We start from the raw sequence: 283,963 nt of genomic DNA on the forward strand, positions 1-283,963 counted from the left end.
CTTGTTTTCTTTGATACTACAGGGCAGATAAGAGGATTGCATAGGAAGTGGAAAGGCTGAAAATTAAGGGGATATCAGGGGAAATTTCTTAATAGTTAAAACTATACAAAGCCTCTGGAAATATTTGATTCCCATCATTGGAGGTCTTCAAGGAAAGGCTGAATGGCTTTAATTTCTTTGTCTGAAAATTATCTGTTCATATTCTTTGACTATCAATTGGAGAATGGCTTGTATTCTTATAAATCTGAATCAATTTTCTATATATTTTAGAAATGAGGCCTTTATTAGAAGCACCATCTGTCTGTCTCTGTCTCTGTCTCTGTCTCTGTCTCTCACCCCTCTCCCCCTCTCTCCCTTTCTTTCCCCCAGGTTTCTGCTTCCTCTCGAATCTTGGCTGCTTTGATTTTGTTTGTATAAAAACTTTTTTTAAAGATAATCAAAATTATCTATTTTGCTTTTCATAATGTTCTCCAGTTCTTTTCTGGCTGTAAATTCTCTACAGATTCCTTCTCTATAGATCTGAGAATTAGACTATCCCTTGTTCTAACTTGGTTATAGTATCACCCTTTATAGTTAAATCATGAACCCATTTTGACGATATCTTGGTATAAGGTGTTAATGTTGGTCAATGCCAAGTTTCTGTCATACTGTTTTCCAAGTTTCCCTGCAATTTTTGTCAAATAGTGAGTTCTTATCCCAGAAGCTGTAGTCTTTGGATTTATCAAACACTAGATTGCTATAGTCTTTGACTATTATATATTGTGAGCCCACTGATCCACCACTCTATTTCTTAGCCAGTACCAAATGATTTTGATGACCATTGATTTACAATGTTGTTTTAGGTCTGGTACAAGAAGGCTATTTTCCTTTGCATTTTTTTTTTCATTACTTCCCTTGAAATTCATGACTTTTTGTTCTTCCAGATGAAGTTTGTTATTATTTTTCTAGCTCTATAAAGTAATTTCTTGGCAGTTTGATTAGTATGGCACTGAATAGGTAGGTTAATTTAGATAGAATTGTCATTTTTATTATCATCTCAGCTCACCCATGAGGACTTGATATTCTTCCAGTTGTATAGATCTGCACGAAAAGTGTTTTGTAACCATGTTCATATAGTTTCTGGCTTTGTCTTGGCAGGTACACTCCCAAATATTTTATATTATCTACGGTTATTTTTAATGTGATTCTCTTTTTATCTCTTGCTGCTGGACTTGGTTGGTAATATATAAATGCCCATTATTTACATGGGTTTATTTTATATTCTGCAACTTTGCTAAAGTTGCTAATTGTTTCTAGTAGTTTTTTAGTTGGTTCTCTAGGATGCCATCTTAAAGCTACACACATACCTATCTCCTTTCAGCTATCAATAATTCCTTCAGATTTGACAATCCCTGAATATTGGTGATCAGTTTGGTATGGCTTTAAAAATTAACCTTTGGATTTATGATCATCAAATGTAATGAGAAACTTGGTTTGATGGAGTAGTTTGGGAAGAAAGAAAACAACAACAACAACAACAACAACAATAGAGTTGTTAAGGAATGTTGAATACCACCCCTTCCCAATAAAATGCAGATTTCTAGAGGATAGGGATTGGTTTCCCTTCTGTATTTTTATTCCCAGAATCTTATATAATACCCACCCAGCACATAGTAAGCACTTGATGATCCCATTTTCTTGCATTCCTTTGGTTTTTCTGCCATTTTCCAGGGATCTCTTTATTCTGCCCTGGTACATCTATCAGTTCAGTACACTGATCCTCCTCTGATTAGAGAAGCGCCTTTCAAAGACTCTATTTTAGAGGCCACCTAAGTTAGCCATTTCTTCTTCTCTCTTCACTTCTCCATTTTGGCTCATCTCTTTCCATCTTCCTTTCATGTGCTGTCTTTCCACATAAAAGTATAAGCTCCTTGAGGGCAGGAGCTCTGTGTGTGTGTGTGTGTGTGTGTGCGTGTGTGTATGTGTGTGTGTGTGTATTTGTATCCCTAGCATTTAGCACAGTGCCTGGCACATAGTAGGCATTTAATAAATGTTTATTGACTGAAAGGGTCAAATAAATACAAGAAAACGTTCATAGAAGTGTAACGCCAGTCACACCAGAATGGATGTGAATGTCCCTTCCATGAGTACTTCTGACCAGTGATAGTTGTCCCTAACCATCACTACTGCTGCTACTGAAGCTTTTTCCTTCTTACTCTTTTTTGTCTCTAGAGACTTAATCAGTCATAACTTGTTACAACAATTAGGTCATTTTTAAACCTAAGGGCAATAAAATAGCCCCCGCAGGCCCACATAGTTCCCTCCTCTGTAACTTTATAGATTTATAGTAAACCTAACACTTAGGTAGAGGTTTGGCTCCCTGCCTTAATTTAAATTTGCATTTATTTCTAGCTACACCCTGGCTTCTTTATACTTGAGGCAAAATTTAGGTACCAGGAATGTTTGAGAAAAGAAGCAATCAACCTATAATCATTTCGGTGTCTGCTAATAAGTAGGCACCAGAAAAAGAAAATGGGGAAAAGAACAGAATAAAAAATGGCTTTTTATTTTCAAAATATATGCAAAGATAGTTTTCAACATTTGTCCTTATAAAACTTTGTGTTCCAAATTTTTCTCCCTCCCTACTCTTTCCCCCAAACAACAAGCAATCCAATATATTTCAAACATGTACAATTCTTCTATACACATTTCCACAATTATCATACTGCACAAGAAAAATCAGATCAAAAGGAAAAAATGAGAAAACAAACAAAAAGTAAACAAACCACCACAAAAAAAGGGAAAATACTATGTTGTGATCCACACTCAGTCCCACAGTTCTCTCTCTGGATACAAGATCAATGAAATTGGTCTGAATCATCTCATTGTTGAAAACAGCCACATCCATCAGAGTTGATCATCATATAAACTTGTTATTGTGTACAATGTTCTCTTGGTTCCACTTATTTCATTTAGCATCAGTTCATGTAAGTCTCTCCAGGCCTTTCTAAAATCATCCTGCAAGCAGATGTTTTCTTGAAACTTTCTCCTCAATTGAAGAGGTAAATCGAGGTGGTTTCAGAGGAAAAAAGTGAAGCTGATGACTTCACAGTAATCTCTCACCTAAATCCAATTTTCTTGCATGTCATAGCATCTTGTTCCAGATGTCAAGGTCCTCTTTGAAAATGAAGAACAAACAGCAACACAACAGTGATGTAGGTAAAAATCAGTGTCTACAGTTTAATCCTGCCTTCCCCCTCATTTTTCCTACTGCTCCGGGCAAACAAATTCTAATTCAGCTCTGGTTGTTAAGGGTACCATCATCCTTCTAGTCTCCCACTCTCTCAATTTTACTTGTATTTACTCCACATAGCCAATCTCTTGTCAAGTCTTGCCATTTCCACCTTCACATCTCATATATATATATCTTTCTCCACTCATAGCCACCATCTTGATGCAGGACTTAGTTATCATCTCATACCTCAATTATTGTTATAACCTTTTGATTAGTCTTCTTTCTTAAAACTTGCCCCACTACAATCTATCTCAAACTCAGCTGCCAAAGTATTTTCATAAAGCACTGGTATAACCATGCCATCCTCATATTCAATAATCTTCAATGGCTCCCTATTACTTTTAGAATCAAATATAAATCTCTTTGTTTGGCCTTTAAAGCCCTTTAACAAACTGCCTTTTTACCTTTCCAGCCTTTTGTACACTTTACTCCCTTCCATGTATTTGATAATCTAATAAAACTGTCCTACTTGATGGTCTTCCAATAGAATCAAACACAACATTCAATTCCCTAATTTAGTGATCTTTTTTATAAACTGTTCCTGATATCTGGAATGCTTTCCCTCCTATCCTCCACCTCTTAACTTCCTTCAAAATTCAACTTCAGTTACACAAGAGGTTGCTCTGGATCACTTTTAATAACAGTACTTTCCCTCTGAGATTGCTTTCAACTGCACTGTTTATGTCTTATACATATGATTTTTGCATATTGTCTCACCCATTAAAACATAAGCTTAAGGGTAAGAAATGTTTTTGGCCTTGCTTTCTATCCTTAGCACTTAGAGTAAGGTCTGATACATAGTGAGCACTTAATTTAAAAAAAAATGTTAACCAAATGATAATTGGGAGGGAAGGGGGAAGAACATTAGCAGCTAAGAAGACTAAGAATGGCTTCAAAAATAGGATGTTTGAACTGAATTTTGAAGGAAATGAAGGATACAAAGAGGAGAAGCCTGTGCAAAGATACAGAAATGGAAATTGGAGTGTTGTATGAGAAATAAATAGCAAGGTTCAATAACCAAGTGAGTGAAGAGCAATAATGTATAAGGCTGGAAATATAAATTGGATTCCAGGTTAAGAAGAGTTTTAAATACTAATCTAAGTAGTGTGAATTTGATTCTAGAATCAATACTAGATTCTAGTACTAGATAATACTAGAAGTAATAAGGAGTTGAGGGAATTTATTTAATAAAGGTAGTGACATGGTCAGAGCTGTGATTTACAAAAATTATGTTAGTTAACATGTGGAAGATAAGAGAAGGGAGCGGTGAGTTGGGAAGATAATTAAAAGATCATGGCAACAATTCAGGTAGGAGATGATGAAGGCTAAACTAAGGGATGGAAGAAGCCTTTCTCTATAGTACACTTGAATTTTTTTCTCTTCAATCTCCAAAATTTATTTCATAGAACATACTATGAAATGGGGCCCCAGTTGACAATTCTTCATTATACTGGAGGAAATAGGTAATTATTTGAGTTTATTGAATAAAGGATTAGATATATATAAGGAAATTATCTATGATAGATGTTCAGAGGATAGACTGGAATGAGAAGAGACTTGAGTCAGGAAGATCAATTAGAAGACTATTGCAAAAAATGATCAAGTGCTGAATAAAAATGGTAGTTGTGCAAATAGAGAGAAAGAGTCATATAGAAGAGATGTTGTAGAGACAAAAATGGCTAGATTTGGCAACTGATTGGATATGTGACATAAAAGTGAGGAATCAATATAATGAATATGGTAATGATGACCAGAGTGAAGAATCTGAGATGATGAACCTGAAAAACTGAAAAGATAGCAGTGCCTTCAAAAGAAACAGAGAAATAAGGTGGAAGAGTAGATTTATGGGGAAGGGTAATAATTCCCATCTGGGGCATTTTGAGTTTGTGATATCTCTGGGGCATTTTGAAATGTTCAATAGGCAGCTGATGATGTGGGAGTGGAGCTCAAGGGAGAAACTAGTGATGGATATATAGATCTGTGAGTCATCCACATAGAGATGATAATTAAACCCATGAGAGTAGCTGAGATTACCAAAAACAAGATTGTAGTGAGAGCAGAGGGCATAGGACAAAGCCTGGAGGAGCACCCACAATCAGAGAAAATAATTTAGCTGTTGAGCCAACAAAGTCAATCTAGAAATAGTAAGAAAAATAGAAGGGAAAAGCAAAAGGGAGCAGTCATGAAAACCCAGAGAAGAGTAGAAGTTAGTTAAACAGTGTCAAATGCAGCGGAGAGGTCAGGTTGGAAGAAGACTGAAAAAAAGACAGCAATTAGATCATTAATGACCCTGGAAAAAGCAATTTTAGTTGAGTGTTTTGGATAGAAGCCTCATAGAAAAGGTTTAAAGAGACAGGGAAAGGGTAGGAAATGAAGGTAGTAAGTGTAGAGAGCTTTTTCTAGAAGGGTTGTTGGGAAGGCCCCTGGGATGTGTAATGTTTTTGATTGTGGCAGTTAGATGGCACATTGGAGAGAGTACCCAGCTGAGAGCTAGGAAATATCTGAGTTCAAATCCAGCTTTAGATATTTATTAACTAAGTAATTCCTGGGCAAATCACTTAATTTCTGTTTTCCTCAGATTCCTCAATTGTGAAATGGAAAAATAATAGTACCTACCTCCCAAGCTTGTCTTGAAGATCACATGAGCTAATAATTTTAAAGGATTTAGCACAGTTCCAGGTGCATAGTAGTTACTATATAAATGTATTTATTTCTTTCCCTTCCCTGGTATCATTTAGTAGATTTTCCTCCCCCAATTACCTGGAATGCAGTTTTTAAAAAGGTCTTTATTATAACCTAAAATGACAAAAGTACCACTTTGATCTCCTGCTGATATATCTGAAAGCATGAAAACAAAGCTAAATATTTCTATGTTTGTTGGGCTTTACACTGATCAAAAACCAACTCCTATTTTGATATCAGGAAGAGTGCTAAGAAAAAAAATTAACTCTTATTAATTCGAATGAGGTCTGTGACACTACTTTCCTTCCCCCCCCCCCCCCCCCCCCCCCCCCCCCGAGAATTACTGCAATTATTGTTCTATTCCACTGCTATAAACTGAGCTATCGGCAGTTCCTTTCAAATCTCTGTTATCCTGTCCCACTTCATTGTATTCATAGTTTTCAAAGCAGTCACAGCACCACTAACATACTTTTATATCCTGGGATTTTGAATGTCCATTTTGCTAAACATAGAATCTGATGCATCCCCTAAAATATAGGTGGGATTGACTTCCTTTAATAGGCTGCCTGTATCTTAAAAACTGGTGAAACCAATCCAGTTGCTCTCCTTTCCAACATTTCTTCATTTGTGCTTTTTTCTGTGATTCTAACCTAAACACTAGTTTAGGACTTGCCTTCCCTTGTTTACCTCTTTTTAGCCCAATGCAAAAAATGGATCTGATGGTTTTGGTTTCTCTTCTGTGCTATTTGACATCCTCAGTTTCAGGGGCCAGAAGTGATTTTCATAGGACTAGGAATATGAGCCATGGTGACCATGGAACCAAGATTCCAGGGTGATAAAGCCAGGTTGGTTTGACAAAGAGCAAATAATCAGCCAATTAAAGAAGGCTTATCCTAACCCATGTGGCAGGGGACATAATCAGACTTCACATTAGGTAAACTGAGCATGTTCAAAAATCTGAGTTTCACTTGGCTTGAAAAGGCAACTCACATCATGTCTATAAAAATTATATGAGATTTTTTAAAAATTGCTTTAAAATACTTAACTTTTTGAAAGTACCTTTATATCAACACTAACAAGAAGTATCTTAATGAAATCACTAAGAAACACCACTGATCTCACTATACCATTGATTTTGGGTGGGTGGGGGGAATCAATAATTTCACTGATGGGGAAAGCAACCTGGGGATAAAACTACCAGTGTATCTACTCTACAATTTATGGTCATAGACACTGTCTGTGATACAGAGGCTAAATAATTTACCCAACTGTACATAGCCAGAGGGGAGATTTGAACACAGGTCTGGTCTGATCCCCAAATCATCTATCTACTTCTTTACTTCAAATCTGAAATTAAAGCAGAATGATTACCAATTAGGGAACAGCTGAAAAACTATAGCATATAAATATAATGAAATAGCATTATTCTGTAAGAAATTGCAAAAATTATGGAATTATTCTTTAAATATTTGTGGAATTCACTTATTAAAACTTAGAACATTAATGCATTGCTGGTGGACTTGTGAACTGATCCAACCATTCTGGAAAGCAATTTGGAACTATGCCCAAAGGACTATCGAATTTTGTATATCCTCTGATTCAGTAATAATCAGAATTATTATTACTGCTCGGTCTCTATCCCAAAGAGATCATGTAAAAATAGAAAGGACCTATGTGAACAAAAATTTTTATAATAACTTTTTTATGGTAGCAAAGAATTCTAAATTGAGGAGATACCCATTAATTGTGGAATGGCAGAACAAGTTGTGGTATATGAATGTAATGGAAGACTATTGTGCTATAAGAAATGATGAGCAGCTATTTGTGATGGCAAAGAATTAGAAAATGAGTTGAAGCCCATCAATTTGGGAATAATTGAATAAGTTATGATATATGAAAACAATGGAATATTATTGTTCTATAAGAAATGAACAGGCTGATTTCAGAAAAATCTAGAAAAACTTACATGAACTGAAGCTGAGTGACTTTTTGAGACCCCTTTGGGTTTTTTTTTTTTTTTTTTGGCAAAGATACTAGAATGGTTTGTCATCTTTTTCCATTTCATTTTACAGATGAGGAAACTGAGGCACTAAATGATTTACCCAGCTGCTAGTCAACATCTCTGGTCAAAAGTTGCCCTTGCTACCATTAGGTGACTATGTAATCTCTATTTTTAACTACAATTTTAACTATATTTATTTTTATTTTTATCTTTTTTGAGATATGTTTACTATCCTTTGACTGTATTTCCTTTGACCTGAAAATTTGACCTTTTCACTATAACAGATCTAAGAGTTTTCCTTTTTAATTTTTCTTTCAAGAGATGACTAATGAATTCTGTTTTCTCTTTGCCCTTTGGTTCTAATAAATCAGGTATTTTTTTTTCTGGTTTTTGGTTCTCTTTTTTTAGGATATATTATCCAGGAATTGTGTATGGTCATGGTTTTTAGAAAATCCAGTTATTCTTAAATTGTTTTTCTGTAATACTTTTCTAGGTCAGTCATTTATTATAGTAGATACTTTCTATGTTCTTCTAGTATTTTTCTTCTTTTAATTTTTTTCCACCATTTCTTCTGTAATCATTGAGTTTTGTTTGGTCCATTCTGTTATTCAGAAAATTTACTCTTTCACCCCTATGATCCATACTACTTATTCTCCTTCCATTTTTTTCATGCAGACCTCACAATTCATTTTTTGTGACCTTCTTCATTTCTCTCAGATATTCTTGTAATTTCTTGTACCCAAGCCATTTTTTCCCTCTCAATATCTGCTTATAATCATTAAGGAATATTCTCTTTTTTTGAATTTAGCAGTTGGAAATTACTAAATCAATACTATTTCTTTGCAGTACTGGAACTAGGAAGAATTAGGGCAAGCTTCTTGTAGAAGGTGGGATTTTAGTTGATAGTTAAAGGAGCAGAATAGGGAGAGTATTCCACGAATGAGGGACAGCCAGAGAAAAATTCCTGGAGCTGAGTAATGCAGTGTCTTGTTTGGAGAACATCAAGGAGGCTATATTACCCAGCCTCATTTTGGAAGCATTGTGTAAAATAGTAAAAATTAACTGAGCTTAAGGGTAGCTAGATAAAGTGCAGACATAAAGTCAGCAAGACTTATCTTCCTAAATTCAAATCCAGCCTCAGACATCTATAAAAATCTTATGCAGGAATTTTAACCCATTTGCATCATTTTCCTCATCTGTAAAATGAGGTGGAGAAGAGAATAGAAAACTACTCTACTATCTTTGCCCCAGACTTTCCAAATGGAGTCTGACATTGCTGCAACAACTGAAAAACAACAAATCAAGCCAAATTTCAACAAACAGGAGAAGATAGGGAGAACAAAGCAGCTCTACCAAATTCAACTGCCCCACCAGGATTTCCAGAGGCAAGTCCAGGAACCCCAATTTGGGGCTCCTCATGCCCAGAGGGACACAGGAGGAGGAAATAGAACATCTGATTGATCACAGGATCATTTTCCAGTTATCATATAGTAAATAGCTATTCATCCAAATGAATTGGGCTTTCTTCCTCTGGTGAGGGATTAATAAAGGCTTATTTCTCTTTGAAAAATGATCATAATATATCAAAGAGAAAATGTTGATATGTCAAATAGACAAGTCTTAAGGTCAATTATCTGGAAAAAATGGCTAGCAGACAAAACTTGTCCCTTGAACCCTCATAAGCTCTCTTTTTGTACGCCATTTTCCCTCTTTCGGTAACCTTGCCATTAGAAAGCCAGAGTTAATGCTCTAATTATTAAGCAATCAGTAAACATTTATTAAGCTTCTATTCTGTATCAGGCACTGTACTACCTTTTAGGGATAGAAAGATAAAAGACAAAATTATCCCTCAAGAAACTTACATTCCAGGAGGAACATAATATGTATACATGTAATTAGCCACAAAATACATGCAAATAAAATATAATGTCAGGAATATATACAAAATGAATAAAATGTAATGTCAGGGGTGAGATTGGAGGCCCTAGCAATGAGGAAGGGGAAGAATCAGGGAAGAAAATCTTGAACTGAATTTTAAAGGAAACTAAGAATTCTAAGAGACAAAGATGAGAAAGTATTTCATTCTAGGGTATGTAAGACAGATTGAGCAAAGGTTGATAGATGGCAAATATTATGTCATGTGAGGGACCCTAAGTAGGCTGAGACTTCAAGCAAAGAGGAATAACAAATAATAAACCTGGAGCAAAGGTCTGTAACCAGATTGTGAAGGGTTTTCAGTGCCAAGTAGAAAAGTAAAAGAGTTTGTATTTGATCCTTGTGACAAAAGGGAGACATTAGAGCTTTAGGTTAAGGTGGTCAGATGTTTGATTTAGTATTATTACTTGAGCAATTATATAAGCATGGATTGGATTGGAGGAAGAGATTGCAAGCCTAGAGTATAAGTACAAGGCTATTGCAATATTCTAGCTCAGTGGTGAGCATATTCTAGCTCCAAAAGCTTGGACTAAACTGATGACCTTGTGAATGGAAAGAAGGGATCAGATGTGAAAGATGTTGGGATGGGAGTAGGGAAGAGTCAAAAAGAATGGATAAGTGATTGGATTTGAGGGATGAGCAAGAGAGAAGATTTAAAGTTGATTGCAAAGTAATTAGTTAAATATGGTTGACTAGAACTATGGTTATACTCTTTAAAAAAAAATAGGGAAGTTTGTAAGGTGAGCTGGGCATGGTTTGGGAGGCAGAGAGGAGAGTCAAAAAAGCAGCATGTAATAGGGGAAAGAGCCTAATGTGAAGGCCTTGATTTGTATTCCAACTTTCCTAGCTAAGTGACTAGGGGGAATCCATTGAACTTTTTGTCTCCCAGCTTCCTAATCTGTAAAAAAAAAAAAAAAAAAAGGATAATGTCATAGTCATAGTCACAGTCCTGTTAGCAGGAAAACATTCTGTATTTGAGCCACTATCATAGACTACTGATAATTCTGCATTTCAAAAACTTGGCCATGAGGCTCTATTGTATCTTGATCATTCTTTCCTTGCCTTTACTACCACTTGCATCACCCACCACCATCATCTCTCATCTCTGCTGTTGTAAAAGTTTCCTTTACTCTTTTCTCCTCTTGCCTCCAATCCCTCCCTCAGAATCCCTTAGTTGATTCCTTACTATCAAATGAATTCAATATAAACTCCTTATTCTAATTTTTAAAATCTTCAATTATTTGATCTAGCCTAGATGCCATAATGGATTAGTTGCTGAGTCTAGAGTTAAGAAAAATTCATACATTTACTAGATTCATAAATTTACTAAATTTGAACAAATCACTTACTTTCCTTTTTGCCTCAGTTTCCTCAATTATAAAATGAAGATTAAAAATAGCATTTGTCTCCCAGGGTTGTTGTGAGGATCAAATGAGGTAATGACTGTCAAGCACTTAGCACAGTGCCTGGCACATAATGACTACTGTATAAATGCTAGTATTGTTGTTATTACCCTTCATAGACTTTATAACATGAGCAAATTTGGCTGCTCACCATGGCTCAGTTCCTATCTTCTCCTTGCCCATCTCAGGCTTTTTTTTTCACATCACTCCCTGTGGCTAAAATAGATTCCCATTCTACCTTATCCAATCAATCTGTTAAAATATTTCCCTTCAAGGCCCAAGCAAGCTGCCACATCATCTACAACATCCAAGAAGCTTCTCTGTTCCCTTAGCTGAACATGTTCTCTTCCTCACATTTCTCATGGGCACACTGTCTTGACCTTGTCTTTATATTTGTCACATTCCCCCTTGTATTCTTGCTACTTATGTATTAATCTCATCCTCCCTAGGAGATTCCAAGCTCCTTGAAAATGAGAAAGTTGATTTTTTTCATCTTTTTATTCTGAGTTCCATAGGCAATGGATGGTTCATAAATGTTGACTGAATTTAATTTAATTTGAAGGAAATAGATGAGACATCCTAGAATGCAAAAAAAAAAAAAAAAAAAGGTAGCTTTTCTATATACATAGGAAAATGACTCTTTTTTGAGAAAAGGAAATACCTTCTACATTAATCATTGGTACACTCAAACTTGATTTTGGCGTATCCTTGATTTAAATAAATTATAAGAGCATTGGACTTAGAGCAAGAAAAAAAATCTTGAGACCACTTAGTTCAATTCTTTACATTTTTAGTACAAAAACTGTGCTTCAAAAAATTTGTATTTTAGTATAAACTCTGCATTTGTTCCTTGCCCCCAGAATTTTTGCCAGAAAGAAAACAAGCCTGTATTTAAGTGTCTAATATGTGAGAGATACTTTATAAATATTATCTCATTTGATCCTCATACGAAGGTGAAAAGTAGGTATTAGGATTCTCATTTTACAATTGAGGAAACTGAGGTAAACTAAGGTTAAGTGACCTGCTAATCATAATAATAGCTAGTGTCTGAGGTCAGATCTATCATCTTCCTAACTCGAGACCCAGAGCTCTATCTTCTATGCTATCTAACTAGGAGTAAAAGAGTTGTTCTGTGTACTATAAGCATTTTAGTAGTATTTTATTTTTCCAAATACATACAAAGATAATTTTCAACATTGCCTTTTGCAAAACCTTGTGCTCCAAATGTTTCTCCTGCCCTGCTGCCCAATAGGTTAAACATGTACAATTCTTCTAAATATATTTGCAGATTCATCATCCTGCACAAGAAAAACCAGATTAAAAGGGGGAGGGGGGAAGAGAGGGGGAAAGGAAGGGAAATGAGAAAAAAAAAACAAGCTACAAACAACAAAAGTTGAAAATATTATGGTTTGATCACATTTGATCTCTATAGTTCTCCCCTCTAGATGTGAATGGCACTTTCCACCACAAATCTATTGGAATGGCTTTGAATCACCTCCTTATTGAAAAAAGCCAAGTCTATTACAATTGATCATCATACAATCTTGTTGTTACTGTGTACAATGTTCTCTTGGATTATACTATTTTACATTATTATATTATATATGTATTTTACTAGGGTATATGAAATACCCCTAAGCTAATGGTACAAGAGAAAGAGTGCTGGATTTAGAGTCAGGAAGAGTTCAGTTGACATCCTACTTCAGATATTTACTAGCTGTGTGACCCTGGGCAAGTCACTTAAATCTCTTTTGCCTCAGTTTTCTCTTCTGGAAAAGAGTTAGAGAAGGAAATGGAAAATCACTCTGATATATTTGCCAAGAAAACCCCAAATGGAGTCAGGAAGAATTGGACATGACTGAAAAATGACTTAGCAACAACAATATGAAATACCCACTGGGTATATGACTCTCTAATCAAACTACATGAGAAAGTTTTGCCAGTTTTCTTCCTATAGTGACAAATTCTGTTCCCTTCCTATTAAAAACTAGACCAGGCAATAGAACAGAAATAAATTCCATCCACTAAGCCCCCTCTCTCCAACTTACACACAAACTCCACGTTATGTTCGCTGTAAGAGTTGTGGAATGCTCCAAGTGGGTATGTTTATTTTTTTTAGTTTATAAGTTCCGTAAGGTCAGGGACCATGTCTACTTTAATGTTTTGCATAGTTCCCTTACCCAGTGTGGCTGTAAAATAAATGTTTAATGAATAGCAATTATCACCATCTGGGGACAATACTACCTATTGCATGAGTCTTGCAAGTATAATATCCGGGGAATATAATAATATTGCTGTTGGCTTCACATATGTTAAATTACTATAGATAATTGTTAAGGGTGGCCTGTTAATGGATAAATAAGGTACCTTTTAGGCTTTTCTTAGAGAAACAATAAGTTTTGGATTCCAGGGAATAAGAGATCAAAAGGGAAATCAAGCATAAAGGTATCTACTAGAAAGCAATTATGAATGATTTATTTAGTTCAATAGAAAAGGGACGCTAAAAACTTCATTGATTTCTGGGAGAACTCAACCTTTACTAAGAGAAAAAGAAGTACAGTACTTGATTACCCTAACCATACAATATTTTTCTCTGGTAGTTACTCTCAAGTCCATAATATTCAAAGGTAATAAAGGAAGCATTATAGTACAGTGAAAAGAGGTCTTGCTCTAGAGTCAGAAAACCTGGGTTCAAATCTTGCCTCTGACACTACTAATATAAGATTAATCTCCCCAGGCCTCAGTTTCCTTATACATAAAATAAAAGATTTGGACTAAATGGCTGTTGAGGTCCTTTATAGCTCTATATCAGTGACATTAAATCCATTTCAATCCACAGCTCGTGGTCTCCCATTTTCACTGAATCCCCTTACACAAACTAGAGAGAAACACATAATCCCATGATAAAGGGCATTTTGTTAAAATAAAATGCAAAATAAATGACAATTAAATCAAGCAACAGGCACTTTCATTGCTTATTTCCCCAAAGTGCCATTCCCCATGGTAGTTCTGTACTTCCTGTTATCATTAACATATTAGGAAAGGGACAAAGACAGTTTCACTTAAAAACTAATATATTTTCAAGGTTAGCATCTCCAAATACTCCCTGACTTTTCAGGTTAGGCAATGGAAAAGTTATTAGATTCTTTGTCAACTGGAAGAATAAGAAAGCCTCAATATCTTGAAAGTACTATATCTTGACAAAGGCAGCTTTAGAGTATTGTAGACAGACTTATTGCTTCTTGTAGGGAAATGGATTAGGGAGAAAGAAAACATGCTATATCTACTTCTACCAGGGAGTTCTCTTCCCCTTCCCTTGCTACTCTTCACCTACTCTTCTCTTCCTCTTTTTCCTCCTCCTTTTCTTTATCTTCCTCTTCTCCTCCTCATTCTCCTCCTTCGGCTTCTCTTTCTCCTTCTTCTCCTTCTCCTCTTTCCTTTTTTTCTTCTCCATTTTTCTTTTCTTTCCTCCTCCCCTCAATCTCTGTTTCATTCCTCATGAAACCTATTTCCAAACTAGGAATACTAGAACCATACTCATGCAACCACAATTCATTCCAAGAGAATACCATCACCTGCTGAGTCCATACACTGAACCCTGAAGATGCTTTTTCCAAAGAGAATATTGTCTCTATATTTACAGGACATGCCCCCCATTCCTCCTTTCCTCCCATTTTACATAAGTAATACTGGGGATATAAAAAAGTTTTGAACTTGAAATAATCTAGACTCAAGACATTAGACAGAGAAATTCTAAGCTGGAAGAACTTAGTAAGTACATCTGCTAAATTGAGCAAAGTTTCTTCTTATAGTTACTTATTTGTACATATCACCACAGAGCTGTAAACTCCTGCTTTATACATGACTCCCTCTCATCCTGAGGATCATAGCATTGCTTATCTCCGTGGGAAAAGAATAACATGCTTTATCTCTTTCTTCTCCAACCTTCTTTGCCCCTTGTTCCCAGTATATAAAATTCTTAAAATTGTTGTTTTCATTCTCCTCACATTTTGTTTGATGGAGTTCAGACAGAAATCATCTTGGGATAAATTCAATCCCACTATTGTTCTTCTAAGTTTAGCATTCAACAAACCAGCAGACTGTTGTGCAAGTTAATAAAATAATTCCCTTTTGCGGGGAGGGCAATTGATTAAATTGATTCTGGCTCAGCTTTTGTAGATTCATTGAAGTCATCTAGAGTGGTTTGCCATTTCTTTCTCCAGTAGATTAAGACAAAAGTTAAGTGACTTGCTAGGGATTATATAGGTAGTAAGCATCTGAGGTCACATTTGAACTCAGGTCTTATCTACTCTAGACCCAGTGCTCTAGCTACTGAGTCATCTAGCTGCCTAAGAGTCAGCTTTAGGACATCTCTAATAATCCTTTTAGCTAGGTGGTACAGTGAATAGAGAGCTGGACCTAGAGTCAGAAAGACTCATTTTCATGAGTTCAAATCTACTTTAGACACTTACTGTGTGACCCTAGGCAAATCACTTAGTCCTGTTTGCCTCAGTGTCCCTACTTTAAAATGAGGTAGAGAAGGGAATGGCAAACTATTCCAGTATTTTTGCCCACAAATCCCAAATAGAGTAACAAAGAGCTGGACAAAACTGAAAATTAACTGAATACCAAAGTAATAAATTAAATATATGGTATTTATTTCATTCTGATCCTACATGGTTTTGATTTCTTCTATTGTCTTTATATTTTGAAAGCTTTTCATTCCACTTAGTTTAGAACTTTGTTTTGTTTTTTTTGGTGATTCAATATTATTTTTGCAGAATTGTGTGCCATCATTTTGTTCTAAGTTCAGTATGATTTGCTTGTTGAATTCTAAAGAATATTTTGGGGTTTGTATTTATAGCATGGAGATTTTTTATTTGTTACTTTATTATGGCAATTAGTTTCTAGAATATAATTTTGGCTGCTTAGTTGTCTCTTTCTAGACATAAGTGCTAAATGATTGGAATCTTTTTTTTTTTTTTAAGGTGATAGAGATTTATTAACATAATAAACCACCAGGAAACATTCCCAGCAGCACTAGGTATTTGAGACCTTTGTAGGGTGTGGGTGACCCTGAAAAGAGAAAGGTATATACATCCATGATTCTTTCATTGCAGAAGGCTTTAAAGTATTTCTTCCATAGAAAGAATGGTAACTTGGGCTTCTGGATCAACAACTTCCCAGAAAAATTTTTTATTAGATCCTTGAAACCTCAGTTGTTTCTACTTTTAAGTTGCTCAACTGAAACAGTAATGCTGCATAAGTTGTTCAAGAAGCTCCATTTCATCAAGTTATTCAAGTGATCTCATGGTTTTTAACATTTCTTTGAAAAATCTCCTTGATCATGAAGTTCTGGCACCTGTAACTTCTAATAGAAATGACTCCATATTGTTTTGTTATCATGACCTTTTCTATTCCATTAGACAGATTCTCTTCACTCAGCTATTTATTTGATGCTTCTTTGTCAAGATATATTGTTGGCTTAATTCAAAAGCATCCCAGGATTAACTGAAGCCATATATGGAGAGAGAGAATTACTATATTTTCAGCATTGTCATTTATATCTCAGAAATAAGCAAATGCTACAAATCAGATATTGGTTTATTGTTTTGTTGATTTCTAGACTTAAGAACATGTTCACAATGCATAGTAACTTTTTAAAAGTGTATTTTGGTGACACAGTGAATAGAGTACTGAGTCTTAGTCATGAAAACTTGAGTTCAAATTTCTCCTCAAGCACTTACTATCTGTGTGACCTGAGGAAGATACTTAATCTCAGTTTGCCTTAGTTTCCTCATCTCCAAAATGGAAATAATAGTGGCATCTCTCTTCCAGAGTAATTGTAAGGATCAACACTTAACATAGTGCCTGGCTCAATAATTGCTAGCTACCATTATTTTAGGTACTTATTTTTAGAGATGAGAGCTGATTGTTAAATATTTACTAGCACACATGTGGTTGAATTTATGTAGATGTTACTCAAAGAGGGCCTTTTGGATCCAATCTTGGATCCCATTCTTCATCTAATGGTAGGTCAAATCAGTTATATTTGATAGGTCTGATGTAATTCATATTGAATCAACTTTTTCCTTTACAAAATGATACTATTTGTTTTTTTAAAAAGTATTTGAGTAAATTTTAAATGTTTTAATCATGTATTCTGAGAACATTTGCCCATACTTTTTGATGAGGAAGTATTATTCTTTCTTCAGCAACTTCATAATGAAGAGCCCTTTATTTTGCTAATATTATACACATTTTATTTGGATATTTTATAAATCTATTTTCCATTTTACTACTCTAAAAGTGCATGCATACTAAGAGGGGTATTACAATGGTGTTGATTGCTAATTCTGTGGAACTTTATTATTATTATTTTGTCATCTTTTTCAATGGAGCTCAGATATAAATTTTCACAGGATAAGTTGCTATCCTGCTATTATTCTTTTATACTTAATGTTCTATGAACTACTGGGAGGGATAAAGAGCCACTCTTTGTGCTTGAATAAAACTATTGAGATATAAACACTATTATTGTTCACTCACTATTATCTTATTGTATATAGTTCAGCTACATTATGGATTAAATAGACATCTATAGACTGATCTAGGAAACAAATCAGAATTGGTAGAATTGCTGTTGAGACATAATATTTTTCAGGTAACAAACAATTGAGATACACATTAAATTTTAGAAAAGAACTAGAGTTTGGTTCTGCCTACATGTAGTTTATAATCTCAGAATATCTTCCTGACTGTTGTAAATCACATTAGACAAAAATTTCCTGAAAATTGGTTCCGAGAGTAACGACTAAACAAGAATCAAATTCCCTTCTGAAGGTATATTTATGGAGAAGTGCCTTAAGCAAAGACAAGAAGTTTGTTGGGTGGCCACATTACTGATTCATTTAATATTATCATCTCTCTTTAAAAAAACAAAACAAAACTGGTTTCCTTCTGTTTGGAATGTGTATTAGAAATAAGGTAGATTGCCCAGGTCTCAGCTTTCTCTTATTATGGTAGTATGGACTTCTGGATTTAGTGAGAGGATACTGATTTGAATCTTGTCCCTGCTAATTTCTCCATGTGACATTAGACATGTCCTCTAAATTCTTAGTTTCATCATCTGAATAGGAGGTTGGACTAGATTGCATCTCAGATCCCTAAAAAGTCTGGTTGCAAAGAGCTATAAAAGGTTATGAAATAAACAGAAAGCTGGATTCTCTTTGCTTGAGAAAGGGACCCTTCCAATAGGAAAGATGTTATTTACTACACCTACTTCATAAATTCTCATTGATTTTAATTTGTTGAATTTTATTGAATTAGTGTGATCAACTGTGATGGTCTTGGCTCTTTTCAACAATGAGGTGAGTCGGCCCAATTTTAATAGACTTGTGATGGAAAGTATCATTTGTGTCCAAAAAGAGGATTGCAGGGAATGAAGGTAGATCTCAACATAGTATGTTCACCTTTTATTGTTGTGTGCTTTTTTTTTTCTTTCTCACTTTTCCCTTTTTGTTTTTTCTTGTGCAGCATGATAAATGTGGAAATATGTTTAGAAGATTTATACATGTTTAACCTATATTGGATTATTTGCTATGTAGGGGAGAGGGGTGGGAGGAAGAAAAGGATAAAAAACTGGAGCACAAGGTTTTGCAAGAGTGAATGTTGAAAACTATCTTTGCATGTATTTTGAAAATTAAAAGCTATTATTAAAAATAAAAATAGGGGCAGCTAGGTGACACAGTGGATAGAGCACCAGCTCTGAAGTCAGGAGGACTTGAGTTCAAATCTGATCTTAGACACTTAATACATTCTAGCTATGTGACTCTGGGCAAGTCACTTAACCCCAACTGCCTCAGCAAATAAATAAATAAACAAAATTAAATTAAATTTAAAAATATCAAGTTTATTGAATCAGAATCTCAACCCCCAAATTGGCAAAGCTGTATTGAAATTAAATCTTCTATCTATATGACCCCATAATCAAGGGTTAGTGGGGCTTACTTCCTTTGCAACCTAATGATAAACTTTGAGTCTCTCTTTAAAATTTGTTTTTCAATATAGTTTTTTAAGTTTTGAGTTCAAATTCTATTCCTCCTCCTTCTATTCTTCTCCTGCTCTCTACTTTCTAAAAGAAGCAATCAGATATATGCTATACATACATGTATATTGATTCTCTTTATAGATTGCAATTGATGTGTGCTTGCATATAAGAGATAAAAACAGATGTAGCCATCTAATCTATTCAAGTATTGACAAACTCTGAATAATATTGTTCCAACTAGTATCATTCCCCAATAATCATTAAGGCATTTGTGATGCTGATGGCAATTTTATAGTGCATAAGCAGCTCTCTTCTGTTTATGTGGCTAGAATACTGTCTAATATAAGTTTTTAAGTCTTACTATAAATAAGTCAGTCAATATGCATTTATTAAGCACCCAACGTAACAGCTAACATTTATATAGTGCTTATTATGTGTTTTAATACTATGCTAAGAGTTTTACAAGTTATTTTCTCATTTGATCCTCACAACAACCCTGAGAGGTAGGTGTTTTAATTAGCCTAATTTTCCAGATGAGGAAACTGAGGCAAAGAGAGCCTAAGTGATTTGCCTTGTATTAGGCACAGCTAGCCAACTGAATGAAGCTAGACTTGAACTCAAGTATACTTACCTCCCAGAGGTAGCTAGGTAAAGAATGGGTAGGACACCAAACCAAAGCCAGAAAGACTCATCTTCTTGAATTAAAATCTGGCCTCAGACATTTATTAGCTGTATGATCTTGGGCAAGTTAGTTAACCCTGTTTGCCTCAGTTTGCTCAGAGAAGGAAATACCAAGCACGCCATTATCTTTGCCAAGAAAACCCCAAATAGTCATCAAAAGTTGACCATGACTGAAACAACTGAACAACAACTTCCTTATTCCCAGACCCAGCACTCCATCCCCTGCACCATCTGTGCCTAGCACTATACTTTATGCTGGAATACAAAACAAGGCAAACAAAAAAATCTTCTCTACTCTCAAAATATCAAGTTGAGTCAACAAATGTTTACTAAAAACTTACTATGTAGCAGGTGCTGTGCTAAACTCTGGAAATCCAAATAAAAGAAGAAATATACAAATATAAGGAAGACCAAAGAATATGAACAGACAATTTTCTGATGATTAAATTAAAGCTATCTATAGTCATATGAAAAAATGCTTTGAATCACTATTGATCAGAGAAATATGAATTAAAACAACTCTGTGGTACCATCTTACATCTCTCAGATTGGCTAAGATGACAGGAAAAGATAATGATGTTGGTGGAGATGTGGGAAAACTGGGACACTGATATATTGTTGGTGGAGTTGTGAAATAATCCAACCATTCTGGAGAGCAATATGAAACTATGCCTAAAGGGCTATCAAAACTGCATACCCTTTGATTCAACAGTGCCATTACTGAGTCTATATCCCAAGGAAATTATAAAAGAAGGAAAAGGACCCACGTATGCAAGAATGTTTGTAGCAGCTCTTTTTTGTGGCAACAAAGAATTGAAAAATGAGTAGATGCTCATCAATTGGGGAATGGCTGAACAAGTTGTGGTATAGGAATATTATTGTTCTATAAAAAATGATGGACAAGCTAATCTTAGAAAGGCCTGAAAAGATTTACTTGATCTGATGCTGAGTGAAACAAGCAGAACCAGGAATACATTGTATACAATAACTGCTAGAATGCATGATGATCAACTATGAAAGACTTGGTTCTTCTCAGTGGTTCAGTGATCCAAAGCAATCCAAATAGGTTTTGGACAGAAAATGCCATCTGCGTCCAGAAAAAGAATAATGGAAACTGAATGTAAATTAACACGTGTTATGTTCCCTTCTTTTTTCTGTTTTTGTTGTTGTTGTTATTGTTTTATCCTATGGTTTTTCCCTTTTTTTCCATCTGATTTTTCTCTCCCAACATGATTCATAAAGCAATGTGTATTAAAAAGAAATAAATTAAAAACAAAACAAATACAAGGAAGAAACACAGTCCCTGCCCTCAAGGAGCTTATATTCTGATAAAGGAAGACAACACATAAAAAGAAGCTGGAAAGTAGGTGTCACCTATATAGAAAAAAGCAAAAGGAGTCCACAAACAAGGCATAGACAGAATGAATGGATTGTAAGAGAGGGAAGGCACTAACATCAAGAACCAGAGGATATTCCTATATTAATTATTCAGTGAGGAAATGCAATATAAGTTCCCTACCTAGACAGCATTTTCCTTGAGCCACAGTCCCAGTGGTCTCATCAGTTAACTCTGGGGCACATGAGTTTGATTGCCTTCTTTAAAAGTCTGCAGCATCCCCACTGTCCACCAGGGAATAGTTAGCCTGCAGATATTTAATCTGGTCACGTACCACCATGCCTACCTCATGATTCAACCCTTAGTAGCCTTGTCTGGAATTAATGTAGAGCAAGATATAGAATGTTACTCAGAATGTTAAAATTTAAACCTGAGATCTATATATCTAAATCACCCATAATTATGGATTCAGAATTTTGGCATTTTGTAGACCACATAGTTAATTGTACATGTGGTAAAGTAAAACAAAACAGGTCAAGTATTCCTTTATGAAGATAACCATCTCCATCTAGCTCTAATATCTCCTCTTTCTGCTTACTTTTTTAGACCTTTGAATGTGGCCACATACACATATACCCACAATTCATAAAATGGAATAAGAGAAGGGGGATATCCGTTCCTGTCTCTATATTGTGGACTCAAATAGGAGAAAGGAGGGAAAGTGATAAAAGCATTTGATCTCCTGCCCCTGCCCCCTTAGCTTACCTGGAAGTATTATTTATAGAAGTTGATAGTCTCAATAATTAAAAATTTCACATGATATTCATTTCTCCTCCAGGATCAGAATCTTTCCTATTCTCTCAGCATTCCACTCATTGTTTACTGATGTCTGCGGACATTGCATGGATGAAAATAGCTGTAACAGAAATTGCTAAAACCTTAGACTTATGTGTTTTCATATACCTATGGTAACCTGGCAGTGACCATTTAATCCCCATTGATCCCATGGTACTAAGAAGTCATCATCCAAGGTCAGTGTAAAGAAAAGAGGAAGCCAGCCCTGGACTGTGGAAGTTCTTGCCTTTTCATGTAGTCATTCACTAAGATATGTGCCCTTTTCTGTTTCCCACACTCCAGAAGAGAGTGTGATCATTCTTACAAAATTAGAAACTGTTTTGCCCTCTACCTATCTTTCTCTCGTAAGTGCCTTTACATAGGTCCATTTGAAAATAATAAAGAGTTAGGAGGTTTGCAAAACTCTATACATGTTATCTCATTTGATGTTTACAAGAACCCTGTGAGGTAGGGATTATTAACTCCACTTATATAGATATGCTGAGAGAGGTAAGTAGTTTGCTTAATGGACACACACATCTGAGGTGGGATTTAAACTGAGGTCTTCCTGACTCAGGTGTATTCCTGTGGTTAATATAAACATGAGATAGCTTTAGTTCTTCTCATTGATTTGAGTCTGTATACCATGCCAAGAGTACTAAAGGTAGAATCTGGGTAAGATACTTCAAACTTTACCTTTACTTCATTGACTATCAGGCTCTTTTAATGATAATACTTTATCTTTTAATAATATTTATATTAATAAACTGAGGCTAGATTTCTCTGGTGAATGGTCCAACAACTATTTTAAAATCTGTATCAGTGAAATACAACAAACATACATCTCAAGTCAATGTGCAGTGGATCTCCAAAAATATGTATCTCTTTGGGAAATAGATTTATATTTGGAAAGGAATTAACATTTAAATCGTCTAGATGCCACTAACACTGAAGTCATATGAAAATTATAGATGCGAATACATTAAAAAAAAAAACTGAATCCTTTAACAGTCAGAAAATAGTCATGCATAGATTATATATCCAGATGTTTAATGCAGATATGATGAAATAATACTGGTAATTACTGATGCACTATGCAGAGAGACCGGCTATTATTGAATTAGAGACAAAAGCATATTTGGTAAAACCCTGCATTCCTCTAAGAAACATCTGGAGTTTCTCTGGATATTCCTCATTCATATGTCAACCAACTCAAAGCTACCCAACTTGTTAAATCTTAAGGGCTCATTGCCTGGGGCGGCATAACTTCTAGCAGAACTCATTTATCTGCCTTCCTAAATGGGTCTTATGGGAAGCGATTCTATTATTCTGAGTTGCTGTTATGCATGTGTGAAAAGTAGGGCTTGGTATTCTACTTGTTTTATAGTGTTTACATTAAAATAAGTGTAATTTTCTAAAGCAATAAAAGAAATCCCAGAGAAGAAAACATGTCATTCAGAGGAAAGCAAAGTAAGAATGAGGCATTTCAATATCTCCTGTCTCTTTTTATCTGGGTGGCTAGTCTTCTGACATTCCAAAATATTATTTTAGCAGCTTGAGACACAAGGAGAGAGCACTGAGAACCCAACAGTGAAGGTTAAAGCCACAGCTTGGCAAGGGGAAAATACTCTCAAAAGGATAACATACCATGACATAAAGTGCTGAAATGTAGCTTTCCATGAGAAATTCCACATCTTAGCATTCACATGTAATGCAGGACCAAAGTTATCCCAAAGCTACCAATCCAAAAAGTAAGCACTAACATGCCCCGCTGTGTAACTGAACTCTTACCTAACAAACTCCAACAATGAAGGAAAATAAATCTGCCAAGACAATTTGCAACAAAAAAGGTTCAGCCACCAGCAAACTAGAGAGATCTCACTCCTTCTACTGAAGACCTCTATAAAATATATCCAATATAATTTTCTTCTTATTGACAAGCATCTTCTTCCCCTCTCCACTTTCAATACACTAATATGTCTTCTTTAAGATAGGAATATGCATTTATGTTTGAAAAGGAAAAGAAATTTAAAATTAAAAAAAAAAACCCTACCTGAGAAGGGATATTTACAAAGATAGGCTATCTTTGAGATGGTTTGCCTGAAAATATAATGTGAGAATTTAACAGAGAATTCTGACAAAGGGAAGGCTATCTGAGAATTCCTTATTCTGAGCAAGCCTTTAAAAAATCCAGAGCCATTTAAGACAGTCTTTTGGGGGGCAAATGCAAGTTCCAGCTAGAAGTAACCTCTCTTTCAAACTCCTCCCCTCACACAACTTTATATATGTGTGTGTGTGTGTGTGTGTGTGTGTGTGTGTGTGTGTGTGTATGTGTATGTACTATCTTGGGCATCTAGGTAGCATAGATAGCATGCCAGAATTGGAGTCAGGAAGACTCACCTTCCTGAATTCAAATCTGACCTGATATACTTACTTAATAGCTTTGTGACCTCGACAAGTCAACTAACTCAGTTTCTTCATCCATAAAATGAGGTGGAGAAGGAAATGGCAAACCACTGTACTATTTTTGCTGAGAAAACCTCAAATGGGATTATGAATTGTTTCATACAACTGAACAACACATCTGCTCTCTATTTTAGACAAATATTAGAACTCAGTTCCTATAAGAGATCCTAATGAAGAATGATAATAAAGCAAGATCAGCTACTCTCAGGGATAGTGAAAACCTGGTATAAAGTTCTTACACTTAAATATTTAAGAAAAAATTATGATCAATATTTCCATTTAATAGATGAAACACTTGATGTTTTCTTTACCCATGATTCTTGAAGAGTTTCAGGTTGCCATCTCTTCAAGGTAAGACCCTATCTTTATTCACAGAACAGATGCTTAGTGGACTAGCAATGCAACATTCACGAGACATATTATTCAAGGTGTTAATGCTGGTATCTAGAGACCAAGGTTTATTTTAGGTTTAATTTCCTTATTTGGTTGCTAGAATGTCCAGAAGTTCAGACATCTCTGGAAAATGGAAGCTGTTTCTTTTCCCCTTCTTCATGCTCATTTTTATCTGGTAGTATTTTTAGTCACTGACATTTCAAAGTTCCTATTACTATTAAAGTCATTGGTTTCTTTCAGTACATGATTCAAACCTTCCTGGAAAACTTCAAAATTCACTCATTAAACAAATGTTTAATGAATACCATTTAGCCATTTATGTAAAATCAGCAATAAAGTATTCTGCATTAAAAGCAAAGTATTGCAAGTTTGGTTTATTTGTTTGTTTATTACCTGGGGGAAAGAGAGCAGATTTCTCTTTTCCCCTTCCTAGTGACCCTGTAAGTTTTTAGCATAGCTATCTGGTTTATTTGCCAACAAATCTTAGGATTTGCCTACTTTAATAGTGATATTTCTATAGTAGTTGAAAGAATATAAAATACTTTACATGTATTATTTCACGTGAATCTTAGAACAGCCTTGGAAAGCATTGCTACAGATATTATCTTTTTTTTTTTTTTTTTTTAAGAGATGATGAAACAGACTCAAAGAAACTAAACAACTTGTCTACAGTTACACAGCTAGGTATTAGAAAGAGAATTTGAATCCAGATCCTTCTTTACTCCAAATTTGATGATCTATCCTTTATGAATCATAATATCTTTTATTGTCAGACTTTTCCACAAGAAACAGTATGGAGAGAGAAAAATAATGAGGCAATTGATGATTATTTAGTTCCCATCTGGATCATTTAACTTAAATCTTAGTTTTTTTCATCTCTAGAATAGAATTCTTAGTGTAAGATAATGAAAGTAAGATTGTTCTCAAGTTACTACAAATTACAATTTTACATTGCTCTTTGGGTGGATTCATTGTAGTCACAGATCCAGTGTCTGCAACCATTTAGGTTGTTTGACAATGATATCAGTTAGATCTCATGAAAATACTCAGCTACTATGCAAAGCTTTTTCTTCACTATGCCTGGGGGGTGGCAGGGGTGGGAGGGACTGCTCCAAATATCCAAATGATTGCCTTTATTTTGAACCTTTTTTAAAAAATCCTCTCCCTTAAAAAAGATGTACTCTTACTGCTGAGACTTAAAGAGATTTAGTAAGCTTTTTAATAAACCCCATATTTGCATGTAAATATGGGTATGGGTGTGAGTAGGCAGATACAGTAATTCATAATAAAGGAGGATTGTTTAATTTTTTTGAATATGTGTATGTCCACCCACAAGTTATATTTTGTCCTCCACAAAACAGAAAATGAGAAAATACATGCAATGCTATATTATTTATCAAATACTACTGAAGGGAATAATTATATCTAATTTTTAACATTTGTTTTCTTCTGTAATTGGGCTTGATCCCCAAGAAGAAAAAAAAAGAACCTTATCAATAGGAATAGTTTTATAATAAACATGGGTAAGATTCGCTAATTCCAAAATACGTTCTTTTACCAGATACATTTCCAGCTTTATCTCTCTTCCCCTAACTGTATTCTAGCCACACTAGACTATTTACACTGGTTGTAATTAGAAAAATACTTTATTGCCTCTATTTCTTTGCTTATTATTCCCTCTCTTTGTAACATTCTCTTTCACCTCACATCTATATTTGTCTGTCAAATTCTTACCTAGCTTTCAAGTACTATCTCAAATGTCACCTTTTTTTCCCCCCAGTCATCTCATTAAACTTTCTTGCTCAGCCTCATTCAAGTGTGATCTCTTCTTTAAACCAACATAGGACATTTTTTGGCACTTAAATCCTATGGCACTTAACAATATCATGTCTACTAAATTATAAAACTTTTGAAGGCAAAAGCTATTTCCTATCTATTTTATTAAAACATTTAATAGAGCTCTTTGCATACTATAAGTTGGGAATTTAAAAAATGGTTTTAATAGAATTCTTCAAATCCATTTCTAGTCACATAAGATTGACTCGAGTCTAAAATTGACAATTATAAATCTGAAATAATCTGCAAAAACTTGTTTTTTCTTTCCTCACATTCTGTTGAAAATCACTTTTTGTTCAGTTATTTCAGTCCTGTCCAACTTTTCCTGAATCTATTGGTACTTTTCTTGGTAAAGATACTAGAGTAATTTTCCATTTCCTTCTCCTGCTCATTTTACAGGTGAGGAATCTGAGGCAAATAGGATTAAGTGACTTATACAGGATCACATAGTAAGGGTCTAAGGGAAGATTTGAATTTGAATCTTCCTGATTCAAGACCCAGGACTCTATTCACTTTGTTATCTAGCTACCTTCTGAAAAAAAAAAAAATCACTTAGATATGTCTTTCTCAATTAACATATAAGGTTCTGCCTAGTTGCTAAAGTAGGATTAAGTGGTGAGGAAGGAGATCTCAGTAGCCAATTTATAAATTCATTAAAAGAAACAGTGGTAGATTTCTCAACAAAATTATTGTTTTCTCTTCACTAAGAAAACAAACTAAGCTAGACAGAACAGATTTTTAAATTTATTTTTAACTTAGTCATAAAATTAAAAACATATGCACACATATAAGTGCAAGTATAAGCTTATATGTCTATGTCTCTAGATCAACACAAATAGCTCTCATTTGATCTTCATATTAGCTAGTTATTTTCATTCTGGTATCATAGCTCTGCCATTTTTATTATGAGTTAGACTCTGTGGAAAATGAATTCAAAACCATCACTATTACTAAAAAAAAACTCAGTAACTATCTCCTTGTGCAAGCTAGAAGTAAACACATGCACACACATACATATGTACATATAATGTATATCATATACAGATAATGTATATCTTACATACATTTTATCCTTTACAGATCAATTAGGCTACATTGGAATTTTACTATATAATTCTGTATTAGAAAGTGAAATTTGGTAATCAAACTCCTCAATTAAAAAAAAAAAAAGTACAAGAAGGATCTTGTTATAAGGTAATAAAGCTATCTCATAGGAGAAGTTAAAAAAACAAGCTTATCTCTAATCACAAATCCTAAGTTACACCAATGAGGAAAACTCAGAATTTGGATCCTAGGATTTCAAACAAGTGATTATTTTTTCACCTAGAGATTTTGCATGGTTATAAATAGATAAATGTATTTAGATTCATTTAGTTCATGCCTTCCTGAATGTTTTTTCTTCTGTGAACATTAAACACATTAAGTGTATTATGTATGTCATTGATCATACCTTTGATCATATCTCATAGCTAATAGAATTAATAGAAAGTGTCTTATTTTCGAAGAAAACATGAAATACAAATATTATGAAGTTTGAGAATTTTGAAATTTAAAGATAGACATAGGAATTATTTTTGAAGAATTATGCTCATTTTCTAAGCAGTAGTCAGACTCTTTGTTTTTGAATCAGAAGTAACCATTAAAATCCTTTTTGGGACTTTCAACAAAATAGAACAATTATACCTATGCCAAAATTCTATCATCTTAAAATTAGAAAGGAATTTGCCAAATGAAGTAAAAGAACTACAATCAAAAAAGATGAAGAGAACAATTTCACAAGGAAAACTGCACAGAAAAACCAATAGTAACTGAAAAATTGAATAAGGAAAAAAAGAGGGTATAATATAATTAAATAATTCAATGAAAACAAAGAAGATGAGGTGAAATTTCCAAAAGAAAGAAATAATTATACAAAACTACAATTAGATCCTCTCTAGTAGAAGAATCATAAGAATAGTAAAAATCATTTTAGAAGAAATAAAGAGAGATAAGGAGAAAAATAAGCACTCTTTATATATATATATATATATATATATATATATATATATATATATATATATATATATATATATAATATATATATATATATATCTATCTTTTTATTACCAAGTTATATGCATTGGTAATTTTACAGCATTGACAATTGCCAAACCTTTTGTTCCAATTTTTCCCCTCCTTCCTCCCACCCTCTCCCCCAGATGGCAGGTTGACCAATACATGTTAAATATGTTAAAGTATAAATTAAATGCAATATAAGTATACATGTCCAAATAGTTAAAAAAAAAATAAGCACTCTTAAGAAAAACAAATCAATTGATGATTTGCAACAGAAATTGGAAAATTTTAATAAAGCAATGAACAAACTGAAAAAAAAAAAACCAAGAGAGATAGAATTTTTAAAATGTTTAAATGTATTCAATATCAGGTCAAAGTCAAAACACAACAAAGTAGGAAGAACATATGCTAAAGCAACTCACTGTCCTTGAGAAAGAGCTTGTCAAGACAATCTAAATATTGGTCTCCTAGAAAACCACAATTAGACAAAAAGTCTGAATATTTTATTTCAAAAAAATCTCATAGATATAAGAAAACTTCCTGGATATTTTGAAAATAGAAAGTAAAGTATAAATCAGGAGAATAGATAAGACCCTAGCGAAGAGAAAATTTAAGGTTCCAATTTTCCCAGAAATTTAGACATCAGGCTCCAGAAATACCTGCTAAAAGAAAACATCTTGAAAACATCCAACAGGTAGTCATTACCAAAGGACACCAGCTGGAATTGTCCATTAACACCCATCAATGACAAGACCTAAAGAAAAAGCTGGAATATTATATTCAAAAAAGGGAAGTGACTTGCCCATATAGATAATTATTTTACAAAATTAGAAAAATATTTTTTACAGAATTGATGATTTCCAATCATTGACTTTTAGACAATCAAAATTGAGAAGAGCATTTTAAAAAGTAAAGGTACAAAACTAGAAATATAAGCTGAATAAACAAGTCTAATAGGCTGAATGGGCTGGATGGTGTCCTAATACTTCAGAGAAATTAATATCATGGCCTTTTCTCACTTTTTCTCTATGAGACTCAAGGGATAGCTACAGTTTTAAGTGACTAAAAAGAATTACCATTAGCTCAGAGCTAGTAGGGAAGGGAGAGACTCAATACTTCTTAAAAATCAGGAGCCTCAGGTGAAATTTATTTAAATAAAGGGAAGAGATGAGAAGGAGGGAGTCTCACATATCACCTTATAGTCTAAACTGAGCAAGGGGAGTATGCAGATATAAAGGGAGAAGATGATCAAGAACTGTGCTGAGGATGAGAGAGAGAGGATATGTGTATGTGAAGCAACATATGAAGCAACGAGTGAAGACTAGGAGAAGGTCCTGATTTAGTAAGACAAGATATTGCTACTTAGAGTTGACTTTTAAAAATAAAAATAGAAGTGGGAGGACCTAAAATCCATTGATTTAGAGCTGGGCTGCAGAAAGGAGAAAAAGGTTATTTGTCAAGAAGAAGATTGAGATTATATTGTTTCAAGCAAAATTAGCCTCTGAACATAGAATTAGATAAAATCCTACCTTTTATTGTAAAGGTCTGTTAAGCGAACAGTACATTTTATCTCTCTTTCGAAGTCTAAAGGACTGACAGGGCTCTTATAAGCATATGTAAGAGAAAAATAGAGAGACAGAGATAAAAAAGTGAAGATTAGATTTTAAGCTTACTGAGCTAGTGATTCTATCTCAAACATTCTTTCTATTTCGTACATGCCCCATCATAGAAACCAAAGAACCAACAAGTTAGAAGTAGAATTTGAATCCAGGTCTTTGACTTCAACTCTGATGATTTCTGGTGATCGTATATGTCCTTCAGCAAAGGACAAGAATATGAATATAATTGTTTAAAAATGTATTTTTTATCCTTAGTCCAAGAGCGGAATAGGCTGGCTAGAAGGTCAATAGGCTCATCTTCTTAAAAGTCCTAGAGACTTTTAAGCAGAAACTAGACAACTACTTATAGGGTATACTATAGAGGTGTTCTGTTCATTATGGGTTGGACTAAATGATCTGAAATTCTATGACTCTATGAACTATAAATTAATTTAAAAGAGAAACTAGCAGCTAGAGTAGTCAAAAAAAGGCCTCATTTAGGAGATAGTCCTTAAGTTTTGAAGGAATTTGGTATTCTATGAAATAGAGATAAGAAAAGAACGAATTCTAAGCATGAGAGAGCTGATGGAAAGGTAAGGAACTAAGAAAATAAATATTTTCTAAGTGAGAGAACTTGTCTAAGGGAAAGACAGGTCTTGGAGTCAAGAATCAAGTTCTTTTTGTCTCATCATCCTCTGAGAGTTTGCTTCTAACTTTGCTTTTAATTGACAATCCAAACTTGTTTGAGATGCACCCCTTTCGATTTTTTGAGAGTACATCCCCAGTAGATGTGTATTTACTTATATATACATGATATCCTCACATTGAGAATTATGTACACAAAAAGGAAATTTTAAAAAGATAAAATTAAATAAAACTTGATCCTAGAATCAATAGGAAATCAGTGGAGTCAATTGAATAGGGAACTGACATGGCCATTGCTATGTTCTAGGAAAATTACTTTGGTAGCTATGTGGAAGGTAGATTGGAGTGCTGTGGTAGGAACAATACCAAAAGCCCTGCCCTAAGAAATCTAGACTGCTTTTAGCTAAAAAATTATTGAAACCATCCACAATACTTAATTAGTTCAGAAGGCTGTAGGCTTAACTTGTTGATGTAGTTTTCTAGTATCCAAAAAAACAAAAACAAAAACAAAAACAAAAACAAAACCATGGCACAAATGGCTACTTTGCTCCTCCATTATGACCAGATAACCAATGCTGGGCACAGGGAAGCTGTAGTCTCCTGAATTAATACTGTGTCCTTATTGAATATTTTTTCCCCAGATCTGAATGCCTTTCTTGTGTTACTGCTAAATAAGTTTTCATTAGCCTCCTGAACCCTTAAAATATTAATGTGAAAATTTTAGCTTTTGGTCAATTATTAGGGGTAAAAGAGAAAATTATGATCTTGGGGAACACTTATGACAGTTGGATATTTCTTACAAGTTTATAGATTATACCATATTTATGCTTGACTATCCGTGGAATTCCATATTTTATAGCAAGTTCACCAAAAGGGATTTACCTATAGTGATAATGATGAAGGTCTTCCTCAATTTTTTTTTTTTTTTGATATACCAGGTTACCTTGGTAACCTTTTTTTTTTTTTTTTTTGGTTTCTAAAAACATCTCTCATCAACCTCCTCTGAAGAAGATACACACTCCATTTTGTAGGTTATATGAAGTTCTGAAATACATAGTGTCTCAAAAGTCCTAATGCAAAGTTTAAAACTGCTCTAAGACTTTTGGGATATAAAATAATCCAAGATTGTTTTAGATTAGAGCACATTAAAAAAAATTAAATAGGATGATAGGATTATAAAGCTATAAAGACCATATTGTCATGAAGCCCAACCTATTTATATTACAGTAAAGAAACTCTTCTTCAAGTAGACATATTATTTTTAATTTAAATATTTTGAAGGCTCATTAATAGCTTGTTAGTTTTCAGTATGAGTTAGTATTTAACTTCTAGGTAATCAATGAACCTAAGCATAAAGAACTAAAAACCTAGATGCCATCCATGCAAGTAGTGGCAAAACTAGGTTTTTCAATGGATGATGCTAGACCTGGAGTCATAAAGACAAGCTCCAATCTGACCTCAGATGCTTCCTAGTTATGTGATCTTGGGCAAGTCATTTAACTTCTGATTTCCTGTTTTCTCATCCACAAATTAGGGGTAATAATAGCACTTACCTCCTAGGATTGTTGTAAGGAAAGAAATAAGATGTTTATAAAAAGCTATGCAAATGCTGGCTAGCTATTACTATTATTCTTACTACTATGTTCTAATATGCTATGCTTTATGATTTTTAGTCTAAATTGTATTCCAAAATAAATGGTGCATTTAATCCTGTCAAATTCCAGAGTTTTCCCAATTTGATTTTGTTTGAATTAGGAACTTGCTTTAAAAAGAAAAAAAAAAAAAAAAAGGGACAGAAAAATAAAGGAAAAATCTATGAAGTATTTTTTCAAGAAAAGTTTTTCTTTTTTAAAGAACGTTTTAAAAATGGAGTTCAAAGCAAGAGCAATGAGACTACTTACAGAACTGAACAAAAGCCTGGCTACAAATTTCCATGGAAAGTATACTGGCACTTCAGCAGATGGTGGAGTTACCTATGCCTCAGTAACGGCACAGGAACTGTTTCATCATGTTATTTCTACTGATTGTTTCTACTAATTTTTCCGATAATGAGCTTGCTGAACTGTGCACGAGTTCTGCTTGGTCCTGCTTTCTTGCATATAGGGACACGGAGAGGGGTCAGGGAGAAAAGAGAAGGGAAAAATCAGCCTTTTGGGGTCATCCAAATCAATGTCAAATCAGCCTATTTCTATGAGTTGTTTTAGAACAAGCACTATTGAACCCTTTGATTTCTCAAACGACGGAGAGCAGAACCAGAGTCTATTCTGTTTTCTCGACTGGGGCCAAGAGACTCCCGAGTGGACAATGCCATGTCTTTCCCTATCTCCCAAAGAAATCCGGAAACGAAGTAGGGAAAAAAGCCTAATTGGGAGGTCCAAAGGTCGCGGGTTAGGTACAGTAAAGATGTAGCAAAAAGCGATTAGGGTCATTAGACTTACTCTCCCTTTCGCTAGGACCCTCCTTCCTTATCTGAATGACCACCGGGAAAGCTAGGAGATGAGGGGGGCGGGGGGAGAGAGGGAGGTGTGTTCAAGGGAGGGAGGATCTGAAGGGAGAAGGCGGAGGCACTTGAGGACTGCATTGGGAATTGTAGTCCTAGGCATCCAAGCCCTAAGAAGCTGCTCAGAGACTGAATCCCCAGGAAGTAACTACAATTCCCAGCGCTCTTTGGGGCCCCAGCCGGGAAGTCCATGCGCAGTGAGTGCTACATTGTATCCTATTAGGCTGGGAGTGATGTCACCTGCGAGCTTGTAACATACTAGCCACTACGGGGGAAACTCTTTAAACGGATCCCATTGTATTCCGAGCTGCCTTTTGCAGCGTTCGGAGGCTGCCCAGGTAAGGAGGGAGCGCCGCTCTGCGCGTCTGTCCCTCCCTCAAGCTTACGGGGAAGTAGCTTCTTCTCATTCATTAAGTGACACAGAGAGGGCTCAGTGAGAAGCGAACGGGCTGCGTGTTCATCTCGGGAAGGGAGGTAGGTTTGCGGGCTTTGCTCTTCCTCCCTGCCTTTCCCTCTCCTCCCCACTCTTTCTCGTCTTCTCCTTTTCCTTGAGCTGCGGGAGGAAGTAGGTAAATTTTAAACTCGTCGTTCAGGTTGGGTATGGGTGGGTACTGGAACAGGACAGCTCTGTGCTTTCGGGCTTAGACTGAGAAGTCTAACTGCCCCTGGGCTGGGGTGGGGGTTGAAAAATGGCTGCACCTCAATGCAAAAGTGAGGCGAGCCGGGAAGCAGGGGATTTAGGGGAAAAGACGAGGGTTATTCTCCATCTCTTTCCACGCCCCCTCCCCCTTTTTTCATGTGTTTTCAGATGTGTTTTTACACAAGGTAAATTGACCATGTCCAGTGCGCCTCCCACCTCGGGGGAAAGCTGTGAAAGCAGGGGAGAGGGAGGCAAGAGAAATTTTGGCCCCAGTTCGCTGCTGCTGGGCAGCACTGCTACCGAACAACTCGCTTCCTTTCGCCTAATGCCCCCTCACCCTGGGGGCGCAGTGGGGGCTATCTCTGATCGGGGGTCTGGGGTAACAAAGGCTGTGAGGAAAAGGGGGTCCTTGTTTCCTGGATGTTCTGAATTCCAGCTCCTAGCTGCAGAGGAGTGGCTGTGAAGAAGGCGAAGTGGTGAACTCCTCACCACCCTTCCCATCTCCAAAAAGAAACCACCATTTCTTGCCCCGATCATACGGTCCGGTCCGACTGTATGTGCAATCAGTGCAAAGTTCGAAACAGAATGTCGGGGGCTATGTACAGGCAGGAAGGCGGGGTGTTGTGGAATAGAGTCTGGCAGCAGAGCCCTCCAGCTGGGAGGGCGGGAGACAGTGCAGGAAACGAATGGTGGTTAAAGCCACCGCAGTGGGTTGTGGTGCCAGCCACTGAGCTGTCTAGCTGGTTGTTCCCGTCCCCATCCCCAAGGCGGTGCGCATCTCCGCCCTTGCCCTCCACGTTTTCCGAGATGAAGGGCACACCGGCCAGGCTTGCATCTGGAGGCACCGGATCAGCGGGGGTGATCAGTTGATATCGTTTCGCTGAGAAAGAGGGCTGAATAATCTGGTTTTCGCAGTATCTTGAGGAGGAAGTGGTGTTGAGAGCTGGCTAGGTTTCCCACCCTTCTGGATAAAGTGTTGGAGGTTAGGGGACTGATACCAGGGAGACTCGGTTCTCGAGTACTTCTATTTGTTTCCTCATCCAGATTCCTAATCTTTCCTGAATGAAGTATTATTCCTTTCATTTTACTCTGTCCCTTTACCCCTTGTCAACTGGTTTGTTCTGTATCATTCGATAGGTAGTTTCTTGAAACATGATGCTGGATTGTGAATTGAAGTGAAATTTCCTTGCAGGAAGGGAAGATGAATTCCGTTGCTATGGTAACCGCTGTTGAGAGAGTCTTAATATCTCTCACGGTTTTCTTCTTATCGGGTTTGCTAGCCCCTGGAAAGGCATGACTTCGTGGGCGTGGTCAAATGCTTGTCCCCTGTAGAGCTGCTCTTCTAATTGTCCCCTTTTATCCATCTGTTCTAGGAAATTTTTCTCTACTGTCTTTTAAAAAGAGTTTTAGAGATTTGTATTTGAAAGTCCTTCATTCCTCTTTGTGTTTTTTTTCACCTGTGCCTGTCACCTGAAGCCTGTGTCCTCTCATTTATAAATGCACTAGAAGACAATGTTATTGAAAGCAGTCTTGAGCCTTTGATTTTTAAACAATATACTCTTCCTATCTTGCTAACAAACGTATTCTTCAAGACAATAGCTTAAGTAAGGAAATAATGTTGGAGATAGCCCTTTTAGAGCTTATGCTTCTTTTCTGGGACTGAAGAAAAATTCATTGTCTTTAATCTAATTTGTCATCTGTGAAGTTGATTAGGAAATGAGTAGGCCCCAATGAATAAATAATGAAAATGTTTTCTCTTCAATGGAAATCCGAATATCTGGATTACAGTTCCATTTTTGATAATGGTCAGATTGCTACCTCCTGAGATTAAGCTTCTTTATCTGTAAAATGCAAATACTACATTTACAACCTCCTTTCCTCCTTACCAAAATGCAAAAAATGCATTTTGAAGAACGAATTTTGTAAATTTTGAAGTGCTATGGAATTGTTCACTTAAAATGGCACTACATATATAACCCAATTTAAAAGGCGTTCTTCTAGGAAACATTCTGACCCAGCTTTACTACTAAATTGTTATGCCCTTAGCAAATAATATAACTTCTGTGACTTATTTTGTGGAGTAAGGGGGCACATCATATCTGCAGTTCACTCAAAATTAGAAAAAAAAATGCATTTGAAATCAGAGACCAGATAAATTCAAAGAAAAGAAATTGGCCTGTGCTCAATTCTACAACATAGTCCTGTAGAAGACATTGTGGTAAAAACCTGAGGGGTTTAAAGCCACAGCAGTGGCTTCATCACTATTAACAAAATAAATAAATAATTTACTTTCTTAGACTTGTGCTGTTTTTTTTTTTTTTTAAATATAAATGAATGTAAGGACTGCTTAGTTAAATCTTTCTCAAAACAATAACTGCTTCAATCTGCTTTAGCCAGAGTTCCTAAGCCTGATAGAATACCATTTTTAAAACAATAGCTATGACTGCAAATAGAATGAGCTTAATAGGATCCGAAAGGACCCTACTTACTTATTATGTTGAAACTAGCTTGTGTTATTATGCTTCTCCTTAGTCTTCCATCCTAAAGCTACTTGTTGAGTTTTTGCCTTTGGTAAATTGAAACTATATTTTAAAGTCCAAATTTCAAGTTTTCTTCCCCAAAGCAAAATTCATCCTATTTGAAAGTGGCAATGGTTTTCTTAATATAAGTTCCTTAACAGTGAAATAGAAGTGTAGTTCCTCACATGTGACTTTGCTTCTCTCTCTCTCTACTTTTGGACTACCTGACCTCCACGCCTTTCACCCTCTGTCCTTCCTTTAGAATCCTACGCATCCTTCAGGATTTTGTTCAGAAGGTACCTGCAAGAGGCCTTGCCTAGTTCGCTAGCCACTACCCTCTTCTTCCCAATACTAGAAGGTCAGCTGCTGGAATTTTAATGTAGTCTAAGATCACCTTGTAGGAGTAGCACCTCTTTTGCTTAAGTAGGACTGTTTACTCTTAAAAAAGCTAGAAGGCTGTCCTCAGGATTTGATTGTGCCATATGATTTGGGCTTGAACTTTTTTTATACTTGAATATATTTCTTATTATTAAATGTTTTTTGGTGAATAAGTATTTATCTTTAGTTCACTCTGGAACCTCAGTCACTGGACTGGCTTTGCTTAGGTGTGGCCCAGAAAACTTTTTATCATGTTTGAACATTCTGTTTTTATATATACTAATATATCTATATCTATATCTATGTAGATATATATATATATACATATATATCTATATCTATATATATCTATATTTATATCTATATCTATATCTATATCTATATCTATACCCCTTATCTCTTCTGTCTGAATGTAAACTCCTTGAGGGCAGGGGTTGTTTGGATTTTTTTCTTTGCATTCCTAATAGCACTGGCCCTAGCATTTCCTAGTGCTTAAATAAATATCTGTTGATTGTTTTCCTGCTTCTTAAATCCATCACTTTGTCTGCTAAGTTACACAGGCCTGAAATGGCCATTTCCTAAACTTTATTTTCCTCTTATTTACATACTAAATATTTATATACACATTGTTGTGTGCACATCTTATAGAAAATACTAAAGGTCACAGAAAAAAAGAGATTTACCAATTCATTAAATGTATATGTGTGCACATGTATGTTCTCATTTATTTTAATAAGTGGATCCATGATTTCATCAGAGTAAGGAGCTCGCAGGTGAAGAATTCCTTTACAAGTGTAGTTCAATGTCTGTTCTGTGACTTATGGTCTTAAGAGTTGTCTGGGTCATTGAAAGGTTAAGTGACTTGCCCTGTCTGTCTGTCTATCTATCTATCTAAACATCTAGGTAAATGTTGGATTTAAAACATGGCAGTTCAGTTTCTCTCATCAAGTTCAATACTTTCTCATGTGACTTTTAGCAGAACATTTATTGAGCTACCCTATGCATTATATACAATTGATTTCATTTCACTAATGAGGTATTTTGAATTTGGTGGCAGAGAACCTGGATTCAAATGCCACTTACATACCTGTGTGATCCTGGCTGAACTCACTTAAATTCTTGGAGCATCAATCTTCTGAAAAAAAGTGAGGGGCTATATGACCTTTTGGGACTTTTTTAACCATACAGATAATTTTGTGTTAGTAAATTTTTCTAGTGGGAATTTTTATTGACATGCTCCAAATTGAACAGTTCTAGGTTTTAAAAAGTTTTTTGTATTCTTTTGCCAGTGTTCTAGCTTTGAAAAAGTATTTTTAAATCCTTATTTTTGTTACCTCTTTGTTTTTTCCATCACATTCATTTCTGCTTGTATCCTTTCATTCTACTCACTGTGCCATCTCTTGTAATAAAGATTTAAGAAGGAATTTGGGGAGAGAGTAAAGCGCATTTAGCAAAACTAACCAATACAACTTCCATATTTAACAATATGAAATTTTGAATATCTACATGCTGTTGGCATCTCCTCCAGTCCCTCTACAGTCCCCCCCCCCAAAAAAAGGAAAGGGACATTTTCTCAACTTCTCCTTATAAAGCTTCTTCATTAAAATTATATAGTAGTAAATTGTCATTTTGATTCAGTTTAATTCTCACTGTCTTAATGAATACAAGTCTCCCCATGCTTCTCTGCACATCTCATTTTGTCATTTCTTAGTGTGCAATAGTCCATGATATTCACATACCACAATTTGTGCAGCCATTTCCTTATCATTGGGCATCTACTTTGTTTCTTCTTTATTCCCCCAAAAGATAAATGCTATTTTAAATATTTGGTAAAAAATACTTTGGTGTATATGAGACATTTAAATTTTTTTTTTTGGAATTAATCAGTTTTCCAGTGTTCAAGAGAATACTGGAAAAGCCTATCAAAGGCCAACAAGAGGGTAGAGTCTACTAGAAATCTTTTCCAGGCTGCTAATAGTTCCTAAGATATTGTTTGAGAGTATGAATGAAATGAGTAGTTTTATTTTGTTTTTGATAGTCACCATTTTAAGCAGTCAAAAACTTCTCTCTTTTAGTCTGTGATGATGGGAGATGTGCTGAAGATTGAGTGTATCATTTACTTTCATATTTGATGCTATTTTTAAATTTACAGATGGTAGGGTACGGTTCTCAATACAAATTGCCCAGTGTAATTAATGGGGTCAATGTAAATGTATATATCACTGATAAAGATGGCTCCATTGGTTGTTTTGTTAGCTGGTTATTTTGAAAGTTGAATGGAGGTATGCCAAGGAATTTCAGTTTTTATGTTTGTGGAATAATCTACTGTGCTAAGAATTTTCAGGTGAATGTAGTTTTATTCACATTACTGTTTATCAAATTGCTTTTTGTTGCTGGAATTATAGCTATCAAAACGCAGGAAAGTGTTACCTTTTGTAAATTTTTTTTTTGTAGTGGTATAGAGATTTGGTGGCTTTGGCTTGAAAAATCTTGGTCTTCTATTAATTTTTTTTTAAGTCGCAGCTGTTTGGAGCAACATAAACACAAGCTTATACCAAAAGCTGGTAACTAGGGGAGCTTTAGGAGAGGCAAAGAAAACTTTGGTAATCCATATACCACATGAGAAGTTCATGACTATTGATAATAACCTACTATTCTGGATCAGAAAAGTGCTATCTCATACTCTGAATTTATTCATAAATTCAAATAAGTGAAAAATGCTCTTTATAAAGAGTTACACATTTTCTGTCAAAATTTAGGACTAATTTGGAATGTAACCCTTGCCCAACCTTTCTTTTTTTTTTTTTAATGGCTTTTTATTCTGACTGGTTATATTTCCATGCTATTAAGATCAGGGTCCCGAGTTCTTCTTGGATATAGATTGATCAGATACTTAAAGACTGTCCAGAGAAAAAACTGTCTGAGACTGTTGTAGTTTGCTGGATACAAATGTTTCATTAGCGTTTAGGGTAAGGGGAAATTCAAAGGATGATATCTTATTATAAAAGAACAATAACATCATAATATGGTCCCTCTCATATTAAACCTTGAGGTCAGGAGGATGCTAGATGTTTCTTTCATAAGCAGATACTTGGGATGTACAGTAGGGGAGAGAGTAGAGCAAGTTCTCCAGTAGAATTTGGTACTGGATAAAGAGTCATTTCTCTCTCTTTGATACAATTTTATTATTAACAAACTTTTTTTAATTTAAAACTTTTTATTGTAAAAACATACACATAGATAATTTTTAATATTTACCCTTTTAGCCTTTTCTCCCAATTTTTTTTCTTTCTCCCCTTCCCCTAAACAGCAGGTAATCCAATATATGTTAAAAAACATACACTTCTTCTATACATATTTCCATAATTCTCATGCTGTGCAAGAAAAATCAGATCATTTTAAAAGAAAAAATGAGAAAGAAAACAAAATACAAACAGACAACAACAAAAATCGAAAATACTATGTTTTGATCCGCACTCAGTTCTCAGTTTTCTGAGTGCAGATGGCTCTCCCCTGTAACGGGACCATTGAAACTGACCTGAAACACCTTGCTGTTGAAAAGAGCCATGGTCATATTTATAGCAGATGGACAGATATCTAGGATATAAAAACTGAAAATGACATTTCAATTTTTGTATCTTATGGGTTTTAGTTTAGAGATTAAAAAAATATTTTTTTAAAAACAGTGACTTGATGAAAGAGTAGAGAAGTCATAATAGCCATGTAGGCTATTAAAAGTGATATTGAGATAAGATATCAATTCATGAAGGTAATGCCAAATCCAAAGACATCTATTTAAAAAGTCATAATGGAAAAATTGCAAGGAAGTAAAAGTCTTCACTGGGGGGAAGAAGGGGGGGAAATTGAGTTGTGCAACAAAAAGGAATTGTTTTAAAAAACTCTAAGGTAGAGAGGTCATAGTATGCTGGAGAGTTCTACCAAATTTGACACCAGGAACAGAATTTGAATCCAATCCTACCACATGCCTATGTGACTTTGATCAAATTTCTTAGTTTCCATGAGCCTCAGTTTTCCTATGTGTAAAACAAAAGTTTTTAATTGACTATAATGCTTTGGTTTTGCCACATTTTAATTTATCTTCATTGTTGAATTCAGTGATTTGGAAAATGATGCAGTCTGAAAGCCCTGCTGAGAGGTTGAGTTGCCAAAAATAACTATTGGTCAGATCCATGCCATGATACTGATAATTATTCTTTCAGGGCAACAAATAAGGCTTTTTAACAAGTAGTTATTAATTTAATTTTTTGTGACTGATAGATTGGTTTGAGGAAGATGTTAAAGATACTATTTTGTTTTCTAGAGGAGATCAGCTCATTTTCTATCCTGGTGTCTCTCCTATCCCTTCCTTCTTTTTGTAGGAAGATGGTATTTGTTGTGTGTGTGTGTGTGTGTGTGTGTGTGTGTGTGTGTAAAACTTCTCCTTATTTGTGTTTTGTACTGAAAGAGGGAGGTAGAGGAATAGAGCATGTAGGCGTATGAATAGTTGACCATGATTAAGTTTGTTTTAATGTTTTAAAAAGATGACACATTCTTATATTTGTCTCTAATTTAAAGACAGTTGGAGTGAACATCAAAGATTGTCTTGTCCAACTCATATGAACAGAAATTCTTTTTTAACATCCCTAACAAGCTGAGAAGTGGTCAGCCAGCTTCCACTTGATGGGGAACAGACCTCCAGGGATGGAGAATAGATAACAATTCTTTGTGGTTAGAACCCACTGCTTTTCTATGCCAACTCCCACTGGGAGACTGACTTTTATTTTAGACAATCTATGCTTTTAGTTTGACCTAATTTCATTTCGGCATCCATTCTGTAACTGACGTTTCCTTTCTCCCATGTCTCATCTCTACCCATTTCGACCCTCAGAATGTAATTTTAACTCAAGGTATCAGTGAACTGCTTTATTGTGAGTTTTTTTTTTTTTTTTTCATTACTTTCACATAACGTAGTGAGACAATGTAGTCTGCTAGAATGAACCTTTGCATACCTCTGAATATCAACCATACGTATAAAAACATAGTTTCTCCTTTGCCTTCTGGTTTACAAAAGAGGAGGCTATTGTAGCATAGAAGGAACTTCTTATATTAGAATTCTCTAAGTTCTCCATGTGGAACAAGTTAGAAAAGTATGGAGAGAGAGTTATTAGGTTACACTTATATCTTATCACTTGGTTCCCTCTGGGTTGTTATTGTTTATACTCTCTCCATAGCCCAGGAATCTCTTTAACTGAAAACATGCTTGAGGTATAAAGATACTAATATCTTGTCTTCGTTCTTGTGGCTGTACTTGCTGATTGAGACTTTAATCTCTGCAACCTCACTTTTAATTGTTCTAGAATGTTTAACATATGATGACTCAGATGGCACAAATGTCATACTTATCTGATATGTAGAGGACACAAAGTTCTGAGGAAGGGTTAACATGTTAGATATATCAAGCTCCAAAAGGAAATGACCTAGGATGAAGGGCCAAGTTTAATAAAAATAAAATGCAGCAAAAATAAAAAGAAGTCCTTCAAATAGATTTTAAAAATCAACTTTGCAGGTACAAAATAGAGACAGCATGGTTAGACAGAATTTCATCTGAAGACAAGTTAGAGAGTGTAATGGCTAGCAGGCTCAATATGAGTCAGCATTGAGATTTTTTTTTTTTCTTCTCATTACTAGACTTGTGACTTCACTGATAAAAGGGAACTTCCCAGGAGGAAGGAAACTCCCTTTAACAATTCAGGCACCTGCTCTATGCTTTCTAATCATAAGGAGCAGTTAAGGGACTTCCCAGAGACACATAGTCAGGGGACCAGAGAGAGAATCTGAATGCAGGTCTAAAGTGTCTCCTTATGTGATGGAAGAGACAGTAGTGTAACTACTGTCCCCTAGTCAAACCACATTTGGACGATATTAAGTTCTGTATATCCTATTTTAGGAATGCCATTGAAAAGCTAGATTTAGATAGTGATAATTCAGATAAAGGTACCCAGATTGATGAAAGCTTATTAAGAACTGGTTGAAGAGATTAGGGATGGCTTTTTAGAAGAGATATGGTGATTGGGGAGCATTCTAACAGTGTTTGATAAGCTGTTAGGTTGGGTTGAAGTAGGAAGGAGAGAACTAAAGACAGAGACATAATTAAGCTTGATGTAAAAAAAAAAAAAAAAAAACAAACAAACAAACAAACAAAAAAAAAACAACCTCTGTAAAACATTAGTGCTGTCCAAAAGTAGAACAGAAGGGCAGCTAGCAGTTTTTGTGGCTGGAGCAAGCACCATCATAGGCACTCCTACATCAGTTTTTAAAGACTATTTGAATTGAATGTAAGGGTGAACTTGGGATGCCTTCCCATGATGATGAGGCACCATCAAATGTGGAAAGGGAAAGGAAAGTGTTCTGTTAATGAGCAAACCAAGGAGGAAAAGTGGGGGTGGAGGGGACTGGACAGGGCTTTACCATCTGACAGATTCCTATTTTAACAAATTCTTGTTAATTAGATGCTGACATGAGTTGATTCGATGATAATGAAGGACTAAAATATTCTCTTCTTCCAAATTTGAATACGCTGGTGGAAAGGAAGGCAATGTATTTCATATGCCCATGTCCCCACTTCTGAAGATGGTAGATCTCTTACTGGGTTGCCTTTACATTAAATCTTGGTGACTAATTGTTTTGGATTTTTCAAAGAGGTATCTGATTCAAGATAGTCCCATTCAACTCTAAAATTTTTTCATTAAGCATGTACATTTTGAATTCTTTTGATTTCAAGATGAGAATAACTTTAGATGCTTTTTGATGAAAAAAATGAGGGGGAAAAAGGAAACTTGGGAAAATGTGTTAATTTTTTCTAATAAGGGAGAGTACATTGAGGAATAAGCTTAATCTTAGTCATAATTTATTCATATGTATTAGCAGTTTTACCAGGAATACTTTAGTCCTTAAATGAAAGACTTTAGATTGATTTTTTAAAAGAGGTATTCACTGATAGACAGATGTTAGAGTTTTCCAAGGGTTTAGTAGATATAATATAGAGTTACTAAAATATTTCATAATTTTCATTGCCTCTGCCTTCTACCCTCTTCCTTCAAATTATTCTCCTGGCACATTCCTCACCTCCTACTCCCACCTTCATTGTAAATAGTAGAGACTAGAGGAAAAATATGACAAGGTAAATAATGACTCTACTATGTTCCTTTACTATATTATTTAAGATTTTTTTCTGTTACTATTTAAAATTCCTTTTATTAGGACTTTAATAAAAGCTAAACATTTTCATATACAAAGAAAAGAAAGGATTTTATATGAAACTGTGAATCTCTGTTCAGGTGTGTGTGTGTGTGTGTGTGTGTGTGTGTGTGTGTGTGTGTGTGTGTGTGTTTTAAGAGTACATATTAAATTTCACCAGAAGGCTGGCCACCTGGGGATTAATTTTTTTTTTTTTTTTGACTAAGGGAATAGATGAAACAAGAAAAAAAAAATTATTTCAGAATTTATTTTAGTCCTGAAGCAAGAAGTTAAAAAAGTCACTCAATCCTGTGCAATTCCTTTCTACTTCTTCAGTGACAGCATAGTGCCAAGAAATCAATTAATAAATAATTGTGCGTTTATTATGTGCTAGGATTGTACTAAGTGCTTAGGATACAAAAAGGCAAAGACTGATAAGAATCACAATTTTTAGATCATCAGTAAACTTCAGTGGAAGTTTTGTGCTCTTTGGAGAGACCAGGAGAGAAGTTGGCAAAGTGGAATTTATCTTTCACTGAGTGAAAACAAATGTCTTTATTTTACAGTTTAATTAGTCAAAGTACACAACAATATTTATAATAATTATTTGCAAAAAGACCACCCTGAAAATAATTGTAATTTATCTAACAACACGGATTGCTGATGGTTGAGAAGTGCTATGAAGAGGCCATAAGACTCTTCAAATAAAATTTGAAAATATTTTGCTACTTAATGACATAAATGCAAAGGGAGGAAAAGGTGAGGATAGGGGGAAAGCATGACTCACAATGAAGAAATTAGAGAGACTAAAGACTTACAATTTATGAAGCCTCAAATTTTATGTGATGAATACTTTTTTTGAAGAAAGAATTGGTAGATACTAGACATGGTGAGTGCCAAGTAACTCCATAAAGCATGGAATAGATTATATTTTAACAAACTTATTTTTGATGTGGGATCTGTTTTTGATGTGGAATATGTACTTAAATTAATTGTCTTTAAAGCCAGACTATTGACTCATCAGAGCTAAGATGAAAATCAGTTTAAAAAGCAACAAAGAAAGAATTAAAAATTAAAGAATTGTGGCATAAGGTGGGAATAACTTAATCCTGACTCATTTAAGCAAGAAATTGAAAATATGAAATGGACAATAGAAATGACATTTACACCAACTTTAATAATATCATCTAGAAATTTAGCTAATGTAAATTAGTTGCCACAACAAGACCAGAAGATTCCAAAAAAGCACTTTAGTCAGCAAATATTTGCTTGCCCAGACAAAAAGAGATGGCTGCCAAAGATAGCATAAAATTAGAATATAGATGTCTGTAAGATCTCATGAAGGATGACTAATAATTATGAGTAAGTATCTCCTTAGACAACAGAGGAGCAGTAGATGATAATAGAGTTTAGAGAGTTTGACAAAGTATACTGTACTAGAACTTATCCCAAGGGCACTTAATGATGATAAGGAAAGGAAAACTACAAATGGAAGGAAAAAGTGGAAAAGTTTTGCAAAAAAACTCCATTTTGATAAGCCATTTTATTTTTTCCTTCAGGCATGGTGAAAGATATCACACTTGGAACCCAACATTATCCCAGGTGTATTTCTTCTCTAGATAGAATTGGTACAAAGAACCAAGGTGGGGAAAGCTACTAGATTGGCCAGTACCTATAAAATTTATATGAAGAAAATCTGCACTTGAGACAATACAGTTTTGAGAATGTCAATGAAGTATTTGAATGAGAAGAAGATATCACAGACTTGAAAAAATCTTGGACTTTATTAAAACCAAAACTCAAAAAATGACCAAGATTAAATAGTGATCTTTCTACTGTGCAAAGGTATATTTCCATTAATACAGTATTTTTGAATCATCTAACATGAATTGAAGACAGCTTTGATAACCACATCAATAGAGAACAAATAGGTTTTTGTAAGCAATTTTCAATAATTTACTGCATATTCACTATATTAATTATTTTTATATTAATTATAATCACATTAACCAATAATTATTCATATTAATTATTCATATTTATTTAATTATTTACATAACAAAAAAGAAAGATCAAAAAGAAGATGGTCAAAAAGATTATCAACAATGATAATTTATAATTGAAGTGGTCTGCTCACATTTCTTTATGGGAGTTGCTCTGCTATGATCCTGACAGGTTTCAATTGGATATTGAAAATCATATTTGTCTCAAGATCCTTCAGGATCTATTGGTGTCCTTATCCAGTTGATGAGTTGGTCCTGTCTCCTGATATGGATTCCAGTGCTCCAAGAAGTTCACAGTCCATATTGATATCCCTTTAGAGTGATGTACACTCAGGGCCTTTCACCTTCCTATTTGTTCTCACTCTGGAGTATGTTGCATATAACTCTTTATGGGAACTCTTCTGGAAACACTGATTGAGGAATTCCCAGCAGTAAGTCCTGGCTGGAGCCCCAGGTGTCTTCCCATACTTACCAGAGAAAATGACAAATGCCCACAAATGTCAACTAAGAACATATGTAGAAGCGAAATGAATCTCTGTCCATCTTTTCTGCTTTCTTTCCTTGAGTATGAGTGAGCTACAGTGATCCTGAGATGACTATTTCTATCCCTGGAAGCAACATTATGAGCTCACAAATTCCTGAATTCTTTCTCAGAACTGGTTAGTATAGCAGTTTTTTGGAGAAGACAGCTACTAAAAGAAAGAGGAGCCTGTCCTTTGGCCTGACTAGTCACAGGACATGAACTTGAAGGAGAATTATATTATCACAATTGTAAGTGAAATACCAATTAAGGAGGTTCTTGGAAAAACACTTCATATTTTGCGGTCTCAACCTCCTAGGAGATCTATAAGTTACTTCTAATTTTTAAAATGTCTTTGCCAGTATGCTCTTAGAATCTTTTATGTTCACTATTTTTTTGTGTGTGGAGGAAATAAATAGCTGACCTATACTCAGGCTATATTATATACTGAATACCTTTTTTTTCTCCTTTTGTGAAGGCTGTGGATATGAACCAAAACAAAAGATTTAAGTGATTCTCCCTAAGGGCTCTGGAGTGGGGGTATAAAGTACCAGAGAATATAGGATAGGGCTAAATTCCCCCTCTTCAGGGAACAAGCTCCCATAGGACTAAACCCAATATGGGTAGAAATAGTGAGGGAGAATGAGGACTCTAACTTTCATAGATCCCACAACATGTTATGTGTATTGTTATACTTAGAGGGGTCATGGCCAAGATCTAATAAGATGATTTCATTTAATCCTGAGTGCTTAACTCCATTTTGGGAGCCCTATATGTGCTTTGAGCTTTCTTTTCTGAGCTGTCTGCTTATCCTGTCATTGTGTGAGTATAAATTATATTTTACATGAGGTAGTATGTAACATTAACTAGTTAATGCAGACAGAAACTTTCTGATAAGAAAAATCATCAAAAGGTGAGAATATTTTACAGAAGGATTCACTGTGAGTTTTTTCTTCCCTTTCTTCACATCTCAAATCCTCCTAATGTTATTCCTTATTTTTTCCACCTTTTCTCCACTTTTTGTTAGAGTGGCCCTTGTTCTTGACAAGGGATCATTGCCTTGCAGTCCCATCTGGAATACTGCAAAAGCCTCTTAATTTGTTTTACTGCCTAAAGTCTTTCCCTTCTCCAATCCATTTTCCTTACCAAAGTAATTCTCCTGCCAAAGTGATTTCCATAGTGTTAACTATATCAATCCATTTCCTCAATAAACTCTAGTGGCTTTCCAGGATCCAATGTGAATTCCTCTGTGTAACTTTTAACTTCTTTCAAAACTTGTTCCCAACCTAACTTATCAATTTTATGTTTCATTACTACCCTTCCCAAAATCTATGGTCAAAGAAGAGAATACTTCTAAAGCACTTAGCGCTATGCCTGGCACTCAGTAGGCACTATGTAAACACAGATCCCCTTCCTCTTCCCCTTCCTCTTCTCTTCCCTCTCATTCTGTGGCCCTGCTATTTGAGTCTTTTTGGTCTTCTAATATATGACATTTTCCTACCATTTCTATGTCTCTCCTCTAGCTTATCCCCCTTGCCTAAATTGCAATCCTATTTTTTCCTGCACCTTACTTTTGTTCTGTCACATCTTTGCTCAAGTGAGGTCTCACATGTGAAGTCTTTCTGCCTTTCCCTCAGGTTTTACTTTTTGCATATATTTATGCAAACGTTTTCTTTCCTAATAAAATTTTAACTCCTTGAAGGCAGAGATTGTTTTATTATAATTTTCTTTTGTCCTTTTCTCACCAGAAACTAGCACAATGCTGGCATGTCAGTGCTTAAAAGCTTGTTGCTTGATTGAAAAATGGCATTGAATAACACCTCATATATATCTTATGTAAGTTCATAAAATGTATAAGTCAGAAAGTCCAGTGGAGATCATGAAAGTCCAACCCTGTCATTTGACATAAAAGGAAGTTGAGGCATGAAGAGATTAAGTGACTTGTCTAGGATCTTATAACTGTCTTGGCAAAGATGGAGCTGAAACTGAAGTCTTTTTTTTTTTTCTCTTATGCCAGCTGTTACCCAGTTCTTGATCTTTTACTATAAATAGTCTATTTGTTTCTGGGGAAAACACATACACACACATACAGGCACACATATACATATACACCCGTTATGTAATAGATGAATAAGAACTTACCAATTAAAGGTTGTTTGCTTTGACAGACAAGTAATTTCATGTTTTACATCTGTACATCATACCTGTCTTAGCAAAGGAATGTATAGAGTACTGTCAAAATAGTAAGCTGTAGTTTGTAACTCCAAATCCCATCTTTTCGAATACTGATTGTTCTTAGGGACTAAAAATTAAATCATCTTTTTTTGGACTCAAAAGTTGACTTCAGGTCCTTGACTGGATAAAATTTTCAAGCAGAAGAGTTATGTCCACATGATATATCTGAGTGAGAAGACACAAGGGTAAAACATGAGAATTACAAACTTCTTATTTTCTTACCTTCCCTTTCTCTTTCTTCCCTCTCCCTTTCCCTTTCCTGACTGCTGGAAGCCAGTGTGGGTTCTTTTTTGCAATAGTAGCTAGGCTCTTCTACCTCTTTTAAAAAAATCAGTTCCTGCTTTCTCACCTTTGGAAGGCCTAGATGGATTGGTATCTACATGTTATTGTTCAGAATAAATATATTAACATGAAAATTGATATTCTTGTTACACATAATTTTCTGTTGTCAAATTTAATATGTATTTTTTTGGTTCTATTTTTCTCTTAATTGTGCACTCAACACTGTAAAAATGTTATAAAATGCTAAAGTAGGGATATGCTGGTAAATATTTAACAACTTGGAAGGAGGAAGAGGGTGGCAAATGTTTGAATATGCACTTCAAAACCCAATCTGTATAATTAGTATTTTCTCCACTACCTCAAGTTTAGACAATAAATAAAACCAGAACTCAAACTCTGATTTGTAGAGTTTGCTGATCTTGAGGTATGAGTGCACACAGTGAAAATTTATCAATCAGCTTTTGAAGTTTTCCTTTATTTTAAGAAAAAATTGTCAGGAGAATTTTAAGTTAAAAATGAAGCAATTAGTGAGACACATCTTGTGTAGTTATAATATTTTCAGTTCTATGTTTCTATAAATATTCAATTTTCCTTTTTTTTTCCTTTTAGAGTAAAATAACCATGTGGTGCTGGATATATTCTATAAGCAGATCCCTTAATTTAAAAGTACTAATTATAAATAAATACATATATATGTACCTGCACATATATGTATATATGCAAATATGGACATACCCCGCATACACATACATGCAAGTACACAAATAAATCTATGCATGTGTCTAGGTATGTATACACACACACGTGTGTGTGTGTGTGTGTGTGTGTGATTTGGAATCAATAGAAATGAATTTTAATTCTTACTCTGCCACTTACTGTGTGACTTTAAGTACACATTTAATCTTTGTGATCTTATTTATCTTTAAAAAAAATGAAGAGGTGAACTATATAACTTACATTAGCTAAATAAATCTATGATCCTATAACTGTTAAAAATTGGAACTTCAGATTGTCTGTTCATATCTTTTGACCCATTTGTCAATTTTCAAATGAAGAAATTGAAATCATTTCTAGTCATATGAAAAAGTGCTCTAAATCACTATTGATCAGAGAAACACAAATTAAGATAACTCTGAGGTATCACTACACACCTCTCAGATTGGCTAAGATGACAGGAAAAGATAATGACGAATATTGGAGGGGATGTGGGAAAACTGAGACAGTAATACTTTATTGGTGGAGTTGTGAAATGATCTAACTATTCTGGAGAACAATATGGGCTACTGGAACAGTATGGGATAATCCCAAAGGACTATCAAATTATGCATACCCTTTGATCCAGCACTGTCTCTACTGGCCTGTATCCCAAAGAGATAATAAAGGAGGGAAAGGAATCCAAATGAACAAAAATGTTTGTGGCAGCCCTTTTTGTAATGGCAAGAAACTGGAAATTGAGTGGATGCCCAGCAGTTGGAGAATGGCTGGGTAAATTGTGGTATATGAATGTTATGGAATAGTTTTGTTCTATAAGAAACAACTAGTAGGATGATTTCAGAGAGGCCTGGGGAGACTTACATAAACTGATGCTAAGTGAAATGAGCAGAACCAGAAGATCATTATACATGGTAACAACAAGACTGTCTGATGATCAGTCTAATGGATGTGGCTCTTTTCTTTTTTTTTTATTTTTTTTATTTTTTTTATTTTTTTTTTTAATTTTTTTATTTTTTTTATTTTTTTTTTTTTTTAAATTTTTTATTTAATAATTACATTATATTGACACTCATTTCTGTTCCGATTTTTTTTTCCCCTCCCTCCCTCCACCCCCTCCCCTAGATGGCAAGCAGTCCTTTATATGTTGGATATGTTGCAGTATATCCTAGATACAATATATGTTTGCAGAACCGAACAGTTCTCTTGTTGCGTAGGGAGAATTGGATTCAGAAGGTATAAATAATCCGGGAAGAAAAACAAAAATGCAGATAGTTCACATTCGTTTCCCAGTGTTCTTTCTTTGGGTGTAGCTGCTTTTGTCCGTCATTTATCAATTGAAACTCAGGTCTCTTTGTCAAAGAAATCCACTTCCATCAAAATATGTCCTCATACAATATCGTTGTCGAAGTGTATAATGATCTCCTGGTTCTGCTCATTTCACTTAGCATCAGTTCATGTAGGTCTCTCCAAGCCTCTCTGTATTCATCCTGCTGGTCATTTCTTACAGAACAATAATATTCCATAACATTCATATACCACAATTTACCCAGCCATTCTCCAATTGATGGGCATCCATTCATTTTCCAGTTTCTAGCCACTACAAATAGGGCTGCTACAAACATTTTGGCACATACAGGTCCCTTTCCCTTCTTTAGTATTTCTTTGGGATATAAGCCCAATAGAAACACTGCTGGATCAAAGGGTATGCACATTTTGATAATTTTTTGGGCATAATTCCAGATTGCTCTCCAGAATGGTTGGATTCGTTCACAACTCCACCAACAATGCATTAGTGTCCCAGTTTTCCCGCATCCCCTCCAACATTCATCATTATTTTTTCCTGTCATCTTAGCCAATCTGACAGGTGTGTAGTGGTATCTCAGAGTTGTCTTAATTTGCATTTCTCTGATCAATAATGATTTGGAACACTTTCATATGAGTGGTAATAGTTTCAATCTCATCCTCTGAAAATTGTCTGTTCATATCCTTTGACCATTTATCAATTGGAGAATGGCTTGATTTCTTATAAATTTGAGTCAGTTCTCTATATATTTTGGAAATGAGGCCTTTATCAGAACCTTTAACTGTGAAAATGTTTTCCCAGTTTGTTGCTTCCCTTCTAATCTTGTTTGCATTAGTTTTATTTGTACAAAGGCTTTTTAATTTGATGTAATCGAAATTTTCTATTCTGTGATCAGTAATGGTCTCTAGTTCATCTTTGGTCACAAATTTCTTTCTCCTGATGTGGCTCTTTTCAACAATGAAATGATTCAGGTCAGTTCCAATGGTCTTGTAATAGAGCCATCTGCACTCAGAGAGAGGACTATGGGGAGTGAGTGTAGATCAGAATATTATATTTTCACTTTGTTGTTGTTGGCTTGTATTTAGTTTTCTTTCTTATTTTTTTCCTTTTTGATCCATTTTTTCTTGTGCAGCGTGATAATTGTAGAAATATGTATAGAAGAATTATACAAGTTTAACATATATTTTATTACTTGCCATCTAGGGGAGAGGGTGGAGGGAAAGGAAGGAAAAAATTGGAAGTTTTTGCAAGGCCTTTGATGGATAAAATCCTGTTAAGATAAGCCACTTGCATTCATTTGATAAATATCCCTTCAAGAAATATTGGTTGGATCCTAGAGAATCAACTAAAAAACTATTAGAAATAATTGACAGCTTTAGCAAAGTTTTAGAACATAAAATAAACCCACATAAATCATGAGCATTTCCATGTGTTACCAACCCTGTGTTGCCGGCAGCAAGAGAAATCTCTTTCTGAAAGAAAAATCTCATTTAAAATCACTTGGAAGTGATTTTTGGAATCTGGAATATTTGAAAGTCTGCCTGCCAAGAATTATTTGAGCACACTTACAAAACACTTTTCACACAAATAAAGTTAGATCTAAATAATTGGAACAATATTAATTGCTCATGGGTAGGCTAAGCTGATATAATAAAATTGACAATTCTATCTAAATTGATGTACTTATTTGGTACTATACCAATCAAACTGCCAAAAACTTAATTCATTGAACTAGAAAAAATAATAACAAAATTCATCTGGAAGAACAAAAATCACGACTATGAAGGGAATTAATGAACTATGCTATACTATATTATACAATAGTATATACTATAAACCATACTACAGTATAAAATTGCAGTCATCAAGCACCATTTGGTATTGGTCAAGAAATAGGGTGGTGGATCAGTGAAATAAATAGATTAGGTACAAAAGACACAGTAGTTGATGATTATAGTAATCTGGTGTTTGATAAACCCTACTGAGATAAGAACTCATCATTTGACAAGAATTGCTGGGAAACAGGAACAAAACATGGCAGAAACTTGGTATTGATCAACATCTAATACCCTATACCAACATAAGGTTGAAATGGGTTCATGATTTAGACAGAGAGAGTAATATTATAAACAGATAGGAGAGCAAGGGATAATTTACCTCTCAGATCTGTTAAGAAAGGAGGAATTTATGGCTAAGGAAGAATTAGAGAATATTATAAAATGCAAAGTGGATAAATATTATAAAATGCAAAGTGGATAATTTTGATTACATTAAATTGAAAAGTTTTTGCACAATCAAAACCAATGCAGCCAAGATTAGAAAGGAAGCAGAAAGTTGGGAAACAATTTTTACAATCAGTGTTTCTGATAAAAGCCTAATTTCTAAACTACATAGAAAATTGTGTCATTCTCCAATTGATAAATGGTCAAAGCATATGAACAGACAATTTTTAGATGAAGAAATTAAAGCCATTTCTAACTTTATGAAAAAACCTCTAAATCACTCTTGATTACAAAAATGTAAATGAAAGACAAATTAAAAAAAAAAAACTACGTGAAGACAACTCGTATTGACTAAGAAGTTAGGAAAAGATAGTGATAAAATGGAGGGAATGTGAGGAAACTGGGACACTGATGCATTGTTGGTGGAGCTGTGGAATGATCCAACCATTCTGGAGAGCAGTTTGGAACTATGCCCAGAGAATTAAAAAACTGTAACTATAGAGACTGAATGTGAATTGAAGCATAATATTTTCATTTCTTTTTTGTTGGTTTATATGTTTTTTTCTTGGGGTTTCCCCCAATTTGGTCTGATTTTTCTTGCACAACATGACAAATATGAAAAGTATGTTTAAAAGAATTGCACATATTTAACTTGTATTGTTTGCTATATTGGGAGGATATAAAGGAAGGAGAAAAAAAAATCTGGAACGCAAAGTCTTACAAAAATGAACGTTGAAAACTATATATAATTTATATGATAATATATAAAATAAAATATTATTGAAAATAATAATAAAGAAATATTGGTTGATTTGAGCCAGCTGAAACTTAGGTATACTTTATATAACTTTTCCTAACTTCAATACTTTTGATATATAGTTCATTTATATAGAAATAATTAAATTCATTGAAAATGCTAGATCTCTTTGAAAAAAAAAATGTCTTGTGATTCTGTGAAAATCAAAGTTGGAAAAGACCTTGGAGAAAAATCATTTTGTCCAACTCTTCTATATTTTATACCCATTTTATAGATGAAGAAACTTAATAAGTGGGTAGTATGAGATTCAAGCCCCTCCATATCCTGCTTTATATTTCACATGTGAAGTTACTGATATCTTTTGTAAGTAGACTAAAACAAGAAACTCCTCAGATGTTCTAGAATAGGGGTTGATAAACTAAGACCCATAGGCCAAATCTATCCCACTGTAACTCAGAAAAAGTATTATAAGCAGAAATTCTAATAAAGGCTTTTATATTACATTATTTCAATTCCAAAATTGTTGTAAAGAGCAATTTTCTGGAAGAATAAAATTTACTGAGTGGGAAGGTAATGAGATTCACTATTTCCCCTTAAGTCTATTTAAGATTTGGAGGATGAGGGGGTGTAGTACTCCAAATATTTTGAGGTGTAGAGATGCAGAAATTTATATGTCATTGAAGTGAGGAAGCAGTATCCATTATATATTAATAACATTGAAAATGTTATTAAAAACATAAAGCTTTTTTCTAATATGTTTAAAAGCATTGCGTATTCCTAATTTCTCTTAGGATGCTATGCTAGTTAGAATAGTAGGTTGTATTTACTAGTTTTTTCTACTTTTTTTGTTGTTAATCAAATAGCATTATAAAGTGCTTAAAACAACATGTGAAGTATAGATACAAGTCCCTTTTTCATCAGAAAAGTCTTTGTTTATTACTGCTTCAAGAAGTATATCTAACTTTTTCAATCTCCTTAACCAGATGCAACTATAATTCTACTAAAACAATGTTACATTCCCTTTTGAAGGAAAATCCAGGAAATCATTTATCATTATAAACACTGGTACCTTTGTATGATTGAAGGTAGACCTTAGCAGAGCTAACTGTGCAACATCATTGCCTGTTATCTCCCTAAGGAATTCTAGGACCTGGTACATGTTCATTTGAATGGAGAGTTGGAGTAGATTAGAAAAGATCTGGGAGAAAAACCTGATGACCCTGGAACTCTGGGAGGGTTGTCAGCCCAACACTGTTTGGGGTAAAGAGCTTTTCTTTTGTCTCTTGGCTCAGGGTGAGGTTAAAGAAATTTAGCCCCTGGGATGTCAGTGCTTGGTTAAAATACATGACTTCTTAGTTCATACTGTTTGATCATTTTTAAAGGTAAATTCTAGACAATAAAACCCTTTTATATGATGTTTAATGTTGTATTTGTAGGCTCCAGTTTCATAAACTTTTTTTTTTTGCTGATTTTACTATACCTACTCATATTAAGGATATAATATAATCAAATGTATATCAGTATTCATTAATAAGCATACTGCTACATGATGGATAGAGTGCTTGACTTGAAATGAGGTAAAATGTGGGTTTTTATTTTGGCTTGACCACGAGCAAGTTAGGTAAGCTATTAGCTTCACTTGGTTATGACTATGGACAAATTACTTTAGCTATTAGCTTTACTTTTTCCACATATAAAGTGAACATAATACCTAAATTATCTACCATCCCACTCCTATTGTTAGGAGTTGTTCATATAAAATCTAATGCAGATAAAATGCTTTGTTAGTCTTTCTCTATATATATATCAGCTATTATTATCGACAAAGAAGGTCATAATAGAATTCTTTAGTATAATTTATGGCAGGGAGTATGTAGATACATTGGAAAGACAGTAAGTTACTTGGATTAGAGGTCATATTAACTAAGTGATTTTCTCATAGTCCTTCATGAAGAAATACTTATTTCTAGGAGTCATTCAAATCAGAAAATAATGTGACTCGTAAAATTGATTTTAAAAGTCACACAGACTACCAAAGAAAATCGTTTTTGCAAAGTGAACAAAGGATCTTCACTATATTTTCTAGTGGAAGGTGTAAAATTGACCTCAAACTTTACCTGTAGTTTTAATACTTCTAATAGCTAAATTTTCAGAAATAACTTTAAGGTGGAAAAAAAAGGGGGGAAACAGGCTGCATATTGTTTGGTGCCTAAAAACTAATGTCTAGTGTTTTTATTTTTCCTTAGTGGTAAAGAATTCAAGCTCATTTAAAGATATAACTAAAATTATATTTATGAAATATGTAAATATTCTCTTGTTTCTATATCTACCCTATCATCTTTTATTAATAAAGTTTAAGGGATGTTCTGTGTAGATGAACAATCATTTCTATGAAGTCTAACGACTATTTTTTAAAAAATCCATTCTTAAATGAATAAGTACTTCAACAAACTTTTGTTAAATGTTTTTATTTAAATTTTTTTATTAAAACTTGATTTTCAAAATATAAGCATGAATAAAAATTTTCAACATTCACCCTTGCAAAACCTTGTGTTTAAAAATTTTTCCCTCTTTCTCCACCCCCTTGCTGCACAAGAAATATTAGATCAAAAAGGAAAAAAATGAGAAAGAAAATTAAATGCAAGCAAACAACAACAACAAAGTGAAAATACTATGTTGTAATCCACATTCAGTCCCCCATAGTCTCTTTGAATGCAAATGGCTGTCTTCATCATAAGATCATTGGAACCGTTCTGAATCATCTCATTGTTGAGAAGAGCCATGTCCATCAGATTTGATCATGGTATAATCTTGTTGCTGTGTACAATGATCTCATGGTTCTTTTCACTTGACTTAGCATCAGTTCATATAAGTCTCTTCAGTCCTCTGAAATCATCCTGCTGATCATTTCTTATAGAACAATAATATTCCATAACATTCATATACCATAATTTATTAAGCCATTCTCCAATTGATGGGCATCCACTCGGCTTCCAGTTACTTGCGACTACAAAAAAGTCTGCCACAAACATTTAACAAACTTTTAAAAAAGCTGATATATAATATTTACCTGAGAATTTGAATATTGAAGTTATAACCTTATGAGAAGAGGGGTTGGGGTAGGCTTTCCTTTCTTGTTTGACTATTGTGTGGTGGTATTTTAAGCAAAAGACTACTGAGTTGGATTATGTCTTCTACTGAAGTGTGTGGGTGTCAGGGAAATAAGATTAGCACCTTTGGTGTGAAGGCTGGCCAAGCTCTTTTCAGGGCTGAATTCCATCTTTGGTGTTTGTGGATTGTTACCTGTGGATTCAAGAAGCTATTGCATGTGCAGCAGTCATATCAGGTAAACTATTTTGGCATTTTAAAGTACCTAAGAAGCCTCAAACCCATTGATGATTTAAGGGCAGAGTGAAGAGATGTGAACAATTTGTTCCTAAGAGATCATAAATGTGGTAAAAGCAGATGCTGTGGAGAACTTAGAGCTTGGTTAGACATTGACGGTTATCCACTGTATTCTTGGTCATTACCAGCCTTCTTGACTTTTTTCTTATGCTGAACCTCAAAGATTCTGAAAGAGAGAGTGAATTTAAAGTTTTGGTACAACTCTGCTTCATATATTCAATTATGTATAAATCAAAGCAAATCACCCATACCATTTTTTACCTATAGGAATTATTGGGACCTGACCTATAGTACAGCCTTCTGAACTTATATTGGTTTTATTTGTTGGACACACTGTACCTTGACCCCAAAATAATTGTGTCATTTTGGTACGCTTTGAGAATAGAGGACAATCACTAACTGACTTAGGTGGTCATTTGAGGAATTCTTTAGTCTTTTTTCCTTTCATCATCTCATAGACTAATATCTTCTTGTCTCCTTCTAGCCATTTGGATGATTCCTTCTTTCTGCCCCCTTGTAACCTTTTCATGTGTATGAAACTTTTTAAAGCTTTCTGCTTAAATTGAGATTCTTCCTTTTCTTGTGTTTTCCCTCCACATAACACTATCTCCCTTTTATTGTTTAATGTTTTTTTTTTTCAGTTGTGTTCAAAGCTTTGACCTCTTTTGTGATTTTCTTGGAAAAGATACTGACTGGGATGGTTTGCTATTTCCTTCTCAAGTTCATTTTACTGATTAGGAAACTGAGACAAATAGGATTAAATAACTTGCCTAGGATCACATAGCTAGTAAATGTCTAAGACAAGATTGGAACTTGGCTCTTCCTTAGCCCAGATCCAGGGCTCTATCCACTGTGCCATGTAGTTATCCATTATCTTCTTTAGTTATGACTTATAATCTTTCGTAGATATATATTGCCAATTGGTAAGAATTGAAAACTGTCAGGATTTAGTGCTAATTGAAGTAAAAAAGAACTAGAATACATCAAGCATCTACACTTACATTTGAAGTCAGGAAAACCTGAGTTCAAATCCTACCTCGAGTGTTTACTAGCTGGTAACTCTGAACAAAACACCATATCTCTGTGCTTTCATTTTCATTATTTGCAAAATGTGGATAATACCAGCACCCACTTTCTAGCTTGTATTAAGGAACACATGTGATATTGTATATTGAAAACCTTAAAGTGCCATATAAATGTTAGCTACTACTGTATGACTATTTGACATCCAACTTTATTACAACTATCTAAAAATCACAGATCACTAGAATTGTGATAAAGAAATAGAATAGTGATTAATTTGATAGTGTGGAATTATGACAACATGATTCTTTTGGCTATCACAGATGGCTATCGGGTTGTTGATTAGAAGTTCTATTGCACTTAGCCTGAACTGGTGTGTTCCTACTAAAATATTTTGGGAGTAGTAGATATTTGGAGAAATTGTTGAGTTAGGCTACATTAGATTTATAAATAAATTTATAAAAAAGTACTAGAAATAACAGAATAAAAATATTAACCTTAAGTTGATACCCAAGAGAAATAGGAAGTAGCAAGAGAGTACCTTATGACCCTTAATGAATTCAAGTTCCCTGGTCCAGGTTCCTGATGATTTTAGGTCCATGTAGATGTGACTGTTGAGCTACTGCCAGGGTTATCTGAGGGGTTATTAGAAAACAGAAGAGGCATAGTAGGACTAGAAGAAAAATAAATGTGACTGTTTCTTGAGGAATTAGAATGGATCATTTTAAGTCATGTTTACTAGAGAAATGAGTGACAACAGTAAATGCTAGAATATCTCCATTTAGCTGCATAGTTTAGCCATATTTTTCATTTTTTCCAAATAAAAGCAAAGATGGCATGCTTATCATATTTGTAAATGACACAAATTTGGGGAGGTATAATTATCACTGGATGCTAAAGACTGTATTCAAAAAGTATTTATATTCTAGAGCAAGAGTCACCAATCTACAGCCTGAGGGTCAAATTCAGCCCTCATTTTTTGAACATCCCAAGAGTTAAGAATAATTTTTACATTTTAAAATTCAATAAAAATTTTATTTCAAAATGTAAAAACCATTTTTGACTCATTGGCCAAACAGGAAGTGGGAGGGGAACGGTCCAGTGGTTGTGGTTTGCCAGTACCTACGCTAGAGAACTAAGGGACTTTACAACGTTTTTGACTGGGAAAAAAATGTTATGTCTTCTGTACAATTAAAAAAAAAATTTCCAAGTACAAGATAAGTAGAGTATTGGTTAGATGGCAATTTGTGTGAAAAAAAGATCTGGGAGTTTTAGTGGATTACAAGCTCAATATGAGTCAGCAATGTGATGTGGCCACCAAAAAAAGCTGATGTCTTAATAAATAAATGTTTGACTTGACTAAGTCAGCCAGTCAGCATTTATTAAGCACCTACTATATGTCAGGCACTGTGGTAAGTGCTGAAGATACAAAGAAAGGCAAAAGGCATCCTCTGCTTTCAAAGAGTTTACTCTTTAATAGGGAGACATGATGCCAGACAATTTGGATAAACAAACTATAGTTCAGATTGGAGATAATCAATAGAGAAAAGACACTAGTATTAAGGAGTACTAAGAGAGTCTTATTTGAGAACTGAAGGAACTAGAAGATGAAAATAAGAGAGCTACAGATATGGGGGCCAGCTGGTGAAAACACTTGGAGCAAAAAGAGTATCATGTATGAGGAACAAAGAGGCCAGTGTTACTCGATTCAAGGATAAGAGGGTGGGGAGCAGGGTGAGGGAGCCATATTAAGAAAGGGGCTTTAGTGGTCTTCTATATCTACCTTCACCTTAAAGCATGAACTCTCTCTCTCTTTTCAGAAGAAAATACAAAGTATAGTATTAGCTAGTTTTTGCACACAGAAGCTTTCAGATAGGAGAAATTACTGAAGGTAAGAATATTTTGTGGACGGATGGTATTCAACAGTATTTCACAGGATAAGACACAAAAATCATCGCATTTTAGGGAGGCTGTGTTTATTATAAAATTAATAAGCTGAACTTCTTGGTCAAGTTGCACAATTAATACAAGAATCAAGGCTTGAGTATAATTCCTCCCTATCCCTATTCATTGTTCTTTCTCATATACTATACATTGGATGAAATGGAGCTGTCAGCAGAAATCTATTTTCATTATATCAGTGACATTTCTGTTTGTTTTTCGATTTAAAAAAATATGGCATTTCTTTACTAAACTTTTTTTTTTTAAGGATAAGATGGTAATAAAGTTAATCTGGATGTTAGAAGCAAGTTACTGTCCCTTCCCCCTTTTTTCAAAGGCAATTGGGGTTGTGACTTAATACAGCTAATAAATATATATTATTGATAGGGCACACAGCTAATAAGTATATATTATTTATAAGGCAGAATTTGAACTTAAATCCTCCTGGCACCAGGGCTGGTTTTCTATTCACTGAGCTACTTAGCTGTCCTCAAGTTGGCATTCCTTTAAAAAAATTTTTTTTTCTTATTAACTTTTAAAAATATCAATTAATAGGAGCATTTCACCATGTTAAAAAAATTGAAATGTAACTGCAGTTTTGAACTTTTATTACATAGTTCTTTTTTTTCAATATTAGGAATACTTTTATTCTTTAAAAAATAGTATTTTATTTTTCCAAATACATGCAAAGATAGTTTTCAGCATTCACCTTTTTTTAAAACTTTTCTCCCTCCTTCTGCCCTTCCCCTCCCCAACACAGCTAGCAATTCCATATAGGTTAAACATTGTGTAATTCTTCTAAATGTTACATACAGCTCTTTAAGTATATATTAAATTTTACACAAAAACCGTCATGTTGGTTTGTCCCTTTTAATACTTCCTTTTGTTCTCTTTTTGTGTCGTTTTTTAAAATTTTCATTGATATCCTTCTCTGTATGTATGTATCTCTGTTTCTATGTGTTTGTGTCTTTGTATCTGCCTCTTTGTTGGTATCAGTAACCATTCCTCATATCCATTTCTAACTTCTCTTGATAACAGATATAATGATATTAAAATATTTGTACATTTTTGCCTTTCCTCTTACTGGAGCTGTAACCTAAGTTATATTTGTGACATGTTTCATTTTGTCCTAATTTCAGGAAGACCTTGGTCTTCTAGCCTGGGAACTGTAGTTCACTAGAAGGAAACATCTGTGATTATTCTTCAGCAGTGGTCTCTTATCAACATTATTAAACCAATATGCTGTCAAGGTGTCTGCTGAGCATGATGCTTAAACTAAATCTTGTTCTGGTTTGGCAACTTCAGCCTCACTGGGCTCTTCAGAGTCATCTGTCCTTGGGAAGAACTCTTTGATGTTTAGGATGTCTTTATACCAGTTTATCTGTTCAGATTAGGCATGTAGTTGACACAGGAAAGCTAGAACTGCATGCCTGCCTGATAATGATATGAAGACTGCAACTCTGTAATAGAAGTAGGACTTGATTTTTTCTTCCAGGCTTTTAAACTTTAGTACAATTGTCTTAAATAACTAAGCAAAGGGATGAAATTTGTTAACAGTGTCTTTTATTTTTCTTTACTCTATTTTTGTTTTGTTGCTTTATTTTTCTTGCCAGTTATATTAGAATCTTTTGTTGTCTCAATAAATGTCTCTTGTGATCATAATTTTAGAGTGTGGCAGCAGATCTTAGAGGTCATTTAGTGTAATCTCATTTCATAGAATAAGAAACTGAAGCCCACAGAAATTGCAACTTGCCTTTCATAGTTAGGGGCTGGAGGCTAGGGGCTGGGGTGGGGGGGAGGGGAGAGGGGGAAGGCCACTGCATATTCAGCATTGTTTCCATTGGATGGAAGATAGTTTAGTATTTTCAAGTTCCAAGACAAAATATTTTTTTCTAGTTACTGGGGACAACCTTTTTATTCTACCAAAAATTTCAACTGGTCTAGTAGTGAGATTTAATTTACTAATTTTGAGTTTGCGTGGTTCCTTGCCATTGCCTGTACCCTCCTACCCCAATTTAATAATGGATAATTAATTCTAAAGGCTTAATAAGATAAAAAAAAAAAAACTCTTCATAAATCCAAAACGTTTCAACATCCTTTGCATCTGTCACCTGTAAGAATTTAAAAAAAAAAAAAGTTGCTATAAAGAAGAAAAAACTTTCTTTAAAAGCAAATAAAGAGAAGTTGAGAAAATTAATGACAAGATCTTGCCTAGCTAGTATTTTTAGTAACCAAACATATTACCAACACTGGGTCTATTCTAGGGAAATGATTGTGAGATTTCTTTATATTATTAAAATTTTTAGGCATTGAGGGCAGTTTCTTTCCAGAGTACTGAAAGATAATTTATCTTTGGAGTCTGAGTGATGCATAGAAAAGGAATGTGATCATGACAACTATTCTTATTATTAAAATTATTTATTGGCTTAGTATATTCCCAATTTTGCCTGTCAACCAATCAATAAATATTATTAAGTACCTTCTTTGTGCTAGGCACTGTGCTAAGTGTTGGACAATCCCTGCTTTCCAGGTGATTACTATTTAATTTGGGAGACTGCATGCAAACAAGCATATACAAAGTAAGTTGTATACAGGATAAATAGGAAATAATGAAAAGAGGAAAAGCTTTAGAATTAACCAGGAGTTAGGGAAGGCATTTAGTAGAAAGTAAATTTTTGGTTAGGACTTAATAAAAGCTTGGGAAGTCAGGAGTTGGAGTAGAGGAAGGAGAGTATGCCAGGCATGGGGGGACCGAGCCAGAGAAAATGCTGAGAGCCAGGATATGGAGGGTCTTGTTCATGGAACAGCCAGGAAGCCAGTGTCATGTGTGGAAAGAACAAGAGTACAACTTTAGTATTTACTTAGAAAAACCTACAATCTCATCCATCTAAAATCGTCGTTAATTGTTTCTTCTCTGCCTATCCTTCATAAGTCACCTATCTCTGAGATACTTAGGAGCTAAACTTGTATTATGGTTTATAGGATTATGGTTATTTGTGCATGGTCTCTGTTTTTGCACACAGTCACTGAATTAAGTTCTATGAAGTAAAGAGGACCTATCTTACTTATCTTTAATTCTCTCCTTCATGCCTAGAGTTCTGTTTGATGCAAAATAACCAGTTAAGAAACATTTGTTGAATTTTAATTTTCATTGTAGTCATCTCTTAGAGGAGACTTTTTCCAGCTGCCGTGTTTGGAGAGTTTTTCACTATTTCTTTTTGTATTTGGCTAAGATATTGCCTTTAAACGATGAAAATTCCACCTTCTGTTCTGTATTGCCACATGCTCAATTTATGTCCCTAGATCTCTTCCAAAATCCTTCTCTTGGTGTTTCTTTAGTTTTGTGGCTCACTGGATTGTAACTTTAGAGCTGAATCAAGGTCTGTTCAGTCAGCATTTGAAAGACTATAGCTGGATGCTGGTCAGCTGGCTCCAGGCAGCTGGCAGTATTGCAACAGTTCATGCTCTCTCTGTTCTGTTCCTTAACAGCCTCATGCACAGGATGCTAATGTTTGTATTTGGTGTTCCTGAGTTTAGGATAACTGGGGCTTTTGTGATTGGGGAATTAGGGAGGAGGGGCCTAAAAAATGTTCTTGGACGGGTCCCTGCCCATCAGTCAATGGCTTCCTTCCCAGCTGCATCTTCCTGTGCAAAAAAGAAAATTATTCCCAGTTACTGCTGAACATTTCCAACAGGTAGGTAGCTGACTACTAAGGCTGTGTTAGAACCAGCCTGTCTGCGTCATTCCTTTGTGTTACTACTCAGCCTCTGGTTAGGCTCTTTACAAGGAGTTGGCAGGGGAAGGAAGAAGTCATAAAGTTCTAATATATCATTTTAAAGTGTTGACTTCCTCCTTTGAGCAGTCTGGGCTTTTCAAGACTAATTAGAATAGTATTTGATATATTTCTTTTCTTGCTAGAATTCTGGAAACTTAGTCTGATTTTTATATTTTGTGATGGAAAATGTATTTTTGTTGTTCAGCTGTTTTTTGGTCGTGTCTCACTCTTTACCCATTTTGGGATTTTCTTGACTAAGATAATTTGCTATTTCTGTCTCTAGCTCTTTTCCATAAGAGGAAATTGAAGCAAACAGTGTTAAGTGACTCTCCTAGGGTCACACAGCTACAAACTAGTCTGAGGTCAGCTTTGAATTTAGATCTTCTTGATTCCAGCTGTGGCAGCTTTCTATTGCATCATGTAACTGCCCTGGAAAATATGGTTAGCCTTACAAAAATATCAGAATTTGAGGTGGGAGGGATCTTCATGAATCCTGTAATCCAATTCAATGATGCCAACCTCAAAATAGAAATGAGCCCACTAAATGATACCCTGTGGGCCACATATTGACAAAGAAAATCATGTTATTATTACCAGTATTCTACTTTTTTATTTTGTTAAACATTTGAAATCTGGTTCTGATCACATTTCTGGGCTGGAATCACATTTAAAGCCACTGATCTAGATGTTGAACAAGTTGGGCAGAAAAAGAAATAGAGGGATTGTTGCCATGTTCCTAGACTACACCACTCAGTGTAGCCTTTTAACTTTGTTTACTCCGTTAAACTAGTTCCCCCAGACCTCTTCTACTGTCTTACCATGCTTAACAACCATTTAGCATTTTTGGAACTTATTGTTTGAAGTAAGAATATAAGAATGTTTACATTTATCAGATTGAAATTAATTTTCATTTCAGTTCAATAATCTAGACAAGTCTCTAACCTTTTTGGATTGTTCTTCATTAATATTTATCTTCAAATTACATAATATGCTACTATGCACAATATTGAAAATTTAAAAAGATGAGCTAAAATCATATTATGTTTTAATACTCAAAAAAAACCTTTTAACTTTCCCCCAAAAAAGTATTAGTGTTTTTAATGAGGATAATGAATTGAATGTGCTACATTATTTATAAAAATCTTGTTGTAAAATATTTTGCTGCAATAACTTGAAGATCTGATTCTGTTTGATATTTGATACTTGGTTTTTAGTGGCTATCCTACTTGAAAAAGATACTTCACCAAAATATGTAGAGTCAAGTAGAAGTGCATTATTGACAGCACTTCCTAAATCAGTTAATCAGCAAATAATTAAGTTCTTACTATATGCCAAGTAAATCCTGATGCTCATTTTGCAGTTATATTCATCTCATTAGCAAAAAGGTTTTTTATTGTAATTGAGCTAGAACATGTCTACTCTATTATTGGAGTCTTAGGTCTTAGATCTGGGGATGGATGTTTAGTTAAAAAGCAGTGTTAAAGCATGTAGCAAAATGCCCTGTTAAGTATTAATTTCCATAGTTTGGAATAAGTGAGCTGTTTGACTTGTTTCTAACCTGTCCAATGGATTGGGAGATCTGAGAATGTTGTATCCAGCATTTCTGCACAGTGCTGGAACATAGTAGGCACTTAATAAATGTTAAGTGATTTTATTGATTGACTACTTGCAAGTACTTATATACTTTGTAGCTGCCTTCACTCAGGAAAACTGACTTCCTTGAGAGTAGGGACTTTCTTTTACTTTAATGTCCCCAGCACTTAGCAAATTATCTGGTACATGGTAGGTACATGATAAATGTTTGTTGACCGACTGTTCTTTTGTATTTGCTAACTGCTGCTTTCTGCAGCTGCCATGGCAATGTTTGATGCTTCTGGACTCTTCTTGATACTTTAGTTTGTTGATCACTATGTTAATCTATCAGGCTTTTTTGGGGTCTTGATCTTGGCATCCCATGTGTTGGCTCCTTTAAACTTTTTCTCATCAGAATATCTGGTGATATCTATGCCTTTATCCAAGTCATTGTTAAATAGCATGGGTTCAAGCTTAGGCCCCTGGAGCATTACACAGGAGACTTGCCAATCTACTAACATGGACTTATTTTGTGCTTACTATGTGCCAAGTGACATTAGACCCAACTTAACATTAGACTGGTTATGAATACTTTGGCCATTCAACCAGGTTTGAATCTCTGTTAAGTATATTATTGTTTGGTCTATATCGCCATCTTTTTCATAAAAAGAATATGGAATATTTTGTAAAATGCTTCAGTAAATTTAACTTTAAGGAATTAAAAAAAAAGAATAAAGTTAAGTCCAGCATGAACTGTCTTTAATGAAACCATGCTGGCTCTTTATAATCTCAAATCATTTCTTTTACTAGATGACCATCTCTTTAATGATCTATTTTAGAAATGTCAAGCTCACTGAATTTTTTCTTTTCTCATTTGGGAGGAAAAAAGGAACATTTGTTCTTTTTCCACTTCTGATTACCTCTTTTTCTTCACAGCCTTTTAGACATCTCAAAGATAATCTACATATGGCTCAACAGTACTCAAGGATATAGTTCATCTGAACTAGGTGACTTGAAATCATCAAAGGCTATTAGGTGCTCTACCTTTCTATTTAGCTTAGGGACCCGCTTCCTATTTGCCGTTTTTCTTTTTTTTTTCTCGTTGTTATTGTTGTTCTGTTGTTTTTAGTTCAAAGTTCATCTTGACAATGAAAACAAACAAAATACAAATTGAGCAGCTCTGTTTCTGTCCATTGTCATCAGTACATTCTTTTAGAAAGCATTGAATTTGGAGTTAGGATTCTTGGTTTAGTGAGGTTCCACATTAGGTATGTGACCCTTTCACCATATTATTACAGCTTTCAAGTTTCTCATGAATAAAACAAGTAATACTTGGATTATGATTTTTGTACATCTTCATATTTTATGAAATGCATAGATGAGTGATCCCTTCCTTGTAATATTATTGGGATTGGAATAACTAGTAGTATATCTTAATGAGAAGTCCTGTAAATCTGTAGGGAAGGGCTATTCAAGAAAAAAGAATTAATTTAAACTGCTGGCCATCTATACTCAAAATCTTAGAAGGATTTGTGTCTTATTGTTTTGTAAGTTTCCCCCAGTAGCATAGATCACAACCCATCTATGCCTATTTATCCTGGCTGACTCTCATGTATTAAACTTGCTTTATGGAAAGGAAAACCTTTACCAAAATATTGCAATGTAAACGTATGAAATATTGTTCAAGGTGACTTTTATATTAATTCAATTCTGTTGTTTAACAAGTATATGATTTGGTACAATTTCTAAAACTTAATTCCCTCATTTGTGAAATAGGGGGGATTGGAATTATTTCAAAGATGTCTTCAGCTCTAAATCACATGTTCCTAGTAATGGGATAACTTATTTGTATTCATTTAAGCAATAATATGAAAACTACATTTGCAAATTTAGAAGAATCATGTTTTTTTGTTTTTGTTACTTTTTTGCTTCAATATTGTTAAACCACAGTTCCAGAAGATAGGAAAATACCTGTAGTCTGGAGATGATCCAAGGGAATTTCTTTTCCTTTCTTCTCCAAGGGAGAGCATGTAATCAAAATAATTTAAATAAAATTTAAATAAAATAAAGTGCCATTTGCACTGGCAACTTTTCTCTGACATATCTGTTACTAGGGAAAGAATCCTTTGAAAAAGATTGGCCCTTTGGCCTCTTAGAGTATTAGTACTCTAAATATTCAATGCTCCTAGGTATTTGCATCTGGAAAGGGCTCTCCTAAGGGGGGGAAAAAAAACTATGCTTTTTGACTGATAGAGAACATTCAGATAAGATCCTTGTTTCAGAGAAGAAAAGCACTGATAGCGGGTGAAAACTTAGCAAAAAAGACTAGCTTCCTTCATCATGACAAAATTCTGCTACATGAAAGAGTGGATCAGAGAGATTATAAAAGAAAGAAGAAAAAGGAAATAGTGAAGACTTTGAGCCAGAAACTTATGGTAAATCTGGGGAATGAATATAAAGAATTTAGAAAATGTCTCTTTGAAACAGAATGTGAGAAAGCTTGGAAGCTATTTTTCTTCTACATCAGTGAAAATCCTGTCGAAGGGTTTTGGCATTGAATGAGTGTTGGGAGAATTCTTTAGTTCAGACTAAAACAGCTCTTGATATAATGGTAGATTATTGTGGTAAGTCATGATAGTCTCAGGTATTGGGTAGTTATTGCTCTGTTGTAGTCAACTGGTTTTGAACAAGACACTTTTTTTTAAGTTTTTTTTTTGAGAATATACACAATATTGATATCGTTATTCAGTCAACTCTTGCATATCCATTAATTAGTTTTATAATGCTGAGTAAGAGCCCCAATAGGGTTCTAACTTTTTACTAAAAGCTAGTTTTGGTTGTTCAGATCTGATTTCACTTGATTAGGAGAAAGGGAAACCTCCCTTTATTCATGCAGATGGTAATCCATTTGAATTTAATAATAGCTGCTTTTATATAACATTTAAGATTTATAAAAAATGGTTATCATATTTGATCCTCACAGCAACTCTTGAGAGAAAGGTGTTATCATTAGCCACATTTTTCTCATGAGGAGGAAGCTAAGGTCAAGAGAGGTTATGGCTTGCCTAGGAGCAGCTAGTTAAGTTTTTGCACTGTTTGATCTCAAGTCTTCTTGAATCTATTGCTCCATATACTATGAGTTGCTAGGGGCACTGATCTGTCAGAGACAGGACTAACTCCAATGTGTACTTGACCATCTATTAACTCTGTCAACCTGCTTCCGTCAGACACATAATATTTAAAACAAAGTTCAATTTATCCTCCAATATATATACTTACATACTTCTATGTATTAATCAAAAACTGCCTGAGATAGCTTTTGTTCTAATTGCATTTGATTTTTTTTTTAATCAAAGACTGCATAATATACTCTTGAATTTTAGTTTGTTCAATGGATTCTTTTCTCATTCTATTAGGAATTCTAAGCTTAATTTTGGGTTAAATGTTAATCTTGCAAGTCTTCAAAAAGAGCTATTGGTCTTTTAAAAAAAAGTGGGGGTTTATCCTGCAATTTGGGTTTACTTGTTATAAATTTATAATTAAGATATTTCCCCTCCTTTATCCTCAGACCCACATTTGTAATTCTAAAATGCCTACAATTGACACCTGGTGCTTGTAACTAAATGCAGTTTTTATAGTACAGATACAAAAAAGTATGAACTTATTCTAGTAAGTTTTGAAACAGTTTAAAAGTAGACAGAAGTGAATCAGTGTTCCAGATTTATATTCAGCAAGTTAGAATGAATGTTCTTTGCAGTTGGCTGAAATAAGACATTTTATTCTTTAAATATGTGTCTGTACCAAATATGACAGCTTCAGTAATGTGGATTTGTAAGTCTGAAAGGCAGAAAAGATGTTGCTACATTCTAAGTAATGTTGGCTTTGATAAATATCTCTAGTGATAGGATACATACACAGCTGCAGGGGGTCCTCAAACTTTTAAATAGGGGGCCAGTTCACTGTCCGTCAGACTGTTGGAGGGCCAGACTATAGTAAAAACAAAAACTTTGTTTTGTGGGCCTTTAAATAAAGAAACTTCATAGCCCTGGGTGAGGGGGATAAACTTCTTCAGCTGCCACAATTGGCCCACGGGTCGTAGTTTGAGGACCCCTGGTACAGGGTACTGTCTTGTCAAAGCATAAGGCTAACCTTGTAACACTGAGAAGATTTTACACCCATATTTCAAAAACTGTCAGGTGGTAGAGAAGATGAACAATTATTTAAATGGCTGGAAAATTCTACTTTCTTGTAATTAGCCACAACTATGAAATCTTTTGGAATCTAAGAAATACCACGATGAGAATCCTTTCTTTCATATGACCAATTTCCTTTAGTGCCTTCAAAAAACAAGAGCACTTTTATCTGTCCTAGCAACCAAAAGAAATTATATTTTTCCTTTCTTCCCCTGCTCAGTTTAATTTCTTTGTTGTTGTTTTTCTCTCTTTTCATGATGTTAAACTTCTACCAATTACGTGACTACATGAGAATTCACTCAGCTCCTGTCACTCATTTTCTTCACTTTTACACTCTTGAATCGCCAAATGTTTACTGGACATTTCAAATGGGTTGTTCTGGACACATTTAAAACTTGCTATCTCTGAAAACAGAACTTATTCTCTACACCACCACCACTATCCTGCACTCAAAACTTCCCTATTTCTGACAATGGTACCCTTTTTCTAGTCTCCTATGTTTGCATCCTTGGTTCTATTATGGATTCCTCACTGTGCTGTTCTACATTCCTTATTCGCTCTCATTCCACATATTCCTTCAGTTATCAAATCTCCCTTTGTCCACTTTCACAGCATCTCTTGTATCTTGTCTATATTCATGTAACTATCACTTTAGTAAAAATCTTCATTTTTTCTCACCTGGACATTAGCAGTGCTTCCTAATTATTCAGTGGAAGGTCAAATACTGAAGCTAAAGCTTAAATACTTTGGCCACATAATGAGAAGACAGAACAAAATGTCGGGAAGGATTGAAAGCAAAAAGAAAAGGGGACAACAGAGAATGAGATGGATAGATAGTGTCGTGGAAGTGATGAACATGAATTTGGACAGATTTTGGGAGATAATGGAGGATAGAAGGGCTCGGCCTCCTAGGGTCATGAAGAATTGGACATGATTGAACAACATCATAATTGGTCTCCCTGCTTCAAGACTTTCTATATTTTCTACACAGTCCATCCTTCACACAGCTGCCAAAATGCTCTTTCTTAATTGTCTATCTGGCCATGTCACACTCCCCTAGTGAAAATGTTTCTTTAGCTTCTTTTTGCCTCCAGAATAAGGTTTTTTAACTTTTCTTTTGCCCTTTGGCAATATGGTGAAGCTTAATATACTCTAGTTTGTTGCTCTCATTCAAAGTGGAAGAAAATGTTAAATTAAGCTAATGGCTAATAAAAATTAAAAAAATGTTATTGTTTTTCCATCCAAGTGCATGAACCTGAGGTTAAGACCACCTACTCTAGAATAAAATATGAATTCTTCTCTTTTCCTTTCAAAACCTGGCCTCATCTCTTTCCATCCTTCTTTTTATTATTCTATCTCTTTCACTTGCCATTCTAGCCAAACTAACCTTCTTTCTGTTCTTAATACATATATCACTCATTTCTTTGTCTTTGCATTGACTGTCCTCTATATCCCTATTCTTACCTCATTTCCATCTCATTAGAACACTCTTCAAAATGCACCTCAAGTACCATCTACACAGTCTCCTCCCCATTACTAATTGGCTCTTTCCCTAATTACCTTTGCTTATTTTATATTTATTCTGTATATGGCACGAATCTATATATGGAAATATGTATATATACACAGAAACATAGGTCAATGATTTAAAAAAAAAAAAAGAATAACTAGCCAAGCACAAGTCCTTAGATGAATTTCACTTTTCTTTCATTAGTGAATGCCAACCTGATAGCACTCTAATCGTAAAAAGATATTGGAAGGAGCAACTAAATGACTCAGTGGATAGAGCTCTGGCTCTGAAGTCATGAGGACCTGAGTTCAAATGGGGGCTCAGACTCTTAATACTTCCTAATTATATGACCCTGGGCAAGTCATTTAATCCTTATTGCCTTAGGGAGGAAAAAGATATTGGAATGGCTCAAGGTTGTAGAATTTCAGTGTAGTACAATACATTCTATATGTCATATAAACATTAAATCATTAATAATTACTAGTTCTGGATCCTTTTGAATATATCATTATGTAACCCATATCTTTTTATCTATCCATAAGAATAATATGAAATGCTTTATCTAAAGCAATCTAAGCACAGTATTTTCCTTACCAGCTTATTAATTATATCAGAAAAGGAAATGAAGTGAGTCTGGCAGAACCTATTATGGATGAAATCATTCTGGTTCTGTGGAATAAACTTTTCTTTTTAGATATTGGACAATATTTAAAAAATTTGTTTAAATTTAAAAAAAGTTCTCTTCTAGAATTACCCCAGTCATGCTCTGTAGCCTATAGTTTTGTAGTTTCTTTTCCCTTTGAAAATTAGGACAGCATCTGCCATATTCTAGTCTTTTAGTATCTTTTCCATTTCCCATGATTTTTAAGTAGCGTTGTAGGTGGCTTACCCATCATATTTTCATTTCTTTCAGGACTCAAGAAAGTAAAGTAGTTCATTTGGGTCAGGTTGCTTTCATTCCTCTAGGACAACAAAGTGTTTCCTAGGAATGTCAGATTCTTGAGAATTTTGTTTGTTTCATGTTTTCTTTTCACATCCTCAGTGTTCAGTATAGTGACTTGAAATCTTTTGATTGACAATGTTTATCTTCCTTTTCTTGGGAGCACAGAGACTCCTAAGAAATCATACTACTCTTTCCTTTAGCTTTCAAATTGGGAGAACTAGATTATTCTTTCTTCTAGCTTCCAAATCTGTTCTAATCTTATGCTTGGCAGCTGGAGTGGAGCGTAGGAGTTACAACTGTTGAAAAATGAATCAGAAATCTAGGAAAGACACTGAAGATTGCATTCTTCGTGTAGTTTAGTTCAGATGAACAGAAATGTTCTGAATGAATTGTTCCTTCCTTAATTATAACAACCTCAAGTCCCAAGACTTTTTATTTTTTTCTGATTCATTTAATATGAGTAACACCTATAATTTTCCTCAACATTGTTTATAGCCTGATATCTTTGCATGAGACCCTGTTTGGGCCATATTTGATTATTGCAATAAATGATATAGAAGCAGCTATTTGTACCAATATATTGATTTTTCATGCTTGCTTTGGTTCTTTAGAAAAGGAGATATTCTGACTAAAATTCTTTTCTTAGTCATAGACTACATTCCTTTTTCTGGATTAGTAATTCAGGAGCAGAAAAATTTTCTGAAGAAGAGTGCTTTCCATTTTTCAAGATTCTTAACCAGATTAAATTCTTTTAGTAATAGGAACACGACAACTTTTTTTGTGTGTGCATTTCCACATTACCTTGTATCATTCAATGAGTCACTGTGATCTATCAATGGCCATTTTACATTAATAGAACAAACTATGTCCAATTTTGAATAAATAACTTGTTCCCAATTATGAATTGTCTAGGATAGTGTGTCCTCACTAATGACATTCATTATTAACTCTAACTATACTTACTCTAATACCATCAATCTAGTACTATCAATTAATTAATATTTTTAATGGACCATAAATGAATGTAGCTAATGTTTTAAGTTCTGGATGGAATTTTAGATCCCACTTATTGCCAAATGAATTTGAATGGCTTAATATCTTTTGCCAGCCTAGTGTTTGGAGGGAAGGAAGAGATTGGAAAAGTCTGGGGTGGGGGTAAGGAGAAAAAGTTGGATACTTTATGCAAAGTATCCCTAATTACTCACTTCCCATACTCTTAGTTCTTTCTCCTTGCTACTTGCTACTTTTGTTTTTGAAATTCTCTTTGTTTAGCACTTGCATATCTCTTCATTGGTTAGGATTTAAATCTGGCACGCCCAATTTACAAAGTGACTAGCAACTCAAAACTTTGGTAATTTTATATTTGTTAATCAGCTCCTACCAACTGAACACTAATTGGCACAATTGGCGTATATGACTTCTCTAGATAAATAGGTATTCTCAAACACCTAGTTTCAAAGGGTCAAGGAGAAAAATGAAGTTTTCAGATACTATAATAAACAGGTATTGTTTACCTAATGATATTTCAGTAGTGAATGCCAACTTGATAGCACTCTAATCTTAAAAAGATATTGGAAGGAGCAGCTAGATGGCTCAGTGGATCTAGAGCCCTGGCTCTGAAGTCAGGAGGACCTGAGTTCAAATGGGGACTCAGACACTTAAAACTTCCTAATTATATAACCTCGGGCAAGTCAATTAATCCTTTTTGTCTAAGGGGAAGAAAGATATTGTAATGGCTCAAGGTTGTAGATGGCATTTGAGGTTCCTTCCTCTCCACAGTGTAATCTGGGAATAATATTCTGCAAGATTGACACATGATTCATAGAGTATATATGGTGTCTAGTAAATGGATTTGTGTGTTCAATTAAATGAATAAAAAATTATAGTAAGAAAATACTATGTGATGATAAAAGCCTGGGACTACTTTTTCTGACCCTTTCATCTTGAGCACTTTGAAATTTGATCAGTGTGACCTTTCCAACCAAAGATCTAGACAGCTAAAGATATTGGCAATAATGGACAAGCAGATCTTGTGAGTTAAGGATTCTACCTTTAATACCCTCTAATACTTTTCAACTCTTAAATCCTTCCTTCTTTACATAATACCAAAAGAAAACAAACAAATAAACAAACATTTAATGCTCAGAAGATTATTGGGAAAGGAGGCTTGTTTAAGGAGCAGAAATATGCTAATTTTTAAAATCTCTTTCTATTTTGAACTTAATTATCAATAAACCTAGAGAAGGCTATATTAAAAAAAACTATGGACTTTTGTACTGGGCTTTTAAAGGAGTATATAATTTAACTTGCTAAAGTAATAACAAAATTGTCTTTTGCTTCATCTTTAATCAGGAATGGTGTGTGTGTGTGTGTTTTATTTTTATTTTTTGCATTTGTATCAACTTATTAAATATCATGAATATCAGAGTTTTACAAGAGAAATTTGCCACAAAGATTTGTTTTTCCTTTCAAGTAATTGTTTCCTTTATAATTCTAAATTGCATGAATATTGCTTGTGCAAAAGCTTTTGGGTTTTATGCAATCTTAATTGTCCCTGTTTTGTTCTATGATCATCTTTGGTCAAGGACTTCTCCCCTTTCTGTAATTGTGAAAGTTGTTTTTTTTTTTTTTTTTCCTTTTGTGTATAGCATGACATTCTATATTTAGGACATATATCAATTTGGAGCATATTGGCTCAAAGTGTGTAGGCCTATGAAAGAATGTTTCCTGTCAAAATTCCTGTACCTCATCTCTGTTAAGCAATGGGAAAACCTTTCAAGTTGTCTCAAAGTATTTCTGTCAGGCCTTTTCAGCCTTTTTTCTCACCCTAGTGAAAAGGGTCTGGTAGACAATCAAATCTTGGTGATATTGCAGGTTTGGTTGCAAATGACTTCAATAAACATGGATTTTTTTGGTTTCTTAGTGGATATAAAAGTTATGTTTATACTATACTGTGCAGTCTATTAAGTGTGCAATAAGATCATATCTTTTAAAAAAAAAAGCCCCATCAATGTAAATACCTTAATTAAAAATATTATGTTGATAAAAAATATTAACCACCATCTGAATCTTCTGCAGTCTTGATCTTTTTGCTAATAGATTTTCTTGCTTCCTTGTTCATAGCTGCTGACTGATCAGGGTTTTGGTTGCTCTAAGTTGAAGTGTCCATGGCAATTTCTTAAAATAAAACAACAATTAGTTTGCCACATTGACACTTCGTTTTACAAAAGATTTCTCTGTAACATGTGATGTTGTTCAATAGCATCTTACCCATAATAAAATTTCTTTAGAAATCTAAATTAGTCCTCTCAAAGAGAGAAGAGAATGAATTAATAGTGGAGTAGACAGAACATTTATTAAGTTCACCATCTTATAACACCTTGGTTCATGGTACTCCAAAACAATTACAATGATAACTCAAAAATCACTAATCACAGATCACCATAACAGATATAATAAAAATTAAAATGTTTGAAATATTGTGGGAATTAACAAAATGTGATATAGACACTGCATGAGTACATGCTGTTGGAAAAATGGTGGTGAAAAACTTGTACAGCAGGGTTGCTGTAAACCTTCAATTTAAAAACAACCACCACCCCTCCACCCACCACCCTGTATCTGAGAAGTGCCATAAAGTGAAGTACAATAAAATGAGGTATGCCTGCATTCTCGGTAATCTTTTCTTCTCAGGAATCTAATTAGCGTGCTGTCTTTTTTCTCTATACTTCTGTTTAAGTTATAATTTAATTTCTGATTCCTGGAGATCTCTTCTAAAATATACCATTATACTTTTCAAAAATTGCCTGTTGGGCTTTTTAGAAAGTATCCTTATTGCGCAGAGGTTGATTTACATGTATTTCAAGAAATGGTACTGTGACTTTTATTTATTTTCTCACTTTCCATTTAATCCACCTCCATACTCCCACACATTTTTTTCTTGACTTTTTTCTTTCAGAAAGCAGGCAAAAAGTCCCTAGTCCCCAGTTAGTCTTGTTATATAGGCCGTGTTCTCATATTCTGACTCAATTTATTTGAGCACTAGTTCAGACTTTGAATTGTGCATCTTTAGGGGGGAAATTTTTGACATTTGTTGAAGTATTTTCAAACATTTAACCACCCAAGGATTCTTTTTTTTTTTTTTTAAAGAGAGAGATCATAGAATAAAGCTTCAATCAGACATGATATGACTCCCAGAATGAGATTCCCCATAGACTTGTAGGCTAAAATCCAATAAATTCCAGCCACCCACCACAGGTCTACACCATTATTTAGCAATGAAGAGTCTAGTTCCAGAGTGTTAAGAGAAAAAGGATGTATTTCAACAAAATCTTCTCATGAGAAGACTACTTCCTATTTTGCTTTTATTCCCATAGGCATTGTATTATTGTCTTTGATGCATTCAAGAAGTATATTATGTGTTTGTGTATATTATGTGTAAAGTATCCCTAGTTACACAAGCATAAGATAGTTTCCCCATTACTCCCAAGACAAATCATTGTAGTAAACTGTCTCTGTTGAATTAGATTTATTTCTTAAAACCTCTTCTTATGGTTTTGGAAGTGGAATTAAAAGATTCTTTGTTTCCCACTATTTCCGGACTTTCTTGCCACCATCTCTCAGCAACATTTTCTTCTTTAAGGTTCACTTTATCCAAATGTATCTCCCAATTGCTCTTTCTAACCTATCAATTCTCACTGAGATTTGCATTCCTTTCATCCTTCAATACTTTCCCACATTACCTTATTCCTGTTCTGGCTTTACTTTTTTTTCCTGCTCATTCTTAACTTTTAAATTAAATTAATTCAATTGTGTAGCATTCTCTGTTTTCATCATTTTGCCTTATTTTATCACTGCTTGCGTGCTGACAAAATCCAATATGAATTGCTCTTACCATCTATCTTTTCCACATTTAAACATACATTGTTGAATTAGAGAAAGTCACAACTGCCCTGATTCCACACAGTTTTGTTATCTGAACTTAACTGCACTCTCACATTGGCAAGGTGATCCTTTCGTTTCTTCCAAATTTATTCTTTATCCCACACCCCACAGTGGCTATATATTCTTTGGGGTCCTGTATTCAAATTATGCTTGTCCTCTCTATAACCATGGGAAAGTCACTTAACTTTTGTGAACCTCAGTTTCCTCATTTTAAAATGGACTCTACATTCCTTCTATCTATGAACTTGTGATTCTCTTCTCTGCTTAAAGCTTCCACATTGCTCCCTTCCTTATCCTCATAGCTGAATATCTTTGACTTTACTTTACCAAGAAAATAGAGGTCTTTGACTTTGTACTACAATATTGCACTTGAAGCCTGGAAGTCCTGAATTCGAATTCCCCACCAAATACTACACATATGACAGCCTTAATGTCCTTATCCATAAATGAAGTCAATAATAGCAGTGCCTTACAGGGTGAGAATGAGAATCAAATGAGATTATATATGTAAAGTATTTTGAACATTAGCTATCATCATCATCATCATGAGTGATCATCATCATCACTTTCTCCTCTATGATACTTTCTTCTCTTTAGGTTTTTAGGATATACTCTTTCCAGTTTTATCTATCTGACTCTCCCTCCTCCTCCTCCTCTCCCTCCTCTTCTTCTTCTTCTTCTTCTTCTTCTTCTTCTTCTTCTTCTTCTTCTTCTTCTTCTTCTTCTTCTTCTTCTTCTTCTTCTTCTTCTTCTTCTTCTTCTTCTTCTTCTTCTTCTTCTTCTTCTTCTTCTTCTTCTTCTTCTTCTTCTTCTTCTTCTTCTTCTTCTTCTTCTTCTTCTTCTTCTTCTTCTTCTTCTTCTTCTTCTTCTTCTTCTTCTTCTTCTTCTTCTTCTTCCTCTTCTTCTTCTTCTTCTTCTTCTCTCTCTCTCTCTCTTTTTTTTGCTAAAATCTTCTAATTCACATCCTTTAATAATAGATATCTTTCAGAGTTCTTCATCCATCTCATGATCTGTAACTGTGGTAATATCCCAAGACTTCTCTAATTCCTCTAACTTCTAATCTCCAAGGCCATGTCACCAGCCATCTATTATATATTTCCCATTAGATGTACCAAAAACATCTCAGACTTGCTGTGTCCAAAACTGAACTCATCTTTCCTTTTAAATTCATGTCCCTTCTAATTTTTCCTAATTCTGTTGAGGATACCATCATTGCAACCTTGGTATTATTCTTGACTCCTTACTCTCTTCCTCATCCCACATATTCAAATCTTATTTCTATTTCAAATAAAATAATATTTGTAAAAAGTTCTTAATATACAGTGGCTGTCATGCAGTGTGACTTAAATGTATTTCTTATACACAAGTGGTTATCTCCTTTCATTATGTCTTTTGTAATGAACCTTCATCCTCATTTCTATATATCAATTCCAAGATTCCTGCTTAAGTCATTCCTTCTAGAAGAGGCCTTTTCAGGATGATCTATCCATCTCCCCTTTCCTACTCTCTCTCTCTCCCCTTTAATTATTTTGTTTATGCCAGTATAGAAGCATGTTGTTTCTCCCATCTATGTGCTCCTTGAGTATGTAGTAATTAATAATAATAATAATAGCATGTTTATATAACACTTTATGGTTTACACTTAAAATCCTTTCCAGAGCACTTTACCAGGAACAGAGTAGGCATTTTAATAAATGCTTAATTGTAAAGCATGATGAAATATTCCATCTTATTAAAGAAGTAATAAATCAAGCAACAATAGTATGATATTTCTGTGTATTTTTCTTAATGAAACAAATGTAGCATTAATAAATATTCTTTCCAAGGTTCACAAGGGAGGGTCATAAAGCTTAAATTAATTCCATATTTGCTATCCCTACATGCTTATTTGGAAGACTGACCCTGGCAATTCCAGAGGGAAAGAGCTAAAAATTTCTTGCTGTCAGGCACTGGTAAAGGTCCCTAGAGTGTGGGGCTTGGATGCAGCTGCTGGAAATCTATTCCTTGGAGATGCTAAGGGTTGAAGAGAAAGTTTCTCAAAAGAAACAATGTCACCAACTTCAGCCAACCTCAATTCCCAAAGTCGAAACTTAGATCATCTGAGCATTCTCTGAACACTGAAAATATTTACTGTTTGCAGAATCCTATGCTTAGTTGTTTGCAAATTTAAATAAAGTACTTGTCCTTCAGATGCTGATAATGCAATAGGGTATCAAATATTGTATATATAATAATATAAATACCTATATAAAATACATGGAACAAAACTATATAAAGTTTGTAGGGGAAAGCTAGTCATTGGGGGGGGGTGATGGGGAGAGAAGGGATGAACAATGGAGAACTATAAGGGAGTGATTAATTGAAGAGTTACCATTTGCCTTAAATTTTAAAGGGGGAGGTGAGGGGATTTTGTGGAAAGGCATCAATATAAAAAGAAATCAAAGTTTAGAATTATTAAAAAGGTTTATTTGGTGGACTGAGCTAATAGAGGGTTGATTAGTTTGACTTGTACCTATTTTATACCTGACTTTGCTGGTATTTGTGAGACAAACACAAAAGCTAATGAATCTCTGCTCTTTGGGAATCAATCAACATTTATTTAGTGCTTACTGTATGCTAGGTACAACTTTAAGCACTGGAGATTCATATATTGTAAATACAAAATAGAAAAAAAGTCCCTCCTTTAGAACCCAGTAACACCAAGGAAATGGGAGATTCACAAATCTAGAGATGTTGCTATCTCTAATGTTTTACCTGATGATGAAGTTATCCCCAAAGTGAGTTTCCTGGGTCATGATAGAAAAATTAGAGCAGTCCTAAAGTAAGAATGAGATGTCTGAAATGGATTCCTTAAATGGAAGGGAAAAAAACAATATGTGTGTGTGTGTGTGTGTGTGTGTGTGTGTGTGTATTCATGTGTGTACAACAAAACCTTGAGTAGGGAAGGTGAAGGGCAATTACAAGTGGGAGAATCTCAAAAGATGTCATGAAAAAGATAATATTTCAGCTGAATTTAAAGGAAATGAGAAATTCCAAGAAAAGGAAGTGAGGACAGAATGCATGCTAGGGGTGTGGTAAACCCAGGTGCAAATACAGAGAAAGGAGTTAGAGTACTCCTGGGAGGGACTGTAAAAAGGCCAATGTGTTAAAGTTTAATGTGTATTTGGGAGAAATACATAATAAAGCCAGATTTTGAAGGGCTTTAAATGCCAAAGTGAAGAGTTTGCATTTGATCCTTGAAATAAATGAGGTATGATGGCTTAATGAACACGGAAGTTGTCAGACTTGCACTTTAAGTAAAATTCTTTGGCATCTGTGTGGAAGATAGACTGGAAGAAGAGAATTGAGGCAGAGAACCTATGAGCAATATAATATAAAAGTATGATAAATACTTAAATGATAATAAAAAGTATGATAAAAAAAGTTTTGAGAGCTTTAACTGAAGGTAATTGAATTGAAGGGGAAAGGGACAAATGTGAGATACAGAGATGATTTTTTTTTTTCGACTTAATTGCCATTCCACCTTAATCTGTGATCCAAAACTTTAACAAAAGAATCTGTGCCACTTCTCTCACACTCAAATTCTTTTCTATGAAATTTTTCTTTGCTTTTTTCCCCTCATCATTCCTTTTCTTTCTTCCCTTTTCTACCCTCCTCAAAGCTAAGGAGGTTGAAATGTTTGTAATCATATTCCTACAATTTAAGCATGAATCTTGAATATCCCAAGTATGATGGAGTAGAAGGTAAAGTAGTTAACTAAGTATTAGGTCATTGAGAAAATAATAAATATATTAAAAAGCATTTCTTAATTGCCTACTATGGATTAATCAGTATGCTAAGGACTGGAAATAGATATAGAAAGAGTGTTTGCATTGAAAGAGTTTACATTTTGATTGAACATACTAAGGAAGAGTGGTGGCCACAGAAAAATAATTTGGTTTGAAAAATTTTCAGTGTAGTGAATAGAATCATAGAGGAGTTGATCAACACATTTTTTCATTGTAATATTGTAATGGTCATGTTGGAAAATTAAGAGAATGTCATAAAAGTTATTCTTCTAGAGCAAAAGCTTGTTTTTGTCTTTTCTCAACCCCAGGCCTTTAACCATTATGCAGGTATTTGTATATATGTGCATATGAAGAATGAATATAGAGAATAATTACAAATAGCTAAATACAAGGGTAATTTGAGAACTTATTTTGACTAGGCATTTTTTAAAATAGTATTTTACTTTTCTAAATATGGGCAAAGATAATTTCACTTTGACAAAATTTTGTGTTCCAAATTTTTCTCCTTTCATCCCCCATCATACCTCTTCAAGACAGCAAGCAACCCAATATAGGTTAAACATGGAGGACACTAGATTATGAAGGAATCAAAAACATATGAAAACATGTGTGCAATATGCAGCATTACACATAGGTTCTTTATTGATTAAATGTATCATCATTTTTTTAATAATAGGCTATAACAAGACCACAGTAGATATAACTGATTTCTTCCTAGCTTTTCATTAATTAATGCCTTCATGTTGTCTTTCCACATATGATAAGGCAATATTTAGAAAATGAATTTCTTGATTCAATTTGTTACATACACTTTTCCTTCAGTTACATTTTAGGAAGAATTTTTCTTCCAAATTTGTTGGCTAATGCTTAATACCAGTAGGGATTTGTAGCATATAACAGATTGGAAAGGAGGCAAAACACATCAGATAAAAGGCAAGTATTTTCATAAAAATAGAAAAGTGTATACCATCAGTGCAACATATTTTTGTCATTGCACATCTTTGTGCCATTAGATATAACATAAACATAATGGTTCTAGATAAAAATGTATTATCTAGGTATTTATCTAGCACTTTAACTAGATTCTCATTTCATTTTCACAATAGTCCTGTGAGTTAGGTATTTTTATTTCTGTTTTACTGAAGAAAAGTCATGTTCAGAAATTAAGTAGTTTTGTCTATGATCACATACCTAGTAAGCAATTAAGATGAAATTCAAACCCTGGTTTTCCTAATCAAGTTCAATATACCATGGTTAGATGAGAGAATTTATAATTAGTAACATTTTTCTAATAGGTTGTTGTGGTTTTAATTTTTTCTGAGCACTCTACATGTATGTCTATTCAAATCAGTGGTATGCAAAGCTATAATTAAACCTACAGGAGGACAGAGAAACAATCCATTGTTTTGTCATGAAGCATAGTCTCTCACCTTGATGTTGCCAAACAAGGGATAGCTGATAGATCAATTTCTCAAACTGCTACTTTGTATTCTTAAACCTTCAAACCATGTAGAATTGCATTTATTTTTCAGGTTTGATACTCATGCTAAAATTTTACTAACATTTCTCTCTTTTGATCCCTAAATGTACAAGAATTTCTTCCTTTTTTTTCCCATTTAGTAAAGAAAGAAATTTAAATCTAAAGAAAATTTTCTTTTGTCCGATTTTTTCTCCCTCACTCTTACAACATGCTGTTTGGAAAATCAGAATTGATAGTTGACAAATTGAGTGGAAGTGTATGTGTAGCATAGACTTGCAAATTGTAACATTTTTCAGGATGAAGAAATTCATTTTTTTGTGTCACTGAAACTACTAGTTGTCAATGTGGTTAATCTAATGGTTTACTGAAGGAAGCAAGTCTAAGTTGCTATCCTCTAAGTCCTAGGCTCTGCTCTGTCTGTGCTGTCTGTCCGGTCTGTCAGTCTGTGCATTCTGACTCTGCCTGTCTCCCTGTCTTCTTCTGCCTTTCTTTTAAATTTCTCTTCCTCTTTTAAATTTGAGAAAACTAAGATAGAGGTCAAGTGACTTGCTCAGGAACATAATGCTAGAAGCAGTCCAAAGCTTCAGTTTCTTGCTGATAGTTGGTACTCATTTTCTCATTGCAATTCCCCAGTGAAGCCACTGTTTTGTTTTTTTATAAAAGCCATATATAAATGTTTTATGGACACCTTCTATTTCATTAAAAAAAAAAAAAAAACCTAGGAATAGAACTTTTCTTGCAATTCTGGTGCATGTCCTTTATTCCTTTTGCAAAAAACTAACAGAGGGAAAAGAAATCTGTTGCTCCCTGTTAAGTGACTTTCTGCCATTTATATTTTTAAACTAACTTTCAATGAAATCTGGAAATCCACTTAATCCTGAACATTCTGGCTTCTCATACATTCCTAATACACAAAAGGAAAAGACCTTTGTACCATTAAAAAGTTATTTTTAACTTGAAGTCCTATATTTGGGACTTATTACTCTATATACTTTCCTGGGTTGAGAACCTTTTTAAAGTTAAAAAAAAAAAATTGGTAGAGTTGTTGGCTCTCTCCTCTCCCTACTTTTGTTCTGATTTCACCTTGGACCCACCATATGTTATACCTCTTTAATTCTATAATCTGAAGAAATCCATCTACCCTTTTCCCAATGTGAAATCAAAGCCAGTATTTCAGAGCATAACAACTTTCAATAGATTTCTTTTATGCTCTCACACAGAGACCTTTTTCTCTCCATATACACATGCATATACAAATGTATATACGCACACACCCATACACACACATACATTTATATACACTTATAGAAACATATGTAGAGAGAGAAGCAGAGAGACAGAGACACAGACTATGTTCTGTTGGCTCTCTTTATATTCTATACTCTTAGTTCTCCTGTTAGAGACTTTAAAAAATAAAAAAAGTTTTAACTAAGTTATCTTAGTTCCACTCTTGATATGTGGAAATAGGGTCTTTTCTTGGATCCTATTCTTTCTACATTCTCTCTCGATGATCTCATTAGCTCCCATGGATCATACCTTATCTGTATATAGATAACCCTCAACTGTTTCTCTCACCTATCTCCTCATCTGTGTCCTTCTTTTTCAAGCACAGCTGAAAATCAGATATCTCCACTTGGATGTTTTATAGAAATCTTATGCTCATTCTGTTTCCTTCCCTTTCTTGGTTGAGAGCACTATCTTTTTTTTTAGTTGTCTTAATTCAGGCTCAAGTTCTTGCTGTCCACTTCAGTCTTCACAGTGAATCAATGTCTTGTCACTTTTATGTCCACAACATTTCTCCTTCTGTCTCCTTTTCTTTACTTACATGGCCATTAGCTTTATTTGGGCCCTTGTCACCTCTCATTTGAACTAGGAAGCAATAGCCTCCTCCTACTCCCTACTAGTCTCTCTTTGATGCATCTTTTACACATATGCCATATTGAGATTTTAAAGTACAGGTTTGAGCACCAATTTCATCCTCTTTTGTAAATAAATTCTTAAAGGCAGAACTTAAGGTCACTCCTATGTCACAATGAGGCATTGAAAGTGTTTTATATTATACAAATATGTGCATAAATGATACACATACAAATTATGTATTCTATATATTTCAGGCATGTAATACAAGCAGTATATAAACTTACTCATGAAATTTAACTGACTGTTTTCATTATATGTGCTGCCAAAGCGAGCACTCATGGACTCTTTTCTTTCTGAGATCATGTATAAATTATGCTGATTTTTAATACTCTTTCCAATCTGTCTCCAGCCTACTTTCCCAAGCTTACTACTCTCTTTGCTACACTCTTACAGGCTATCCAAACTGATTTACAGGACAGCCTATTTCTATCTTTGTGCATTTGCAGTTGACTGTAAATGAAGAGATCATTTTGCTTTTTTCTTTGCATTTCTAGCAACTGGTGTAGTGCTTGCACCTAGTTGGCACTTATAAATGTTGCTGATTCAATGTCTATATGTATGGATCGATACCTAATTTATTTCCAGGACCATATAAACTAAAATCTTTCCTTTTTTATTTTTTTAATAAAGCTTTTTATTTTCAAAACATATACATGGATTATTTGACAACACTGACCCTTGCATAGCCTTGTGTTTCAGATTTTCTCCTCTTTCTCCTCACCTCCTCCCCAGATGGCAAGCAATCCAGTATATATTAAACATATTAAAATATATATTAAATCCAATATGTATAAACATATTTATACAATTCTATTGCTGCACAAGAAAAATCAGATCAAAAAAAGGTAAATGAGTAAGAAAACAAAATTCAAGAGAACAACAAAAAGAGTAAGAATGCTATGTTATAATTCACGTTCAGTTCCCACAGTCCTCTCTCTGGGTATAGATGGTCTTTTCATCACAAGATCATTGGAACTGGAATCAATCATCAACCAAGAGTCACATTCATCAGAATTGATCGTCATATAATATTGACGTTGCCATGTACAGTGACCTCCTGGTTCTGCTCATTTCACTTAGCATCAGTTCATTCAAGTCTCTCCAGGCCTCTCTAAAATCATACTGCTGATCATTTCTTATAGAATAATAATATTCCATAACATTCACATCCTATCACTTATTCAGCCATTCTCCAATTGGTGGAAATCCACTCAATTTCCATTTTCTTGCCTCTACAAAAAGAACTGCCACAAACATTTTTGCTTTCTATCTTGGTGAAGACCCTTCCTGTTTACTGATCTTTTAATTAGCTGACATAGCCTTTGAGAACCCTGGGTCACTCCTTAGTTGGAATGTATAAGTGAATTTTTTATAGTGTTTGATATCACTACAAGTTCATATTAATGGATATAATGCACTTTGTATACACATATATACATATTTTAGCATATATATTTAAAGATAATTGATTTATGACCATTATGCAACTGTTATATATTGTTGTGTAATATACATGCATAAAATATATAGAATGCATACATTTGTGTGTATCATATCTGCATTTTTGTATAACATAAAACATTTGATATAATCCACTAAAATTCTCTTCCAATCCCTCACTATGACATGAGAATGACCTTAGATAGGGTCTCTTTTTAAGAACTTATCTATAAAATAGGATGAGATTTGTGATAGATAGTATTTCTCCCCTCCATGGATCAGCCTATTTAAGTTCAGAGACCCTCCTTACCATGTTAGCTACAAAATAATGAATTTCTTGGCCACAGCAACTATTGGAGATGATATGACAAATCATTATTCTATAGCTCTCCATGGTATTAGTGAGTACCATATCAAGAATTGTAAAACCTTTAAGTTTTGAATTGTGTGTGTGTGTGGCCAGATATGCATGTAAAGCTTCTATATCATACTTTATTATGTGTGGAGAGGACCTTGAAACAGAATCTCCAGGCCTACTTTAGGTCATTCTGGTAGTCTAAGTTTGAGATTGGAATGAAATGAGACGTTTCTAGAATATTTAACAATTTAAAAATCTAATTATTTATAACAAGAAATGGATATGCATAGAGGATACATTACTCATTTAATTGAATATAGCTTCTGTACCTCTGTGGTGACCATTCTGCGGAGTGGTCAAAAATCTGTGGGAATAAATTGGCTTTTTATACTTAGATCACCAATAAGGTATGCTAATAGTTTGAACCTTAGTTTCCTGTGACAGTTCTTAAGGATGGTTTTAATATCTTTTATCAAAAACTAGCCTAGTTCACTTGAGAGTTTTGATTACAACTTGAGATACTGAAAAGCTATACACACCAACAGATCCTATTTTAAATATGCCTGACATTCAGATGGTCTTTCATTCAAATTGCTGATGAGCATCCCTGGACTTTAAGTTTGACCATCTTGTGATGGACTGACAACTTAAAAAATCATTCACTTAGTAAAGGTTGTTAAGCTCATTTTGTGTCATAGATACTTTTGGAAGTCAATGAAGTTTATGAACCCTTTCTGAGAATGCTGTGTGTTATATTCACAATTGAAGGAAATGCCCATTTCATTTGGAGGTTAGTAAAAATAAAGATTTTTTTTCCTGCACAACAAGTTCATGGACCCCCATGTATTTGTGTATGTGTATATATATATATATATATATATATATATATATATATATATATATATATATATATTTTCATATATATAAAATATGTATTTTTCATATATATACACACATATGTATACACACACACACACACACATATATATATATATGTATGTATGTATATATGTTAACAACTGTTTGGTTTTGTTTAGTTTTGGTTCTTGGTCCCAAATCTAGCATCCTTATACTATTGGCACACAACAAAGTTGTGAACTGTGTCTATTGGAAAAGTACTCATAAAATTGCATATTTATTGAAATACAGAAAACTTCTAAACAAAGAGTCTGACAGGATCCCTTATTTTTTAATAACTTGATTGTATATATAGATAAAGGCCCAAGTACACTTGATGGAGATTTTGAACATTTTGAGTGCATTTCTGATCTAAAAGCTAAAGTACAAATGGCTTTCTTTCATGTGGATGGCTTTTAAGTTTTAAAAGGAATTGTGCTTACATTGTTCACATGAGATTAGTTAGAAACTTTTGTAGCATAAAAGAATTTAATGGAAGTATTTGGAGACTCTTCTCCAAGTAGTTTGGAGTGCAATCACTCCTGTCCAACTTGTATAGTGAGGATTGAAAGGTATTGATTCAGAGTATCTACCAAAAAGAATCTGAGCATCTATTGAGCTGATAGTGCTTTTTGTAATTTATTTTTTCCATTATGTATGGAGGAATCTTTTCCAAAAACCAGGAGGTCATTAAGTTCTCCATTTTATATAGAGTATATCTTTACATTATTTAAAAACATAAGCTCATGGAAATATCTGTCATTAAAAATGACACTAATGTAAAGTTTTGCATGTGTAAGCTTTTTGGTGATAAAATGGAATTACATTGTGCAGACATTATAGACCGAGGAAGCAATGTCAGCTCATTCACATTCACCAAATTGTTGTTAGTGCATATAAATATGCCCTTTGTTACACGGTGATGAAATGATCTAGAACTAGAGTACAAACTGTTTTTTATTCTGTATCCTTATCAATAAAAATTATTTTGAGTGTCACTCCCAACATGTGTATCTTTATTGATTTATAAATGATATATGTACTAATTACAAATTTAAAAAAATGAAATGTCTAGTCCTACAGTCCTACAGAGTTGATTGAAAATGATGTGGTGTGAAAGATGGATTAGAGAAAAAAGACTTGAAGCAGCAGACCAATAAGATTCTTGTATAGCAGCAGCAAGAGATGATGGGGGCTTAAAATAGGTTGTTGATTGGTTGAGTAGAGCGAATGGGACAGTTGTGAGGTATGTGGAGAGAGAACAAACAAGATATGGCAAATGATTGGATGTAAGGGATTGAGGGAATATGAGATATAGGAGATGATAGCAAAGTTATTGAATTATTGAGAGGGTGGTGATATCCTCAAATATAATAAGGAAGTTTGGAAGAAGGTGGATTGTTTTTTGTTTTGTTTTTTGAAAATGATGTAATGATATCTCTTTTGAAGACCACAATCCATCCAGGGCTTCTCATTTTTTTGGAACTCTGTCTTAAAATGAAGAGGGAGATGGGTTTCTTACCACTCACTGTCCCCCTACCCCAAGGGGCACAGAGGCACCCTCACCCTTTAGGTGAACTGTCTGGTGGCAGTGGGGCAGAATTTTCTGATTGCCATAAACACAACTGCTGCTCTGGCTGGTTCGAAGCCCCAAAAGGCAGAAGGTCAGGAGGTTGAGAGGAAATGGCAGAATCTTGGTGAACAAGGATAGATAAGTATGTTTTGTTAGCTCTCCCTACAGTTGGCTGTTGCAACCCATCTTCCTATTGTCAAGTTGATATTTCAGCCAGTAAGCATTTTTTAAGTGCCTGCTATGTTCTAGATGTTGTACTAAGTACTGGAGGTACAAATCAAAGCCAAAGATAGTCCCTGTTCTTGCATCACTTACAGTCTAATGGAAGACAATATGGAAGTAACTGCGTACAAACGATATACAAGTTTATTTGTATGGGAAATAATCAGTAGAAGGAAGAGCCCCAACATTAAGCAGGATAGAAAAAGACTTCTTATAAAAATTGGCATTTAAGTTGAGATTTGCAGGAAGCCAGGGGATAGAAATGGAAGAGGAATTCTATGCATAGGGGATAATTAGTGAAAATACCTGGTGTCTGAAGACTGACTGACTGAATTGCACAGTATATAGGAGAAGTAAGATATAAAAAGATTGGCCAACAGGAGGCTAAAACAAATTGTAGAGAGTTTTGAATGCCAAAATAAAGGATTTTATATTGTATTGTGATAGTACGGGAGTTTATTAAATAGGTTGGTGACATGGTGAGATCTGTGTTTTTGGAAAACTGTTTGGACAACTGAGTCTGAGATTGTAATGAGGTGACACTTGAGGCTGAGGCTTTTGCAGTAGTCCAGATATGAGATGGTGATTACCTGCATTAAAGATATAAGAGGGGAGAAAATTATTTAATGAAAATTAAATAAACCAAACCTACCAGCCTCTTCATAAGGAGGGTCAAGAATGGAGGATGACATTTAGATTGTAAGCTTTGGTGACTTAAAAAAAAAAATTGATGACTATTTTTTAAAAACAATCTTAGGGAAGTTGAAAAGAAGGTGCAAAGAGGGGAGAAGAAGAGGTTAAGGACATGACCTTTGGGGGAACTCTTTTTCTCTCTTTGGAGACTACTATCCTAGAGGGTTGGTATAAAAACACATTTTTATATCCGGTAAGCAAAAGCATCTTCTGGCCAATTGTATCATCCAATAGAGAATTCATGGAGACTCATCTCATATACAAGTTGGAATTCTTATGGAGTTCAATGTGAGCTGTCACTGATAAGTTCTGAGACTATTTTTATATAGAGCAGAATTCCAACTATGGCTGGGCACCAATCCACTGACACATTTTGGCAAGTACTAAATTGCATACCATGAGCCAGAGATCATAGATTTAGAGCTGGAAGAAACCTCAGAAATCTAGTTCAACCCCACTCCCCTGGCCTCATTTTATAATTTTATAGATGAGGAAATGGAGGCCCAAAGAATTGAACTGACTTGCCCAGCTATATAAAGTCAGTATAATAGTCAACATAATCCATCATCCCCCAAACTTCTAGGGAGGAAAAAAAAAATTCAATACCTCTTGCTTCTAGTCTCTAACCTTACTTCTCAGCTCTTTGCCTTCTGGCTTCCAAACTTATCACTTAATTAGAATGATTTTCTTCAAAATTACCAATGATCTCTTAGTTTCTAATCTTCTTCCTTCCTCCTTGGCCTCTTTTCTTGGATTTACACTATTAATCACCTTCTCTTCCTGGATCCTTCTGAGTTTTTGTGCCGCAGGTCTTTGTTGATTTTTTTCCTTCTTATGTGACTATTCTTTTTCACAGAAGCCTTTTTTGCTAGTTCATTTAAAGTATTACACTCCCTATGCACAGGGATCCATGGTTTAATCCTCCCCCTCTTTTATATTTCATTTATTATTTATATTATCCATTTATTATTTCATTCATTATTAATTTTTTCATTTAGGGACTTCATCAGCTCTTATGGATTTATTTGTGATTTCAGTATAGATGATCCCAAAATATTTCAAACTGCATTCTCACAGATATCTCAAATTAAAACATGTTCAAAAATCCAAGCATGTTATCCTTTCCTTCAAACTAAGATGCTTTCCTAACTTTTCTTTTGAAGAAACCACCTTACTTCCAGTTTCCTAAGCACAAAATCTTAACTGTATGGATTTGAGGGTCTTTTGTAATTTATTCTTAACTTGTCAGTTGTAATAGAAGAAAATTCAAGTGTTTGATTTTTTATGTTTTATTTTATTTTGTTTCCCCTTCATAATTTTAGGTTTTATTTAGTACAATACATATGACTTTTAAAGAACTCTCATTAAGGAAGTTATCACATTTAATAAATATAAACAACCATTTCAAGGTCTTTAATTTGAGGGAATGACTAGGAACACTGAGAAATGAACTTCATTGCTCAGGGTCCCACAATAATTTATATTTAATGTATTTGATTATTTAAATGGAATTATAATCTGTAAATATAATAATATAAAGAGTAAGGATAGGGAATTGGACCTGTGACTTTATTAGCAGACAGTTCCCAGGGGTGGAAATGCCTGCTATAAAGTATCAGAACCTTCTCTTCAACTTAAACAGTCTTAATAAATAGCACATGCATACATGTGGGCACATATGTGATGGTATGATGTAGTGAATTGGACTCCAGGCTTAGGGTCAGAAAAAGATTGGGTTGAACTTTTGCCTCTGACTTTACATTTCTTTTCATATACGGTGTGTGTGTGTGTGTGTGTGTGTGTGTGTGTGTGTGTGTGAGAGAGAGAGAGAGAGAGAGAGAGAGAGAGAGAGAGAGAGAGAGAGAGAGAGAGAGAGAGAGAGAGAAAGAGAGAGAGATATCTTTTAGGGGAAGAACGATTTTGGATCTGTCACCTAATCTAGATCAATAAGCCATCTGTAACTTAGTAAGGCAAGTTGTAAACCCAAGTTCTTTCTGAAAACAAGGTTGACCTTTTGTTTTATCATCTTGCCCCTCATGTAAGTTTCTGTCTTTTGATATTTATATTAATAGAAAGACAGGGACAGCCTGATACAAAGACCAAGATAAAAAAAATGCAGGAAAAATTGCTTATCAAATAATTTAAATTCAACAAGAGTAACAAACTTAAGTACACACTTTAAATGGAACAATCCTGGGCTTTGTCCAAAAGCTAGGAGTGAGATTTCAGTGCAGATTTTTTTTCCCTGAATCTCCTCCTGAGAATATTTTTCAAGGGAGGCGGTCCCTGTCCTTAGTGAATAACTCTACCCAATTACCCAATAAAGCAATTATCACACATGAGTAATTATATAGAAAATTACATAATGGGGTGGAGTAGGTGCTGAGCATCAAAATCAGCTTCCTACTTGTTTCCCTTTTGATGATTAGAGATGTTGGCTTTCAAAACACTTGCCTTAAGATTGTGGCAATTCACATCTAGTAATTAAAATCTAATAAAAAGATTTCTTCTTCCACTATGCTGATAGTCCCTGATAGTATTGGCATTTAGAATATTTTTCCTTAGCTATATGAGTAATTTCTAAGAATGTTTATTAGTTGAACATAGAATTTACTAAATTTCTTCTTAGCTTTTCTTTTCTTTTCTTTTCTTTTTTTTTTAATTATTTAGCTTTTGTAATATCAAGTTGGGCTTTGTTCAATGAAATTAGATTTTGAATATAAAACTTTCTCCTTTCCCTCACCCTAGGGGAAAAAAAAAGTCTTAGTTTAGTACTCCTCTTCTCCTCAAAGACTGATTTTTTTTTTTACTAGATTAAAATACAAAACAAACAAAAAAAAATTATTTCATTTCTTACCTAGCCTTAATCACTGAATGAGCATTGTCTCAGTCCAATTGAGACTTGTTAAAAAAAAAAAAAAAAAAAGTCTAGTTCATCCGGGGCCATCTCTACTCATCCTGATTTATATCTTGCTACTGAATTGAGATGGCTTTAGAGGAGAAAGTAGAACTGATGATTTTGCACAACCCTGTCTCATTTAATGCCATGATTTGAAAGTGAATTGGATTTATCTCCCTGATGTCATGGTCCTCTTTGAGAAGGAAAGAAAGTATAACAACTGTCAGAACTATCCCTTGGACTATGGTTACCTTGTTTAATATAGATCAGACAGAATTAACTTTAGTTACTTCTTGTAGGATCAGGGGAGTTTGAAATATGTTTTGGTAGTCACTGAAACCTTGGAGGATTTCCTACCTCAAGGCCAGGAATAGACAAGAGGCAGCATATTTGATTCTCTGATTCCTCTTGTACTTCTTTTTCCTTCTTGTGGCTGGGTACAGTCAGAGTCTGCTGCTTGTGGATGGAGGAAAATTGTAAGGGGATGGGGAGTTTTCCCTGTAGATTCATTGCAGCAGTCAGCCATCCTTATACTTGGGTCAGGATTGACTCAGTAGTGGGGATTGGCTTGTGTTCTTGCCACTGGTCCCTGGAAGCTAGTGGAAGTGTAGGCATTTGGACTTTATTATAAATTTCTAAAGGATTTTTCTTTGTATAGGATTTTGTCATCTTCTGTGGATTTAGCAGTAATTACTCTATATTTAGTGCATAATTTTTTTGGAGAGAAATGTGGAAGTTTGAAGTGGCTTGGAGAAAATGGCTAAGTTATTATCTTGCTGGTTAAGTGAGGAAGAAGTCAGGCTCATGTTTGAGGGAAATAACTGGAAGTTTCTAAGATTAGCAAGCAAAAAGTGGTCCTTTAACAACAAATAAGCAAATCTCATAGTAGAGGTAAACCTCAAAACTGGAGTTGAACCCCCAAAACAAATTTACAATGCCTTCTTTGAAAAAATAAGCCAGCAAGGATATCGATTGTAGATTGCTATAATATGTGAGTGTGAGGTTTTTTTGTGTGTGTGTTGGTTTTTTGTTTGTTTGTTTTTTGGGTTTTTTTGGAAAGGAAAAGGGAAGAAGGTGTAAAGTGATCTGCCCTTGCCTAGGATCATGTAGTCAGTTGTCTAGTATTTTAAGCTGGATTTGAACTTGGGTTCTTCTGACTCCAGGGCCAGTGCTCTATAGACTGTACCACCTAGCTGCCCCTTAAAAACATAAAATATTGAAACAAATTCAATTACAAGTTAGTGAAGACTCCTAGACTTTTATATTTTTTGTGATTGAATAAGTATCTATGAGCCCTGTGATCCATGTTACAGTCTAACAGATTGAGAATAAATAAGTCAACTAATTGACAAAGTAAATTTAGGATATTTCAGAAAAAAAATCAACTTTTCTTTTTGTAGTTGATGTCATTTAAATTTAAATAGCAGAATATTCAGTGTGGGCAATACATTCATATATTTAGAGCTGGAAGTGATCTTTAAGATCATTCAAATTCAGCCTTCTCATTTTACATTCATGATTATAAAGTGATATGATGTGGACATTACAGGATTTTGAGACTTGGGTTCAAGGACTTGGGTTCAAGTCAACTTTGCTGGTTTTAGCTATGTGACTTTAGGCAAATTGCTTAAGCACTCTGAGACTACTATAGTTATCCAATTGCATGCAAAATGAGAAGATTGAATTAGCTGCTCTCACTCGATGAAGATTCCTTTTCTAAATATGTGAACCTACAAAAATAGTATTCTTACAGCAAAAGCTTTTTCCCCCCACTCCTCTGCCCAGAATTGTCTATTTACAGTTTTTGATATATTCTGTGATCTTATATTTGGAGCTGTAAGGAAAATTAAAGATTTAGTTTAACTTAAAATTAACTTTGTAATAAAAATTTAATAACTATCAACAAAACATTAATGTAGTGAAGATATAAAAACAAGGTAAAAATCTTAGAATTTAATACCTTTAATACCTACCATCCTTTAATAAAGTAAAAAAAATAATAATAAAAAATAAAAAAGAATTAGAAACTGTCTTTTTTTCCATGGCCTGCTCCAAATATCTCTCCCTGTAGATTTTTTTCCTTTAGGCTAACTTTTAAAAAGTCTACTATAACTGCTTTGCCCATAGCCTTCTATTGTATACGAAACTATCATCATCATCATCAGGACTGGATGCTTATAAATGAGGCAGAGTATAAGAAAAAATGTTTGTATCCCACATTCTGGTGAGATTTATATGTACACATTTATGTTTATTTAATTTTTTTAGTAGGGCCAATAAGCTTTCTAGTTTCAGTGGATATACTTATGGCACCTTGCACAAATAAGATCCATTATATAAATCCAGAACTGTAAAATTTATAACTAAACATAGAGGGAGAGGTAGAAAATAAAAAGTGCTAGATTAAAATAATGAAATTCTTCATTTAGGAGTGTGGTGTATACACTTTCATGGATGTGTATTGAGATACACATTGAGATAAGACAAGATAAAATTATCCAAGCATTTAGTTACACTGAAAATAACTTAAATTCAGATACATCAGCATGAAGCCTTTGTGATATTCCTACTTTTTCCTGTCTGACTATTGCCCAATATACAGTCTTTTCTCCCTATAGTTTACATTCTAACCATATAACCCTACACTATCTTATATCCTTGGATCTCTTGACCCCTGTTGTATTAAAATTAGTATCTTGCCAATCCTCAATTCTCAGCCACCCTAACATCCATTTTCACTTCTTTTCATACTTTTGAACACCCCTGGAGAAAGTTACCCTGTCATGACAGCAGGGTCAACTGCAGATTTTTTTCTTAATCTCAATTGGGCTATCACTGATTTTCTCATTTAATCTCTATCCAATCATAGTGACTACTCCTTATCTAATTTATCTTAAAGTTCTCTAAATAATTGTAATTCATCCTCCCTGAATCTCACAAGATTGACACTTTTTCCTTTTTTCTCAATCTTTTATCATGTTTCTAACTTAACTACTTTACTAAAGTTGCTCTTTTCCTAGGTTTCCCATTCTATCTTAATTACAAAGATCTTTACTCAGTTCTTGGCCTCCTTGAATTCTTCAACTTTTTAACACCAATTATCATCTGTCCTACCTATCTTGAATACTTATTAACATCTCTTTACTCAGTGGATATATTTGTAGGGATCTCTGTCTCAATATCTCGCTGCCTATGAGTCATCCTTGTTTCTTCTCTATTCCATTTATCATATCCTCTCTCCTTCATGCCCATTCAGTCAGTTGTCAAATTTCACTAATTCTATTTTCCCAATATTGCTTATATCCATCCCCTTAAATTTACTTCTTTACAGGCTTTTCCCTCTTCAAACTACCTTTCACAGAGCTGCCAAGATTTTGAAGGGTATCTGATAATCTAGTCAGTCCCCTGGTGACAAAATCCTCAGCGTGCCTCTTATTGCCTGTAGGATAAAATATGTAAGCTCCTTGTTGCATTTAAAGCCTCCCCTAATCATTCTGGAAAGAGGGATTAGGAGCATGCATTTCACATACTCTCCATCCTGTATTTTTAATTCTAGCCATATGATTTCATCGATTTATGTAGGATTTTACTATAATTATGTCTACATTCTTATTTCTTGTAGGATGTTCTCTTTTTGTGCTAGAATTCACTGTTCTTAAGTCTAGATTTTATCATTCCTAGATTCTTCTGAAGCTTCTTTGGTGAAGCCTTTGTATTACCTTCTCTATGAAGTTTTGTGTCATTCTTCCCCCTTTCCTATGCTCTCCCCTCTCCCCTACTTCCTATGGTCTTACTGTTCTGTCTTCAAATTGTATTGTATTTACTAATCTATGAAAGCAAGCATTATTTTTGTTTTTGTCAACCTAGTAGAAATTTAATACAAGAAAAACTTTTATACGACATATAAATTTTAAAATAGAATGAGATATGATAAAACATACAGTATACTTAGTACTTTAAATGTTTTTCATTCATTAATTTTATTCTCTTCTGAACTTATAAACTAAACATGTCCACAACATAGTAAAATAGGAAAAAAAAAAGCTTGCACATGAAACTAAATCTATTATGCACAACCAGCTATTCCTTTTAATTATGTAATAAAGTTATTATATAATTTTCTTTTTTTCCCTTTTTGCTTCCCTCCCCCACCTCCCACTCCCCACTCTAGAGATGGCTACTATACATAGTTCTATGTATCAGTTTTTTCTTTGCATGAAGATGAAAGAAAGTCTTCTTTCAGAGGTCTTTTGGAGTTAATTTATGTATTTATAATCTTCAAAATGACCTGGTTGCTCAGTTGTTCTTAAAACAATATTGTTATTCCTGTATACATTGTCTTGGTTCTGCTCATTTTGCTCATTACTTTGTGCAAATCTACTATGTTTTTCTAAGATCATTAAGCTCATTATTTCTTATAGCAGAGTAGTATCCCATTACAATCATATACCACAACTCATTCAGTGTTATCTTGTGAGAGATCCAGGAAGTACAGAAAGAAACAAAGACATTAAGACCGGACCTGATGGTCCCAAATATTGGTTTTACTAAGCAGAGGCTCAGAAAAATGAAAGGACTTGCTATTACAAGAGAGTTGGAAGGAGAACTCTGGTAAACCTGCTGTTTTAGATGGAGGGGAAGAACCAGTTTTAAATAGTTGTGAAATTAGCCATAGCATTAAAAAGATGCTCAGTGAGTCTATGGCACTATTTCTAGTAGATGTAGCTTCTCTCTTCTTAGTGAGCACTATGTGATAAACTGAAGTGGGACCTTCACCTCTGATTTATCTTAGGCTGGCATATTTTATGCCCTTAGATGATAGATAAGCTCTTTTAGGCACTAGAGCCTTAGTCCTCTAGACCAATCCAATCTCAGGGACAGCTTCCTTGATTTTAAGAGGAAAAAACTAACCTAGCCTATATGATGAAGATCCTGATAAATACTGTTCCCCCTTTTTTCCTGACCTTCATCTGTGCTCTATGATGAGAGACTTTTATTGGGAAGACTCATCTTGGTTTCAGAATACCTGGTTAGATTCCTTGTATTCCTGAACAAATCACTAAAGCACTTAGATTGTTTCTGTAAAATGAGAATGATACTTGGACTGTACCTCATAGAGAAGGTGATAAAAAGTGAAATTAGTGTTGACAGAGATGGAGCACTCTTTGATACAGATGACAACTAATGAAGGGCATTTAGATAAAACATTACAATTTGTTAAGGGTTTTAAAAAATTATTTGGAATTAATTTCGCAGATTGACATAATAAAATTTCAAATATGTATCTATCACAAATCAGAGGATATATACACATTTCATAAAATGTTTAAAGAATTCAATAATCAGCCTTTAAGGCAATAAGGAACTGGAGTCAAAAGTAGCCATACTTACGCTACACTCAAATCTTTATTCAGTTGGTTTCCACTATGATCTATCTTTTTTAAAACTTCTCTTGATTTAATGAAATTGGTGGACAGGAGGAGTTGAAATTATAAGCAGGGATTTTATGTAGCTCAATCAAGTTTTACATTTTTGTAGTATTGCTATACATTGGGTTAATTGCACTCTGTGTTTTCCTCACCTCCTAATGATCAAAACCTGTTAAGCGAGAACTACTTTTAAAGTCGGGGTAGTATTCTGTCTGGAGTAGCCCGTTGAAGAAAAAGGAGCAAAGCAACTAATATAGCCCATCCCTTTTTGAGGAATGCATCAGAGTTTTTGAATCTGGTAAACAACTTGCCACAGCTATAATTTTAAAACCAGAAATTACCATGCCCTTGGGTTTCTATAAACATGTGTAGCACATGCAACTACAAACAGTGTCAATGTACATATGAGAACGTCCAGCATGTTTTATGTCTAAGATGAAAAATATGGGAAAATCAGGAGACCTCCATACCAGGCCCTTTGGTGTTTTATCTCCTTTTTTTTTTTTCCTTCCTATTTTTTTGTGACAGTTTCACAAATTGCCTGGACAGACAAGATGCCTCCAGGTCCAAAGAATGAAATAAGTAAATGAAGTTAATGACTGAGAAAAATGTGAGAGGAAAGAGATGGGGGGAATCACTTCTTCCCTAATTCTGTCTTCCTAGAAATAACTAATAAGCTTGCTAGATGTGCATTAGGAATTTTTTTTTTTTTGGTAGAAATGGTTAGTTTGGACTATTAAATCTCTTGAGTATTTCAAAATATAGGGAAACTAAAGATTCTTGCTGGTTTTTTTTTTTTTTTTTTTGCTTGTTTTGTTTTGTTTAAATAATGCTTCTCCTTCTTACAAATCTACTGAGAATTTTTTATCTCATGCAGATAAGCCGAATAACTTTACAAAGTGCTTGATTTAATGATGACAACTGGGCTATAGAGTCTAGACTGGCCTTCCTTTCAGGAATTTGCTCAGCTGATATACATAGGAATGTCACTGCAAAGGAATCTGGTTGAAATGTTTCCATTTACAGCAGACCCTAAATTTGAACCTGTTCTTCTTTCCCTTGCTTCTCACCACACCCTCCTGATGCTCATTCAGTTGAACAGCTCTTTAGTCTTAGATTTTAGAAATGGAAGACCTTGAAGGTCATTTGGATTTCATTTTACAGGCAAGGAACCTGAAGCCTAAAAAGTTAAGTGACTTTTCTTATCTTATAAGGTTTTGTTCATCTATCAGTTTTTCCTCAATCAAAAAGTGCTGACATCTGCTATGAGACAAAGGCTAGAGGTCTGTTAATAGTTACCAGAGATCAAATTTAATTTTAACCAAGAATCTTTGTTCTACATAGTGAACAAAGATTTTCTTCTTTTGTATATTAAAAAATATTTTAAAAGCCTGGCATAAAAATAATGTTTAAAAAAAAACATGAAAGAAAGAAATCAATTAGTGAGTCTTTTGAATAAACAGGAAGCTATAGAACCATCTGGACTTGACTTCATTTCTATTCTATTTGTAAAGAATTATAATTTTTCTTGGAATGAATACAAAGGGTCATTATAATCCCAAATTACTTAATGGGTCTTGTGCATAAATAAAAAAATCATACATTCATTAATAAGATTTTTTGGGTATTATTATTTAATATGTTTGAGAGAAACCCAATTAGTCAACAAAACTATTAGGTATTTCTTTATATAATAGGTACTGGGAATACAGAGATAAAAGTGAAACTCTCCCTGCCCTGAAAGAATTTACATTCTAAGGAGTTAGTTGACATGTACCAAAGAATAGTATAAAAATATACAATAATAATTCAAGGTAATTTTGGGAGACAGAATACTAGGAGCTTGGAAATGGATTGCGGGGAAGGAGGGAGGAGAATTAGAAAAGACTGAATACAGAAGGTGTTCCTTGACATGAGTGTTGAAAGAAACAGTAGATTCCAAGAAGTACAGGTAAGGAGGAAATGCATTCTTGGCATGGTGGAAATCTAGTGCAAAGGGGAAATAGTGTGTATGAGGAATGAGAGGTAGTAGACCACTTTGGCTTTTCTCTGAGTGTAATAATGCTGGAAAGGTAGGTTAGGGTTATATTTTTGTCAAATATTATATTATTACATATTTTATTAAAAAAGAAATCTTATAGTTCTAATAGTTGAGTTTTTTCATAATTATTAGCTTCCCTCTTAGACTTCTTTATATTAAAAAAACTCCTTTTCTTTCTCCAAAAGTGAATTTTATTATATCTTCAAAGTAGTTTGAATAGTGATATCTGAAAAGGCCCATGTGTGAATTTGGATATTAATGAGGTTCTGTATTTATTTTAGAAAAACTGCAATAATTGTATACTTACTTTCATATCCGTGTGAGATAAGTATGCTATTTATAAATAGAAATTTGCTGTAGACAAGAGCATAAAAATCATTATGGTTTAAGTATGAAAGCCATAATCACATGATAAATAATAACAACAATAATGATAATAACTTATTAGTCAGTTTTTTTTAGTGCTTCAAGCTTTGCAAGGTAACTTTATAAATATTATGAACTCATTTGATCCTAAGAACCATTCTAGTAATAGGCAGGTGGTATTATTATCCTTATTTTATGGAAGAGGAAACCTAGACATATGGACAGACTTGAAGTAAATCAAGGATCACATACCTAATAAATGTCTAGGGCTAGATTTGAATTTGGGCCTTCCTGATTCCAGGTCCACCAGGTAAATGTACATAAAATCATGTTTTCTTACTTTCTACTCCTAGATAGCATCTTTTTCTTGAATGACAGGAACAAATTATTTTTTTTCAATATACAAGCAAGTTAATGTGGAATAACAGAAAGAATATTACATTTGGAGAATTAGGTGACCTCAATAACTAGTGCTGGTTCTGCCTGTAATTGATAGCGTGATCTTGAGGAATATCGTTTAACCCTTCTGCGTATCAATTTGCTCATTTATAAATTGAGAGGGCATATCACTGTAATACCTTTGATGTTCTGTGAGTTTAAGAAAATGACCTAGTCTTTTTCTCCTAAAGCTAGGTCAGCAATTCCAGACATAAATAGTGTCAAAATTTATAGGTTGTTATTGTTTCATTTGTCTTTTTCAAACATTCAACAGCTCCTACATAATAATCATCTATTTTCTGAAGCAGGGAAGATGCCGAAGGAGTGGCTTGCCACTCCAGTCTCAGAGCCAGATCTGCAATTACTTAAAAATAATGATGCTTAAGAGGATTAAATTGGGAAGATCAATTGAACCTGACTGAAGTGCTCTGAAGAAATCTGTATGAAAGCAATACCCGGTTTACAAGTACAGAGGCATTGATTTTTTTTCTTTTTTTCTTTTTGGATATACCAAAAAAGGGAAAAGTTCCAAAGAAGGGAAAAGTTTCCAGGCTAAAAAAAAAAAAAAAAAAAAAAAAATGACAGGTACTTATACCCGAAGAGAACTGACAGAACTAAAAACAAGTTACTTAACCAGTCATTTCTTTAGCATGCTGTTTACCCAATGGCCAGCTTTTTCCCCCTCATCCCTCTCCCACTGGTCTCTGATAGATAAACTTTTGCCTAATCTTTCCTGAAGCCAGCTCTGCATGTCACTTCTCAAATATTTCCAAACTGCAGTGCTGATGTTTGTACCCTCACCCCATCTTGTAGCTCCCCTTTATCTGTCTTCCCCCCTTAGAATGTAAGCTCTTGGCAGCAGGGTCTGTCTTGATTATTTGTCTTTTTATCTGCATTGCTTAACACAGAGAGGGCTATGCATGCTTTATCATTCATTCATAAGCATTCTTTCCCTGTGAACATAATACCATCTTATTTTCTTTTTCTTTCTCAGTTTCTAGATCATTGCTCACTTAAAATATGTGCTTATAAGGAAAGAATATTGTGAGTTATAGAAAGTGCTTATGTGGGTGAATTTTTATTATAAATAGGAATTCTTTTTGAAAATAAAAACCATGAATTGAAGAATAATTAAAAGCTAAGAACATGTTAAGAAGCAAATCTCTCCATGTGAATAGACCTCTTTGAGTCCTCTTGCTCATGTGGTTATGTGTGTAGTTCATTAATAGTGATTGTAATAATAGCATTCATTTAGCACTTTAAATTTTGTTGAGTACTTTAAAAATATTATTTTATCCTTACAACAACCCTGGGAAGTAGTTGCTATCCCCAGTTTATAGATGGAAAAATCAAGAAAGAAAGAGAGAGATGACTTTCCTAGAGTCACACAGCCAGTAAATATTAAGAGGCTAAATTTGAACTCATATTTTCCTGACTTCATATCTAATCCTCTATCCACTGTGCCATCTACTTGCTCAATATTCATATTAATGTTTGACAAAATCTATATTTTAGGTCTCTGAGATCAAATAGAAACTTCAATTTGAAAGAAAAGGATTTTTACACTTCTGTTTTCTTTTTTAATTTTTCCCTTTCTTTTCCCTGCTCCCAGAATTTGGAACTTAAATTTGCAATACTTTCTGACTTCCTTATTTCTGTTAGTGGTACCAGACTCTTCGGTCACCAATATTTGAAACTTTAGTGTTTAACTCTTCTCCTTTTCCTTTCCTATCTAATAGATAAATGCTGTCTTTTTAAATATCTTGTTCATTGTTCTCTATTCCGTTGCTTTCTAGTAAAAGCTCTTCACATGGACTTGTAATAGCTTCTTCCTGGCATTTGAGGCTCTATAAATTGGTACCATAAGTGTTGTTGCTTCTTTTTTCAACCTCATGCTACTAATAAATATGTAGAATCTGTTATGCAAAGTAGAATGCTTGCCATTCCTTGTATTTAATTCTGTTCCACTTCACTTGTTCACATTGTTGTCCATACCCAAGATATATTTATTTTTTGTCTATTAAATCCTTTTCCTCTATTAAGACCAATCTGAAATGCAGGCTTCCTCCATGAAGTCTTCCTTCTCTCAATTAGTAAAACTTACACTCCTAAAATCCTGAAAGATATTTGGTTTGGGCTTCTCTTATGTATTGAGGTACTATGTTACTGTATGCTTTCAAGGTTGTAATGGGAAAGAGCACCAGACTTGGAGGATTTATTTGGATCCTAGCCATCCTGTTTACCTGGATATTATTGCCTTCACTTTCCTTGCATGAAAGATTCTTCTATACAAGGTGAAGGTTCTTTAGGAATGTCTCCAGCTTGTGTTAATTATTTTTAAGTGTCTGACAGGCTATTATATAATGAGCTTTTTGAAAATAGTGATTTATTTACACTTTATATTATTCATAGTACAATGATTTGCATATAGAATTTGCACTTAGGGAATGTGTGATTGTTTTAAGGACTTTCAAATTAATACATTTTCATTTAGAGTACAGCCCAGAGCAGGATAGCATACTGAAAAACTCTTTAAAGGGGCTTATTCTTTCTTGTCTTTTTTTATTTTTTAAATAAAATCAGCTTACTAAATTGTCCTTATTGGCCATTTTGGGGATAATCTTCTCTTGGATAATTTGAGTGCATGACTTGATTTTCCAATTCCAATTTCTCTCTTTGACCATCACAAGTTTTCTAACATCAGAACCTTGTTATATTGGGTTTGGGGGATTTATATCCAAGTCCTAGATTGCTAAACAGAACAATTGTTGGCAACCTTTGAGATGGAAACTTGGAATGAAGATACATTGATAGCTTATAGTTCTACAGTAATATCTCGGATTTTTTTTTTTTTTCTCATTGTGTATGTGTGCTAACAGAGCATGTTAGGCTTCAAAGGATACAATCAATAAATGTTTTCTTTGGAATATGGTTATTTGGATTTGAGGACATGCAAAAAAATTACTTGATTCCTTTACTTGCCAAGGATTAACTACCAAGGGACGTAGAGAAAGTAGAAAAGTTTTGATTGCCAATAGTCCTGTTGGTAGAAATGTATGGCTATCATGGTGAAATTGGACTTGAAACAGCAGTCTGGAAATTCCTTTCAGGAGACTTTTTTTGCTGAGGCAATTGGGGTTAAGTGCCTCAGGATCACACAGCTAGGAAGTATTAAGTATCTGAGGCTGGATTTGAACTCAGGTCTTCCTGACTTCAGGGCTGGTGCTCTATCCATTGCGCCATCTAGCTAGTCCTGACTTTTTTTTTTTTTTTTTTTTAGGATGACAGGGTAATAATACTTTTCTTCTTGCATTGAGGAAGTCATTGGGTTGGGAGAAGTATCTTCTGGCTAAGTGGCGTTTCCAGAATCCACTCCAAAAAGTGCCTCAATATACTTTTGAAACCAAATGTGAAAAGAACAGCTCCTATTGGTCATGATGGCTATGAAATGCCTTTTCCCAGTTTCTTGACCTAGAGGATGTGGATATTTCAGAGGAAAACAAAGTTTCTTTCAAGTTTCTAAGGGACACTTGTTATACTATCCTCAGCTTATTTAGACTATGTTCTCTTATTTTGTTTCCAAATCTTCTTGGCATCTTATGTTTTTGGGAAATAAAACCAGACATGTGGAATGTGTAAGAGAATAGAAAGAGCTAGGAAAGAAGCAAAGCATTTTTTCCCCAAATTCTTCTTGATAAGATAATTTTCATTAACGTACTATCATTGTAATCCAAAATACATGTCAGTGAGCTTTTTATATACTTACAAAACTCAGTTTTTAGGCTTTGTTATGTCCACTTTGTGAAACTTTAAATACCTTTTTATATTAAAAATTTTATTTTTAGCTTTTGTTTACACATTACTTCCATTTTCCACATATTCTTATCTTCTTCTAGCAAACCATCCTTCATAACTGGTAGGAAAACAGAAGGTTAAAAAGTTCAGCAAAGTTAACCAGTGTATCAAAAGTCTGACATGTTTAGTGTTTGGCACCCATACAGAGTCCTTACTTCTGCAAAGAATCATGGGGGAGTTGTCTTCTCTGATCTCTTGCTTAGGTGTTAAGCTTGGACAGTCATTATCATTTCTTAGTATTAAATTATAATTGTTTTTTTTTTTTCACATTTACTTAGTTGTAGTCATTGTATAATTTTCCTTACTTCATTTTGATTCAGTTCATATATCTACTCATGGATTCTTTAAATTCAGCTGTATTCTTCTTTGTAGTCTTTCAAATAATAATTTTTTTTTGGCAATAAGTAAAACATATGGGGAAAAGAAGTCTTGGAAAATAAAAAGGATTGGAATGCCATTACTTACATATCACAGTTTGGATATCTGTTTTGGTTTCCTATCATTTGCTTCTATAAAAGGAGTTGGTATAAATATTTTTGGTGCTACTGTCTGATTTCTTCCACTTTGCTGGTAAAAAACAACTATGCAGCCAAGATTCACAGCCGTTTCTGACTTCTCCTTTGCTGGAGTATCAGGGGTTCAGAGCTTGGTACCTACTCTGAGTAGTCAGTTATAGGACAGAACAGGGAATCTTGGGTTTCACTCCACTGTAGCCATTCATTCTGACTCCCTCTCTTCTTTTTTTGTCTAGATTGAATGAGCAACTCATACTTTTTTTCCCCAGGTCTTGGGGAGAGTGGGGAGGATATTCTGAATAAATTCTCTGTAGCCTTATAGGGCACTGGATCTTAAATTTAGGGGTGCTCTCAGAAAGTAGCAGATGTCATTCTTCTCAGAATCAATGTTTGCCATTTGTTGAGGCATGGGAATGGGGTGCCAGTAGTGGCTAAGATATTCCATCAAAGTTTCTACAGGAAAGGGGATGCCAGTGTAGGTCACACGTTATCCTGTAGGTTGGTTGGTTGTGTATCATTGCCAGAAGACTAAGGACTGTGAACTGAAATATGGAGTGAGCACTTCAAGGACTATGTGCATTATGCATTGTTACTTCAAAAAGATTTTACTTTGTGGGATTCTCTTTGATCTTTGAATTTAACTGTACTCATTCTATATCTGACATATAATTCTTTTTTTCAGAGATAGTTGAGAATTTATGGGATCTGGAAAAAGTTTTTAACTTGCCATCTATTTGGTCCCATACTTAGAAGTCCATCACTACCTTCCCTCTTTACCCCCAATGGCATAACTGATTTTCCTTTTAAATTTATTTGTAGTAAAGGAAGACGACAGCAAAATTAGGTGTCTTCTAGTATATTTTTCCCCTCTGAGAGACAAACATCTTTTTAAAATATTGATTTTTTTTATCAGCATTAATTTTGTCAGATTTGTCTAAAATGTCATCCTTTTTCTTTAGATTTTCCTTTTATCAAAGACTTCTGTCTTTTTCATTACCTCACATGGTTGTTATGAGGCACAAATTAGACCATATACATAAAAGCATTTGGTAAATTGTTGAAGTTCTGTATAAATGCCATTCTACTCTACCACTCTGATAACTTTGCTTCAGGAAGCCTAGAGATCACACAAATCTCTTCTGGCATTTGGATAACAAAGGGAAAAAATGACCTAATTTCATTGTTAAGATGTCAGCATTTTATTGGAGCCTTTTTGTAGAATTAAACATGAAAGATTATCTTGATTGAAATGCAAAAAGACACACAAATCTAGTTCTTCATATAGCTTATAAACATAGGCCAGGCCATCTTGTGTAGTTTCTACAGTATTTGCCACATTTTTACCTTCTCAATCTAAATGCATTTACAGATAGCACTTAGAGAATGTTTATATTGCCTTAATTGAAAAGATTGAAACCAATTAGTAGTAAGTGATGTAGGTACCATATTCTAGCAAAAAGGCTTTAGTATAACACTCTTAATCCCTGGTTAACAGAAATAACTGTTTTTCTAATCAGTCTGAGCAATATAAGCGTTTCCAATCTAAGAATATGGCATCTATTTCACTTTTCATTAACTGGAGAGACATAGTTTAACAGTACTTTGCAAGTCAAAGACTTGAGGATGCTCAACAATACTCTTCCTAGGCAGGTTAGAAAAAATGGAAATGAGACATTGAGTTCTAAGAAGCTGACAATTTATGTGTCACAACATAATGCACTTATGGCCAATGGATAAGATTTCAATCCCTGATGAATAAGTGAAGTTTGGATGGAGACAATCTACCTTATGTGTAACATTTTAGACTATATCCCTAGCCAGCCATCTTGGGGATGGATTATATTGTTTGGAATGAAGATTTAATTGAAGGGACTGGGTTTGCTAGAATGGAAGCCTGTCTCTTTATCAATAGCTTAAAAAAATCATGAAATTTGTTTTTGTATCTATGGATACACTTCAAGGTTTTCTACACACTTCATGGAATGCAGTAGTTTTACCTTTGATGAGAAAAAGAAAGACTTAAAAATAAGTCTATTTGTTTCTCTTTTTTTCCCATAATTATAACTTTTTATTGACAGAACCCATGCCTGGGTAACTTTTCACAACATTATCCCTTGCACTCACAATAAATATATTTGCATTGTGAATTATTAATAATAGAAAGTGTATAAACCGTTTTTTCTAGTGATTTGCAGCTAGCATCCTTCTATTGTTATAGGGCCCCTGCAGAATCTCCATATTAGGTTCTATTTTTGAGTTAGTGCCATTTTAAAGAGTTTTTTTTTAAAACCCCAAAAGAGTACTGTAAGCTCTTCTGACTAATTGGAAGAATAGTATTGATAGAATGTCTAATTCTTTATTAAGCAAAATGCACCTGTTCCAGGATTCAAGGAAGTTACTTAATTGTTTCCTTGTGCAGTGCATAGCAGTTACTTATAATATTTTAAATGAACTACACTTTTAGAAACACCAGAAATTTCCTTTTTGCTTCTGAACAAATGCCAGAAGCTGAGATGAGCAAAAGTCCTTTGGTTGAAGGCCCAGATGCCATGGTAGAATTGGCATAATCTAAATACAAAGGATTCAAGATGTTCCAACACAGGCTTGATGACTTCATCAACAATTCATCACTTTTGAGACTGGAAGAGGGGAGACCCTGCCATAGCTCTAATTGTTGGGGAAGGGAGAATAGAAAACACAACTCCAGAGAATGCATAGTTCTAGGGAGACAACCCTGAGGATGATAACCTTTTGTTTATGAAACCATAGTATTAGGTAATCAGCTGAAAGTTATATATTACCCATTTGGTTTATTATCTCTCTGGGATACAGAAGCAAAATTTGTGCAGGGACAGTGAATAATCTCAGGTTCTTAAAACTCCAGTTTGTTCATCTGAAATATTGATGCACTAAGCAAAACAAAACAAAAATAAAAAACAACTTATTCTATATACCAGAATAGAAGTATCAAATTTGCTGCCTGAAGCCTACAAGGTCTTGCAATATTCCTGGAATGGGCTAGAATCAGATTAAAATGTAATTGAGAAATTTAAAAAAAAATACATTATAACATAGTGCATATAAACTTGTGATTTTCTAAGTCTTTACATGACCAATAATGATCCAGGGATTTCTTTCTATTTAAACTCAACACGTGAGAGCCAGAGGATCTTATGTATCTTCCAGTTAGCTTCTTTTTTTGTGTGTGCCCTCCGAGCTCTTTAGAATATCGTGATGTTTGGAGATGGGACCTGGTTAGGTCTAGTGTTATAAAAGGCATTATTAAGTTGCTTTGAATTCAGTTAAGTAATTGTGGTGAACAATTTGGCTTTCAAACATCATTTTGTGAGAATCATCATTTTGGTTTTTATTCATGTAATTTGAATCCATTACTTGTGTTAAAGTTCAGTGTCTCATTGCCACGCTAATAAATGGAACCCAAGATATATACACAAACACATATATGCATATATGTGTGTGTATATAGATTCTTGTTAAACTGTTGTTTGAATGTTCTTTTACTGAAGAAGTGCTCTGGATTGGTTTTTAAACTTGAGCTTTTCACAATTATTTTCTTACTAGTATAGACAAAATCAAGTGCTTCCTTATAAACATCACAAAAAAATAGTTTCTGGTTGTGTTTCTTTTATTTTCATTTAATATTTATTGAGCACTTATTGACACTGGTCAATGCTGGTCATTGAGAGGAACACAATTTGAAGAATGGCATGGGCCTTTGTCATTAAGAATTTTGCAGTCTGGTAGAAAAGACATTTATAGATATAAATAACTATAACACAAATGGGTATACTGAAGCCTGCTTGTGTAAGCACCATTGTTAGATTTTCAGTATGAGCATTTACTCTTTGGTCATGGGCAAATAATAAAAATCAGGGCTTTGATATTATTAATTGTCTAGACTAGAGCTATCAAAGGCAGGCTGAATAGCTCAACTACAAACAGATTAAAATGTAATTGGGAAATATTTAACACAATAAATAAAAATATGATAAAATATTGATAATGTTGATATGTAGTTTTTGTAGTTAGTATGACCCATTGAATAATTATGTAAGATTTTTTGACCCTTGTTTCTATTTGAGTTTGATACCACTGGTCTAGACTTAAGAAAACAATGGGTAAAAAGTTAATAAACTTAAATGAACATCCTATGTACATTGTTTTTGTTTTTGTTTTTGTTTTTTTTTATGAGCAGCCCCCAGAACATAAGGAAGTATCCACTAAGGGAAATAAATGTTATTTAGAAAGCCTCTGTTGGAAATATCAGAAACACCATATGAAACTTGGAGTACTTGAACTAGAGCTTGAAGGATATTTAGTATTTCTATAAATAGTACATCACAGATAGAGATTATATAGCATGGATAAAGTCCTCAAAATAGGAAATCAAAAGTCATGTATAGTGAATAAAAACATGTAATCCGATTAGAACACAGGGTCGGCTTGGGGAGTAGTAGAAGAAGAAGAAGAAGGTTAGGCAAAAAGTTATCTGAATGTAAGATTAAGTAAGGAATCTACATTTTGTACTATAAGCAATAGGGAACCACTGGTTATTGAACAGGAAATAGCATGATCAAAGCAATACCATAGGAACATTAAATTATCCTCTATGTTTTGATAGATAAGATTTAGGAAGATTTGAATCTACCCTGACAACATTTAATTAAGGCTTGTTTGCTCTTTTTAGAGGTCTGCACTTTAGCATAACCTTTTGCTTGTATTGCATGTCTGTAATTTGGTTTACATTCTCATTTGAATATAAATACTCAGTTCTCTCATTTTCTCTTTTAGTAATTCAAGAAATATAAAGAATTTTGACCATGACCCCAAGGAAAAGAAGTGGACGGATTTCATTCGTCTTCTGCTGCTTTCAAAGTAATGATCCCCCAGAGATCACGTATCGATTACGCAATGACAGCAATTTTGCTCTTCAGACCATGGAACCTGCATTTCCCATGCCCCCTGTGGAAGAATTGGATGTTATGTTCAGTGAACTTGTGGTGAGTATTGGATATGAATCAATACTCTAGGAAGGTAGAGAACTCAAGAAGGATTCTGAATAATGATTATTGATTTCTTTTTTCCCACTTCAATACCCCGATTGATCCCCCTCTTTCACCTTTTCCCCTCTCTGATCCCTGAGTTTAAAAAGTAGAAAGAAGGAGGGAAAATGAAATAGATGTACTCAAGTGTTTTGGGATTATTTGAAAATGATAGAATATATTTAGGTCCTTAAGGAAGATAGAATGCATCTTTCCTTATTGTCCTTCTGGGCACCCATAGTGACCTTTGATGAGACTTGAAAGTACTAAGTAATATCCTATCATCTTATTACATTCTGGGGAATTGCCCAAGGTCCTTTCCTCCCATGTACTCTATGATTTTGGGGACAGCTCAATACCAGTTCTTTTCTTTCTTTTTTCTTCTAACAAAAAAATGAGGATACTTACTTTTAAGGTTCTTTGACAAACATAGATTGTTTGAAAGACATAACTCTTATAGAATCTCCTATAGCAAAGCTTTTTAAATTATATGGTGTAATGATAGGTTTTGAGCAGTACTGTTGAAATTAACTTTTTTCTAGGTACAATCTTATTTGAGATACAACATGTTAAAGTAAATGACATTTAGTGATCTCTCAGTCCCATCATGCAAGTATATTGCTCAATTTCTTTTAAAAAAAAAAATCCCTTTGAAATGTTTCTGTTCTGATTGAAAAAAAGCTCAAGTAGAAAAAAAAATATGTATAGGCATTAAAGCCCTGGTCTGTGATAAAGGAAAAGTGGTTTTGGATCTAGAAGTTGCCTTACTTGATCATAATTTGCTTTTTCTAAAGAAGTTCTTATATTGTGATTAATAGATATTTTTCAAATACCATTAAGTAGGTAATAGCTAGAAAAAAGAAAGCTATAGAGACTGGTTCCTGCCCTAAGTTTTATATTAAAACAAACCATATATTGATCTAATAGATGTGTATAACGAAATCAATGAAATCAATAAAATCAATTTGAGATCGTCACAAATAAGCAGCTATTTACAGGTTGTGTGGATTTCATCTAAATTAACAAAAATAAACAAACATTTCCTGTTCTTACTTGGCTTTTGTAGGGAATGGCAAAAGTAGTAAATTAGAACATTTATTTTGTGTTAATTAAATCTAGAAATAAAACTCTGAGAAATCATATGCAAAAGACTATACCTGTTGCTGTAAGACCCACAGGTTCACAGATTGAGACCTACTTATGTAGTTAACTTTTGGAGGCAGGACTCATTTTTGTCCTATAGAAGAGAAGGACTAAAGAGTTAGGGACTAAAGAGGTAACCTAGTCTAATATCCTCATTTTCAGAGGAGGAAACTAAGACCTAGAGAAGTTGTAACTAGCCTAGGGTCATATAGGCAATAAGTAGCAGAACTAATATTCAAAACCAGGTCTTCCCCTCCACATCCAATATTCTTTATGCTGATTCACTTTGTGTGTTTGTGTAAGTGTAAAATCTTTGATGAAAAGATGTAAAGGATTAAATAAATGTGTAGACAGAAATGCAAATTAATATAATATAAGCAATTGGGTGTTATGAACTTGAAGAACAAGGAGGAATAATTTTCACTTAGGAGAAGGAAGTGGTGATAGTTAAAATATTGGACCTTTAAAATAAGGAAATAAACCTAAGCCAATGTACCATTTCCTCCCTCCCCTCTATTCAATGAGATTTTAAGAAAAGTTGAATCAGTTGTTATTTACTCAGGCTCTATAAAAAGCTTTTTAGGGGAAGACATTTGTATCAGCATGGCACCCACACATTCTAACATTAGAGCCTCTTGATTAAGGAACAGGACCAGAAGTCTTAGTAGAATCTCCTATACTAAAGCTTTAAAAAATTTTTTCCACTTGTGCCTCATTTTTGCTCAAGAAATTTTTATGTGATCCTAGATATGTAGGTATATAAAATAGCTATGCAAATGAAACATTTACTGATAATAAATAATTTTGCAATTTCCACAATCAGTTACGAGATCCCATATGGGTTTGCAATCCACAGTTTAAGAAGCTGGGTCCTATAGTACCTCCAGGTCAATAGACCTATCTCCCAAGATGAGACTGGGAAAAGTAGATGGCTTCATGGTAGTTGAGAGAATCTCAACTGCTCACTGCCATGTATTCAAAAGGGGGAAATTGTCTGAGTTCTACATTTTTGATGTCTTAATTCTGGGAGAACATTGCCTACAGCTGTTAGTCATTAGAAAGCTAGTGCCAAACCAGGGCTTTAGGCCTAAATCATTGAAAAGACAAACTGTTTTGGGATTTGCAACTTTCCTGGTAAATAATTGACTTTTGACTACTGCTTGAGTTAGCTCAGAATCAACCACAAGACCTTTTACAAACTCCTTTGGCTTAATGTGTGGCACTGTGGTGGGGAATACAAGTTCAGAGCCTCAAGACTCAGCTGTTTCATGGGATGCAGAGTAAGGGAGGCAAGGAGAAAAGCTCTTTAATATTCATATCAAACATACTAAATGAATCTATGGCCAGCAGAGGGGACAGCTTCTTCTTTTTTTTTTTTTTTTTAAATTTTTTTATTTAATAATTACTTTATATTGACACTCGTTTCTGTTCCGATTTTTTTTTCCCCTCCCTCCCTCCATCCCCTCCCCTAGATGGCAAGCAGTCCTTTATATGTTGGATATGTTGCAGTATATCCTAGATACAATATATGTTTGCAGAACCGAACAGTTCTCTTGTTGCATAGGGAGAATTGGATTCAGAAGGTATAAATAACCCGGGAAGAAAAACAAAAATGCAGATAGTTCACATTCGTTTCCCAGTGTTCTTTCTTTGGGTGTAGCTGCTTTTGTCCATCATTTATCAATTGAAACTCAGGTCTCTTTGTCAAAGAAATCTACTTCCATCAAAATATGTCCTCATACAATATCGTTGTCAAAGTGTATAATGATCTCCTGGTTCTGCTCATTTCACTTAGCATCAGTTCATGTAAGTCTCGCCAGTCCTCTCTGTATTCATCTTGCTGGTCATTTCTTACAGAACAATAATATTCCATAACATTCATATACCACAATTTACCCAGCCATTCTCCAATTGATGGGCATCCATTCATTTTCCAGTTTCTGGCCACTACAAACAGGGCTGCTACAAACATTTTGGCACATACAGGTCCCTTTCCCTTCTTTAGTATTTCTTTGGGATATAAGCCCAATAGAAACACTGCTGTATCAAAGGGTATGCACAATTTGATAATTTTTTGGGCATAATTCCAGATTGCTCTCCAGAATGGTTGGATTCGTTCACAACTCCACCAACAATGCATTAGGGGGACAGCTTCTGGTATGGTGATATATACATAGAAGTGGTTAATTTTAATAATTCCTAACATGATTCCTGGATGACAAATCTGTAGATCAGATAGTACAAGTACAATCATCTACATTACGTTTCAAATCCATCCCTCTTCTCTTCACTTACAAAAGTTACCCTCTTAGTTGTGGATTCCCTATCTTCATTCCTTTTCCCTTCACTGACATATCCTTAGCATAGTTGACAAATGCATCAATTTATGAGACCTTCAGCAAATGTCCTTTAGGAAAGTCTCATGTACATAGGAAGTAGCTAATGGGGGATTTGACTTCCACTTCCATTTTCCAGTGTACGGGTTTGATCATGCCAGTTTCCTACATGGAAACTTTTTGTGAATATCTTCTGTCACTCCTTAGAATAAAATGCCAACTCCTCAATTTGACTTTTCAAGGATCTCCAGATTCGGGTTCCATTGTACTTTTCCAGCTTTTATTTCATATTATTTCCTTTGGCATACTCTGTTACAGGCCAAGTAACCTATAGCTCTCTCCTAAATAGCATACCATTTCTCCCTATTTCCTTTTGTTGAGGCTTTCTTTCAGAATGTATTCTCTCCTCATATTTATTTCCTAAATCTTTAACTTCCTTCAAGGCTCAGCACAAAAGCCACCTCCAAGTACCTTTTTTTGATTCATACTCTACTATCCATTAGTGGTTTTCTTCCTCTTCAAATTACCTTATATTATTTAGTACATGTATACCCCCCACTGTAAGATGAACTTCGACTCATCCTATACCCAGTACCTAACACAGTGCCTTAATGCTTAATGTTAATTGACTGAGTTTTGTGAAGGAGGAAACTTGAGGCTCATAGCAAAGTGGCATTCTGTAGCCATTTAATCAATATGAATAGAATTCAGGATTTGAACTTGGACTTCCTAAACATCAGTGTTTTTTACCACTTTGGCTGGAAACCATGAATTTATAAAACCTTGAGCCAGTACCCTTGCTTCTTTCTTCATAGGAAAGTTGCATGTACATAGAAAGTAGCTAAATGGGAGATTTGATATCTACCTCCATTTAGCCTTTTAAAATTGAAGATCATTATATTGGAACCTTATAATATTTTACTACTCTGTCAGAGGTGAGGGAGAGGGAGAGAAAGGAGAGAAGGGGGAGAGGGAGAAGGGGAAAAAAAGAGAGGGGGAAAGGGAGAGAGAAGGAGAAGAGGGAGAGAGAGGAGGGGAGGAAAGAGAGAGAGGGGAGGGTAGAGAGAAAGGGAAGGGGGAAGGGGGAGAGAGAGAAAAGCAGGAGGAGGGGGAGAAGAGAGTGAGTTTTATATTCCCAGTACCATACAACATCTCCATAGGAACACACAGCTTATGTGAAGTGTGCTATGAGAATTCAACTCAATAATTCACCTATTTCCTATGGAATCTGAATTGGTTACCTTCTCCCAACTGCTATACTTACTAATTATGTTTGACCTATAGCTCTTAATGCTTTGGCCTTGGGAAAGAATTGGAAATTGAGGGGTTGCCCATCAATTGGGGAATGGTAGAATAAGTTGTGTATATGAATGTCACGCAATACTATTGTGCTATAAGAAATGACGAACAGAAAGATTTCATATAAATCTGGAACGATTTACATGAACTGATACATAATGAAGTAAGCAGAACCAGGAGAACATTGTACATAGTAACAACAAAATTGTGCAGTGATCAAGTATGATTGACTTAACTTTTCTCAGCAATACAGTTCCAAGAGGCTCATGATGGAAAATGCTAATCCATATCTATATGCAGATTTAAATATACTTTTTTCACTTTATTTTTTCATAGTTTTTTCTTCTTGTTCTATTTCTTTTTTCATAGCATGACAAATATGGAAATATGTTTTATGTGATTGTGTATATATATATATATATATATAACTTATATTAATTTGTTTACTATATTAGGAAAGGAGGAAAGGAAGGAGAAAATTTGGAACTCAAAATTTTATAACAAATTAATTTTTAAAATTGTTTTTACATATAGTTGGAAAAAATAAATACTATTAAAAAATAGAGTCTTTACCTTCCAGTAATTGTACTCCGTGTTTTTTTTTTTTATTTTTGAAAGCTTATTGTTCTTTAAAAACATCTTAAATACTGAGAAACAGCCATGTTTATTATTGACTGTTGCCAATGAAACAATAATAATAAAAATAGAAGTAGAGAGGCAGTAATGTTTGTTGATGGAAATATATTTCACTTAGGCTAGGCTACAGTAGAAATAAAACTAATTTGCTTATAAATGATTATAGTTTAAGTGATAGACTAAGACTAGTTTTTGTTTGTTTTTTAATGCTAAAGGAAGAAAAAGCTAAGGAAGGAATGCACGATGAATGAAGGAATTCAGTTGATCAGTCAGAGAAAAAAATTCACACTGAAGATAAGCGAGTACCAAATTAATTCACTTGGGAAACTACATCAGTAACCTCCTCATTACTCAGAGTGTACTGTGAACTCTTTGGAATGAAAGGAGGTAGAAGAAATCAGTCTCAAGTATCTAGTACAGAACAGTTTTATTCATTCCCTGTGCTAGCAACATCGTTATTTGCTCACTCTCCCAGGGCAAAGAATGATATATGCAAGCAAGTAACAAGGAATGCTGGCTTCATTCATTTTATCTGCATTCCATTAGAATCTCATTTTTTAAGGTGAACTGGACTTTTTTCTTTTGTCTTTATCAGATTCTTTTTTTTTTCTCCCCATGCTCAGGGCGGGGTCGGGGAATGGAGGGGGTTGTAACTGATGGTCGGATTTTACTTTTAAACTAAAATCATGACCAAGACTAGAAATTGAGGCACTAACTCAAAAAAGGAGGCAGCAATGGAAATTTGGGTGTAAACTTGCCCCAGAGAGAACCTTAGAACTTGAATGTGGTATTCTTAAAATTAGAATATTAATGAGTTCCAAATGATCAAACAGAGAAAATTAGGCTTTTATAATTACATTGAGTCTACCTAGATGAGAGTTAACCTTTATGTCATAATGGCATTCTGGACTCTTTTTTAAAGTCTTTAAATGCATAAAATAAATTATATAGACTTGCCAAGGAAAAATAATTGTATTTAAATACAACTGTCATTTTTTCCTGTCCAAGTTTATGGACCTCCTGAAATCTTAGAGTGAGATGGAGATTTTAAGAACCTTTGAGTTAGACCAATTTTGTTTCCAGTTGAAATAATGGAATGAAATAACCATTTATATAATGTGCTAGGTATTATGCTAAAAGTTTTCAAGTGTCATCTCATTTGATCCTTATATCAGTTCTTTGAGATAGGTTCTGTTATTTATGCCCCTTTTACAGTTGAGGATACTGAGGTAGGCAAAGATTAAATGACTTGCTTAAGATCACATAACTAGTAAGTCACTGAGGCTGGATTTGAACTCTGATTTTCTTGATTCCTGGCCATCACTTTATCCACTGTTATCACATAGTTGCCTCAGTTGTTTAAAAGCACTTTTTGATACAGATGGCAATATTGGAATTTAATATAGTGATGCTTATTTCCAATTATTTATTTATTTATTTTGGGAGTATTGTTTTGTTTTGTTTTGTTTTTTTTGTTGAGGCAATTGGGGGTTAAGTGACTTGTCCAGAATCACACAGCTAGAAGTGTTAGGTGTCTGAGATTGGCTTTGAACTCACATCTTCTAAATTCAGGATCAGTGTTATATCTTCTGTACCATTTAGCTGCCCCGATGATTGTTTTTTTTGTTTGTTTGTTTTGTTTTGTTTTTTAGAAAAGTCTGTTAATTAAAAAACCCCAACAAACTTTGCATTAGACATTGCCCTGAAAAGGTCAAAAGGAAACTTGGTTGAATGAAAGGACATTAGTTGAAATAGAAGGGAAAAAACATAGATTGGATATTCCTTTGACACTGCAGTGTTCTTATATAAATCATGTCAATGAATTCATAGAACAGTCTTGGAAAGGATTGAAAATATGCAAGTACACCGCAAAAGGAAGTAGATAATTTGAGATATAGGCTTGAATGAAAGTATTTGTAAATTTTTATGCTATAAATGTGAAACATTGCCAATAAATGACAAATATCAAGAGAGTAAAAATATCCTAAGACAGACTTTTTAAACAAAAAAAAAATGTTATGACTTTAAGAGCAACTGATGGTTTAAAAATATAGACTGACATTCAGAACATCTACTTTACTTTTGGGGGTAGGGATGGGAGTAGAGGCAAAGCATCTGCTTGCACTTTTAATCTTATTGTTACAATGTGTTTCAGTAAATCAATTAGTTTTGGCACTGGGCCTCTCTCCCTTGGAGAATATATTTGTCTGGATTGGCTAACAAAGTATTTGATGAAGTATTTCATACCATTTCAGTGAAAAAAAGATGTAGAGATGTGAGCTAAATGATAATATAATTAAATGATTTGGACTTGGTTGAATGTCTGGACCTTGTCAGTAGTTCATTGTGAACTTGGCAAGAAGTCTCCATTGGCGTGTCCTAGCCATCTGTGCATGGCTCTGTACTGCTTAATATTTTTGTCAATAACTTGGATAAAGATATAGATGACACAAGGTGGAAGGGGCAGCCAAGACATGGATGACAAAGTTAAACTCTGTGAAGATCTTGATAGATTAGAACATTTGTCACAATGTAATGAGATGACATTTAATGGGGATTAAGTTTTACACTTGGCTTAAAAAATCAAATTCTCAACTCGATAGTAGAGTATGGTTAGACAATAATTTGTATAGAAAAAAAATTGGTAGTTATAGTGGCAAACAAGCTCCATACAGCAACCAAAACAAATGCTATCTTGGGGTACATTAGAGAGGCATAACTTTCAGTAATAAGGTTGTACTAATAGCATATTATATCCTAATCGGACCACATCTGGAGAATAGTGGAATGAACTACAAATAGTTGCCCCTAGTTGTCCCTAGAACAGATTTTTATAATTTCACAAATTACAATACATCAAAAATGAGCAATTATTCAAATTAGGGATTGATTTAGTTTTGTTGATTATCTCTAGAATTACAAAAATGAATATGGGGGTCATGAAATTATGATTTATTATGTTTTATTGTATAGCTATTTTATATTGCTATATACTCAGAGTCACATAAAAATTGCTCAGGTGAAAAGGGATAACTAATGGAAAAAATTTAAGTAGCTCTTGTCTAGACTTTAAAAAAGTGATGGAGAAGATACTAATAATTCAGGTTAAATTTAAAAGTGTATCATGGTTTTTTGTGAGGGGAAGCTGGTTGTTAAACATTTGCTTTCTCGTTCTTTAAAAAAGCATTAAAAAGCTAGAGAGCTTCAAGAAGAAGGTAATAAAAATGATGAAGAGTCTTGAAACTGTTATATAAAAAGGGTTTGAAGAACTGGGGCTGAATTAGCAAGAGAAGATTGAGGGGATAACTTAGTAGCAGTTTTTAAGCATTTGAAAGTTTGTTGTATGAAAAAAGGGATTAAAAGTGTTGTGTTTTGTCCCAGGATGTAGAATAGATAATACTGGCTGAAAGTTACAAAGAGACAGACATACACAGAGAGAATGTGTATATGTGTATATGTGTCTGTGTACACACACATATACACTTACAATAAAATTTCTGAAAATAAGTTGTCAGAAAGCAGAATGGGATGCCTCTAGAGATGGTGAGTTCCCTTCCTTTGGTCCGAAGCTGGCCAATTACTTGAAGCCTATGTTATAGAGGATAATCCCTTTGGGCATAGGTTGTATTGCATGGCCACTGAAGTTCTTTCCAAATCTAAAGTTGTGATTGTGTGAAGTAGAAGCCAAGAGTTGGATAGAACGATCAAATGATGCCCTCCTCTGTTTTTAAGATCCATAGAAACACATTACAATATAAATGAAGCTCCAAGAGTTGTTGTTGTTGTTGTTTTTTCCTCATGGATTTCCCAGCAAAGTCCTTAAGATAGAGAGCTCTCTATGGTTGAGTTTACTTTTTTCTTGGCTTATGAACTGTTGACCTTAATTACTGCTCACAGAAGTAGATGCTTTTTTTTAATACAGTTGAGCCCTGAATGCCTTATTGCTTTTACCTCCTTATATTATTATTAGATTATATATTAGATTAAGACAGTTGGAGTAAGAAAAGGAATAAAAAATATTTTGGAAGTGAGAATGCCATAATGTCAATTGTGAAATGATTGTGGTGATAAGAAATTATGACACTTCTAAATGTAATTTTTATATATCAGTTAAAATTTTCTAGGTAGTCTTTTTAGCATTCTGTTGATCATTTAGAGCTGGCACCCAGAGAGAATGAAGCTATAATACAAATGTAATAATTTAGTTTATTTAATAAAATTTATATCTTTGGCAATCGAATCATAAATGTGTGCTTTAAAAAATACGCAAGTGTTTGCCCAGAGATATAAAAAAGCAAAGTCATTTGGGACTTAATATGCATTTTCAAATATGGTTTGACTATACTTTCCCTGGTTTTTATCTGGCATAGCTATGCAAGTAAGTTATATTTTGACTTTCTGTCTTTCAAAAAATAATTATTTAATTTAGAGTCCTCAAACTATAATGTACAAAATGCACAGATATAACACCTGCATGAATTTTTTTTATATGTTAATGTAGTTATTAAAAGATCTGTGTAATTTCATTTCTATAACTTTGCCAGGATGTTTATCTCAAAAACACTAATTTTAAAGTTTTTTAATGGTTAGAAATGTTTAATGAGATAAGTTAAAAAAAAAAAAACACTATTCATGGCTCTTCAAAATAAAGCCTTTGAACATTAATTTAATATTGGTTGTGGTGAAAAAGCACTGGACTTGTGTCAGGAATAGATGAGTTCAAATTCTCCTCTGTGACCTAGACAAATTATTCACTTTATCTCAGCCTGATGGGGATAATGATATCACTTATATTTCAGTATTCTTGTAAGGATCAAAATGAGCTAACATGTAAAGTGCTTTATAAATTTAAAAGCTCTGTATAAATGTTGGTCATTAGTAATAGCACCACTTTTTTTAAAAAATCATTTTTAATTGGCCTAGGTTCGAGGAAGACTGAGGCTTAAGGCTTGCCTCCAGCACATCCCTGCCGTATGATCTTTGTTTAGGCATTTCTCAATAACCTAGGAGACTCTCACTGGTAAAGTTTCCTCATCTCAAAGATCCCTGCACCAATGAAATTGCAGGGCCAATCCCCATTCCTCTCTTAAAACAGTGTTAAGTATAGTTATACCAGTGTGATTGTAAATGGATTAAAGTATTAAAGTGATTGATTAGGCTGTAAACCATCTTTGAGCATTTCCCTCATTAATCTAAATTTTCTCACCCCATCCATCCCTAATAGCATAATTTCATTTTTAAAATAATTAAAATACATTTATTAGTATCATGAGTCCTGTTTCTAGCTAAAGTTAGTTCTGGTTTGCTGACTTATTGTGGGAGAGTTTTGTCCTTTTGAGGGATGACTATTTCCGTAAGAAATTGCTTTTTATTTCTCCTGAAAGTACTCAGTAAGTCCACTGATTAGCTTACAGCTGCTAGCTGTTTGTTTCTTCACACAAAGCAGTACTTAAACAATAAATGAAACCATATGTCCAAAAGCTTATTGACAAATTTATTCATTGTTTTCTGGAAAAGGTTGGCATTTCTTAGTTTTGGAGCAGGCTAGAAAGTGGTTAGATATGAAGTTTCAGAAAGTAAATAAACATTAAGAGATTTTAAGTGTAATCATTAGAATTGATAGAACTTTTCATTGTCCTGACAATTCATACTTATGTGGTGGCTTTCATAAAGGATGATGATCCTACTGTACCTCCTATCTGAAGGATTTATGCTTTGGGTTAGTTTCTAATAAATACTGATGAGTTCATGCTGATCTAGGTTTTCTGGCTCCTTTGCCAAGATATCATTTATGGACAGAAAAGAAAAATTGCTGAACATAAAGAATAGCGAATGAAAGATAACTAGTGACCTTTTAAAGAGATTTTTGTCATCTTTGAAAACATCTTTTTGCAATCTTTAGAAAACTGTGATTTCATTTGTATAAGGAAGTAATAGGTTGGGCAAAAAAAAAGTAATTGACTTGCTTGGGGTCCAACAGTAAGTTTGTCGGACCCCAAGCAAGTCATTTTCTTCTTTTCATAGTTGTATATACCTATCCTATCCTCTTCACAAAAAGAAGATGACTTTAATGGATCTAGATTTAAAGGTGGCTCCCTACTATATCCAAAGGAAAACTTTCTTTATGCATTTTTCTTATGAACTTAGAGATCAACAAATGTGAACATTTCACTGTTTGAAAAAAAGAGATTGGTTGGATATAAAAATGTGAACATTTATTATTAATAATTAATGTTCAATAAATAATTAATAAATTTTAGAGTCTTATTACCTCAAGAATCAAATTTAAATTCCAAATAGAAATTGATATACATCACACATGTCATTATATGATATATCCTCCATTAGAATATGAGCTCTTTGAGAGGAGGAGTGTTCTTTTATTTCTAGCCCCAGAATATACTGCAAAGCAAATATTAACTAAATCTTTGTTGACTGACTAATATAATGGTTAATTCCATATGCTTTAATGTATCTGTTTTTACAACAAAAGATAAACAACCTCTTAGATTCTCATGTGTAGAAAAGGTAGAAGAGGAAGGAAGAGTATGCAGACTCTCCAGCCTTAGTCTCAACTCTTTGAACTTCTTCACCACTCACCTGTAATTCCATCACATGGCTGGCTCACAAAGCCACCATTCTAGAGCCCAGGTCTGTAGGGCACATGGCTGGCATGCTCCCTCCCAGTTTCTGGGAAGCTGCAGATTTCCCTACATGACTGCCCTAAGCTTGCCCTCTTCTCTGGTATGTGATGATGAGGGCTTCTGTTCTTCTTCTCTATTAGATTAGGAGAGCTAGCTTATAAGTCAAAGCCTGACTGTCAGTCAAAAAGTTAGGGTAGCTCCTTGAGGGACTGAAGAGAAAAATGATAGTGATTTTCTACCAACCAGCAGCCAATGACCTCCAACAACCTTTTACAAATGGAAAATAATGACAAGTTCAAACTCTGGCTTTACCCTTTTACTCCCTAATCAGGCCATTTTTCCTCTCTGGATTTTATTTTCATTATCTGCAAAACTCAATTGGGAAAGGGGGTAGAGATAAAGCTCTCAAGTGCCCTACAAATCTAAAATTCTATGATCCTGTGAAAACTGTGGTCTGGTCTTTTGGTCAAAATAGAATTTGCATTGGAGAATGCTCTCAGCTCTAGAGCCATGTTACTTTCTCAAGTGGCCTTTCAACATAATTCAGTAAATGTTACTATCACTACTACTAAAAATAGTATTTATTTTAATGCTTACAAAGTACTTTCAAAATATTATCTTTTTTTAATGTTTACAACAACTCTAGAAGTCAGGTGCTATTATTACCTCCATATTACAGATGAGAAACTGGGTAGAGAAAGGTTAAATGCCTTGCGCAGTGTTATAGTGCCAGTGTTGAGGCTGAACCTAATTGATCTTCTTTGAATCCAAGTGCAGCATTCTATCCGCCATGCCATCTTTTGTTGTTCAATCATTTTCTCAGTCCTGTCCTACTTTTTGTGACCTCGTTTAGTGTTTCCTTGATAAAAGTACTGGAATGACTCATCATTTTCTCTTCCAGCACATTTTATAGATGATAAAACTGAGGTAAACAGGGTTATATAACTTGCCCAGGATCACATATCTTCTATGTAAGTATTTAAGGCTAGATTTGAACTCAAGAAAATAAGTCTTTCTGACTTTAGGCCTGTTACTTTAGGTCTGTGCCATCCAGCTGCTAAGGTGTATTGAGTTGTTGCATTGACTTCATTGTGTTAATGTGAAATCTGCTGCCCACGATGTCACCTAGCTGATACTAATAGTTACTATGTGCAAAGAAAGGCCCCTTTGACATTGTAAATATAATTTTTTTAAAAAGCACAATCCACCACGGATCAGAAGTATTACACAGGTTACACAGATTGTGGAATACAAGATGGAGAGATAAAGGAAAACTTTGGAGGAGGAAGTGATTCTGATTCAATGATTAAGGAGGCATGTGGGAAGCCTTCTCCCTGGAGGTAGCACCTGAGCTATATCTTGAAGGCAAAAATGACAAGAGAATGAGTTCCAGACATGCGAAACAGCTTATTTGTATGCCCAGTAGATAGTTTTGATATGCTAGTAAAGTAAGGGTCAAAAGAGCAAGATAACAGTCTGAAGAGTGAAGAAAGCAAATGTAAATCCAAAGCCTGTAAGTTTTGTACTTGTCAACTGGCTATAGCTTGCATTTCCTTCCAATCAGTTTGAGGAGAAGATGTCTAACTATGTAAAATGTGGGATCATAGATTTAGAATTTGGAAAGGACCTCAGAGACCATCTACTCCAACTCACTCATTTCACAGATGAACAAACTTTCCTCATCTGTAAAATGAGGAGATTGGACTAGCTGGTCTCTGAGGTCCTTTCCAACCTCTAAATATACAAGCCTTCTTTTTTTTAATAATAGCAAGAAGTAAGACCAGGCTATGAAAGAAAATCATACAATTTCAAATGCAAATATTGTGTCACTGTGATCCATTGGCTCCTACTGGCACTAATCAAAAATAATTTCCATTAGTGCTTCTGGAAATTCTCATTAATTTTAGTTTTGTTAAAAACACATTGGGCAGGAATGGTGACGCATTTCCTATAAATCTTGCTACTGCAAAGGCTGAAGTTGATGGACTACTAAAGCTTGGGAGTTCTGAGCTATATTGCAGTATAGTAAGTAACAGTGGTCTAAGCTGAATAAATGTCCACACTAAGTTCAACACAAATATGAGGAGCCCCTGGGAGTAGGGACCAAGAAGTTGTATAAAGAGGTACAAAGTGACTTGTATTAGCAAGGAAGCAGATCAAAGAGTCTATTCCAATTAGTAGGGAGCCTGAGAGCATTTTCTAGCCTAGATGAGTTAAGGAGACAAAAAAAAAAAAAAAAATCCCAAGAATCTACCCAATGTAATATAGAATGTTGCCACACAATAACAATAACATTTAAATAGTATCTATTGTAAGTTAAAGACTTTACAAATACTAACTCATTTGATCTTCATGATCACCCTGGGAGATAAGTGCTATTATTCCCATTTTATAGTTGAGGAAACTGAGGTAAAAAAATTAAGTGACTTGTCCAGGTCACACAGCTTGTAAGTGTCTGAAACCAGAATTGAATTCAGATCTTTCTAATTTTAGGCCCAATACTCTGTAGTTGCCTATATATGCCTATAGTTGGTGGTGAGTAATGCCATGACATTTTTGCATAGTGACTAAGCATGTTGGAAAAAAATACAATGCTTACATAGGATTAAAATTTTTAAAGTCAATCTTTTTATTGGTTCACTTCAGAATAAAAAATCCAACACTTGTTCATATATAAATAAAAGTATATACATAAAACTCTATTTGATTTTTGTTCTTTCTGATTTTAAGAACAGCTTATTTACTTTTTTCTCTAAATCACTGTTATTCTAACTTTTGTAGACAAAGTTTTTAGTTTTCTAATCCTTTGCTGTGAATAGAAAATGTTCTATAGCATATTATACAGCATTATTATACAGCATCTGCTGACTTCTAATAATGCATGCAAATAGTTTTTTGGTGTTGTGTGGAAAAATGTCAAATCTCATCTCAACATCTCAATAGTACCTAACTATTCTCCTCATTTGTTTGTCATGTATCTTGCATTCTTGCTTTTCAAATCTAACAACACTTTCTCTTCCATATGTATCACTTCATTTTTGTCCAGGGCTTAAGATAACTAGACTCAAGGTATTAAATTCCTCTGAGACTACTCATGCTTATATAAGTACCATTCTGTCAAAAGAAAGATTACATGGGTGTCCAATAATAATAAACAGAATAACTATACTTAGATAATACTTAAATGTTTGTGAAGTGATTAGTTTTAGTCTCATTTGAGTATTTACATTGTGAGGATAAGAATTGTCCTTGAAGGAAAGAACAGTATCTTCCCTGGCTTTGTATCCCTGAGGCTTAGCACATAGTTGGGATTAAATTGATTTAGGTCTTCAAAAATGAGAATTTTTCCTGTAGTTTTGTCCAATGATTAGTAAGCAGGCCATGTCTTTCTTATATTTTATTTTAAGGTTGAATTTTTCAAAATTAAGAAGCATCCAGTATGTCATTTTAAAATTTCCTAAAGTTCAGTCATATTCTCTCTTGATCAAAGAATGTATTTGAAGACTTATCATTGATCTATTTAGGAAATAGGGTCTCTGAAGTCCATGAGCCCAAAGCAAGAGGTAAATGAACAACAAAAACAAAAAAACCCAAAAAACCCCATAGGTATAGCAATGCCACTTTGCTACTCAATAAGCTTAAGTGGTTCTCTATTACTTGTAGGATCAAATATAAACTTCTCTGCTTAACTTTACAACCTTTCCCCAACCTAGTTCTACAGCCTTATATATTACTTCTTCCTGTTCTTTGCAGTCCAGCTAAACTGGCTATGCTTGTTCCTCACACTCATAAAAAACACAGTTAATGCATCCAAGCATGAATGGAAAATTAAAATCTGATTCCATCCAGTAAGCAGTTCCAGGTAAAGAGGAATATTTATAATAAAAACTGCTGAGTTGAGATGAGAATTATTGTGGCTTATTGCAGTATAGTCATTATGTACTTATAAAGAAGAACTCCTTAAAAAAAAAAAAAAACAACTAAGACCCTATATATTCATTGATAATTATTATCTATTGTTTGATTGCATGTTTAAAAGAAATTCTCATATTTGGCTAGTTAAGTAATCTAATTAATTAGTTCCTTGTTAGCATTGTTATGTTAAATTGTCATCTTCCTTATCCCTGAGATTTCTCCTTCCCCCAAATGAAGCATATTCAATTAAATTGTTCTTATCGGCAAAAAGGTTTTTGTATTCATTAATTAATAAAAGATATTTAAAATATTTATTTCATGTTTCTCTAATCCCTTTAAAATTTCTGCTTGGTAGGATATTTTATAATGTATATAATATATCAATGTAATAGTAGGTTAGGTATAGGAACTAGACCTAGAATTTCATTGATTTAGGGATCTCTTGGATGGAGAAACCTCTTCTATGCTTCAGTCAGCAACTTCTCTGCAACTTTACAGTCTTAGAGAATTGCCTAGATTTAAAAGGTTAAAGTGACTTGTCCAGAGTCATACAACTATTATGTGATAAAATAAAACCCAAGTCTTGCTAGGTTTGAGTCCTACTCTTCATTTACTGCCATGACTGCCTGTTAGCTCATAGTACATGTATGTAATTTATAAATAAATAAACATAAGATGGAAATGTGTACTTAAAATTTCTTTAATAATAAGAGTTTATTATCAAAAATTTAGAAATCAGTGATTTAGAATATTCAATATTTCAAAAATATTAAAATTTTAAGTTTGGGGAAGAAATTTTTGTTTTAAAATGAATTTGCTTCATTTTATCACTAAAAAACAATGCCACTTTTTTTTTTTTTTAGCACAAACATTTATTTTGAAGGACTCTGACAGAAAACCAACATATTTGGCAGTAATCAAAGAGAAGAATTGTGTCCTGTCCTTATCACCACACAGCTTGCAAACATCCTTCCCTTTAATCTCACCTCTTTAGGAGAGGTGATTTTATTTTGTTTTTAACATAAATTTGACTATTCTAAAACAGAAATATTAAATAGAGTGCAGACTGAACCATGTTATAACTGGAAAACATTAAAAAATGAAATACAATGTAACAGACAATATATTTTAAAACTAAGTCAATATGTAGTCCACAGAGATCTTCACATACAGTTTAGTGGCCCCCATTTTTCTTTGAGCTTGACACTACTATACAGTCACAACAACATGGAAACTGCCTATAGCTCTTCACTTAGGTTTCTCAGACAAATGATTGTGAAGCATAGAATGTGTACAAATTTCACAATGGGGTCACATTTTTAACTAGTGTTTGTAGAGCTGTATTTTATCTTGACATGGATTGTGTTCCATCACTGTGGAGTCTAGTACAAAGTCCTGTGTTGTATAAAAACTTTAAAAATCCTGGATATAAATAGACCATTGTTTAATATGATAATAAGTATATCTCTAAAACTAAAAGCTAATATTATTGTAATGGGGAAATCATATAAGCTTTCCAAAAAAAGGAATTAAACAGGGATAATCATTCTCCAATTCCAAGAGAAAAATAAAGGCACAATAAGGTGATAATCCCTAATTGTGTTTAATATGATGATTTTTCTTAGGAAAAACCGAGAGAATCATCAAAGAAACTACTTGAGGGAATTAATAGTTTCAGAAGTAGCAGGATACAAAGTAAATCCACAGAAAACCATCAATTTGGATTTTTTATTTTGTTTTGTTTTTAGCACAAATAAATCTGTGGTGTATTTTTTCAAATGCTTTTTCTGTATTTATTGACCCTGTGATTTAAGGTATTTTTGTCTTTAATGTGAATTACATTAGTTGATTTCCCAATGTTGAACCACAACACATCTCTGATTAAACTCACATCTCTGATTAAACTAACTGTGCTCAGAATCACCTGAAATCTTATCACTATGCAAACTAACTCATCTTTTGATGCTCAACAACTTCTCAGCATCCTCAGTTGCTCCTTCCCTCTAATGAAAGGAGTGGAGGGTGCAATAAGCACCAAAGCCTTCCTTTGTAGAAGACTCAGAACTTTGAAGGAATCTTTTCACTCTCCAGTAATGGGTCTGCTTGGTCAATTCCATCATGTTCCATGCTGATCACTCCTAGTGCTCCCTTTTATTTTCAGCTTTCTTTTGAGTACTGCCTTCTCACATTAAATTATAAAGTTCTTGAGAGCCAAGACTGTCTTTTTCCTGGCATACTGTAGGTACTTAATAGTTATTGAAGTCATGAATATTTTTGAATATATTACTGTGGTTTTGTTAGGATTTTATTTAAAATTTTTGTATCAGTGTTAATACTGGTCTACATTTCTTTTTCTTCGAGTGTTCTCTCCCTAATAATCACACAAACAGAGCTTAGTAATATTGTCTTAATTTTGAGAATAATTGGTATATCATGTGAAGTAACTGGTTTTTAAGATTTTGACGTGTAAATCCATTGGAGTTTTCCCCTCTATCCACTTTGATAATTTTATGGTTAGTTGTTTTTCTTTGGATCAAGATTTTTATTTCAATGTCTGCCAATTTAGCTTTTTTTCATTTGTGATTGTACCTTCATTCTTCATTTTAGTCATTTGATTTTCTTCTTTTTTACCAGTAACATTATTTTGAGGTATCCTTCTCCCTAAATTTCTCTTTACTTTTTATTTTCTTCCTTATTCTCTCCATGTCACTCACTGAAGTAGTTTCAAGGGTGTCAAATTTAATCTCTTTTCTTTATCCCATTTCTTTACTATTTTATTTGTAGATCTTATCCCCTCCCCCCTTTTTTCTTGATAATTGTATAAATTCCCTCTCTTCTTTGTCCTTCATTTTTTGTAGAAATACCTCGAACAATTTCATTGACAAATACTTATCATGCAGTTTGAGCTCTCTTGACTTTTGGAATATATTGTTTCCCTTTCTTCTAGTTTCTGGTGACTAAAAAGAAACCTGGAGTTATTTAAACTGAAACCTCTTCATCTATGAAGGTCTTTTTCCTGGCTACTTGGCAAAATTTGTTGTTATTGAAATTGTGAGATTTTACTACTTCATGATTTGGAGTTTTAATATATTAATATCTCTTCTCTCTGTCCAAAACTGGCAGTTTGTATATATTATCCCTACCATGTTATATTCTGATTTTTTTAGGAGGGAAATAGGATATGTTCTTCTGGAAAAGAAGAACTCATATACTTAAGTTTTTTCTATGTGTATTCTAAGTTTTTTTCTATTTAACTTGTAAAGAATGCATTCGTTCTTTTAGGGCCGAAAACTTTTGCTTCTCCTTTGCAACATTTCCCTCTTCTACTAAATACCAAATCTGTCTTTCTTTTTCAAAGTTCCTATTTTTTTTTTTTTGAGAGTCTTTATTGCATCCTCTAAGTTCTGTACGGTATTGTTTTGTCTTTTTAAAAATTCTGTTAGGAGATTTGATTTCTGATCTAATTTTCTCTGAATAATATCTTCTTTTAACATTTTGTGTCATTTTAAACCATTCTGAAATGTCCTGCTATTTCTTACTTGCTGAATCTCTTTTGTTGAGTAAATTTGTTTCATTTCTTAAAATAGTAAATGGTTTATTATGCTTTGATCTCTTTTGCACTTATTAATTTCTTTCTAATGTATATGAATCTGATTCTCAGTTTGTATGTTGCAGTGTTAACTCTTAACCGAGGATAATACAAAGAGGAATGGGGGAGGGGGGGCGGGGAGGAGGGAGGGAAATTAGCTTGGGTCTGAACTCACATAGAACATCAAGAGACTAAGCTAGAAATTTTAGATTGAAATAGATGGTGGGGCTTAATAACAGCTCCCTCAATCATGTTGATAGTGATAGCAGACCAAATCAGGCCTATCTGGTCCATCTTAGAGGTCCAAAAAATATTGATCTAAACAAGAAATCCCCAACCAAGAGACTGGAAATATGAGTAGTGAAAAGAAAATACCAAACAAAATTTAGAAATTCTGTGAATGGAGAAGTATAAGAAATAAACCAAAAAGATGAGAGCAATACCCCAGTAACCACATCTAGACCTTCAGAGGGGGAATCACAGCTTTGCTTACAAGAACTATAAGAGTGGTAGTAGAAAGAAATCAAATGAGATTTTAAAAATGAAATATGAATTTTAAGGGTAAAATGAAAGAATAGCTAGCTTAGAAGGGATGGTAGAAAATAATAAAGAATGTACTTTCTCCCAAAAAACAGAATGAACTCAGTGACTGCTTGAGGGAACAAGAAATTTTAGAATAAAGTACAAAATAGAAGAAAGGAGAATACAATATATAATAACTCCAAACAAAAAATTCAACTAAATTGGAACACGTCAAGGAGAGATAATTTAAGAATTATTAGCCTCCCTGAAAATGATAAGCAAACAAAACTTTATACTGCATTTTAAAAAATCCTAAATTGCCTAGATCATTTAAAATGCAGAGGTCAGGCCAAACATTGAAAGATTCCATAAATTTCTTACTGAAAGAAACCCTAAAGAGAAAACTAGGAATGTCATAGCTGAAATCCAAAGTGAAAATTAAAGAAAAAAGACTTCAAGAAGCTAAAAAGAAATAGGCTCACATAAGAAAATGGCAGAAAATAGTATCAATGAGAAAATCTTGAAACAGGATGTTACAAAAGGAAAAGGCTTACAAATCAACCATAGCTTGTTCTATAAAATGATTGTGGGATGGAAGGGAAAATTTGGAACAGAAAACAAAACTAAAATTAAAAAAATGAGGTGATTGTGAAGCAGGCAATGTGTTCAAATTTTATAGTGTCATTTTAAAATTAGAGCTTATAGACCTGTCTTTTATTCTGACATCCTTGCAATATTGAATAAAATTCAATAGAGAGAAATGGATTTTTAATAGAATAGAGAACTTTTAAGCCTTCCTGATGAAAATGCTGAACTTAAGGAGAAATATTAAAGTAGAAACAGAAGAGTCAAAATAAAAAAAAAAAAAAACTTGGAAAAATATGCAATGGAAAGGGATTATATGATAATGACAGACTTACATTTTGTTTGGATTTGTTTGGATGTTTAAGGGTTAAACCAAACACAAAGCATTGGTAGAGTTTTGTTCTGTGAACTGGTTTTGAGAGGAAAAACAAAGGGAAAAGATTATGGAAGCAATTGGGAAGTAGAGGAAGGTATGATTTCTCATCTTGGTGTGGGAGAAGCCAAGTGTACAAACACATAGGGCGAAGATAGGAAGAAGAACATCTCATTCTTTTTATTTGAACAATATAATGGGTTGAACACATACACAGTTTGTTAGGAAAGTACATTAATCAGCTAGGGCAAGAAAATATTGGGGTGGAGGGCATGGAATGGGGGATAAAGGGTTACAAACAGAATTAGAGTCTAAGAAAATAGATTAGGATTTGAACTAGTGAAGGGAAAAGGTACCCAAAAATAGAAAGAGACCATTTCAGTTACATTTGTACCAATATTTGTTACAAAGACCCCCTTTCCAATTTATAGTAGTTTGTCTTCTAATTCTAGATGCATCGGTTTTTGATCATCGGATATCTCTCAATTTTATGTAATCAAATTTAATCATTTAAAACCTGTTCACATCTAATTTTGATTTGGGTAATTTTTTTTTTTTAAGTAGCTTATCAGACAAGAATTCTAGTATTCAAGATCATGTATGGTTGCTAGTGATTTTGTTTCTATATGTGACTTAATGGGTTAAGGCCATTGTGGAGCTTGAACAGGGAAGCCAGGGTATTTGGGAGATGATTTAGGAAGGAGAAAACTTTTCTTAGGAAAAAGGCTTTAAAAAATCTCATAGTGAGCCTAAAAAGAGAAAGGAAATAGAGTTCAGACAAGATGTTGAGGGAAAAATCATGGATAAGTCCAGTTCCCCTCTCATCTTATCTCAAATTAGGTATAAATTTACAAGGTAAACTATTGACATAAATGATTAAAAAAAAGAGAAGGGATTTGAAAAAAATAGTGACAAACCCCCATAAAATCCAATAGATTTATAGCAATGAATAAAAATTACAGTTGAAGAGAAATTCCCCCTCTCCCCAAAAAATATCCTGAAGAAAGGAAAACTGTTAGAGCTACTCAATTCCTTGAAATGGGTGAAATTGATAATTTCTAGATTGCTCCAAAGACCAATTTAAAGAATAAAAAAAGATACAGAGATGGAAATTTTTCTCAAAAGACACAAAGAAGGAAAAAAAAAATTAGAACAGAGCAGTTAGGGCAAATGATAGAGAATCTCTCCAAAACAGTAGATTCTCAGATAGATAGAATAGCAAAATTAGAACTGAGTTGCAGAGGTGGGTAAATAATAATAATTATTATTGTTTAGGTCTTGGTTTTATATCTAATTCAAATGGATGATTTTGCCTAAGGATTCAAATGCTAAATTTTTCTAAAAGTGTACTCTGTATCTGATTGGCTAAGATGACAGGAAAAAATAATAATGAATGTTGGAGGGGATGCAGGAAAACTGGAACACTGATGCATTGTTGGTGGAGTTGTGAACGAATCCAACCATTCTGGAGAGCAATCTGGAATTATGCCCAAAAAGTTATCAAACTGTGCATACCCATTGATCCAACAGTGTTTCTATTGGGCTTGTATCCCAAAGAAATACTAAAAAAGGGAAAGGGATCTGTATGTGCCAAAATGTTTGTGGCAGCCCTATTTGTAGTGGCTAGAAACTGGAAATTGAATGGATGCCCATCAATTGGAGAATGGCTGGGTAAATTGTGGTATATGAATGTTATGGAATATTGTTGTTCTGTAAGAAATGACCAGCAGGATAAATATAGAGAAGCTTGGAGAGACTTACATGAACTGATGCTAAGTGAAATGAGCAGAACCAGGAGATCATTATACACTTCAACAACGATACTGTATGAGGATGTATTCTGATGGAAGTGGATTTCTTTGACAAAGAGACCTAACTGAGTTTCAATTGATAAATGATGGACAGAAGCAGCTACACCCAAAGAAAGAACACTGGGAAATGAATGTAAACTATTTGCATTTTTGTTTTTCTTCCCGGGTTATTTTTACCTTCTGAATCCAATTCTCCCTGTGCAACAAGAGAACTGTTCAGTTCTGCATACATATATTGTATCTAGGATATACTGCGACATATTTAACATATATATGACTGCTTGCCATCTAGGGGAGAGGGTGGAGGGAGAGAGGGGAAAATTGGAACAGAAGCAAGTGCAAGGGATAATATTGTAAAAAAGTTACCCTGGCATGGGTTCTGTCAATAAAAAGTTATTATAAAATTAAATACACACACACACACACACACACACACACACACACACACTCTCTGTATCCCTAGGTAATTGCCTAGGGATTGTCCTAAGGCAATCAAAAGCAGTTCAGGAGAATATAAGCAGATTAAAGGAAAGGGGTAGGAAAGTTAAAAGCAGACAGCTATGATTTTTCTTGAGATATCTAAAGAACTCCTGGGCAGAAATCATCCTTATGTTCTTCTTGTCTAAAAAGCCCTGAATCTGGGTCCCAGATCCGTTCACTTTGAGGGCATAGTTAACTCAAGCTGCTCCAGGTGTACACTTTCCTGACTCACAGCATGTTTTAGTAGCTAACTTTGTTGAAGATGAGGAGTGTTTACTTAAAACTTCCTAATTTTCTTTGTTTTACAAGCAAAAGACTAAGCCATTGAATCAATATTTTCATATTTACAAAGACATAGTTATTAAAAACCCATTTTTGAAGGAACAAAGAACATCTGTGGTCAAACTTCTGGGTGAAGAGGTCAAAAGAATTGGGGGAGGGGTAGAAAGGGATGAATTGAATGAATATTTCTATATTTTTAAAGACTGGAATCCACATTTCTTGAGCGATTGCTACTTTTTTATAGGAAAAAGGAAAACAGAGGAAGGTGCTTTGGGAAAGCAAAGGGGAAGAGAGGGAGAGAAGAAGAGAGGGAGGGAAGGAAGGAAAGAAGGAAAGAAGGAAGGAAGGAAGGAAGGAAGGAAGGAAGGAGAAAGGGAGGGAGGGAGAGAGAGGAGAGAGAGACACCTGTGAGATTTTATGTTTTTAGTTTCTTATCCTGCCAGAAGATATTTGAAAGAGAAAGGAAAGAGCACTAAGGAATCGAACTACAGTAATTAGAGTGGGAATTGGGTCATATACATAAATGGAATATGGAATAATGTGGAAGATGAATATTTGTTTCCCCAGAGAGGAATAATGCAAAGGAGCCTTAAAAACAGGTCCTTATTGGGGGAAGAAAAGATAAGAGACTTTCTCTATAATGTATTCCTTCTTCTCAGGAGCCATCTCCACTTTAAGCCCACATATGGGCTCCTTACCCATATGAATTTGAAGGCAGACAGAAAGAAGGAAATTAAGGTCACTTAGGTCATTGAGGAATGAGGCACTGGTCTCAACATAAACAGGTAGCCACTTAGAAGCCTTGAAACATGAAGTCTAAGGTCCATTTCTCACTTCACTCTGTGCCATTAATTGATATTTCTAAGAAGAGGCTTTAGAGTCTTCAAGCCAGATGGAGTGATATAGGTCTGTAATCATACAAATAGTTGTGAAACAGAAAAGGTGGTTAAGGCTTTGTTTGTTTTTTTTGTTTTTCAGAAAGCCTATCCTTACCTGAAAGCCAGGTCATAGAATAAAGAATAAGTAAATGAGACCAGTATAATTGGGATATTAGATTCTAAAGTATTGTGAAAAGGGTAAAGATTAAGAGGAGAAAAAAACAACTAAATTAATGTTTCTTGGGGGGGAAATGATTCAAACTATCATTGGGGATGAAGATAGGATCATAGTAAAAATCTCTCTCCTGGGACAGGAGTGGGTTAAAAAAAAATTAGTCAAGGTAAAAACAAGGATTTGGGACTGGGAAAAATAACTGGAGGGGTGGAGAATGGAGAGCCTTGTGTGAGGAAACTAGGATCAATTCAGGTTAGCAAAACAAATCTAGAGAGATGAAAAAGAAATTAACAGAATAGAACAGTTTTTTTAAAAAAAAAAAAACAATTATTCAAAGTACAACTACAGAATGTATATAGACTATTTGAGTTTACCTACTAAAACCCAAAGCACAAATTCAATTACAAAGCATACTTTACAGAAATGAGAAGTCTTAAGTAGTTGAAGGGTATACGTTTTCATGGGGTAGCCATAATCTGTGGAGGAAAAAATAACTTAGATGTTTAGTGCTAACAAGAAATTACTATAAGAGGTTTAATGTATTTTAGAAATAATTCCTATAGTAAATAATTTTGAAGAAATTGAAGGAAGAGAGGTATGAAAATGACTCAGAAGGACCAGGTTAATTTTTAAAAATCAGATTTAAAAATTAAGTGATTTTTAAAAATTACACACATAATTCGCTGGAGAAAAATTGCTAAGAGCTGGAAAACAGTTTAGTAGAAAATAGAGTTCAGTCAGCAGAGAAGTAATCTAAGATCACCAAATCAGAACAACTTCATCTCACTTTTACAACTATTGTTATGAAGTAAATTCATTACCAGATAAGGAGTAGAAGTTACAAAGGATAAATTATATTTTCAATTATATAAGTTTTGAATTTACATGAGATTTTCATGTTCTTTAATTACTTATCTCGTGGCAATGGCTTCAACTATATAATTTTGTCAATTCCTTTTCTCCCCAATTTGATAAGTTTTCTTATTCTAGTTACAGTGCTTTTGTTCACACTCAATGATGACAGGGATTATAAGAAATCATCTAAAGTCTTCTTCCTATGAAATCAGATACATTTATTTGAGTACTTAAAAGTACTCATAGTTCCATCATTGTGTATATTCTCCATAACAGTTCCTCCAAAGTATTGGCTTCTACAGGAAGATTTTCCCCTAATCCTTTTAATTCTATTATCTTTCCTGTTAATTATTTCCTATTTTTCTAAATATAACTTGTTTGTACGTTTTTGTTTGTCTCCCTCATTAGATTTTGAACTCTTCAGAGTTAGGGCTGTTTTTTGCCTTTTTTTTTTTTTTAACCCTTACTACAGTGCCTTGAACATAGTAGGAACTTGATACATGTTTATTGAATAGGGCCATAACCTGATTCCATCAATTAATTGGAAAATGGGAAGATAGAATCTCACTTTTCTTAATAGCGGCCAACAGTGAAACATTTCCAGAACAGCAACTCTTATCCCTCAATACCCTCTCCTACCCCATCTTTATCTCCTCACTGAACAAACTCTCCACTCCTCACTGAACAAACTCTCCACTTCTGGGATGATACCAGACATAAGAAGACATATGCCCCAAACTGAATTATCTTATTATCCCATCTTCCTCAAGCTTCCCTTCCTCCAAATTTTCTTATTTCTCTCAAAGCACCACCATCCTTCTAGTTTCCCAGATTTATACCAACAGCTTTATCTAGGATTTTACTTCAACTCCTTTATCCCATACAACCAATCAGTTGACAAATCTTTTCATTTATATCTTCACGACATCTCTAATCCTCTCGCTTGATTCACACAATTACCATCTTGGTCAGGCAATCATCAATTCTTGCTTTAGTCATTGCAGCATCCTTTTAATTGTTTTTCCTGCCTCAAATTTTTTTATATTTTTGTTCATTGTCCACAGTTGTGCCAAAGTAATTTTCCAAAAGTGCAGATATGATCATATTTCTCCACTTCTCAGTACCCTCCAATAGCTTTTTATTGCCTTTAAGTTAAAATATAAACTGTTTATTTTTTAAATCCTACATAACCTTAGCCCTAAACTATCTTTTTCAGACTTTTTCAAAATAATTTCAGCTTCCTGAACATTCTTCCACTGCTCTCTGTTTCTTCTACATTCCATCCTACCTCCCATTGTGGAATCGTTTGTGCAAAGGCATAACATTTCCTGAAAGGCTGTCTCTTCTTTCCAATTTGCTTTTAAGGATGCTCTAGCATCATCATCTTCTGTATGGAGCCTTTTCTAATGCCTTTCTTCCAAAATACTTTGTAATTACTACTTCATACATTTTGGTATGTGTTTATGTTTATACTGTTTATATTTTTATGTGTATTTATTTCCTTCATTGTAATTTCAAGGAGACCTTATTTTAACCTTGGTACTTGTATCTTCAGCACTTTACATCTGTTCCTGGAATAGGGAAGATGCTTAGTAAATATTTGCTCCTTGGTTGATTATAAACTGCTATCTGGGGACTTTAAGCAGTTGCTGAACATGTGCCTTCCAGATTACCTCATGGCTGTAGCAGGGACTCCTCAGACAGTTGGGTATGCATTTTATGACAAGATCTCTGAAAAAAACAAACAAACAAATGTAAAAACAAACAAACAAAAAAACCTTTTTGTTTTGGGTAAGACTGAAAAAATTGCATAAGAGTGAGCAGGTACTCACTCTTATTCTAAGCTTACCTATTAATATTAAAGAACACCAGTATTTTTGTTTTGGCCACCCAAGTTTATAACACATTATTATCTTCTACTATCTAGTCAGGAGATAAATCTTGTTATTTTCTACCTCTCCATCTTTGCCATCTATCTCCATCTCTACTCACCAGCCTTCACTATATTTTTAATCACCTCTTGTTTGAACTAATACAGTAGTTGTTTCAAGCCTCTCTGCTTTCTAATCTGCCTTTCACATAGCTGCCTACATGGCTTTCCTAAAACTCAGTCCTGATGATATAATTCCCCATTCAGCAAATTCTACTGACTCCCTGTTAACTCTAGGACCAAATACCAATTCATATTTATTGCATTCCTTAAAAAATTTGATTTCTGTGGAAATGTTATATACATAAGGATTAGCATAGTATTTAATGCATATACATTCAGAATGAAGTAAATGTGGGGGGAACATATTTTTTAAAATGGATTAAAATGCATGATTTTTAAAAGTTCAAAGCCTAATGCCCTAATTTAATGTAGATTATAATTCTTTCATGCTATTGGAATAGATTTGATTCAGACAAGTATCTTGGTAGTTCTTGCTTGATGTTAGGATGAAATTACACTTGTAATTGCAGGTCATTTACTAGTTAGCAAAGGGATGTTTCATTAACCCTAATATAGAAAACACAAAGTAAATATAGAGTAGCTCCTAGGTCAGGTCCCCCTCACCTCCATATGAAAAGTAGTGTGGTAAGCAAGGCAGGCTGCTATGATTTTCTGGTCTTGGAACTTCTATCAGATTTTAAGGGTACAAACTTCTATGCATGGTTTTGTTTTTTTCCTATGCCCTTGGGTGATACTATGAGAAAACTTTATCAAGGGCGATTCAGTTTGAGCCTTGACTCAATCCTACTTCCCACTTATCCAGTTTTATCATCTTTTAGGAAAAATATAGCCTAACCTTAATTGGGGGTAGAAGAGGGAGGGATAGGATGATCCTATCACACATATATTAATCTTGAATTACTATGACTTTAAAAATTCATTGCCTTCTTGTTCTGCTTCTCTCCAAGCTTAGCTAGGTCTGGCCATATATGAAAGATTGTGTGATTCTCTCTCAAGTTGGCATAGGTCCTTTCAGAATCTTTGTCCTGCTGACAGCTTTTTAATTTTATTTTCAATTCCACATTCTTTCTCTTCTTCCAACCCTTCTTGTGCCCATTGAAAAGACAAGAAATTTGATTCCCATTTATTTATATGCATATGCATATGTGTATGTTCATATACACATGAACATAAGTCATAAGAAACATTTCAATTTCTTGGGGAATAAAAGGCAAGAAAAATAAAGGGAAAAAATGTATTTAGTTTGTATTCTGAGTCTATTAGTTCTCTGAGATGAATAGTTTTTATATTATGAATCCTTTGGGATTGTAGTGATTCATTATATCGATCAGAATTGTCTTTCATAGTTGGTTGTCCCTACATTTTTGTTGTTACCATGTAGATTGTTCTCCTGGTTCTGCTTATTTCATTTTTCGCCAGTTTCCAAGTTTTTCTGAAACCATGCCCTTCATTGGCAAAGCCTTCAAAACATAATATGGTGTCAAAGGTTTTTCATAGAGTAAAAGGAATATAATTCAGTTATATTTTTTAATTGTAAGAAAGGCCTACATGAGGAAAAAAAAGAACCTTAAAAATCTCAAATTCAGCTGAAAGGAATGTCTAGGTATAGAGCAGTTTTCCTAATTTATTTTCATAGCACAAGCCCATTGTCCTTTAATTGGATTTAAAAAGATGTTTCAGGAAGAGCAGAATTAATACTGAGCCACAAGTAAATATGGGGTTATTTCTGCAAACCCCAAAGAGAGCTCTAGGAGCAGGCACAATGTCTCCCAAGATTAAAATGTTTGCGTGTAGTTAATAAACATAAGAGAGAAGTTATATTATCAAGGAGGTGATACCTTCTAGTCACCTACCATACAGAGAAAATTGAGAAAGAAAAAGGTTATACAAGGATTTAACTGATGATGTGAATATAGAGAAATTCAGTTAACTTCAATGTTATTTTTCAGCTGAGGATTTGATTACTTAACATTCAGATCAGGATTCACTTTTCTTTCTTAGTTTGAGAGATGACATTTTCCTGTTACTAATACGGTTACTATCTACTTTTATTCCTCAATACTGTCTGATTCCATCTCCTCCAATGAGTAAGCTCTCCACTTCTGAGAATACTTCTTAAGTTCAAACTGTCCCAACTGAATTTTTTATTTTCTTCCCTTCATTCTTTTAGACTTGAGAGAAAGAATGCATTTGTTATTTCCTCTGGGCAGGCACTGTGCTAAATCCTGGGAATACTAGAACAAGAAAACAAGATGGTTCCTACCCCCAATGAATTTAAATTCTAAAGGAGGAAAACAAAACACAAAGGGGACTTGAAAAGAGTTGGGGAATGGTGTATGGAAACTCTGGAGATGGAGTACTTGAAAGAAGTGGGTAATTGAGCTTAAAGTAGAAAGTGAGCATCTCAGCTCGACTTTTCCATGATATGGCAAATCTAGGCAGACATCATTATTTAATTGACCTTAGGGTTGAACTATCTCTCAAGGAAGTAGAGGTGGAACCACTGATATAGTAGTCAATCTTTATATTTTTCTTTTTTTTTTTGCTGGATCTTCAGCACAGATCTCAGTTTTTTTTTTTTTTTTTTTCCAAATACTGATAATCTTAATTGACTTTTCATCCCCTAAAATTAGGCTCAATAATTGAACAAATAAACTATGAGCATATGCTTATGGAGTACTGATGAGTATAAATATAATTCTTTGATATTCTTTTGGAATTATTTCAAAGAGAGTCCATTTTTAAAGAATAACTTTCAAGTTAGCTAATATTTATCTTTTTTTTCCCTTGTTTCCTTTGACTGATGATGAGGTAAATCTGATATGTTTTTATATATATAGTCAGCCAAAATAAACTAATGCAACTTGGACCACATTTGGGGAGGTACAGTGTCCAGAATATGGTATTGATACAATTTACTCTAACCTTGTCAAAACACATCTGGAGTATTATGTTTAGTTTTGGGTCTTCTGGTCTTAGAAAAGACACCATAAATTGATGAGTACCCAGAGGATGGTGACCAGGGAAACTAGTGGTAAGTTGTGACTAAAGTTGTATGTTTGAAATCAAGATGACCTGTTTTCATTTCCCACCCCAAACATTTACTAGATGTGTGACTATGAGCATATAACCTAAACTTTCCCTGTGTTTCAGTTGTCTCATCCTTTTTATGAGGAGGTAAGAACTACTGAGGTCTAAGTTCTCTTCTATGATCCCACAACCTGTTAATGAAGGGCTTTGAGTTTATCTTGTCAACCTGAGAGTGTTTAGTTGAAGGAACTGAGGTTATTAAATCTGCATATGACTGAGGTGGAGACTGAAAGATACATCCTAGTTGCCTTCAAGAATGTGAAGGTCTGTTGTAATGGAAGAGGATTAGATTTGTTTGTCCCTAAATGGTAGACTTGGTATCTCTAGAGTAATATTGCTGGGAAGAAGACTTAGGCTTGATATGAGGAAAACCAACCTTATCCACAAAAATGGAATGGGTTGCTCCAGGAAAAGGGAATTCCCTCTTACTAGACATCTTCCAGTAAAGATTGAGTGATTACATGCTTAATATGTTGCAAAGGATAGTCTTTAGGTATGGGTTGAATTAGGTAGCTTTTAAGATGCTTTCTAACTCAGATTCTGGAATCCCTAACGCTTACAGACTCCTTTAAGAGAGGAGACAAGAAAAAAAAGCCACTAATTACTATCAAAAATAGTCTATTAGTCAGCAAGCATTTATTAAGTCCTTACTGTGTGCCTGACAACTGCGCTACTAATTAGAGTGTTGAGAGTAAATAACAGTTGTGGATTTGTGGTAATTATATCACTTGTGTTCAGGTTTTCTTGGAGGGTTCATGGTAACGTTAAAGAACATTTCATATGGAACTTTTAGCCATGAAAGGGACTAAAAAAGTGTTTTTTGCATAAATGAGAGATTTATACTGTCAAAAGAAATAAACTTTTGCCACTATTACAGATGAATGCTTTAATACATAATAGGTGTAGAAAAAACAACTTTTTTGAATTAAAAATTGCTACTATATGTATATTTATATTACACATGTATATATTAGATAGATGTATGCATTATGCATATATATGTATTTTTTCAGATAGAATATATATGTAGCTTTTCAGACAGAATTTGAACAATTTGTGTCAGAAAAATAATTATAGTTCATATTTATATTTTGCTTACTATGTGGCAGGCACTATGCTAAGCACTTTATAATAATTGTAAAATTATTTGATCCTCATGACGACTATGGGCAATAGGTGGTGTTATCTTCATTTTGCAGATTAGGAAACCGAGGCAAAAAGGTTAAGTAACCAGAGTCATACTTGTTGTATTCTGTGACCATATTTGAATACAAAATCTTCCTCACTCCAGATCAGCATTTTAGTATAGTTTTTCTTTCCCGGGGGGGGGGAGGGTATGCTTTGGTGTATAATATAAAGACTTAAATTATTTTGTGAATGTACTTTGTGAATATGAATGATCAAATGAATGATAATTCACTTGTGTGGGCACAGTTTATTGTTAGAGGTAGAAGACCCAGGAGGGCAAGAACTATTTCATTTTTGTCTTTATGTTCTGGCACCTTGTTTATAATATGAGCTTAATAAAAGCTTTGTGGATGAAAATGAAGTAAACATGCTTGATAAGTTCTTTTTTCTTAAGAAGTATTATGAAAAGAATATTAGATTTTTGTGCTAGATAGAGAGCTGGGTTCAAAACCTACTTCTGACACATTATTTATCCTGGATAAGTCATTTAACTTCTAAATTCCTTAACAATATTATGGGATGAAAATAGTATCTATAATACCTCAAATGGTTTTTATGTGATCTGAATGGTAGAACATACCTAAAGTTCTTTTCAAGATTTAAATTACTGCATTTAAGTCTGGTTTTATGGAAAATTATTGATATTGTCTTAAATTTTTTTGGCTTGGAATTTAATATTTTGACCATTTGGCATGTCCTTTTTTTAAAGGATGAACTGGACCTTACAGACAAACACAGAGAAGCCATGTTTGCACTTCCAGCAGAGAAGAAATGGCAAATATATTGCAGCAAGAAAAAGGTAAGAGATGGATGTATTTCTAAAATATGACTTAGCTTATATAGAAATGGGTTTTGCATGATTGCACATGTAGAACCAATATCAAATAGCTTACCATCTTGGAAGGGATGGAAGAGAAGATGGAGAGAGAGAATTCAGAACTCAAAATTTAAAGAAAATGTTAAAATGTTAAAAATTGTTTTTATATGTAATTGGGAAAAAAATAAAATGAGTTAGAATTCTTAAATCTCTTTCATTTAGCACTTTACCAGAAGCAGTTCTTCATATTAAAAGTCGCATGAAAGTATCTGACCTACTCATGAATTTACCATTATAATAGTATTCTTCTCTCTTTTCAATTATCCTTTACTGATCTCAGACTAATGATTGAATCTTCTCCTTAACTTTTGAAGTATGAAGTGGGGGAAAATAATTTTGCTACTCTTGATTTCAGTTTCATTCTCTATAAAATGAGGGGTTGAAGTAAAACAGGAATGTTTAACTTTTTTGTATGTGTGATGGGCCCTGTTATTGTGATGAAGCCTGGACCTCTCCTCAAAATATTGCTATTTTTAAGTCAAAATTTTAAAAAGTGGTAACATTCAGTGAGAGGTTAATGAAAATGAAGATATAAATATTTTTCCCTATCTGAGTTCACAGATCCCTTGAAATCTATTCATGGAAACCCTGGCTAAAAAATCCCTGAATTAGATGATCTTTATGGTCTCTCCAACTTCTTCCCTCTATTAAAAAAAATAAAAAACAAGCAACCAAAAACCTTCTATACACCTCTATGGATTTGCCTACCTTTTGTAAATGTAAATATACACAGTTGGTTTTTTTTTTTTTTTTTTTAAAGAATCCTTCTTTTCTCCTTTGTCTCTCTCCTTTCCTCTTCCCAACAAAAATTTCTCCTCCTTCCCCACCCACCATTTTCCTATTCCTGGTATTAATCTTAGTATTGGCTGCCAATTCTTTTCAACTACCATTCCTACCTCCTGCTATGTAAAAGACCTCATCTAAGAGAATGAATCTGAAAGAGTTCAAACTAGGAAAACTGTGATTAAAAAAAAAAATTAGCAAGATAGAGCTTTAGAGATTGCTGGAGTATTACAATACCCTACCAGTGCTAGGATTTTACTATGTCAAGTGAAGCTATTACCTCTCTCTTGGTTATATATCCTTTTACCTTTGCAGAATATTTTTAATATAGAAATATTTTCAATATAAAAATGAAAAGTAAAAAAGCACAATTTTTAACTGAATTGAAACAATTTGTTTAAAAACTATATGTTTGAAGACTTTTGGCAATTGAAAATGAAACTATAGATGTATTAGCTCATTCCTGTCTCTGTTTGCTCCTTGACAGTGTCAGACCAAATTGGAATCTTTAAATTGTCTAACCCATTCAATCAATAAAATTTTAATCTGATCTCCTTCTCTTATTAACTATATGTGTGGCAGTTCTTCTTATCATACATATCCAACTACTCAGCAATTCTATTTCAATGAATTGATTGCCTTAATTGATGAATTTGATGTTCCATGCATATTATCAAAAATAAATTTCAAGAATAAAAGGGAGGTATATGATATTTGAGTAGTTTCATTATTAAAAGTAGAGTTTCATTAAGTTTATTAAAAACTTGTGGCTTACATGCTTAATAATGCTTGTTGAGTTATATTGTATGCACAAAATATCTCCTATTCACTGTGCTATGGTTTTTTTTCCCTTACACTTAATGAAGTTTGAAATCAAGAATTGGCAAGGTAATAGGAAAGGGCAGAAAACAGGAGCAGATAACTGAGAGAAGGGAAAATTTCCTTCTTCCCTTTTTTTTTTTTTTTAATTACACCCGTGACAATAATTGAAAGTTAATCATGGAAACTACTGACCTTCACATGAGAAAAAGCAGCCTCTGGAGGATAATGACCTCAGACCAACAGCTGCTGCCCATTTTTCAACTTGCCAGTTTACAGTTTCCCATTGTAGTGTTCCATTTCATGTGTTGGTGATGGGGAATGCTTTTTAGCAAGAAAAGTGGATACGGACACTAGCTACTGAGTTCCATCTCTTGAAAAATGAGTCAGTGTTACTGGTAAGAAGCCAGTTTTCACTAGATATCTTGGAATGCAGAGATTCCTACTATCTAACAACTCCTTATTCCATCAGCTTGGATTTGATATGTAATTTGGAAGACAATAAAAGAGGTCATTTAAGTCCTTTGGGGAGTCACATGAGACTCATGGATCTGCCTTATAACTTATAACATCACTTATAAGTGGATGTTAGCTGGTTGACTAAAAGGATATTTATGGTTAAAAACATTCAGATTAATACAAATAAACTATTCTTTATGATATTTAATTTAGATGTATTTGAAGCAAACCAGGATGGATAGAGAATGCTTAACTAGAGCTCCTCATGAAGCTTTTGATATTTGTTTCCCCAATGTGGTTCCATGGTCTTCAGAAAGAGTTGCAAGTCTTATATTTGTCAGTCATATACTAAAAAGAAAACCTCCTAATTGGAAAATTATGAATTTAGAGACCCTTCAAACCAAGCTTATCATAAGCAAGTTGAATTAAGTAAATATTTTATTTTGTGAGTAAATTTATGAAATCACAGATTTCTCAATCTTTTAAGATTAAGAACTGGAGAATTATGGAAATTCTCACACATACTGAACATGTGAAGTAAGTTATTAGCTATGCCAAGGAAAACATACAATATGTGTTGGTGATAAGCAAAAATTCTAAGACAAAAAAAAAAAAGTGAACAGAAATTATATGGATAAATAAAACCGCCAGTACTTCAAACCCTTAGACCCCAGCACAAGAAATTTGGGAAATGTCCTCTGTGACCCAGTTGCAGAGTTCAACTTTAAAACACAAAATAAACTAAAAATTTATCCACAAAAAAACCAAAAAAACAAAAAAGAGTCCTGATCATGGAAAGCTATTATGGTGATAGGGAAGATCAAAACACAAACTTAGAGGAATAAAACAATGTCTAAATACCTACATGTGAAGCCCCAAAGAGACATGTGAATTGGTCTCAAGCCCCAAAAGCTTTCTTGGAAAAATTCAGAAAGGATTTTAAAAATCAAATAGGAGAGAGAAAAGAAAAATTACCGGGGGAAATGAGAGTTTCACAAGAAAGAATCAGTAGCTTGGAAAAGGAAGGATAAAAATTGACTAAAAAAAAATTCCTTAAATAGTATAATTGGGCGAATGGAAGCTAATGTCTCTTTGAGATATCAAGAATTAAACAAAATGAAAAGAATGAAAAAAAAAAGAAAATCTAAAACACCTCATTGGAATAATTGATCTGGAAAATAAATCCTAGAAAGATAATTTGACAATTATTGGGCTACCTGAAAGCCATGAATTGGAAAAAAAAAAAAGAGCCTGGACACCATCTTTCAAGAAATTATCAATGAAAACTTCCCTGTTATCCTAGAACCAGAAGGTAAAATATGAAAGGCCTTTTTGAGTAACACAAACAGAGAGAAACATACAGGAGAGATTCAGACAGACAGACACAGAAATACATTTTTATGACTTTGAAGGCCTTTATCTGTAAATGTTAATGGTATAGGTAACTGGTATCTTTCATAGGGCGTTCACTGACAATATTATAACTTTCTTAAAAATTATAACACTGTACTATTGGGCTTATATCCCAAAGAGATCTTAAAGAAAGGAAATGGACCCGTATATGCAAAAAAAAAAAAAAAAAATTGTGGCAGCCCTTTTTGTAGTGGCTAGAAACTGAAAATTGAATGGATGCCCATCAATTGGAGAATAGTTGAATAAATTGTAATATATGAATGTTATAGAATATTATTGTTTTATAAGAAATGACCAGCAGCATGATTTCAGAGAGGCCTGGAGAGACTTACCTGAACTGATGGTAAGTGAAATGAGCACAACCAGGACATCATTATACATTTCAACAACAAGATTATATGAGAATCAATTTTGATGGATGTGGTTATCTTCAACAATGAGATGATTCAAATCAGTTCCACTTGTTCAGTAATGAAGAGAGCCACCTACACCCAGTGAAAGAACATTAGGAAATGAATGTGGACTACAGCATAGCATTTCCATTCCTTCTATTGTCTGCTTGCATTTTTGTTTTCCTTGTCAGGTTATTTTTACCTTTTTTCTAAATCTGATTTTTCTTGTGCAGCAATATCATTGTATAAATATGTATACATATTTTGGATTTAACATATACTTTAACATATTTAACATGTATTGATCTACCTACCATCTAGGGGAGGGTGTGGTGGGGAGGAGGGGAAAAGTTGGGACAGAAGGTTTTTCAAGGGTCATTATTGAAAAATTACCCAGCATATATTTTGTAAATAAAAAGTTATAATAATAAAAAAAAAAGTTGTAACACTGTACCTTGACCCTGTATGTTGTTATAGTGATGCCATTTTGGTCCTCTTTGAAAATGGGACAATAACCATTATAACTTTCTTAGAGAGGTCCAGAAAATGTTCTGTCTATATGACTGTAGTTGGTTTTTTAAAAGGAAATATTTGTGGTTCTTATCTTTAAAAGTAATTCACTTTTAAAAAAGTTTCCAATCACAACATACTCTTTTGTTTAAGGAAGCTTTTTCCCAGCCTGAAGCCAGAAACTGCATCTGTTAACAATCTTGGATTTTAAACCAAAGTTTTTCAAACAATGAATTGTCTAACAATGAAAGGTATTTTCAGCTCTATTTGCTCATTATCAATGTGATTTTTATTTAAGATGGTGATGTACAGGGTTATGGAGAAATTGTCTCATGTAAAGCTCAGCAAATATCTCAGGTTGACCCTAAAAAGACCAAGGGTAAAGAAAATCCAAAAGATCAGAATTAAACTTCTCTGTCCAGTCTGGATCTGCACAAAAAGAAATCCAGAAGCCAGCAGAGGTGGGTAGAAGGGTCAAGGCATCTAAAGTTAAGTAAACCAGGCAGAAATGGAAAGAGGAACCACAGGAAAGCTAGTAAGGGACTATGGTTAAAAGGGTTGGCCAAGGTAGGGAGGGAACTGAGCCACAGAAATCTGGATGAACTCCTACAAATGAACCTGAAACCAATTATGTAATGCTTTGAGCAGAGTTGCAAGCCATCATAAGCACCAGTAATGGGAGACCTGAAGCTAAATTTTAATTTTTGACCTGTTGAAACAGAAGTAAGGATACCAACAGCCCCTTACAAAGCACTGCATAGGGACATAAGGTATGGCTGTATTACTTAGACGACTGGGATTCATAAGAGAAGATGGCAAACCTTGCACCTGACAGCCAGTTCTGGAGATGCAGAGATGGGGTCCTAGAAAAATAATGGAGGGAAGAGACTTGAAACCAGCATCACACTGAGCTCTGTAAAGCCTTCAGCAGGGAATGGAACCAACTCTAGATTGGGGATCATAGAAAGAGATGAAAATAGAATCCTGTTGAGGACAGAGACCTGCAGTGTACCATCTGGATACTGAACAGAAGCTAGGCATTGAAGCAGAGAGTAGGACCCAGCCATCTCATCTAAATTGGCAGTGGCAAAAGTGTCCATACTTTAGAGGTGATAGAACTGAACTACCCCATGCAAATGTGTTAATCCTAACACAAAAATCCTAAACCTAGAATCAAGGCTGAAAATAGGAGTAAAAAGAAGAAAAAGTTCACCAAACACAGTGAAGAAGTACTGTGGATTAAAAGAAAACCCAAGAGATAAACTCAGAAAAAGGGAGTAATTGTCTAACAACTATAAGCAAAACCTCAGTTGATATCAGTTAACAAAACCTAGTCAATAATGTGACTCTGTGTCAATATAGAGGAATTGAGGGAGTAGACAGCAGGAGTAATTTAAGATTGAAATTTAGTGAGAAGGTATAAACTGAGATAACAGTGGGAAAGGATTTTAGAATAGAAGATATTATAAAGTTGAAGGGATTAACAATAGAAAGCGAAGGAAAGGGAATAACCATGTATTAAGCACTTATTATATGTCAGGTACTAAGTGAAATTAAATATATCACAAGTAAGTAAATCAAATTATATGTTATACATATTAAATTAATGTACAAGTTAAGTATTATACACATATAAATTAAATATAACATTCATATGTAGTTAAATATCTCAAATACTGTTGAGCTTCATAAGATTTCTGTAAGGGATGTGATGTTATTATTATCATTCCCATTTTATAGTTGAGGAAACTGAGGTAGACAGGTTATATGATTTGTCCAGAATCACTAGCTAGTAAGGTCAAATTTGAATTCAAGTTTTCCTGACTGCAGGCCCAAGCAAGCCCAAGCAACACTCTGTCCCCCATATACCTATGTAACTGTTAAGAGACTCTTCATATTCACTTGAATCTGTTTGAAGGTGCTTTCAAAAACTGGATTTTTCCCTCCTTTCTGCTGCCAAGTTCATGTTTGGTCTCAGCTAAATTAAACCATTTTCAAGAATCCTTTCCAACCATTTCCACAGATTAGCTGTCCTGATTGTCATGAAGTGCTTACAGCTTGAGAGCAGTTTTACTTGCAGGCATTTGCATAGGGCACCACAGTCAGCAATGATAGTGGGAGATAGCCAGTGAGACCAGGGAAAGGTTCATTCACTTTTTAATCTGCTGCCTCCTCTTTTGTTGCATTTTTCAAACTTCTCAGTCAGATCCCTTTCTAAAAAAGAAATCTCTCTGTAACTTTGGATGAGAGATTAAGATTGTGTCCCAAACAGTCCCAAACATGTTCTTCCAGCTGCTGGAGTCAAGAGGCACTCCTGTGTGAAAGGGGGTTGGGAAGCAGTTTTGTCAGAAACAAGATTTAAAGGAATACTTGTGAAAGTATTGAATTAAAGACAAAAGAACCAATTCTGTTTTCCATGCTCTTGCCAAGCAGACCAGCTGGTTAGTGGGAATGGAAGAGGAGATAAATCCTATATTACAATTGTTCCCAAGATCCAAGTGACTTCCTGTAGGAAGACTTTGGGAAGGGATTGACAGACTAGTTCTCTGTAAGAAAGATCTTTGAAAGATAAAGTTTATCAAATAACTAAGTATCTGAGTCAGACTAGTACTATAAGATGTTTGCTTCTCTTTTATCTGTTGTTCAATTGTCTTTCAGTTATATCCAACTTCTCATGACCCCATTAGTGATAGTGGTATTGTTTTTGTCAAGGCAATTGTGGTTAAGTGATTTGCTCAGATAGCAGTATATATAGTAGTAGATAGATAGTTAAGTATATGAGGTCACAGTTGAACTCAGGTCCTCCTGACTTCAGGACCAGTGTCCTATCCACTGTCCCTACTTGTTGTTTTTGTTGTTGTTTTGGCAAAGATTCTGGAGTGGTTTGCCATTTCCTTCTCCAACTCCTTTTATACATTTGGAACTAAGGTAAATAAGGCTAATTGATTTGTCCAGAGTCAATAATATTGTTAATAAATGCCTAAGACTTGATCTCTTGGGAAGATGAGTCTTTCTCTCAACCCTCTATCCATTGTACTACCTAGCTGCTATTTCCCAAGAATTGTCTAAATTTGGGGCAGCTACGTGGCACAGTGGAATGGAGCACCGGCCGTGAAGTCAGGAGGATCTGAGTTCAAAACTGGCCTCAGACACTTAACACTTCCTAGCTGTGTAATCATGGGCAAGTCAATTAATCCCAACTGCCTCAGCAAAAAATAAATAAATTAAATTAAATTAAAAATTAAATACAGAGAATCTGAGTGCTGAAAAAATCCACCTCCCATTTTATAGATGCAAAAATGAAGGCTTATATATGTAAAATGCTCATGTTTACATAGTAAGTTAGAGAAAGACAGAAAGATTATTAATTCCTTCAAATTTTCTGCCTCCCAGGATCGAGAATCAACCTTTCTTGATTCCTTCAATTTTCTGCTTTCCTTAGAGGCCAATTGTTAGTCTCCAAACCCAGATGTGAGAAATGCAGGGTCATTTTTTTCCACAGTTATGAAAATTAAATTAAAGAAATGAAACTTAAATTAAAAAAGTGAAATCCACAAGGACATCAAGAAATGACCAAAGGTGGAATTTATCTTCTCCCAAAAGAATGTAAGCTCCTTGGGGGCAGGGCTTGACTTTTGTGTTCAGAGGTGGTAGCTTGAGATTAGAAAAGAATCTTTTGTTCTCTATCCTTACCCCTCCTCTCTTACCTCTCCCTGTTCTAAAATGGAAACTTCTTTGGGGGAAGGGACTGGCTATGTAATGAGGGGTAAAGATTTATGTCCTGTAACTTCTGTAACATCCAATTAATGGGGAATCAGGGGAGGAACTTATGCTTCAGGAAAGGAAATAAAGAGCCTCCTTTGGAGTTTAAAAGGAGTGTCTCTTCACCTAGGCACTCATTCTTGCAAGAATGTAAAATAAATCTTTGCTGCATTCATCAGTAAGTCAGTGGAGTTCTTGGTGAGCTATTTTGTTTATTACACAGAGAAGGAAACACTTAGAGGAAACACACCTTAAGCATTTTGGTGTGTCTCTGGGTCTCAGTTTCCTCATCTGTAAATAAAGAGGTTGAACTGGATGACTTCTAAGGTCTCTAGGCCTGTTTTCTGCTACAGTTCTCACATAGGACATGTAGGAACTTTCTTGGGCAAGTTGTAAATAGGATTAGTGGCATTTAAGAGATGAAAACCGTAAGGAAAGGCCAACTGAGTGGAAACTGCTGTTTTTTGGGGAAAGAAGGTTACAAGGTCATTGATTTAAGTTTTCAAATATATAAGCAGGTATTGATTGATAATAGTAATCAATTGTTCTCCAACTTTACTTATAGAATAAGAAGAGTCAGTCTTGAATGGGACTGATTGGATGAAGTATTTCTCAGTATTGAGACTAAGTCACATGATTCCTATTCCCAGAGCTGAGAGATCAGGCCTTGGACTCTGGGTCCAAGAAGGAGCCGGGAAGTCACATGATCTCTAAAAAGTCAGACAGGAAGTGACAAGAAGTGACATGACCTGTGGGAAGCAGACCACATTGGTGACCATTGGTCAAGTATGGTTACGACCTTTTAGTCTATCTAATGAAAAGGCCTGGGTCTTTTCCTATTTAACTGGATATTCTACTTCCAGCTGATCAGGTTCACAAGCACATGGAGGTAGCTGGGTTGGCTCCAAGGTGTGTGTCTGGACCCCTCCCTGCAGGGACTAAATAAATGCTTTCTCTTTGTACCTACCTGAAGATGTCTCTGTTTGGGAAAGGGGTTCAAGTACTCATCTCCCACAGCCTTAAATTACAAAATGAGGATTTTTTAAAAGAATTTCCTGATTCTTGGATGGACAAGTAGGTTATCAAGGGAAGTGGTAATATCTCATTCCTGATCTTCTCTCCTCCCCACCCTCCCTTACCCTCACCTCCAAGTAAACCCATTTTCTTGTCAACAGAAAGTTTTAATAGTCTTTGTTATTTTCATGAATTCAGTATCCCAGCAGGGATAAACCCGGGTGGGGTGGGGGGAGTAGATAAATGAATTATGCCCCTACTCTCAGAATTCAAGCATTAATAAAGTAATAGAAGTCGATAGGATACATACAGATACAAAATACACATTCACATACAACTGATTTTATTTTATCTTTTTGTCAGAGAATATGGATGTCTACTGACCAAGTTACCTGTCATGCAAATGATAGGTTATTGGAAGTGTCCTAATGTTTTAAGTAGAAGAAAAACCCTTCTTTAATTAGGGGATGTTGAATGAGATGGAGAGAACAACAAGGAAATGAAAACATTTTCAGATGATTTTATACACACACACACACACACACACACACACACACACACACACACACTTTTTTTTATTGTTGTTTGTTTTAATTAGCATCCAATCTCCACTCCTTCCAAATGAGCAAAAATACCTCATTCCCTGCTTTGGTGAAGTTCAAAATAAAGAAGACTGGTTTGTGAAGCTGTGTCATACCATTTATCATCTGTTTTGGCAGTAACTGTGTGATTATTTTGATCTCAGACCTGATGAAAGTTCCAGGATAGCCTGCAAACTTTCTACAAAAGCATATTAAAACCTTATTCCAGCTTTCACGGCATTTTTCTCCTCCTCATGAATAGAAGGAACTCAATTTAGAACTCACGATTCTTTCATTTTATTTCAAAGGCCAGTGCTATAAAAATAAGTATCCAGTGTTTTTGGAGAATGTGCCCATCAGTTGTTCCTGATATATTATGTATTTCCCTCTTCTCTGATTGCTGTGTATTCTAGGTCCTAGGTATTAAAGTAAAAAGAACTCTACAATTCTTTGTCTTCATACCACTTCTTAAAGATAAAGAAACGAGGACACATAACATTGCTTTCTTAAGGTTATCATGCTAGTAATGGAATGAAGATTCAATCTTGGGTCCTCTGATTTCAAATCTAGCATTCTTTTTTACTTTATTTATTTATTTTTGTTTTTTTGACTTGTTTCTCCCAAGTTCTTAAACTGTCTGAGGGCTATACTTTGGTCTCTTTTATAGTAATAGTCATGTGAAAATATTTGGGTGCTATAAATGTTTGCCTAGCGAGATTAGAAGACATGCATCTTCTGGAACAAAGATAGACTTATGAATCTTTTAGGCTTATCCACAGGGTAACTTTATTTATTTTTTTTTAATTAAAGCTTTTTATTTACAAAACATATGCATGGGTAATTTTTCAACATTGATCCTTGCAAAACTTTACATTTCAAAATTTTCCCTTCTTTCCCCTACCCCCCCCCCCATGGCAGGTAGTCCAACACATGTTAAATATGTTAAAATATATGATAAATCCAGTTATCTTGTTGCACAAGAAAAATTGGATCTAGAAAGAAAAAAAAAAACCTGAGAAGGAAAACAAAATGCAAGCAAAGATCAACAGAAAGTGTGAAAATGCTATGTTGTGGTCCACTTTTAATTCCTACAGGCCTCTCTTTGGGTGTATGTGGCTTTCTTCATCACTGAACAATTGGAACTGGTTTAAATCATCTCATTGTTGAAGAGAGCCATGTCCATCAGAATTGATCATCATATAGTCTTCTTGTTGCTGTGTATAATGATGTCCTGGTTCTGCTCATTTCACTTAGCATCAGTTCATGTAAGTCTCTCCAGGTCTCTCTGAAATCATCCTGTTGGTTGGGTAACTTTAAAAAGGTTTTCTGATTATTGTTGTTAATGTTTTTACCAGCAATGGCTAACAATTACATAGTACCATAAACTTTTCAGAGGAGTTGACAAATATTCTCTCAATTGATCCTCACAATAACCTTCAGAAGAAAGTGCTAGGTATTATTCCCATTTTTGTGGATGAGGAAACTCAGAAAACTGAAATTGTCTTTACCCAGGGGTCACATAGCTAGTAAGTGTCAAGGCCAAATTTAAAATCAAGACTTCCTACTCTGGGATAAATTCTTTATCCAGTAGGCTACCCAGCTTTCTTTCACTAATTAACTGGTAAAGGTGGAGACTTTTCTTCTACATAGTTGGTGGCAGAGGGAAGAAATTAGTAAGAAACTGGACATCCTGGAAAAAACTCTGGAGCTTTCTATTTGTCTTAAGTGCTACAATGTCCCTATCATCTCTTTCTCAGAATCATATACTCCTGAATCATATACACAAAAGAGAAAATCACCTCCAGAAATAATCTATTTAGAATAGACTTGGCACAAGGTTCCTGTATCTCACCCTTTTCTCCATGTATAGCTAACTGTAGTAATGTGCTTTATGAAAATATTTTCCTTAAAAAAATTTGGTGTAAGTAACAGTTTGGGAGGAAGTACTAAGCAACACTGGCATTTTCCAGTGATGACAAAAGCCATAGAAATTATGGGAAAACCCATGAAGAAGATAGAAGCTTTTTTCAGGGTGGTTAAACCTTTTGGGATCCTAATTTTAGGTATTATTCACTCATTATATTGCCATTACTTAAGTAATATCTGTTTTGCCTAGATCATTAGTGATAATTTCAATGTTAGGAATACCAGTAAGCTCAATGGGAAATATCTTAGTCTAAAAGGAAGCCTTAACTCTTACCAGTCGATACCAAAAACCTACTAAAGAAAGCTCTCCCAATTTGGCAGCATCATACATATCTGAAAGATAACATTTAACTCTATCAGCTTTAAACATTATAGGTTCAAAATGATATGTGGTTTAGTTCTATCAATAAAGAAAAAAATGATATCAGATGTTCAAGGAGTAGATGAGAAGGTAGTTCTTATGAAACCTAACATCACATAAATAATATTGATAAAAATGTGGCTGCTTGACGGCAGAGTGGATAGAACTTTGGACTTGGAGTCAAGATCTGAGTTTGAATGCTACCCCAGAAATTTAGTAGCTTATGTAATCCTGGGCAAGTCACTTGAGTTCTTTCTGCCTGTTTCCTCATTTGGAAAATAGGGTAGTAATGGTACCTACTTCACAGGGTTGTTATGAAGATCAAAAGTTAATAGTTTCAAATCTAAAGCCCTATGTAAATACTAAATACCGTATCTTAGTCCAGTGGGATCCAAATTCTCTCTTGAGGTTTCATCTAAACACTTAACATCTAAACAATATCCTAAGATTCTTGTGTTTTCTACAATGAGGAATAATGTTGATTTAAGGTTTTTCTGTAAATTTCTAACAAGTGAAAATGTCCAACGTGCATAAATATAATGATTATAGCTAGTGTTTACCTAGCACTTTAAGGTTTGCAAAATTATTTTTAAATATTCTCATTTTATACTCAGAATAACCCTGGGAGATAGAAGTCATTATTATCCCCATTTTACAAATGAAGAAACAAGACAAAAACTAAGTTACTAAGGATAGCTAGGTGGTGCAGTGAATAGACCACCAGCCCTGAAGTCAGGAGGACCTGAGTTCAAGTTTGACCTCAGACACTTGATACTTTCTAGCTGTGTGACCCTGAGCAAGTCACTTAACCCCAATGACCTCAGTAAAAAAAAAAAAAAGAAAGAAAGAAAGAAAGAAAGAAAAAAGAAAGAAAGAAAGAAAGAAAGAAAGAAAGAAAAAGAAAAGAAATTAAGTTACTTGCTCATGATCATGTATATAAGTATATATGTAACATAAGCATCTAAGGCTAGATTTGAGCTCAGGACTTCCTACCCCAGGTCTAGCACCCTATCTATTGTACCATTTAGCTTTCCTTTTTGCAGATCTTGTGAAGAGCTTCATGAAAGAACTATACTGTACTAAAGATTGTAGGGCATTCATTATAAGTGGATTTTGGAAAATGGAAAATATTCCCCTTATGTACTGATGAGGCAAAAAAGAAACCCTACCAACACTACTGTGTATGAAAACAAGACATAATGATAAGTTCACTTGTCACTTATTGTGATAAACAAAGGACAACTTTGGTTCAGTCTGTAATACCCTTTAACTCTCCTTTGAACTTTACTGCCCTCTGGCTTCCATGCCAACTAAAGCAAATTATGTTTCCATCTTTAGCAGACTTTTGACCGATGGGATACATGAATATCCTGCCATCACCAAAACACAGGAAACTCCTCTGGACGATTCACCATTTCCCATATATGACTAAATTGCAGGTGTAAAGTATAAAATGTTGTATCTGCACAAATAAGCCTTATTTATGGCATTAATAATTATAGGTTGATCAGTCCCTTTTTATTTAACTTGCATTTATCTTTCCTTTTTTTCTGGTCAGGATTTCCTTGTGAAATTGTGAAATTCTCTTTCTTCATATTTTGTGCAGATAGTAATTTTTAGTATTTAAGATTTGAAAGTGTTTTACACTTATTTTCATTTGAGCCTTGCAACAACCCTGTGGAGTAGGCACTTGAGATTATTATTATTATCCCTATTTTATAGATCTCCTAAATGAGAGGTTAAATTACTTCACGTAGATAGTGGGTGTCAAATTGAAATCCATGTTGTTCTGATGCCTGTCTGGGCTTCCTCCTCTCTCTGTCCTCTATTCCCAAATACAAATGCAGTTGCAGCAATTTTATCAGCCCTACAGTCCTGTATTAATTCACTGTTATCCTAGCAGTGAAGATATTTTAATCCTGACACTCTTTTTGTGAATGCTGTCCTGTAGTCTTCTTGTAATCAGTCACTCAATAAACATTTGTTATTTTTCTACATTGTGCCAGATATATACCACTGGGGATACAGGGGGGGAAAAAAGGCTCACTGCAGAGAGATAATCCCACCAGAAACTCTTATTTCATGAAGCAGATTTTAGTAGAAAGTGTATTGGAGGAGCTCAATACAATGTGGCACGCATATATTCTTTGCAAGTCTTTCTCCTCAGTATTGACCAGTAGTCAACTTCTTCAGTGTAAGTTTGACATAATTTTAAGATCACAAATGGCTATTAGTTATTTCTATGAGTAAGAAAAAAACAGAACACATATTTCTAGAAGATAATGAATGCTGTTCTCATTAGAGTACTTCTTCCCTATCTTAAGAATATTTTCCTGATTGAAATATCAAAATCTGCCTATCATTTACTTCCCTTGATTCTCTCCACATTGTTAATACTGATTTCTAGCAGAGGTTTCCTTTATAGTCTCACATTAAGCATTATATTGCAAATCATAAACATACTTTGATTGTTTTCCCAAGAGCAGGTTATATCAAAACCTGCTTTTTAGCATTCTGACAAACTGGTCTGGTAGCCGCAAATCTGGGAACAAGATGTGAGGCAGCAAAGATCATTGACGCCATTGATTGGATTTCCACATGGTGTTAAGAGTTTATAGATATGTTAAAATGTGTTAATTTATTAACCAGCTAGGCTAAAAATTGCAAACAGACCAAACATATCAAAGATTTGATAAAGCATAAGGAGGTATGATGAAGTAATTTATTTTATATTGTTACACTCTTCTGTGCCTTAAAAATGCTTGTTGGGTATGTGATTATGTTTGTTTGACTGAGCCAGGAAAGTGCTAACTCTGTAAGCTATGTCAGTCCAGTAGGATTTTCCTGAAACTCCAGTCCTATTCCCAACCCTTTAGATTCTTCCTACTATCTAGTCCAAAAAAAAAAAAAAAAGGAAAAACCAAATCAATATGGATCATATTTGACAACATATACAATACTCATTATTTATTGACCCTCATTTCCTATCCTCCCACACACTCCCCTATGTTTTTAAAAGAAAGTTGTATTTCATTGTCTATTTTTTGAGAAACACATTGCCTTTATTGCCTTTCATCTGAGTTCAACTACATCTTAATATTTTCACTTACAGGAATGTAGCCATTATGGAAGTCTTAAAACTGTATTAAAATTTTTGGTGGTGTAAATTGGATTTAAGTGAGGCAGAGTTGCACCAAGTCATCTGCCTCATTCTCCTCTAAAATCACCATTGTCCAGTGGCAGGACAGAGTGAGATGACTAGTGATGACTCAAGATGCAGTAGATGACCTTAGTGTCTTCAGTATCTAACCAAGCCCTAAGCACTTCCCAATACCTGCTTCACCAACTTTCGTGGCCATTGGAACAAATTGTTCTCATCCGCCCATTCTATCAGCGGAAGGAAGTCTTTACATGCCTGGGGTAGACATTCTCTGAACTTACTATAGAGTTGGAAATCCTTTGATTATATACAACCTGGTTTAGCCTGTCTGATGAAATGGTTTGCTGGGGTGTGGCCACTGTGCAAGGTATAGCTTTTTGGAGCCATAGGTTAGAGTTAGGTGGATCAGTTGGACACCAGAAGTGGAAAGAGCTCTTGTAAAGGGCTTAGCAGACTTCATACCAGAGGTATTAAATACATCATAATGCTAAATGCATCAACCATATCAGTCCAATGTCCTTCTATAATATCTCTTTCCTCCTTAAAACCACTAAACTGTTTTCCTGTAGCTAGGGAAAATAGGCTCATTGACTCTGTGTCAAGTCACTTAAACCTTCAGTGCCACAGGGGACTCTTAAAATTATAAGAGCAAGGGCATCTTAAAATTGTAAGAACAGGGACAGCTAGGTGGCGCAGTAGATAGAGCGTTAGCCTTGAATTCAGGAGGACCTGAATTCAAATGTAGTCTCAGACATTTAATACTTCCTAGCTGTGTGATCCTGGGCAAGTCACTTGACCCCAATTGCCTCAGCAAAAAAAAGAAAAAGAAGACTATAAGAACAGTTACTGAGATGCATCAATAAAGGGGGTTCCTCACTATATCCCCTATACTAATCAGAACACAGATAAAATCCCTCCAAAAATACCTTTTAAGTATTCTTTTAACAAATTTAAAAATTGATTCAGTAACATTCAAAAAATGTTAGTGTTGTCACTTATTTCATAAACATGAATTTTAATGGCTGACCATTACTGCCATTTTGTTTGTTTGGAAATTCTCCACTTCTTAGGTCCCTTATTGTCTTTTCACAAGAGAATTCATTGTATCTTGTGACTGAGAACAACAGGCGTACTATGTAGATGTGAATATGACTCAACGTATACTAATATAGCTGTTGTATCACTAATTGTATTTAATGAATGATGTAATTTGTATATTGGCTAAAAGAGACCAGAAATGATCAAAGAATATGAACTAAAAAATTGCAAAATATTTACCATATACAAGATTATTAACAATAGAAATTAAATGCAAATTAAAATATTTCTGAAGGTTTGCCTAATCTCCAGCATATTGGGAAAGATGACAAAAATGGATTCAGTCAATGGTGGAAGAGCCATAGTAAGATAGGTACTCCCTTAGAGGAGTTGGAATTGGTCTAAACATTCTGAAAAACAATTTGGAATCAGACAGTGCCTGTGTACATACAGACATTTATATTTTTACTTAATTTCCCATAACTTTAGACTCAAAGTTCACATCACTAAGCATATACCCCTAGGAGATTAAGGACAGAAAGAAAAGTCTCATCTATTTTCCAAAATATTCATAGTGACACTTTCTGTGATAGCTGAGAACTCAGAAATCGGGGAAGGGAACTAAGTATTTACATAATGTCTAGTATGTGCTAGGCATTGTGCTAAATACTTAACAAATATTTTCTCATTTGATCATCACCATAAATCCAATAAGTTGAAAAATTCTCATCTCTCCCCCCATTTTACAGTGAAAGAAACTGAGAAAAGCACAGGATAAATGCCTTGCTCAAGTCACAAAGTTAGTAAGTTTCTAAGAACAAATTTGAAATTGGGTTTCCAGGCCCAGAGCTATATCCATTATTCCACATAGCTTCCTTCTAAGCAAAACATGCACTCACTGATTAGAGAATAATTTAAGAAATTGTAGTAAATGAATGTAATGGAATTTTATTGTGCTATCAGATAATGCTTAATATACTACATCCATCCATTCATTCATTTATTGTTTATTTAAATTATATTTTATTTTTCCCAATTACATGTAAAGATAATTTTTAATATTCACTTTAAAAAATTTTAAATTTCAAATTATCTCCTTCCCACTCACTTCCTGAGACAGGAAGCAGTTCAGTAACATGCAATCATGCAAAATGTATTTCCACATTAGTCACGTGAAAGAAGTCATAGATAAAAAAATGCTTCAATCTACATTCAGACTCCATCAATTCTTTCTCTAAATGTGTATAGCATTTTTTGTCATAAATCCTTTGGAATTGAAAGACTTGTATCAATTCTTGGAGAGAAAAGAAAGCAGAACCGAGGTGGGGGCGGGGAGTGACTTCTTATGTAATGTGATAAATGGAAAAAATAATACAAGGAAACTGTTCAATTATAATGACTTAGCTTTTCACAGCAGGAGACACAAAGATGTTTCCTTTCTTTCTTAGAAAGCTGAGAAACTGTATTGTCAGAAAAAGTCAAAGTAGACTCACTGGTTAGAGAAGGAAGGAAAAGGACATTCCAAATTCACTTTGATATAAAAAAGAAAAAGTATGAAAACTTTTTGAAAAGAGAGACATTGCTAAGATGCTAGAACTTTACAATAAGCAAAAGTAAGCAAGAATAGCATAATCCCATAAAATGGGATATATGTTCTAAACCCTGCGACAGCTCATACCAACTATGTAATTTCTTTAGACAAATATAAATAAATATATTTCCTCAGAGAGCTGACCTCTAAACCTAATCTAATCTAAATGATAGATCTCTTCTGTGAATCAAAGAATGTATATGGACTTGGTCACAGAATATTTCATATTAATTAGCAAAATATGGTCTTTTTTCTTTCTTTAATCACATCCTTGATTGAAAGAGATTAAAAGGAATGGATATGTTGAGGTGTCTGATGATTTGGAAGATGAAGTGATTTAGGAGAGAATGAAAGGAATAAATAAAATTCATAAGACATAGAACTTGTTATTTCTAAGAGGATATGAATTACTGGATTCTTTGCTGTTTATGAATAGTTTAAAAGTCATGGATTCATGAAGAACCTGTAAATGACATACATTCAACAAAGCAAGTTATTGAGAAAGATATTTTAAGACTTCTATCTGAATTACTTTATTTTGTATGAAACCTCAAATTCATCTGTGAAGGGTTCCCTCCTTGCCATCTTTTCTATTTTGACTACCGTATCTAGTTTACTTTTGATAATCAGTTTAGATTACTGCATTCTTACAACATGTAAAGGAATCTCTCTGTACAGACACTAATCTTGCTTATCTGATTTAAAACCTCTCTCCTGTAACAGTGACGACTAGAGTTTAAATTGGGCAGGCCTTCACATGATCTCTGAGGTACATGTGATTTTGGTTGACTTTTGGAAATTTGCCTCAGTCCAGAATCATTTTATCCTTTTATATTTCCAAACTTTGTTGAAGCAGCTGTGGATTTGGGCTTCTTCAATAATCTGGTAATGTTCAAGTTTAGCTAATAATCCTTTGGAAAGAGGGGAAAGAAAATACAAATATAATGGAGCTAGGTCCTGGTATCTAGGTCGCAAATCCAGTCATTTTGTTTAGTTATATAAAAATTGTATCCAGTGGTATTCTGAAATGTAATGGAGTACAACACCAAAGTCATTTCTCTGGTGTTTGTTCAATCATCTATTGCCTACTTCCTTTTTTTTTTTTTTTTTTTTTTTCTTTAAATTTAATTTTATTTAATAATAACTTTGTATTGACAGAATCCATGCCAGGATAATTTTTACACCACATTATCCCTTGCAATCACTTATGTTTCGTTTTTTCCCCTCCCTCCCTCCTCTCCCCCCCCCCCCCCCAAGATGGCAAGCAGTCCTATATATGTTAAATATGTTGCAGTATATCCTAGATACAATACATATTTGCAGAACCGAACAGTTCTCCCGCTGCACAGGGAGAATTGGATTCAGAAGGTAAAAATAACTCGGGAAGAAAATCAAAAATCAAATAGTTCACATTCATTTCCCAGTATTCCTTCTTTGGGTGTAGCTGTTTCTGTCCATCATTTATCCAATGAAACTCAGTTAAGTCTCTTTGTCAGAGAAATCCACTTCCAACAGAATACATCCTCATACAATATCGTTGTCGAAGTGTATAATGATCTCCTGGTTCTGCTCATCTCACTTAGCATCAGTCCATGTAGGTCTCTCCAAGCCTCTCTGTATTCATCCTGCTGGTCATTCCTTACAGAGCAATAATATTCCATAACATTCATATACCACAATTTACCCAGCCATTCTCCAATTGATGGGCATCCATTCATTTTCCAGTTTCTAGCCACTACAAACAGGGCTGCTACAAACATTTTGGCACATACAGGTCCCTTTCCCTTTTTTAGTATCTCTTTGGGGTATAAGCCCAATAGAAACACTGCTGGATCAAAGGGTATGCACAGTTTGATAACTTTTTGGGCAAAATTCCAGATTGCTCTCCAGAATGGCTGGATTCGTTCACAACTCCACCAACAATGCATCAGTGTCCCTGTTTTCCCGCATCCCCTCCAACATTCATCATTATTTTTTCCTGTCATCTTAGCCAATCTGACAGGTGTGTAGTGATATCTCAGAGTTGTCTTAATTTGCATTTCTCTGATCAATAGTGATTTGGAACACTCTTTCATGTGAGTGGTAATAGTTTCAATTTCTTCATCTGAAAATTGTCTGTTCATATCCTTTGACCATTTATCAATTGGAGAATGGCTTGATTTTTTATAAATTTGAGTCAGTTCTCTATATATTTTGGAAATGAGGCCTTTATCAGAACCTTTAATTGTAAAGATGTTTTCCCAGTTTGTTGCTTCCCTACTAATCTTGTTTGCATTCGTTCTGTTTGTACAAAGGCTTTTTAATTTGATATAATCAAAATTTTCTATTTTGTGATTGGTAATGGTCTCTAGTTCATCTTTGGTCACAAATTTCTTTCTCCTCCACAAGTCTGAGAGATAAACTATCCTATGTTCCTCTAATTTATTTATAATTTCGTTCTTTATGCCTAGGTCATGGACCCATTTTGATCTTATCTTGGTATGTGGTGTTAAGTGTGGATCCTTATTGCCTACTTCCTAAATAAAGTTCAAGGACCTTATTAAATATAAACTTACCAGCTTAAAACAATCATGTGTGCCTATATGCTTATCCCTTTTACTTGAAATTATATAACAGTTCAGTTTGAAACTAATTTTCCTCCCCTCAGAATAGCTCTGTTTCAAAAGATTTATTTATAATAGTATTTTGTTGGACAGCCGAATGGATAGAGCATTGGGTTTGAAATTTAAACTCATTTTCATGAATTTGAAATCTAGTCTCAGATAATTTGTATGACCCTGGGCAAGTCATTTAAACCTGTGTGCCTCAGTTTCTCATCTATAAAATGAGCTGGAGAAGTAAATGGCAAACCAGTCCAGTTTTTGTTTTTGCCAAGAATATCTCAAATGGGATCACAAAGAATCAGACACAACTAAAAAGTGACTGAAAAAATGTTCTATTGGTGAAGGATGCCTGGCACACGGTAGGTATTTTACATAAGAACAGAGTAAAATGCTCCAATGATCCAATAGGTAGAGATGGATTCAAGATAATAGTCATAATAGTAATAATATTCCCTTAACCATATTTTTTCATAGTGTTAGTTTTTAGTTTTTAGCTGTTAAATCAAATGTTACAGATGTATCTGCTACTTCATTAGTAAATAGTAAACAATTGGCACAGTTCTTTACCCTCCCCAGAAATGTTTAATAGAAATTGTGTAATCATTCTCTGAAAATATAGGACTATGTTTTGCATAATTTCATATGTATAATTAATATCATATTGTTTTCCTTCTCAATGGATGGGAAGGTGCTAGGAGGGAGAAAATTTGGAACATAATTTATTTTTCAAAAAAAAGCTAAATAAAAAAACTTTTTAAAGAGAAGAAAAATAAAAAATATATATAACTATCAAACTAAAGAAGTGTCTAAGTTCTGTTTTTTCCAAGCCGTGAGATAATTTGGTACTTTTAACCCCGGAAAAGACTTCTAGACTTTTTTTTTACACTTGTACTGATTTTAATTACCCTTGTACTATTGTTCAGAAATTCCCAAAAGTATTATTTTCATATGAAGGATAATTTTACTATAATAACTTACATGCATCTCTCTCCCTCTCTCCCTCTCCCTCTCCGTCTTCCTCTTTTTCCTTCTCCCTCTCCTCCTTCCTCTCTTTTCTTCTCCCTCTCCCTCTCTCCCCCTCTCTTTTCCTTTGTATATATCTAAACATGCATCTATAATATAAATGTTTGCTGGAATATTTGGAACTATTGACCAATATGTTTAATTTCCAATTCTCTCATCTCTATACCCTATCCCCCAACTCCAAATCAGACCCTAGTCCTAACAATTCCCAATGATTCATAGTAGTATGTGGGTCTTGAGTGAGTTTTAGTCAAGAGACTGAAACAGGTTTGGATTTAATGTCAGGATTAAGATCAGGTAGCTCAATGGGGCCCTAAACTTCTCACTTCTAACCCCAGGTCTACTATATGTTTCATTTTAGTCAATCTAAATTCCCCTTCTCTAAATCCTTTACCAAGATATAGGAACCTCACTTATTTTTCTGTGGTTTTCTTCTTTATTCCATTTTCATCTAATGCAAGCTACCTCTAAATGAATCTTTTTTTTTAACTGTCCCCTAGAGTCTCAATAACCAATGTAGAATATAATATAATTGCAAGCGTGTAAGTAGTTAATACTTTCAGTGATGAAGAGGCTCTATCACCAGTTCTGCGTCTTTCTCTCCAAGTGTCTTTTAGCTTATCACATAATATCTCTCATTTTCTTATTTGTAACATGATGATGATAGCTGCCCTTTCTATGTTATAGAGTTATGAGCACTAATTAAAAACCATATATAAGTGCTTTGAAAATCATGCACTATTTAAACATAAATTGTGATAATGATAATAATTTTGATGGTGGAAATCCTGAAGTATGATTTAGGACTTTTTTTTGTTTGTTTATAGCTTTATTTATATTTGGTCATCTTGTTATACTATACTTGGTACAATTCAGAATTTAGAGACCACTTAATCAGTCAGTAAAACTGTTTGCCTTATAGGGCCTGTCATTTGAAAAATATCTTTGAAGATATGGCTTTACCATGCAGGAGCTCCAAAGAAAGATACACAAACTTAAAAGACATTTCTACTCCAAATATTCATATGGATTATTCATGCCCAAGTTGTGGTAGAGCATTTCAAGCTAGCATTGTTTTTATCAGCGACAATTGGATACACTGTATCTTGACCCTAACAGAATGTCACTTTGGTTCTCTTCAAGAACAGACAATTGATTTACCATGTAAAATGTATTTGCGTTATTTCAATATACTATTTGAACCAGAAAGTGTCCTTCAGGGGCTATGTTATTAACATTTGTAGCTTTCTCAGAGGGTATGACATCAGGAATATGTTCCTGGTCAGATGGGCATTTTGGAGGATTAATTCAGTAGCTTGATATTTGTGCTTTGCTGGAAGTTTAGGAAAAACAATGTCATCCATTCATTTTTAGCATTGCCCTGGAATAATGTACATATAAACATTTATTAGATGATATTATTCTTCTATTATCTAATTTTTGCTATCTTTTTTTTTTCCTCTTTTAGGATCAGGAAGAAAACAAGGGAGCTACAAGTTGGCCTGAGTTCTATATTGATCAGCTAAACTCAATGGCTGCTGTAGGTACATTTTATGTGTTGTGCTAATAGGGAAAAACAAGTTAAGTACAAAGCACTATTGCACAATAAATAGCCTAGAATGAGGTGTGAAGATTTTCATTTGGGTAAGACATTCTAATATCATTATCCTTCTACATGTTAAAATCCTCTTTAAAATCAGTAAAATAAGTTCTTCAATATGCTCTAAGTTAAAATATGCAATAAAATGATATGAATTTAACATTCTAACAGGTGATTTAATCTCCTGGAATCTGATTTACATTCCTCTTTAGCTATATCTTTGTTGCTACTCATCTGGATACATGGTAACACCTGGGAAATTAACACATTTTAATATTGTGAAGTTGAATTCTTCCACTGGTGTTTCATATTTCCTTTATTACTTGGAGTGAGTCCCAAGGTCTCATCCATACATAGATCCTTTTTATCCCTCTACTATTGAAAGAAGCAGGCAGATTCTTCTTTCAAGATCAACAATGTATTCTTCCAGGACTATAAAATACAAAGAAATATCAGAAAGACTGACAAAATTAAGTTAGCTGAATAGCTTTGAGATGTCCTTGGGAATCCTCTTGGTACATGAATTCCTACTACAGTGTACTTATTTTGACCAAAATGTGTGTTTTAAGCATATAGGTCTCTCATTTTGGGGTTTATACTAGCTGAACAAGCATATTAGTAGTTTAATGTAAAACATCCAGCTAAAATGAACTGGCCAAACTTTTCACATTTAATAAAGCAGCTTACCCATTTTTATCCTATGTCTTTGAAATACTCTATGGAGAAAAAAATATGTTCTTTGTCATTAAAATGTAATCTTGAACTCGTTTTCATAAGTATAATTTTCCTTGTTTGAAGCTCTGAACATTGTTCACCAAATCTTCGTCTTCCTTATTTAGAAAGCTCAATATATGCTGCTTTGCAAAAATTTAAAACAAACTGTAAGTTCATGATATATAAACCATTCACATTTTGCTAGACTTTAGAAGACATTTTTTTACATGTCCTGCTTTCCCCTTTTTGGATGTTTTTATTGTCATTATATGTTTTATATTAAATATGTATATATGTTTATATGTGTGTGTATGTGTAATATAATAATGCAATGTACAGTAGAAATATGATAATATTGCATATTAAATCATTAGTCTGGCAAATGTGAATAGTACCTTAAAAGTAAAGGGTTTTCAAGGTTCTTAGTGATTATCAGAAAGTTCTTCTTGATAAGTAAGAATTTAAAATTTCTTGCTAAATTCTGTAACTTAAAAAATATTAAGTATTATAGTTTAGAATTTTTTTCAAAATTTTAGGCAAATGAAAATTAAAGATGGGTTATTTTATATCCTTACACAAGTGAGTGTTGAATCCTACATTAGACAGTTTGCAGTATACTAAAATGTTTGTGTTCTTTTAGACTCACTGCTTCTTGCCTATTTCCTGGAATGCCTATTACACTGAGGAATACTTTCAATATTATGGTGTTTGATTCAGAATCCTGAAATTGAATATCATTAATACTTCAAAGAATACATTTATTGTACTTTGTTTTATTTACTCTGTTTCCCTCTTTTTTTAACCTGCCAAACAAGGGTTGGGTTGACTTTCTTTTTAAAAAGCTTTTTATTTTCAAAACATATGCATAGATAGTTTTCAGCATTCACCCTTGCAGACACCCTTGTGTTCCAAATTTTTTCTCCCTACCTTCTTTCCACCCTGCTCCCGTGGCAGGTAATCCAATTTATGTTAAACATGTGCAATTCTTCTACACATATTTCCACAATTACCATGCTGCACAAGAAAAATCAGATCAAAAAGGAGGAAAAAAGTGAGAAAGAAAACAAAAAGCAAGCAAACATTAAGGTGAAAATACTATGTTGTGATCCAGACTCAGTTCCCAGTCTTCTTTCTAGGTGCAAATGGCTTTCTCCATCATAAGACCATTGAAACTGTCCTTAATTTGGATTAGCTTTAAATGGATAATAACCAAAAGAAAAAAGGAATCAGTAGTTAATGAAACAATGAGGTCTAGAGCTCCATGTTTTTTTGGGAGACAGTTGCTAATGCATTGTTTTAAATTTTCTTTCAATGAAAACTATTTTTAAATGTTACCGATTTCTTTAGAGCAAAAGTGAATTTCTTCTTCAGCCACCGTTTTTAGTTTAAGGATATTAAAAAGAATGAATTTTGTATTGAATACAATTTGTATTTATTATTCATGACCAACTATACAAAGTGTTTGCTTGTGATATTTAATTATCACACGGGAGTTATTGAAAACACTCATTTGTTTTTACTAATGCTCTGTGAATTCAGTGCAGTCATAGGTAAGGTGCCATCACAAATGATTTGATTTTCCATAGCAAATTCAGAGAGTCATGCTTCAATATCTAGAACTATTCATCCATGGGGAAGATTAAATGTTCTTTGCTAGTTATGGGCTGATGTTTTCAGTGAATGAGCTTCAAGAAACAGTGATGGAATTTAGTGTCTTTTTCTGCACAGCAACTTCATTTTCTGTAGCATACTCTCAGCTAACTGTCCAAAAGCATCACTAGCAAGAAGATAGCTTTAGTAGAAATAATAACATAATAGTATTATTGTGTCTTCTAAATTTACCGTCACATTATTTGCTGTTTTTTTTTTTTTTTTTAATTCTAATGAGATAGCCATTTCCTTCAGGACTCATCTCTTCCTAATTTTGAAACGAAATACTTGTATTAAAAAGAAGCAGAGAGAGTGTCATTCTTGACTTTAAATTATTTAAATCTGACACTGACACTACTCTGTGTGTGTGTATCATACAGATTTACTAAAAACAATTATAGCCACCCTTTAAGTGATCTATAGAAATGGAATGGAAAAGAGTCTATGAACTATTGAAATCTGCATAAATTAAATGAAACCCTTTTTATCCTTCCCTCTTTCTTCCCCAAGAAAAGATTTTCTCAGAATACTAATGAAAGTTGTAAAACTAAATTTAGTCCAGCATTGGTTGAGTTGAAGCATAAAAAACAGTAGCTAGTAGCTTCATAATCTTTTAAGTAATTGATAATATTGCATCAGTAAGAGCTTATCAGATAATGGGAATTTTAAGAACATTTCTAAAAAGATAAAGCAAATTTTATAAAATAGAGGGGAAAGCCTTTCAATAAGTCTACAAACTTATAACATTAATAATAGATTTGCATATTTAATTATCATATTCTTGGAGTAATTTATTAATTCCTTTATTTGAGTTAGCTCTCAAAATAACCCCTGCAAAGAAATGCCAGAAATATCCTCATTGCCTGAATAACATCTTCAAGTGATGAATTGTCTTCCGTCTTAGCATGAAGACAAATTCAGCTATTCTTTTGATTTTTTTTTTTAAAGAGAATTTATAAACTTTTTATAATACATTTGGCTCTGTACAAAGATTGAATAAGGCTTATTACCTATTCATAAAGAACTTTTATATTCTGAGAGAGCAAGAATATTTGAATTTATGTATCTTCACTTCCCTAGATTTCTTCTGGGACTCAGTGATTTTAAGAATCAGGGAAAATGCTAAAGAAACTTCACTGAACTTTTGTTAAGAAAAGAAAAATCTTTCTGATCTCAAGTACTTGGCCTCTTTTTAATTGCTTCTTGTATTCCCACAATATTAAGTAATTTTTTTTTAATACTTCAGTGGCTAGAATATAAAATTTGACTATGGATTTAATCTTCATTTTATGCAGTCAGAAGATTTACATTACAGTATGATTATGAGGTGCATTTTTGTATATCTATTTCCATATATACAGAGTATTTCAAATTCTGACTTGTTTCAAATATTTGATATGACTGAGACCTTTTAGTATACTTTTAATATTTTTTCAATTAATAAGTTTTTATTTTCATTCCTCTCTCTGCAAAACAGTTTTCTTAACCAGAAAGCAAATAGGTAACAAGCAGTTTCTTGAATCTTTACTATATGCTAAGCTTCTTGCTTAGCTTTATTATCTAATAAAAGAAGAAAAAAAGTTCTTACCCTCAAGGAACTTACATCCTAAGGGGAGAATATAGCATGAAAAAGTGAAGTGTGGGAGAGAGATTCCAGCAAAGAATGGCTTAGATTTTTCCTCAAAATGGAAATCAAAACAACTCATTAATGACCAATGAGGGAAAGGGATAAGAGAGAAGAAAAAAAAAAACCCTTATAGAAAAAAAATAATAAAGAAAAACAAATTCTATAAACCATTCTCCAATTAATAAGTGGTCAATGGATATGAACAGACACTTTTCAGATGAAGAAATTAAAGCCATTTCTAGTCATATTAAAAAAAAATGCTCAACATCACTATTGATTAAAGAATTGCAAATCGACAACTCTGAAGTACCACTTTACACTTCTCTAATTGGCTAAAATGACAGGAAAAGATAATGATAACTGTGGAAAGAAAGGAGAAAATTGGAACACAAATTCATTGTTGGAGTTGTGAAATGATCCAATCATTCTGGAGAACAATTTGGAACCATGTTCAAAGGATTATCAAACTGTGAATACTCTTTGATCCTTTATCTCTACTGGATCCATATTCCAAAGAATATATAAAAGGGGAAAAAAAAACCCACATGTGCAAAAATGTTTGTAATAGCCCTTTTTGTAGTGATAAGGAAGTGGAAACTGAGTGGATGCCCATCAGTTAGGGAATGGCTGAATAAGTTATGGTATATTAATGTTATGAAATATTATTGTTCTTTAAGAAATATCAGCAGGATGATTTTAGAAAAGCCTGGAGAGACTTAGATTAACTGATTCTAAGTGAAGTGAGCAGAACCAAGAGAACATTGTACAAAGCAAAAGCAAGATTATGTGATGATCAACTCTGATGATCATAGCTCTTTTTAACAGTAAGGTGATTCAGGTCAATTCCAATAGACTTGTGATGGAAAGAGCCATTTGCATCCAGAAAGAGGATTATGTGGACTGAATGTGTATCACAACATAGTATTTTCACCTGTTGTTGTTGTTGTTTGCTTGCCTTTTGTTTTTTCTCATTTGGAGGAGGGAATCTGATTTTTCTTGTGCAGCATGATGAATGTGGAAATATGTTTAGAAGAATTGCACATGTTTAACCTAAATTGGATTACTTGCTGTCTAGGGGAGGAGGAGAGGAACACAAAGTTTTGCAAGGGTGAATGCTGAAAACTACCTTAGCATATATTTTGAAAATAAAAATCTATTATTATTTTTTTAAAAAGAAAATGTAATAAAAGCTACAACCCAGCAAAATGAATGAATGAATGAATATAACTTGGGCGGGAGTGGGGGAGAGAAAAAGAAATTCTTATTTTTTTGATTTTGTTGAAAAATGTATGTCTTATTCTGCATTTTAAGTCTCTTACCTTTTTGTTAAGAGATGAGTTACCAGACTTCATTTTCAGTCTTCTGAGAGTATGGGTTATCCTTGAAGAGTTCTTAAAATAATTGAAACCTAATAGAAAAGGAATATCTGGATGGTCTTTGGAGTTGGTTGCTATGGGATATGAACTAAAAAAAAATTTTGATTTATAAATTTCTCACATGGCATATTTGCATTAATTGTGGCAATAACAGAGCTAATATCCCTACTTGTGACCTGTGACTTTGTCATGATTTTATTTACCTTTAAGAAGAAATGATTTGTGATTCTACCTCTATTTCACTCTCTTCCCATAGAGAAAATCCTTGCTAATTTTAGAAAAAGAAGAGGAAGAAGAAAGAAGTAAGACGATAGAAAGTTTGAAGACTGCACTGAGAACAAAACCTATGAGGTACTTCTTTTGTCTTGAGTCTGTTTTTTTCCATCTTCCCCCTAGTCACCAACTGGCAGTGCATTCTCTGATATTGAGAATTCATCTTTTCTGCTTGCCCTTTACTTTAAAGCTGCCTCACCCTCCATTTTCCAAGAGCTCCTTTAGGATATCTAGTGGTTAAAAATTATCCAGGTGCATTTCATGCATATAGGTGTTCAGAATCAAGTACAGCTGGTACATCAGGATCGGTTAGATTTGTCTTCTGGTCTACATTAGATGACTGGAAAATAAGAATATTTTCCCATTATCGGTTTATGTTACTATAGTGGTTTATGACTTACAGAACACTCTCATATTCATTATCTCCTTTGATCCCTACAAAGTTGGAGGTAGTTAGGACAAATATTATTATTGCCTATTTGTAAGATGAAGAAACTGACACTGAATTATAAATCAGGTAGGCTCTAACTTGCTTTCTGTCAATTAATTGTCTGGCAGAGGACTGTTTAATCGCATGTTTATTGTCTACAGGAAGAAATTATGAAAATGAGTCTTTTAAAAGCTTAATCCAGTCTTGATCTTTTCAGAGTTTCTAAAGACAGTCTTAAGGAGAAGTCAGACATCTGAGAAAATCAATGTAAGATCCCAAAAGATCCAACAAGGCCTGTAAGAGAAGGCTATTTTTACCAATGTTCTAGCATTTCCTATCCATCTTGCCAATTTTTTTTTCAGATGTGTCCATTTCTCTGATTCCATTTGCTCTTTCCTTGGCCAAGATACTGGAGGGGTTTGTCATTCCCTTCCTCAGCTCATGTTACACATCAGGAAACTGAGGCATGCAAACAAAGTTAAATGATTCACCCAAACTAGGAAGTATCTAAAACCAAATTTAAATTCATAAAAATTAGTCATCCTGACTCCAGGCCCAGCAATCTGTCACTGCACCACTTAGGTGTCCTACTATTTATCCACTATATTCTCATCCTTCTACTTCCCTTTCAATCAGTAGATATTTAGTAGATGTAGTAGACCTCAAAGCCCTATTCTGTGTACAACATTGAACACTGGCAGATATGCTAATATAAGCAAGCCATAGTCATTGTCTTTTTAAGCTTACTCTCTTTTAGAGGAATATGATACACATACAAATAAATATGATGCAAAAGAGAGCTAGATAAATACAAGATATAAAGTGCATCTTTCTCTTCCTCTCTCTTTCCCTGATAATCTCAAAGTACTAAATACATGTATCACACATATTCATTTGTAAGGATAAAATCTTGGTTTCTGTGTTAGGAAAACTGATTAAAAAAAAAAAAAAGTCTTCACTTAGGACGGTTGTACACAATTCTTTAGGTGTTTTTTTTTTTTTTCTCAATAATATTGATATCTGGACAAGAGAATTGCATTTTCTAATTTTCTCATGGAAACTCTAGGTTAGATGTTTTTTTTGTGTGTGTGTGTGTGTGTGTGCATTTTTTTAAATCATAAAACCTATGTTTTGTGAAAAAGCACTTATATATAAATCACCTATAATTTATATGTAAAGTAATTATATGCATATGTTGATGAATAAAAATGTATACTTTCTCTATTGCCTTTTAGAAACTCTTTAGGTATACTTTTTGAAGAATCAGAGTTTGTATCTTATTTGAGAGGCCTAGAGGTTATAGAAAGCTTTAGACACAAGAGTTTTACAACCATGATTCAGAGCTTTCAGAATGATATGCAGGTTACACTGGTAATCCAATCTTAGCATATTTATGAATTAATCATCCAGATTCCATATATTCAATGCCAAAATGACCTGGTGTTTATAAATATTCTTGTTTCACCATTTATATAGAGAGAAGAGAAAGTAGAGAAGCAAGGTTTAATAGTATACCAAATTACAAGGAGACTGAGTATAATAAAATAAATCCATAACTAAAATCTGAAAAAAAGTTAATTATTTCTTTCACATTTCCCTATTTTCTGTATGGTTCTTGTTATCTATAAATGGCATTATGAGAGGCGTACATCATTTTAAAATTTTCCATAGCTATACTATTGTGTCACCATTAAAACATCAGTGGAGAAGATGCTGGGGGAAAGCCTTATAATTGATATTTTAATAAGCTCCTTTTGATATTTCTTCAACCCAGTCCTTTTTGGATGAAACCAGATAGGTTAACACACACACACACACACACACACACACACACACACACACACTATAAATAATATAGAGTCAAGATTGGTAAGGGAAGAGACTGAAATCAGAGGAGAGGTAATGGCCTGAAAAAATACTAAGGAATAGAAGGATTGGAAGCATCGATGAGGACAAAGGATAGATTTAGGAGAAGTGAAACATAAGAAAAAACATTATAGAAGGTCACATTCATATAGAAGAATATTTAAACTTCTCTTTATGAAAATGGAGCATTTGTGAATAATGGAGAGATCCAAAGGATGATCAACCCTTTGTGTAGTTCCATACTGAAGAATATCACAGCAAAGTTTCAGTATCAGTCAAATTTTAAGGATTAGACAGATTTTCTGCTTAAGAATTGTGTTTCTGTTGGAGGCTGGTGGGAGAAGCAGACAGGACTTTGAATTGTCTTAATTTTAATCTATTCATTTTCCTGACAGGTTTGTAACCAGATTTATTGATTTAGATGGCTTATCATGTATTCTGAACTTTCTAAAAACCATGGACTATGAGACGTCAGAGTCTCAAATACATACCTCACTCATTGGATGTATAAAAGCGCTAATGAACAACTCTCAAGGACGGGCTCATGTTATGGCCCATTCAGAGAGTATTAATGTAATCGCTCAGAGTCTGAGCACTGAGAATATTAAGACAAAGGTGGCAGTGCTGGAAATCATGGGCGCTGTGTGCCTGGTTCCCGGAGGTCACAAAAAAGTTCTACAGGCCATGCTACATTACCAGAAGTATGCCAGTGAAAGGACTCGTTTTCAGGTATGTGGTCTCTAATTTATCTAAGTCACATGCTTGCAAAATAGACTTATTTTTGAAGGGCTATAAATTATTCCTTTCTGTCTTAGAGATGATTGTATTTCATGTCACTTAAGAGTCTAGTCATGTTCTTTCAAACATTTCTGACTTGGTCTCTGTGGAAGTTGATACTTATCACTGACCAAAACAAAATTTTAGGAGGCCTAGTGGATTGCAGCATTGCTCTTTTAATGAATTACCTTTTAGAGTATACTTTACTGAGATTTACAATAAATATTGTCTATATCTTCGAAGGGGGAATCTTCCTTGAGAAATTCCTAATAACCCATTTGGTTTTAAGAAGACAAGTTTGGAAAAGTTGGTGTGACTACTTTTTAATCAGTCACAAAGAACAAAAATTGAGGGACTGAATGCATATATACCTATGTACCACATGTCTTTTTCCTCTAGATTTAAGCAAAATAGCATTTTTAAGGGCATAGAAGGGGCAGCTAGGTGGTCCATTAGATAAAGCACTGGCCCTGGAGTTAAAAGAAACTGAATTCAAATCTGATCTCAGACACTTAACTAACATTCACTAACTGTGTCACCATGGGCAAGTCACTTAGTCCCCCAACTGCCTTTCCCCTTTAAAAAAAAATAATTAATTTGGAGACATAAAATATCTTCCATTTAAATCAAGGGATCTCAAGATAATTATAATAAGTAAATACTAGATTGTTTTGAGCTTCAAAGTACTGAAAAGTTTAATAAAACTAATTTAGTAACATGCCAACTCTGATTCAACTCTTTTTATTATCTATTTGTACACTTGATAGACACTAATTAACGACTTGGATAAAAGCACAGGCCGATATCGAGATGAAGTAAACCTCAAGACAGCCATCATGTCCTTCATAAATGCAGTCCTAAGCCAAGGGGCTGGAGTGGTATGAACAGTTTGTGCTACTGCATTTAAATAAAATTTTTTATCAGAATCTATTTGACGATCATATCAGAAAACTGTAAATGTGCTTAATTTTTTTTTTTCCTTTCAGGAAAGTTTGGACTTTAGACTTCATCTTCGATATGAATTTTTGATGTTAGGAATTCAACCAGTAATAGATAAATTAAGGGAACATGAAAACCTGACATTAGACAGGCAAGTTAAACACTAAGTATTGCTCATTCTCATTTTTACCTTTTTTTTTCCTTTGTCCCTTCCAGTCTTATTACCCAATTCTAAAATAAATTCTCTAATCACCTCTAGATGTAGTCTCTTTATGGGATGTTTTAAGGAATCTGGACTTGCCAAATGGTGAAAAGTCATCTCATCCTTTTGTTGTACATGTTTCTTTTAATTTTATTTTGATTGTGTTCCTTTTAATAATGTAGACTCTTCAAATTCAGAGTTTGAACTCTTGTAATTAATTGTAGGCATTCCCCAAATATTTTGGCTTTCAGTTACATTTCTTTGAAATGTTTATTTTACTCTCTTTTGTCAGGCATTTAGACTTTTTTGAAATGCTCAGAAATGAAGATGAGCTGGAATTTGCCAAAAGATTTGAATTGGTATGTGTATGCATGACTATTTTGATTATTGGTAAATGTTTGTTCTCCTATATGAGAGAAATGCTCTTTTAGAATCATCATAGACCTATACCTATGCATTTCTCATGATTCTGATATAATTAGGTGATATCTTATGTACATGTAGTAGTATAATATATATGTGTGCATATATAGATATTCTTCCTCTTCATTCGTCTCTTCTCTTCTCCTCCTTTGTCTTTTCTTTTTCCTTCTTTCTTCCCCTCCTCTTCCTCTTTCTTCCCTCTTTTCCATTTTTCTCCTTTTCTTCCCCCCTTTTTTCCCTCTCCTCTTTCCCTCCCCTTTCTCTGTCTCCTCTTTCACTTTCTTCTCTCCATCTCCTCTCTCCCTCTTCTTTCCCTCTCTCTCTTCCTCTCCTTTTCTCCTCATTTCCATCTCTTCCCTTCCCTGTCTCCCTCTCCTCTTCATCTTTGTCTCTCTCTGTTTCAATATGCTCTAGCACTGAAATATTTGAATTAACTTGTACAATGTAAATTTGGTTCCTTTACATTAAGGGAATTCTATAAAAATACCACATGATCTCAGAGGACCTGAATGTTTTACTTAGTTATTTTTTTTTTTTTTATGTGAAATAGGTTCACATAGACACAAAAAGTGCAACACAAATGTTTGAGCTGACAAGGAAGAGGCTGACTCATAGTGAAGCTTACCCTCACTTCATGTCTATTCTGTACCACTGTCTCCAAATGCCTTGTGAGTAGAGATCATAGTCATGGGAACTAAGATTAAAAGTATATTGGTTAATGTTTTGGATATTATCACAGGGATCCCTTTCCCAAAAGAGCGCTGATTTGTTGAGTACAACCATGGATTCTAATCTTGGTTCAATGACATGCTAATTTAGAGCCACCACCTGTTTTTTGCATGGTTGGCTAACATTAGAGTATTTAACGTTTTAAAATAAAATTGTGCTGTATTGTAAAATGTAAAAACTCTTCTTAGCTGGATGGAGATAGAATTTGATCCTTAATCTACTAGATGGAGTGATTAGAACTCTTAGGTTCTTTCCAACTGTAAATCTATCATTTCCCGATCTGCAAGAATTTTGAGGGTTGTTGGTATAGAAAATACAAATACTTTTTAATATCCTCTTTCTTTTCCTTACTATCTATTAGAATTTGACACTTCTGCATAGAATATTATTCTGGGACAGGAACTGTACTCTTCCTGGCTCCAAATCCAGTACCATGTCTATTTTTCAGACTCCCTTTCATGAGAAATGACAGTTTTGTATTCTGTAATGAGAAGTGAGCAAAATTACACATTTAATTTCTCTTTTATGTTCCTTCTCTCCCTCTTTTAGATAAGAGAAGTGGAAACACAGTTCAGTATTGGCTGCTACTCGATAGAATTGTACAACAAATTGTTATACAGAATGACAAAGGGCAGGACCCCAATTCTACTCCTCTAGAAAACTTTAATGTTAAAAATGTTGTACGAATGTAAGTTTCTACCTTTTTTTTTTTTGCTATACTAATGTATATTATGCTCTCTTAACAAACACACCAAACACATGTACTTCATTTTGAAATATTAGTAAATATTATAAATTTTTTTAACAAGGAAAATGACTCAAAATCTGAACATATGATTTTAATGATATAAGGAACTTAGAAATTAAATGATTTGTCTTATATTACATAGAAATTATGTGTCAGAAGTAGGATTTTAACTGAGGTCTTTGTGTCTGCAAGGTTGCTTCTTTATCCACTATACTACACTGTCTCTCTGTTATAATTTCAAAAGATCTTTTATGTATTCATTTTAATTTAGGCAATCTGGTGATTTCTCTAAGATAGATTTTTAAAAACATCTTTGGTCTTAGTATTTATTTAGTAAGGGAACTTTTATATATTTTTATTTAGTAATTAAAACTACATTAACATCTTGCTGTGTTTATATAGGTTGGTTAATGAAAATGAAGTTAAACAGTGGAAAGAACAAGCAGAAAGGATGAGAAAAGGTAATAAAGCATTTGAAATATAATTAGGTATTTCTAAATGTTTCAAATTAACTTGTAAATTTGCTGTGATGTTATATGCTGACATTTTTATGTTGAATAACTAAACCTATGGATTTTTAGGATGCTTGTCTTGGCTTTTTTTTTTTTTTTTAATAATTCTGCTATTATAACTGACATGCCTCTGACTCCTTTTTTTGTTGTTTTGGTTTGCACTAAATTTCACTTGAGTTCTTTTGAAAAGTAATTTAGCATTTACTTTTCAGTATTCAATAATTCAATTTTATCTTTGCTCTTTCCCCCCAGGGCCTCTCCCACACTTAGTCTCTTTACATAGTATTTTTTTGTTATTGTTTAAATAAAAGACAGTTAGACTTTGAGGAGTATGCAGACTTGTCTGTGACATTTCAAAGAAGACAGTAAAAATGCCCCTTGTTGGCCTTAGCAGCCAACTTAGCTGTTCTTAGCAGAATATCCACATAACTACCTTTATCTGAGATCAATTTCAAATAATTTTTAAGTGAAGAAAACTATTAACTTTAGCAGTTTTTTGGTATCATAAAAAGTGAGTGGGCAAGTTATTAGTATTTTGAACATATTGTTATTACCTTTCGGAAATGAAATGACTGGTGGAGTGAGGAACTAAACATATTTCCTTATTGATCATGTTAGAACTAATTCTTTTTGACAGTTTAATGGGCAATTTGGGAAAAGGAGATTATAGCACATTGCGGAGGGGAACACATAATTTTGTAATGTATAATATGAAAGTCATCATGGTATATTGACTTGAAAGATAGTTCCAGAATTAGCAAGATCCACATTATAGTACTACTTCTGACACAAGCTGCCTCTGACACCAGCTGTGTGAATCCAAGCAAGTACTTATCTTCCCAGAGCCCCCAGGCATCTGAGACTAAGCTGCAGAGTAGTTGCTAATGTGCTAAAAAAACGAAATCACAGGTCTGAACAAAAATAAAGGGCAGGAATGTAACAACTGTCAGGAGGAAGAAGGGATAAATGCTATGATAATAGGTTATGGAAGTGGATATAGAGCAACTCCACGTGGGTTAGGGTAATATTTACTAAGGTAGTTTGGAGAGTAGAACTGCCTTGTGGTTTGTCTTCATTACTTCTTCAGGACTGATGGAGAACTAAGGACTTTAGAAAATTAAGATGCCTTCAGAGAGCTTCTTCCTTGAGGGGAGGGATGAAATAAAGAAAGAATAGAGAAGGCAGAAACAGAAATCATATATGAAAAATTGATCAAATCTTTCATTCAAATAAAATAATTCAAACTTGTACTGAAAACACCCAATGCTTTATATCTTAGTCACTTATTAATTTAAAGAATCACAGAATGTGAAAGTTGGAAGCTCTTTCAGTAGCCATGTATATCCACTAAGGACTCTTCAGTGTTACTTAATGCAAAAGTGCTCCATCAGATCTTAGCTTGATAACCTCCACTGATGGGAGGCTTGTCCTCTCTGGAGCAGGCCATCCAACATTTGAACATCTCTAATTCTTAGGAAGTGTTTTTTTGGCATCATGTCCCAATGGACCTACTTGTAATCTACTCATTTCTCTTGGATCTTGTCTTCTTTGATCAAACAGAACCCGCCCAATTCCTCTTCCAAGTGACAACTTTTCAAATACCTGAAGACAACTGTCTATCTTCCTTTCATCCTGACTTTTCCCGCTGAGTTTCCTCTTTTCCAGATTGAACATATCCATGTTATGAGTTATAAATATGAGGTAGCAAATGACTAATATGGAAATGTTTTACATGATTATACATGTATAACCTCTATCAGTTTGCTTACTCTCTCAGAGAAGGGAGAAGGAAAGGAGAGAGGAAGAGGGAGGATTTGAAACTCAAATTAAAAAAAAAAAAAGTTTAAAATTGCTTTTTCATGTAATTGGGAAAAAATACAATACTATTTAAAAATGTGTGATGTGAATTTAAGGCCATTCACTTTCGTGCTTGGTGTCCTTTAGATACTTTTCTGATTATAAATGTCCTCCTGAAACTACATCATCCAGAACTGGACCAAATGGTTCCAAATAAAGTCTGGCCAGGGCAAAGTATAACAATAAAAATTTTTTTTCTCTTAAAGCATCTTATGATCTCATTAGCTTTTTTTGTTTACTACTGACTCCTACTGAATTTATAATAATTAAATGCCCAGATATTTTTCAGGCAGTCTCAAACTACTATCTAGTCATAACTCCCTCAGTTCTGTACTTATAAAACTGATATTTTGAACCCAACTGTAAGATTTTACATTTCTCCCTTTAAATTTTATTTTCTTAGATTTGAGCCAATAATACTCTAGCTGGTAATGCTTTATTGGAATCTTGATTCTGTTATCTGGTATGTTAGGTTCCTTTTCTAGTTTTCCCAGTTTCCCAACCGATTTCCCAATAGATTTGAATGTGGCATCTGTGCGATTGCTAAAAAATGTTAAAACAGCCAAGGTCCAACTGTAGATCCCCTGAGAGACACTATTAGAGGCCTCCTGCCCCATATATACTGAACCTTAATTCCATTCATTCAACCACATTTCAGTCCTGATACCTGTAGTATCATCTATTCCACATCTCCCTCTTCCTCATAGGAAGAGGGTGGAATATATTACACTATTGAAAGAATCTTTCAAATGCTTTGCTAGAATTTAGGTAATTGATATCATTACCTTCATCTCCCAGTTTAATAACTCTGGGGTCGGAGGAGAGAGAGCAGGGGAAAAATATAAGAATAGAAATGAATTGAAAAAGAGATTATATACTGAATTTAATAAAGTATGAGAAAAGTAGTATGGTGAGATGGTAGACTACTGAACTTGAAGTCAGGAAAATTTAGGCACAAGTTCTACGGCAAACTACTGAGCCTTAGAATGGACCTTAAACAAAATCACTTCTTTATGTGTTTCAATTTTCTCATTTTGAGGATAGGAATAATAATAGTATTCCACAGGGTTGTAAACATTGCAGTTCTACATAAATGTGAGCTATTATTATTAACCTCAAAAAATTGAAAAGGAAATTACTTCAGAAGTCATTTAGTTTAATCAAAGTATTACTCTCCTGTACAAGTTTCACCAGTAGACATTCTATTATTTTGTAAAGTCTTGTAGAGGAGGGAATCTAGTAATTTCCAGAGGTAACCCATTTCATTTATGGACATCTTTGATTGTTTGTTTTTCTTATACAGAACTGAGTATTATACTTTGCAGGCAAAACAACAATAAAATAATAGAAAATAGCATTTTTAATCTTTGAGACAAACCCTGGGAATATGGCTTCTCTGTAATTTTTCCCTATTGGTTCTTGTTGTGACCCTCTGGGGCCAAACAGAATAAGTCCAGTTCTTCCATCTGACAACCCTTGTGATATTTAAGAGTACAGCCATTGTGTTGTCTACCTCTTTTCCAGGTGAACTTCCAGAATTTCATTCAACCAAATCTTGTATAGCATGCAATTGATTCCTTTCGTCATCCATGTCATTCACCTCTGCACACACATTAGCTCTATTCACACTTTTCTTAAAATGTGATGGGCAGAACTGAATGTTCTAGGTCATATCCAAACTGACTTAGAGCACTGAGGAGTAAAACTATCCCCTTTCCAAAACATTGCTTTCTTATGGTGCCAAAGTAATTTGAATAAGGCTTATTCTAAATTCAAAGGTCTATTGCATTAATAGTGAGGCCAGAAAAACCTGTATTGGCTCAGATCAACTTTTTCAATGATTAATATTTCCTAAAAGTTACCTATGTAATATATACAGCAACTAGACATTGAACTGTTAATATATAGCATGCTGTTTTCTGTTATTTTAATTGTTATTTGTTTGCCTGCTATGGTAGATACTTCAGAGTACCTTTAAGGGGAATGAAAGGGATGACTTAGTGGTGGAAAAGATAATAATTTAATGAATAAACATTATGTCTGGCAGTAGCAAACCTTCCCCACTTGCAAAAATCTTTGTGAGAGCAAATCTACTTTCTAAGAGTTTTCTTTGGTTTCCACTTTTGCATTACAAAATAAAGCATTTATTTTTCCTCAAGTCTTCTTCCAGATTTCCTCAGACTTTCCCGCATTCAAATTCTGATAGAAGAGTGCTTACTGGACTAGATGAAAGAGGAGATTCTTTGCTTCAATTCTTATTTATCCTTAATCACTGAAGGGGTACAATCTTAGTCAAACTGAGACCTGTAGAAGACTTTAGCTTAAAAAGGGCAAGGTCTGGGGCAGCTCAGTGGATAGAGCACCAGCCCTGAAGTCAGGAGGACCTTAAAAAGGGCAAGGTCTGGGGCAGCTCAGTGGCTCAGTGGATAGAGCACCAGCCCTGAAGTCAGGAGGACCTGAATTCAAATGTGATTTCAGACACTTAACACTTCTTAGCTGTGTGACCCTGGACAAGACACTTCACTCCAATTGCCTCAGGGAAAAAAAAGAGAGCAAGGTCTCCCATTGCATCTTGAGCCTCTCCAGTCATCCTGATCTATATCTTGCCACTGGACCCAGGTGATTCTGGAGAGAAAAGTGAGACAGGTGATGTTGCACAGCCTTCCCTCGCTTGAATCCAATTCACTTGCTCTCATGTCATAGTATTACTTTTCTGTAGTCATGGAACTCTTTGAGAATGAAAGACAAAACAATAGCTTAATTTGTGGTCACCCACCCATAGTTTTCCTAGTGTTTCTTTTTTGAGACACTATCTAATGGGAAAGAGAGACCCAGAGGTGAGTGTGGTGATAGGAATACTCGACTTAGACTAAGACCAGACTCTCCCTCCTCTGTGATATTGGGCACAAATCTCTCATAGTGTCCCTTAACAAGTCTATATAATATTTGTAGAATTATCTAGGATGATATAGGAAAGTGACTTACAAACCTTCAAAGTGTCAGATGTGGAGAAGTGAACCTTAGGCTTTCTCACTGTGGAATGTAATCCATGTCTATTGTTGCTTTTCTGTACTGGACCTATGGCTTCAATGGTGACGGATATTGGGAACTTCATATAAGGAAAAACTCCTTGCCAATGCAGATCTGAATTGGCTTTGCAAGGTAGTCTTATTGTCTAGTGGGGGAGGAGCAAGTATTTAAGGACCTACCATATGACATACTGTGATAAACACCTTACAAATATCTCTCAAAACAATTCTGAGAGATAGGTTACACTGTAATAAACAGAGGCAGACATAGGTTAAGTAAATTTGTCCAGAATTTACACAGTGAGTGGCAGATCAGATTTGAACTCAGCTCTTTCTGACTTAACACTCAGTGCTCTACCCATTGCTTACTTTGCTGTTTTATCATTTAGGGACAAGGTCTTACAACCAGTTTGTATCAGATACAGGATTGTGAACCTAGATCTTTTTAATTTCCCCAAATCAACCTTTTAACCACTATGTTCTGCTTCCTTTCTTTGGTCCTACATTAATGGTTACAGACAAGAAGAATATTTTCATTAGATTGTGAGCTTGAGAACAAGGACTGTTTTGTACTTTTCATTGTATCCCCAATGTTTAGCACAATGGCAGGCATATAGCAGGTGCTTAATAAGTATTTTTTGACTTACTGACTGATTCACGTTAATTGGGAAAGTACACCAGAAAACAAACAAAATTTGCTGATCTTCCTCATATGGCTATTTTTTTGGATTAAGTCATATAATTTTGAAGAGTTTCTTTGGCAAAATGATTTCATTCCCTATCTTTGTAGAACATAGTGATTTGCAGCAGAAATTGGAAAAGAAAGAAAGAGAGTGCGATGCCAAAACTCAAGAGAAAGAAGAGATGATGCAGACCTTAAATAAAATGAAAGAAAAGCTTGAAAAAGAATCCTCTGAACATAAGCAAGTCAAGCAACAGGTGGCTGACCTCACAGCACAGCTCCAAGAACTTAGCAGGGTGAGCAGACTTTGTGAAGTTTTCCATTTATGGTTAAATGTCGAGTGCTGATTTTGATCCAGTAAGTGTCCAGAGCTCATTATCTCTACCTAACTAGATTTCTGGTTGGTGAAATAAAATGAAAGAGCTGTCATCTTCTCTACCACCAGAATATCTATGAAACTTGAGGTAGTCTCTCCATGCTTTTAAGATAGAGATAAGATAATGTGGAAGGCAAGCTAATTTAATGAGGGATAGAAAGGGAAGGGTGGAGGTGTTTGCAGTTTAATTTTTAAAATAATATTAAGCTTAATACACATTAATGAGATTCTGGCTCCTTTTTTCTTAAAATAAAAACCACATTTATGAAGAATGTTCTGAGGATGGCAAAACTGCAACACTGGACCATGGTTATAACATTAACATTAAATAAAAGGTGTTAGAAAAACAAAATGAATGATAAAGGAAATGACCCAGGAAAATTATAATGATCAGCTCTTTTAGACACCTTGCATATTGAGGTGGTTGGTATAGTGGATGGTCTGCTAGGTTTGACATCAGGAATACCAGTATTCAGATACTTTGAATTGGGTTTATTAAATGTGTGACTCTGGAGAATTCCCATCACAACTCTGAGTCTGAGTGTCTGCATCCCAGGGATTTTAGATATTGAAGAAATCACATTTGTCTATTCATATACTTTAATCATTCGTAATCTACCCATTCTTATTAAATCCTTATTAACAAAGATTTTATACATAATGATGGAATTTCTATTTTAGCTCCCAAAGCCTAAAGTAATAGCTAGGATGAAAGGTTTACAAAATATTTTACCTAGGTTGCCTCACAGCGGCAGTATGAAATACTATTATTTTACCTATTTTATAGACTAGGATTTTTTTTTTTTGGCTTTAATTATATGAATATAATTCTTCCTGAGAGAAATGACGTCCCCAATATTGCACAGTTAACACATCTAAGGTTGAATTTGAACTCTGGTCTTTGATTCCAAATCAGATGCTATTCAGTGGGCCACTGAGCCATGTACAAAAAGAAGTTAAAATAAATGTTCTTGTAAGAAAATTTATTAACTATGCTTCCTTTGCTCTTTTATATTTGCAGAGGGCTGTTTGTGCATCCGTTCCAGGTGGCCCTTCACCTGGAGCACCCGGCAGTCCTTTTCCTCCCCCTGCTCCAGGAGCTCTTCTTCCTCCTCCTCTACCACCTCCGTTTCCAGGTGGAGGTCATCTTCCACCACCACCTCCTCCCCTTCCTCCTGGTGGTCCTCCTCCCCCACCACCTTTAGGAGGAATAATGCCACCTCCAGGTGCTCCTCTTGGTCTGTCCCTCAAGAAGAAAAACATTCCCCAGCCCACAAATGCCCTGAAATCCTTCAACTGGTCAAAGCTTCCTGAGGTGAGTCATTTATTTACTATCATTTTGTGCTTAATGGACAGCATGATTCTTTCACTATTAAGGAAAATGACCCTGGCTGTTATATGGTTTGATTTTCTCAGTGTGAATCCAATAGCCTCACTTCTTACAGAGATTTAAGGAATACAGGTCTTTGAAATGAATGACTTCTCATTTATCAGATCAATTGTACATTTTCAGCATTCAGTAGAATGAATAGATTAATACAGCAGCGATCTTTATAATACAATTGTATCTAAATTTTTTTTCTTTTTTTCATTTAGTTAAGAAATGTAGCTTTTTAATCATCTCGATATTTTCAGAACAAACTGGAAGGAACCATATGGACCGAAATTGACGATTTGAAAGTATTTAAAAATCTCGATCTTGAAGACCTAGAAAGGACTTTCTCAGCTTATCAGAGACAGCAGGTAAGCTGTAACACGTGTTCCCTGAGGCTGCCAGATTAATTAGAATGCATTTACTCATGTAATGTATGTATCACTTGCCATGAAATGAAAAGAGTATTGGATTGTTTCTGACCTACTATACCTACAGTCTCATTTGTGGTCATTTTTAGTTCTGCAAAAGATTTATCTGTTGCATGGCTTAGCATGAATGTATAAAAGAGCCTGTGTGTGTGTGTGTGTGTGTGTGTGTCCAAGTATCTATCAATGCAGTATGAACATTTGCAGCTTTTAAAGCTAGGCCACCTGAAGGAAAGTGGTCATGGTAAAAGGGATACATACTACATCAGTTCATTGACAAGAGTTTATTAAATTTTTATTATATGACAGACACTATACATATGCCAGGTGCTGAAGATCTAGAGACAGAAATAAACTAGTCCCCGACTTCAAGGAGCTTGTGATCTACCATGTACCATGCTTAAAGTGTATATAAAATAAGTACAAGGCCATTGGGGTAGGCACTAACATATTAAGGATGGGGATCAGGAAAGACCTCATGTAAGAAGAGATATTTGATCTGAACTTTGAGCAAAACCTGGGATTCTAAGAGGCAGAGCAGAGAAAGAAATTCATTCTAAGCATGAGGGTGAGGACAGCCTATTCAAAGTCATATGGGAAAGACATCAGGATGGGTGGTTTGGCTAGACCATAGAGTATATGAAAATGAATGATATAAAATAAGGTTGGAAAAGGAGATTGGGGCTGTGTACATGAAACCCTTGAAATGCCATACACATCGATATATTTATTTGATCTACAAGTAATAGAGAGCCAGTGTAGTTTATTGAACAGAGGGGTGACATGATCAGATTTGTGCTTTTAGATATGTCACTTTTGACATTGTGTAGAGAATAGACTATAAAGAAGACTGACCTGAGATAGAGAGCTTACTTAGGAGGCTATTACAATACTTTATTTATTTATTTATTACAATAATACAATACTATTACAATAGTATAGGTGAGAGGTGATGGGTCAATCAATCAAGAAACATTTGCTAAGTGTCTACTATGTGCCAGTCATTGTGCTAAGCACTGGTACTACAAATAAAAGATATTCCCTGCCCTCTAGGCAGGCCCTCTAGGAGCTTATAATCTAATGCATGATATGGATCTGAAGTCAGGTGGGGAAGGGGTATCCTTGTGAGTAAAATTAGGAAGATGAATGCAAAAGATACTATTAAAGTGAAATAAATATGACATGGCAGCTGAATGGGCATGTGAGTGAATGGAAATGAGAAATCATGGATGATTCTAATTGTGGATGACCCGCCATACCTGGAAGAATACTGTTGTGCGTTTGAGGAAGATGACGGTTTTGTTTGGGACATGTCAAGTTTGAGATGTCTGGGGGATATGCAGTTAGAAATAGCTAATATTTTGTGATGAGGAACTGAGCTTGGGAAAGAGATGAGGGCTGTATATATGTGTGTGTGTGTGTGTATGTTAACTGCATAGAGAATTGAATTCATGAAAGCTAATGAGAGCAAGTAGTAAAAAGGCCCAAGAAAGACATTTAAGGGTAAACCAACAGTTGTTGGGGAGAAGGTAAAGGTTGGACATGGATAATAATCAAGCATATTTTACTGGAAAAAGTAATCCAACAGGAAGAAGGAAAATTAAAAGAATAGTAGCATGAAAACCCAAAGGGAAGTATCCAGGAAGAGAAGGATGGTAAACATTACCAAATATCACAAAGACTGGTTACCCAGGAGAAAAATATCTTCCAGGTGTTTTGTTCTGTAAAAAGTGACAACATATATGAATATATAAAAAATAAATGCAGGACAATTTTTAGGAGGAGATGGGCAAATCAGGGAGGAAGAAGATAAAGAAAAGACCATTAGATTTTGTAAAGTAAAAAATCATTGATAATTTTAGAGACAGCAGTTTCAGCTGTGTAATCAACATGCTGGTCAGTCATTAAGCATTTATTTAACTCCTTACTGTGTTTTAGACATTGGGCTAAGTGGTGGGGATAAAGGGAGAAAAAAAAAATTTTTTAAATAAAAAACTCCAGTCAAACAAATCGTAAGGAGAGGCAAAAGATTGACAACTGAGTGAGGAGGATAAGTGAAGGTGATAAGAATAGAGAATTTTTATTTAGAATTTTAGCTACAAAAGGAAGGAAAGTTCTGGCAATAGATTGAGGGGATAGTGAGGAGTGTTTTGGATATAGTTCTTGGTTTGCATGGCTCAAAGTTGATTTGTGTGTGTGTGTGTGTGTGTGTGTGTGTGTGTAGCAAATGTTTATCTATCCTGGATGGGATTGTTAGTGGAACAGATGGGATCCTTTAGAAGTGTGTGGAAAATCAAGGAACAAGATTTTGGTGACGATTTGTTGCCAGACAGATGGAGGTGGGGAAATGGAGAAAGGAGTTTTTGTCATCAAGGCTGACAAATGATAAACAGGGTTGAGAAGAGTCTGGAAAACAAGAAGATGCTAAATGTACAGAATAATAGAAGCTAATGTTAGGGGGAAAGGAGAGTGGTATTATCCCAGCAACAAGGCAAAAATGATAATCTTGATAAAAATCTTACATCTGGATTGTGCCAGACTTACACAGCTATGTTCACCAAGCACCTCAAGAAAAAATTATACTTTTTCTTCAAGTATATTTTAACAGAATTAACTTGTTGTTGTAGAAAAAATGGTTCTAAGGCAATTGGGAAGGTAATTTTGAGCCAAATTTTTTAAATGGTATAGACATGTATCAATAAATCAGAACACATAAAATAGAATAACAAAATTACAAAGAAGTAGCAAACCAAGGGGTTGGAAAAAGTAAATAGAACAGTCTGAGAAGAACTGATAAGTGAAATTATCAAAGAATGAAGGATTTGATAAAAGGAGTTGTGATATGCTTTAAGTGGGATTGAACTTGTGGAATATGTATACAAAGAGGGGTTAAATGTATTTATAGAGGTTATGGCGCCTCTCAGTTGAAAGCATATTGCTATCCTGATGAATTAGGTGCAGGTAATTGGTCCCATCATTTACCATGGTTACCAATTTTCTACCAGATAGCAATGGATTTCCTGTTTTGATTAGAATTATCCAGTAAGGGTATCTGGGAAGGTGAAGGAGTCAAAGCAACAATCACCAATGCAGAAGATAAGCTAGAATCCTTTCAGACTTATCTTGTTGAAAACTTTAAATTTTGCTTTCAATTTATCAAAGATCAGTTACCTTGAATTATTCTATAAAGAAGGAATACCTTTAGTTTAGCAAAAGAAGGCTTCTCTCATCTCAAGTTATACTATTTTACTTTTATGATGAAAATACAAAATGAAACTCTTAAAATTATTAAATGAAATTTGATAAATGGTGCTATTTTCTTTTTTCAAATCATGAAGCTGAAGACTAGAGAGTTTATATGATAAACAGGTGAAGATGGAAAAGGAAATGAATTCTCAAAGAGCATTGATCTAAAAATATGAAGCTCAAAATGCTTCATTAGCAATCTCTTTGATTTACCATAAAGATAACTTCTTTTTTGGCAATCAAGAAGAGACATCAAATTTAGATGAAACGGACTTGTTGTTTTTAAAAAATAACATTTATCCAGATGCTGTTTATGATTGAGTGGCAGATGCTGAGGATGCTGTACTACTGTGTAATATTTTTCATTACAAAATAAATTCAGTACAGCTTGATAGGTACCTTAGACCCTAATCAAGTGATTTTGATTACCAAGTATAGAGACAAGATCTGTGATTTCATTGGTATAGGGAACTTCTAGGTGAGGAACATCCATCTACTACTGCAAGCCTTGAAACAGTAAATGATTTGTCCAGTAAGTGTCAAAGGCCAGACTTGAATGTAAGCCTTCCTAGCTGAGATACCAGTTCTCTATCCCTTATGACACATATTAAATTTTATTAAATTACCATATCATCTAATTAAAAAGTAGTTTTATGTAAAAGGCTGTTTTACTTAAAAGGTAATCTTGAATGAAGCAGGACTCAGATGTATTTCTAGGGGACAATTCAGAGAGACCCAGCACCTATTTAGATATACTAAGTATTATCTTCATTTCTAACTCTTGTAGTAGCTGATTGTTTTGATCAAAATGCATAAACAACTACTTGGGAATTTCAAGTAGAGAATGTTTTTAAAATCAAAAGTACTGGGCACTTATAGTGGTTCTTCTCATGTCTGAGCATGTGGGCTGAATTTATTTTAATAGCAGGTGGTTAAAAGGCCCAAGTTTACAAGACTCATAATTAACTGGTTTTCAGCATAAGGTGTAGGATGATATCTCTCTGTGCCAAAAAGCTCTGGGAAGGATATAAAGACAGTGTGTAAGATCTGGTAAAAAAGAAAGGGAGGAGAAAGTATTATAATTGAGTAATTGTCATAGTAACTAACTGCCCTTGAAGTAATCAGTGGTAGTCACAGACTAAATCATATATATATATATATATAATATATATATTTTAAATCCTGATGTGTTCAAACACTAAGGATGCCTGGAAAGAGGGAGTAAGTCTTGCTATTTACGAATGCTTCCAGGCACGAGACATTGCCACATTGGGATATAGTACTTCCTGGAGGGAAGTTTCAACACAGCTGCTCAGCTTAAGTAAGTCTGATTTTCCTTTTAAAACTGATGAGCAATGAAATTGAAACAGTGTTCTTGAGAAGGGATGATTTTTTTTTTTTGAAATACAAGTTTTAATATCCAAGAATGGAGAGTAGTTGAACCACTTAAATAAATTTGTCACAGGAGGAACAGAAGTAAATGATCATTTATGTGACAGAATATTTAAGATATAAAGGGTATCCATTAGCTGAATCATCCTTCTCCAGACCTAATGACATCTTTCTGATTAATAGTGACACCAAAAAGCAGAACTCATTTGATCTTCAGTCTTTACCAAGTAGCACTTGTAGTAGTAAGTATAGAAGGAAAGTTTATCAGCTCAATTTAAACGTGATAAATTTGAGGTACACTATGGAGGATCAAACTATATAGGAGAGTTTAGGTAGGGATGAAGGTATAAGTTTAGCGTAGAGAAGAAAGAGAAGATGACTTTGTTTTGTTGATTTTTTTTACATTGAAGACAAAATCTTGAGTAGCTTTTCCCTGAAGAGTAAAAAAAAAGCCCAATCAAGAACCCCTGTTCAATGTGGTCATTTTTGGTACTTAGAAGTTTTGTAGAACAGATGCATCTTCCTAATTATCACAAGAGATACAATTTACTGTTCTAATTGTACTTTTTGGATAATGATTGAAATCCATTTGGTGAACTCACTAATAATTTCTGGTTGTTTATGACATTGCAATACTGCTAATTTTGATATTTCAAAAAGTTCAATGTGTGACCTTCATTTAGTGTTAACTTTAGTTCATTTTAGTGGATTTCTTGCTCTAGAATTGAGGATTATAAATAATCACAAATTTAAAGCACTTCATTTGTGGGAATGTCAAATTTATTATTGCACTAGATTACTGGGGTCCTCAAACTATGGCTCCCGGGCCAGATGCGGCAGCTGAGGATGATTATCCCCCTCACCCAAGGCTATGAAATTTCTTTATTTAAAGGCCCACAAAACAAAGTTTTTGTTTTTACTATAGTCCGGCCTTCTAACAGTCTGAGGGACAGTGAACTGGCCCCCTATTTAAAAAGTTTGAGGACTCCTGCTAGAACTTTGTGTGAACAGCTTCCCCAGAACAAGGTACAAATAGAGATGTTCTTTTCTTATTTATATTCCCATTGAGTAGCCAACCAAAAAAAAAGTCTGGTTTTCTAGCCAGATTTAGATGAGTGGGATTATGGAACCAAACACATCATTTGCTATAAGAATCAATTCTTTGAATATTGAAACTAACTTCTGATTTTAGAGTAAATAATTGAAGACTTTAAAAATTGGATCTTTAACATCTGTATGAAAACATTCTTTTTAATCTTAGCTATCGGATGGAAACATTTGGTTTGGGTTTGAAAGATTTTATTATGTGATGTCACAGTCTTCAAAGACAAAGAATACCTAAAGAATTAACCATGCTTTCCCATAAAGTTGTGCCCACTTCTAGAATATCCTCCTATCATCTGAGAAAATGAGAGTGGATTATTTTGACTTCTAGACATTCTAGATTTTGTCTTCATATGTTGATGACTTAGGATAGACAATGATGATTTTCTAGTTTGTAATTTCATTGAAAGCTGAAAAAAATCAATAAACATTTATTAAGTACTTACTATGTGCCAGGCATAGTGCTAAAAGCAGAGGAAGTGGGCTTAAATTTTCACATAAAGAACATACTGAAGAACACAAGAAAATTCCAATTTCTTGTTTTGAGAATTTTTACATCAAAGAATGAATTTTCAGAATTTTTAGAAGCTTCTCTTTTGGAGGCCTATTAAAAAAAAAAAAAAGAATCTACTTACATCTGGCTGCAGTGCTGTAGGTGTGGTCCTCTCTGAAGGTGAGGGAGTTGTTTAAAAAAAAAATATTGGGGCCCATTACAAGTTTGGAGCTTCTCTGCCCTTGAAAGGAATGCATTCTTATAGGAGGGGAAGGGAGTCTTAAGGGTGTAGAGAAAAACTGCTATTCCTTCAGGGACAAAGGAAAACTGACTAAATTAGGGGGGAAAGTTGTTTGTTAGTTATTGGCTTATTTTAAAATGCTATTCTAGGAAAGCAATCACTGCTTGGATGCGTGGGATAGGAAGAGGATAAACTTTTTTCTTCCCACTAGAGGAATTTTATGAAACAGCTCGTTGACCCTGGTGGTATTGCCAGGACCAATGAGACCTTAAGGAATACATTGAGCAAATATTCTTTGTGCAAGTTTTTGGCCTGAAAAATGCAATGGATTTTTTACAACCAAGTGTTAGTCTTTCCAATTTTGAAAAATTATGTAACAAAAACTGTAACTTCTTTATGCAAAATTCCTCCTTATTTTCCTTTTCCTGAGCTCCATATATTTTCTGCATTTTAACTTAGGAATTAATCTTTTGTAAAGGCAAGTGGACTCTAACCATGCCATCAATACTTCTTTCTATTGGAAACTTTTTTCCCCTTCACTTTGTTCTTTTTTTTCCTTTGTTTTCATTTCTTAGTGGCATTCACAGATCTCCTTTGTTGTCTTGATAGTTGTTATGTTGTCATAATCACATATATTTATGATTATAACTTTTTGACCTAAATTGAGGATGCTGACTCTTTCTATTCAGTTTCCTTTATTGATAAATATTTGCTGAATATAACTGAATATATGTGGAAAACGTAGGGGTGTAGTCTTATTTGTCATCACAAACTGTCTTATTGAGAACCTTTAAAATCTTAATTTTGTCATTCAGTATATAGCTTCACACTATCTGCTAGTTTCATAAATAATCCCTTGACAAAAATTTGAACACGATGAGGGAAAGAGCTAATCCTTGGAGACCTTTCTCCATGTTGACATCAACTATTAATTTTTTGATTGTTGTTCAATGAAGTCTACCTAATTCCTTTCCCATTTCCATTTTCTCTTGATTCACTGAGTCATATGTTATATATGAATATCAAAGCTTGGAAAATGAAGGTACTTCAACTATGTTAAGTCATAATGTGACTGTCATTTTATCATCAATGACAGTGCAATGAAGATATATGTCATGGGATTTGTAGAGATGACTGAAGTGGAAGGATGGGAGATTGAAAGGGAAATCACATAAAGTAGCTATCAAAAACAAAACATGGAGAAGAAGATTAAGCACCTTGAAAATGAGGGGAAACTGATCTTTTGAAGGAATAAAAGCTAGCTGATGATTCTAACATGGATCTTGACTGGGTAATATCAACAAATGGAGGAAACCCCAAAGTGGAGAGCTTGAATGATGATATTATAGGGACTATCATCTGGTAATAACAATAAAGAGAAGCAAAGAACAGATATACCTGTTCCTTCCCCTGGATCAGTGTGTCATGGAGCATGAGAATAGACACACTCAATACTAGAAAGAGGCACATGCAATATTTTCAGAAGAGCAGAGAGATGGAATAAAAAAGAGAAAGAAGTCCAGGATGAAAGGGACATTGTTAATGAAGGAACAGAGTTTCCAAATAACTAAGGAAAGGTAAAGATGGAAGATGTAGGATAGAGCTAAATGATGGTAAGAGAGCAAGAAGGGGTAGCTGTGGAAGAAAGTCTGTGTTTGAGTGTATCACAGATATAAAGAGAGGAGGAGATGGGAGATGCCTTTGCATCAAATAACTCTATTTCTAGTTTTCCTGAATGATGACTTTGGAGATTTTTACTGTGACTACTAAATTGCATGTTTTTGATTGCCTTTTCCATGCTTCTGCTATGGCTGTAGGATTTCTTTATCAACAGTAACTCCAAGCAGGTAAGGGTATGATTGCCAAAAATCTTGTTTAATGTAATTGGCTCATAGCCAACTTGGAAATTCTTAGTCACGTTTGTCCGTAGACAATACAAAATGCAGTGCCTGCTGAAAAATTACATTGTATGCTTAATTATAGTAGGGTTCATTCATACATCAAATGTATGTTCTGAATCTCAGGATGCCAGGAAGACAATTGAAGCACAATTTCAATTTCCCCCCCTTAAACTAAGCTGATATTTAGTAATAAAGCTATTTTGTTTTCCTACATTTTATTGAAACATCCTAGAAAACCTTTGTGGATCCTGAAATTTAATGATGTAAGAATTGTGTATTTTCATTCTTCACAAGCTTTTTCCTTCATTTTTCTAATACCTCTTTATTTAACTATGGCAAAAATAAATAAAAAGCTATGTTTCTTGTATTTGATGCCTGATGTCTTTGGCTACCTGTGCAGAAGAGTAAGCAACAAATATATTATGGAAATCAAAAGTTTGAACTGATCCCTTGAACAGTCTGTCCTGTTCCAGGATGATAAGGTGCCAGCTGTACTTGGTAACCTCCTGGTGCATGTAAAATAGTCTGCAAGGCTTTATTGTTCAACCTTTTGGGTGTTTGTGATGCAAATAATTCTAGCATGAATGAATGAATGAATACTGACTGCACATGTCTCAAATGGCCAATGGAAGATCCAAAGTGAGCTTGATTCATTGTGACAGTTCTCTCAGGGAGGGAACTTGGGGAGACAACACACAAATACAGAGAGGGAAAATGCTCATTAATAATTTATGCTTGATTGTATTGTCATCACAAACTGTATGTACCTCCAAATAATAGTTTTTAAAATGTGTCATCTTCATTGTTTTTTCATTTAAAGGCTAGATTGTAGTCTTTGTTTATGATTCTTTTTTTTTTTTTTGACATATGAAGAAATCTTATTAAAAACAACTCGTGTGTGTGTGTGTGTGTGTGTGTGTGTGTGTGTGTGTGTGGTCAGAATGTCATTGTTTGACTTTCATGGATTCCTATCATGCCCTTTATAGAAAGAAACAGATGCCATTGATGACACATTGAGTTCCAGACACAAAGTGAAAGAACTTTCAGTGATTGATGGCCGGAGGGCCCAGAACTGCAACATTCTGCTCTCAAGGTATTGTTAATGTTGAGTAATAACCATTTATAATATAACCATTCAGTGTAGTGAATGATTTGACTGTGTGACTCACAACTGTATATTTTTGTAAACTTTAAAAATTATAAGCCTTTTGGGCAATATGTTTCTGTGTTGTAGTACTAATTAGTGTAGCAATATTTATATGTTTTAATCTCTCTCTCTCTCATACACACACACATACACAAAAACACACACACACACAAAAACACATACACACACACACTTAAAACCTTAAGTTAACAATTTGTTTTCATCTTGGCACTCAAAAAGTGATTTTATCTAGATCATATATATAACAAAACTAAGTTTTTATTTTCATTGACCTTTTTATCTTTCTGGTGTATAAATGTTTGTGGGGTAGCTCACTGTATAATTGTACTATAACAAATATTAGAATGTTAACTTTTTAAATGTCATTGCTCTCTTCCTTCAAGCTTTAGTTCCTTCGTGGCATTTTGTCTTAATATTTTCTTCTGTTGTTATTTTTTACCAAAAAAGAAAGATTAAACTAAAATAAAATGTTAATTTTTCAAAATTCAGTCTTTAGGGGCATAATTCATACAACATACAAATTTGAACAGAGGAAGGATTTCAAATTCTTCTTCAGCCTCAGTTGGATTGTGCCATCACATTTAATCCTTTAGTCTCTTATTCTCTTCATCATGTTAATTCACATTAAGGATGGTCACAGTCATTGTGAGGACTAATGGAAATGTTTCAAAAATCTACAAAATAAAGATGCTTCAAATGTATTAGGAAAGTCATGTTGAGCAAGTTCTACAAAAACATGCTGATTGACATTGTCATAAGTCAAATTCTTTCAGGAACATAAACTTTTTTTAATCTGTTCTTAAAAATTATTTTTGAAAGAATATCTTTCTAATGCAAAGAATTAATTTTATGCTCTATCTTGTAACACTGAAGCCTGATCATTGGGTTACTAAAGACATAAACTATCTCTGCAGTGTGGGACAGAGAAGTTTAGGCCACTAAATTTTAATCTGATAACATAAGAAAAATTGATGTGAACATTTCAGTTCAATGTCTAATTGAAAAGCATGTTTCTGGGCTTGCCTAGAATTCATTCATTCAACTCACAAACTACCCCCTGAACATTCCTTAAAGTTTATTTTACAGTCTCTATTGTGTTAAAGAAGAATATATATTTTCCTAAGGAAGTCACCATTGAAAATAATTTTAAGACAATTTATGTGCATAATGTACCCTGCCTCTTTTGACAAATAATGTTGTTCAGTTATTTCTGATTTTATGTGACTCCATGTGTGGAGTTTTCTTGATAAAGATACTAAAATAGTTGCAGTTTCCTTCTCGTATGTCCCCATTTTACATACAGTGAACTGAGGCAGATAAGAATTGTGAACTTGCCCAAAGTCAGATAGCTAGTGAATGTCTGAGATTGGATTTGAATTCAGTTCTTCCTTATTCCAAGCCCATTGCTCTGTCTACTGCACCACCTAGCTTCTCCTAACAAATAATATATTATTATATAAATGCTGAATTAACTGAAGATTTTTGAAAGTAATTTTAATCTTTTAATTTTTTATATTATATCCATTGTGTTTTTTAATGTCATTTAAGTTCAGAAGAAACTATTTGAAAAAAAATTTTTTAAAAGATTAGTCAGTTTTCATTTTTATGCCATAGAGTTAAAATCTCTATGGGAGTAATTACATTGATCTAATTCCTTGCAAACAGATTGTACTCACCAGGGGCTGCTGACAGTGACAATTATTGAGCTTTAGAGTTTTAATATATTTTTTCCTGTCCTGTTTTTAAAGTTATTTCATTCTAATATGATAATTTATTATCTCCAAATGTATCAAGAGATTAGAATGATTTAGGATTGGAAGGATCCTCAAATACTCTCTTGAAGTGATCAAACTTAGTTTAATCATATTTAAAGGGAATGAATTAAAATCTGACTTATACTGTTTGTGACATAAATTAGTAGCTGATATAGGCAAAGTTCTATTACTATGACATCAATTCACACAAAAGGGGAAACCTGTTGTGACATATTAGTTTCCCTAAAGTATAATAAACTGCTTTGGGGGAATTCATGAGATTTCCTTCATCAGAGGTCTTTAAGCAAAGCCTCTATAGTTATTACTTAGCAATGTTGCACATGGGATTCTTGTTTTAATTATAAATTGGATTAATCAATCATCTCTGAAGTATTTTCTAATTTTAAGGTTCTAGAATTATAGGGACTCTGTTCTATAAATACAATTTTGGCCATATTCTGGAAGGCCCAATAGTAATAATTTTTTATTGATCTGGTTTTCTTGTGTGTATCTCTAGTCCTTAACACAGTGTCCAGCATATATAGTAGTAGATGTTTAATAAATGTTTAATTGTTTGTGTTCAGTCATGGTCTCTGCATTTTAGGAATACCATTGATATAATGACATACATCCAGAGAAGATTGATTAGGATGGTGAAGGGCCTTTGATGTTTAACCTGGAAGGGAAAAAAAAAGATTTAGTTGGGATATAATTCCTGTTTTTAAGTCTTTTGAAATCTTTTTAATAAAAAGCAGGTCCGACTTTTGTATCTGGATGGAACAAGGAACAATAGGCAGAAATTTTAGGGAGGCAGATTTGGGCTTTGTGTGAGGGAAAATTTTTGAACATTTAAGCAATACCCCCAGAGTGGAATGGGCTACATGAGGCAATGGGTGGATTTCCCATCTTTGGAAGTTTTCAGGCTAAGGTTGGCAGGGATTATAAATGAGATTCCTGTTCAGGTTCTAGTTGAATTAGATGGTTTTTAAAGTTTCTTGCAACTCTGAGTTTCTATTATTCTGTATCTAAAAGCTTACTTACCAGAGGAAAAAAGTCAGGTTAAAGGTGTGTACATCTATATATATTCAGATTGTCATAAACTCTTCCCACAGTTTGGTTCCAGGATCACCTACGTTGGACCTGTTAACAGAAAGATGTCTTAGTTTCTCTAAAGAGAACTAAGGGTTTTATAGGAAGAAATGCATGTGGGGAGAGGAGGGTAGGATTTTTGGGGAAAAGGTTCATCAGTTTTATGCTTCTACAGCCATTAATGTTACACTGGAATGTACAAATGGTACACTGGAAGGTACCAATGGCTAAAACTGGATGAGGCATGTAAGTTTCTAGAATGGAAGATTCTAGGTGTAAAAGATTTTAGAAAATGAATGGGTCTCCTGTGCAAGGAGGAGGTATATCTGAATCAGAGGTCATTTTTAGTATATGTCCTTATGAATCTTAGAAGCCCTCAGAACAGGCCAGTTCCCTGAAATGGTATAATTTAAAGAGGCAGAGGAAATTTGGGATAGGGACAAGAAAAATATGACAAAGTTACAGAAATGGATTAGCACCAGTCTTATTTAACCAATGTTTGCAATTAATGAGAAATAAGATTGGATAGGTAGAATGGACCAAATTATGGATTCTGGATCTAGAGATTTTTGAATTTGAAGTTTCTATATAGAATAGGGATTTTTCTTTCATTTGTAGCTCCTGTTGCCTGGTACTATTGATACTTAATAAGTATTAATTGAAAAGTCTTTTCAAGCTCTTTCTGCCAATTTCTTTTAAGCAAATACATGAGACCAAGAATCAATCCCAATGGATATGAAAAACAAACAAACAAACCCAGTTATAAAAAGAATTGCAAATGGTTGAGTTTTTCTGTGAAAGATTGTTCCAAATAACCAGTAATCAAAGAAGTACAAAGCATATTGGCATAGATAAGTTTCCCCTCTTTATCTAAATCCATTAATTTTATTTATACGAAAGCTATTTAGTGTAATATAATCAAACTTATCTGTTTTAGCTTTATATTCCTCATTAGGATAGACTGTCATAATGGTTATGAATTCTCTCCTTTCTTCTGCTCTCTTCTCTCTCCTCAACTGATGACTAATATCTAACAAATTATTTCTTATTCTGTTTTATCTAATGCTTTCCACTAATCTACTTTAAAAAAACAAGTAATTACCAAATAACTTACTCTTGCTTTATACAGCTTAATTTAAAATCTAGAAATGCTTGTCCTCCTTCACTTCTTTCCTTTTTCCTACTCCATTTCCCTTGATCATCTAAATCTTTTTTTCCCTCTAATTAAATTTTGTTATTAATTTGTTCAGCTCTGGAAAGTATCCTTTGGTAATTTGACATAGCGCTAAATCTTCATATTAGTTTAAGTAGCATTATTTGTTTTATTACATTCATAAGACCCGAGAGAGCAATGTTTTAAGGAGAATTCATTTGGTAAGCCTTGACCAGGATGGGTTGATGAAAGAAGATGTAAAGTTAAGGACATTAGAAAAGCTATTGCTATAATCCAGGTAAGAGGTGATAAGGGCCTAATCTGAACTGGCATTAATGGAGGTTAAAAGAAAAGGTACAGATAAGAGGAATTATTATTTTTTTAATTAATCAAATTTGGTGATTTGGAGTCAGAAACCTATGAGATTGATATGTAAATTATATCTCGTGTCTTATCATTTAGTTTGATATCCAGTGACTAACACCGTAATTTTTCTTGTCTAGTGGCCCAGGATTTGATTTCCTGTAAAATTTTTTACTAATTAAGTTTAGTTTTAGAAATATTATCATGTACCTATTACCATATAGGATATGATATTTAAATACACATAATATCTAACAATCACTTACAGTTATTGCCCAGGGAGGACATAGAGAGTAATTAGTCAAATCTGCTTCCCCAAATAACTTCACCTCTCTAATTTAAAAGAATATCTTCTGTTAGGAGTAACATGATAAAAGTAATGAAGATGGGGCCATATTTGTGTTAGTGGTCCATTATAAGATAGAACATGAAATAATCTGATGTTTGAGTGGGAAGAAGCTTTAGAGCACCACATTTAGAGTTAGAGAACTTGAATTCAAATCCAAATTCTGCCTTTTGTCTTTTCTTCAGTGACCTCAGATGAGTAACTTCTCAATACTTCTGAAATTCTTCATATAGCAAATGAGAGGCTGGAATAAATCATTTCTATGGGTGTTATCAACTCTAAGTATTGTGACTTATCTCAGGTTCTAATAAGGAATAAATGACAGAAAAGGAATTTGACTCAGGCCTTCATATTCCTTTCTTTTTCAGCAGATTGCCTTTCTGAGGGGATCACTCATAGGTACAGAAAGAGATTGACATAGATTTGAAATGCCAACTCTATGGTATTAGAGACTGAGAAAAAATTGGACATGGATAGGAAAAAGGACTAACAACATTGGGTAAACTCCAAGTACTCATTTGTCTGGCCTTCACTAAAGTGACCAAGAATTACACACACACACACACACACACACACACACACACACACACCCCTAACTTTACACAAAAATAGTTTTAGAAAAAGAATTTTTCTACATATAAATATATACACACACATACATATGTGCAAGAACTATATAGCTTAGTCTGCTTTATTCCCTAAAACAGCTTTCAAAAAAATTTAGAGACAGGGTTTATATTGCAAAATGAAACCATATAAAATACATTTTTATGAAGTGTCTTGCCATATTTTTTCCCAGACAGTTTAATGTCTGCAACTTGAGTACAGTAAACCATAAAAGTGTCCCATTGTTCTCTTTCCCCTCACTTTTTTTTTTTTTTATAGAGGTAGGGAACAGGTCTTTACCTTACCTGCAGAGATTTTATACAGATTTCATACAGTGAATAAAGAATGACCTGCCCTCTGAGGTTCCTTCCAATTTTGAGGCTTGGAAGAAAATGTTCATAACAGAATAGGAGAACCTGAATCAATCTACTTTGAATTTCAAGTGTCTAATACAAATCTAAGACTAAAACACTGAGGTGACTTCATATTTTTAATTTGCTTAATAGGCAATTTCAATTCAACTTTAAATTTAATTTCAACCTTCATGGTAAATTATTAAAACATTTGGTACTGTTAGGTACGGGGTGATAGGTGGTGTAGTAAATAAAGGCTAAGTCTGAAGGCAGGAGGGCTCATTTTTGTGAGTTCTAGCTATGTGTCCCTGGGCAAATCACTTGCTCCTGTTCGCCTCAGTTTTCTCACTTATAAAATGAACTACAGAAAGAAATGGCAACCCTTCTAGTATCTTTACCAAGAAAATCCCAAATAAGGTAATGAAGAATCAGATACAGATGAAATGACAACAATAACTATTTAGTATGTAAAATAGTATTGAAAGCTATTTCTTTTATCTTTCTGCTTTATTAAAAAAAAAAAAAGCTAAACTTCAAGTCAGCAAGAAAATATTTATTTATTGTATTCTGGGCACTGAGGCTAAAAAGATATAAAAAAAAATCTTTTGTCTCAGCAAGTCTAGAAAATATACTGCAAATAGGAAATATAGGAAACATATCTGCAAATAGCTATGTACAGACAAGATATATGTAGATATATTTACATTTATATATCTTATGGAAACATATATAGACATATCTTAAATATAGCTATTTCTACATCCATATAAATCATCTTTGCACATAGTTATTTGCAATTGTAATATAATTTGAAGATAATCAAATGAAGGAAGAGAATAATTTTAAGAGGCTTGGGAACGACTTTCAAAAGTTGTAATCTTCCACCTTTTCAGAATTCTGTTATGTATTTATTGATAAGTTAGAGGAATGAAGATTGGAAATTTTAAACTATCACTCACAAAGTCATTTCTTGACATTTAGAACTAACTACCAATTCATAGTATTGTAGACTTTCCCATGGCCTTCCCTGTGAAACTTGCTTCTTTATCTTCATTCAGCTGGCCAAGGGGTGATTAAAAGATAAGTCACATTTCTGGAGTTCTTAAGTTTCTGTATTCCCCATTTTTAGAGAAGCTCAAATTGTTCCTCAGGTTGAGTTCAGTCCAGACAGTCTCTGGAGGTCACATATATACAATTTCAAAAGGAAGAAATTCTGTGGTCCATATGGAGAACTAATGAAATGCAAATTTGGTACTCATTGTTCTCAACTCTATGATTTTTTTGACTCCATTTCTTTTAAATACAAAACAGAAGGCAGTTCCAGAGCTAAGCCATAAAAGGGTTTCTTCAATTCTGTGTGAAAAGGACACAGAATTACTTTTTTCTTGTAAGCAAAACCGTCCTCTTGATCCTTATATACATTTTTCACATCCCGTTGATTCTCATTAATGGCAATTTAAACCTTCCTTAAATAACTTGTTGCCCCTTTATTTTCTTTTTGTTGTTCAGACATTTTCAACAGTGTTTGACTCTTCATGACTTCATTTGGAATTTTCTTGGCAAAACTATTGAAGTGATTTACCATTTTCTTTTCCAGCTCATTTTACTGATAAGAAAACTGAGACAAACAGGGTTAGGTGACTATCCCAGTGGCATGCAGCTAGTAAGTTTCTAAGGCTGTATTTGATGGAAGGAAGATGACTGCAGATCTAACCCTCTATCCAGCTGCAGTTTTCTTTCTGCCTCCTTCCAAAAGTGATCATATTTCTTTCTGTTATATGTTAAACATAAGAAAGAGAACCTAAGCAGCAAATAAACACTTAATAAATGCTTGTTGACTTGGTTAGTGTGCACACAACAGTTTAGCTATCTAGGATGTATTGATTTGATTTGAGCCCATTTCTATTACAGATATGTAATATGACAATAGTCTTCCTGTCATGTCTGCCCAAACTAACTCTGCTTAATTTTAGCCATAAATAAGTTTAAAGGTTTTCATATGAACATGTTGATGACATAAAGATTTCTAGAGTACTCTAAGTACAATGGTTGGTTCTGGTCCAGAACTATGGGCTTGCTGTTGCCGCTTTCTTTGTTAACAAACTCCTTTATAAGATATAGTGTGTGAATATTTTTTAAGCAGATAAGCTCGTACTCTGCTTCACTACTTTAATTACGAGAATGATGTAGAGGAAGGGAGAGGGTTTGGAAGGAAAGCTGTAAGTTCTGGCTTAAAAGCTATGAGTTTTTTTTTTTTTTTTTTTAATCTCTTTTAATGAATCTGGTCCAAAATTTGGAGAAATTTCAATTGACCATGGCACCAGCCTATCTAACCCTAGATCACCTTTTCACAATCCTGCATCTCTTTCCCTTATCTTTCCTTTCTTAGATGATTTTCTATATAGGTCTTGTTGACCTATATATAAAGTCATTTTTTTCCATATGTATTTCTTTGTCTTGTAACAATTAATTAAAAATTATTAAGTACTTAAATCATGTAGATTATGGAATATGGTAATAGGTAGGAAACACTAAATTTAGTTAAGGTATTCAGCTAGTTTTATAAAGCATCTGCTATGTGCCAGACAACATGCTAAATGCTAGGAATAAAAAGAACAACAACAGAAGACCAAACAAATTAAAAACTGTCTCTGATCTCAAGGAGATTTTTACTCACTTATATGGTAATGCACATATATACAAAGAATTATATTATAAAATATATTGTCAATTGTGTCCAGTTCTTTGTGACCCTGTGGATCATATCACACTAATACTATCCATGGCTTTTTCTTGACAAAAATACTAGAGTGGTTTGCCATTTCCTTCTCCAGAGGCAAAAGTGGAGGTTAAATGCCTTGTCTAGAATCACTATTAAGTATCTGAGGATTTGAACTCAGGTCTTTCCAACTCTAGGCCCAAAGCTCTGTCCACTGAGCCATGACAAATGTAAATTAAATGTGTTGTGGAATCTTAAGGATTATAATTTCATTACTGATGTGATGAGTTATAAGGAAATGAAGGAAGGATTAGAAGAAATTTGTGTTTCTTTTATTGCAACCTACAATTTTTTGAATATAAATGGTAATAAATGCAATATGATACTTTGAAAAATGAAAAATGCTTTATTGGTGCTAATTATTAACTTAAAGAGTAACAGTATTTCTGGATAACTGATGGAAGAAATATCAAGCTACAGGTCTGTGAATCTTATTCATTTGGATACTTTCTTGTATACCATCTGTGAGAATATTGAAAATAACAGGATCTTCTTCTACCATAAGAGAGAAAAAGATAACTTTCTGACTTATAAAAGTTTCTCTATTATTGCTCTCTTTTTTCCCATGAAGGCCAGTCTTAAATATGATCCATTTTTAGGACTACCCTGTGAAAGTACAAATCTTTGATCCTTGATATGGATGACAAAGTAATTCAATGGACTTGAAAAAAATAAATAGATCATAATCCCTTTGTCTGTAACAGGGCAAAATGGTTAACAACTTAAGTAATTCTGGTAATGCTTCTATTATTGAAACTAATCATCTGAGATGTCCCACTTGAAAGTTTTCTGAGTTAAAATATGTCCTTAGACAAGCTATTTGCCTCAGTTTTTTTATCTGTAAAATGAGCTGGAGAAGAAAATGGACTCCAATATCAAAGAGTTAGACATGATTAAAACAACTCAAGAACAACAAAACTTGAGTATTTTAATTTCCACAAATATTTGAACTTCATAACTTTTATTTCATAGCAGAGATCTAAACCAGGTAACACTTTCATATGCCAACTCTGGTAATCAAAGCAAACATCTTAATTAAGTCAATCTATGAAAATAGAACTCTGAGATTCACAAATGGGCAAACAGAAACCGAATTTGTGAATATGTTTTTCTCTGCTTTAAAGATTTGCTAATACTTGGCACTTGACAAGATAAATATGGCCAATTTTTTTAAATCCATTCCTAATTTTTGACATTTAAAATTTTTTTTAATAGCTTTTTATTTACAAGTTATATGCATGGGTAATTTTACAGCATTGACAATTGCCAAACCTTTTGTTCCAATTTTTCCTCTCTTTCCCCCCACCACCTCCCCTAAATGGCAGGGTGACCAGTAGATGTTAAATATATTAAAGTATAAATTAAATACACAATAAATATACATGTCCAAACCATTATTTTGCTGTACAAAAAGAATTAGACTCTGAAATATTGTACAATTAACCTGTGAAGGAAATCAAAAATGCAGGTGGGCAAAAATAGAAGGATTGGGAATTCTGTGTAATGGTTCTTAGTCATCTCACAGAGTTCTTTCGCTGGGTGTAGCTGGTTCAGTTCATTACTGCTCCATTGGAACTGATTTGGTTCATCTCATTGCTGAAGAGGGCCAGGTCCATCAGAATTGATCATCATATAGTATTGTTGTTGAAGTATATAATGATCTCCTGGTCCCGCTCGTTTCACTCAACATCAGTTCATGTAAGTCTCTCCAGGCCTTTCTGAAATCATCCTGTTGGTCATTTCTTACTAAACAATAATAGTCATATACCACAATTTATTCAGCCATTCTCCAAATGATGGGCATATACTCAGATTTTTGACATTTTTAGGAGCTTTAAATAGTTCACAAAATGAAAACAAGCAGAAGTTGCTGGATGTAATTCAGGTTCTTATGTACATTTCTTAGTCATTGTGTAGAAGTGGTGTCCTAATCTCAAAATTAGTAAGTTTGTACAATAAAACTGTATTTTTTTTAAATCTTCAAACCTAATTGGGAGTCTCAGTGAAGGGGAAGTTCCTGATCTTTTTAAATTGTTGTTAAATAATGGACTTTTTTTTTCTAATTCATTTAAGCTTATGGAGCCCTTCTCACAATGTATTTGATTGTATAAAATAAAATATATAGAATTGCTTAGGAAACCAATATTGAAATACTTATAAAACTTTTTTTTAAGTTCATTGGACAGATTAATAACAACCCTGTGGCTTTAATGGGTGGGACATAAATGTTTTGTTTTCTGTGACAGAATATTCTAAGACAGAGTCCTGAAATAAAATAAAACAGCTTCAAGATGCCATTTTAAATGTCATATTTTCAGGAAATGAATTCATTAAAGAAAATAAATACTTCAGCATCAATAGCTAAAGCATAAGAGTAAATATCTTCTTCATTAATTTTTCATTTTGAAACCTATTTTCTTGATGTTTCAAAAAAATCTATGATTTTTCTTCCATAGGCTGAAATTATCCAATGATGAAATCAAACGGGCAATTTTAACCATGGATGAACAGGAAGACCTACCAAAGGACATGCTGGAACAAGTGAGTCACAAATACTCTTGCACTTCATAGCACAAATTCCAAACTGATTTTTCAAGAGAGACCAGGAGCTAGAGAAAAATCTGACCTTTTCTAGTAAAAGAATTATCTCTGCAATGAGCAAGTCTTGAACCACAGTGCATTCCAACTCTAATAAAGAATTTCTAGGCATATTCATTACACCACTAGATGGTATAGTGAATATGTTGAAATCTGTACAGATAATATTATGGTTCACTTGGTAATTCAAAGGAGTTATTACCTCAATAGATATTATAGGAGAGGTTAAAAAGGAATTTTCTGTGCTATTCAGAGCTAAATGATGCAGTTACAAGGTCAGAGCCTAGAGTCAGAAATATCTGAGTTTAAGTCCTGCCCAGACCCTAAAAAAGTCATTTGAGAATTTTATGCCTCAGTTTCCTCATCTGTAAAACAGGGATAATAATAGCACCTACATCTTAGGGTTTTGACAGGTAAAAATATAAAGCGCTTTGCAGATCTTAAATTGCTACATAAATACTTCATTACATTTTATTTATTAACATTATTCTTTAATTTTATGATGGGTAATAAAAAATTAAATCTATTATATTTGCTATAATTTGCTCTTTTATTAAATGGATGAGAATTTCCTGCCTTCTCTGCAGTGGTATTATTGTACAATATAAAAAGCATAGGAGGTGTGCTTATTTGCAGACAACATAAAGCTGGAAGGGAAAGCAAATGTGTTGCTCCAAACTGACACCAACTAGCTAAAACGTTGGGCCAAACAATAGAACATTAAATTACACTTGGTTTCAAAAATCAACTTTATAATTATAAGAAGAGGCATTATGTGAGTCAGTAGAAACAACCCTGAATTTGAAGAAAAAGAACATGGGACTACCTTTTATGCCTATGGAATATTGAGTCAAGTCCCTCCACTCTCCTTGACTTGAGTTTTCTCATCTTTAAAAGGAGTGAGTTGATTAACTTTAACTTCTGAGGCTCCTTCTAGTGCTAAATCAGCAACATTTCTCTAAAAATAGATCTGAGAATCCTAACTTCTAGGGATTCTTGAAGCTGCTATGAAGTCCACATGTCCTTTGCAGGGCACTTAACACTTAGTTTGTGAGCAGTAGAATACTGCCATTTCACAGAGGTATCTCATGTATTACTCTTTTAAATGGTGGTTCAAGAGATCTATGACTTCATTGGTAGGAAGCCTCTCTCTTCCTTTATGCTGATCACAAACCTTCCGTGCCTTAGTAGGCAGTCTTTGTGAATTGTTATAACTTTAAAATTTTTTCATCTGTTGGACAACTCCAACTTCTCTGAACTTAGACTGGTTTTCCGATCAAAGATACGGTATCTCTGAGTCTGTACTTGGGGACTTTCCAGATTGTTACATAAGAATACCATTGCTCACACTTCATTGCAATAGTCTTTGACCAATCTAGAGTCCCATTCATGTTGTCTAAGACAAGGCTTCTTAAACTTTTTCTACTTGTGACCCCTTTTTGCCCAAGAAATTTTTATCCTGTCCCAGCTATATAAAATAGATAAACAAATCAAGTATTTACTGATAATAAGTCATAATTTCACAGCCCCTACATTCTACATGATCTATGACTCATAGTTTAAGAAGCTTTGGTCTAAGGCAGCACAGTAAGGTGTTAGTGGAATAAATCTGCATTATGTAAACAGATTTGTGTGTTACTTAATTCTCAAGGGGATTTGCCTTTTCTTTTTAGTAGCAACAGAAGTTATTGATTTGTCATCATTAGAGAGTCATCTTTAGGTGTTTTGCATGGGGGAGCAGAAGGGTGTGATATTTTGACATGGTTATTTGTTCTCTCACTCTATTCCACACCTAAATATTGACATGAGGCTTCTGTCCAAATTGTTATATTGGTCTCACTAGCACTTTACAATTCCAACCTAGACATTTTCAGATTGTAGAAAGTTTTATATTGCTTAATTTATGCTGTTCAATACTGAGCCTGAAATATTTAAATAAATTGGCTCCATCATCTTATGTGTGTGTATGTGTTTGCGTATATATATATTATTCTTAATTTTTCATTGTGCCATCATAAAATGTTTCATAAAAGACAGCAGGGAATGTTAAGGAGGCGTGAAGTTGACACACCTTAAGTTAACCTGCTCTTTAAGATGATTGTCACAACTTCTTTGTGGCTTTATTGTCCCAGCATATCACCACTCCCTGCAATTACCTTGGCTAAAATTGCCAGAAACAGAAGTTCTGACAACCATCAATTATGGAAAATTTAACATGGCTGCTAGGTAATAGAAAATAGACTATGGAATTAGAAACCTAACCTGTGGTATTCTGAACAAGTCACCTTGTCTTTTTGGGTAATTTTCTTACCTGAAAATGGCAGAATAGGACTAAATCTCGAGGATCTTTTCCAACTATTAAGGTTCCTTTATTTGAGTCATTTAGCCAAATGATTAAAAGTAAATACAAGTTCACTAGGCTTCCTTCTGTATGAATACCTTGGAAAAGAACCTAAAATGAACCTAAAATGTATTTTTGTACAACACTTTGTTCTAAGCTTCCCTTGCCAAACAAAACATAAAACTGTGACATGACAGACAGGAATTGATCTTTTCAAATAAAAATAAACAGCTTTAGGAGGATACCCTCCTTTTACAAAGGATACTGCGTTCCAATTCCTTGATAAAAAGCTACTTGTCCTGGGAAAATGTCCGTTTGAAAAGCTGTTTTCTTCTTAAGACTTTCAGCCTGTATGAATAAGGTAGTCCACAAGATCCATTTACAGTGAAACTATATCCAGCAAAATTCCTCCTTGAGTGAAAATATTTCAAAACCCTGCCAAAGAAGCAGGAAATGCAAATAGAGTACACATCAAAAAGACACTTGTCAGGATATCGGTATAATGAAATATAATCTGCCAAAGGGGCACACTGTATATCTCTTCCTTTGCAATAATTTGTGGTAGAAATTATCCTTCTCTATTTTTGTTTTGTCTTTTCTCTAATTTTTCCATTCTTGCTTTATTTTCCTATTTCTGCTTCCATTCTTACTCATCCATCTTATTTTCTTACCTCATGCTTTCCAGATTTCTCTTTGGCCTACCTATGTTAAGCGTCCAGTGTCTAACTCATCTGATTCCTTATTACTCTTTGTATCTGCCAAATAAGTCTCATATGCCTAATAAATATGACATATACTTAATTCTCCTTAGTTCCTGTTATTTATTCATCAGTCTTATTTAAAGTAAGTAATAAGCAGGTGACTTCTTCCATCTCACCTGAAAGTAAAGGAAGCCTTAAATATTGGATCACTTACCCACAATGCTACAATAATCAACTCTTCCAGGATCTTTTATGTGCTCTACATTCTAGTCAGACTGGCTTCTTAGTTAATGCCTAAACTTGGCATTTTTTTTCCTTCATGGATACTCCCTCTCTACTTCTTAAAACTCCTACTATTTTCCATGAGTGTCAGCTTATATAGTACTTTCTATGAGAAATATTACCTGATTCTTTTTATATCTTTCCTTTCTCAAGTTAATATTTACCTACACATATATGTTACATTCCTCAGTAGAATATACCAAAGCTCCTTGAGGATAGAATCTGTTTTGAATTCTGTCTTTGTATCTTTCCAATCTGATTATTCATCTATACTCTTGCCTAACTTGTCTACTCAGCTTTATCGCCATTTAAATTTTCCTCCCACTCCATAATCACTGTTTGTTTATTCTGTATGTGTCCTGTATATGGATATGCAAACATATCCATATATTCATATATATTCATATACACTTGTACCGCCCCATATTTACTTCTGTGTCTGGGAATAGTGGGGAGAGAAGCAATTTTTCCCAAATCATGCTTTGATTTAAAAGGCAATGTGGAATAGAGAATTTGAAATCCATCTGTGACCATAGTAGCCAACTCTGTTGAATACATAAAATAGTTGAGGATGGGGAAGAGAACAGGTAATTCTAGTGGAAGGAAAGCACATAATCAATGCCCTGTTATCAACTCAAAGGAGCAGGCTAGGAGACAGAGATAGTCAAATACTGCCCTGCAATTAATTAGCTCTGTGACCTTAAGCAAAATATCTTTGTTGATGCCTTATGTTTAATAAATGAGTTGGGGAAATGAATTCTAAGGTAACTTTCATTTATAAAATTCTGATGGAAAAGCAATTTGTGGTAGAGAGAGCATGGCAGTCCATGTTTCTTGGTAAGAAAAGTAACCATCAGAAGTTGTTTAAAGAAGAAAAGAAAGAAATGAGCATTTCCTAAGCATCTGCTATGTGATGGACACTATACTATGTCCTTTTACGTATATACTATGTAGTTCTCATAATAACCCTGAGATAGATACTACTATTATCCCCATTTTATAGTGAAGAAAACTAAGGCAGACACAGGTTAAATGACTTACCCAGAATCACCCAGCTAATCAATATCTTAAAACTGGATTTGAACTTGTTTTTTCCTGAATTTAGATCTAGCATTAGCTACCTCACCTAGTTCTAGAAACTCTAGAAAATTCATTTTTAGCATCTCCCCAAGTCCTGAACTTATTGAAGTGTTAATTCATTTGACTCACTAAGTAAACCATTATATTGCATATACAGATCTCAAACTTACAAAGTGCCAAAATGCCCTTTTAAGACTAAGTTTTGTTTATGAATCCTTTCTTACAATATACAAGCTTGCCCTATAAATTAACAGATAAAAATTCATAATTTTTTAAAATTGAATTTTTTATTTTATTGTAAACTTGGTAAACTTGTAAAATACAAAGAATAGACAAGATGATTTTATATGAAACTTTGAACTTCTTTTATAGTTATCTGTTTTTTAAAGCATGTATTAAATTAACAATTGGTAACAAAATTAAGCAACCACAACATGTGAAAGCTAGAAAGTTCAAAGGCATGTAAGTGATTTGATGAAGTTTTGAATGTGTTTGGGTTGAATATGAGAAGCTGCTAAATGCTCTTCCAAAAGCATCAGGTATGAAATGTTGGAGAAGAACCAGCAGTTTACTTAACCTTGCATAATAGGACAGGAAAAGGACAGTGAATCTGCCCATGGGACTTGTAATATGAAACCAACAGTACCACTCTGAGATAAAAGTGGCAGCAAAGGATCTCAAATTATTCTTCCTTTTAGAGAATGTTGATGTTTTCCTTGTTGGGGAAAGAGAGAACATTGCTATGATGATCACACACTGACTAGTGATATAAGAGCTTCTTCCTGTAGTAGAATCTAATGCTTTCTTCTTTATGGCCCTAACTTACCCTTCTAACCTTATTTCATACAATTCCTTTTCCTCATCCTCTACTTGCTGACCCCAATGCATTTTCATGGTCCTTTCTTAATATTTAGAAAATACTTCATCTGCTTCATTGAAATCTTCAAGGCCTTACTCCATGAAACTTTGACCATCCCTTTCCCCAAACTGAAAATGATCTTCCATCCTCAGATTTTCTTAAGGGGCTTTGTCGTTTACCACATCATATAGTCCCCTGTATTATATTTGTTTTATATATGTCATATCATCTTGATTAGACTATAAGTTCCTTAAAGGATGGGGCTGTGTTTTTCATCTTGATGTTTCCAAAATCCAGCATAATATCTTGTTATGTAGTGGGCAATAGGTTTGTAATAATGACAGGTTTCCAAAGCAAGAAGTTATACAAATGTCTAGAGAATCTGTTCTCTTTTCTAATGTTGTCTCTTCTTTTTTGAATATATAAACTTATGGATAATTATTTAGATTTTTTTTTCCAAAGCAAATGCCCTAGAGATACACCCATTTATATTGATAATTTCTCGAAAGGCTTATTCAGGGCTACAGCTATGAATGAGACACATGCCCCATATCTTTTTTTTTTTTTTAATATTTGCTATTGAAATCAAACGGTTTTAATTATTATCTGGCTCAGAATTGTGTCAGATATAGGAGAATAAAGCTTAGTCCCTCTCCTCTAGAAAAACCAATCCAGTTTTGGGAAAAAGGAGCTTGAATGACTCAATGGAAAGAAGACTGTTGGACTCAAAAAGACCTGAATTCAAATCACCCTTCAATAACTTACTCGCTGTGTGATCTTGGCCAAATATATATACCTCTCCATCTCAATTTCCTCATCTTTAAAATGAGGATGATAATAATTCCTACCTCACAAAGTCAAATAAGATATGTAAAGTGCTTTGCAGATTCTAAAGCACTATATAAAGCACAACATATTATTGTTATAAATAATTAGAGGATAATATGATAAATTGTTAAATATGGCAAAAACTATAAGGATATCAGAAATTTAAGGAACTAAGAGATGGAAAAATCTAGACTGGTGGGGGAGAAGAAGTTCATAAACATGTTTTTTGATGTATTTCTTTTAGCTCCTGAAATTTGTTCCTGAAAAAAGTGATATTGACCTACTGGAGGAGCACAAGCATGAGTTGGATCGGATGGCAAAAGCTGATAGATTTCTTTTTGAAATGAGCCGGTATGTTGGAGCATACTTAGAATTAGTTCAGTTGTCATTTAATCTCCCTGAGTGTGATGTTGTCACTAAGAAATAATTGCTTTGAGTTCAGGGATATATTTGTGTAGCTAGACCTAGATTATTCTATGAGTTCAAATTAGAGTAACACAATTTATGTTATAGAACCAGCTTAACTATGTAAGTGAGAAATTTCCATTTGAAATCTCACAGTATTCTAAACTCTTCTTCATTCAGAATTGTTTGGTATTGGTTTTATATTATTTTTTTTTTAAATTATTGAACTAAATAGAAAATAAGAAAAAACAGAATAGAAAAAAAACACAAAAGGAAAACAAAACAAAATACTGTCATGTGTCCAGCAGAATATCAGGAAGGATACAAAATATATAACAAATTTCCATTTCAAGAAAGCATATATAAAAATAGAAGATATCATTTTTATGAGTGTCCTTCTTTGCTTTTTTGTAGGTTATTCTTTTGTTCTCTGCTGAACACTTTTTATTTTATTCTTTTTTCCCTTTTCATCCCCCCACCTCTCCCTAGCAGGCTATAGTTAAGCACAGATATATTTATACATACATACATACACACACACGTATGTATGTATATGTGCATATTTAAACACACACATATACATCATATCCACCCACAGGTATACACATAAACTCACATAACTATATACATGCATATATTCCCACACATATTCAGACACATATATTTATGCAAATACGTTTATCTGTATGCAAATATGCATCTAAAACAATAATATGGCTGATATGCAATATAGATGCCTTCTTGATTGAAGTTTTATGTTCTTAAAATATATTCTTTTGTCTTTTGTCTATTATGCTAGAAATAAATCTTAAAAGTTTGCCCCAGGTCAATACTAATTTTCTCCTATGCCATTATTGTTTTCTTTTTTTAATACTGTTTCCCTCTCTACCCTTCTCACATATGTGGGGTCACATTTATCAGTATTGATGCTCTGGAGGTTTTTTCCCAGACCAAGGCAGGAGGTAGGTCACTGGCTTGGGTCCATGTTGTTTACTATGGCCCATGGATGCTCAAGAGACTGCTCTAATCTGAGAAATAGTTTATATCAAAATAAGTCAGTCCAGAACTACCCAAAGGAACCATGGGTTTCTAAATATTTGGATTAGATTAGAAACAAACTCTTCTCATAAAAGCCTAAGAGTAGAGCTCAGTTTGTACTATATATCCTCTTTAGATGTCGACTGTTGAGGAGAACAAGGAAAATTTACAATCCTATTTTGCTATAAAGACATATAACAAGGTCCAGCCAAATGAATAATTAGAAAAACGCATTGGTCAACTACATATTGTGATCTGGGATATTTTGTCCTCCTCCTAGGCCTGAAATAGTTCACTAATATTAGCCACAAATTTTTTCTCATTGATAAAATACAAATTGTTATCTGGAGTCACTTTTCAACACATCTTCTAAATACAGATTGATTTTTCAGCTAATTGTTCACAGTGGAAATGAGGAGAGAGAAGGCCTTTGTATTTGGAGAGCATGCTGCAGTAATGAGGTTCTAAGACCAAAGACCCAGGTGTAATGAGGGTATACTGAAGATACTAAACAGTTTTGCCATAGGCTGTGTGTTAAATAGTAGATTCTATTTACAAGTTATTAAATTTTCCATCTAACTACAAAAATGTATTATTTTTTGTTCTCTCTGTGCATAAATGTCCAAGACTTTCTAAGTTCTGTATGTGTGGTGGTAACTTTGTTTCACAGTGGCTAACAAATTTTCATCTGAAACCATTTACTACCTTTGATTGTTTTGAGTCAGAGAGTTTTGCACACCTTTTTCCCCAACTCAGGTCAAAGTGTGGAAAACATCCTCTCAAAGCAAAGTTGGCAGATTACCTTCTGTTACACTCCCTGAGAGCCATTGTGAATGTCTGGTAGCAACCCCTTCCTGCTTTCTTCCTTTCCTCATAAAGGCATTGATATCAAATAAATGTTAATTAGCCTATGTTTGCTTTTACAGAATAAACCATTATCAGCAAAGGTTACAATCTTTATACTTCAAAAAGAAGTTTGCAGAGCGTGTAGCTGAAGTTAAACCCAAAGTTGAAGGTAAATGAATGGGTCTGGCTTAAAGACTAACAATAGTGTTTATCAATTTTCTAGCAGTCAGGTATTTCATGTCACTTTTTACAATGAAAGCAATAGAAACCCTGGTGACTCTTTCTGCCATGTATAAACTTGTGTGCAAGAACAGTAGATCCCTTTTATGGTGGTGCTAAGAGACAGAACTAACATTCATCTCGTGGACCAACAGTGTTATATTCTCTTCCTGTGTTTACCATTGTTGAGAAAAAGGATAAGCACATAATTTGCAAAACTATATAATGAGCTACATCATATCAAAGTCTTTTCCTGATTTTTTTCCCCACTACAGTACTGTTATGTTAGTGATGCTATTGGAAAAAGAAAATCTATATATAATTTTGAAATATCAGAAATATTTATAAAATACCTGCCTATCAATTAACTATGAAAGGGAAGCCTGAAATTGAGAATCCTCTGGAGAATTTCAGACCTAACACTGCTAACAACATCATGTGAGACAAACTCGCCAGTTTCATCATTGGGATGGGGATAATGGTATCTCGTTCAGAAGGATGGGAAAATATTTATTAATAAATTTGAAAATAGAAGATGTCATCTCTGTAAGTGATGTTCTGACATTTATTAATTAGTATTTAGATAGAAGATCAAGATTAAATCTTGTAGCATTTCTAGTGTTGACATTAATAACACTGATAGGTGATCTTAGTCATCCCCTTTCTCTCCTCTTCACATTTTGCTTTTGGCTTTTAAATTTCCAAAAATAGTCACTAACTAGCCTGGAGTAGTTTGCCATTTCCTTCTCCAGTTCATTTTACAAATGAGGAAACGGAAACAAATAAGTTTGTTGCTTGCTCAGGGTCACATAGGTAGTAAAATGCCTGATGCCAGATTTGAGTTGAGGAAAAGTGTCTTCCTGATTCCACAGCTAGCAATCTATTTCACCAGTTAGATACTGTACTAATAGTATAATAGTCCAAATTAAAAAAAAAAAAAAAAAAAAAAACTTTTGTTGTTGTTCATATGTATGAAGTATAGAAAGCACTGAAACTTCATAGTTTGTATTTTGTTTTTAAGCGATTCGAATTGGGTCAGAGGAGGTGCTGAAAAGCACTGCCTTACGGCAATTGTTAGAAGTAGTCCTGGCTTTTGGAAATTACATGAATAAAGGTCAGAGAGGCAACGCATATGGATTCAAGCTCTCCAGCCTCAATAAGATTGCTGATACAAAATCTAGCATCGACAAGTAAGTACTTTTTGATTTGATTTGATTTGATTTGAAGTTTTACTTCTTACATTCTCTTTTGTCACTCATGTCCTCCAAGAGTCTGTGCGCTGATATTTTTTCTCTCTTCTATATGGCTCTTCTTTTCTTTGCCCTTTAATCCTAATTGCTACTTAACAAGAGGCTTACTTACTTTCTCTAAATGTAGACCTGAAGACACTTACTCATGTATGGTTTTAATTACCACTTTTATGCAGGTGACTCCCAAATCTCGATTTATAGCCCTCATTCCTCTCATCTTATGTTTGTCCATGTCACTAATCACGTTTCTACATAAAAAATTTTTAAACTCCAAATGACAGAAACTGAGCTTACCACCTTAATGTGTTCCCTTTACCTCTACTTGCAACAATTCCTAATTTTACATGTGTTCTTCAAAGGTACTACCATTTTGTCATTCTTTCTAGGAGCAAATGTCTTGACTTTTTCCTTTACTTTATTTCTCCCTCACTTTTTGCACCCTATTTACCACCAAGTTAATCATATTGTTTCTTCAGCCTCTCAAGCTTACACCCTGTTTGTAGTTATCACATTGATACAAGTTCTCTTGACATTAGGTATGGATTATTGCAATAGAATCCTTGCCTTCTGCCTCTTAATCCTCCTGTCTTCCTTATTGTATTGAATATTCTCTTCTTGGATTACTATTTTCATCATTTTACTTTCATGCTCTTAAGGATCTTTAGGCACTCTCTTTGTCTAAAATCTCCAAACTAAATTCTACCTGATATTTCAGGCCCAAAACCAAATCATGCACCCTTCTCCTGTCTCAACTACACATTGACCATTACTTTAAAAATCTGTTTGCTTACTGACTTCCTTCACTACCACAGACACAGAACTTATCTAATCCTCTTTGAGTTTTCCCCAATCTGGAATCATTATGCCTTCTCAGGTTTCAAATCTTGGCTCAAAAACTCAGGAAAGCTTCTTTTTCTCTTGACCATCCTCTTGGCATCCTTTCAACCCTTATGAACAATGCCTATACTATATTAGTTAAATTCATTATTGTGTAGAAGTTGCCTTTTTTTTTCCTTTTTCCATGTTATATAATCTCACCTTCATTTGTTAGCTGCTTTAGGATTGGGACCATGTCTTCAGTTTTGTTATCTCTCTGCCACAATTCTTATTCAATTGGTATTGTGCATTCATTTGAAAATCTGTAAATTTTGGTTTAGAAGTATTGCCTGAGTGCACAAACGTCAATGAAATACACTCATTTATCTTTCCCCTTTGTGAAGTTAGTAACAAACTATTCTCATCAGACTATTTGGCAATCTCATTTATATTAATTAACTATTCTCTCTGTGGTGTAATAGATGTGAGTAATGATAATAGAGCTGGGACATTTGATTAGTCTTTTAACATACTTTGATGGAATCCTGTTGCTTACATCTATTCATAAAAAGGCAGCCACTGATTATTCTTCATTGGAAGCCAAATATATGTTGTTATGAGACAGACATTCTTTAAAAATAAAATTGACCATTTTCTCCTGTCAAATGAAGTCCCTAATATTTCTCATTTGGAGTTGAAAGTCTAATATAATTATCTGTTTAATTCTTGTATCATCTGATGGGGGAAGTTTGTTTTTAGTATCTTGAGAAGTTTACTCTAGTATTGAATGTAAAGCGGGGATACTGCTAAACTGTGATATTTGGAGTATTCTTCATGATAGAGACTGAAGGACAAGTGATCTATTTTCTAATGATTGATAGTGGAAAAGTAATTTAAATGAACTCTCTTCTCATTGGAAGACAGCATAATTTCATATAGGCAAAAGGCTTTGGTTAGTCCCTGATATACTTGTGATGGCTAAGAAAGCTGAGAGACTTTTCTTTTTAAAATTTTCTCTGGGTAATTTTTGACCTCTATTATCTATTTCATTCACTGAAAATAGAAGTTCTATTCTCAGGGCAGGTTTTGGAGAGTCCAAAACAGAGTTATTCATTATTATGGGGATGTAAAATTTTCTGAGCAAAGAACAAATGACAAACCCATGTGCCAACATAATATGAAAAAATCTGGAGGAAGGTATCTAGGACATAGAGTGGACTGCATTTTTCCCTCCACCCCACACCTAACCCTGCCCTGGAGGATTTATCAGAGAAAATTTGAACAAAAGTCAAATGAGATGAGATGGCATGGGTAGTTTGTGACTTATCCTGTTAGAGGGTGTATTTATATAACAAGATTATAGATTCTTGAAACATGGCTACAAAAATTCACATGTAGACTTACTTTATTTTTTACAGTATGTAATAGATAAGTTTCTTATTGGTAGTTATATACTTAAAAAATACTTATTGCTAGATGGTGCAGTAGATAAAATAGTGTATTTGGAGTCAGAGAAAGATTTGAGTTCAAATCTGGCCTCAGACATTTAATAACTGTGATCCCGAGCAAATTGTTTAACCATATTTGCCTCAGTTTATTCATCTGTAAAATGAGCTGGAGAAAAAAGTGGCAAACCACACCAGAATCTTTGCCAAGGAAACTCCAAATATGGTCATGAAGAGTTGGATCCGACTGAATGAAAACAATAAAAAAAGTCCCTTCCTATTGGTAATGCACTTGGTAAATAGTTATTGCTAGGGTATCTATACTCTACATGCTATATTTCTAGTGTAGTATTATAGGACACTTCATTTTTTATTTGGTACCATGGAAGGAGCACTGGGTTTGGAATCTGAAGAATTCAGTTCTAATCTCCTCTGCTATTTAACCCTCTATGTTCTTAGACAAGCTAATCACATTTCTAGACTTCAGTTTCTTTATCTGAACAATGAAGGAGTTGAAATAGATGGCTTCTAGCTCTGTGATCCTGCAATTTCTTACCTCCCAACCTTTGAACAAGGTAATGCTTGAAATATGCTACCTCATCACCTTCACCTCTTATTATAGGCCTTAGTTTCCTTCAGCTCACCTTGAGCAGAAGGATTTTCCCAATGCCCCTAATTGTTAGTGTTTTTCTTTCTCTTCAAATTATTGTATTTATATATAAGTTCATATATTATATCTCCTCTGCTACCTCGATAGAATTATGTAGCTAAAAGTAAGAACAGGGATTGGACTTTGTTTTATCTTTGTATCCCTAGATCCTACTGCAGTGCCTTGAACACAGGAAACAAGTTCTTAGTGGAATTTTGTTGTACTTGTTGTTCAGATATTTTTTCAGTTGTGTCTGACTCTTTTTGACCCCTTGTGGGAATGTCTTGACAAAAAACTGAAGTGGTTTGCCATTTCCCTTCCCAGCTCATTTTACAGATGGGGAAACTGAGGCAAATATGGTTCAGTGATTTTTCCAGGATTACAGAGTTATTAAATGTCTGAAGCCAGATTTGAACTCAAGAAGATAATTCTTCCTGAGTCCAGGCCCAGCATTCTAGCCACTGAACCACCTATATAATTTAATAACTACCCAAGTGCTTATTAAATTAAACATTTTGAAAAACACAGTCCCTCCTTCAAATTATTTTTGTATAGAGTTTAAAACAACTATTCTCCATATATTGTAATCATATGAAGCAACTCTAGCTGCTGTTATTTTTGTTGTTTATCCTTAAAAGAGTACTTATGACATCCTAATATTGTGGTCAAGGTACAATGTGTTCAGTTGTGGCTGATTAGGCTAATAAGAGTTTGGAAGTCTCTCACTGGTTAGTTACAAGTAGTCCTTTAAAACGTTTGAGTTGAAGAAGACTGGATTTATATACAGCCTAATTTGTAAAACCATTACAGAAAAGGTGATTGCTATAATATCTTTGTATCTGTCTTAATTATGTTGGTATCCCTGCTGTTCATATTTGGAAGGTGTGGTTTATTGAAGGATAAACAATTTAGCAATATTTCCTATATTTGGAATTTTTTTTGATCTGTCATGTAATAATAGTATTTAATATTTTCAGGGTCTTTAATGAATTGCTTTGCACTTGTTAGTTTTGAACCTCACAGTAATCCTGAAAAGTAAGGAGGACAAGAAGTGTTATATTTCTTTTACAGATGAAACCAAAACATATTCAGTCATGTCACTAGTAGGTAGAATTTAATCTAGAATCCAAGGTAGGCTCCTAATAAATCACTCTTATACATCAGCTTTCATTACAAGCTGCCTTTTTTTAGGCTAATTCATTCATCCTATAAATATGTAGTAAGTACTTTCTATTTATAAGGCAGGAAACCAGGATGTAAGGAGTAGAAATGGAAACTGAGGAAGGAGGGAAGGTACAGTACAAAGGAAAATTAGTCCTCTCAATGAGTCAGCAGCCTGATAGGAAAAATTAATGCATATGCACTAGTGATTATAATTTAAAGTACAATGTGCACATAAAAAAGATGAATGTGGTACTATGAGATGTCAGAGTGAGATTATGGCAGTATTTAAGTAGTATGTGCCTAAAATATTATGTGTTTTAACATATTTTATTATTTTGCTCTTTTTGTGGCCTGCTGATATTTGAATGATAACATTCTTTATAAATGGTAGGTTAGTTAGTAACTTGGTATAGTCACCTAAATGCAGTTTTGAAAAGAATGGAGTTACTAGCAACTTAACTAAAGTATAGCCTTATTTGTTTTTTTGTATATTTCAGGCTGTTCAATATTCATTTTCTTCTGTCCAATCTTCAAGAATCTGTGGTTAGATGGATGAGCTTATATTTGGACAGAAATTAAATATGAACAAGTAGGCCACAGTTTATATAATCAAGATTTATAGATATACATCCTTGCCACCATCAAAAATTCTGATTAAAATATTTAATGACTTGCTCCATTCCTCATAATAACAAGTGTGTTTGGGCTTTGAAATAAGAATATTCAAATTAAATCCAAAGTGTTTTGCTAGGTGCCAATTGTTTCACACATAATTATATGCTGATTAGTTTTGCTCTCTGGTTATTGGATATCCTCTCTTTTCCCCTTCCCCTCCAAAAAAATGGAAAGGAGAAAGAACAATCAGAATTATATAAGCAGCCAATCAGCAGACAATCAGACTCTGGCTCCTAGCAAAAAGCAGAATACTAATTTTTCCTTCAATAAAATTCTATCTTTTCAAATACATGGAAAGATAGTTTTCAACATTTATTTTTTGTAAAATTTTGTGTTCCAGATTTTTCTTCCTCCTTCACTTACCTCCTCTCCTCCCCAAGGCAGCAAGCAGTCGGATACAGGATCGATATGTGCTAAATAATATTTCTTTATTTGTCATGTTGTACAAGAAAAATCAGATAAAAAGGGGAAAAAACATAGGAAAGGAAAAAAAAAGATGAAAATACTATGCTTCAATTCACATTCAGGACCCAAAGTTCACTCTCTAGATGTGATTGGTATTTTCCATCTCAAAGAGCCAAGATCATCACAATTGATCCACCACATAATCTTATTGTTACTGTGTACGATGTTCTCCTGATTCTGCTCACAATTCATATGTCTTCCTAAGAAAATTCCTTTTCTGAAATCAGTTACTCATCATTTCTTATGGAACAATAATATCCCATTACCTTCATACACTATAACTTATGCAACTATTTCGCAACTAATAGACATCCACTCAATTTCCAGTTCCTTGCCATTACAAAAAAGAGCTGCTACAAACATTTTTGCACATGTGGGTCTTGTTTTTGTTCTTGTTTTGTTTTGTTTTTGGTTTGTTTTTAATCATCTCTTTGTAGTAAGTAGTATGGAGTTAGCAGTGAGACTGTTGAATTAAAGGATATGCACAGTTTTATAGCCCTGTCAGCATAGTTCCAAATTGTTTTTCACAATGGTTGGATCACTTCACAACTTCACCAGTTTTCCCACATCCCCTTTAACATTTATCAATATCTTTTCCTGTCACCTTAGCCAATCTGAGAGGTGTGAAGTAGTGCATAAAAGTTGTCTTAATTTGCATTTCTCTAATAAATAGTGATGTAAAGCATTTTTTCACATGACTAGAAATGGCTTTAATTTCTTCATCTGAAAATTATTGTTTGTTCATATCCTTTGACCATTTATCAATTGCGGAATGACTTGTATTCTTATAAATCTGAGTCAGTTCTCTATATATCTTAGAAATGAGGCCTGTATCAGAAACACTGGCTGTAAAAAAGCAGAATACTTTCCATGTGAACTAATTCTAATTGGAGAAAGAGGCAATCAAAGATATAATAATAATAATAGGCACTTGAAAAACATTTTTATACTCGAAAATTGATAAAGCATTTTATATCTCAATTGGACTTCAAAACACTTTGAGATATTTTGTGAATAATATCCCCATTTTACAAAAAAGGAAACCAAGACTTAAAGATATTTAGATTTTCCCACGATCATCTAGCTAATAAATGTCAGAGACAGAATTTTAATGCCAGAATTTAATTCTAGACTTCAAATCCAACATTCTATTTACTCATATAAATGTTCTACTAAACAAACATTACTTGACAACTATAGTGAAACCTTAATGATTCAGATGTATCTGGGTCAAACAGAATCATTATTATTTAAAAGAAATATCCATTTAAAAATATTATTTGGGGGGCAGCTAGGTGGCGCAGTAGATAGAGCACCAGCCATGAAGTCAGAAGAACCTGAGTTCAAATCTGGTCTCAGACACTTAACACTTCCTAGTTGTGTGACCCTGGGCAAGTCACTTAACCCCAATTGCCTCAAAAAAATATGTGTGTGTATGTATGTATATGTATATATACACATATGTGTATTTGTATGCATATGTGTATACACACACGTGCACACATATATAAATAAAATTTTGGAGTTTATATAGACACTCTGAACTAGGACAGGAGCGCTCAGCACCTAAGCATCTAACCTGCATATTGTGGACCAGATATGTTTACATACTCTTGGGGTGCAGCTTATCTAAGAATTTTAGACACAACATGCTGATTTAATTGCTAGCACATATAAGTTAGTAGGTCACTAGAGTCTAAATATCTGCCCACTCTACCATTGTATGACTGATTATTGCTAAGTGTCAGCCTTATAGGCACAGATGAATTATAATTGAAGTACAATTTAATTATATGGTTAAGTTCATGCAATCTATACATTAATTTCTGATTATGTGATCCAGTATGAAAAGCTTTTGTATGTACCTGGCCTAGAATATCAAATTCTCAACTTTTTAGTATACATAAAGTTTATAGAATCATAGATTTAGAGGAGAAAGATACCCTAGAGGCAATCAAATCCAAATCCCTCCTTCTCCCCTCATCAGTGCTCTTTCTCTCCTTATCAGTGCTCTATTTCCTCTGTTAATTTTCATGCCATTAGAATGAAAAGTACTTACATATCCAACTGGTAAGTCTTGGAGCTTAAAAAAAAGGGGGGGGGTCCCTAGGATTATTTGAACTGTGATAAGATTATCACAGTTTCCAGTACATATTTAGGACTCACTTTAGGGTATTTTGTCTTCCTCATCAGCTTTGCCCAAACAACAGAAAGAGTTTTATCAAATAGTGGCATTTAATGAAAGAATCTTAAAAGTAGAGGGCAAACTTTGACAAGAATGATTTATAGATAGAATATCAATTGTAGGCAATTGGGTTACTGGAGCCGTAAATATAGTTTGTTCGTAAAGGGGAATATTTAACCTACTTTTCCTGCCATTGCAATATATTAGTTTTCCTTGCAAACTTTTTTTTGATACCTACATTGTAAAAGTAAACTTTAGTCCAATCCCTTTAGAAATTGTGGAGTTTTTGAAAGAGAGATATCTTAAAGCTTCTTATAGCCTTAAACTACATTAAGTCTTTTGAGACACCTCATTTTAAAAAGGTGTTTTATATTTGTATGTGTGTGTGTGTGTATATCCAATATCTTTATCTATTAAAGACAATTAAATTATATAAATAATAGGTAAATGATGATCATTCCTAATACTTTTCCCTGTTCTAATTCTAGGAACATTACCCTATTGCACTATCTCATAACCATTGTGGAAAAGAAATATCCCAAGGTACTTCATCTGAATGAGGAATTACGTGATATTCCACAAGCAGCAAAAGTGAAGTAAGTGCTGGACTCATTTAATGGAAGTGATCTGACCGTTTTCCTCTAGTTCTGCAGATCACTTTGTATTGCACAAAATTTTGATTCTTTGAAAATATTGACTTTGTCTCTTAGGGTTCCACCTATTTGCTTTCTGAAGGCTACTGTGTAAACAGTGAACTGTGCCCTCTCTGCTAAAATAGACTTTGTAGTGGTCAGTCTTTTATTTCTGTCACCCATGTAGGTGTAGCATGAGCTACTCACTTTAGCACCATGTAGCCACCAAGCCTACTATATATGGAAAGGAGTTCAAGAATATGCCTCAAAAGAGCTAGGAAACTTTTTTTAAAAAATATTTCATAGCTTTATTTGTAATTTTCTTAAACATTATTTAGATAGTGACTCGTGAACTATCAAGGGATTAACCTCTCCATTTTAAAAAATTTTTCTATAAACTCATAGAAAAATAATTAATTTCAAGGAGATTTAAACATTCTAGTTTGTATTAAGAAACTACTGCATAAGGATAAAGACATTTTAAAAGTCAGTGGTTTTGTTTAAAGTAATATATAGAGAACAAGTGGGTTTTGGTTCATGATCATAGATTTAGAAATGAAAGAGACTTGAGAGATTATGAACCTCATTTTTACAGATGAGGCATGGAGGCTCTGAGAGATTATGTCTTAGGATCACATGGAAATAAAACATTATTGAAAAATAAAGCAGATACGCCTATGCAGCCTAATATAGGGCCTATGTTTAAGATTTTTTTTTAAACTTTCCATGCCTTTTTCCAATCCAAAACAAAAGCTTGAGTGATAAAAATAATAAAACTGAAAAGGGAGATGAAAGCATATACACACCAAAGAAAAACAACTTTTATAGCAAAGAGTTTAAGAAAATTCACAGATTTGGCTTTTCTTCATTTTCTTCCTTTAAACTTTTACATTTACTGCTTTGGGGCTTTGGTTATTTCTGTGTTGAATTGTTACTGTGTGTGTTATCTCATTACAGTCCAGCTGCAAGTTTGGTATAATGAGCAAAAGTCATTTTCTTGCTTGATTATGTAATGTTTAGGGTTATGGGCTAGATTTTTGCTATCATTGATACTGGAAACTCACTCTACCAGAGTGATCCTATACTTTCTAGTCTATAACTTATAGTTTTAGAGTTGCCTGGATGAACATTGAGAAGTTGTATGATTTGTCCCAGGTTGTGCAACCTGTGTATGTCAGAAGTAGGACTTGGACACAGATCTTGGCTTCAGGACTGGCTCACTGACTGTCAAGTAATGTTTTGAAATGTAAAAGGCCAAAGCCTGGAATAGTGATGGGAAAAAATAATCTAAATGAAATCAACTTGTGTACTATATGCTAAAAGCTCTACATGTTAGCAAAAGGCTCAAAGACAGTTGGGGAAAGGTCCAAAAAAGAAAAAAGTGATTTGCATACAAAATTTATGAAAATTTGCTCAGTAGAATTCCTTTTGGTTGGAATTTAAAACTGCAGCATTTATAATTCTAGAATTGTAGTGCTATTCAAGTATTTAGGGGCACAGAATGTAAATATGATTTTAGTTCAATCTAAGTTCAGACTAAATTTATTTAGTTGTACTGAAGGGAGCCAAGCATAGCAAAGTATAGTCATTTTTGTGTATGGAGTGGCTTTCATAAATTAGGCTTTTGCCTCCATTTTAGATGTAATATTGACAGGATTGTATCTAATACATGATTTTTTAATCTACATGTGTTCCCATTGGTTGTTAAAAAATAAAATAAAATAAAAAAAGGTTTAAGAAGAAACAAGAATTGAGCTACTTTAGACTTTATTTTATTGCCAGTAGTTTTCCTGAGAGAAATCTTGAAACAAAAGAAAATTAAGGAGTAGAAAATAAACTGATCAGATAAGTATAAATAGTGAATGTTATTGTTTGAGTGGATTTCTCACTGAAGTGTTGCTATTTACAACAGCATGACTGAACTGGACAAAGAAATAAATACCCTGAGGAGTGGTTTGAAAGCTGTGGAGGCCGTGAGTATTCCTTGGTTAGATTCCTAAGCCATTTTCATTATTTTGGATTCTAGTCATTTTTATCTGGCTATGAGATAATCACTAAGGGGTTGGAAAGTGGGGTAGAACATGCTTTTTCCAAAGCAGTGAAATTGTGGAAAGTAATCTAAAATGGGTCTAATTTGAGTTCTAATTGAATTTATGTTCAATTCCTTTTTTAAAACCTGAGTGCCATATTCTATTTAAAAAGTTTTCTTCTTTTCTCTCCTCCTGCAGCTCCATTCTATTTATTAATAATCATATCTCGTCAGTTTCCCATAAAGACTTAACTTGTAGCTCCTTCTTGAACTTTAAAAAAAAATTAATATATTTCTTTCTTATTTCCTTCTTATCTCCTTCTCCCTTAATTGTAAAGGAAAGAAAAACAAAATTCATAACAAATTCACCATTCAAGCAAAATAAATTTTTTTGTTTTCCACATCCAGATATGTGGGGGGAGGGGAGGTAGAATGATTGTGGATATATAATTCTTTCTCTCTCTTTCCCTCCCTCCCTCCCTCTTTCTCTTCCTCCTTCTCTTCTTCCCTCTCTCTCTCCCCCTCCCTCTGTCTCTGTCTCTGTCTCTCTCTCTCTCTCTCTCACACACACACACACACAAATACTTTTTAAAATTTGCACTAGTAAACAAATTTTCAAAAGTATTTTTATTTAAAATGGATTGTTTATACCATAAATGTAAAATTCCTTCCCTCCTCAAAAAAAAAAAAAAATCAAACAATTGAGCCAGACGTAGAGTAAAGTTTGAAATGATTTATGTCTCATTCAGCTAGACAGTCTCATGAACTTATATACCATTCTGTTGTGTAATTCTGTATGTAAGTGTTAGATCCCTCACTTGGATTCTAAACCATATTAGGGCAGGGATTGTATTGATCTAAATTTTGTATCTTCCCCTTCACTTAGAATATTCTGTACATGAGTGCTTAATAAATGTTAAACTCAAATTTCTTGAATAAGAAAGTTTTAAATATTATATTATAATTGCTGCGACTGAAGAAATCACTTTAGGATAAAGATCTTTGGAAATGACAAAGCTCTGCTATTTAAATTAATTTAGTTTCTTAAAGTTATTTTTCAGTTGTTTCAGTTAGACCTGATTCTCCATGGCCCCATTTGGATTTTTCTTGGCAAAGATACCAAACTGGTTCTTAAGTTCATTTTACAGATGAGGAAATTGAGGCAGAGTTAAATGACTTGCCCAGGGTTACATAACTAGTGCATTAGATTTGAACTCGGGGTTTCTGACTCCAGACCCAACATTCTATGCACTGTACCATCTAGCTACCCAGCTTTTTGAAGACACTTATTTAAGAAAGACAATTTGTAGCACAGTGGAGCACAAAAACCTGGATCCAAATCCCATTTCTTACACGTACTGGTATTATGACCTCGGATAACTTATTAAATTTGACAGTGCTCTGTGTAATACTTTATAGATGCAGAAAAAATGCTGACCTACATTAGCAAAGGAAGTTCCTGTTGGGGAGTTCTTCACCCCAGTTAAATCACAGCACCAATTCTTATCCCTAACATCTAATTATAAATAAAATGCCATAATGCCTAACCTTTTGTTTATTTTCTTATAACATTAGGGGAATGTGTTGAAAGGAGAAAGGGGAGATTGTATGCATAATCCCCAAATTATCTTTATTTTTTTGTTCAATTAAGTAACAAAAAAAATGATGACCTAATTTAGTGAAATATTTTTCTTTTGGCCCCTGTAGCCACAGGCATTATGAGATGAGCACATAAGGCATTCCTGCAATTTTTTTAGGTCATTGTGTAGAAGGGTCAGTCTGCTTTATGGCCCTATTTTGTTGCAATTTCATCTCTGTTTAGTAAAAGGCTCTCATGGGAATAGTATTGAAGGAATTAAATCCAAAGGTCTGTGTAAGGACAGTACATTCTGTCCTTTGCATCTGAGCTGCTGATTCAATGTCGCCTGTAAAGGAGATAAAAGGAAATTTAGGTGAAATAACCTCTTTATTCAAGCTCTAATGATGGAATCACTAATTAGAACCATTTCTTTTTCTGGGACTCCCCTATTCCCTATCTCAAAGCAGGACAGTATAAAGTGTGGAGCCCCAAACTCAGTGTCAGGAAGCACCTAATCCCACACAAGAAGATTACTGGCTACAGACAAGACCACTAACAAAATGGGTATTCTACTGTAACTATATGCCTAGTAGGCTTATTGTAAAGACAGCACTTTGCAGGAAAAAAAATACTTTGGCCTCTTGGGGTGGGGATTGCTTAGGTTTAAAAGGATAACATAGTCAACCATATAATGTTACAGATCAGGAAACTTTATTATCTCATTATCTAGTGAGTTGTGCTTGGAACCAGTTGATAGTTCTAGGGACTGGATCTGTGATTTCCTTGGAATTAGAAATTCTTGAATGAGGAAATATTGTCTTGTACTTTTTTTCTTTTTAGTCTCAGATGGTTGCTTAGAGCACTGAGTTTAAGTGACTTATTTAAGGTCACATAGCCAGTATAAGTCAGAGGCAGGATATGAACTCAGATCTTTCTGGATTAGATACCAGCTCTCTATCCACTGTACCATCCTAACTCTCAGTTGATATTAATATACAATGCCATTCTCTTTGGAAATATCCTTATCCTCTTAAAGAACAGGCTTTTTATGAAAGTTAACCCTCCCATATTTAGCCACTGAATTCTTTTTTTCTTTTCCCTTCAACTGTCTGGTTTGGGTCCTTACATTGTTCCTTAGTATCTCCAGCAAGGGTGTGAAGAAGTTAAAGATTGGTAAAACTCAAATCATTTGTTCTTGACTTTTCTTTATCTGCTTGGCTAAAATGTTTGGCAGGTTGAGCTGAAATAAGTAACTAGAATTAGGATTATCTATTAATTTCCATTATTCATCCCATCCTTTCAATTCATAGCTCCAGAGAAAGTTTGTTTTAATAGGTAGAGGTCTTCCCCCAGACCTCAAGGTCCCTGGGGTTCAAGTCCTCTCCCTGATACTTACTGATTTTGTGACCTTGGTTAGGTTACCTGACTGCTTAAACAACTCCAAAACTGCAAAGTACAGAGCAATTGCTCATCTGCATTAGGAGTTTCTTCACCAACGAAATCACAGATCTGGACCAAAACATACATAAAACAAAAGAAAATAACAACAACAAAAAACTTCTTCACATGGATAATAGAGAATTGACTGTTTGAAAATATGAATGTGTATATTAAAAACAGCAAGAACAGCAAAAACAGATACCTATGGAAAAAGAGAACAAGTGATATCTAGCATTTCTAGAGGGCAGTTAGGGGGCACAATGGAGAGAGTACCAGTCCTAGAATCAGAAAGAATTGAGTCTAAATGTGACCTCACTCACTAGATCTGTGACCCTGAGAAAATCATTTAATCCTATCTGCCTCAGTTTCCTCATCTGGAAAATGAACTGGAGAAGGAAATGGCAAACCATTTCAATATCTTTGCCAAGAAAACCCCAAATGGGATCACAGAGAGTCCAATGTGACTGAACAACAATAGCAGGATTCCTGGAAGTAAAAAACTGGTCACTAGAAATTTAACTGTTAAATTGTCAAGTCTTGAGGATATAATCCTATTAATTTGTATAACTTCTTGAAGATACTGATTTGACTGAAGTAGAAAAGGAGCAGGGGGAAGAATTAATAAAATCCAAATATGAGAACATAGTTTTGACACTCAGTCTTGCAGTCATAAAGCCCTTGAAAGCCAAATCACTTAACATCTTTTCTTCAATTTCTCATTCATTTAACATATCCAAATTCTAGTTCAAAGGTGTTTGCTCATTTATTTATTTCTAGTTATCTTAGATGTTGACAAGTAGCTGCATTTGCATATTTAATTTAGTAAATGTGTATTTTTACTATTATGTATTTATTACTGTGTGCAAGCCACTCTGCAAAGAACTATGGAGATATATAGATATAGATAACAGAGGATAGAAATATCTAGTGCTACATATTCCATAGGGTCATGAAGAGTCAACCATGATTCAACAACAACCCATACATACACACATATATATGTCTGTGTATATATTTTTGTACGTAAAGATGACAATTCCCCTGTTCTCAAGAGGACAGATCCAAATGCTTTATGGAAATTTGGGAAGGGAAAAATCACTTTGAACTGTGGGACTTGGGAAAGGCTTTACAGAGGAGTGGCAATAGAATTGAGTTCTGAAGCAAAGGGAAGATAATAAGGGGGAAATCTAGGCATGGGAGACAGATTATACAGTGAGTTCGTTCCCAGACCTCCAATAAAAGCAATCATATGGGGATGCCCCTTAATTGGGGAATGGCTGAACAAGTTGTAGCATATGATGTTGATGGAGAACTTTTGTACTGTGGGAAATAAAGAGGAGGATGGTTTCAGGAAAAAACATGGCAATATCTATATGAGCTGATAAGTGAAGGGAGAACCAGAAGTTCATTGTACACAGTAATAATGATCAATTAAAAGATTTGGATACTTTGATCAGTATAATTAGAAAGGTTTCATTGTGAAAAAATGCTATCCACCTCTGAGAGAGAATTAATGAAATCTGAGTGCAAATTGAAATATAATTTTCTTACTTTTCTAACTTGCTTTTTTTGAAAATATGATTAATAAGGAAATAAATTTTGCATGATTTCACATGTATAATTTATTTCATTGCTTGCCTTCTCGGTGGGTGGGGGAGAAAGAAGAAGGGAGAGAATTTGGAAAACAACATTAAAAAAGAAGAGAATGTCAAAAACAAATAATGAATTTAAATGTTAGAAGCATTAAGAAACAATAGTCTTAGCTGAGTGGAACATGGAGAATACATTAAAGAGAAATAGTATAAAATAAAAGCCAGAAAGTACTTTGGAGCCAGATTGTGGAAAGCTTTAAATGCCAGACCAAGCAGTATGTATTTTGTCTTCTAGGTAGCAAGAAACTATTGAAAAGTTTTAGTCATGGGAAGACATAGCAATACCAATGTGTCTGCATTAATAGCAGAAGATCAAAGTATCTATGTGTGTGAGAGGGTAGAAGAAGAGGATATAAGTGAATAAATGATGTAGGTTTGCTTAAATTTGGTGCTTACTACAGAAGAAAAATGTTATCTGTGACTTTGAAGAGTAACATTGAGAACAAAATTATGTGTTTAAGGAATTGGAATACCAGAAGTCTCAACTGTCTCAACCTGGAGACAAGTTCGTCTCTGTTGTTAGCCAATTTATCGCAGTAGCAAGCTTCAGCTTTTCTGATGTGGAAGACCTTCTAACTGAAGCTAAAGAACTGGTAAGTCTCACCCTTTTCTGTTGAGAGATGGGGGGTATCTGAAGGTTTGAAAAATATTTCAGTAGAGACAAGAATATGCTCCAAGTGCTAGGAAATGGGAAGGAAAGTGGAAATTAACAATTCAAATTCCCTAATTCTAAATACTCATATAGGCTTAATCAATCACTGAATGGGCATTGCCTCAGACAGACTGAAACCCCTGGCTATCTCCAGTTGTCCTAATTATTTCTTGCCACTGAACCCAGATGGCTCTGAAGTAGAAGGAGGCTGGTGGTGACTTGATGAGTTCTTCCTAACTAAAATCCAGTTCACTTATAAGTCATGACTTCTCCTTCCTGATGTCATGATTATCTTCAAGAACAAAGGATAAACAACAACAGACTTATACAACTTAGATGAGTTTCATTTTTAGGCCTGAAGTCAGTAATTAAAGGAAAGAGCTTTACTGACTTTTTTTTTTTAATTCTGTAGACTGAAAGTTCTATTAGTATTTTTAATAAAACTGTATTTCAGTATTATTAAAAATACTAATAGCTAGTTTGTAATCTAAAGATGTACACACAGGTGTGCCTGTGTTTGTGGGTGTTTGTGTATGTGTGTGCGTGTATATAAAAATATCACTTCAAATTTGCAAAGTTCTTTATTTTTCATTTGATTCTCACAACAAACCCTGAGAGTTAGGTGCTATTATTATCCCCATTTTACATATGAGGATACTGATCCAAGATCACATGGTTAGTAAATGTTTGAATAGAATTTGAACTTAGGTCTATTTAATTCCAAGATTGCTCACATTTCCATAGCATTTCATTTTGTAATTCACAAAGCATTGATTCTTTGAGGATCAATAATCTCTGATCCTGATTAATTTTCATATGTATATTAGATTTCTATAAAACTTTTTCCTTCAGAGTAAGTAAATGAATCTCTAGAGGCAACCTAATGGCCCTTCCCAACTTCTACTAAAACTATCTCAGTCTTACCTCATTCTTCTAACTTCACTAGTACCTTTAAGATCTCCATCCTTCAATATTCTTAAATCATTATCCCTGCTGGTTCCACTTCTCACCTGTCCCAGCCTTGATCTTATTTATAGTTCATTCATTCAACACTACCCTGTCCTTTACTTTTAAATCCTTTGTCCCCTTATTCCATTTAGCATTTGTTAAAGTTTACAATTTGCTGAGCACTAGTATAGAAATAAAAATACCTTTAAAAAAGAAAGGCAAGGAATTTACATTCTAATAGGGAAAGACCACACATAAAAGGAAACTGAAGAAGGGAGGTAAAGGTACTTAAGCAGGGGTTGGGGTATTGGGGTGGCCAGATTGGGATGAAATCTTAAATGCAGAATGCAGTTTGGATATGAATAAACTTTACTTTGCTTGAGCATCCTCTTTAAAGAACTCTTTAAGTTCTAGAGGTATAATGCAATCAGAGAAAGAGTCCACAAGGGCAGAGGATTACACATGGATTTCAACATTGAAGAATTGGGGAATAATAAAGGAAGTCTGGAGTGCAACCTGGAGAGAAATGAGAAAGCATATGTGATAATAATCACCTATGATTAAATCCTATTAGTTGTATGGCATTCTAGCTATCACTGGGCTTATTCTTAAGCTTTTTTTTTTTTTTTTTTAGCTTCATGTAGTCTTTAAGGATCAAGATGTAGAATTGGAGTAGAATTTTAGTAAAGGAAGAAGATAATTTGGGGGCTGGCAAACCAGAGTCTAGCTTCTTAAATTTTGGTTCTCCACCTCTAATGGGATCTTGTAACTGAATATGAGGGTTACAAAATTATGTTTTATCATCAGCAAATGTTTGATTAGTATACATATTATATATTCAGTTTCATGTAAAATTTTGAGGGGTGAAAATTGGTCGTTAATGGAAAAGGTTTAAGAAGCCCTGAAATAGAGGTTGACTGATTTTTGTGACAGTCATGTTTATAATTAGATACGACAAAGCTAACATTGCAAAGTTTGGAAGGATTTGGAAAAAAGAAAATATAACTCAGGTAGTAAAGAAGATTTCACTGGGTCCCATAAGTGGTAATGGCAGAGAAAGATCTAAGTCCAAGTCTGTCTCACTACATTATATTCCTGTCACAAAGCTGCTATCAGTAGTAACTGACTAAATGCTATCTCTTCACTCCTCAGACACACATTTTGAAATTAGTTTGTGTCAGCAGCCGTGCTTCCAGCTTCAAGCTCTATTGCATACCCACTACAAGCACTGTTTGTGCCAGGGCTAACTTAGAGTACCCAAATAGTTCTTGCTGCTTTGGAGTACAGTGGAAAGCAGCTAGGCAGGAGACAAAACATCAAATCCACTAGATCAGCTTTTGAATGACTATGTGAGTTTGGGTTTGGACCCAGATTTCTACAACATTCTGCATCTAAAATGTACACCTACAATTGCTAGTACTGGGATTACTGGATAAAGAGTTTATTTGGGACTGCTAGAAATTGCCAAACTCTTAATAACTGACTCAACTATGGATGGTTTATTCTTATATTGATACATTCTTAAACTTTAAGAAATGGAAAGTTGAATGTCATAGATAAAGTTATTTCTCTTTTTTTTCTTTTTGGTGATGACTTTAATATATATTATTGATTTCTTTTGTTTTGAAATCACTATCATTTCCAGTTTTGAAACAAATAACTCACTTCCTTCCCAGGTTGCCATCCTTTGTAGCACAGAATTTTATAGTACAGAAAGATATACAATATTCTATACCTTCTTTATCCTCCACCTCATCAGTTTTTATCCAAGGCCGAGTTTCTGTTTTCTAATTTGATGACTTCTCTGCAGCATTTAACACTGAGCGCTTTTTACTCTTGGTACTACTCTTTTCGTTTTCATGATTTTTCCTCCTGCCTGATTACTGTTCTTTCTCAGTCCCTCTGTTTTTGCTATAGCCAGCTAGGTGGCATAGTGGATAGAGTAGTAGGTCTGGAATCTGGAAGACCTGAATTCAAAACTATGTGACCATTGGCAAGTCAGATTTGCCTCAGTTTCCTCAACTATAAAATAGGCATCATAATAGCATTTTCCTTACAGGGTTGTTTGTGAGGACAAAAGGGATATATATTTTTTTAATTAAAAAGCCCTTAGAGTGGCCCATGATGAGTTTATATAAATGTTTATTCCCTTCCCTATTTGTTTTATGATACTTTGATGATCTGTCCCACCCTATTTTGCTTCTTTATTTTATATTTAGTTAATAGAAACCCATTCAGTTAATCCATTAAGTTAAACAATTGAATTGAGATGAGTTATGAATATTCCACTGAAATAAAGATATGAGTTAAAAAGCATTAGCTACTCTGAAATCAATAAATGTTTATTAAATGTCTACTAGGCACTAATGCCTAGGGGCTTGGAGGTAGAATGATGAAAAACTCAACCCTGCTCCTGTCTGCCCTCCCATCCCGCCCCCCACTACAAACCTAGTAAGGGGTAAGATGTACAGAAATAAGAAAACATGAATTAAACATTGAAACTTTCACATTAGAGTTATATGTTTCTCAGAATGTTAAGATTATGCTCACTTCACTTCATCAGATAATTCAGGTAGAAGAACATGTGAAGGCTTTCTTTAAGCTTGTTCTTTCCAGTGATACTGTTTATTAGACTTGTCTTGCTATCTTCCCAAACATTTTAATTCTCCATTTCTGCAGTTTACAAAGGCAGTGAAACACTTTGGGGAAGAAGCAGGCAAAATACAGCCAGATGAGTTCTTTGGTATCTTCGACCAGTTTCTTCAAGCTGTCTCTGAAGCCAAACAGGAGAATGAAAATATGAGGAAAAGGAAGGAGGAAGAAGAGCGCCGAGCTCGTATGGAAGCACAGGTAAGAGGAATTTTTGCTTAATCTTTCTCTTCCCTATCTCCCCCATCCCCCCATTCCTCCTCTCCCTTCCCCCCCCCCAGACATTTTTGTGACAGATTTTAAAGGATAAGAATAACATAATCTGGAACAAGCTGAAGGAATACATAATGAGAACAATTCAAGATCTTTACATTGAGAAGGCTAATTCAGAAAGTAGCATCTAATGTCCATATAACTCAGCTCTTCACTTTAAAAGAAAAAAAGATTGTTTAAAAAAAAAAATGCTCAGATTCTGAGACAGTTTCCCGAGTCTTAAACTAGTGCTAAATTGTTCTTGTAATTTCTTCTGGTGAGACCCAACTTATACATAGAAAGTGAGGAATTTGCTAGTTTTCATTGTTATCTATATTTTGCCTCAGACTTGTCAAATTGCTCCTTTCTCTTTCCCTGGAGGTGTTTAGCAGCAATAGCTGTCCACAGCTGATGTATCTAGTACATCAAAAGATTTTATTTATTCTCATCTTCATTGAAAACAGAAAACAAAAATAATTCAATCATACCCTTCAAAATTCAAATATAATACATATCTCTTATGTGATTATGATAGAATGTTGTATATAAGAAATGATGAGTAGGATGCTGTCAGAAAAAGTCAGAAAGACTTACAGAAACATGCAAAATGATATGTACTATGTACAAAGTCACAGCAATATTTTAAAATGATCAGCTGTGAATAACTTAGCTCTTTTCAACAATACAGTGATTCAATACAACTCTGAAGGACTTAAGATGAAAGTGCTCTCTATCCTTAGAGAAAGAATTGATGATGTCTGAATACATATTGAAGCATACTTTTTTTACTTTCTTTATTTTTCTTGATTCTTTGCCAATTTTCTTTTACAACTTGTCTAATATAGAAATATGTTTTGCATAATATATAACCTATATTGAATTGGTTGCTTTCTCAATGAGAGGTGGGTGGGAAGGAAAGTAAAGAATTTGGAGCTCAACATTTTAAAAATAAATGTTAAAAATTATTTTTACATATAAATGGGATTAAATAAAATACTAAATGAAAATGTATACCATTCAAAAAAAGAAATCTTTTTTTTTTTTTGAAAAGCAAGTAGGTGGCACAGTAAATAGAGTGTTGGGCTTAGAGTCAGGAAGACCTGAGTTCAAATTCAGCCTCTGAAACTTATTAGCTATATGACCCCTTTCAAATTCCTTAATTTTTATCTGCCTCAGTTTCCTTAGATGAAAAATGGGGATAAAAATAGAACCTACTTCCTAAAATTGTTGTGAGAATTAAATAAGATAATATTTGTAAAGTGCTTAGGGCAGCACCTGGACATTTAATAAATACTTATTTCCTTCCTTCCTTTTAATAGCTCAAAGAACAGCGTGAAAAAGAACGCAAGGCAAAAAAGACAAAAGAGAACTGTGAAGAAGGAGGAGAGTTTGATGACCTTGTTTCAGCTCTACGATCAGGCGAAGTTTTTGACAAAGACCTTTCTAAATTGAAACGGAATCGCAAGCGCATTACCAACCAGATGACAGACAGCAGCCGGGAGAGACCAGTCACAAAACTCAATTTCTAAATTTTTCTTTTAAGTTTTTTGGAAAGCTCATTAGCAGTCTTTTGAAGTGGCTAGAACTTTTCATTACACTGCCTTGTAATCCAAATGGTGGCTGTCCTTTTCTTTCCCATCTGTGAATGAAAGCGTATATGTATGTATGTATGTTTGTATGTATGTATGTATGTATAAAATGTACAAAGAGATGTTCATTGTGGAAGTGGCCGGAGACAAGTATGTGTGTGTTCTGTGTACTACAAGTACACACATGTACATTCATATTGAGTGTGGCTTTATTTTTCTTTCCTTAATGCTGTTCACAAGCACAACATTGTCTACTGAGAAAAATGACAGAGACGTTCCTTATAGTTTAAAAACAGAAAAAGAAAGAAAAGTATTAAGAATCATTTTATAGTTCCACACTTGATATACTTTGAAATTCTTCAGCACTGATTACACTAGTGCTGAAGAATCTAGATTTAAAATGGCTTTTGACTTTTGACAATTTAATGTTGGTACATCCTCCGAAGTGACTGCGAGGACCAAGCTGTGTATCCGAAGTCATTGTGAGGATACAGTCTGTATGTTAGGAATGCCTCGGGGATAATGTTTGTTAGGAATGCCTTGCACACAAACTGAATCATGTAGACCATCAAGTGGAAAACTTTTTTTTTAAATATTCAAAACTTGAACATCATCTGTGCCCTTTTGCTGGTTCCTTGAGTTCTACAACATGATTTCCTTTAAATTGCTTTTGAAAACAATTCAGTTTCTCTAACCGCAACCTATGCTCTTGTTGAAGAATGAGGTCATCAGAATGTGCTTATTGCTACAACAATACAAAAATACATTTAAATTATTCCCCACCAAACAAAAATTTTCTACCCAAGACCAGGAAAGAGGAATTCTCTGAAGGGACAAAGATTCTAAAGTTGTTTTGTTTCCTTGTATATTCCATGTTCTATTCAGTAGGACGAACTGCATCCTCTATAAATGTAGGTCAGAATGAAAGGCCGTGTCTAACCAATGCACAAAATGTCAACATTGCTAACTGAGATGTTAAGACCTATTTGTCACTGTGTACATTTGAAGCAATTTGCTATTTATATGTTGTCATTTTGAATTTTTGTAAGTAAAGCTACCTGTAAAATTTCAGTCCAAAAAAAGTAAACCTCTCAGGGAGAAATTAATAAAAAAAAAAAAACAAAACAAAAAAAAAACAAAGAAAATTGGAAAATAAAAAAAAAATGGATGCTTACCATTAATGTAGCAACCCCTAATATCCTTAAGTTATACATTATATGAGGAGGACTGTTACTACTTTTTGTTATATTTATTTGTCTGGGGGGGCGGTGATTAAATTTTTTTTTTTTCCATCAGTACTGCTATGGTTGGTTTTCCTGTGGAGAGAGTAGTTTGTCCTGTTGCACTAAATTTTCTTAGTCCCTAAAATGAGTATATCATGTAAAGGGGATTCATAGTGGGGACAGGATGCCATTTTCTCACATGTACTGTATAGCAAAAATGCTGTCTAAAATTAATTTGCATAAACTATGATTCTTAGCACAGACAGTGAGGTGTCTGTGCTGTGTGAAAGCTGTGAAATTTTGTTTTGAGAGTTATCAAGAGCTGTGGTTTATACCTGTTTTCCTTATTGCAACTTAGCAATTTTTCTACGCACTGTAAGTAAAACTCTGACTAGGGATAAAACAGTAATAAATACCAAGCAAAGACTGAATTTCCAAGTGTTCTCAAATATGCTGATTTAGAGGGGCAGCTCAAAAGCTTTGCTTAAAAATTGGGGGGGTGAGAGGGTGTGGGGTGGGGTGGGGAGGGCACACATATTGAGATGATTTTGTTTTTTTCTTTAACTAAAGTGCCTCTATTTATATTTTTTATTTATAAAGAAGCAATTTGATCTGACTGGATTGAGGAAACTGGCATTTTTAAATGGACTATGTATGAATTAATGGCTTAAGAAATAATTAAGTGTAGATAGAATCAAATTGGGGGATGTGTACAATCTTGAAAGATGCAAATTTGCCAGTATTTTGTTCCTCTTGCCATTCAGATCATTCTCACTTTAGGGTGACCATCTTGTTGGGCTGAATTTGCCATTTGTCTTATGGTTTCTTCCCCAGAAGTCTGTGTGCAGGTAATTTCTTGTGCCATTGTAGAAAGGCTCCTTTTAGATTGGTGCTGGTGTAAGTAGCCACTTTTTTCTCGAGTATGTACTTTAAAGAATTTTTTTTTTATTAATGCCAAAAAAAAAAAAAAAAAAAAAAAAAGGAAGAGCATAATTTGTAAACTTAAGTATATGTCATGGTGTGTGTATTAAAGATTTTTTAATTAATGCCAAAAAGGAAGAGTGTAATAATTTGTAAACTGAAGTATGTCATTAGCCTTCTGAGCTTAGTAGTTGGAATAATTTAGTCATTAGGTGCAAGGCTGTTGTTAGTGTAGTGAGCAAAAAAAAAAATGATGGTAATGTTATGAGACTGTACATTTTTTTAAATGGCAAAATGCAATAAAGAAATGACTCCCATTGGTTATACATATATGCTTTTCATGAGTTATTTTTTTAAGTACCGACCTGCTGTCACTGTGAACCTCTGATTTTAATGCTTGCAAACTCATTACTAACTTTGCAGCTAAAATTTTTCTTTTTAATTCATACAGAAAGAACCCACGGTTCACAGAATTTAGTTATGACAGCATTAAATTATATTTTAATGTGTTTCAAGATTTTAGTATATTTATTATTTTCTTCATAGATGACTCACAACCAACTTTATAAATAATGTTCTTCCAGAGTGGATGATTTTTCTTGAGACTTGGAAAACAATCTTTTGCCCTAATGAAAGAAATTAAAATAGACTTTTAATTTTGGGAGGGAAACAAAGCCTAAATTTAAAATTGTTTAAGCAAGGTATTACAGCATGTAGAATTATACCAGAATGGAATTGATAAAACTAGGCATAAATATGATCAATTTTCCTTAAAATGCTAAGGTTGCCCATCTTGTTTTTGGTTACATTTCTTACTAGCCTCCTTAGCTTAGCCAAAAATAATGGTCCTAATATATTTTAAGGCATACAGCTTGCCCAGGCTGCACAAGTGGGGGGTGGGGGGAAGGAGGATGAAATGGTAGCAAAGGGAAGACATCCAGGAAACAAAACGATTAAAATATTTGTTCATCATAATCCTCCATGCAGTGTTTTTCCTATCGTGATCTATATTGTGTGTGCTCCCTTTTAAAAACTGAGATTAAAAAAAAAAAATGACACATTAAGGAGGGAGAAGAGTTGCTTTTTAAACTGAGTTGCCAGTCTTCAAGAAGATACATATTGTAATATGTGTTCCGTTTGGTAAGGTAATCATTTGTCATGGGGTTAAATTGCATCCAGTATGTTTTGTAAGCATGTATTGCTTCTCTTACCTCTTAAATACTTAAACTGCAGAAGTAGCTCTACTTTCACATTCTCTCAAAGCCTATGCAAATAAAAGGAAGAAGGGAGTAATCTGACAGAAATGAAAAAATCAATTAAGGGCCCTGCAATAAAATAACCTTTTTCTAACCTATTTTGTCCTGGATTTTTTCTTTGGCAAATAAGTAACAAGTTCATACAGCATTCCAAAGTTCGTAAGGCAAATGTTTCTTTACATCATGCAATCATGTATCTTCTAGTGGTAATCATCTATGGACCCAAGAAATCTAGTTTTAGAGCAATTTAAAAAATCTTTTTCTGCATTTTCAAATTTTCTGATTAATTTCAGACCTTACATTTCTGGGTTTGTGCCTATTTAAACAATCATGATAAAGGAGAAGAAATGCCATGTCAATGAACTGATATTCCTGATAGAAGTTAAAGCATGGGGCTGGTTTGCTTTCTTCACTGTTTACCAAAGCTTTATTCTTTGCCAAGGATCTCATACTTTGATCCCTCAGATTTTTGGAATTAATTAAGTAATTAAGATTACTTTCTAATAAAATGAGGAAATAAAGTAATTGTAAACAAACTTGTTTTTTCTTCTCATCAAATGAAGCTTCATGAGACCCAAAAGGGTATTAACTGATAGATCTTGAAGAGACATTTTTCTGTAATATTGGACAGAATTTTCAATTTACTGCCACAAACTTCCACTTAGCTTCCTTTTGTATTTATGAATACTTACTGGGCTGTGTATAAAATTAGATGTCTTTGAATTTCCATGGCGGGTTAATAGAGATCCATTAAATGATGTCTTAGACAAAGGCCTCTAGATTTATAGGAAAACGACTAAGAATTATACAAATGAGATATGAATAATCTATAGATGCACTGTATTTGGTATGCTGATTATATTAAGTTTTATTTCTTCCCTTCTAAAAATAACTCAGGTGTACTGATGAATTATTGTTAGAACTATGAATTGGTATAGCCATTCACTGGAGCAGCTAGGTGGAGTCAGGAGTATCTACATTCATATATAGTCTTAGACATTTACTAGCTGTGTGACCCTAGGCAAGTTACTTTTGTTTGCCTCAGTTTCCTCATCTGTAAAATGAACTGGAGAAGAAAGAGGCAAATCACACTGATCTCTCTGCCAAGAAAACCCCAAATGGGAGTCACAAAAAAAAAAAAAAAAACAGACAAATGAAATGACTCAATAATAACAATAGCCATTCTGTAAAGCAGTTTGAAACTATGATCTAAAAGTGATTAAATTGTGCATACCCTTTGACCCAGCAATAGCACTACTAAGTCTATACTAAAAGCAAATCAAAGGAAGAAGTAAAGACCAACATGTACAAAAATATTTATGGCAATTTTTTTATGCTGACAATTACAAACTGTCAGGGCGGTGTCTATCAATCAGGAAATGACTGAACAAATTATGGTATATGAATATAATAAAGTACTCGGGTCGAAAGAAATAATAATTTCAGAGAAAAGGAGGACCTATATGGATTAATGAAATGAGCAGAACCAAGAGAAAAAAATTATACTATAACATCATTGTAAAAAAAAAATCCAAATTTTTAAAGACTTGCAAAGTCTTTAACATATTCAATCAAAATTCTAGAGGATCCATAATAAAGATTGCTACCAACTCCAGTCAGGACATAGATCCTGGACTAATTGACGAATGAACTTTTGGACAGAACCAGTATCAGAATTTATTTTTCTCAACTGGAAAAATGTTTGTTATAAGGGCTTTTCTTCATGCCCCACCCCTCCAAACCCCACAGTGAAAAAGGGAAAACATGGAGGAAAAAAATCAAGCTTGATAATTGGGAAAAAAAAAACTGACATGAAACTTTTAAGATTTTTAAAATACTTTACAATGAATGGGGGAAAAAAAGCATTAAAGTGAGGTGTAGGATTGTAAACAGATTTCTGCACACCTGTATCAAGTGTTTGGGTCATAAAGCAATCCTAACATGAACTGAGCTGAGAGCCAACAGGTGCTAGAGTTGCCATGTCTAGGAGTAGTGGAAAAGATTTAGAGGAGGGATATGAGAAAGTAATGGAGTGAAGATAGTTCATATTTAAGGATAGTTCAATCTAGTTATAGAACTAAAATGTTGATTAACTATAGCTTACCTTAAAGAATTGTCTAGCCTTATTTTTTTTTAAAGTAGCATTTTAATCTCAAGAAATATAAAGAGCAGCCAAAAAAAATTCATGGAGAGATTCAAACAAAATTCATCCAATATTATCTGGAAGGAGGCTACCCCCCCAAAAAAATTCCAAGAATGCCAACCAACCCAAAGGTGATTTGGAAAACTGAGCCATTTGATATGCAAACATGGTAAGACTTTATTAAAGCAACAAAGGAGTCTGTTTCCAAAAGCTTGGATGTTGTATGTCAATGATAACATAAGACTGAACAAAAGAAGCTGACATCTTGGACCCTTGTGTATCCAAAGATCTTTTGGGAAGAGATGAAGGAAAAGAGATTCCTGTCAATCATTAGGACAGGAGAGGGAAAGAATGAGTTTTGGTGTACATAATATATTTCCGGGGGAAAGTGGATGTTTTAGCTATCTTGGACACTGTTCCCTAAAGGTGCTGGCAAGAGTTATAAGAACTAATAAATTATTTAAATAAATCAAGATTCCCAGCTCCCACCCCCCAACATTATTTCTAAAACCATAATTAGGATGCCAGATACACTGGGAACATCATAAGCTTTCTCTTATTGGACTGAAATTTAAAATCAGAATTATATTTTTAGCTAATTGTTGTTAGTTACTATTCAGTCCTCATCACTTAGACAAGAGGTAGAACCATGTGACTAAGCATGCTCCCCAAGGCTCTGTTCTGGGTCTTCTTTCTTTGCCTCTTCCTTGGTGACCTCATCACTTTTATGGATTTAACATTTCTTTTTTTTAAATAATTTTTTTATTTTTCCAAATATATATAAAGATAATTTTCAACATTCACTTTTGCAAATCTTGTGGTCCAAATTTCCCTCCCTCCTTCCCCTTTCCTCATAGACATAAAGCAATCCAATGTAGATTAAGCATGTACAATTCTTCTAAATATAATTCCATATTCATCATGTTGCACAAGAAAAATCAGATCAAAAGGTGAAAGAAAAAAAAATTGTTGAAAAGAACAAAGTCCAACACAGGTGATCATCACATAATTTTGCTGTTGCTATTTAACTATTATTTCTATTCAGATGAATTCCACATCCATATATCTATTTTTGTATTAAAGCTTTTTATTTACAAAGTACATGCATGGGTAATTTTTTCAACTGACCCTTGCAAAATCTTGTGTTCTAAATTTTTCCCTCTTTTCCCCCACCCCCCTCCCTAGATATCAGATAATCCAATACATGTCAAATATGTTAAAATGTATGTTAAATCCATATTATATATATGTGTGTGTGTGTATACACACACACACACACACACACACACACACACACAGAGTTATCTTGCTGCACAAAAAAAAATTGGATCAAGAAGAAAAAAAAAAAAAAACACCTGAGAAAGAAAATGCAACTAACAACAGAAAGAGTGAAAATCTACACAACCCTCTCTCTGGCTGCAGACAGCTATTCATCGCAAAATTATTGGAACTGATCTGAATCATCTCATTGTTGGAAAGAGCCACATCATCAGAACTGGATCATCATATAATCTTGTGGTTGCCGTGTACAATGATGTCCTGGTTCTGCTCATTTCACTTAGTTCATATAAGTCTCCCAAGGTCTCTCTAAAATCATCCTGCTGATCATTTTTTATAGAACAGTAATATTCCATGACATTCATATACCACAATTTATTCAGCCATTCTCCAACTGATGGGCATCCATTCAGTTTCTAGTTCCTTGCCATTACACAAAGGGCTGTTATAAATATTTTTGCACATGTGGGTCCCTTTCCCTCCTTTATGATCTCTTTGGGATATAAGCCAAGGAAGACTGCTGGATCAAAAGGTATACAAGTTTGATAGCCCTTTGGGTATGGCTGGATCTATTCACAATTCCACCAACAATGTATTAGCATCCTAATTTTCCCACATCCCCTCCAATATTCACCATTATCTTTTTCTGTCATCTTAGCCAATCTGAGAGGTGTGTAGTGGTATCTCAGAGTTATTTTAATTTGCATTTTTCTGACCAATAGTGATTTAGAGCACCTTTTCATATGACTAGAAATGGTTTTAATTTCTTCATCTGAAAATTGTTCATATCCTCTGACCATTTATCAATAGGAGAATGTCTTGAATTCTTATAAATTTGAGTCAATTCTCTATATATTTTAGAAATGAGATCTTTATCAGAATCCTTAAATGTAAAAATGTTTTCTCAATTTATTGCTTCCCTTTTAATCTTGTCCGCATTAGTTTTGTTGGTATAAAAAATTTTTCAACTTAATGTAATCAAAATTATCTATTTGGTGTTCAATAATGAGGTCCAGTTCTTCTTTGGTCACAAATTTCTTCCTTCTCCACAGATCTGAGCAGTAAACTATCCTATGTTCTTCTAATTTGTTTATAATATCACTCTTTATGTCTAAATCATGGATCCATTTCGACTTTATCTTGGTATATGGCGTTAGGTGTGGGTCAATGCTTAGGTTTTGCCATGCTAGTTTCCAATTTTCCCAGCAGTTTTTGTCAAATAGTGAGTTTTTATCCCAAAAGCTGGGGACTTTGGGTTTGTCAAGCACTAGATTGCTATAGTTATTGACTATTTTGTCCTGTGAACCTAACCTATTCTACTGCAGATCCATATATCTAGCCCTAGTATCTCATCTGAGCTCTGTTCTTGCATCTCTAATTGTACTGGAATTTCAATTTAATTGATAATTCTCTTGAAGCTCATCATATTCAGCAGAAGTCATCTTTCTTTACCAACCTGTGCCTCTTCTCAACATCTGTGTTTCCTTTAAGGACACCATCATCCTTCCTGTGTCCTTTTGTGTCTTTCTCAGCTCCTCATATCCTCTTACTGTATATATCCAGGCAGTTTAAAATTTTTCTACAATATCTCTACAACATCTTATGTTTGTTTTCTTGTCCCAACCCATGTATCCAGTAGATTAGTTTAGGTAGCTGCCAGAGTGATTTTAATAAAATATAGGTCTGACCATGTCATTCCCCTACCCAATAATGTTGAATGGCTCCTTATTGACTCTAGGATCAAATATATGTTCTGTTTGATATTTTAATTTCCTTCACACCCTGGCTCTAGCCTACTCTTCCAGCCTTGTTAGATATTACCCTCTTTCATATATTATAATGTCTAACCAAACTGTTTCTTACATATAACACTCCATATCCCACCTTCACATCTTTGGAAAGGCTTCCCCACATAACTAGAATGCATTTTTCCTTTATCTCCACTTTTAGAAGCTCTTGTTCCCATAAAAGTAGTTTAAACATCCTCTACATGAATTATCTTCTGATTCTTTTCACTCATATCTCCCCTGAAAAGTTTTCTTGTGTTTATTTTATATATAAAGGATATATATTTTATGTAGGTAAGGCTTCCCTGAAGAATGTAAACTTCTTGAAGACAGGAACTTTTATTTTCATTCTTCTATCCACAGTACAATTCTTAATAAATGCTTATTGATATATTAAATTTGAAATCTATTGGTTGAGGCACCCAAAATTGTTCTCTTGGGAATATTTATGGGATCCCATTTCTTATGCCACCATTACTCTTTATTATTTACCAATGGAAAAGCCATAATTTTATTATCTATCAATAAACTTTTTTAAATTTTGAATCCTATTAAAAGAAGAAAATCCTACTGAGATAGATCAAACTATATGGTATGGATTATTCTTATTCCTGAATTTTCCCTTTTGGAAATAATTTTATTCTACAGTAGTCCTGCAATATAGAGCTAGTGGTTTTAAACTAATTTTAATGTAATCCTTATTTTAATTTATTTTATGTTTTACTTATTTTTAACATAATGTAATATAATGTAATGTGATGTAATTAAGAGAAACTTATTAGAATTACTTCTCTGCATCTTATGGAAAAAATACCAAATTTTTCTCTTCCTCAGTGTTGCTATGGTATCCATCAAATCACATATGCACTGAAAAGGAAAGTGCAAGATTGTTTTCAAATAAGATCTTTACCTTTGTTAAATATAAGATGTGTTTTTGTTAATGAAAAGGAAGACTTTCATTTAAACAACAACACAAAACATCATAAAAACCTAGATTTCCCTCATATACTCCTACAAATCTCTAAAAAGAGCATCAAATCAAATAATGTTCAAAGAATCCAAAGGAAGAAAAATCAGGAAACTCTTTTACAAGCCTACTATTAACCAAAAAGCCAAAAGCCTAGAGTCTTAGAGAAGAATCTTGCCAGCAAAACCAGTACCAACCTGTCAATGTCCTGAGTAAGAATATTCCAAGAATATCAGACCCTCGAATGCTAGAGGAGTGGGAGGGACAAGGGAGGATCTGAAATCTCTACTAGGAATTTGAAATCATCCCAATGCTAAGAATGTCAGAAACTGGAGATAAGACCATACAGGGCCTCACTCCTCTGACTGAGAGTTCAAGAGGAGTCAGAACCTGGGCCTAGTTACAAAATCAGCCTGAAAAACTCAGACTGAAAATACTAGTAAACAGAAGTTGCTAAACAAAATATGAAAATACCATACATTGAAATGCTCAGATGTAAAGTCAGAAGAAGAGAATGATTTACAACAACTATAAGCAGAGCCTTGGAGGAAATAAAATGGAATAAGAGATCTAGAGGGGAAATAATAATTGAAAGAGGAATAAATACCTTCGAAGAAATGGCAGAAAACTTTACCCAAGTTACAAACTCTAAAAAGTACAGTGAAGCAAACAATTCAGTGGCTCCAGGACATAAGAACAAAATTAAAAGACTGAAGAAAAAAGATAACTACTACCCAAAATCTGAAAAATGGATTGAGGAGAGATCATTTAAGAATCACGGAATCACTTGAAAACAATGACCAAATGATGAAAATAAATCATAGAAAACTGCCTAGATCTCTTAGAAGCTGTAGGCAAAATACAAACAGAATATACTTTTCACTTTATGAATGAAACCCCAAATAGAAAATAGCAAATGCAGAACTACCAATTCAAAGAGAAAACAGTACTCCTGAGAAAGCAAACTCCCTCTATATTGCAATCAACTTCTCTGTGATTTAGAGTCTCAATCTAGAATACTTTGGTTAAATAGACTGGATTAAATGATTTTCTCTGATTTCACACTGACATGTGATTAGAAGTAAGTCTTGAAGCCAGGGTTCTAGACTTTGAAGGTAGTTCTCTGACCAGTGTGATACACTGTCTCATAGTATTATTTCTTCAAAATAGAGCTACTTCTAATCTTTACTCCAATGCACAAAATCACAGAATTTCAGAATTGAAAGGTACCCCAGGGGTCATCTCCAACCTGTACCAGAAAGCAAGTAATCCCACAGTAATTATCCAGCCTCTTCTTGGAGAGCTCAAATGCCCAATCCCTCCTGATGCAGCCTTTTCACTTAGAGATACCTATAACTATCTAGAAATTTTTTCCTAAAATCAAAGCATGCTTCTTTCCAACTTTCATCCACTGCTTCTGGTTCTGTTCTCTAGGTACAAATGGAAAAATCTAATGCTTCTATATTTCAGCCCTTCAGATACTTCAAGACTACTATTGTATTCTCCCTTGGCCTTCTCTTCAGACTTGTATATCAAATTCCTTCGACTACTCCTAATGTGATATGGATTTAAACTCTTTACCATTTTGGTTGCCATCTCTGTGCCTTCTCCAAGTCTATCATGTGCTTCTTCATCTACGGGACACAGAAATTAACATGATATTTCAAATATGACCTGAGTAGGCCAAAACAGAGATCTCACCTTTTTTTTTACGCAGAAGATGAGCCTCTCATTATAGCTCAAAAGGGTTTGTTATTAAAAGTGGTTTGTTATTAATATTATCATTTGCCACATCACACTGCTGTTTCATTGAGCTTACAATCAACTAAAAACCTCTTATCTTTCCCTGATAAATTGATTTCTACAATCCTATCTGCATTTGTGAAGTTGTTTTTCTAGATCCTTTCTATTTATTCCTATTCAATGTTACTTTAAAATTCAATACTATGCTTTAGAGTGAGTCTAAACTGTCATGGTCATTCTGAATCCTAACTTTATCATCTGGTATGTTTGCTATATCCTTCCACCTTTGCCATCTTCAAATCTGAAGAAAAAGCTAATCCTAACATTTATATAGTACTTACTATGTTCTAGGCATAGTACTAAACACTTTACAATTATAATCTCATTTGATCCTTACCTCAGATAGGTGCAATTATTATTCCCACTTTACAGAAGAGAAAACTAAGGCAAATGGAAGTTAAATAACTTGCCCAGGATTACATAGTGTGTAAAGTGCTAGATTTGAACTTAGGGCTTCCTGACTCTAAGCCTGGTGCCCTTTACAATGCATCACCTACCTGCTAGAGTATTACTTATTTAATTATTTTTACATCATGTCTGACTCTTCATGACCTCTTTCAGTCTTCTAGGTAAAAACCTTGAAGTGGTTTGCCATTTCTTTGTCCAGCTCATTTTACAGATGAGCAAACTGAGGCAAACAGGACTAAGGGACTTGCCCAGGGTCACAGAGCTAAGTAAGTGTCTGAGGCTAGATTAAACTCAGGTCTTCCTTTCTCCAGATCTGGCATTCTATCCACTGCATTGTCTAACTGCTAACATATTACTAGATGGATTGAACAGTAATTTCTTATTTTCTGGTGCAGGTTGGAGATGGCTCCTGGGGTACTTTCTAGTCCTGAAATTTTGTGATTTTGTTCACTGGAGCAAAGAATACAAGTAGCTCTATTTTGAAGCAAACCCTCCATCCCTGAGGAACTCCACTGGAGGCCGGCCATGTTGACATTAAAGCATCAACAGCCTTTCGAATGTGGCCCTTCACCTGTTTGAAATCCATCTGATTATAGTTTTTAATTACATTATGCCGCTTATATTATTTCTCGCTAAATTGTAATGGGCAAAAAGAAAATCTGTCTTTTGGTAATACTGAATGAGAATAAAACTCCAGGCTATTATTGCTCTCTCTTTTCACTTCCCCCTTATACTTGCTATAGTCTTCAAAGTCTGGATGGAAGGGATATTTAATTGTCTCTCCTTTATGAGCAAATTCTGATGCAGGCAAAACTCTACATATACAGCCCTTCTGAGGAGAGGGAGAGTATCCCTCTGAGTCCTGTCTTCATTCAAGAGTTAATATTTGAACCCCTTTGAAAAAGAGAATGAGAGAATAACAACAATAAAACGAGAACAAAACATAAATTAAATGACTAATAGCTTTGAAAGTAAAAGCAGCAGCAAAAGGAATTTGGAATGAGGGCTGTATTTGGCAGGACAGGGTAATCTCATAGGCAGATCAAACTTTGGGTCTTTTTTCTTTTATTTATAATTTGGTGGAGCATCCCGTTCTTGCTGATCCAGCTGCTTGCTGGCATTGAGAGTCATTTACATTTGTGTAGAGCTTTAAGATTTGCCTTACCCATATTTTCTCATTTGATCTTCATAATATTGGACAGTAGGGACTATTATCCCCATTTTGAAGATAATGAAAATGAGGTTTAGAGAAGATAAGAGGAGCAACCAGGTGGAGCTGTGGATAAAGCACTAGGCCTGCAATCAGGAAGACTCTTCCTGACTTCAAATCCAGCTTCAGATACTTACTAGATATGTGATCTATTTGCTTCAGTTTCATCATCTGTAAAATAGGCTAAAGAAGGAAATAATAAACCATTCTAGTATCTTTGCCAAGCTAACTTTAAGAGGGCCACAAAAAGTTGAACACAACTGAAATAACTTAACAACAAAAAGAGGTCGACTTTTTCAAGTTCAAATGGCTCAGTAAGTATCAGAGGCAGTCCTGGACCTTTTATTAACTCCATTCAGAGCACTTTCTGAAGACACCTAGAATAGATAGAGTAAGTTACATATAAGAAGCTTGAGAAGACATGCTTTCCATGACAGGGACATTCCTTGACTCTTGTCTTTACAAAGTAGAAGAGAGAGGGGAGGGAAAGTTCATCATTGTAAAAATATTCTCCTGGCAATTCAACTTAAAGGACTTCCAAGAAATTCAGGTATTTTTAAGGATTTTTCTTACCTACCAGCCATTTTCAGATGCAAAGTAGTACGTGGAAATCAATCAAGCTCTACTACCTACAACAAATTTATTCTAATGAACTAGTCAGTAATTGACTTAACAGGTCAAATAGTGAGCTTTCTATCCTGGTACTATTAAGATATAAATTAGGTCTCATCTGTCATTGATAACAGAAAACAGATTCCTACAAGAGAGAGATGCTGGTCTAGATAATCTCTAAAGTTTATTCTAAATCTTAGATTCCAGAACTCTATGTTAAAAGAAAATATGGTTGCAATCCACTAGAATCTTTCTTTTTGTAAAATCTATTATCTTATGTGTAACACCTGGGATCCCTCTTACTCAAACTATCCCAGAAAGCTCTCCCAAATTCTAGCAACATTGTAGATCATAATATTCTCTAAAACAAAGTTCACAAGCCCCTACCAATGTATTTACTTTTACACACTGACCAGTAAATACAAAGGCATTTAATGAAAGAACACAGTAATAAAATGAAAACAAATCCTCTCATAAACCTTAGGCTTATTTTCCCACATTTCAGAGGGTAGACTGCATCTGAAAAGGAATTATGGATAAAATATACACATGTGGGAAACACATGCATGTAGAAAGTCATTTCACACTTCTGCAATGATACCTGTTTTTGCTGTTGTCATTGAGGCCCTCTAGACTACTTGGTCACCTTTTCACCATGTATTACCCTCTTTTTCCAGTTATTTTAGAATCAATTAATAACATTAATCAGCAACCACTAGAAATAAATAAATTAATGAATGAATCTCTCTCTTTCAGAGGAATGTAGTACAGTTTTCACACTCTATTCTGCTCCCAGCCATCTACAATTGAGATGCTATTTTTTGGATGGCATAGCATGTATAGCACCAGGCCTGGAGTCAGGAAGACCTGCATTCAAATTTGGCCTCCAATACTTCCTAGCTGGATGAACATAAGCAAGTCATTTAACTCTACTTCCCTCATTTTTCTCATCTGTAAAATGAGTTGAAGAAGGAAATGGTAAACCAGTTTAGTATCTTTGCCAAGAAAACTTCAAAATGGGATCACAAAAAGTTGCACACAACTGAAATACAATGGGAAAAAATCTTGGTGGTCACCTGTTATTTTGACCTTCATCCAATATAGGGTTAATTTCTTTTATGGGGAAAACTATAGATCTCCTCAGCTATCCCAGTTAATGGTAAGAAAAGCCTTCTTTTTTGTCAGTCTGCTCACAGAAGCTAATATATTCTCAGGTTAAGATTAACTCTCTACTCACAGTTGTCAAAACCATATGGTACTGCCTAAAAAACAATAGTTAATTAGTGGAATAGGTTAGGTTCACAAGACACAATAGTCAATGACTATAGTAATACAAAGACCCCAGCTTCTGGGATAAGAGCTCACTATATGACAAAAATTGCTGGAAAAATTCAAGATTAGTGTGTAAGAAACTAGGCATTGACCCACATCTAACACCCTATATCGAGATAAGTTCGAAATGGGTTCATGATTTAGACATAAAGAGTGATGATATTATAAGCAAATTAAAAGAACAAAGGATAGTCTAACTCTCAGATCCATGGAGAAGTGAGGACTTTGTGGTCAGAGAAGAACTAGAGTACATTATGGAATGCAAAATGGATATTTTTTTATTATATTAAGTTTAAAAGATTAGAAGGGAAGCAATAAACTGAGAAAAATCATTATTTACGAGGGTTCTGATAAAGGCCTCATTTCTAAAATATATAGAGAATTGACTCAAATTTATAAGAATACAAGTCATTCCTCAATTGATAAATGTCAAAGGATATGAACAGAACAATTTTTGAATGAAGAAATTAAAATTATTTCTAGTCATATGAAAAAATGCTCTAAATCATTATTGATCAGAGAAATGCAAATTAAGGCCACTCTGAGGTACCACTATATACCTCTTAGATTGACTAAGATGACAGGAAAAGCTGTGCAACAAGAGAACTTTGGTTCTGCACACATATATTGTGTTTAGGATATACAGTGACATATTCAACATGTATAAGATTGCTTGCCATCTGGGAGAGGAGGTAAAGGAAGGGAGGGGAAAAGTTGGAACAGAAGTGAATGCAAGGGATAATGTTGGGAAAAAATTACCCAGGCATGGTTTCTGTCAATAAAAAGTTATTTAAAAAAAAAGATGACAGGAAAAGATAATGATGAATGTGGCAGAGAATGTGGAAAAACTGGGATACTAATACATTGTTGGTGGAGTTGTGAAATGATCCAACCATTTTGGAGAGCAATCTGAAACTATGGCCAAAGGGCTATCAAACTACATACATACCCTTTGATCTAGCAGTATTTCTACTGGGCCTGTATCCTAAAGAGATCATAAAAAAGGGAAAAGGACCCATATGTGTAAAAATGTTTTTATGAGACCTTTTTTGTAGGGGCAGGGGGTTAATAAGTTGGATGCCCATGAGTTAGAGAATGGCTGAATAAGATATGGTATATGTAGTTTGTTGTTACTATAGTGATGAAAATGTTTTTTTTTTTTAACCTCTCATATTATCCCTCTCTTTTCTATGCAAATAATGATTGATCTTGTTAGAGAAGGCTTAGAAGGATGACAATCTTTGTCCTACTTCATAGTCTGCCTTCTCGCTAGTATTTCTATAGATAAATTAAGTATTATACATTACAAGCAAATCCTGATTGATATTTTTGTAATGTATATAAGATTTTAATTCTTTATGGCACATGTTGACAATAAATCCATATCCATGGTTCACTTGTTCTCCTTTTCTCTGAAAATAACTCAAAGGTATTATGTTATGCTTTTCCAAAGAAAGTTATCTGATTGGTATAGGTTTCAGAACCATCAGAGATCCTGAGCCTAAAGGAACCAAAGACATTAGAGAGATCTGGTTTCCAGAGGCTCAGGGTGGGAGCCAAGTGCATGTATCATATATAAAGGATCTTCTAAGTATGTATTATCTCCTACCTTTGAGGTTATGGAGCTGGTACCAGTAGGACTTCAGCCCACTATCACATAATCACAAAAGTTGACATTTGCCACCTTTCAGGATCTTAAAGCAATCAAAAATCCAAAATTCCAGAGAGAGAGGGAAAAAAAGGTAGAGAAAAGAAAAAAGAAAAGAAGAGAAAAAAGAGAGACAATGCCTAAATTAATTTAGAGATTCCTAAAGTCAGGACATCAAAGATTACAAGGACCTACACTTTCAGGGATATAGAGCAATGTCAAATCAATGAACTCCAACTGTGAAATTCCATTTTCTAATCAAATTCTGTCCTTCTATTTCTTGTGCTTCTGCAACTTTCCTACCATTATTCATCTTCATCATGTATATTGAATTCAACTCTCTCTGTTCTCCCATTTCCTTATATTTTCCTTGTTTAGTCTTTACTCTATAATTGAGGAGTTTACTTACATTTTGACCTGAGAAAGTGACTTGGTCACTTGATCTTCTGCCCTCATCTGGCCCTACCCTGCCAATCTTCAATGTTAGATTATCTCATTTACTTTTTCTGATGCTGGTCAATGCCTCTAGAGGAAATCATGCACAACCATGTCTATTAGCTCCATTATAGATTCACCTCAACTGGGCCCTTACTGTTGTATGGAAATAGTTTTTTATTCTGTGATTGACTATCATGCTACTCAAGACTCTTCTCTCTTCAAGCCCCAATATTTCTTTCCTACCCTTTATGTCTCAGCAGATGCCTTCATGTCCTATCTTACAGAGATAAATTGTTTTCACCTATCATTTTTTCCTTTGCTCAAGTCTCTGTTATCTTTATAAAGGCTAATCTTTCTTTTTTTGTCCTTGATCCCATCTCATCCCATCTGCTGTAAGAATTTCCCCTAATACTTATCCCTACTCTGTCTCTTCTGTTGTGTACAAACATGCCCAGTCTCTCCCAAACATATAAATTCTTCATTTGACTCTGCCATCCTATCAAGTAATCATTCTCTATCTTGCTTACTTGTCAAATGATTGTTGACCAACTAACAAGTTGGCGAGGCTCTACCCCTCCGTGGAATTTACTCCAAAGTTTCAACAATTTTTTAACTATCAAATTTGATGATCTTTTTTCAGCCTCATACTATTTGAAGTCTATCATTTTTGACTACCTTGTCCTCTAAATATATTTTTTTTTCCTCTTGGCTTCCTTTACACAGGTTGGTTTTTCCTCATTCTTCTCCACCTGCCTAACTAAATAGGTATTTGCTCCTTTTGCTGGTTCACCATCCATTCCCTATCCTTTAATTATGGGTATCACTCAAGGATCCCTCTTTTTACTTTGTTCTCTCTAGCTTGGTAACCTTACCAGATAATTCCTAAATCTATATGACCAGTCTTTTCCTGTGCTCCAGTCTTGCTTCAACAAATGATCAGATGGACATGAAACAACATATTTTGAATAAACTCATTCTTTTTCTATGAAATTCACCTTCTCTTTCTGACCCCTCTCTTTCTTTTCAGAGTACCAGCATTTTTCAAGTCACATATGTTTGCAGCCTGAGGATTATCCTTATATCTTCATTCTCCCTCAACCTTCATTGCTAATCTATTATCAAGTCTTGCCCTATTCTCCTTCCACAGTTTATCTCAAGTTTAACCCTTTTTCTTTACCCTTAGAGCTAATAACCCAATTGAGGTCATCGTCACTTCTACACTTCTCACCTGGACTATGGTGATTTGTTTCCCACAATAGAAAGTTTCTTTTTAACTTCCACAAAGCCAAAATAATTCTCCTGCAATATCACCTCCTGCTCAAAAAGTTTTCATGGATCCCTATTGCCTCTAGCATAATACAAAAGCTCATTCTGACATTTAAAGCCCAATAACTACAGAACATTTCCAACCTGTCTTATATATTCTTCTCAGCCTTATGTCACTATTCTACCTCATACATTCTAACTGAAAGCAAAACTTGATTAGTAGCTGTTCCCCATATTCAATATTCCATCTCCTGACAGTACATTTGCACAAGTCATCCTCTCATTCCTGGAATGGATTCCTGCTTGGAATTTTTAGTTTCCCATAAGGCTCAGTTTAGGTCTTTTCACAGCTTCCTACTCCAGTGATTAGCACTTTCTCCTTTTCAAAGATAACCTAGCATTTAATTATCTGTTTATATGTTGTAAACATGTAAATTCCTTGAAGCCAGGTACTAGGCTGAGTTACTTTGTCCTTTCTATTCCCAGCACCTTGAGTAGTGCCTTTTACATGGGCATTTGACACAATGTCTATTGAATTGAATTTAAACACCAGCTGGTACCGTCTGTTAACTATCATTAGCACAAGGGGACTGGGATGTGTCTCACTGACAGCATAGATGACTCTTATTCCTACAACCATTCCCAATGACCTCAGAACAGCTGTGAGAATAGATGGGATGAGTTTTCCATCATGACCTTAGGTTCGTCCCCCCTGGGATTTACTTAGAGAAATATGTACTCTGTGTTCTTTGGAGTCCTCTGGGACATCCATGTTATTAATTAGAGAGAGTTAGTTACCTGGGATAATTTTAACATTACATTTTTGTACATACGAACAAACTTTTGAGAATATCCATTCCTGAGCAAGGCTTTCAGAACATTCTGAGTATTTGTGTTTAATTCTATTGTGCAAGGTATGAAGTAAAACTTAAGGTCATATGGGGCACATGTGGGTAAGAGGCAGTCTGAAGTCTAAATTGTTTATTAAGACCCTTTTTGCAGGCTATCTTGTGTGCTTATCTTTGAAGTGATAGCCAGATAAGAAATCAGTGGCTAAATCCCTGTTTTGCTTATAAGAACAATGTCAGCTCTACAGTCATGTGATTGGAAATGCCTGGGTAAAGAAAGGGTGTTTTCCTTCTCCCTTCTAGTATTGGTAGAAGATCAGGAAATTCTGTTACTGTGGCCTATGGATATACATCACATAATCCTCTAGATTAGTCATTCAAGTAACATTTATTAAGTGTCTATCATATGCCAGGCCCTGTGCTAAGTACTAGAGATACAATTACACGTAAGTCAACAGGAATGGAGACCTTCAGTAAATAAGGATGTGCTGTATAGTACCCCATTCTTTCCCCCAATCTTCTCCACAAGATAGAGAAGTAGTTAATCTCTGAAGCAGCTAATATTTCAAGATTAGAGAGCTGACCCAAATGCCAGTGCTAAAGGTTGATATTGCTGGTTTGATGAAGATATTAATAAGACAATGTTAATATCCCTGGAGGCATCAGGCCTGAAGTCAGGAAGACCTGTGTTCAAATATGGCTTTAGAAATTTTTTAGCTGGTTGACCCTGAGCAGATCACTTAACTTTATTTGCCCCATGTTCCTCATCTAGAAAATGAACTGGAGAAAGAAATAGCAAGCCATTCCAGTGTCTTTATCAAGAAAACCTCATCTGAGGTCACAAAGAGTCAGACAAGACTAAACAATAATAACTATTCCTAAAATAGAAATTTCCTTATTCTGATAAGTTTTGCATTCATTAATGGAGACACACAATCTAAACTTTGTGAGAGTAGGGATTGTTTAATTTTTAAAAAATATTTTCATCCCTAGGACTTAGCCAAGTTACATAGTAGATGATTAATAAATGCTTATTGATTGTGTGATATGTGAACATTATTGTTTTTGCTTTTGGAATAGCTATTCATAAAATCATAGACTTGAAAGAAGACAAGAATGAATGCATGGGATGTAACTGACTACAAAAACAAAAACAAAACAGTGGCTGCACTTCTCAGCACTTAGCCCAGTTTCTGGTATAGCATAGGTGTTTTAAAAATGCTTGTTTCCTAAAATCATACCCTTCATCATTTCTTATAGCACAATAGCATCCCATCCAATTTATATATTCTAGCTTGGTCACTCATCCCCTAACTGATGAGCACAAGGGAAATAATATGTAACAAGTTTGGAATGGAAGGCAGGGACCAATTTGTGAAGGGCTTTTAAAATGCATGATCTCATTGAATACATCAGTGTTGTAATTATAGAGTCAAGAACATTAACTTTGGAGTCAGCTTTTGGGTTCAATCTATAGCTCCAGAAACTTATTTGCTGTATGATCTTCTGCCAATTATTTTAAATGTCTGGGCTTCAGTTTCTTCATTCATGAAGATTAGAGAATGTCTCAGGTGCCATTCCATCTCTAAAGCATCCAAAACTCAATTATATCCAAAAGAGAACTTATCTTTTCCTATAAATGCATTCTTCTTTCTAATTCCCCTATTCTGCCCATTTTACCAACTTGGACTCTTTTCCTTCCTTCATCCAATATTTCCAACCAGTTGCCAAATCTTGGTTCCACAACCACCTTGACTAGATATTGCAGAAGTTTCCTAATTGGTCTCCTTTTCTCCAATCTCTTCCGTCTTCATTCTTTCCTATTTACAGTTGCTAAAGTTGATAGAGTCAAAGACATAGGTCTGAAAATGTTTTCTTGCTCAAAAAGCTTCACAGTCTCCTTATATCCTCTAGGATAAAAGGTAAATCCCTCTGTTTGCTATTTAAAGCTCTTCATAGCCTGACCTACTTTTCTTGGTCACATCTACAGTAGAGTCTAGAGGGTAGAGAGATACTCTTGTTTTTGTCTTGGTAGAAACAGTAGCCCTAGCATCGAATACGATTGAGCAACTGATCTTATGAACTTATAGTGTTATTATCAAAATTTCACCTCCCACCTTTTTTGAGTCATCTTTCATATCTTCTGTCTAGTCAGGTAGGCAATGCTGTGTATTCACAATCATCTTTCTTCTCTTTTTCTTTATCCTTATCCAAATATTCTTTACCACATTTTCTCTCTCAGGTTTATATGTTTCCATGTAGGTAAATTTTCTTAACATACAGTGTTACTCTGCTACTCCACCTATTGGGGATTTGTTCCATTTGAGCAAGTCACATTTTCAATATTGTAGGCATGACTCCCATATAATCTCATGAGCCTCATAGAAAAGATTTGGTGTTAATTACCGTCACAAGATAATGGGTTCAAATTCTATGCCATTTGCTTCTTTTGTGATCTTTGATGACTGATTCCCCCTACTGTAGAATAAAACACAAAATATTGTAAAGGAAACATTTTGTTGAAATAGTTATTTTTAAAATATATTTTCTTTTGTATGGATGTATAAATAGTATTTTTAAAAATTATATATGAAGACAATGTTCATCCATGTGATAGTATTTTGAATTCTAAATTTTTCTCTCTCTCTTCTTCTCTCCCCAAGACAGCAAACAATCTAATATAGGTTATACCAAGTTTAATACTGTGAAATGTGTATTTCCACATTAGGCATGTTCTGAAAGAAGAAACAGAAAAAAAGGAAAACATACACACAAACATACACACACACACAAAAAAAAAAAAAAAGTGAAAATAGTATGTTTCACCAATTCTTTCTCTGGATGTGGATGGTGTTTTCCATCATGAGTCTTTTGGAATTGTCTTGGATTATTGTATTGCTAAGAAGACCTAAGTCTATCATAGTTAATCAGTGTCACAATGTTGCTATTAATATATACAGTGTTCTCGTGGTTCTGCTCAATTCAATCAACATCAGTTCACATCTTTGCAGGTTTTTTGAAATCTTACTGATTGTTATAAAATATATTTTCAAAAAACAAATTTACAAACCCTCTGTTAAAAACTCTGACATATCTCTCAATTCTAAACTTCTGATCCTAAAATCTCCTGTCTTTCATACTGAATTTCAGAAATTATTTTTGGGAATATGTAATTCAAAATATATTTATTCATTAACTGAAATTCTAAATAAATTGCAGATCACACAGCAAGTAAATTTCTTGCCATGGACTTAATCCAAATCTCTGAGTCCAGATTCAATGTTCTTACCTCTACAATTGCGGCATTGATAAATTCAATGAGATAATGCATTTAAAAGCCCTTCACAAATAGGTCCCTGCCTTCTTTTCCAACCTTGTTACATATTACCTGAGTCTTTTCCATTCTGATTACTTTTCATGGTGCTTTTTCTTAAGGATTAACATCCCTCATTATTGAATATTAATATTGAGTTCCTATCATTCTCCTCCAAATTCTTCAGTGTAGCACAGTATCTTTCCAAATGAGTACAAACAATGGTTTATTATGTTTTCACCCTCTAGGGACCTTCATTTGTTTTGGTTCAACTTATGGGAATTTTTAATAATTATTTACCTATCTCTGGACTTTTTTCCCCCAACACAGAAAACTGAAATTTTCTATAATTTGGAGTCTCATTATTCAGTTATTCTACATACTAACAGTCCACAGCAAGGAGAAGCATCAGACTACAAAACGTTTATAGACTTGGTGCTGCTGTTTCATATTACTCTTGCTAGTGTCTGCTATTTTTCCCTTGTCTTTGGTTTGCTCTGGTTTCTAATGCAGCTTCTGGGCTTAGGTAACTATGAATATTCTCATGTTACTCTGCCTTTATGCTGCCTCTTACCCAGCTCATGGTTCCTTCATTGTCATGAGCTCTAAGAGAAATTTCTATTAAATTCCCATCTTTTTGGCGAGAAATCTTTATCTTTCTCTCATTTGTAGATTGTTAGCAAACAACTCTTTATTGGAGAAAGGAATTGAGAGAGTTGTCCAGAGGTTAGCCCTGAACTCCAAGGAGCCAGACACTATATGCTTCTACGGCACTTGTCAATCTTGCCCCCTTTAGATATTCATGGGGCAGAAAGCCAATATTTAAGTCATGAATCCTTTGAAGAAATCTGTGATTTGCTTGTTTCTCTGAAAGAAGGAATTGTGTCAAATCATTTGGAAGATGAGATTGAGATTTACTACAAGTATCCTGTCTTTTCTGGCAACATTCTGATTATTAACATTGGATTAGCTGACAAATCTCAATTTAAAATAATATTAAAAGGGGGGAAATCTCAAACCTTTATGGAGTATTTCCTTGATAGTAAACACAGGATATCCTGCATCATAAATGCCTTCAACAAACTGCTTATTCCCCCATACATGGCCAAGTGACACATTCAGACACTTTTCCCTAGGGTGCAGAGAGGATTCACAGTGAAAATGTTCTCCTAATACAAGAAGGGGCTTTGCCAATTTGACTGAAAATAGACTTTAGGGATTTTTCCTATGAGTTTATGGATTCACAATAATTAATATTTATTTACCATGTCTATTTGTCTTACCTTAGATATTATGGAGGACAAGTATGATATAGAAATTATACTTTATTTTCCCCTAACTTATGTGACTCTTCCTTAACTAAGAAATCCAGGAGAGTGGGAGGCCATGTCTTATGCTTTGGTGTCAACAATTACAAAGCAGATACTTGATAAATGATCACTGATTGCTTCAGTTTAGGGGAGGCGAAGTAGACAAACTGCAAAATTGCCTATTACTGGGCTTTCTAATACTGACATTAGTCTCTGGAAAGGAAGGGCAAGGTTTGCAAATCCACATCTTGTCAGGAAGGAAATGTGTTCAGTCAATGAGGAGGCAGGAATGTTTTCCTCTCAGACAGTTATGCTCTGGTCATTCCAGGACACTTCATAAGTCTGCTTTAGAAAAAAAAAATCTTCATTCCTATTTTTCCATTTCCTATAAAATGCTTACAAGTGAGGGATATCACCCGATCACTGGCACTTTTTGTTCCAAAGTCCAATTCTCTAGTTATTTCCTTCTCAAATGTATGTTATTGTATTGCATATTTGCATACCCCACAAAAAGCCAGATAACTCAAAACTATGGATCAAAACTCACTTGCAATTAGTCATAATGATGTACTGGCACTGGAAACAGTTTGACACCTAGGTTCAAGTTTACTATGAGACAATGAAAAAGTTACTTAATCCCTTTCACCCAGTTTGCTCAACTGTAAAATGGGGGTTCACCTATTATTGTGAAGCGTTATTGTGAAGAAAACACTTTATAGAATGTTATATGAATCATAGGATTTGTTCTTATTTTTCCAGAACATGAAGCTACAGTTAAATTCCAAGAAGAAGCAATCTAAATTCCATGTTCAAAACTTTCAGCAACCAAATGTATCCCCAGTTTTAATATGTGTGAGAAAAAGTAAACCTTTAGTATGTAAAATAAATAATATCAAGGTGGAAACTCAAAGTTCATTATGTTGTGAGAATAATATCACAATTTCAGTAATTAATATGAAACTTTTCAGAACATAAGTCCTTAACATACATATCTTACTATCCAGGTTTCTAAAAGATACAAAAATATTTATAATATTAGCTGTGAGAAAGATCATAACCAAAATTACTTTTAACTCTCAATGCAATTTTTGACTTTTCGATTTTTCAATTTAATTTTCAACTAATACCAAAATTTCTTCTCACAAAAAAGTTTTAAAAATCCTACTCATGTTTCTTTACAAGATGAGAGTTAAATATAGTTCTTTCAGGAAATAAATTATCTTCCTTCTTTCATTCTCTCCTCTCCCAGTCTTTTTTCAGGCATCATAAAACAAATAAAGAAAAAACTATTTACCTAATCCTTCCTCTTCTCACATCCCACTGTCTTCTCAAATTCTTCCTCATGATTTTGCTTTCTCCTTTCTCTTTTGCCTAACTTCTTCTCAATATTTTTTGTTGGACATCATCCATGATCCCCCTAACTTTTACACTAAGGCTTTTACCATTTTTCATTTTACACTGCTTTTATCAGCTCCAATGGGATAAATTATCACTTCTATGAACATAATTCCTAAATCTATATATCCAACCCTCACCTCTCACTTTATATTTTTACATCCCTGCCTGTCTGCTAGAAAACTCCACTTAGATGTTCCATAACATCTTAACTTAATCCGTAATCCATTCTAAACAGAGGCAACCATTGCATTTTTTTTTAATTTTTATTTAATAATTACTTTATATTGACAGAATCCATGCCAGGGTAATTTTTTTTTTACAACATTATCCTTTGCACTCGTTTCTGTTCCAATTTTTTTCCCCTCCCTCCCTCCACCCCCTCCCCTAGATGGCAAGCAGTCCTTTATATGTTGGATAGGTTGCAGTATATCCTAGATACAATATATGTTTGCAGAACCGAACAGTTCTCTTGCAACCATTGCATTTTGAAAGATATAAGGAACATGTAGATTAAAATCCTTCCTCAGACACTTACTAGCTGGGTGAATCAGGACAAATCATTTAAGATCTTTCATGCTCACTTTCCTCATCTATGAACAAGAAGATAAGAAAAACACCTCATAAAACTGTTTTAAGAAATAAATGAAATAATATATACATAAGTGCTTTGCAACTTTAAGTACTGTATAAATATTAGCTATTACTTTCTTGAAATCCACTCCTTTTTCTCATTTTTTTTATCTTTTCAACCACCCACCTTTACAATCACAGATTATCACTCTCTTTCAAACTCCATAGCCAATCAATTGTTAAATTTTATTGATTTTTTCTCCAGATCTCTTATATTCATCCCATTCTCTTCACTTATAAAGCCATGATTAATTTGGATCCATTGTATCTTTTGAGGAACAAAATGATAACTTTAAGACCCTGGGATTTAAGAGAAATGTCATCTTTTCTCTGTGTATACACCCAGAGAGAATCCATGTTTGTTTCTTTTCCCCAATCTGAAAAATCAATCTTATCAAAACCATTTTTCCTACCTCTCATCAGCTATTAGGCAAAAGTTGATATGGGGATTGTTTTTATTTCTATGTTTACTTTCATGTCTATGTTATTTAAATTGTTGCTATAAAATTAAAAGGTCAATCAACTCTAAATGTTTGCATTGTATACTCCTCGGAGGAAAAATGGGAGGAAAGAATGTGTTCAAAGACTTTGATCAACTGAGTTTTCTTTGATTGGTGAAAGTGTAGGATGTAAAGATCTGGTAACAGAGATAACGCAATGTTTTTGTTTAGTTGTTTTTCAATCATGTCAGATTCTCCTGGATTCCTTTTGGGGTTTTCTTGCAAAGATACAGGAGTGTTTTGTCATTTCTTTCTCCAGCTCATTTTCAGATGAGGAAACTGAGGTGAACAAGGTTCAGTGTCTTGGAGCTAGTAAGTATTTGACACTGTATTTTAACTCAGGGCTTTCTGACTCCAGACCTGGTGCTCTATTCAATGTATCACCTAAATGTCTCAACTCAGTGTTGGGTTTTTTTTTTTTTTTTTGGTATTACCAGTGCTTAGCTTGATACCTGTTATATAATAGGTGATTAAAAAAATGCTTATTGACTAACATAAAGAAATGTTTGCATGTCATTATTTCTTTGGGAAGTGTGAAGAAGTACCAGTTGATATGATGGAAATTATTGATCATGGAGCCATTGCTGATCAAAGGATCAGTTACATGTCCTAGGGGGGAATCAGGCAGGCAGTTCTACAGACAGCTATACTATCTAGAAGAAGATCAAAATAGAAAAAAAAAAAAAAAAAAAACCTTGAAGAGCATGAGTTCTGGCATTGGATAAGAATAAAGAGATTTCTCTTTCTCCTTCATTCTCCCCCAATATTGGCAATAGTTTTGTAATTATCCCAGAACTACCCCCTTTTTTTCCCCCAGCAGATAGCAGGCCATAGAGTACAGCTGCAGAAAAAGCATATAGTTAAGTTAATGTTAATATTGGTAGTCAGAAGTTGAATTGCAGAAGTACAATCCCTCTGAGCGACCTGTCCAGCTTAATGACTTGCTTGTAGAAATTGCTAGGTTCATTGGAGAGCAACATGAAGACATCATGATGAGAGAAATGATACTGGAAGCCTGCAGCACTGGACACACGAACTGACTTGACCATATTTGTTTCCTGTTGCTCTTTACCCATATAAATCCCATGTCTGTGACTACTTTCCCTACTAATAAGTATAATGTGTATTTAAGGATAAGTACACCCCAAACTCATGCAGAGAACATTTTATTACTAGTACTCATTTTGTGTCCTTTTAGTAAATGCTTCAGTTTTCAGTTAATTATGTCAACTGATTGACTACTCAAGATAAAGGCCTCACTGGAGATTTATGAGCTATGCTTTTTGGAGTTTGGACCCACACAGTACATAGAGATGATTGTCCCTTAAATACCTTTGTGACAGGAATGTGAAATGGAACCGTATCCCCAGAGAAGGTGCCACAATTGGTTACTAAATGAAGGGAGAGTGAGAGGAATCAAAACCTAAAAGTGACAGGAAGTTGGTATGGGAAGGGGGTGAATTGAAGAGAAAGAGAACCCTCTTATTGGTTCATATCCAAAGAGAGAGAGAGAGAGAGAGAGAGAGAGAGAGAGAGAGAGAGAGAGAGAGAGAGAGAGAGAGAGAGTGTGTGTGTGTGTGTGTGTGTGTGTGTATAAAAGAGTCACTTTTTTCTCCAGAGAACACTTTAGGAGTGCTGGTGAAGGAGCAACCTCTCCTAAGAGTGAAAGGTAGTGACTCCTTGCTTGTTTTGAAGCTGAAGCCCATCAACTTTAGCAAAACCATTTGGAATTCCATCCAGTTCGATTCAGGAGGGTTCTTGGATTTGCTTAAGCTCTCCCCCTGGTGGTTAGAGGGAAACTGAAGAAAAATAAACTATATAATTAACCTGTGCCTGGCAGTGAGGACAGTCTCATAAAAATTACCTTAATTGAGGCTTTATGCCTCAGGAGACTGAGGTAGTTTCTAAATTTATGAAGAGGCTGTATTCCAAAAGTTTTTCTGGGACAAGTTTTCCTCTAGAACTAATACTTTATGAGACAGATTAACTTACCAAAGACTATTAAAACATCATGATGTGTGAATATCAGGTTGTGGCCCTGGGCACAATTTTGGAATAGACAAAGTATGTGTTTGATGTTCTCTAAATCCTTCTTCATCAACTATCAGATACTCAGAGTCCTGCAACCCCACCATCACAGCATCCCCACCCAAATTTATCCCACCTGAGATCTGCTCTTTTAAGTTGTTCTTAATAGCAACTTCCTGCTTTCTTTCATTTTAGACTCACAGATTCTTTAAAATACCTAAATTCCATCCCAAAAACTAATTTCTCCTACTCCAAAGGGTTTTCATGTCTGTGGTGTGGGGCACGAGGAGATATAATTTAGCTTAGATTTGTCATTCTTCAGTCTTTGAGTCTTCTCTAATCTTTGAGGCATCTTTTCCTTTACATTTTACCTCTCTGGGGCTTTCCAACACACTCCACAGTCACCCTTCCTTATTTCCCAACACTTCTCTCCACTGCTGCTTTCCTCTTGCCCTCCCACTTTCCCCTTGCTTTCAATCTCCCCATTTCTGAATCAGATCTTATTAGCTCCTCCAGGCAATTATACTCCCTATGCAGTCACAGTAACAGCTGTAGGTACCACTGGGGAAATTATCCATCTCTCCATCTCCCACTCAACTTGCCCACCTCTTGTCTTGTTTCAAGCAGGCACCACTGAGAGTGGGAGATCTGTACTCCAAGACAGTGACCAATGAGCAAAAGCCTCACCTCCTACCTTTTTTGTTTGGAACAAACATGGAACAGAATGAGTTTTATGGGATGAATAAACATGGACATATGGAAATATCATTATACCATCTTTCTCCATAATATCCTTCTTCCAAACTTCTCTATTAGTATCAAGGACACCACCAACCTTCTAGTTATCTAGATTCACAACACATATCACCCTGCATGGAAACTTTGCTCTTCCTCAACTCACATATCTAATCACTTGCTAAATTTTGTTATTTCTATCACTAAAACATTTCTTTCATTTATTCCTTTTTCTCTATTTACATAATTACCACCCTAGTTCAGACCTTCCTAATTGGTCTCCCTGTTTCAAATTTCTCCAGTTCAAATCCATCCTCTATAGAGCTGCCAAAATCCTTGTCCTTAAAGGCAGGGTTGATTGTGTACTCTCCTAGTCAAAGAACTGCAGTGGCACCCTGTTGTTGATGGTAGGATTATTTATAATTTCATTTTATCTAAAACTTTTCCATTTTAATTTTTAAATTATATAATTTTTAAAGTACAGAGGCATATATAGATCTTTTATAAATAAGTACATATTAAGGGAAGAGAGGAGAATAAGCATTTATGTAGCACTTATGTGTTAAGTACATTACAAATATTATCTCATTTGATTCTCACAACAATTCTTTGTACATTAAAGGCAAACAGAAGTTGTGACTTGCTCAGGGTCACATAGCTATATAATAAATATCTAGAGGCCAGATTTAAACTCATTAAAAGTTAATAGTCAAAAATGTTTTCTTAATGGGATATGCTATCAAAATAGTTTGGAGACCACTGTACTAGAATAGTTTTTACATAGTGGGAAGGGAGGCAGAAGATATTCATTGGAGTAAAAGAAGAAAATATTAAGTCTACTATTTATATTTATCTTTTAGTCTTAAAAATTAAGGTTTACTTTTAGTATGTAAAATTCATTGACACTCTCCTAAAGGCTGCATGACAAATGGTCACCCATCATTTATAGCACTTAAAGAACTATCCTGAGGAAGAATGGGGGTTCCAAAAGGGAAAAAGGTTGACAAGGGAAATATTTATTCACTTTTAGCATTTTGAGATCTATCATATTTCAATTTGCTGTTCATTTAAATGGATTTATATTGGATTATATAACAAGTTATATAATCCAACATAATTGAATTATATAACTGGATTGTTATATTACCCAATAATTGAGTTATTTTTGTCAGTTATTAATTAAAATAGCACCTTGCCCAATTGACAAGTACCTTGAAAAGTTTCCTGCAAGGAAACAGATAATTAGAGATAATAGGAATAAAATAATCCAGAACAAACAATAGGACAATGGCATAGATGACATTTTTCCTGTTCTTAGCATATATGTTCTCATTATCAGTCACTTTATGAGTAATGATGATTTATAGGGGTCAACCCTGCCATCCCTTTTGGGATTATCTAAAAAATGACTTGAAATATGAATTTGGAACCCTCTCAAGAATAATGGATCTCACTCCAAGCATACATTGTATTTTGAGATATTAGCTAATGATAGCCTGAAGCCATCCTGTTATAAAGACTTTTAAAGATAACTTTTTAAAACTGGAGACAACATAAAGGTGTCACCTAAAGAAAGTTTCATTTCCATACATTCTTAAAGCTTAGACACAGAATTTTTTTTAAAAAATGGATTTTTGTTGATATATTTTGTTTATGCCTTAGGTTTCCTCCTATACCCCTCATCTCTCCTCTTCCCAGAGAATCATCCCTTTTACAATTTTCTTTTGAAAAATAAGAAAAAGAGGAAGAAAAGAAAAATTCAGCAATATTGATGAAAACATTGAAAAAAAAATCTGACATTAGATGGTATGTTTCATTCCCTTGGACTGCCTTTCCTCCCATTGCCCTTCCCTACTCCCACTTCTGCAAAGAAATGAAGAAAGAAACCTTCTCATATCTCTTATCAGGGACGAAGCCTGGTCTTTATAATTCTGTAATATTCAATTGTGGTTATTTAAAATAAAGCCATTAAAATAAGGTTTTGAAATAGATTGAACTTTAAAATAGTCCTTTGAGTCACTGTATTGCCATGTTAAACCAAGATTTCAAAAAGTAATAAAGTATATTTTGAAAGATTAATATTTTACCCAAAATTTTCCCTGAAAGTAGTGTATGATCAGTAGTTGTAGACCATATTGCTCCAGGATTCTGAAGTATAGAAAGGCCTTGGGGGAAACAAGGATACTTTAGACCAATTTTAACCATTCACTCCATGGAAATATATCTTTCTGTCTCTTTTTTGAAAACCTTATATTCTATGCATTTTTAAAAGATTAAGTTAATGTATGTAGACTGAAGAATCTATTTTAGTCAGATTGTTACTACAGCTTCAGTAATTAATATCAAACTTAAGTTTTATTTTTAAATCTATTTTTATAGATTTATATGTGGCTCCAAAGAGCAAAGAATCAAAGAAAAAAAAAAGAAAAATAAGCAGAAGACTTCAACTACTGTCTCAACAATCTGTCTTACAAACTAGAACCCTGGTAGGGAAATCAGAAGACTTGACTTCTAGTTCTGGTTTTCCTTCTGTTTCTAACTGGGTGATCTTGAGTTAATTGTCTCATCAATATAAGATTTATTTTCCTCATTCATAAAATGATGAGAATGATCTCTAGGGCCTTTTCCAAATTCAATGACTCTATGACCTTAGAGATATCAAACCAGAAGCCCACAATAAATTGATAAATATTTAACAAATAAACAAATACAACATAGATGATGTTAATTTGTGTTTTCCTTAGTCAAGATGTGGGCAGCTAGGAGTTAGAAAGACTCATTTTCTTAAATTTAAATCTGCCTTCAGACACTTACAAGCTTTGTTGATCCCAACAAGTCACCTGTAAAATGAGTTGGAAAGAAAATAACAAAATACTCTGATATATTTGTCAAGAAAATCCCAAGTAGAGTCAGAAAGAGTAGGACATGACTAAGAATAACTGAACAACAAGTCAATATGTGCCCTACATATATCTATTTCTATTTAAATTTGACATCACCATAAGGCCCTCACAATCATTTTGGATCTTGACTTTCTCATCTACTGTGTTAGATATCCCTAATTTAGTCTTCTGTATATATAATGAGCAGATCACCTAGGCTTTGAACAGGTCACTGATAAAAATGTTAAACAGCATACAGGCAATCACAGATTTTTGAGATATTCCACTGGAAATCTCCTGTTATATTGACATTGAGTCATTAACAATAACTCTTTGAGTCCAGTCAAGCAACCCATTCTATGTCCCTATGATTTTTATTATCATCTAATCCATCCTCTTCGTATTTTCTACAAAATAGTATGAAATGCTTTATCAAAATGCTTTGCTAAAATCTAGATAAATTATATTATTGCATTCATCTCATCTACTAGTTTAGTAATCCTTGTCAAAAAAAAAAAGGAAAGGACATTAATCTGACATGACCTCTTGATGAAATCAAGTTTGCTCTTTGAAATCACTTTTTTCTTTTTATATATTCACCAATAATACTTTTAAATATCCTTAAAAAAAACTTCCTAGAATTCAAAGTCAAGCTCATTGGCCTAAAGCTTGCAGAATTTATTCTTTTACATTTTTTAAAATTAGGAGTTCTTCTTATGTTTGTAGAATATCCTTATTCAGTCAATAAATCAATTAAGTGACAATTCCTAGTAATAGGCCCTGGGCAAACAAGCAAGGGTGAGGGGTACATTTCTCTGCATGGAATTTCCCCACAGGATATACTGAATATTTGAACGTTACAAACACTGTGGCAATAAATTATGTATGTCACGAGTATTGAGTATGTCATAGATCCAGAAACCAACACACATTCATATTTTAAAGGTCAGAGAATTTTGCTAATAATTCAGGGATAAGAAGCAGAATTCATACTCAGGTTATCTCCTGACTATATACCCTGCTCTCTATTAGGCCATATTGTCCTTCATAAACTCAATAAAATATAATCAGGTGGAGACTATTAAATATTCACCACAATTTTAGAAAGCCTAGTTCTTCTGATCATGAAGTTATAACTATGGTGCCCCTATCCATTTTCTGACAATTTACCCAAATTCCAGGGGTAGTGAAGGCCACTCCAACGTGAATAAGACTAACTTTCCTGCTTTTGGTTATATGTTATCTCAGGACTGAAAGACATGAATGTTTTGAAATGACATATCAGCCCATCATTGACCAATGAGCCAGAAAAGCCAAAGGAAAGATGCTTCCAACTTCATCTTTCTTTAACCCTGAGGTGTTATCATATATCTGAAGGAGAAAGCAGTGAGGGAATTGAGGGGTTTTATCTGTCACAACTGGTGCTTCTCCATTTTAGCATCCTAGTGACTGTGCGCACATAGTAGCTAGAACAGTATGTCTCAGATACGTTTCCCTTGGACCTGTGGCCGCCTTATCTATTTTCTTTCCTAAATAAGCAAATAGCTTAGAAGTGAATGTGTCCTGGCTTGGAGATGAACACTGGAAGGAAAAGTCTGGAAGTCCATCAGGTCTATCAGGTGTAGCTAACTGGTGACCAGAGGGATTTCTTCATTCAAAAAGGTGACTACCAGCCAGAAAATGCTCAAAGCTTATCTGGACAGTGTAGATGCTAAATGAAATTTGGTCATGCTGTTGACTATTCCACAAACTGTTCAATATTCTGATGAGATTTCAATATAAGTTTCTTGAGAGATTGTAGTCAAGTTACTGACTCTTGTTTTTAAATGCCTCTGTCAATAATGGGTAATGAGTCTTTTGTGCCCTTTAACCTTACTTTTGTGTGAAAGAAGTAATAATGTCCCATACCTGATTAATAATTTATATTGATTACCTTTCTACTTTCTTATTTTTGGAGAGACCTAGACATGTGTCAGAATTATTTAATATAAATTTATATATTTTATATTACTACATTATATAATATACCTATATCAAATATGTATAAATAAATGTTTAAATTAAATAAATATTTAATATATATCAAGGTTTAGCTAAATATTTAAATTATATATACACAATATATATAGAGAGAAAGGATAGGTTTTAATGAGCCAAACAGTTGAAAAATAAAAGCATATCTTCTCTTACTAAAAGCCAGGATTCTAATGTTTTAAATTCTGATTTTTTTAGAAATTAAAACATTCCAACGAATATAGCTGGGTCCAGGGCAGAGGAAGCCCATGGGGAGAGGGAGGGAGTGCAATACCCCAGCCCCTTGTTCCTTATTGTTAGGAATGGTACTAAGGGTAGGAGAGTTTTTACAAAGATCAAGCTATGACTGACAGCAAATGTCAGACCCTAAATGTGGCTTTAAAAACAATGCTCTCAACATGGTGAGCTACAATTGCATTGATTCCTCTGTGAGAATCTGCTCTCGGCAGCTTTACAAGCAAGATAGAATTTTCTCTCTGCGTCTTTCTTAAATGAAGGGTGACTGCTCAGTGACTCCTTGCTGTGAACACAGCACTTGGAATGGGATGGGCCACCAATGTAGCTGACCCAGATTTCATTGATGTCTATGTGAAGGAAGTTGTTTTTCTCTCCTTGATTTATCTTTTGTTTATAAGAGAAATTATTTTATAGGTCAGGGGATTCAGAGTCCCCACCACCAGCAGCTTTGTATTGCAGCTGAGATTTTCTTTGGTTGTAAGTGACAATGACTGATGCTGGCCCAGAATTTTTCACGGCTCACTTACTGTGCTGCATAAAGCTGACCATAAACTGGGGATTGCTGTTCTGTTTCTGGAGTCAGGGCAGAGGTGTCATTTTAAATCTTATTGAAGACAGCAATACATTGACTGGCCTGCTTGCCAAGTTGCTGTGAGGATGGGGCAAAGATCTGCTTCAGCATTCAAGCTTGCCAGTTCATATTAACATCTGTATATATAGAATGGCAATGTCAACATTACTTAGGACTCAAAATCAGGTTCAAATAGGAACAAAAGATTTAAAAGCACCAATGTCTAGACTGGCTTTAAACAACTGAAGGGTATAAGAGGAATATCCTTATACAAGGCGAGCATCCCTTTCCAAGCAAGAATTACTTAACTTGGACTTCATTTTCTAGGAGACTTGTGCTTTACTGCAGGTATAACGGGGAGCTAAATAAGGCATGGAAAACATTGCCCTGCCTCCTTGTGTGTGTGTGTGTGTGTGTGTGTGTGTGTGTGTGTGAATGTTTGGGTATACAGAAAGCTTGGGTGCTTTGGGGATCAAGGAGTCATTCTTTTGTAGCTACTGAACAAAGTTCTCTTTCACTAGACTAAGCATGAAAGGTAAGGTAAAGGAGAAAAGACATCATTTTCTTCACCCCAAGACCTATGATAATCACTTCCAAATAGCCAATAACACTGAGGGACTTAATTAAGCAAACTTTTCCTGGTCCCTAGGCTTTCTTTGCTTTGCATTTTCTTTCCTGATTAGGGGACTGAAAATCATTCTCAGGATATACACTTCTAGACTTGAGAGCAAACTTGTGGGTTTAAGAGGTCTAGAGTTCCTATGTCCTTTGGTTATAACTAAGTGATAGCAGGGGAAGTTTCTGCATAGAAAATGACCATTAACAAGAGGAGGAGTTCTAACCTTGGTAAGGTTAGCCAATAGATATATTTTAATCCATTAAAATTTTTAATATTCCCTTTATTCCCCAATTACATGTTAAAATAATTTTAAACTTTTTTAAAAAAAGTTTTGAGTTCAAAATTCTATCCTTCCTTTCCCTTCTCTCCTGCCTCTATGAGACAACAAGCAATCTGATTTAGTTTGTACATGTGCAATCATGTAAATTATTTCCATATTAGTCAATATAGACATATATTTTTTGAGAGACCAGTCCAGAGCCCAGGTTGAACAGTACTGAAAACTCCTTCATGGTCTGATGAAGTTTACATTTCATTTCTAGGAGAGTATAACAGTATTTATGTGTTAAGATAACAGAATTTTGTTTTAAATCCTTATTTCAATATTTGCTTGTGTTTTATGTTTACCATTCCTTTTGTATGTAGGAAATAAATACTCCACATTATGCCAAATAATCAGTAGGATGTCCAGAGTAATGTTAAAAGTGGGATACTTTACCAGACTGTTTAGTTGGTCACCTCCCTGGAAATAGCACAACATATGAAAAGAGCACTGGACAGGATGAAGCAAGAGAAACTAGGTGATGTCAGTGAGCAATTAGGTATTTATTAAACGATTGTTGTGTGCCAGCTATTCTGCTAAATCCTGGGAATGCAAAGAAATTCAAAAGAAAATCCATATTCTGAAGCATTTCATAATTGAATAGTAGAGATAGTACACAGACTTCCATGTGCAAACAACATGTTTATAGGATAAATTGGACAGGGAAGGCACTAAGATTTTTTAAAAATGAGAAAGACTTCTTGCAGAAGATGGGACTTTAGCTGAAATTTGAAGAAAGCAAGAAAGAAATAGAGAAAGAGTGTTCCAGGTATGGGGGATAGACAATGAAAATGCTTGGAATCAGAGAAGAGCTTGTACAAGGAAAAGAAAAAAGATCAGTGTCATTGTATGGTAGAATATATGGAGAGAAGAAAGGTGTTAAGAAGATTGAAAATCTCTTGGTGTATTGGGGGGGGGGTGTCTTTAGAAGCCAAATAGATAAAAGCTTTAAAAGCCAGAGGATTGATATTGATATATTTAATCCTAGAGGTAATAAGAATTTCTTGAACAGAGGGCTGTTATATACCTGTGATTTAGGAAGATCAATTTGACATCTGAGCACTGGATAGATTAGAGTGGGGAGAGAACAGAGGCAGGATGATCAACTAGCAAGCTACTGCAATAATCCAAGCATGAGGTGATGAGGGGCACCATGGGGATAGCAGTGTCAGATGACAGAAAGTGGTGCATATAGGAAATATTATGAAGGGACCCAGTCAATGATATATGCGGGCCGTAGATTGTTTGAGAGTAAGGAATCAAAGATGACACTTAGGTTGCCTGTATCAGGGGCTTGTGAAAGACAATGACCCCATTTTTTAAGATTATACATGTGTAATCATGCAAAATACTTCCATAATGTTGTGAAAGAAAACATAGATCAAAAACTCAAGAAAAATAAAGTTATTCTAAAAAATGTTTCAACTATGTCCAAAGGGCTATCAAACTGTGCATACTCCTTGACCCAGCAGTGTTTCTACTGGGTTTATATCCCAAAAAGATTATAAAGGAGGAAAAGGGACCCACATGTGCAGAAATGTTTGTGGCAGCCCTTTTTGTAGTGGCAAGAAACTGGAAAATGAATGGATGCCTCTCAGTTGGAGAATGGCTGAATAAATTGTGGTATATGAATGTTATGGAATATTGCTGTTCTGTAAGAAATGACCAACAGAATGATTTCAGAGAATCCTGGAGAGACTTATATGAACTAATGCTAAGTGAAGTGAACAGAACCCGGAGATCATTACACATTTCAACAACAAGATTATACAAGGATCGATTCTGATGGATGTGGCTCTCTTCAATAATGAGATGATTCAGGCCAGTTCCAATAGACTTATGGTGAACAGAGTCATCTGCATTCAGAGAGAGGATTGTGGGGACTGGGTATGGATCACAATATTGGGTTTTCACTCTTTTTGTTGTGGTTTGCTTGAATTTTATTTTCTTTCTAATTTTTTTTTTTTTTACTTTTTGATCTTTTTTTTTTGTATGCAACCGATAAATGTATAAATATGTATGCCTATATTGGATTTACCATATTTTACCATGTTTAACATATATTGGATTACTTATCATCTAAGGGAAGAGGTGAGGGAAGGGGGGAAATGGAAACACAAGGTTTTTGAAGGGTCAATGTTGAAAAATTATCCTTGCATATGTTTTGAAAATAAAAATACATACATAAAAAGTATGTTTCAATATAAAAATAATAGTTTTTTCTCTGGTTAAAGATAATATTTTTCATTAGTCCTTCAGAGTAGACTTGGATGAGTAAGTCACTCACAGCTAATCATCCTATTGCTGTTACTTTGTAGACAGTACATTAATGATGTCATTTTCTGGCAGTATATTTTTAGTTATTATTCTCTTACAAACATCTTTTTCTTCCTAGTATCAGGTGTTTCTTATTCTAAATGATTGTGGTTATGTTCTATTGAGCAATTGAACATGCATAGTACTTATTTTGGCAACTGCTAAGTTGCACAATATGTTACATTATATATACAAACTTAAGCTTTGATAGCTTAAACTGCACTAAGACTTTTGGAACATCCTATATATTTATTATTGGACCTGTGATTTAATTGGCATAGGGAACTCCCATTGAGGAAAATCTAATTCTTCTGCAATCTCTATTCTCCAACTTGAAATTTTTGACGCCTCTTTTTATACAACAGTGCCTCTTGGCATAGATAAAATTATTTTCCTCAAGTCCTCCATGAACTCACGCAAAATGAGACATACTGTATACAAAGTAATAGCATTGTTCTGGGATTACCAGCTGTAAATGACTTTGCTATTCTCAATAGTAGAATCATCCATGACTATTCTGAAGGATTTATAATGAAAAATTCTGTCCATATCCAGAGAAGTAATTGAATGTGTCAGATTGAAGCATTCTCTCTTTCTCCCTCTCTTTTTTTAAACTTAATTTTTCTGGAGGATTTTTATTTTTCATTAGGATAGAAGATCTGTGTTTTCTCTCATAACTTGACTTTTATGGAAATGTTTTGGATAACTTCACATGTGGTTTCTTAATTGTGAGTGGGGACAAGGGAGAATACCTAGTAATTTTAGAAACAAATATTAAAGAATTTTTGTTTTGAATGTAACTGGGAAAAATAGTGAATAAACAAATCAAATTAAATATGTATTTTTATTTTTAATAGCTTTTTATTTACAAGTTATATGCATGGGTAATTTTACAGCATTGACAATTGCCAAACCTTTTGTTCCAATTTTTCCCCTCCTTCCCCCCATCCCCTCCCCTAGATGGCAGAATGATCAGTAGATGTTAAATATAAATATATATTTTTAAAAGATTTTTTAAAAATGCTTTCCTGGAAGCAACCTTAGAAGATAAGTAAAGCAAGTATTGCCATCCTAATTTTACATTTAAGAAAATTCAGTAAAGAAAAGTTAGGTGATTTCTCCAAGGTCATACAATTCATAATGGGCAGAGTCAAAATTCAGATGCAGATTTTTCCCGTTATAGCTATGATGCTCTTTATATTATCATAGTGCTGACAAGTGCTCTGTGCGTGTGTATGTGAACTTGACTACAAGTAATATGACCTCATAAAATTATAAAAAGCAATGGAAGTGAAAATAACTCTATAGAAAATTTGATATGAAACTCAGCTGAGTCCCTTCTTCACAAAAACATTCATAGATGAAATTGTCAAGAAGATAGAAAATAAATGAAAAACTGACCTAATCTGTTAGCAGTTCTACAATTATTTTATTTTCATTATTAGTTTCAATGGAACCACCACATTTGGATCTCTGATGTTAACTATGATGAAATTAGCCCTTAGGTGGTAGATTGGATAAAGTGATAGATTAGAAGTCAAAAAAATCTGAGTTCAAATCTTGCCTCAGACACTTTCTGCAAATATGACTTTGGACAAGTTACTGAACCTCTGTCTGCCTCAGTTTCTTCATGTGAGAATGAAATTAGAAATATTTGTAAAGTGCTTTGCAACTCTTAAAGTACTATGTAAATGCTACTACTGCTGCTGCTGCTACAACAACAAAAATAATTACTACAACAACAACAACAACAACTACTACTACTACTACTACTACTACTACAACTATGAAAGAGGAAGCATGGGGAAAATAAGTAGAGAAGACAAAGCATAAGTCTAAAAAAATCTATATGAGAAGAGATAAACTTGGGAGCAATGAAGGATTACTTCACAAGCTATTCTGAAGGAAAGAACACCAAAAGAATGAACAAACTCAAAGATATTATTATTCCAAAAAAAAAAAAAAAAGATGATCAGATGAACATCAATAACCACTGATTCATAAGCTTTCTTTTTCATTTTCATAACATTATTGGAATTACACATATACTAAGAGTATGGCCAGAATTAAAAATTCATAAGAGAGCAAGCCATTCTCCAATTGATAAATGGTCAAAGGATATGAACAGACAATTTTCAGAGGATGAGATTGAAACTATTACCACTCATATGAAAGAGTGTTCCAAATCATTATTGATCAGAGAAATGCAAATTAAGACAACTCTGAGATACCACTACACACCTGTCAGATTGGCTAAGATGACAGGAAAAAATAATGATGAATGTTGGAGGGGATGCGGGAAAACTGGGACACTAATGCATTGTTGGTGGAGTTGTGAACGAATCCAACCATTCTGGAGAGCAATCTGGAATTATGCCCAAAAAATTATCAAACTGTGCATACCCTTTGATCCAGCAGTGTTTCTATTGGGCTTATATCCCAAAGAAATACTAAAGAAGGGAAAGGGACCTGTATGTGCCAAAATGTTTGTAGCAGCCCTGTTTGTAGTGGCTAGAAACTGGAAAATGAATGGATGCCCATCAATTGGAGAATGGCTGGGTAAATTGTGGTATATGAATGTTATGGAATATTATTGTTCTGTAAGAAATGACCAGCAGGATGAATACAGAGAGGACTGGCGAGACTTACATGAACTGATGCTAAGTGAAATGAGCAGAACCAGGAGATCATTATACACTTCGACAACGATATTGTATGAGGACATATTTTGATGGAAGTGGATTTCTTTGACAAAGAGACCTGAGTTTCAATTGATAAATGACAGACAAAAGCAGCTACACCCAAAGAAAGAACACTGGGAAACGAATGTAAACTATCTGCATTTTTGTTTTTCTTCCCGGATTATTTATACCTTCTGAATCCAATTCTCCCTACGCAACAAGAGAACTGTTCGATTCTGCAAACATATATTGTATCTAGGATATACTGCAACATATCCAACATATAAAGGACTGCTTGACATCTAGGGGAGGGGGTGGAGGGAGGGAGGGGGAAAAATCGGAACAGAAACGAGTGTCAATATAATGTAATTATTAAATAAAAAATTTAAAAAAAAAAACAAAAAAAAAAAAAAAGAAAATATATGGTTGGAAAAGACAAGATTTAAAAAACCTCAAGGGATTATAGGTGGACAATTATGAATCCATATAAGGTTTAAAGGGAGGGGCGAGATAAAACCCATTGTATTGTTTAGACCTCATTTGAAATATGTTTAGGTGAGCATATAATCACATATTATGGAGATAATGAAGAGATAGACTCAATGCCAGTGACTGGAACATTCATAATGAGATCTTATACCTACAACTACAGGAGATAAGTGTGAATTTTAAAATTAAAATATTTAAAGACTACATGTTTTTATCACTATAGTACGTTCTGTGAGAGATAATGAAAACACAAATTCATAGTGTTTCAAATCCCTTCTTTGCTTGCACCCTTAAGGATGTATTTAACTTCTTTAGTGTTCATCTGCCACAAATATTTACCAGTCCATGAAATGTCTATACTGTAAAGTAGTGGTATCAAACTCAAGTAGAAACGGGGGCCACTAAATTATTCATAAGGATCCCTGCAGACTGCATATAAACAGATATTAATATTATCTGTGTTTTATTGCATATTTATTATTATGTTAAGTATTTCTCAGTTACATTTTAATCTGATTTGGGAGTAGAAATCATTCCACATCAAAACTAGCATTCATCTTTTTTATTCCCTATTCTTAAATCATTTGATGGAAAAATTTTCTAAGATCCACTAATACAATGAAGTATACTAATCTTATTGTGTGGAATACAAAGATAAATGAGGCAAATGCCTATCTTTTAAAGATCTTGTCTACTAGAAGAGAAAGATATGTTCACAAATAAACTCTAATACAGGTTAGAATATGATAAAAGGTTCAGAGGTTCAGAGGAGAGGTTCAGAGAAAATGTGGAATAACACAAGAAGCCTTCTGGTGAGACATCATAATATAGTGGAAAGAACAGTAGATTTTGAGTCAGGAGGTCCAAGTTAAAATCCAAGTCTTTCTTCTTACACCCATATAATCTGGGCAGAGTCAAAGAAAGCTTTATAGATAGGGTAAGATTTGAGCTGGGTTTTGAAAGACTGCTAATATCTCAATAGATTGACATTGCAGAAGTGGGACAGGAAGGGAATTTTCTAGTGAAAGAATGCAGAATTTAGAAAAGATTTTTGTTGTTCTGTTCTTCATTTATATCTGACTCTTCATGACTCTAGGGTTTTCTTGGCAGAGAAACTAGAGTGATTTGCTATTTCCTTCTTAAGTTCATATTACAGATGAGAAAACTGAGGCAAACAGGGTTGTGACTTGCTCAGGGTCACTATCTAGTAAGTGTCTGAAGCAGGATTTGAACTCAGGAAGAAGAGTCTTCCTGATTCCAAGCTTAGTGCCACCTAGTTACTCATTAAAAAGAATAGAATGAATTAAGGTAACTCTGAGGTTCCATTTCATAGCTATCAAACCAGCACAGTTGACAAAATAGGAAAATGACAAATGTTGGAAGGACTATTGGAAAACAGGCACATTAATGCAATATTAATGGAGCTGGGAACTGGTCTGGTCAATCTAGGACTATTTCTCCAAAATTATTAAATTGTACATACATATTTTTTGACTCACTAAGAGCACTATGAAGCTTATACCACTAAAAAAATCAAAGAAAAAGAGAAAAGGGATTCATATATAAAAAACCAAACTACTCCTTAAAGTTAAAAATGTATGGTTGCAAAGAACTGGAAACTAAAGAGGAAACTAAGAGGAACAAGTAAAAATAATAATAATGCCTACCATTTATATAGAGCTTTGGGATTTACAAAGTGCTTTACAAATATTATCTCATTTTTATACTCACAGCAACTTTGGGAGGTTGGGGCTATTGTTATTCCTATTTTACAGATGAGAAAATGGAAATAAATAGAGGTTATGATTTCTCTAAAATCACATAACACTTAAGCATCTAAGTCTGGATTTGAAATTAGGCCTTCCTGACTCCTAGTCCAGTTCTCTATCCTAGCTGCCAAACAAATGCAGCTGAATAAACTATGGTACACAAATGTAAAAGAATATAATTGTGCTATAGGAAATAATGAAATAAGAGGTTTCAAAAAAATCCGGTATGGAAAATAAAACAAACAAAACCATGAAACAATTTATACAATTACAATATTATAATGACAAACGTCAAAAAGATTTAAGAACTCTAATCAACAATCATCAACTACAATTCAAGAGGTCATTCATGAAGCATGGTACCTACCTCCCTATAGAGAGGCAATAGACTCAAGATACAGAATCAAATATTTATTTTCAGATTTGCCCAATATATACATTTATTTTACTTAATTATGAATGTTTGGGACAAGTTGGAAAACACTGAGTTGAAAAGAATGTATGTAACGGAAAAGTTGTATGAAATCAGGCTGGCGTGTCCATCTGACTGAACTCACCACAGTGGAGAAGAAAAATTTCAGCTACTCTGACTCGTTGGCACTCTAATGCAAGAAGAAAATGTATGCTCCCTAATACATAGGGGATCCTGATTTCAAATGACAACTTCCCCTTGTAAATGGGAATGGCCAGTCAACCATATTCCAATTTCTATGTATGTTTGCTTTTAGGGAAAGGGATAAAAACCAAGTGTTTTAGGTTTCAGTAAATGCATCACATTCACATATAATAAGCATGAAACTTGAGATTTTCCAGGTCCTACTTTTTTCTTCTTAGAGAACTTAGAGAAAGTAATTTAATTGAAAGATGAAGTGAGTCCTAGAATTCAGGCCTGGTTCTTTCATTTATTATGTATGTGGACTTGGAGAAATCACTGAAACACTCTCGGCCCTCATTTCCTTATCTATAAAATGAAAGAGTTTGCCCAGACAATTTCTAAGAACTCTTACAGCTTGGAAACAATGATCTTTCCTAAGATTGGAGTTGCAATGATGATTGCTCTATGAAGATTCACCCAGTTCATCAAAAATCTTTATTGGATACATTTTCCTCTCTGTGTGGTCACAAATGGAATTTTTGTTTCTTGGCAGATATAGGATATTTTTGCTATTTATAAATTGTTTTTCCATGTTATTCACTTAAGGGAGATATTATGATCCAGTATCTGTCCTGCTTCAGCTGAAATGGCATCTTTAATGGTGATTAATACCACATCTGCATGTTTCAGAGTTTTAATGCTTATGGCTTATTATTTAAATACTTAGGCAACTTTAAAATAAATTTTGTAAAAAGCATTAAAGAATTCTAGAAAGAGGCAATATGTTTCAGAGAACTGAGTAACAAAATCCACACCTTTAAAAATTTCCTTCCATTACAAGTTTTCTTCAGTCTCATCAAAGAAATCAAGAAAACAAGAAAGCAAGGAAGAGAGAAAGCAAGCAAGCAAGAAAACAAGCAAACAAGCAAGAAAGAAAGGAAGGAAGGAAGGAAGGAAGGAAAGAAGGAAGGAAAGAAGGAAGAAAGGAAGGAAGAAAGGAAGGAAGGAAGGAAGGAAGAAAGGAAGGAAGGAAGGAAGGAAGGAAGGAAGGAAGGAAGGAAGGAAGGAAGGAAGGAAGGAAGGAAGGAAGGAAAAAAGGAAGGAAGGAAGGAAGGAAGAACAGGAGTAAGGAAGAAGAAAGAAAAGGAGAGAAGGAAGGAAAGAAGAGAAAGAAAGGAAGAATGGAAGGAAATAAGAAGAAAAAAATTTGCAAGAATACTTCTTCCAAGGTGTTTTTTTTCCTTTTTTCCTTCCTCCCGTCTTCTCTCTCTCTTTTTTCCTCTCTTTCTCCCCCTCTTCCTTCCTTTCTTCCTTCCTCCCTACCTACCTCCCTTTTTTTTTTACCTCCTGCCTTCCTTTCCTTCCTTCTTTCCTTCCTTCCTTCCTTCTTTCCTTCCTTCCTTCCTTCTTTCCTTCCTTCCTTCCTTCCTTCTTTCCTTCCTTTTATTCCTTCCTTGTTTCCTTCCTTCCTTCCTTCCTTCTTTCCTTCCTTTTATTCCTTCCTTGTTTCCTTCCTTCCTTCCTTCCTTCTTTCCTTCCTTCCTTCCTCCTCCCTTCCTTCCTCCCTTCCTCCCTTCCTTCCTTCCTCCCTTCCTTCCTTCCTTCCTTCCTCCCTTCCTTCCTTCCTTCCTCCCTTCCTTCCTTCCTTCCTTCCTCCCTTCCTTCCTTCCTTCCTTCCTCCCTTTCTTCCTCCCTTTCTTCCTATCTCACTTAAATTGGAAATGCAATGGCAGTTCACAATCTTACTACTCCTTGACATATAAACTTTGACCTGCTGCATTTTAAAATTCAGCCAGTTTATTCCTCTTTAGGATGCATGGTTGGACCCCTGCTATCAGGGGATCACCCTATTGGTACCAGACTTAGTGTAGACTTTTAGCCCCCCTAGTTCACAACTCCTGAGCTTAGGCACCAACCTAGTCTTAGCCTACTCTTTTCACCAAAGATTAAAGGCCTAAGTTACTGCACCCAGTTTATTCATCTAAAGTTGAATTTTCCTTGTCAAATATGTTTTCTAAAGGCTTATACAGTCACTTTATTGTATCTTTCCTAACCAAGTAAAATGACTTTCTAAGATGACTGTTAATTTTGCAGGGTGATTATTATGGAATTTTAGTGGAATGAGAAGGTGACAAAATCACAAATTTCTTGGCTGTCAAACATGACAAAAATGATGTGTATTAGATATATTTCCCATGTATTTAAGTAGAAATAAATCCTGCTATCAGTATTATATAATTCCCTTGTTAATATATTATGATCTGTGTAATAAATCATCATGAATTTATAAGAGAGTCAGTATCTGTAATCTTTGATTTCCTAAGAGAATCTTTGTATAATTTATTTAACAAACCATGCTAAGAGATAAACCAGGTACTCCATGGTTGAAGTTTACATTTGCAAACCCTCCTCCCCTACCTCTTCCCAGATAATGTTTCAATGAGAACATTTTTATTCTTTATCTCACTTCTAAAATACAGCAAACCAGTAGAGAACCCTTTCTCCCTTCAATATTAGGTCTACTTAAATAATGTTTATACATTTCCCAGGTTTTATGTTTAGGCGTTTATTGCCTCAGAATATTGAGAGCTATTTGACATAAAGTACTCTTTTCTTTTTTCTTTTTTGAGATTCAACAAATAGACCTCAGATACCCTACTCTTATTTCGCCTATTGTG

At 34.2% G+C, this 283,963-nt stretch overlaps 1 protein-coding gene across 4 annotated transcripts; it reads left to right on the forward strand.

Moving 5' to 3' along the window:
* The first annotated feature begins 33,924 nt into the window (after positions 1-33,924).
* Positions 33,925-241,210, forward strand: DAAM1 (dishevelled associated activator of morphogenesis 1). 4 transcript variants are annotated; one of them, XM_051977752.1, is made up of 26 exons: positions 33,925-34,164; positions 110,533-110,741; positions 143,248-143,337; positions 166,319-166,390; positions 172,074-172,168; positions 174,782-175,115; positions 175,931-176,041; positions 176,150-176,253; positions 176,597-176,663; positions 177,278-177,395; positions 178,006-178,144; positions 178,607-178,665; positions 184,393-184,580; positions 185,682-185,975; positions 186,296-186,403; positions 194,754-194,783; positions 195,824-195,930; positions 206,905-206,989; positions 213,382-213,488; positions 215,507-215,595; positions 216,667-216,835; positions 224,783-224,890; positions 226,839-226,899; positions 232,088-232,219; positions 235,906-236,076; positions 237,447-241,210. In XM_051977752.1, exons 2-26 carry the CDS (start codon positions 110,562-110,564, stop codon positions 237,654-237,656), a joined length of 3,228 nt encoding a protein of 1,075 aa, XP_051833712.1. In that variant the 5' UTR covers positions 33,925-34,164; positions 110,533-110,561; the 3' UTR covers positions 237,657-241,210. The 4 variants fall into 4 exon arrangements, with proteins under 4 accessions (XP_051833712.1, XP_051833713.1, XP_051833716.1 ...); XM_051977753.1 differs by having other exon boundaries at positions 33,925-34,028; XM_051977755.1 differs by lacking the exon at positions 33,925-34,164 and adding an exon at positions 64,468-64,563.
* The last annotated feature ends 42,753 nt before the right edge of the window (positions 241,211-283,963 follow it).

Source organism: Antechinus flavipes, chromosome 2 (assembly GCF_016432865.1).
Source record: "Antechinus flavipes isolate AdamAnt ecotype Samford, QLD, Australia chromosome 2, AdamAnt_v2, whole genome shotgun sequence".
In the NCBI taxonomy this organism is placed as follows: Eukaryota; Metazoa; Chordata; class Mammalia; order Dasyuromorphia; family Dasyuridae; genus Antechinus; species Antechinus flavipes.

Excerpts from the sequence above, each read along its gene's own strand:
- DAAM1 (XM_051977752.1), top strand. The coding sequence starts at position 110,562 with ATGACCCCAAGGAAAAGAAGTGGACGGATTTCATTCGTCTTCTGCTGC. Across the intron at positions 176,254-176,596 it reads GAAAACCTGACATTAGACAG|GCATTTAGACTTTTTTGAAA; the intron begins GCAAGTTAAACA and ends CTCTTTTGTCAG. Across the intron at positions 194,784-195,823 it reads TCAACAGTAACTCCAAGCAG|AAAGAAACAGATGCCATTGA; the intron begins GTAAGGGTATGA and ends TGCCCTTTATAG.